At 41.3% G+C, this 288,358-nt stretch overlaps 11 protein-coding genes and 1 long non-coding RNA gene across 26 annotated transcripts in view; 8 read left to right on the top strand and 4 right to left on the bottom strand.

Annotated features, from left to right (window-relative positions):
- Positions 1-66,778, top strand: part of ncanb (neurocan b) — a 150,974-nt gene extending 84,196 nt beyond the window's left edge. Inside the window, exons 10-16 of one of the 2 annotated variants that reach the window (XM_034582881.1) lie at positions 2,842-2,958; positions 26,917-27,030; positions 44,144-44,302; positions 51,699-51,781; positions 52,226-52,370; positions 60,832-61,014; positions 62,402-66,778. In XM_034582881.1, the coding sequence (XP_034438772.1) occupies positions 2,842-2,958; positions 26,917-27,030; positions 44,144-44,302; positions 51,699-51,781; positions 52,226-52,370; positions 60,832-61,014; positions 62,402-62,538 (938 nt within the window). In that variant the 3' untranslated portion in view covers positions 62,539-66,778. Of the gene's footprint in view, positions 1-2,841; positions 2,959-26,916; positions 27,031-44,143; positions 44,303-51,698; positions 51,782-52,225; positions 52,371-60,831; positions 61,015-62,398 lie in introns of both variants that reach the window. The other variant, XM_034582880.1, reaches the window with a different exon arrangement.
- LOC117760114 lies at positions 63,602-74,008 on the bottom strand. Its single transcript, XR_004613616.1, has 2 exons — positions 73,965-74,008; positions 63,602-68,265 (listed from the first exon to the last, which is right to left on the bottom strand). It is a non-coding gene; the product is annotated as an uncharacterized LOC117760114 (long non-coding RNA).
- Positions 74,009-78,588: 4,580 nt separating this feature from the next.
- hapln4 (hyaluronan and proteoglycan link protein 4) lies at positions 78,589-86,986 on the bottom strand. Its single transcript, XM_034582883.1, has 7 exons — positions 86,733-86,986; positions 85,378-85,510; positions 83,187-83,376; positions 82,760-82,932; positions 82,550-82,665; positions 82,126-82,312; positions 78,589-79,780 (listed from the first exon to the last, which is right to left on the bottom strand). The coding sequence occupies exons 1-7, from the start codon at positions 86,733-86,735 to the stop codon at positions 79,389-79,391; spliced, it is 1,194 nt and encodes a 397-aa protein (XP_034438774.1). The 5' UTR covers positions 86,736-86,986; the 3' UTR covers positions 78,589-79,388.
- An 8,836-nt stretch (positions 86,987-95,822) lies between these two features.
- Positions 95,823-110,861, bottom strand: tm6sf2 (transmembrane 6 superfamily member 2). 2 transcript variants are annotated; one of them, XM_034582884.1, is made up of 11 exons: positions 110,722-110,861; positions 110,375-110,493; positions 107,969-108,072; positions 105,771-105,868; positions 105,580-105,683; positions 103,454-103,536; positions 102,922-103,046; positions 100,621-100,722; positions 98,993-99,085; positions 96,829-96,948; positions 95,942-96,178 (listed from the first exon to the last, which is right to left on the bottom strand). In XM_034582884.1, the coding sequence occupies exons 2-11, from the start codon at positions 110,452-110,454 to the stop codon at positions 95,942-95,944; spliced, it is 1,146 nt and encodes a 381-aa protein (XP_034438775.1). In that variant the 5' UTR covers positions 110,455-110,493; positions 110,722-110,861. The 2 variants fall into 2 exon arrangements, with proteins under 2 accessions (XP_034438776.1, XP_034438775.1); XM_034582885.1 differs by lacking the exon at positions 110,722-110,861 and having other exon boundaries at positions 95,823-96,178; positions 110,375-110,454.
- Positions 110,862-114,497: 3,636 nt separating this feature from the next.
- si:ch73-63e15.2 (protein strawberry notch homolog 2) lies at positions 114,498-174,646 on the top strand. Its single transcript, XM_034582687.1, is given in 36 exon segments — positions 114,498-114,671; positions 128,519-128,745; positions 130,044-130,132; positions 137,003-137,129; positions 156,758-156,778; positions 156,780-156,935; positions 158,229-158,315; positions 159,283-159,388; positions 159,494-159,654; positions 159,762-159,895; positions 160,077-160,143; positions 160,145-160,168; positions 160,310-160,453; positions 160,999-161,116; positions 161,209-161,314; positions 161,462-161,615; positions 161,711-161,887; positions 162,368-162,465; positions 163,100-163,182; positions 163,572-163,754; positions 164,108-164,229; positions 164,313-164,412; positions 164,415-164,443; positions 164,557-164,692; positions 166,383-166,495; positions 168,358-168,432; positions 168,620-168,728; positions 168,813-168,884; positions 168,988-169,131; positions 169,493-169,587; positions 171,124-171,216; positions 171,340-171,471; positions 171,936-172,012; positions 172,311-172,501; positions 173,127-173,458; positions 173,460-174,646. Coding segments are annotated over 35 exon segments (5,007 nt in total). The 5' UTR covers positions 114,498-114,671; positions 128,519-128,637; the 3' UTR covers positions 174,504-174,646.
- A 4,304-nt stretch (positions 174,647-178,950) lies between these two features.
- tjp3 (tight junction protein 3) lies at positions 178,951-199,797 on the top strand. Of its 4 annotated transcripts, none has more exons than XM_034582328.1 (30): positions 178,951-179,118; positions 186,575-186,631; positions 187,614-187,735; positions 187,854-187,956; positions 188,074-188,362; positions 188,466-188,569; positions 188,697-188,886; positions 189,014-189,089; positions 189,528-189,625; positions 189,915-190,002; positions 190,112-190,291; positions 190,553-190,656; positions 191,180-191,264; positions 191,961-192,040; positions 192,262-192,358; positions 193,589-193,677; positions 193,805-193,877; positions 194,019-194,092; positions 194,490-194,553; positions 194,673-194,829; positions 195,202-195,310; positions 195,405-195,624; positions 195,715-195,920; positions 196,035-196,130; positions 196,269-196,348; positions 196,440-196,650; positions 196,811-196,911; positions 197,412-197,972; positions 198,635-198,693; positions 198,795-199,420. In XM_034582328.1, the coding sequence occupies exons 2-30, from the start codon at positions 186,584-186,586 to the stop codon at positions 198,913-198,915; spliced, it is 3,885 nt and encodes a 1,294-aa protein (XP_034438219.1). In that variant the 5' UTR covers positions 178,951-179,118; positions 186,575-186,583; the 3' UTR covers positions 198,916-199,420. The 4 variants fall into 4 exon arrangements, with proteins under 4 accessions (XP_034438219.1, XP_034438215.1, XP_034438216.1 ...); XM_034582324.1 differs by lacking the exon at positions 178,951-179,118 and adding an exon at positions 182,311-182,648 and having other exon boundaries at positions 198,795-199,797; XM_034582325.1 differs by lacking the exon at positions 178,951-179,118 and adding an exon at positions 183,288-183,598 and having other exon boundaries at positions 198,795-199,797.
- Positions 199,798-200,643: 846 nt separating this feature from the next.
- arhgap45b (Rho GTPase activating protein 45b) lies at positions 200,644-216,069 on the top strand. 4 transcript variants are annotated; one of them, XM_034582330.1, is made up of 24 exons: positions 200,644-201,265; positions 202,310-202,553; positions 203,394-203,576; positions 205,913-206,053; positions 206,267-206,351; positions 207,534-207,606; positions 207,715-207,790; positions 208,403-208,534; positions 208,728-208,789; positions 208,896-209,006; positions 209,109-209,189; positions 209,272-209,439; positions 209,620-209,757; positions 209,860-210,056; positions 210,169-210,287; positions 210,699-210,785; positions 210,937-211,038; positions 211,144-211,307; positions 211,643-211,831; positions 211,905-212,042; positions 213,358-213,629; positions 213,744-213,981; positions 214,897-214,996; positions 215,149-216,069. In XM_034582330.1, exons 1-24 carry the CDS (start codon positions 200,978-200,980, stop codon positions 215,589-215,591), a joined length of 3,831 nt encoding a protein of 1,276 aa, XP_034438221.1. In that variant the 5' UTR covers positions 200,644-200,977; the 3' UTR covers positions 215,592-216,069. The 4 variants fall into 4 exon arrangements, with proteins under 4 accessions (XP_034438221.1, XP_034438220.1, XP_034438222.1 ...); XM_034582329.1 differs by having other exon boundaries at positions 200,873-201,265; positions 214,891-214,996; XM_034582331.1 differs by lacking the exon at positions 200,644-201,265 and adding an exon at positions 201,385-201,797 and having other exon boundaries at positions 214,891-214,996.
- A 357-nt stretch (positions 216,070-216,426) lies between these two features.
- polr2eb (polymerase (RNA) II (DNA directed) polypeptide E, b) lies at positions 216,427-218,950 on the bottom strand. Its single transcript, XM_034582333.1, has 8 exons — positions 218,776-218,950; positions 218,134-218,308; positions 217,831-217,946; positions 217,599-217,679; positions 217,415-217,473; positions 217,224-217,302; positions 216,777-216,849; positions 216,427-216,569 (listed from the first exon to the last, which is right to left on the bottom strand). Exons 1-7 carry the CDS (start codon positions 218,830-218,832, stop codon positions 216,784-216,786), a joined length of 633 nt encoding a protein of 210 aa, XP_034438224.1. The 5' UTR covers positions 218,833-218,950; the 3' UTR covers positions 216,427-216,569; positions 216,777-216,783.
- Positions 218,951-219,541: 591 nt separating this feature from the next.
- gpx4a (glutathione peroxidase 4a) lies at positions 219,542-224,243 on the top strand. 3 transcript variants are annotated; one of them, XM_034582685.1, is made up of 7 exons: positions 219,542-219,693; positions 221,799-221,893; positions 222,000-222,144; positions 222,476-222,627; positions 222,812-222,836; positions 223,063-223,122; positions 223,896-224,243. In XM_034582685.1, the coding sequence occupies exons 1-7, from the start codon at positions 219,628-219,630 to the stop codon at positions 223,926-223,928; spliced, it is 576 nt and encodes a 191-aa protein (XP_034438576.1). In that variant the 5' UTR covers positions 219,542-219,627; the 3' UTR covers positions 223,929-224,243. The 3 variants fall into 3 exon arrangements, with proteins under 3 accessions (XP_034438576.1, XP_034438575.1, XP_034438577.1); XM_034582684.1 differs by having other exon boundaries at positions 219,553-219,720; XM_034582686.1 differs by lacking the exon at positions 219,542-219,693 and adding an exon at positions 221,421-221,614.
- Positions 224,244-227,760: 3,517 nt separating this feature from the next.
- On the top strand, positions 227,761-272,561 carry pip5k1ca (phosphatidylinositol-4-phosphate 5-kinase, type I, gamma a). 3 transcript variants are annotated; one of them, XM_034582680.1, is made up of 18 exons: positions 227,788-228,153; positions 243,953-243,984; positions 245,163-245,249; positions 245,505-245,635; positions 245,805-245,922; positions 247,891-248,043; positions 251,478-251,777; positions 252,267-252,475; positions 254,236-254,319; positions 254,581-254,629; positions 257,081-257,165; positions 257,577-257,738; positions 258,187-258,328; positions 258,640-258,672; positions 258,957-259,076; positions 262,319-262,571; positions 267,264-267,353; positions 269,075-272,561. In XM_034582680.1, the coding sequence occupies exons 1-18, from the start codon at positions 228,021-228,023 to the stop codon at positions 269,075-269,077; spliced, it is 2,184 nt and encodes a 727-aa protein (XP_034438571.1). In that variant the 5' UTR covers positions 227,788-228,020; the 3' UTR covers positions 269,078-272,561. The 3 variants fall into 3 exon arrangements, with proteins under 3 accessions (XP_034438572.1, XP_034438571.1, XP_034438573.1); XM_034582681.1 differs by lacking the exons at positions 267,264-267,353; positions 269,075-272,561 and adding an exon at positions 262,783-264,533 and having other exon boundaries at positions 227,761-228,153; XM_034582682.1 differs by lacking the exon at positions 267,264-267,353 and having other exon boundaries at positions 227,791-228,153; positions 269,075-270,214.
- A 545-nt stretch (positions 272,562-273,106) lies between these two features.
- On the top strand, positions 273,107-284,822 carry march2 (membrane-associated ring finger (C3HC4) 2). Of its 3 annotated transcripts, XM_034584120.1 has the most exons (6): positions 273,107-273,121; positions 279,559-279,856; positions 282,470-282,767; positions 283,369-283,573; positions 283,841-284,050; positions 284,181-284,822. In XM_034584120.1, exons 3-6 carry the CDS (start codon positions 282,586-282,588, stop codon positions 284,337-284,339), a joined length of 756 nt encoding a protein of 251 aa, XP_034440011.1. In that variant the 5' UTR covers positions 273,107-273,121; positions 279,559-279,856; positions 282,470-282,585; the 3' UTR covers positions 284,340-284,822. The 3 variants fall into 3 exon arrangements, with proteins under 3 accessions (XP_034440011.1, XP_034440010.1, XP_034440012.1); XM_034584119.1 differs by lacking the exon at positions 273,107-273,121 and having other exon boundaries at positions 279,468-279,856; XM_034584121.1 differs by lacking the exon at positions 273,107-273,121 and having other exon boundaries at positions 279,470-279,856; positions 283,369-283,564.
- On the top strand, positions 274,739-277,149 carry LOC117760804 (ras-related protein Rab-11B-like). Its single transcript, XM_034584126.1, has 5 exons — positions 274,739-274,895; positions 275,927-276,122; positions 276,215-276,408; positions 276,596-276,676; positions 276,788-277,149. Exons 1-5 carry the CDS (start codon positions 274,856-274,858, stop codon positions 276,931-276,933), a joined length of 657 nt encoding a protein of 218 aa, XP_034440017.1. The 5' UTR covers positions 274,739-274,855; the 3' UTR covers positions 276,934-277,149.
- Positions 284,823-288,358: the final 3,536 nt, after the last annotated feature.

Below are 288,358 nucleotides of genomic sequence, written 5' to 3'. Positions count from 1 at the left end.
ATTACTAGAATCGTGTTTTCTTTCTCTGTTCTTTTTCTTAGGAGTCTTCTTCTGTGTTGTTTTGCTTAATCATGCGTCTCAAACAGGACAGCTCTGCTTTGGGTATTTGGTTTAATTTCTGCCTCGGGTTACTGTTAGCACCAATTCTTTTTCTTTCAAATCTTCATGCGATTTCCAAACTGCTTTGCATGCAGCATTCTTGAAAACCTTATATGGGGATAATACAAATCCCCTCTCTGTTTTGCCTTAGGTTTTTTAACACAACCAGTTTCAAGGGCAAACACCTGCAATCTGGGATAGAGCCATAATGCATCAATGCTACTAAACCAGGACACACATTACTGTGCATTAACTAGTTTCCAAGCATGATTCTCTTATATTCACAATTTCCAGCTTTTCAAACAGTTGCTGGGTTCCCTTCACCTCAAATGAGATGTGGTCTTTATTTTACTTTTTGGCAAAATTATTTTACCCAATAAAATCAGTACCATTGAACTGAAAGACCTACCTTTTAGTTGAACTTGTTCAGCTGTATTTTTCCACGTCTTCAGTATATCAGATGGCATTCACAAACTGTCATACTGTTTCAAACTCAATACTATTTCATAAAACGTGACCTTGATCTTTTAACAAAGACACTGTATTTGAGAAAGTGACCATTTGGAATTGAAGGTACTTTTAGCATTTTTATACAAAAGTGATACACAAGCCACTTTGAAAAGGTTATTCTACAAAAATGCTGTACTTTGACACTTTGGATTTGTTACCCCGAGTGAGTGTAATCCAAGTTTGCTGATAATCTCTCTCGCCACCTATTTTCCCTCAGGAAAACACTGTGTTTTTAATCAATGTGACAGAAAAGTACAATACATAGCCAAGTTTTCCACAATTTGGCAACAGCAAAACCATCGTTTGTATGCTTTCATACTTTGAGTGAGTTTTAAATTTAAAGCACTCAGGATTCTTTGAACTGAAGCTTCACTACAAGCTACTCAGAAAACAAAGCTCAACACAACATGGCTACCTGTGGACTGAGGTCAACACAGGGGAGCACAAAATGTAAGTCTGTTCTCTTCCCTCAAATAGAGGGAGACGATACTCTCCTCCCATGGCTGGGGTGAAGACTTGGGTCAAGTTATAGTTGTAGTGATGCTCTGATACCTGGCAGGGGTCAGTGTGAGGTTCACATCACAGATGGTTGAGGTTTTTATGCTTAGTTTAAAGTGAGAGGGAACACAAATTGATGGTGATGAAGCATTTGGTTTCATGGATTTGAACTAGTGTCATGTTAAAGATGTGAACTGGTTCATACATTTTCTCTTATCAAACAGAAAGACTAGTACTTGCCTAACTGACAACAGCAGCCCACACAGGTGATGACAACAAGTATGTGTGTATAGTCTTTAGTGCACTCCTAGAATTACAATATGACACTAAAACTGACCATGGTGTAGAGTTGCAGGTGTGAAAACGCCCTTAATGCTTATCAGCCGACATTCACCTCTGATGGATGGATGGATGGATCCTTTGCTTCACCTCTTACTTTCCTCCATCTGTTCTCCTCCATTACCCGACATTAGCAAACCCAACCAGGCGCTCAGTTTGACCATATTCAGTGTGCAGTTTTTATTTGACATGTCATGCGCTGCTCAGCACTCTCGGATTTTATCTCCATCAGTATATCATTAACCTTTAAGCAATATATGTTTTCATATCACGTACAGTATTTCTCTCCCCCTCTCCGCTGTTGAGTTAAGGAATGAGCTTGTCTCTAATGGTTTTTCTCATTCAACGTATCGCTCTTACGTATTTTCCAAGGCAGCCCTTCCATCATCTCCCCTGCCCAGTGTATCAACAGCAGCGATGGGAGTCTATCACCCTGCTTCACAGGAAATTGAACACACACTCACATTATATCTCACCAGCATGCAATGATTCAGACCAGCATCCAGAAATACAAACACACACACACACACACGCTTGCACACAAACATAAACCCTCACACACACATAAAATGACAGTATTCCCAGACTTTCAGAGGAGCAGCACTCTGTGTTCTGCACATCATCTCTGCACTCATATATGATTAAGTGAGTCTGGCTGTTATTATGGGGAAGATGCAGAGTATAAGATGGCCTGACAGATTGTGTCAGGGGCTGCAATCCCATCAGTATTTGATAATAAAAAGACACTTAATCTCGCCAGTCCTTCATGGCCCAGAAAAAATAAAGAATCCGGATGCCCGCTTTGCGCTCTTACCATCCTTGTCATATTCTCCTCCCACTGCTCCATCTAAAAATATAAGAGCAATAATTACGACTTAATCTTCTTAATATCCGCCATTCATCCGCCAAAACATATCCCAGGGACAGGCGTGGAGTTATAGCACAGCAACGGAAAATCTGTTTATTATCCTCTGCGACGCACTTATGTACCATTAAAAAAAATACCAGTATGTACAACTGGGGGATGATCAGGAAATGTATAGGGACCTTGTGCTCGTGTGTGGGACCTGGGATGAGAGGCAGGAGAACAGCAGGAGGGGGTCGACTCTGCACGTTGTCCTTTTCCCGGCGAGCAGCAGACATGATAAACAGTGGGCACGACAGTCGCAACAACAGCCAATCTGTCACCTTGCCGAAAGTCATAGAGGCAGGGATGAGTCTGCCCACTCTTCTCCTTCTCCCATCTCTGTCAGATGGCAGCAAGAGGGTGGGCTGGGTAAGGATAATGAGACGGTTATAATGCCGACTCATGGCCTTGTCATGGTTTGTCAACACTTTCGTAATTGCTCCTCCTCTGTAGTAAATAACTCACCGGTCCCTCTCTCTATTTTTCAGTGGAGAATAACCCGTGCCAGACCAACCCCTGTCTCCATGGAGGGAGCTGCCTGCAGGAAGGTGACGGCTATAGCTGCTACTGCCCTCAGGGCTTCTCTGGGGAGAGCTGCGAGATCGGTGAGTCACTGCCGGGTCAGGTCTGAGCCAGGGAAGCCTGCGAGGTCAGCGGCTGCACATGCATGCTGTGTCACTGTATGCTAAATAACATTTAGCTGTTGTACACTTCTGTGCAGTGGATTCAGGAGGAGAACACCAGTGATTTTTTTTAGTTGGAGTCTGGATCCAATCACAAATGTCAAGAGCAGCTTCCCTGTCAGATCCAGTAGTGTTTGGATCCAGCTGCCTGACTGAAAGTGATCTGGGAATATCCATATGCTGCAAGTCACTCAGTTGTGACAGAGGCTGTTCAATATGAGATGTATGCTCAGCTGTGTGTGTGTGTGTGTGTGTGTGTGTGTGTGTGTGTGTGTGTGTGTGTGTGTGTGTGTGTGTGTGTGTGTGTGTGTGTGTGTGTGTGTGTGTGTGTGTGTGTGTTCACCTTCTGCCCCAAGAGTAGTAGGCATCTCTTCCTTCCACTCAGATGTGTGATGGGAGAATGTGGCTGTCAGAAAATGGTACTGTCTCAGGTGTGTGTGTGTGTGAGAGAGAGAGAGAGAGAGAGAGCAAGAGACACAGACAGACACTTAAGGACACATGGGCCCCAGCGGAGGGATGAGCTCAGTCAGGGGTGGAGCAGCTGATTAAAGTGCCGGCACTTTAATCATGAGGGAGGACAGAAAAATAAAGGAAAGAGAAGGTAGAAATGGTACATGGCGAAAAATCGCAAAGTAATTTTCTTACTCTGAAGGAACATGTGGTTACAACACGTACCCCACAGGATTCGAATGAGTTTGAAAACATCACAGTTGGTGCAAAAGTTGTTGTTGACAGCGTTCAGCCTGGCACATTGATTCTGGGCCCTGGCCAAAGCATCGTGGGTTGAATGATATTGTAAATATTAAAGTACATACATGAGCCACACTGGTGTAACGTGGGTGTTTAAAACTCCTGGCTTACATTTTTGGCTGCCAAGGCTTGTCTGTTCTTTTGGCAGCTACCTTCTAGTAACACATCTTATTTTCAATGTTTAGCTCCAGTTTCTGTTTTCAAGGCCTTTTGTAGCAGATCAGTAAGGTCATCCAGTTCTTCCTATTAAATATGTGGTGTTTATTTGAGTGAAACCTCTTCGATGTGTAGACACTGACAACAAGATGCCACATAAACAATCACAGAGCTTATTGACTCATCCTATTTTATAAGCTCTATGTGTTCCACGTTCATGCCTACAAAGACCAGATGGGGTTTAACGGGTCATTACTTATGGACAAAGGTTCATAGATCAGGGGTCAGGGGTCAAAAGAGGCGTATTGTCCTGGGTCTGTTTATCTGATAGATGTATGTGTGCATTAACATCATCGGAGAGCAATCAACATTGAAGCTTTGGATCAATAAGTTGTGACAAATGTATCTTAACTGCATGAATTACACACGTATTTTGCAATGATCTGTTGCGATCAATTTGTTTGGTGTTTTTTATTGACATAGATAAAACGTATTGGTTTTGAGAGGCTATTGGAATAAACTAAGACATTTCCGCCGACAGTTTAAGAGAAAAATATTTTAGTTCTGCACTTTCCTTCAGCCTTATTCTCTAAGGAGTGTTTAATTGCTTTTTCCGGTGTTACTTTAGTGTTGTGGTGTTGATTATGTCACTGAACTGCTGCAAATCTGATATTTTTTAATATTAATCATAGCTAAAGGCAAAAAGGTTAATTGCCTGAAACAGCATATATACAACCACAATTTAACCGACACAACACAGACAAATTAAGCTGTAGGAAATATACAGTGGGTCATAATCTCTGTGTTGCATTTCACACACAGAGCTGAGCTTATTCTAGGCCTCTTGTTGATAGAGCCAGAGAGGCATATTCACCAGTATCCTCTGCTCTGCTGCCGCTCTCCATGTGAAATCATTATTTAGTCAAAATGAGGCAGTGGCACCACAGCTGCAGTGATCCTGTCTCCAGGACCTGGCTCCTAGCTGCAATTATTTGGGAAGATGCATTTTGGGGAGCTGCATTATTAATGGCTTGTGTTTCTACTGTGAGTCAGTGGTTAATATTTATGAGAGAGGGAAAAGATAGTGTGGACTTCTCAGCGTTCGCACTCCAGCCCCACTAGATCCTTATCTTTGTAAAGTTCTTACTTAGTAGTAGTAATCATTCTAACTCATTCAATGGTGTTAGTACCAGCATACCTCCGTCAAGGCTAATGCCTTATCTTGCCATGTTGAAGAAAGTTTTTTAAAGTTTCAAGTTCCACCTGTTTATCTTAATCCACTCCGACATATGGCCCCTCATTGGGTCAAGCCCCAACCCTCCACAAAGTTTCATGGAAATCCGTTGAGTAGTTTTTTCGGGATCAGAATAGACAAAGAAATGCAAGAAATCCGAACCTCCTTTGCGAAAGTAATAATGTAAAAACACCCACAGAAATGTAAGCTTAACTGTCGCTTCCCTTGTAGAGTAGAGTACGTACTACATGTAAAGGCTGAATCCCATGAAATCCAGCAGGCTGCCTCAAGAACCTACTGCAGATGGCACCGAGTCAGCAGGTGGTTGGCAAAGTAACATTCTTACCTCCACGACCTCCACAATAGATATGGAACTGACTTTGATTATCATTAGCAATGCTAGGCTAACCCTGAGCATTCAAATGCTAACCACTAGCATACCTAAGCTAGCTCCTAAATATACGTGGAAACATGGCTCGTGATTTTCACAGCTAAAGCTCCTTTGCATGCGTTCTCACTGAAAACGAATCATGCCACTGTTGTGTCATTGTGACAATAATGGAATACAGATAATGACGTTCTGTTTTTAATGGCTTGTTGTTGGAGTAGCTGTATCTTGGTTGCCGGTTTAGTGCAGATAAGTTGTTTTTTTCTATGGACCTCCATGATAGTAGCAGGGCTGCATGCAAGATAAAACAGTAAAACATGGAATAAACAAGTCAACACTGAGAAATGTGGGTAAATTTCGGAAAAATATTTTAGTAACATGTTTTTGTGTTTTAAATACCATACCTTCTGAGAAGATCACAAGGAACATGGTTTGAATATATGCTTTAAGCTGACTAATATAACTGTCATCCAAGGTATTACAATATACCATACCTGCCACTTCTGTAATGACACCATTTATATGTAAGACAATATAGTGATTAAGTCAAACTTGTTTCATTTATTAGTTTAATATATCAGAGTGTGGATACCTGAACCAAGCACGCCAGGAAAGAAAAATGCAGCTCAAGTCATCATGTGACCAGTTATAAAAGAGCTTTTACTGTGAAATAGCCATGTTTGTATGTTGTTTTTTGAGCAAGCTGTATGTATGCTAGCACTTGCCCTATGCAAATGGTTAGCCTAGCGTTGCTTGTGAGCAAAAAATTCATATATACTGTATATCAACTAGGTTGATGAGGTAGGAATGTGAGTTTCCAGACCCCAGAATTAGGATCTTCGCTAAGTAGCAGGTTGGCTCGCCTCGGAGAGAGATGACCCCGGCTCCTCATTTACCACTGCTGAGAAGGATGTATACTGGAGCCTCCACCAACTCTTAATTTTGTCTCGTACCCTGCTGCATGTCACCCTCTCTCCCTCTCTCCTGCTTTTTCTGTCTCTCTACACGTCTATAGAAAAATTATAATAAAGGCAGGAATGCCAAAAAGGAAGAAGAAGGAATCTAAGCTCGAGGTTGTTCTTTCCTTTTGATCATTAGAACCAGTTGGTGAAGCCTGAATCCTGCAGCAGAATAAGTGATTAATGAGACACAACACAGCCTGTCACTTTGATGGCTATGTGGTGAGATACAGTAATGAATTATATTTTCCTTCACCACAGCTGGAATGAACATTTTTTCACAGATATGACAGAATAAAATATAGCCCAAAATAAACAACTAAAAAAAAAAAGCCACCCTCAGGGATTATCCGCCGCTGAAGATGTTCAGATATAATCGTCAAATATCTCTGTCTTAGTGTCTCTAATCCTTCCTGTGATGTACACACAAATCTAGATAAGCAGTGACGTACAAGCAAGTAAAAAAGAGGCTCACCGTCCTGTACAGCCCTCACACAACCATGGTACAGAGGTGTTGTACTGACTTTGATTGATTAGACCTCAATCAGTTTTGGTGAACTCATTAGGATGACATTATGTCTGTGAAGATTCTCAGTCATCCAGGTCATGGTATATCCAAGTGCTAAATGACAGGTCAACTGGTCTTGGTTGAGTTACTTGAAGACGTTTCACCTCTCATCCAAGAGGCCTCTTCAGTTCTAACTGACTGCTGGGAGCCCCAGGTATTTAACTTGTAGGGTGGTTAGGAGTCGTTTAATTTAACCTGAGAGTCTGGGCCCACCCTGCTGTTGGTTTCACTGGGAGTCGTTTTTCCGGGTCGTTGAGTATACTCAATCGCATTGTCCAAAAATATTCTTCACAGGTTATATATGTTTTGGAAATAAATCTAAAAATGCAGCTCAAACGAGCCATTTATACAGTTCCCCTGAGAGCTCAACGCACTGCAACTTAAGAAAACACATATAAACAACGTGTCAATAGAGAAAACACCTGAATCGATTTGACAACACGTGTGGCAGATAGAAAAGGGCTGCAAGTACTCACAACACAACCAAATACTACACAACCAATTACTCACAACACGGCCAAATACTCACAACACAACCAAATACCTCACACCATTACAAAATACTTACAACACAGCCCCATACAACACAACCAAATACCTGCAATAAAACCAAATACTCGTAACACGACCAAATACAACACAACCAAATAGTCACAACATAACTAAATATTCACAACACAACCAAATATTTGTAACACAACCAAATACTCACAACGCGACCGAATGCTCACAACACGACCAAATACAATCAAATACCCACAACTAAATATAATACAACCAAATACTCACAACATAAACAAATACTTGTATTGTATTTTGTATTGCTGTGCATGTGTTGCTGAATTGATGACAATCTTCATTTACATGTTTTTTTATCTATTTGTTCATGTTTTCTGAAACTGTCCTGCTCGGAGCTCTCAGATACATTTAGTAGTATGGACAGGAAACCAATACCAGCATGTAACCAGGACAAAGTAGGCTACATGTATATTACTACAGTTTTCAATTTGGAAACTTTACTTTCTAAAACTACACATGTGTAGCATTAAGTAATAAAGCTGTTTCCATGTGGTTAACTTAAAACAAAGGCCTTTTACTTTTTTGGGTCAAGTAGGAAAATCACCGGTGTAACATGAAAACTGAACATTACAATCAATACCTGCACTGTTTCAAATATGACAAGCCAAAATGTCTACTGTAAAAAACACCACTGTTCTTTCTTTTTGAAATTCATTAATGTGCCAGTAATCTGAAAATTCTTTGACTGACAATTTGGCAAGTGTACGTAATTCTTGAATTCAAGACAAACACACAGTGTTGACCAGTTTAAGCTTCAATGAAAGTCCACAAAAATGTTAACAAGTCGCACAAGTTTTCTCCAAATAAACCGTGCTTTATTCACTAATAAAGGTGTAACTAATAAAAACACTGACTTCAGTGGACCAGTATCGGCATCACAGCCTGTTCTGCATGTCTGGCTCACTGCCACACCGCCGACAGAATAACTCATCAAAAACTCATTTTCCTGCTATGACAAGTCATATCTCATTATTCACAGATTTATCTCAAGCACTGCAAACGTACACTGTTAATCTACACTACACAGCTCTGCAGGTGACAGTTCATTCATTGCTTTATGGAAACATTAGAGGATTCAAAATATCTTAACTCAAGGTCAATTTACTAGCTTGTTTTGAAGCTTTTCAACCACATGGCCCTCCTCAGCTCATTGTTCAGCTGCCAACATCAACACAGACAACTTTACTTTCAAGATGTTAGAATCACAGACAGACAACTAGGCAGAGTGTTTGTTCCAGTCAAAGCACCGACACAAGCTGAGGAGCATACATACATATGCATGCTCCTCATAGCACCACTTTTCACTTTTTCTCTCTTTTCTTATGCGTCTGTTCTCCACACATGGAAAATCAGGTCAACACAGCACGTTATTGGCATGTCAGTTAAATTAATGAAGGGACATAAACTCCCACACATTTCCTTTTCTCAAAGCCTGTGCCTGCAGTAAACATGTTGATATTACAGCATTAAAAGGGCTTTAAGTCCCGTAGTTTTATTTAGATTCAAGAACCTACTGATACAGAGACAAAGTATTGAGTGATTGTTTTAAAAGTAAAGATACAGCTTTCTGTTTATATTGTCTCCTTTTTTCCTTTATTATCTCTAAAACTGAAATCGTATTCTTTTTGACAACTGCTGCTATTTCTGTCAAGTTCACGTGCCGTTTGTTGTACAGGAAACACATTTCAAACAAAGAATGTGTCGTGGGATCAAGATGGAAAATATCCCTGTAAAAAGGAGGGAATTACTCTGATCACACTATTCTCTTCTCAAGTTAATCAACACTGTTCTCCCTCCTCTCCTCCATCTTTCCCACCAACCAGTGTGATTCTCCCCCCCTCCATTTTCTCTGTAGCTTAGAGGAGATAACAGAACCTGAGCTGCTTCACAGAGCCTCAACAGTTTTGACAAAAGCGACACGCTTCGTGGGCTGTGTGGATTGTCTTTGTCTTTGTCGTCCTTATCAACATTCCTCCTTTATTGCTCCTCTGCTCTTTAACAACTCCTCAAGCAGATCAATCAGAAACAAGGAGCAGAGTGCAGGAGGGCGTAAAACACAACGTGTGTGAAAAGGTGTACACACTAGAGTTTGGATACTTAATCTGAGCCCCAGAAATGTTGACCAAAGTTTTGGACAAAAACATTGACGTTTATTTTTGACAGAAATTTAAGATAAAAAAATGTAGACCAAGAATTTTGACAACAATTTAGTCACAATTTTGGGATAAAGATATGACAAAAATTTTGGACCAAAAACATTTTTCATTATTCACAGATTTATCTCAATCACTGCAAACGTACACGTACAAAAATTCTAATGCTACCCATGTTGGCCGAGCTATCTACTTGATTTTTTATCCTGCACTTGTCCATTATCAGGAAAAGCCTGACCCAGATTTGGGCTTGATCAGTTTTCTCTCGGGCTCGGTTGAGTTTAATAACTGTAATACGCACCTATACACTCTTATCACCATCTGAAAACCTACAGTAACGTTTAAAGAAGTTCCAAGTCAACCTCCACCAAACAGAATGAACAGCAGCATCTTGTACAGCACCTGGCCACAGGGTTGGTTTTCTGCTCAACAGACATCACACCTGATTTTTTTTATTTCATTTTTCACCTCCCCACACAGCCTCTTTTTCCAATCATGGTGATTAGATCTGAGTCTCCTCTGCCGCTTCCTTCCTCTCCATCCCTCCCCTGTACTTTGAATCGAATTTGATTTTTCTTTTCCTTACATTTATTTCTCTGACCACATCTTCATATTTTTACTCCTGTTGCTGCCTCACCCGCCCTCTTCTTGTCATTTTTTACCACTCTCCTATTTTTTATTAATCCTCCATTTCTCTCTATTTTTCTTTGTCCTCCTTTTATCACCCTTTTTCTCATTTTTCTCTCCCCTCTACAGCCCACTCCATCTCCCTGCCCTCCTCTCTTCCTCCCCTCACCCCTCCACCACCACGCTGCTCCTTCGCGAGACCTACAGTGTAGCGCCGTATTTGAAATTGCTTGGCAGAGCAGAGATTGGGGTGAGAACAAGTCTGTAGCAGGCCCCCTCCCCAACAGCATCTCTCCCAAATAACACATTTCATTTCCTGCCACTGCACTTCCTCACTCACCCAACACCTCTAACCTCTCTCTGGCTCCCAGCTCATGTCTCTACCCCTTCTCCTGCTCTTTATTTTCCTATCAAAAACCAAGACAATTATTTATACAAAAATGCCTCTGTACTGATGCATAAGATGAAACTTATTCAAGTTCACACGGTCGCTCATATCCAGACTCAAATCCCCAAATATGCTCACAAGGTTGTGCACAAAATATCCTCTATTTTTCTCCTTTTCTCCCAGAAATGGACTCTGACACACACACACACACACACACACACACACACACACACACACACACACACACACACACACCCACACCTGTTTGGGCCTGTCCTATATAAAACCAATATGTGCTCAAGACTATGTGAAGAGCTAATGCATAGCTCATGTTTAAAGAGGCCACGAGAAACGGTCCTGCCGGGTTTCTGTATTAGCTAATTCCTCCTCTGGGACCCACTCCACTCACATCAGCTCGTATGATTGAGTCTGAAAGATTCATGAGGCTGAGGCTAATAATATAACCGGCCCCTAACGCACCTTAGCAGTGTGTCCACAGATCTGAGCGATGAGGTCAAAGATGACAGGGGGGAAATGGGGAGGGACAGGCTGTATAACTGAGGATTATAAATGTTTTATTGTAGGTACACACAGGCTGTTGAGGTATTTGTCGGCAGATCCCTAAGAATCTGGGGGCTTTTGGGGCGAACTGAGGCAGTGAGTGAAATTGGCAATATGTTTGACCTAGAGCTGCTGTATAAGATATAGCAAAGAGTTATAACCCAAAGCACAGAACCAGAAAAGAAAGAAACCAACAGACAGATTGATTCTCAGTGAGGTGCAAGGGTTCGTAAAAGAACCCTTGCACCGCTGCTGCCATGCTGCTCCCCGCAGGACATCCCATTCATTACTTCATTAAGGAGGGAATAGATTTATGTGTTTGGCTCCAAATTCTCCAAGTTCTCGCAGTTAGGTCAATATGCTGTGGAGTTTTACTGCTATTTCTTGTCTTCTGCTTCTTCTGCAATGTTGCTTTTATTGACCACAGGGGTGAAAGAAAACACCATTATAAAACAATGGTTCATATAATGATGAACAATTTGATGGCTCACACACAACAACAACACCTAATAGACATAATAGATTCCTGGAATACTGGAAAGTCAGATATTTAATGGAAATCTGTTTCCTTTTCCTGGCAAAAATACTGTAACTCTATAGGAACTTGATATTTGTATTTCTTATCTGTGCTTGTGTCCTGATGAGTGAAACAAAGGTCCTGTTCAACATTAGCTATGGTCTGGGGTGAAAGGGGCTGATTGAATCAATTTTCTGTGAGAAGCTATAAGATTTTACACGTTAAAAATGGTAAAAAACTGAACCAATAGAAAATCAATATGTGCTGGGAAGTGTTGATATTGTGGCAGTAGCCACAAATAAATCAACACCTCCCAAAGACTGACACATAGAAATAGGACACATTCGTGTTCACACTGCTGATAGAATGTGGCAGAATGCGTCCCAGACCCTGATCAGACCTGGAATCAACATTTGTCTCGAGTGATATGATCACAAGTGGAGAGCTGTGAGTATGTCAGTTCTTTCAAGGCATTAGAATGCATCTCCACATACAACTCCCATTACACTTGTGCTCAGACTTCACTTTCCCGCCCTGTTAGCCATAATGCACGTATGTCATTTCTGTTTCGCAAAGACCAAATTATGTTGCATTTACCCAGTCTGACTTTAAAGAGAGAGAGAGAGTGGGGCCAGGAGTGGCCGAGCAAATCAATGCACAGGGCGAAGCTTGACTCTTGAATGATTCATTATTTCAGCCGTTTGAAATAGTAAAGAAGAAAAAAAAAAGAAAATCAATATGTGGAGGTTAGTGTTAATTGTACCAGCAGTCACAAATAAATCGGTACATGGGAAACACTGAGAAGTAGTAAAATGTTTTCAGTTCATTATCAAACAGTAATGGGTCAGAGGACGTCGCTGTGGCCCAGGACACATTTGTATTCATAAGGCTAAAAGAATGTGGCCACTTTCAAGTGTCTATAAAAAACATGCTGGCAGTTCAGCAAGGGGCTTAAAGTATCTCAGCATACAGATGAAAGTGGAAACAATCTCAGTCCCAAGTCTTTTTTTTATACCCAGAATTCAAACTGTTCCTTGAGTCTATGTTTCGGCCTCAATCTCCAAAAACAGAGTACAGACTAGGTTTCAATAGATGGAGCATTAAGTGCAAGACAAACACCACAGTGGATGCATGTGACAGTTTCCCTTCCCCTGCACATAATAATCACCTCAGCTGAGCATTAAGATGGTTACATGATTCTGTATGGTAGCATTGCATTTTTGACACAACAAAGATTAAGCTCTGGTAATTGTTCTGCTAAAAACATGAGGGCACAATGAAATAGTCAGAGAATGTGAAAATACAACATTTTATGAGGAATTGAAATTTCTTGTTTACCTAAGCAGGTGCTGCAGTCTGACAGTAACACAACAAATGACTCGGCACAGATGAGCCATGCATGGGGCCGGACGGGACAGTGAGTGTGCAAATGGCGGAGTGTGTGTGATTGATGACCGGCGGTTTGTCACAGTTTGTCGGCGGCACAGGAGCTCTTAACAGGCTATGATGGGCTGGATCAGCCTGCACTCACATGCCTCATTAATTCATCCACACCGCTGGATTCCTCAGTCAGCATTATGGCTGGCAGCACCCCCACACCCCCCACCACCACGCATACGCTTTTACCTCCGATCCCTCCAACAACACCGGGAAGACCTGATTGGAGCTGCTCGGAATGCAGCTGATTCAGGCAGTGATACATGAATACGCAAAATCTGTCTGACACACTTACACACACAAATGCAGTCTAAAAAATTGTTATTGTTATTAAAAAAATCTAACATTCTGCCTCCAACCTGCACATGGAGACCCACAGATACAAGTTCAGACACCTGTGTGTGTGTGTACCGTCATGCAGTTAAACTTTGTCCACACTAGATTAGAGTTAGGTGAACGATTTAATTTGCTAGTTTTCAATCAGCTTGGACGCTCTTTCCTCTGCAGACTCCTCAGGACAATGAGAGACAAAGGACACACAGGCTGCAGAGATGAATGAGAATGAGCTGCAGGGCTGTGTGTGTGTGTGTGAGTGTGTGAGAGAGAGAGAGAAAGAGAGAGAGAGAGAGGGAGTTCTGCATGCAGTATCTCTTCGGTATAAACACAGTGCAGATTAATGAGCTGCTGGCAAAGTTGCCAGTACACTCACCCCTCTTCCTTTATCTCTTTTTCACTCTCTCTGTCCAACACACACACACACACCCCCCTTATACACACACATTCACACACTTGCCACTTCATTTTGACCGCTCCTTATGTAATTTAATCGTCAGCTAAGGTATAGAATATGCACGCATGTGGCTGATGATTAGCTCTGTCAGTGTGTGTGTGTGTGTGTGCGTTGCTCTGGATGAATGGAGGCAGTGACTACATACACTGGATGACGGCTGTAGGAGGCAGTGAAGCATATAAAAGCCGGCCACGTAGAAAGCGGGGAAAATTGATTTCCCTTGAATACCAGGAACTGGGCTTTAATAAGTGTTCCAGAAACGACGGCACAACAAACACTCGCCCACTGGGACACTGGTTCATCTTTATACTTGATGACTTATGTCATCAAGTATAAAGATGAACAGATCACATGCGCTGCATTCACATGAGAGGTCACACAAGCATAAAAAAAACATACATACACACTGTGGTGACCCAGTAATACAAAGAGGATTTTTTTTTTCTTATCTTCATGTTAGCAGACCAGCGATAAAAAAAAATAGCTGAAGTCAAGAATGAGAGAGAGACCAAGGAGCCGAGAAAAAGAAGGCGACACAGCAAAGATGATTGAGTAGATAAAGTCCTTGACCAGGCTTCAGTACGACTGACTGTTAAATACAAATTACCTTAAAAACAATGAAATCCTCCTTATAGTTTACAAGGTAGCAGTGATTAATTGATTCTGACACCACTAAGGAAAAAACGGATAATTTAACTCTAGGATTTGCTCTTTAAGTATGTCAGAAATAGTGACAGGAGGCAGAGAATAGCCTGTCATTCATCCCTCTGGGGACCTGCTCTACTTTAAGAGTACAAGTATTGCATTTCTTAAGCGTGTAGGAGTAAGGACAGAGAGAGGAGGAAGTGAGTAAGGAAGGAGGGAAGGTAAGAGCAAAGGGAGGATGGCAGGGTAATGAGGTGGAAAGAAGGAAAGTTAAGTCTTCGAGGGGAGTGAGGAGAGAATTCAAAGAATGATGACAGATTGAAAAAATTTAACTAAAGCCTTGTCTACACTGCTTTGAATATAACCACAAACCAGAGAATACAAGAAACACTCAATCAACCATGTCGGGCCAGTAGGTGGCGATAAAGTCTACATTAACAATCTGTCGGATACTAGAGAAGAACATTTTCAGTCCCAGTAATACATGGGCAACACCCGTGAATGTCGGTGATGTGGTGCAGTGATGCTAACTTTAGGTGGAAATGTGTAATGAGACCTAGCAGTGCTAACCAAACGAAGAGAAACCCAAATGTTGCCCCATTGTTGTTTCTGAGACGTTTGTAAAAATCTGTTTTAGTGAATTAAAAGGCTGTTTGCGTGTAGACGAGAAGCTCAAATGCAGAATGGTGTGGACAGAGCATAAGTAAGGAAGGAAAGAAAGATAGGAGAGGGAGGAATAGAAGAGGAGAAAAGGAAGGAGTCAGCAGGCGAGATTTGACAGTGTGAGCAATCCATTTGAAGAGTTGGGTGTGTATCTCCTTTAAGGGGAGTTGAGGTATGTTAATGATCACCCTTGGGTGTCCAAGGTAGATGAAGTTGTCAAAGAACAGGCCAGACCCTGCACGGCCCTGAGGGACGCCGCCACCACCACTCGTAACACCACAAGCCCAGAAGGGACACCTGTAAACCCACAGACTCAAAGGAAATTAGCCCGGTAAGACTCACAGGGCGAAGGAGGATAAACTTGCCATTTAGAAATGTCCAGAGGGAAGGAGAGAAAATAGAAGGTGAAGAGACTCAGAAGTGACTAATGAACAAAAAAGTGTGGAGGGAAATGGAGGAGGAAGGGAGATGGAAGTGGAAATAGGAAGGAAATGAGGAAGAGAGAGGGAGTGAAAGTAAATAAGATCTGATGATTGTCTGGATGTATTCTGCATTTCCTGTCATTTTAAACCCTCCCTCTCTCTGTGAGGAGATAGAAATAGAGTGTGGCTTTATGATACTGGTGACAATGTGGCCCATTGCTCAACATTTCCTGTCCCTGGCTCTTTTTATTCCACTGGCCCCCTCCCACACAAAATATTAACTGAAGACGGAGCCATTGAACACACACAGGCTCACACACACACACACACACACACACACACACACACACACACACACATTTAACATCAGTGAGCAGAGTCGGGCTGTCAGGGCTGAAGGCTAGCAGAGCGATGTGAGATGTTGTGACACTTTACCTCATTACATTTTCCCAGTGCTGTTGTGAATGTTGCAGCGGTGCTGTCAACCAAAGAGAAGACCTGTCTGAAACATACTGTGGGCATACGCATCCGCCCACACACACACACAAACACACATGTCACTGACACATTCACAAATCCACAGTGCAACACATGAATTGAGATGAATCTTTTCCTGTTTTTATATTTCATGTCGCAGTGTGAATTTTTGTGTGAAATGTCTACAAGGCAGGTTTTAGGCTCACTTTGCTCGATTCCCCCTCGACGCTCAAGGAAATCTTGTAAACCCTGACGATTTGGATCGTTGCCTGCGTGCGGCTCTCACTACATCGTCTGGGCTGCTAGCTGTAATTGCGTCTGGGGCTAGTGGTGAGGTAACATATCCCTGTTCATCCTAATGTCTTAGCCAAGTATAAGGGAAGGAGAAAAAAACAGAGTGCCTGTTTTCACTAGAAACCCCAGGATGAAGGAGTGTGGATCCTCAGATTGGTTGATCTGCATTGCTGTGCGCTCTCTGGGGAGCAGGACAAAGCCTTGGGCTGTACCAGAGCTGCAGCGTAGTCTGTCTGTTTCCTCTTCTCCCTGCTGATCCTGATCCCTTTGTAATCCACCCGCACCCAAACACAGCTGAAGGCACAGGACTCCACACTATACTGCTTACACACACACACACACACACACACAGACACACACACAGCTCAACACAGAGTGCTCGCAGATATACAAGTACAATATCTATACTCTATGATCACAGAATGTACCTCATATATTTCTTATTCTTTACAATACATATCGATTAACTACTCTTGAAAACACTGAAAAAGTTCATTCTTAGTCTTGAACAGAACAGATGACTGAACATGTCACATCCATTTCCCAGGTGTCTTGTCCATTTCAATCATATTACATGATTTTAACAGCAGACGTCGTGGAGTTATAAAAGTTCAGATTTCCATTTTTTCTGAGCTCAGATTTCTCATCCATGCGGCTTAAAGGTTGAGAGTGAAATTTATTCTAGAGCTTGGAAACAGGAGTAGACAAATAGTAGAGACCCTGGAGATAAGATTGTTTTGTCAGCTAATGAAGTTTTCTCTGCATGATCCATTGTGTTAGTAAAACTTGTTTACTTCACTTTCAACAGACCTAATTGATTTTTGTTGTACCAATGAAAGTGATTTTCTTTAAAGTTGGTAAACAATGGAAAACAATGACTTGCACTCATAACTCTAACCACTGTTATTAACCATTTTCTTTTACCTGTTAAACAGAAATATTAAATGATCCTGATAAAGGACTGGTGTTGTTTACACTGAAAATCCTGCAGAGAGGAATATTATCATTTTGAAAACCAAATCAATGCTTTCAAAGGCACTAAAATGTTTTACAGAGGAAAACTGCTGGGTTAGATGATCATTCTTTGTGGGTTCATCGTGATTAGAAAACCTCTTCAGATTTCATGTTGTCATTTGATCCAGTAATTAATAAATATTAGTGTTGTTGCCAAATGTGACAAAAATGTGTGCGGACAGAAAGATGCACAATGTAGAGGTATGAGGTTAGAGAATCACATGGTGACTTCACATATGTACTGACTATTTGCCATACACACACACACACACATATACTAAGTTTATGCTTGCAGCTGTGAATATCCAATCTGTAAACACACACAAACACACGCGAATACTAAATACACAATCTTTACACTAACAGATAGGGTCAGGGTGAGGGTCAATTCATTTTATGCTCATGCTCATTAATGCCGCTGCACACACACAAACACACACCAACATTATAGTTATCGACACAACACAACATGGTCCATTGAGTGGGCTCGCTGTTGTGACGAGCGCTGGTTCAATAGAAAGGTATCCATCTTTGCAGAAGGGCATGGAAATGTCAATGCCCCTCAGCCAGCCAAAGAAAGTCAATCATCCAGGGTCCCGCACAATGAAGGATGACAAACACAAAGCCATTTAGTGAAAAACCTTTGTCTCGCAAACATTTCCATTTCAAAGCCTCCATTTTACAGCATGTCATGTCAATTTATTTTTACATAATGTCGGCTGTGGTTTGGAGGCAATTAGGAGAATTCAAAAAGGGCTGACTAGATCTGTCACTGCTGTTGGTTGATAACAGGGCGGACCGGCACCCGCGGTGTTTGTTCGAGTGTGTTTCTGCATTGCCCTGCGTCACAGAAAGACTGATTGGGATAGTGCTCGAATGAATGTGTCACTGACAAAAAAAAATATGATCCTCTCGTGCCGCATTAATATTGTCCCTTCATGCCCTCCATACCGCCGTGTCAGATGTGAAGTCTGCGGGTGGCATTTACTGTTTCAAAGGTTCTCTGTCTAATTGGTCATACAGCTGTTTGGTCTGTACGGCTGGCATTTGTGCTTTTCTGTCTGTCAGGACCAACTCAAGACCTTATTGCTGCTTTTCACATGTTCATTCCTTCCATAAACGGGGGTTTGAAGAGACTGGAGGAAATTCAACATACAATGAGAATTTCTGTGCTCACCTACTATACTCTGCTTGTGTGAGTCTATTACTGTCAACACAATTCTGATGCATGTAACCGTAGACTGTATATATAGATGGACAATATGACACCAAACAGTGAAGTCCAGTTGTCCCGATCGCCCCTGGTGGTTGGTCACATTATAAGTAATAAATCCAGCCTCCTCCATGTTAGTGGATGGGACCAAACTAAAAAGTGGACTTTTGTAAATTTAGCTAATTTTTATCACACTGATTAGTGCTCACATTTCTTACCTCTTACCATCTCTCTTTTAACTTCTCCGACAAGGTTATGTTTTCACCTCTGTCTATTTGTTGCTTTGTTTGTTTGTTTGTAAGTAATATTATGTAAAAACTACTTGATGGATTACCGTGAAACTTGGTGGAAGGATGCAGAATAGGTCATGGAAGAACCCAAACATTTTTAGTGCGGATCATTGGGCAAATCCAAGATATTTTTTCACATTCGTAACATTTGTTGACATCCTTCCTCCAAGTTTCCTTGCAATCCATCAAGTAGTTTTTGCGTAATCTTGATTACAAACAAACAAACGGACACATTTTGGGGGAGTCACAATTGACCAAAGTAATCGTGCCTGGGACATTTTACATTTCACACAGGCCTCACTCCTTAAGAATTTTAACTTAAATCGAGAAAAAGTGAGACGCAGCACTGAATTTCACTGCCCTGCTCTTTCACACAGTCATTGGGGTTAACAAGCAAATGGCTGTAATCGTAACCCTCTCAATAGACATTTGTCGTACTTTTAGCATTCAGAATGGGCAGCCGACATCTTTACTTCCCCTCAACTGCACTCAGCTACACAGCAGGCACAGGAGCAGCAATCACTTAAAATCACAGTCAGAATGAGCCTCTTAAGACAACGACCACAGAGGAAATGTTAGCTATTTTTGTGTCAAAGCAAGATGTCGAGTTAAAAAATATCTTTGATGCTTCTCGCTTTGACGTTTCCTTTTATTTGATGTCGTGGGTGAATATTTATGAGTGTTTTGAAGGAGAGAATAGGGTATTTGCAAAACAGCTCACGGCTGCACAATCAAAAAGATGACCAGATGAAGTCAGATGGCAAAAATCATTTCATCTTAATAAGGAGAACTCTACTGATCCAGTATCCTAATGTTTAACATGTTTACAATGCCGTTTCCTTAACATTACATTTTACAGTTGATACAAAAAATAGATGTAAGATTGCGCAGCTTGTCATATTCTAAATGTCTTCAAGTACCTTATTAAACTCATGTGTTACTGCAAATGGTGTTACCAGGGCAAAAAAGCCCAAAAAATCATACATCTTATTTGAATATCACTGAGATAAGATAAGATCAACTTTGTTGATCCCATACAGAGTAAATGCAAGTATTATGACAGCAGATAGTCAGAATGAGGTAGACCAGAGAAGATGCAAAATAATAATATTAAATATAATAGTCAATCAAATAAAAAAGAATAAAATCAAAATACAGAGAATATAACATAATATACACCTCTCAATAAATAACTCTTGTTTAAGGAAAAGTTAACAAGCACAGTAACCAAAGACAGACCGAGCATACATACAAATTATTGGAAATTTTCAGCAGTACCAACACAGCAGTGATGTGCTAGTGTCCTGACACACCTTAGTGCTCCTCAGCATAACTGCAGCCAGAGGATAAAGCACCAGAGGTGTGGGCAGGTGTGGCTCAGAAGGAATAGTGGGTCGTCCACTAACCAGAAGGCTCCTCCATTCCACAGGCCAACTTGTCCTTGGGCAAGATACTGAGCCCAAGTGGGAGGAGCAGTAAATTACTGACAGAGCCGCTAAAAACTGTAAAAAAACAAAAACCTTCTCACGGTCAAAATGTATGAAAAGACCCCAAATGAACACTGTAAGTGGACTTAGTGGAGCTAAGGCTCCCTGGGTGTCTGCCCCGGACTTGGTGGGGCTGCGTCCGTAGCCAGGTGGAATTTTTTCAATAAAACCATGTTGTTGCAATGGAAATAATGCTTTTCAGTTTTTTTTCAATGTCTGCATAGACCTCTTACTGTGTAAGCAGTGAAACCAAAGCACTAAAAAACAAAAACACTGTATGACTAAGCATTTGTTTATATATCGCAAGTCATATCGTCATCACAATATTCAACAAGGTTATCGCATATCACATGTTTTCCTAATATCGTGCAGCTCTATCACAGATACAGACCATTTACCGTCAGTCTTTCACTAAAGTATTAAATATTCACAATTAAATAAGAAAATGATGTTGAAAAACTCTGAATGAATGTGCTGGTGTCATTTGATTAGATTTGATTGACAGTGTCCAGACTACGTTTTAACCAGCAACATCAAATCCATTTAAAAAAGCCTTTATATTGTCATTTGTGTCAAATGTGGCCTTATAATTAATGTATAGAACTCCCACGATTCTTTAATACTCACTTAGACTCTTCACATTTGATATATTATATCAGGAGTTGAAGAGACCTCCACAAAATTGGCCACTATTAGCCAGGACTCTGCCTCATTATTTGAGCAGAGGATGTTCTTCACTTCCCAATTATTAAAAGTAGAATAGACTGTTTCTAAAGTGGACTTTGTAATGTTAGAATCCTGCAGAGTTGAGTTTGACCTTTACAAAAAATCTGTTCCTATTTCACAATAGCTGCTGGATGGCAGCAGAAAGTTACAGAACTGCATATTCCCTCTCTTGAAACCATTTCATACTTTTTATGGCACAGTTACTAGACCACTAAAATAATATATCTTGTTTAAATGCATTGCCAAGCCCAGCAATCCGTCTCTCTGAGCCTTTATTACCCTCTGAGTGGACTCTCTCTGCTTGACTCCCTGGCAAAATCTACAAGGATTTATAGCCATGAAATTGCTGGTTGCATTTGAGGTGTTGTTTATAAAATGGAGAAAGAGCTGTTTACTTTTTATTTGGCCCCAGCATTTACAAACTCTGCGGCTTTGTTGAGAATTGAAAGAATGAATCTCAGAGTTGCAAAGTAGAGAAAGAAGCTGCAGAGTTGGCAGAGCCGGAAACAGAGGGACGGACGAGTGGGTCCTGGTTGATCCTGGGCTGGACACAGGTTTGGTGGAGCACACAGGTTATAAGAATTGAATCTGATCTATTGGACATGACAAATAAAGCCCAGAGGGAAACGGGGTGGCCCAGGGCCTTCTCCCACCTGTTTTCTGTTTGCTCTCTGTCTCTGCCCCTTCTTTCTGTCTCCCTTTTCAATTATTCATATCCTGGTTTTCGACACATGCCTGCAGTAAGTCTCCAGATATCCTGTCAGCTGACACCACCCACGCTTTGTCTGGCCGCGTTCTCGCCATCCTCCCCCATCTTCCTCTCCCTGTCTCCGTTTCCCCCGTCCTCAAACTCGTCAGAGCCGGGGATAAACAACCCGAGCAGGTTACATATTTACATCTGTAATCAAGCATTCCTATTCAAACTATGTATTTTCCAATCAGCGGTGAATCACATTTAAACCTCTATTTCATATTTGAAACTCCTCTGCCATTATATTAGCTTCATCAACTTTCTCTCAGTGATTTGCTGCCACTCCTGACAGATCCAAATGACCGAAAGAAGCATAGTAGCATCACTAGCGTGTTAGCTGCACCCAGCAATTACCACAGTGGCTGGCACCTGCTTATCCCCCCCATCCGTTTCTCAGCCAGCAGATAAGTGGAGCACTGCTCTCCTCCACTCCCCTGGAGACTCCGCTAGTGCCCAGGCCTGATTTCGTTGTACCGGGGAGTGAGCCAGAGAGTGATTGACACACATACAAATGCACAAATACAGACCCACAAATGCACACACACGCTGCCACCTGCTTAAGTTGGATGGTTGTCTCATTAAGCCAGTTGGGCAGAGTGGAGACTGAGTGGACTTTGAGTGGATGTGGGCCTGCTGTGATTTGGCCCTCATCGCTCTGTTTGAGGAGAGCAAAGGGAGGTAGACGCATAGACACTGTTGGCACAGACATATGGAGCATAGCGATAGGAATAATGATATCTTCATGAAATCAGTTATAGCATGACAATGAAAGGTCCCTCCTCTACTCAAAACATGTTTTGGTTTTTGTTACTTAAAGATGTTTAATTCTTGAGCATTGAAACACTGTGACTTAATAAGTAGATGGACTTTAAGTTTAGGTCATATTGTTCCAGATGCATGTTTTTATTGTTACCAGATCAATATCAGATTTTTAACATTAACGTTTATTAATACATTTATAATAAAAAAGTGATGTATTCAATACTAAGTAACATAATTGAATAGAATCAATTATAACAAAATCAGCATGTTGTGTGTCAAACTTTATCTTTGAATAAATATCAGACAAAATGAACAAATGATGAAGATGAGGATGATGATTATCCTGTAGAGTTTTTACACAAAAGATTGTATTTAAAATCTGTATAGATTTGTTTTTGTATATAAATACACAACAGAAACACAGGTTATGATGATACACTTAAATGTGGTCAGGGTTTCCCATGAAATATCCAGACTCTGGCAACCTGCCACATTCTAATTTGTCACTCGACATAATGAACCAACATTTTTTACACTTTCTCATAATAACGTTAAAGACCTTAACTTGGTGTGTGCCGCGCTGTTGACGGTGTGCTCGCTCGCGCTGTGGTCCTGTCACTCTGAATCTGTTGCTCTCGAGAGTGACCTTCGTTACAACCATAGATTGAATTGATTCTGTGAAATGCTGATGGTGAGAAAAACGCTGTTCTGCAGATGACATTTTATTATTGGAAAAACATATGTTTCCCTGTTTATGCAGTATGTCTGTTTGATCTCTGGTGGACAAACTATGGACACCTGATCAAGTGATGCATCAGCATGGACACTTATTGACGCAGCTCTGTTTTCTATCAGTGTTGTTGTAGACAGGACACATGAGCGTTACCTTCACCACACTCAAACCCGGAGCTACTGTTTCTTTCAGCTGCTAATCAACATCTCCATCTCATCAAGCTCTTAGAGGTTTGCAGAAAATCTCATTAAAAACTGTGAGTTTTTGCCCCAAGGCTACGAAACTGGTTCTGAGAAACTAAGAATGCTAATCTTTAGAAGTTAAATGTCTTTCTGAATACACGTTTTCAAAGGGGACAGCACATTGAAGATTGGTTTGGTCTATATATATATATTCATTTGTACCATTTGTGTTTAAATTTCTTCAGATATCTGTGAACTTGAACTTGAATTGCCCACAGTGGCACCATGTTGTCATCACGGATAATACCACTGTATCTAACTGCCTATTGTGGCCACTGTATAGCGGATGGTCCGAGCTGTACTCTTCTGACCCCAGTGCTCCTGAAATGCGAGGGGTGGTCCGACTCTTTACCCCTGTGCTGCAGGACTTAATGAGGCCAGATGCTGGCCCATATTAGTCCCAGTAGCTTTTTCTTTCTCTTTTTTTCAAACAGCTGTACTGACAACCTGCTCGTCTGTTGGTTCACAGCGAGTGCAAGGGGAGGGATATTTTCACTGTCTATCGTTCATCATGCCGAATATTTCAATTACACCACAGAGGTTCATTCGGGGATCTGTTCTCATGTTGTCACATTTAATATCAGACTATTGTGTCACATCATTCGCTCCAGTCTCTAGCTGCACCTGTGGTCTGCACCAGAAATAATAGGATTTTGAATATCTGGGGAAATCATGTGTTTTGTCTGCCTGATTTAAAATATATCAATAGCAATAATATCAAACTGAATTTTTATAGAGACACTAAATAGAAATATTCACGCACACATGTCATCACACCTTTTAACTTCCTCAGACTAGTTTGACTGACTTGGTTGGACTAAAATACAGCGACACTGTAACACTCTGGTACCCTTTTTCACCAAAGGCAGTTCCAGAACCAGTTTGGATCCAATGCCTGATGTGGAACCAGTTGTTTGTGTCTCTACAGCCAAAGAACTGGTTCCAAAAAGATGGTTTCAGAGTCGCGAGCGGGAGAGGGGCGAGGGAGCAGAGGGGCTGAATAAAAGAATGAATGCGCCTCTATAAAAAAAATATTTTACTCAATGATTAAACATATCGATCATTATGTGAGGATCAGTGTTCATAACCTGGTGGTGGTTAGAAACAAACCATCATTTAAACTGTAGCGGGTCAGAGATGTCAGCTGAGTCAGTGTGTGCATCAATAATATATAATGCCAGTTTGTGGTTTCATTTATACACTTGAGACTTAGAGACGTAGACTCTGACGTATTTGGTGACGTAATGGCATGGCTCTAAGGCGGCTCTAGCCCATGGAAAAGCAAACTGGTTCTTAAAAGGTTTGCAAATTGAACATAATCTGGACCAGCAGCACTAACACTCGGATCACTTTGGTGGAAAGTAGCTCAGTATTCTCTTGTTAGAGAGGAGTAGACCATGGACCAGTCCTTGATGTATTCGTTAATTGGTTTGACCAGTCTTTCCTCCAAATAATGTGGCTAACAAAAAAAATGTTTATTGATTGTCACACCTCTACTCCTGCCCCCTGTGTGATGAAGGCTGAACCAGTGGCAGCAGTGTAGCAAACGTATTCGGTCCTGGATTAGAAGCCTAATTTTGATGCAGATAAGAGAGGCTCCTGCAGCGATTTAGTTTTGCACTTGAGGACAATACAGTGAAAAAATGTAGGCATTCGAGGTTGAGATGTACCGTTCTGTCTCCTATTGCTCTTTTTTCATACCAAACAGTCCACTTTTTAATGCACACAACATTTCATTCTGAGGCCAAAGCTGTGTTGACCCTGATGACACCACGATGACATCATCTGCGGTATTTTTATTAGCAAGCTCCTTTCAAGATCTTATGTTTGTGACATTTGAACTAAACTTCATGTGTAAAATAAGTGGACATTTAAAGCCTAATAGAGATCAAGTTTTTGATTATCCTGTCCCGTAAAATTCGGACATGTTGATATCACATTATTTTAACCAAACTAGTTTCTTGTTGTCGTGTTCTTTGCTGTTTTCTCTCTGGCTCTGCCTGCTTTCTTATTTCTCTTTTTTTATATTCTTCTTATTCCACCCCATCATGAGTCAGACAGTTATACATGGATATATGATATACGACACACTAAACCAACACACCATCTCATTCCACCTCCTCCGGAGCCTTTAATATCAGTCAGCAGAGCCGCAGCAATGAAGCTGCCACACTGTTTTATCCAAACAGGCCTGAAATGACGTCTTCCTGCAAAGCTCCTGTAATCCAACCCTGAAACCTGCCAGCTCCTCAGATTCATAGCATCATATTACCTCTCCTCTCTCTTTTTCTTCCTCCAACCTTGTTTTCATCATCTCTCCTCACATCTTCCCTCACTCTTTCTCTTTCAGACTTTCGCCTGACTCCCTCTTCTCCACCCGCCCTCTCCCTCCCATCTCATGCCGTGACCTCTTGCCTAAGCTCCAGGGACTCGCTCAGTTTTTGCGATGCTGGAGGATTGTGGGATACCAGCTGCAGTTTTAATGATTTTGCCCCCAGGCTCAGATCAGCCAGAGAAACACAGTGACCAATTTTTGACCAAATGAGTAATCTCACCGCTGCAACGCCTCTGCAAAATGCATGTGTGGATTAGCATTTTTAGACTTAATTTTGACACTGCATTGAAAGGGATGTGGGATGTCCACAATCACACACACACTGGCACTTGTTTTTTGTGGCTCCTAGCAAAGAGTGTTGATTTTTAAAGATGGAAGCTCATCCTCCATCTCATCTTTAAGCCTCCTCGCCTACTCTCATGGCTCGGGTTTGATGGCGGGGAGAGCTGCAGCACGTCCCTGTAAACATCCCGCAATTAGCATCATGCGCTTCAGTGCGTCCCAAACCGATCACTGATGAAGCCCAATCAATTCACTTTAATTATAACTCTCTCAAAAACACTTATAATCTCTGCAAAAGTTGGATCTCTCCTGGGTTTGTTCAGTAACGAGCTGTAGCAGATATTTTAAATAGTGGTCCTTTGGAAAGTGCTGTTGGTGCGTGTGTGTGTGTGTGTTTGTATCTAACCCAAGCCGCACCCTCTCTTTTCTCCCTCCAGACATTGACGACTGCCAGTCTAATCCATGCCAGAATGGAGGAACCTGCATCGATGAGATCAACTCCTTTGTGTGTCTTTGTCTGCCCAGCTACGGAGGAGCTACTTGTGAGAAAGGTAACCATGTGGATAAATAAACACTCCTTTGCTGTTTCACTCATCGATTCACTTCCTGAAGGAGTGTGTACTGAGCGGAGGCAGAGTGGAGCAAGAGGAAGAAGTAGCACAAGAAGTATAATGACGGAGGAGGAGAAAAAAAGAGGAGATGGGGAAAAATGGGTAAAGAATTAAGACAAAGAGGGTGGAGAAGCAATGTGAGGTGAGCAGATGGAGGTAGTAGGATGAATATGAGGAGGGGGGGGAAAGGGAGGGATAGAGGTATGGATGCAGTCCAGAGTTCAGAAGTGGAGCGAAAACAAGGCGGCTGAGAAAGACAGAGTTAATGAGGATGTTTAAACAGACAGTAGAGAATGAGGATGTGAATGTAGACAAAGAGGTGGAGGAGGAGACGGTGGATGCGTGGGGGGCTCTGTGGAATAATGTATCGGCTTCATACAGAACACCTGCGTCCAGCTGGTTCTGTCTCTCATTATGGGAATTCCCCTGTGAGAAGAGCGAGGTGAAGGAGGCTCTTTCACTTAATGCACGTTCCATGAAAACACGGCTGACGAGTCAGAGCAGAACAACACTGAGGGACAACTGAAGCTGTTGTGGAAATTAGGTTTGGTTGTTTCTTCAGCGTGATCGTTTGTAAGAACCTGATCAGTTTAATCAGATTCCCGCCTGGAGTTTGTTTCCCCATGTAGCCAAGATTCGTATATTTCCTTCTGATCACTGCAGGTTAAAGTTAACAAGGTGAAAACAGAGAGAATGGTAAGAAAAATAAATAAGGAATGAAACTAGATATAATGTGTCAGCCTCCCTCAAAGTAAATCTTAAGATTCATTAATTATGCCTTTGGATCCAGGAGTGAAACTCCAGTGAGCAGAGGTTTTCCTTGCTGCTTATTTGCACAAAAACAAAAATGTTTCTTTAATCTCGTAATATTATTAGTTTTTTCTAATTAAGTTTATCCTCATAAATTTATGAATTTTTCTCATTAAATTATTTAAATATTATGGTTTATTTTTCATTAAATTACAAGGTTTTTGACTTAATATTCTGACTTTTTTTCCTCATTAAATTACAACTTTATTCTAACAATACTCTATCATAAAAACTGAAATTAATCACTGAGTCAAAACAGTGACTTTATCATGTAAAATGAAACAGAAGCTTTCAAACTGTGTGGATTGTAATGGAGGCATAGAAGGAGTCATAACTTGTCACATCTGAGCACAACGACGTCGTGACACAGATATTTTTAGATTCAACGTGGCCTACACTTTCTAAGTATATCATTATCTCCCTTATGTCCTTCACGAATAAACATCCATGAATCCGCTCAGACTTCACAGTTGAAAGAAGCACCTTGCAGTTCCAGAAACTGCCTGCGAATCGTCACATTTTTAGGTTTGCTTTATTATTAAAGATTCCCGGAGCTAGTTTCTCTAACAGGAACGGCTCATTGGGTGATTCAGCATTATTTGAATTTGACGTATTCGAGGGGAAACAGTTGGCACAAACTTTCCGGGTGGTTGTGTTTCATAAGCACCGCCTCCTCAATCTTAATAGATTGGTCATGGTAGAGGGTTAACTCGAACCCGAACTAACAAGTCGAAATACGCTTCAAATTTGAAAAGAAATTGGAGTAGTTCTCATCACGTGTTTCTGTGTGTTCATTTTGTGGATAAGTCTCTTTTTATTTGATGCCTTGAAAACAGGGTGAAACTTCAGGCATATTCAGATTCAAAATAAGGATTTTTTAGTTCTGATCTGTTTTTTTTAAATAAATGGTCTCTTGCACGTCCCACCACTTCATGGAGGCACAACACGAAGTTGTTGGAGTGTCCCTTTAATCTTACAGCGCTCCAGATTAACTCTTTGATGCCCTTTTTGATTTTTCACCACAGCAAACGTCACTTTGGTTTCTTACTTTTGTGATTTCCCTGTGGTTGCCTCTTCAATATTCATGCCCCTCCTGCGGTACAGTTCATGAATAAATAAACAAACAAAAGTACAGCGCTGAACGTACAGTATCAGAATTTGGAGAGATGTTTAAATGTGGCACTTTCAACTTAAATGTACAGCATCTATAAATCAGGGATGGTCTTTGTGAAATGTGTTTTTTCTCTCTTATTTCCTCTGCCCCAAACACACACAGTCATTGGCATAATGCATTCCATAGCCCCTTACCCTAACCTTAACCATCCAAACTAAATACCTAAACCTAACTCCAAAACCAAGTCTTTATCCTGAAACAGCCGTTAAAAGTGGGTCAGAAAGCGAGGATCGGCCAAAATGTCCTCACTCCGTAGGTTGTGCTCAAAACGGTCCTCACAAAGATAGCTCTGCAAGCACACACACATACACCACTACAGCATGCCTGACATGCACTGGAGCCTCCGCATGTCTCCTCCCCTGCTGCGCTGCTGCCTTCATGGCTGATTGAGAGCAGCAGGTCTGATTGTGTAGATCTAAAGTGTCTGTTTCCCTGTCGCTTTTATCTCTCACTGCTCTGCGTTTGCAGAAATACAGGATTCGGCAGTGGAAAGTACAATTCGCAACAGGCGTCGCTTTGCCATTTCACCGTGATCTCAGTTTGATATCCAGAGGGAGGTCTGAGCTGCGACATGAACGCTGGAAATGAACTCATTCGCTCCACCGAAGCTTTCATCCATTTAAATGTCATCCAATTGGTCTCTGTCTCGCTAAAGTGGTCCGGTTCTCTCTGTCTCATTTGCTGTGGGTACTCAAGCTGTGTGTGTGTGTGTGTCTGTGTGTGTTTGTTTGTGCATGTTCAGGTGTATGTATTGTGAGCTAGCAGCCTCGGATGCTGGGTAGATATGGTCCGCTGCTGGTTCGCTCTGTTACCATGGTGATCCCATCTGAGAGTCAATAATAGTAAGTTGACAAGGGCTGGATGTAGTGAGAGAGAAGGAAATGGTTGGTTACTCTGAACTTTTTACAATTACAGTTGGTATAACAACTTATTGTTTGTGTTGTTGTTAATGAGGTTCGATCTCTGTCTGCACTGCTTTATTTAACCAGTGCAGTGCCCGTTCTTTACATTTCAGACCGACAGATATTTCTGACTGACAGATGAAACACTCTTAATGATCTGTATTATCTTACCATTCCATATTATGAATAATACGTGTGTATTATAATTTTAAGAATCCTTGCTTCTTTGATACACTCCAGAGCTTTTTCAGAATTTCTCCCTGTCATTAGTGAGTCCTCCTCAAACTGTTCTGCAAAATACTGTCACTTTTTATTGTTTGTGTGCTGGACGTTGTGTGCAGAGCTTTTTATGATGCAGGGTTAAGTAAGAACACCCTGTGTTCATCCTACCTGGTGTATCTGCAGTGAAGATTTTACAGTCAAAGTTTTTCATAAAATTAAAGAGAATTTGCTTTTATTAAAGGGTCCGGTTTATGAATATGTTTGAATAATTTACTTAACTGCTGTTATTTCTTTACATTGCATGTTGACTATTTCAGAAGTCAATCGACACAATCTTCAAACCCCAGTGCACAACCTTTCTAGTTAAAAGCTCTGTAATTCAGTGCAATACAAAGCATTGCTTCAACGAAACAAATCTTGTGCTTTTACTTTAAGACAAATTGCTTAAGATGAAGTGATTCTATGAATGTTGATATCATGGTGGTTACAATAAACATGCCAAGTCTGAAGCCACATGAGGTGCATTCCATAAACATACAGACACACATTTGTGGAAGGAGTTGGTGGATTCAGCCCCCATGCAAAACAGCTCAATCTGTGCTTTTGCAGATTTTTTCTTTAAATTGTCTGGTTCATTAATGAATGGATATTTGTTTTAAAGAATAGGCACTAGCAGAGGCATCACTCAGTTGTTTCACTCTCATCTCGTCCCAGCTCTGAAACTCACTGTTGAGTCCTTCCTGCTGGTTTATTTTTTATTTTTTGGTTTGCTGCCTAATCAGCGGAGGCGGAAGCCAAATTTTACTCAGCCTGACTGAAAAGAAAAAAATTGTGAAAAAGACAGAAACTGTATTTTCCCCCATCGTTCATCGCGCCACAACTTTTTTTTCTCTTCAGTCTTTCTAGGGAGAAAAGCCACATCACATTCACAAGTGTGTGTGGAATTGTTACTTTGCTATTCCACTGTTTCATGTTGCCTTCCTCTTTTTTTCTTTTCTCTCACCACCTTTCTGCTGTCACTCGCTGCATCTTTTTGTGCCTCTCATCTCTGCTGCACAGCAGGAGGCTTCGTCACACTCTGTGACTGTGTTCCTGTTTCGCTGTGTGTGTGTGTGTGTGTGTGTGTGTGTGTGTGTGTGTGTGTGTGTGTGTGTGTGTGTGTGTGTGTGTGTGTGTGTGTGTGTGTGTGTGTGTGTGTGTGTGTGTGTGTGATACCTCTGCAAAGTTAAAGATCTTTTAGTCACAGACGTTCACACACAGAGACACACACACGCAGGTGCATATGTTGTAACTTAAAAAAGACCCGTGTTGCATCTTACATGTCTTAGCCGCCTAACCTCAACCAAATCTCAACCATACTCTGATCTCAGAACCAAACCTTAGCCGTCAAACGTCCCTTTGAAGAAAATAAGGACCCGAAAAAATCACTTCAAGGCCCCAAAACTCTTTATTTCTGTTTCTCTTTTTCCTGCCACACAAACAAACAAATCTCCTTCTACCTACCCATGTACCTTTCCCAAATATCAAAAGATTTCTTTCCTGTCTGTTTATTCAGCAGCATCTCGGATGGCAGTCTCACACTACGACTCCGAGCAGACAAATTAAAGTGCTGTGCAACAACTCTTAGTTACAGAACAACCAACCAAGAATAATCGTATCCACAGGAAATGTGTTCTCTCTCTCACTCTCTGTGTTTCCTAGCAGAATAAATATACAAATTGAAAACAAAAAGCCTGTGTTAACGGAGTATGTAACTAATTAATGCCACGGTGTTTGGCTGCTGCCTGGTTTTCTTTGAGGAATGTGTTTGCTGCTGCTCTAAACTCACAGAGGAGGACAGCACGGAGTGACTCACTCTTCATCCATCTTCTCACACCCCTCTTCTGTTCCCCCGCCCTGGTTCCATACGTCAAACCATTTATTATTTGAAGACATGCAAAATCCCCCAGTAGAGCCGGACAGCTGCTACGCCTGCTGGTCAAGCAGAGGCAAACACACAGGTGAGCGTGTCCATCAGGAGGGACTTACATTTGACAGCTGAACACCCATTTGTGAAGTCAGCGAGATGAAAAAAGGTGTGGAAGCCAATGCGTATTATAATAATAATAATAATAATAATAATAATAATAGGCCTAACTCAAATTCAGCAGGGTTTACAAAGTGCATTGATAAAGCAGAGACAGGATACTGAGGGGCAATCGCAAAAATGCACTCGATCTGAATAACTAATAATGAAGAAAAGCAATAAGAAGACAGCATCATGTAAAAACAGTTATTACAAATAAAAAGAATAGGAACAATAAATAGAAGATGACAGCATAACAAAGAAGCAAAAAAACATAAAAAGATTAACATCAGAATTCCCCCATGCAGGGTCTGGACGCTGGTGGTGGTTGATGGTGGGAGTGATGCACTGGAGGAGATTGGGTGGAGGCGGGTCACAGTGGATCACTGAAATGACAGCTGACCATGAGAAAGACCCTGTTAAGACCTGGTAGTAACATCTGTCCTGAGTGAACCGATCAAAGTTCATTGCATCCTAAGATCTGCTCACTCAAACCCCAGTGGGAGGCTGTCTGAGTCGCATGTGGCCTCATTCTTTTCACTGTGTGAACATAAATGCATCCTGGGCCACATATGAAGGACCACCTACTCAGTGGTGATGTCTCTGACCCGCCACAATATCAACAGTGATCAGACACTTTTCCCTCACACACACACACACACACACACACGTGTACAGACAGGAAAAACAAATACAAGACAGCATCACAGAGAACAAAGTAGAGCAGAACTTTTCCCCCTGAAAGAGGACGACGGGTGAATCTGGGGCAGACGGATGCAGAGACTTTTGAGCACACGGATGTAAACAGCAACAGCAGTGTTGCAGATTGGAAGCAGGCAGCAGATGATGAAGTGAAGCCTACACACTGAGACTAATGACGAGGAGAGCAGACTGAGCTGACTAACAGTGGTGGGAAGTGTAACAGAAAGTACCAGATGCACTTCTTCTCCCGTCACGTCTGTCATCGCACTCGTTCTATCACACATAGGCTTTCATAGTCTGCTCAGGTGATGTCACTTGCATCAGAAGTGGCTGGAACTAAAAACTTGAAGTTTAAAAAATGACTAAAAAGTCTGAGGGAAAAATAAACTATCTCAGCAGACTTCTGTAGCCCACTGCACATCTAAGCTTGAAGCCTGCAGCTTGAGGCAGTGGCTGATTCTACACATCTGAACATACATCCTGCAGCAATGCCCTTTAAAATAAAGATGAATGAACCTTATGGTTAAGGTTTGGTTTGGTAAAGGCATGAGAACATCTTCAGAAAAGATCTTAGTTTGGATGAAATTAACTATTTTGATAAAACCTCTGCACATACAGCCGATCATTACAGTCATTAGACCTGGTCAGATTAAAATAGGTTGAAAGTGTAAAGCTGAAACTCACATATATCTGTGAGTTGAGTTAAAAAGTAATCTTTTGTTAAAGTTTGAGGACCTTCCTCATTTATGTTTACAATATCAAACATGTGGTGAGAGTCTGGGAACAAATGATTTAATGCTGGAAATAAAAAACGTGCGACTTGTCGTTGGAAATGGGAAACAAACTGAAACATCATCCACCCTGAGCCTCGCTCTATCTCACTTCCTCCTTTGTTCCCATCATAATAACAGCTCACTGCCGCATGAATGTAAACTTGCTTGCTGAGCACTTGCTAAATTCACTGGTTCTGGCCGTTCTTCTAGGGAGGGCAGGCTGGACTGAAACAATGGTAGTTAAGTTGGATTGTGAATAATGTCGGCACCAGGCTTTCACAAGGATAAAGAAAACATTGATAACAGATGATATCTCTGGTTTTGCGGCATGAGTCCCACAATGTTATAGTGGTGCAATGCTTAATTGGTGCAGTACCCATTTAACCATGTTGTAGTTGTCATAAAGGCAGATTTTGAAATGTGTTTAAAGGAGGAATTTAAAATATGTTTGCATTGAAAGGTTAAAAAAATCTAATATGTCACTCAAATTCCTAATTTTCTATTATTGACGATTTATAGTCTTGGGTTTTTAATGAAATAATGTAAATTAATGTTTTACAATAAATCTAAGACGAAGAAATTAAAAATAAAGATAGAATGAAACAAAATAAAGTTTTGAACATTATGCTGTTATGATAACATTTGGGGTTTTAGATTTATTATTTCTTGAGGTAAATTTGAGGTAAGGGACAAGATCAATGTGAATGTAGGTGTACTATAGTTTAAATGATTTGACCAAAGTTATGCGTATGTGCTTATTTTGACCTCTTACCTGAAAGACAGCTGCAGTTCTCTACTGATCTGGTCCAAACAATCGCAGGTCATCCCAGCCCTCATGTCATTGACTCTGTGTCTAACGTTTCTTGAGGTTTTATTGGGCAATTAGATCTGTCTCTCTAAGCTATTTACTCTGTACTCTCTTTTTAATCGACAGTACTCCGAGCACTTTGGCTGAACTTTGCCGTTTGATGTTACTTCCTAGTTCTTTATTTATTTGTTTGTTTTTTTCATCTTTATCTTTATTGTTGTTGGAGTGATTGTGTGACTCAGCATCTGCCTCTCTCGGAGTCCACAGAAAGGCTCAGGAGGAAGCCATCGGGAGTTCGCCAACTTTGCTTAATTTCTTATGCTTTGTCCCAGACTGCACCGCCGCCGTCCAAACCGGTGACTCAGCAGAAAGCTCGGCTCAAAATTAATTTCTGTGCGTCCTCCGGGTATTTAGAAGCCATTAATGCTAATGAAGATTCATGCATCCTAATAACATATCGAGGGGGACACGAGACTGAGAAGCGAGGGAGATGGATCTTCTGGTTTTACCTCGCCCCTGAAGTTTCACGGGAGTACGTTGAACGCCGAAAAACAGGCAGGTACACGTGTTATATATCCCTGAAGTTTTGCCTAAGTCTGGCAGAGGCTGCAGCAAACCATCACTTTCTCTCCGAGCCGATGAGCTTGGAGAGATGAGGGGGGGTAATTCATTCTCATTCAAGGTGCTTAATTAGACAATGTTCCTGAAAATGCCGTCATTCTCTCCTCCTGATTGGAAGGAAGTTCAGTCGGCAGAGAAAGACGCAGTGAAGAAAACGAAGAGGAAGCATCAGAGCAGGTGTTATAATAGATGAAAAGAAAGCGAGAAAGAGATGGAGGGAGAGAGAGAAAGGGAGGAGGGTGTGTGTTCCTCTGCTGTGCAATAATGAACGTTTCCGATGGAGAGGTGTAAAGGAGCACTTTGAGCTCCGCTAGAGGTTTAGTAGCTTTTGTTCTTCTTCGTGCTCATATTTCCAGGAATGATTGTATAAGTCCTCAAACAACAGAAGCCTGGCTCTTACTGTTGCACTCCCTTTTGTCTTTCATTGGCTGGCATCCCGCAGTTGATTTCCTCCACAGGAACTTTTCCATCGAACTTTCTTGGAGCTCATTGTGCACCTTGTTCCAGTTCCAGTTTCCTGCTTGCTCCTGTGGCATTACTCTCTATTGACCCTGTATCTCTGCATTTGTTCAAGTTTGCAAAAAGACAATGGCTGCTTGTATCAATATGATGTATGAAAGTGCGTCTGACTTCCTAACTAGTCTCAAAAAGATCACAGAGAAAGAGCACAACATAAAAATGCACTTTACTTAAGTTTTAATGAGATTATGTCTCAAAAAAAAGGAAGCAGAAAACTCCCAGTGGAGTTTTTCTTACAATGGTGGATCTATAATTAAAGGAAAAACCAACATAAGGTTTCTTTGTAAGGTGTTGGGCCATCGCAAGCTGCCAGAACCGCTTCAATGCGCTTTGACATACAAGTCTCTGAACTCTACTGCAGAGGTAAACACCATTCTTCCTAAAGACGTAGCCTCATTTGGTATTTGAACTGGTGCAGTGCCTGTTCTTAAGAGCGGCTGCTGGACTCAGGCCACAGAACTGTAAAGCTGTGTCACCCCTGCTGCACAAAGAGCTGCTCATCTGTTTATTCAAAGTTCAGTGAAGCTTGACTCATGAACTGGAGAATCAGTCGCCAATCACCGTGTGTGAAATCTTCAAAGATACAATTTGACGAGGTCACTGACACGTCGCCGAATCTGACTAGATTTCTAACGGGCTAAATATCTAGACAAACTAGGAGACAACAACTACAGCCAATCAGAGCGCAGGACGGTGAGCTGGCTCCTAACTTTTGCTAAAAACTATAAAACTATTGTTTTTATGCAAAGCACTAGCAGAGAGAGTCAGCAGAAGCTCCAGTGGCTCTCACTCTGGCCTTTGTGTTAACATACACCTCCTCCGGAGAAACAGTGGAGGACCTCTGGAGTTCAGTTCATGTCTGAAGGCAGCTCTTGAAAGTTGTGTAGTCTGTACTTGGCATTAGCGGCCTTGCAAATTTGTCAAGAATTATTCATGTGAGCATATTACATTTTTTCCGTAAACTTTTTCTTTGAAGACCAGTGTCCGTGATTTTTGCACCAGTATCCCTCCTATATATGTGCCTGTAGAATGCTTGTTCTTGCCGACACAGTCTGATCCCATTGACATTCTCAAACATCTGAGAAAGAGTTGCTTTTCTGCTTTTCCTTTTATGTCGCACTTACGCTCATCAAATGTGAGCGGTTGACCACATTTTCTGGCTTGATTAACTCATGTCTTTCCCACCGATCTAAATGCAGATTTCACTTCGGTCTCTGTTATTGACACACGCTGCTCAGTGGAGCTTTTGTGAGTGAACCATCTGCCATGCATGCCCCAACAAGGAACCCATTTTCAAAGTCACTTAGATCTTTTCCGTCTGCAATCTTGCTACAAACTCAGAATCCACTGTGGCTGCTCTAAACATGCCACAGCGCACGACTGGAAGCATCTGCATTCGTTATGTTTTTCCGCTCATTTATTTATTTTTCCATTCATTTATCAGCAGTCTGTAGCTGACGAGTGTTTTCCCTCTTTCTGACCACCTCTGCGTGTCACAAACCTTGGACAGTGTTAAAGCAGTTATTCACGAAAGACGAATCCTTTTTTGGTCTGATTTGCCTTTTTTTTTCAAATGTGGTGGAAACACAAATGTGCCAAAAGAAAGATGACTCCCTCGGGCTCCTGACTTCCTGGTAATCTCCCTGAACAGATTTCTTTGGCCACTTGAGGATGGTTAGCAAACAGACGGCCTTTTACACATCCAGCAGACATGGAGCAACATTAGCATTCATTTGAAGTTGTGTTACTTGCCACTAGATTAACATATGTAAAATATTCACTCTACTTTTAGCTTTAAAGAGCTAGTTTGACTCCTGAGGCAAACGTTCACCTCTGCTCACCAGCTACTGCCTGTGTGCAGTTTGGGTATGAGCAAATAGAGTAGATTTAGTTTATTAGTTTTTTTTACTGTAAACACTTCCTTGCTTTTGTTGAAAACAAATCTGATGAGTGTCGAGAATGAAACGATAAAGATGCCGGCCGTAAAAACCAAAGCAATGAGCAGAAAGATGCTGTGGAGCAGTAAAACTTGAGAGTGGGGTGATAATTCTCTGAGGATTTGTTCATGATGATGAAGATGAGGATGGCACATCTGCAATAGAGTGTGGATACCTAACCTGAGCCTCGTCGGGACCAGTTGGTACCTGACAGGTTAGGGTCAGGTTCAAATAAAACATTTCAAATGAAATTCAGGTTTAGGTTTAGGCTGATTTTATTTATTTTTTCTCCACTGCACATGTCTGTAATCAGGGAAAACAATCAGGGAGAGGGTAACGCAAACTCAGTGCAGCATCGGGCTCAGGTCAGGTTCGGACACTAAAAACCGAATCCTTGTCGGGTTCGGGTCAGGCTCATTTAGTTATCGCCCGGGCTCGCGCTCTATCACATTCTATTACCTGTACCTTTAATGTACAGTTACCTGCATTCCCACTGTAGAATAATACCACAGTGGATACAGACAATGGACATACAGTAAGTGAACACACGTCCTTGTCTGATATACAATTTATAGAAAGACATCCACAGGATCAGCTGTGAACATGCTGTACGAGTTTCTGCCTGTTTGCTGTAAAAGCCTGTGCTGCCCTCCCTTTTACCTCAGTGTCCTCCATCAGCATCAATTCTGCAGAGCGAGTCTTCACACTGGCATCGGTCATCAATGCTCAGCTCTGTAGCTGTGGTACTGTAACATCCATTACTCCTAATTGAGAGAAACGCACAATTAGGATGTTCCATTAATCAACACTGCCCTTGTAATAACCATTAATAATTCCACAACCGTTTGAACATTCTCCTCACATCCTCACCTTTTGGCATCCTCCTCATCTCCCTCTCTCTCTCTATGTCTCTCGCTCTTTCTCACACTTATTTCCCCTCTCTCTCTGGACCGCTGTCATCTGCCCGGTTGCAAATGGGACACTGAGCTGCCAGCGTTCAAAGAGTCACACAGGGAGGAGGCAAAATGGCAGCGCAGGCACACACACGTACACACACACACACACACACACACAAATGCAAACACAGGCAGTTTCATCATTCAGGGGATCTAAAAAAGCCAAGCCGCAGAAATATCACTCTGTGACGTGGATAAACGACCCAATCAGTCAGCTGGAAGTGCATGGCCTTTTATTTCCTAACCGTCGTGCTCTAAAGTCTGTGGGAATATTAATCGCTGAAACATACCCCCTACCTCTCGCTCTGCTTGACAGAGGGAACACGGGAAAAAGAAGAGAACGACTTGAATGATGTCTAAATATTTGAAGAGGTTGATGTGATGTTGGGCTTTGAGCCTCACTGTCAGCGAGCGGGAGGAGAAATCAGCAGAGACTATGTTGAAGATCTGAGGGGGAGAAAACATGCCTGTTTATTTTTGATCACTCCCTCTTCTTTCTTTCCCTCCATCTCTCTGCCTCTCCATTTCTCCGACTCTTTCATTTTCTTATTCTCGCCCTCTCATTTCTTTCTTCCTCCTATGTGTGTGAAACCTGTCCACACTAATGCAGATATTTTGCGAAATAAACTTTTTCCTCTGCGTTTGAGCCTCTCGTCCACATGCAAACAGTCTTTTAAGTCACTAAAACTTGGGATTTTTACAAACACTTTCCAAAGTGATGATTTTCAAAAAGTCTGGTTTCTGTGTATCTGCATGCACCAGACACAACAACAACATCACTGGTGGCTACAGACAGGTTCATCTACGTTTAGGTAGCACTGCTCGGTCATATTACAAGTCTGCAGTTAAATTTGTCATCACTGCACAACATTCACAGGCATCTGCCTCGCCCCATTTATTACTTGGATCCATAGACTGTATATCTTGGATCCCAGCATTACTCTCCGGTATTTCATGGACCGTTGATCTGGACTTTATCGACATTCGCCACCTACTGGCCCGGCATGCTTGTTTGAGCTTTTGAAGTTGTTTTTATGTTCTTGTCTGTAAAACCAAGTTCGTGTGGATGGAGATATTTCTCTTAAAAACAGGGGAAAATATCTGATTAAACAAAAATTCCGCAGTAGTGTCGGCAAAGCCCTAATTTGTCTGTCTTAAGGTTTTTGTCTTCCTTGGATACAATGGTTTCTTTAGTAGAAATTGACCAGCACTAGCCTACACACACACTCTTGACTGATGGGCCAGAACACACAGCAACAGAGGTTGTGCGATTTTGTAAAGGTGTGTATGTTTAATTTATGTGTGTGTGTGTGTGTGTGTGTGTGTGTGTGTGTGTGTGTGTGTGTGTGTGTGTGTGTGTGTGTGTGTGTGTGTGTGTGTGTGTGTGTGTGTGTGTGTGTGTGTGTGTGTGTGTGTGTGTGTGTGTTTCTCTCTCGCCCTGTGACTCCCACCCTGACTCTCCTGTCCCTGTGCCTGTAGATAACCCATTCTCCACCTGCATGAGCCAAAGTGGACCCACTCCTGATGTTAATACAATGAACCAGCTGTAATGTGGGCAAACACTGAGCAGGTGGCTTCCAGTCCGGATGATGGAGTGAGAGAGTAGAGTCAGGAGAGGTGATGACAGCACCAGGGAGGGATTTTGGCCCCGTAAGGCCGGAGATAACAGCAGCAACATTGGACTAGCTAATGTTAATCTATAACTCTATTCAGATACATGCTCTTATAGCACATAGGAGATGTAAGGCTGCAAAATGCTGATTCAAATGCAGTTGGTTTCTCTTTGAAACTGACAGAATTTTCTAATGTATTATAGATCCCACTGCAACAAAGGTCCGTTGCTGGATGACGATGTTCTGCAGCAAGAGTTGAGCCTGGTTCAAACGTTTTACAGACAAAGCTGCATTTTCACGATTTGTCCTCATTCAAATTAATAAAGCGATTTTAATTTTTACGCAGTTAGTCTGAAGGCAGATAAGCCTTTCCATAAATACCCAGTTCGTCGTCTTTCGTTTCAAGCTTATTTCAGCTTGTATTAATCCACAAACAGAGAACCAATCTGCAAAAACCCGTAATGGTTACCAGTTTATTAGTGTCTGAGCACTTACACACAAGGTTTGGATCGAGTGAAAGGTTATAACTAATATTAGCTAGTGATTTTTTTTCCATCTTGTTTCCGTACTGTGTGGTCTCATTGAAGCTGTAATCTTCATAATCTACATGATACTTACCCCAATCTCTCTTTGTTTGGACTGGGGGAAGAAGCCGGAGAAAACCCACGCAGACACAGGGCCTGGGATTCAGAACAAGAACCTTATTACTGTGATGCACAGGGGCGGGACCAGGGGGCGCTGGCCCTAGCTGAAATCTGATAGGCCCCTTAAGTGGCGTTGTCCTTAAAAAAGTACCCACTTACCAACAATACCAACAACAAATATTAGGATTTTTATTTTCTATGCACAATTTTTCTAAATATATTCAATGACATGTGGCTTTGCTCAAAGCTTTAGAGATAACTGTAAACAAGGAATGTACATGGGTGTCTGACTTATAATTGGCCCCTCTGTGTAAATTGTGGCCCTTTTATGGCCCCTGACTCATAAAAATCCTTGATCCGCCACTGGTGAGGCGACAGTTCTAATCTGAGCATATATCTGTGGAAATTCTCAGTCATCCAGGTCATGGGAGTTGAACATGTGTGCATCTGGACTTGATTGTGTTTCTGAAGCCGTGTCACCTCTCATCTCATTTAGTTAGAACTGAAGAAGCCTCTCGGATAAAAGGGTGAAACTTCAATAAACAGCTGCGTGTGTACAACTGTACAACTGTATAAATTGGCCTTGGGTGTGAATGTGAGATGGAATGGTTGTTTGACTCTACATGTTGGCTCTATGATTCACCAGTCACCTGTGCAGGGTGCAACCCGCCTCTCAACCAATGTCCACTGGGATTAGCTCCAGCTGACAGTGTTAACTATGACAATGTCCTGAATGGTTCTTACTCATATCCAAGCAAAGCAAAAGAGTTTGGAGAAAACCATTGTTACTAGAATTTCAATCTAGTTCTGTCCGTCCTCACTGTCCAGTGAATGAATTAGCCCACAGAGATTATACTCATGCCCACAGCTACAAGTCGACTGGTGCTCCCACTTGGCATTGTAAAAGGAAATCTATTCTGAAATGAAGAGTACATGCACACTATAGTCCAAATGGGAAGTTTAGCGCAGACTCATTTTTGCTGTTAGGGCAACAGGGTTAACCAGAAAGCCACTGAGCCGCCCACAGGAAGCTGAGTATGTTAAAGTGGCTAATTGGGTTTCATGTCATTAGTGCGTTTCGAGGTCATCAGAATAAATCCCCAGACCAGCAGGAGAAATTTGAGTCGGCAAAGTAATGAAGCAATTCTCCTCTTCTGCATTTACATTTACGATAATTGTCAGAACAACTTACATCATTTCTCTGAAGACATCATTAGACAAAGTAAGGTCAGGAGTAAGATCCAATCATTTTAGCTGAACATCTGACCTGAAGGTCGAGCGCTGCAGGCGCTGCAATGTTTGTGTTGGACGAACAAACTATCTGTGTTGTACAGATAACAATGCTCATATTATTACTGCTGTTTGCTGCTAAAAACTGTAAAACATGTGCGTATGTTACTACATTGTATGTTAAGGACCCAACATGCGTCTGCTGATAGTAATGCCTGCATGTTCCTTCTCCTGTAGTTTGTCAGTGTGTCAGATCTGGTTCTAAAAGGGTTCTCAAGTATTCTGTAAATCTGGTTTAGCCAGATGAGGGACAGGGATGTATCTTTAATGGTACTTTGTCAGTTTTATTTTTATGTGGCTGACATGGATTTATGTTCTCGAAATGTCCGTGGAGTGATAAACCTCATTTAGTATTTAAAGCAATGCTAAGAACTGTTTGTACCATGATCCATGTCAGGCATGAATACCTCCCTCCTCACTCCTCTTTTAATCCACTGTTGTGAGTTAGCTGTTAGTCAGCCCGCCAAGGTAATAAGAGTTAAACCCTGCCTGCTCAGCTATGACTAACACTGGATATCATTTTGAAAGTAGTATTTAAGAGTTTTGGTACATTTTTACTCTCTTTGAGAAATGTTAACATGTTTTATGATTCAAATTTGGTAGTTAAATGTCAAAGGTCAAGGTCACTGTGAACTTATAAAATGTGTGTTCCTCCACAATCTCCTCTAATAACACGCAAAACTAATTTGTATTATTTTATCATTGCCTGTGACATATTCAGATATAGCAGAGACATTTGAAAAAACCTCAGTGAATAGTTTTTGCTCCACACCAAAGCTCTATATGACGCTCACCGCTGCAGCTACACTTGGCTCGCATCTCAGACGTGTGCCTCGTGCTGTGTGGCTGCTCTAACCTGTTAATATGAACGCGGCCGTCACGCACAATGTGAACCAGTGTATTGCATTTTGTGAAATGATGTCACTGCCCTGAACAACAGTGTGAAAAGAGGAGAGCGACACAGTGTGAAAAGCATTTTCTCTCTCAATGCAGGATGGAGGTGTCTGGGCCTTTATTTCATATTGCGTTGTAAAAGGCCTTCCATAATGGACTCCTCTCCTTTCCACAGCCAAAATGCATCTCTCTGCATACTAAGCAGGGCCCCATACTGCCCAATTTACTGGTGTCGCTTCAGATTTGTTGGAAGAAAAGCTCAGACCTTCTCTCCGATCTGTGCACTGTAGGGAGGGAGGTGGGCACATGAGGGGAAGCTGAAGGTGGCTGACACATCGAGCCAGAGCCACATCAACTATACATACACACATTCAAATACACACATATTTGCACACCAATCCAGCATGGAACCGAAAGCCACACACACACATCACATTTGAAATGTACAGCTCAGAGTCCCACTGCTAACCCCCAGAGAAACGAAGGAGGGTTGATGAGAGAGAGATGAAGGGAGAGAAGGACGAAGCGATGGAGGGATGGGTGGAGGGAGAGTCGGTGCAGCTACAGGACTGTGACAGGGCTTAATTACCAAGTGAACGCTGCGCACTGGAAGCAGTTTCTAAGGAGTGTTGTCATTTGAATAGATTAAAACGCCCTTTCACTGTACTAAGCTGGCTCACCACAGACTTGCCTCTGCTGTGGATTTAAAGTCCAAGTCAAATCAAAGAGAAGGAGATACAGAAAAGATGGAGGGATGGCGACGGAGAGGAGCGTCACAGAGGGCACGCAAAGTAAAACCGTACTGAAGAAAGAAAAAGAAGACGGGGAGCGGCAGAGGGGGAAAGTGTTATATTGATTTGTGGGCTGTGAGACACATGAAGGAATTTTCCTTGTGGATCCAAAAAGAAATAATCAAAATGTATGTTGGTTTTCCTTTTCTTAGTCCAAAATCCTCTTTCTCCTTTCCTGCACAACACTATAACTCATTTGCAGTTGCCAGCTATCGACGTGTCACGATTGCAAAAGCCACATTTCTCTTCTGACATGGATTTCCCATTGACTAATCACTGTTTTTTTGTAACAATCATTCTCTTTTCCCGCCCCCCTCCCTGTACTCCTGCAGACACAGAGGGCTGCGAGCACACGTGGAGGAAGTTCCACGGCCACTGCTACAGGTACTTCAGCCGCAGACACACCTGGGAGGATGCCGAGAAGGACTGCAGGGAGCACAGCGGTCACCTGGCCAGCATCCACAGCCTGGCCGAGCAGAACTTCATCAGAGGTAAGTGGAGGTTGAGGAGAATGAGAGGACGACGACGGACTTGGCACAGAGAGCAGAGCCTACGTAATCTTATCTGATTACGCAGCAGGAAATCTTAAATTAGGCAGATAAGTGTGGGCATGCAGGCTTCCTTTAGTAAAAGTCCTGTTCATTTTCTGCAGTGTTAGTTAGATTTTTCAGACATGACCTTCGGGTAAAGTCCAGAGAACTGGGTCCGGACTTTACCTGCAGTTTGCTTTCCACACATGCACAACGCAGTGGGAGGTTCTTTGCACAGATACGTTCACAACAGCAACAAATCCTCCGCATTATTCAGCCGAGAGGTGGCGAGAAGAAATATATTAATGTTAGAAGCGACTCAACTCTCGCTCACGTTGAATCCAGCGGGGGATCCCTTGGTGTGCTCACATCAGATTTAGCAGACTTTCTGCTGACCTTATACCAGGGGGCCAGGTGGAGAAAGTCTGCAGATAATCCGCAGGCTCTCACTCAGACATTTGCAATCACACATGTACCTCCTCCAGAGAAAAGTACAGAGAGTTCAGGAGTTCGGTGCATGTCTGAGAGCAGCTTTAGTGAGGAGCATTTCTAAGGTTTGATGGGGATAAAATGTCCCTGGTTAAATCATGAGCTCGTCTCAGCCATGCTCGTGGCTGTGTGGAGCTCGCATGTACCTTGAGCTGAATGCTAATGCTAGCATAGCAACATACATGAAATGACCATCATAACATGTTAATAATACGCAGATGTAATATTCGCCCACCTAGTTTATCATGTTAACAGGCCAACATTTGCTAAACACAGAGTACAGCTGGGGTGAATGTCATCAGATCCATTTTTATGTATTTGGTCTTAAACCAAAATACTGGTGAAATGTATTTCAATAAAAACAAATTTATGAATGATTAGTAAAGTTATTAGAATTTGTCCCGAGGGGGACGTGGGTGTCATCATCAGATTTCTTGGCAGGTCATCCAGGGCCACTGCTAGCCATTCGGGTGCCATCGGCATAATTGCTTATTTGTAAGAACAACAGAACTGTTCAAAAAGTCACACACACATAACTGAACAAATGTCACATAACTTTGCAAAGACTATTTATTGCACCGTAGCACCTACAAAACAGCAACACACACATAAGCATTTGAAAGTGCAATCTTATTCAATAAAAGAAACCACGGAAATATATGTTAATTATCAATGTTGCTACGGTTGTGAAAAAATAAATAGGCCTAAAAAATAAGAGAAACAGAACTTTTCAATTAGTCACACACATGACTGAAGAAATGTCTCAAAACTTTGCAAACACACACACACACACACACACACACACACACACACACACACACACACACACACACACACACACACACACACACACACACACACAGTCCCAGGGAGCCATGCACAGCTCCACTGTTCCAGCCAGAGTGGGCACAGCCCGGCCACAGCACCACCAAGCCCTGGGGAAAGCACCCAGCCCGCCTGCGCAGCTCTCCAGGGGGCGGTGTCAGTTGCTAAACAACATCCAAGCAACATTCTGACGCTCAGGCCCCACCGGCTGCGTGTCGCAGTTCTTCACAGGGAGCGTGTAGCACAGCTGCTTCTTGAGGTCTCTGGTATAACTCCTGTATTTTCTTGAATATAAGTCGGGTTATGTACTCATCTAAATGCCCGGACTCTACCTGAGGAAGCCGCGCATCTTCTGGTGTTGTGATACCAGTGTCTCTGGCTCCTCAATCACTCACCAATTTATAATTATGAATAATTATTAACATTATGATTATAATTGTGGTGTCCCCTCCGCCACTTGATGCCCTACGCACAGTGTGTGATGCGCTTGATGGGAGCGGCGGCCATGAGTTCATGTTGCTTGCACTAAATAAGCAACTTAGTTAGAAAAGCGTTTTTGATAAAACCGTCATTGTAACATGGCAGCACATTTAAATGTAAGTAGAGAAGCTGTCAATAGAATACGAGCACAATCTTGAATTTCTTACAGGGTAAGTGCATTGCTAATGCTAGAGGAGCTGAAGCGTGTTCTTTGAAACCTGGTGAAACATTTTGCAGTTCATCGCGGTTCACTTTCACATTCTGGGTCACTGTGAGGTGAACTCAGCAGCTATGATGCTGCTTTCGGTCCCTGTTGAAATAATACGAGGTTTTGAATTTGCTGCAGCTCTGATTCACTTCTCTAATTAGATTTCTCTCCATAGCAACAGCAGCCGAGCCACAGCTTGGGTTTAGATGTGTTTGTCTTTCTCAAGTTAAAAATATGTAATAATAATGTTTCCAAAGTTGCCTGTTGTTAGATTATGCAGAGGACCTCCATGTTTTTTTATGTTAACGAGAGCTAGGAATAAAACTTTGGAAATAAATCTTAAAAAAAAAAAAATGTATTGCCATGAGAATAGTTTTAAAACTAGCTGTCCCTTGTACTTTACAGCTTTACAGGAGTCAGGCAGATTGGACTTACACATTCCAAACATGAATTTTAAGTTGTTTGGATAAATGTAGCTTTACAACCATGTCTGTAGGCAGGAGCATTAAGTAACTGTTAAGCAGTAATGCATAAAAATCAGGTTAAAATGATACAATTAGATTTAAATATGTCTGTGTCTATTGGGCCTACATTGTTTGAATGTGATCAGGTAATTTGTGTTCGTTAAATAGCACAGGCACATAATAATAAACCTACATGCTGAGCACAGTGAGCGGTACCTGCTCTTCCTCTCTCATCTCCATCACCTGCTTTCTCTCCTTTTCTCCCAGTCGCATCTCTTCACTTCTCAAAGCTGAGCCTTGATTCATGCAGTCTTTTCCTTTTCGTCTTCAGTGAGGAAAGTAAACACAGGGTCAGATGATATTTATATGTAAATGTTGCCAGCCTCCGCAAGGATAACCTTGTAATGAAAATAAAAAATATAGCGTTGTAATAATATAACGTCCATTTCAAATCTTTACACAAAATGAATTGAAAGAAAAGTATTTCAACTTTCATTCAAAGTTTCAGACATTGGCTGAAAGGAAAATAACATAGGCTAACAAGCTAAGAAAATTATTCAAATGAAACTAACTATCCTGCGTCTTGTTGGATCACCACTGTTTATTATAGTGCAATCTGAACGGATGATGTCTGGGGTTGAACAGCTTTGAACTACGACTTACCTCCATCATGTGCCGGCCGATTTAGCTGCATTCAGGTTTGTTGACATAATCAAACAAACCCTGGGTTGAGTCAAGATTTAATATTAACAACAAGGTTGTTCTCTCACTCACCCACACACCAGCTGTGGTGCTGCTGATAGGACTGTCACAACGGATGCCAGGAACACAGGAAATAGGACCAAATAGCAGATGCAGAGAAAATGCAGTTCACTGATTTATTAAATAAAAGAAAACAAAGGTTTACAAGACGGTGAAGCTGTCCACGGTCAAAACAGCAAGACGGCTGAAAATAGGCAAACAGGTCCGACAATCGGTGACAAAAATCAAAATCCATGAAGAGAGCTAATGAGAGCTTTTATCAACTGTGTTAGAACAATTTAGAGATAATTGATGGAAAATACTGTGGAGGTCTGGAACAGATGTCAGTCACACCGCCGACTTAGAACAAGGAGCAGCTGTCCATCAGACTGCTGACTGGAGATGAGCTGGTGTTTGGATGGGAGACTCAGGGACCAGCTGGGGGCCTGGCTGGACATTGATCACGGTGATCTGCAACAGATTTAGCGCTGCTGGGCAAAGCAGAGTCGGGTTCAATAGACAGCTGTGTCTCTTTGGTGCTGGACAGCTTGGGGCGTTGATGCCACCATGACCCACGCTTCTCTCTAGGAAGAGACAGGAAGCTGGAATGCAGTCTGGAGACTATCAGGGGGAAGTTGCACCTCCTGGTACCCCCCTGCTAAAATCCTTTTTTCCACTCAGCATCTATTCACCTGATGGTGTAACATCAATTCTGAAACTGAGATTAAAACTGTGATACAAACATCCACAGTCTCGTATTGTATCAGAGGATGATGGAGATATATTAACACTACTTCATTATTAACACTATAACACATGCAAACAAGCTTCATTACACCTGTTTCTTCCAACTGCATGTGTCACATGACTGTATTGGTCCAGTCGTAATTGAGTTCACTAAAAGTTGAGTTTCATTTGCTCAAGATGGATAATGACCCCGAGACTGCAGAAACCCAGAGAACTCGTTCAAGTGGCTGCCATTGAAAATGAAAAAACACAAAGACAGCAAGTAAAAACCCAAAACAGACACATAAGGAAATAAACTTCTAAATAAAAACAGGGAATAATACAGTCCAGGAAGTCACACAGGGGCAGAGTGTGGAAGTTGGTGACCTTGGCGTTGTACTGTAAAATTGAAGAGATTGGTGAACTATCTTCAGACTTAATAAAACAACAGAAAAAAGCACAACATGCCTCCATGCTGCTCGTGTGGTCTCACCAAAGTGTCCGCAAGCCCCAACATTCATATCTGACTCGAAACAAGGTCATTTCCACCGTGTTTTAAGGCTAAAAGTCAACCAGAAGTGGCTATGCTAGTGGACGTAAGCATTTCCAACGGTCCCTGAATGCACCTCGTCGGGAGATATCAGCTGACATTTAGGCTTAAAACTTGGTGTAAATGAGCTCGTTTCGAGTCAGATATCAATGTCGGGGCTTGCGGACACTTTGATGATACCACACAAGCAGTATGGAGGCATGTTATGTTTTATTTCTGTAGTTTTTTTATGTCTGAAGAATTTTCATTTCTGGGTGAACTCTCCCTTTAACACAAATATTCTATAACTCTTATTTTACACACCTCAGAAGGAATACTGATGTCTGGACCTCAGTGGTGGGTACGTTCATGAAGAGGGGACAAGTGAACAAAAGGATCCATTTTGGTCTTTCTGTTGTCAAGGTGTGGATGGAACCAGCCTCCCCCTTGAGATTGTCTAACTCAGAAATAATCTATAGACTCTCACAGTCACCAATCACATCTAACAAAACACCAATCAGTTTTAATAGTGTCCATTATTTATCTCTCAGCTCTCCCTGTACTGTCTGCCCCCAACCTGCGACACCCGGCTGCTCCTCGCTGCTGATTTACTTCATATCTGCTCCTCTGCTTTATTACGACCGCTCTCTGCGATGGCACCTCTTGTTTTACGTGTATTCCATAACTCGGTGATAAACGTCTGTCTGCTTCGGCTTTGAACCTTTGAAGGGGTTTATTGCGTTTCCCCGCTGAAAAACGCCCTCAAGTGCCGAGCCTGTGCAGCCAAATAAATGTGTGTCGCCTTTTTTTTTTTTTAGATGAAATGCTGCTACAGGCTCTGATGTAAGTGTTTGTGACACAGCATTTAATAGACTATCACGTTGTTTCTTCCAATGTGATTTGAGGGGGAGGTGTCGGCATTTGCGTCCAATGAAGTAATGCAAGTGTCAATATGTAAACACTATTAGCCCAGTTTTGGGAGGTATAAATGATTTAATTGATACTTGTTGTTTTCCTGCAAAAAAGATGATAAACTTCCTTATGAGTTATTTATGTTTATCTTAGTCTATATATATGTAAAAAAAAATTCAATTTAGTGACAACATTTCTGTTTTTTTAGACATATTTGCAGCCTGTTCAGTGGATGAGATTTTCTTGTCAAGTAATTTTAATATTGCATTTATTTGTAATATTTAACAATGTTATTCATTATATAGTTTTGCTCTGGTTGTCTAAACCATCTGCTGTAGATTGTGTTGCCCCATGTAACAAAACCAGCCCATCTGTTTTTTCATGTTTTCCTGAATTATTCGCAAAAATCGTATCATAATTTTTGGCACAGGAGCAAAAAATCAGGGAAAGAAACATTGCTGCACTTATGTTTTAGTGCAAACTTTTTGGGGGTGTTCTTCTTTGCCTTAAATATTTGACCACAGAGAGCAGTTTGTCTGTGCCAGGCAGCTTTATCACACTTATATCAATTCCGTCTTTTTTGGTGCCTCATAAACCTTCATCTCCTCATTCTTAGCTTCTCGCCCCCCTGGCAGCGCTCCACAGCCACTTGTGCTGTAATAAGGCCGGATCACCAAGCATCTGTAATATCGGATCCAATATTATCCTCTGTACCCTCGGACAGATGCCAAGGCAGTGCTGTCCGTCTCCCACCCATCTTTCTTCTGCACACGCACGGTTACCAAAAAGTGTGTTTAATCGCCTCGAAAATGGGCGTCTCCACCCCTGCAATAAGAGGATCAAAGCCATTAGGAAGATTAATGGGCCTGGTAATGGTGTTAATCAGATACACCATGATTGGAATTCCATTACATATACGCATGCAAATGCACGCGCCTGTGCCACCAATGCACACAGACACTCCAACATACACACAAGTGAGACTTAAAGGCCATTATTGAGTTTTCCTTTCACACACTAACAAAAATCTCATCACCAGGGAATCACAGGCAGAAAAGGTCTTAGTTAATGTGGAGAACAGAACATGTCAGAACAGAAATCCTCCAAGTGAACGTGTGGAATATAAAAGTTTATGGCATTTACTATAGCCACAGGTGGGCTAATGGAAACATTCTATTTGTTGACTCTGTGAAGTTTATTTTGATTCATCTTAGCAACTAAAGATAAGGAAATTCACCCTCTGGTTTTGACTCTGATTTGAACCTTGATTACATATTCTTCTTTGTGAGTGTGGATCTATTTATTGGATGTATCAGCACATTTAACCCCTGCCTACCAGTCATGCTTGCCTTTGTGCTGTATTCATAAAAACTCTGTTACCCTGTAATGAGAACAGATCCAGTGAATTATTCATGATGTACATTAAGCACGTGAATGTGTCACTCAAGCGTCTGTCTCCACTGAGGTGTCAAATCATTACGTCTCTGTGGAGGGACAGAGGGACTGGAACCTTCCACGAGACGACATATTTCATGTCCCACAGGATTTTTATATTGTTGGAATTTTGTCTGCTATTGTTTTGATAATACATACTTAATACCCAATTGATTACGTCTTCCTCTTGTGCACTACTTTAACAGCAGCTAAATTGAAAATTAGCACCAACTGTTGATTTCAATAGGATCAACTCCAAATATTCAGGCAACATAAAGGGAATTGAAATGCAATTTTCTTTTGCAGATTTACTGGAAAGTACTATTTAGATGTAAAACTGCCTAAAGACACCTGATTGTCTAATCTGTGTCTGAGAGCTGTTCATTGAAAGTCAATTAAGACTTTTCCTATCGCTTTCATACTTTTTTTTTATACTAATTATTGGCCTACTTTATGCCTTTTAATGTCCGGGTGTGTGTGTACTTGATATGTACTTTTTCCTTCTCTGTAAGTGTGTATTCATGTCTCTCTGCATTACCTCTCACGCAGGTCTGAGCCACGACAACACCTGGATCGGTTTAAATGATCGAACAGTGGAGGACGACTTTCAGTGGACCGACAAGATGGACCTGGTGAGGGAGCAGCTGTGACTGTTTTTTTCTGTTAATCCAAGTGGAAGTAAATATAATATTTTCTACGAGTAACAGAAAACCAGAGACGCCTATTATTGCAGCTTGAAACATCCCTAACAGCAGTTTGTTGAAAAAATGTATTCATTAGAAGAAATCGGTTGCATTTACCTCTGCACAGAGTCGTATTCTCATTTTCCATGTTTACATACAACAGAAAAAGATCACAACGTTAAAAGAGGAAAAATAAAAGAGGAAATTGGGGAATGAAAATAAATACAGAATTATTACTATTTCTGTACAGATCATTAAAAAATGTAGACTTGCAAAAAATATGGTGTGTGGATATTATAATTACAGTTCAAGAAAGAGGGTAGTACTGGCTTCTCAAATGTATTTCTCTAACCGTGTGTGCTTGTCTGTGTGTGTGTGTGTGTGTGTGCGCAGCAATATGAGAACTGGCGTGAAAACCAGCCAGACAACTTCTTCGCTGGAGGAGAGGACTGCGTGGTTATGATATCTCATGAGAATGGCAAATGGAACGACGTGCCCTGCAACTACAATCTGCCCTACGTCTGCAAGAAGGGAACAGGTGAGATGGAGCCGATAGAGGAGGAGAGACTGACACTGTAGTACGCTGCTACTACTGCAGGTGGTTAACATGACACACGGAGAGGTAGAGGGAGGCGCAGGATGTAGGATGGGGGACACTGGAAAAGAGATGGACAGACGGAGGCAGAGGGAGGTGCTTTTTGGCAGCTGACGAGTGTTGCAGCCTCTTTTACGTTGCAGCACAGAGACTGACAGCACCTTCAGGTAGTTCTGAACATAATGGGCGGTGTCATATTTAACATTACACAGCTCTCTGTGCACTGGAAGAGACGAGCAGAGCCTCTTCCATCAGTGCAGGTACAGGATCACTCTCATTATCGCTCAGCGGCTCTGCTCCTTCCATCTGTCATCATCCTCCAGCTCAACGTCTCCACACACTCCTCAAATGTTGAGCTTGAAGCGTGTCGTGTGAGGCAGAAAGCGAGACACACTTTCTTTAGCGGAACATCTTTGTTTTCATTTGGGTGATAACGTAAACGTGTTAGAGCAGTTACACTACCTGCATGTTCGCGCCTCGTTACTGTGGCAAATCATCGAGAGCTCCAGTCTCTCGCCTGTTTATCCTTTGTGACACACAGAGTTACCAGTGAATATTGTCAGGGAAAGATGTGTCAGGAGTCATATTCAGGAGAGTTGCAACTGTTTGGAGAAAGCAAGCTACTGCCTGGGGCCCCGGCCCCCAACAATGGTTAAATACGCCAGTACACATGCAATGACAATTTTGTGGAGACAATGACACCATGGTCAGAAACCCCCCTGATGAGGCCCCATGCCACTAAATATCTCATGTCATGTTAGTGGTTTGGTTAAAGTCTAGAACGTCTAAATGTGTGTGATGTGTCTGGGATGGTGGTGGAGGTTTGCACTATTATTTATGTGTGTGCACAAAATGCATTTAGTTTATAATATTGGTATTAAAACAATAGTTTGAAGTTTGTAAAAATGTGGTTTTGTGTCATGTATGTCTGGGGAGGGGACTCTTTTGGTCCGGGGCCCCCAGACTACCTTGAAGCACTGCTGGTCATGTTTACATTAGATATAACTGAGCCTTTCACTGTGGTTTCAGTGTCTCAGGTGAAGAACAGTACTTTTCTGGCTGAATGATCATTTTCATTGATGGACATCATCCAGGTGTTGACAGACAGAGCTGGCCCACAGTTGGATGTGTAGAGGTGCATGAGAGCTGCAGCAGTTCAGTAACTATCTCTGCTTCATGTCCTCTTTTGCAGCTGCTCGCTCTCAGTGCAGGAGTGAGGCCGCTACCTGCTCCACTGAGAGCATATTACAGCTTATTTTTGCCATACATTTGCATACAGGTCAGAGTTATGACCAATGGCATGAAGACAGACGTATTTATAGCCAAGTGTAGATGAAGCTGAAATACTGGGACACAAGAAGCCACTAGTGGCTGAATCCCCCCAATTGTTCTGCAGCTTGTAATAGGAGCAGCTTTGGGTTTCAGGTGTAGATCAAAGCCTGTATTTTTCACACTGCTACAAGTTTTGACTTGATAAATTTAAGTGTCTTTTACTTCTATCAACAAACTTATGAGTGAAAGCTTCATATCACACAGCAAATGAACAGGTCAGCATTCATAGTACAGTCATTGTACAAAATATCATTGATCATGATGAATAATGTATTCGCTGAAACAATATAGGTTTAATTCACAACAATTTAGTTTTGGCCTCATGTTTAAATTAGATTTGAATACACTGCACCTCACCTGACAACAACCATTATGTTAACGTGACTTAAAGGAAACGTGAGCGTTTTCACAAATCAGACAAAATATATATATATTTTTTAAATGTTGTTTGACAGAAGTGACACACCTCATATCCAAGGACCCTTCCCCCTTTCCATTGACTCACAAACCTGAGGTCACAGTTGGAAGATTCCCATGAAGTAAAGTTACTTGGCAAATGTGTTTTATTCTGCACTTGTGCAAAGAATTAATTGAATTCCGTAATTGACTCTTTAGTGCAGTGAATATGGGACTATCCAAAACTTCCACCTTGATCTAGACATGGATGTTGTCGGTAGACGAGGATATTAATCTACTTAAAATCAGCTAAATGATCTCTTTCATGGGCGTTTAAGCCTTTATTACAAACAGCGCAGAAATGAAAACTAGAATGACCCTCCACCAAGGCCCGATGGTTGCCTTAAATTAATTCAGGGCTGCACCACATTGCACACACTCATAGATATCAGTTCAGTATGACTGATGTTTTTCCATCAAGATCCATGAATTATTCCCCAGTGTCCGCACCCCCGATCCGGATCTGCCCCAAATGCGTGTTTAAGTGTGTTGAACCTGAATTCTATAAATCTAACTAGAATACCTTCCATTATCCTCCCTGAATTTTTAAAAAGCCTGAATGTTAAAGCCTCGGACTCCTGACTGGTGTCATTATGTTAATTGAAACAAACCAGATGTTTTGTCATCAGGAGCCACAAGTGCAGAGAAGTTACTTGTGAAGCCTCCGGAGATCCTGTTCTCCTCTTACATGAAAGCAAAGGTATTTCCCTCTGAAGCTCAGTGTTGCACCACCTGTGATGCACACTGTCACGTGTCCCCAGCATCCTGCCCACCTCTAACCTTAATCAGTCACTTACAATTACCAGCATCTTTTCATCGCTCCGCCGCCCCAGCTCCCCATCAGCCTCTTTTCCACTCTGAGTAACCCAAATGTAATGTCTCGTCTTATCAGTGGAGTATTCTCCGTCTGATTTCTATTGCTCGCATCTCATCTGATCTGTTTGTCTGCTCATCGCTGGCCCCTGGGACTGATGGCGGGCGCTTTAATCAGTCATCCCGGGGCCCAGTCTGGGCGACGTGTCACGCAGATGGTGATGATATATATATATATTTTTTCATATCACTGAAAAGAGGTGAGAATGTCATCTGACGAGACGATAGTGGGAAAGCCTCATCATGCAGATTATTTGTGCAGACAAATTGCACAGGCCCCAAAATCATCAATCACACACATATTAAACCTGCTGATTTGGCCTCACCCTTGATTTTTCTGGAAGGAAAAAGCTGAAATTGAAAGAAATTGGCGAAAATCTTTTGATTGAGCCATCCGCCCAGTTAAATATCAAGTGGCAGACGTTTCATTTTCTGTTGTACACATTTTTTCCCATCATTGAAAAGGCTCTACAGACCCATCAAAGTGCGGAATTTACCCAACTTTGTGACATTTTAAGTCGGAACATTTTCTAATTAAATAAATATGTTTCAATATTTAGACGCAGTATTAGAATTTTGGTTCAACATTGAATAAGAAAGGAACAAAATTGTTTAATAGAAATAAGCACAGGCTGTTGACATGTAGATTATAGTGAGAAGGGAATCACAGTTTTCTGCCTCTGAGCTCTTCCCGTGTGGATGTGAGAGAATTTAGCCGCAACGGAACATGTAAGTATTGTGAAATTATTCCACGGTTTTGATGGTTTATTATGTACAGAGAGAGGAAATCTAATTTTTGCATGACATTCTCAGCTTGCTCTCGGAGTGCTTTAGGAATTGACACGCACCAACGTGTCTATTTGTGTGTAATGTGATCACTGTGGGATACACACATATAACCCTGGCTTTTCTGAAGTGCTTTTTGACATAAAGGGGAACAGCTATTTTCATTTCTGTACAAGTTACCTAACCAGCTGGAGAGCATGTTTGCAGTGTGTGTGCGTGTGTGTGTGTGTGTGTGTGCGTGCATAAAAATGATCCTAATTTGTTTATTAGTGCTGATGATGAGTTGAGGCTCTTTTCATGCGGCTGTGCTTGGGAGTGTGAAGAGGGCTGTGGCTCAGTAGAGATCAGGATCAGTAGTTGTCCACTGACCAGAGGGTCGGTAGTTTGATCCGGGGGGGGGGTCATAGTCTGCGCCCTTCTCTTTACTTTGGTTTCAAACTTTTGAAAGACTTTTGATGTCCTGTTTTTTTTTTTTTACATAATACTTGATGTGTAGCTACTTTCACGTGATCCCTCATGTATGTTGTCATAGTTCCTGTTTTATTTTGTCATGCACTTCACCTGCTGTCCCGCCTGTGTCTAGTTGTTGTGGTCACTTTAATTCCAATTGTCTCCACCTGTTCTAATGTGTTCCACCTTTGATCCCTGCCTCCCTGGTGTGTTTAGCCTCTGTGTTTCCATTTGTCTTTGTCAGTTTGTCTGTTCACATCTCTGGATTTCTTTGTGCTCCAGTGGAAACTGGAGTTTTTTCAATTTTTATTTCACTCTCCTGCAAGTCTAGAAAAGTGCTGCATAAATGGTTCATTTTACCTGTCAAACCCTGGTCTACAATAACATGATGTCATTGTAGACATTTATCATCAATCATCAATGTTCCAGCTGAATCCTTGATTCATTTTAACTTTACTACCGAACCCTAAATTGCCTCTGACAATGTATGAATGGTGTGTGATAGTGAAAGCGCTGGGTATTGAAGTTTAGTATGAATGTGTATGTGTGGATGGGTGAGTGCAACTTGTACAATAAGGGCCGGTCACACATACATGAATGTAGCAGTGGAGAACCTTCGTCTAAAGTTCACTTCCAATCTGTGTAAGCGGGGGGGGGAATAAATATTTGCCTCCTGTGGCAAAGCAAATCCACAGTGTGGCTTCGCATGGAGTTCAGCTTTGGTGAACTTTGATCCATGATATTCTCTTCCTATTTGCCCTTAAGCGCTCCAGTGGTCAATACGTCTGGGAGAGAGCTGTATTTATCTTCTCTCATATCAAACTGCAGCTGCTTCAGCAATCAAAAGCTGTTTACCTTCCGGGTGGAACGCCTCACTGGATAAAGTTTGGCTCCTATTTATAGAACTGAGCTCTGATTGGCTCCTACAATATTATTATGTATAATAATAATAATAACAAAATATAATTATGTACTTGTCTTTGTTTACTGGTTTTTGGGTGATAGACCGATCAATATACAGCAGAAGCTGTGGACACTGGAGGTTATAGCTGTGGTTTTTGAGCCATGTTGGATTTATTTTGTTCACAATAATCTAAAGCTCCACCGTCGTCTGCCTTCCTATCCCTCGCTATCAGTTGGTCTGAGCTGCTGTCACCGGCACCTCAGAGGACAAACCTACACAAACAACAGTGGTGGTTTGGTTTTGGAATTTTTCTTTTTTTTTTAATAAACAAGACAGCGTTTGTCCTCATCCGCTGTTTCCATGAGAGACCGACTCCCAGTAGTGGGAGACTGCACACACACACTTTCATGTGTCTGATTCGCTCTAAAATGATGCCGGTAGGTGAGCAGATGCTTTGAGGCCAAGGAGAAGCGCAGAGAGGAACCAGCATCTCAGTGCCGGCAGCTGTCCCAGTGTCTCTAACTCACAGTGACTACCTCCTGCAGACACAGGCCTGCACTGACAGCAAGCACCTCTCCCAGTGTGTTGTTCTCAAGTGTACAGCTGCTTTCTTGTGTGTGACCTGCATGGAGGAGTGACTTCAAACTTTAGATAAACCTGAAGTCACTGCTAGAATTTATAGCACCTATGATATTACTCAAAGTAACATATGACTCACTCATTTTTTACTTTTGGACAAGAAACTCATCTTTTCACCTTCCTCCCTTCTTTGGGATCTCTGACTCTTGTCTCCAACTCGCCCAGACGTCTGTCTTCCTACATTTTTTTTTTTATATTGAACTTATTACTTGTCTTGTTCGTCAAAAGTTGGGGTGCAGACACTTTTGATGAGTGTCCTTAGGGTCGCAAATATAATATTTAAGGCCTCTCCAGCAGCTTATTACAGCCCCTAAAACTTTTCTTTATTCCCAAAAATTACATATTTAAACAGTCTGTCATGAAAAATTCCCCTCATTGCCTTAGAATGTTACTCTAAGCTTCCTTCCACATTTCGTGACTGAGATCTGTGAATATATTAATATGGACCCCGCTCTCGTCCCCCCCCCCCCCCCCCCCCCCCCTTACAGCTCACTTGCAGCCAAGGAGCCTTTTCCAGGTACTGATCCCCGCCCACAATTTGACAGGGTTGGTTTCTTAGGTTTGTGACATCACAAACTCTGGCTGTCTGAATCCAGTTTTTAATGACTGGATTTTGTTTAATGCTGTGTTAAGGTGGAAATATTCATGGTGCTGACTGGTTCTTTTTCTCAAAATATGTCTTTGATCATAAAAGGCATCAGGGGGCATGTTAAAAAATTTGATTTTCACCAGAGAGGGATTTTAAATCTGACTCTGTCTGTGTGGATGTTGCAAGTGTGACACTCTTGAAACTTTAAGTCAAAGCTTAAAAGAAGGAAAAGTGGCTTTGGAGAATTTGTTTAGAGTACATTATTATGGGCTTTTTCTAGGAAATCAAGGTCCTCACTCACAGCCGACTACATCCTTCAGGCTTTATTCCTCCAAAGACCTTTCCTGAATTAAAGAGTCATAAAATCATGGGTCCATTTGCCTTTGCTTGAGTTTAGTGACATTTCCTTTAATCCCTTCTTCAATAGATTCCGACTTCCCTCGCTCCCGCGATGGGAAATCGTTCAACAGTGTTCACAGGTGAGGGCTAATGGAAAACTACCTCTTTAGCCTTCCATTCGCTTTGAGTCAGACGTGGTCTCATGTGAGGAGGGAAGTGCTTATTGCCCCTTCCTTCCACAACACATTAAACTGTAAATGTGGCACTAAACCTTTCATCAGAGTTAATGACACTGCTCTCCCTTATTAAGAATTTAGGAGGTATTAGGACAAGGACAAAGGAATTAAGAGGGACTGTAAACATTCTCTGATCAGCTGGTTTCATTTTGGGGAGTATTGAATCAGGATGGTGCACTGGTCCAAATTGGCATTACTTGGGTATAGTAGAGGCCACATTTACTGTAGGTTTCACCAAAATTAAGGCAAAGTTTCAAGAGAAACCTGAATTTTTTTAAGATTTCCTGTTAAAATCTAAATGATACAGGTTTAGTGGACATTTGTGGGTATTAGTCAATACAGTTAGATTTAAAAAGTCTAAATATTGGTGTTTTAATGACGGGGACACCGCTGAAAAACTGCAGTTAGCATGATAGAATAAAATTGTCGCCTTATTGAGACTGTATAAAAAGATGGACGACATCACAGCTCCCTTGAAGTTAAACCAAATCACCTTGATCGCCCCCTGGTGGCTGGTTGCAGTATAGCCATAAGCTCCATCTCCTCCATGTTAACAGATAGGACATGAGCCAAATTAATAAATTTAATAAATTTTCCCAAAGATGAATTCTTTCATGTTGTTTTTATCACAACAATGTTTGTTCAGTTGTTGATTTTTTTTAATGTGAGTTTTGTTTTAATTAGTTATTTGATGCTATAAAAATAGGGTGAAATGTCATAATTGACAGCTGAGGCTGACTCAACATTGGTCTAGCATTTGCAAAGGTGGGACCTAGATACCACGGCTCCTCACTACTATTGCGTAGACTCCAAAATACATTAAAAGTACAAGATGGTAAAGTTAATATCTGGGACATGTAAGCTCATAACTTACTTAAAGAGAAGCTGCTTACTTAAAGTGAAAGATGGACCGACCTTCGACAGGGAAAAGAGAAAAACTGTGAATATTGATCAAACAAACACAGAAGAAATAAATAAAAAGAAACATATAGTTAATCTTCTTTTCAATGTTATTTCAATTGAATATATGTACATAGCCTTTTTGTTTCTAGTGTAAAAATGATAAAACACATTCAATGTTACAATGCGACCTGCTGCTCAGTTGAAAATATCCTCAGCACTGCATTGAAACTGGAGCTTCTTCCACTTCCACTTCTTGTTAACAGTGAGTTCAGCCGCTTCAGTGACTCATGAAAGCTTTTTGGTCCATGTCGCTAATTTTCAAATGCAGGGAAATGGACATTTATGAAGGAGACTTAAAACTCGAGACCATTTCATAATGGTGGCCTTTAGCTGTATGATTACTATCATACTATATACTACCATCTACTATACAATCCCCTGCTGCCTCCACTGAGTAGAGACTGGCCCCCACTGACATGAGAGTTTAAAAATACCTGTGGGGTTCTGACCAGTCTCTGTCCAGAGTGTCAGTCCTCTCTCCGTCTCCTCTCGTGTAGAGATTTCTCGGTTTCTGCCTCTTTCTGTGTCCAAAATGCTTTTTTCTTTGACAGGCGCGCACTCCCACTTGGACAGACACGTTGACCTGCAGACATTTAATCCACATTTTGATGTTTGTGCTGTGACTGGTTTTCTAAGGGGAAGTTTCATGTGTCCTTAAAGTGGCGATACACTGAAATATTTTTTAATTAAGAAAGGTAATCAGAAGAATCCAGGTAAAAGTCATAGTCATGTGGGCTTCGAATCTACCTCCTTCATTAAATGTATCCTAATCACACTGGAGGACATGGACAGAAGTGGACAACCTGAATAATGTTCTCCATTTCTCTGCCCCTACAGTGCTTTGTGGAGCCCCGCCCCCTGTGGATAACGCCTTCCTGATTGGTCGGAAGCGTTCCCACTACGACATCCACTCCGTTGTGCGCTACCAGTGCGGCGACGGCTTCCTGCAACGCCACGTGCCCACTGCTAAGTGCCGCGCCAATGGCAAATGGGACCGACCCAAAATCATCTGCATAAAATGTGAGTTTTACACGACGTGGTTTTTTTTCACAGAGTAAGAGGCAGCGCAACAAGACTTGAAGCAGTATTTCCATTTGTTAGGTCATTTTCACATTTACACTTTCTTCTTATTTTTAGCGAACGCACCACCTCAGGTCCGCGAAGCCGACCTCTTACATTAACTGCCCTCGGGAGCTGCTGTCACCGGTGCATTCAGGCTTCCCATCCGTGCTCTCATTATTAATAATTGTAAGCAAAAAGATAACTGTGGTTGCAGACTAAATTAAATCCCCTGGGCTCACTTAGAAGTGGTAGAGTCTTCTTTGAAGTGATTCATGCTTGAGGTGGAATCCATTTTTCTGCAACGGCTTGACCGTCTGTGGAATACAAAAGCTGTGACTTAAAAACTAAAAATGTTCAACCACAGTGAAATATAATTTTTATACCCCATGTCATTTAAGAGCTTTTGGGGCAGATGGAGTAAAATCCTGCAGAACATATTCCCATATCCGCTCAGAGTTTTTTAAATGGAGCAAAATGATGACATTACTATGTCACTGCAGAAGCAACCACTTATTTTAGGGCAGTGTAGAATCTAAAATCAGCAATAACACAATTTTATTATGCAACTGTTTTGCACGTTATCTCCTTTGAGCCTTGAACTAAACTTAAAATAAATGTTTTTTTTTTCCAGAATGTTTTTAAAGCACTCACTCTGACTATAACAGAATAGAGGTCATAACTTTTCAGCATAATTTCTTGCTTCCTCAGAGATATGAGGGGTTGATGTATATAAATATTCAGCAAACCGGGCCGTGTATTTCATTTCACTCCGCTCACAATGTGACAGTAATGATGAAATACTGGAATAATGTAGCCTCTGTTCAAAGTGATAAAGATTCCTTTGCTTATGACTCTTTATCTTTGGAGTTGTTTTACGGCCTGGAGTTATAGCATCATTATCATTCAACGCAGATGACGTTTCTTTGTTGGCGAAATCCGGAAAGGGACAGAGCAACCTAATTTGGCAGTACACCCCAGGAACAGGCTGCGGCTGTGAGTGGGTGGCTGTAGCTCAGTGTGCTCTTGCCGAAGGCGCCCAGTCGACTGAACGCGAGATAAAACGGATTCTTTCAGTGCGGTGGAAACAGTTAAACCATCTACAGACAACATGTGGTTTCGACCTTTCGGCTTTTAGATCCCTCACGTCTGTACCTAGTTTCACCTCGGTCCGACTGTCTGTCTGAATGCCTCTGATGCTTGTCAATGATTCATCTCTCTCTCTTACATCAGTTTTCCACTTTCATCTCATTCCAGCTCCGACATGTTTCTTCAGATAGATGAATAAATAAAGTGTCCCGTCTTTTTATATTATTTCACTGTCTTTTTCCTCCGCTTGCTCCACCAGCCCGGCGAGCCCACCGCTACCGGCGCCACCACCACAAGGGCAGGAGGGAGCGCAGGAAGCACAAGAGGCACGGCCACAGAGAGGGGGGCCACCACGGAGGGGAGGCGGGCCAGGGCCACAACCACGTCCACTTCTGAACCAAAACATCCCCTTTTTCTCCTGTGCTGCCGACTTCAGTTTGCCTGACTCCCTCTTGTCCACATTTCACAACCTTACAGCCCAAAACTCTCTACCCAAGCCCCCCCCCCCCAAACCCACCCTTCCTCCCTGCACTGCCCTTAGCTCCGAGTCAGCCTGTGTCATTGTCGAGTCTGAGGCCTGACAAAGCGCTGCCAGGTTTTACCAGGACTGAAAAACAACTCCCTTTATACTCTTTTTACTTTCTTTTCCCTCTTTTACTTTCCTGTCTTAAGCTGTCTGTCTCTTGACCCAGTTTCTCTCCCTTTCAAGCTCAACAATGACCTGAAACATGGGGCTACGCTGACCTGTTTTTTGAAAAAAAAAAAAAAAGAAATACCTTTGAGATCCACAGCGAACAATCTTCAGAGAGAAGTGGTTTAGTACAACCTGTAAATAGGGACATCGCTGAAAATGCCATATCAAAATCAGACGAGTCAAGGAAGTTTGAGCCTCATGTTGTTGACTTGAGCATTTTGTCTGTTGAACACATTTTTCTTTTTTACTGACTGTGTTTCATTTCTTGACTCTGCTGCTTTTGGTTTGCTCTTTGTAAGACAATGTATTTGACTTTAAATGACATGGAGTTCTCCTGCAACATATTTGATTGATTTTCTTTGAATCAGAGGAGCAGCTGTAATTGTTTAATTTGATTGTTAGCGTTGTATCTTATTGTCGGTGTGAGACAGTTACTTTAGATCAGATGCTAAACCCCCATAGGAGAATGGAAAATGCATTATAACTCAATTCAGTTTCGCACATTACACATCAGTCACTGTTCAGATGTGTCGAACGATCTCAAACGTCTCTTGTTGTGTCAGACGTCCTCAGCTGTTGTCGTCGAGGGTTAATCTGAGCGATTGATGTCAATTTGTCTGAGCTTAGCTCAGTTTTCCCATATTTACTTTGTCTTTCCTCATCGTTTGTGCTGCTGAAGGAACATGTGCTGTGAATTAATCAAGCTGATGCAGCAGGATCAAGTTCATCTCATTCATCTCTCTTTCTTTTATGTTGGAGTTTAACTTGTTTGGTCTGATGAGAAGAATTTATGCTGTCAGCTGTGTTTAGTACAAAGAGAGCCTTCTCATATGTCACAGGCGGCACAAGATATGACAAGTCCGATAAGAGTCGGTTTAGGCTGCGTCCTAATTTAGGGCCATGTAGACTGCAAAGGCCGAACCAAATGTTCGGTCTACGGAGGATTTCCCTGATTTGTGTCAGCAGCTTGTCCCAGCCTTTGCCCCTTGATTTTTTAACAAGAGTTGAAGCCCAACACATACTTTTAAACATGTGAGCATTGGATGTTTTTGTCTAGTTGCTTGCCGCCACCATTATCTCTTTAAAAAAACAGTTCGTCACCAAAGCGCAATGAATCCGGGGATACGTTGGCTCGAGAAGGAATCACCTACTGGAGCCTTCATTGCTCGGTGACTCTTTTGTTGGCCTCATATGAGGGAGGCTTCTAAACGGAAGAGTCTAGTCAAGGGATAAATGTTTATTTTATGTTTAACCCAACTAAAACTTATCATTACATTCTGTCAGGTTGAGAAATGTCTTGCATTTTTTAACACTTAAACCATCATAAATTGTTTTATTTACATATATTCACATATTTACATATAACGTTCATCTTATAAAGTTGTAAACTATTGACTATTTACACATTCAGCAGATATGGAACACCATTACAATACTAACCTTGTGGAATATTTGCAGTCTTTTAGCTCAGTTTTGGTCTCCTCCAACCTCTGAGGTAAAAGCAGCTAAATAAAATGTCACTGTGTTCATTAGGTTATCACTTACTTTGTCTTTCTCGAAGATAGCGTTTAGTAAAAATGTTTTAAATCAGTTTGCTGCAGCTGCAAATAACACTGAGAGCAGTGAGAGAGAATCAAAATGGGTGATAAATAAAACAATTTATTGAAGCAGCATTAAATATTAGATTAAACTAACTTAAGATAACAGTTTTTACAGTACTCTGTGTTTGTGTGTGTGTGTACTTGTACTTATGAGGACCATTTTAAGCATAGACCTTACAAATTGAGGGCATTTTGGAAAAGACTGCTCTTAAGGTTAAGCCCAATTCATGCTTCTGCGTCGACCGGCGTCGTAGCTCCGGTGAAGCCTAAGCGTAGACGTGTTCCCTACAGGGAACTCTACACAGTACCCTGAAGGGCACCTCCCCAAAAACTACACGTCGAGGCAATGCAGATGCAAGAGCTGTGATTGGTCCGCTTGGTAGCATCGTATTTCCAGCAGAGAGTATTTTCGGAATCTCCTGCTTTGCCTCAATCGGTTTAAATGTCGTACAGACCATCTCCTCCAATGTCTTTCTACACACCTACGCACAGTGTCCTCACTAAGATAGAAGTACAAGAATGTGTGTGTGTGTGTGTTTGTGTTTATGATTGAAGATGTTGACAGTGGCTCCTCAGTGGATGATGATAGAGAGCGGCAGCGGAGATTAAGACTTCCCCATTTCTGGGGCAGACGGAGTCTCGGCGCTCTCACACCTGTGCTTGTTCCTGCTGCGTGTCCTGCTTTAAAGAGCAGATCGAGACGACTACTACAGACGCTCTGCTCTCTTTTCCCCTCCACTTTACTGCCGGGTTAAATTGCTGTTTTCTTAAACCCAGCACTTAACGTGGGAGCTCCTGGGATTATATCCCAAACACTGACTCCGACACTTTTTATCCTTTATGATTCTCCATCTCGCTCTGCTTTTTCCCCCTTCAACACCTCTTTTTATTTATCTCCCTCACTACATTTTCTTTTTACTGTCACTGTCTTTTTACAACTGAAAAATAGTGGAAGATAAGCACAGTTAAATTTAATTTAACCTGCTCTTTTATTACGAAGAGAATACACGCAGTGTTTTCAGCAGTCTGTCAAACAAACTATAAAAATAACACTAAAGCAGAATTGAGTATTATAAAGCCACATGAGGTAAAAGAAAAAAAAAATCAATCATGTGCACATTAATTCTCCTCCTTTGTTTGTCTCCTCTCACCTTGACAATGACACCAGTCTTCTGCATGGAGGGGGACCGTGATCCTTACACCTCTGTATCAGTTTAATTAATCTACCACATCACTAATTAACAAGCTGCATTATCTGCAGAACCACAGAGCAGCGATGACGGGGGAAGGGTTAGGGTGACGGACAGGGGGTCCAGAGAACTGTCGCAGCTGTCAAACCACCGTCGTCTCATAGATGTCAGACTGCCGGGGGCCTCTTCTTTTTGGGGAAGATGGATTGACCACGCGGGAATGACAGACAGGAGGAATTCAAATCTGAGCCAATGCCCTGAGACAGTGCAATTAGAGATTCATTAAAGCTCAGCACAAACTTTCTGAAAAAATGATGTGATGTAGATAGGGAAGTAAAATCAGGCTGGAAAACAGTAGCGGAGACAAATTGGGACAAAATTAAATGGAAGAATAGAAGACAACTTATTGAACTGTTGATGGATCTTCTTCCATGTCTTTGTCTTGCCTCTACAGAGATTATTAGGTCTTGAACAAAAATACCACACATTTATGTAAATCCTCAACTGTCACTCAAATTGATTATACTGATTATTGTGTTTTTTTTGTAAAGTTTGACCTGACATCTTCCACCAAACCGTCAAAATAAAACTGTTTGCTGTGGTGATGCTGCCTCCTGGGCTGTGTGGTATTTTGGTCAGTCAGAGCTTTTTTGCTTTGTGCCTTGTGCTTTGTGACGGCGTGACGCTCTCTCACAATAACACTTTAAGTATCGAATGCACAAAAACACAATTTTTTCATCTTCAGATTTCAAAATGGCTGTCCCTCTTTCCTTTTAACTCCTCCTTTTATCATCTCCTCTGTTCCCGCACCCTCTCGCTTCCCCTCATCTCAAGTTGAAGCCCAGAAAAAGCAGACAGACAGCAACGAAGCCTCGTGATTGTGAGTCTTAATTTCTCTCAATTAATCTCACGCTGTGTCCCGGCCCAGCAGCGAGTCTCACACCTGAGGCGAGAGCTGCAGGCAGAGCATCGGACGCCGTCACCGTGCCGCAGGTCTCTCCTCAGGCTTAGCAACAGATCCTAATCGTGACCCCGTCGTTCCCCTCACAGCTGAGGACGTCTGAGTTCAGCCGAGATGAGATTGAAAAGGGAGTGAGTTTGCGGTGTCACTCTCGTCTAAACAGCTGAGGCAGGAACACAAGATTGTTATACAAAACATCTTTTGTGGAAGAATGTGTGTTTTTGTTGAATCAGTGTGACAGAAGTGTGTGAACAAGTCAGAGGATATTGACTGTGTGTGTGTGTGTTTGTGTCACAGCAGGTGGGAGCAGCAGCATTCTTAGTATTCTTACACAAATAAAAAGCACAACACAACCACAATATACAAAAAATGTTTTATATATGGGAGAGAAACACACTAATGGGAATATGGAACACTCACATTTCTTCAAGCATTACATTAAATAAAGTAAAACATAAGAAGCCAATCAGACCTCCTTAAAGCATTTACCTGCATGATATACAAATTCAATATTTTGTGTCTTTATGATACCTAAAGGCCAGATTCTCTATGGTCTATGGACAATATCAAAAACATGGAAACGAATAAGCCGCATTGTTCTTGTTCCTCTGTAGAGTGAGGTCACTTTGCCCTATAGAATAATTAAAGCTACTTAACATTTTGAAGGTTATGTTTGAGCAGATAAATCCATCCAGTACACTTTTCATCATGAGTATCACTCTCATTAGAGCCCATTGTTATGTTGAGAAATCCAAAGCTTGACCGACCTACTGGGCTTGGTGAACGGTTGTTAAGATCTGATTGGAGGGAGTTAGATTCTGACCCTGTGTTTAAGTCCATTCACAAACTAAGTGTGACAGAAAACTAAGAATCTCTTGTTTCCTACATGAGCTGTAACGACTTTCCTTTTCTGTAAACCTCAGGCACGTGAACGCAGAACTCGTCGGGCAATGACAACCTCGTGGAAGTGGTAGAGGCTGTTGTCCTCAGCCGCACACAGACAGACTATTGATTTCATGATTAGCCCGTCTGTCTTTGATTCCTATTTAGTCTGTCGATGGCATTGACGGCACAATTGCGTCGATTGACCGCTGGATATTTTCTAAACGACAGGAAAACAGAGCGTCCTTGTTTACTCCGCTCCTCTGTGTCATTTGACAGGTTCTACTCAACTATTGTTTATCATCATCATCTCATATTCTTGTTCTTATCTTCAGCTCATCAGACCTTTCAACACTCTCTCTCTCCTTCTTCGCCTCTTGTGCTTTGCTGCATCGCCCCTTAACTTCTTATGTACAGTTGCACCCCTGCTGGTATTTGTGTGACACTGCGTCTCTGTCTGATGCTGAGTCGAGGCGATTCATCCCTGTCAAGAGAATGGCTGTGTTGTGTTGGGATGGATGGACGGATGAATGGACACGTATTACAGTGAGCGACTGAGTAATGAAAGAGACAAACAGCAGAAATCAATAACAAACACTCTCCTCTGTGATGTAAATACTCTGAAGCTTCTCCTTTTGATTTGTTTTAAATCCATTTAAACTCTGAGGTGTGTTTGTTGCTTAGCCTCCCTGGACCACGTTCATACAGCCAGTGAAGATCCGAAACCTGTCATCTCCCTCTTTCTGTTCCTCCCTCACACACACACACACACACACACACACACACACACACACACTGCTGTTTTAAACTGCTGCATCAGAGCAACAGACGCGCTGGACTACACACGGTGCAGGAGAGCCAGAAGCAAGGTGACAGTTCACCGCACAGACCAACATTTCTCCTTTGGCTCTGGTCCCTGCACAACACTTCAGAATGTGGCTGCTGTAGCTGTGTGTTAACTGTGAGCACAGACACAATATATCTGCAACTGAGCCCGTCTGCTGCCGTGTGAATGTGGTCCACAAGTATTTTTCCATATTTATTGATGTATGTTCTTATGAATTCCAGTCCTGTCATTGTATTATATTCTTTACAAGACAAGCGATCATTAAAGGAACCTCTTGTTTGGATCTGTTATCTGGCTCAATTGTGTTTATTCGTGTGGTATATTTAAAGCCACAGTACATGTATGTGTGTTTAAAGCTGCTGTAATGTCTTTAAAGAGGATCTAATATAATCATAAAAAGAACATAACATGTGTTATTAGTGTTTTTCTTAATGGGGAATTCCAGTATTTTTTAACCTTAATCCTAATCTGAAATAAAACTGGTTGTTTAAATGAATGGTGCTCTCAAAATCTTTTGGAATCGGCTACAATTTATTCTTATGGGGCAACAGCGGTGGTCCACAAAATGTTTACTAAAAGTTTTTCTTTCCTAAGATTTTTGGGTCTTTGCCGAGAGTTTGGCAACATTACATGTCTCACTCAACGAGAGGTGGCACTCTCTAGTCTCCTGAACTCCTCAGCTTGTTGTCTCTCTCTCTCTCTCTCTCTCTCTCTCTCTCTCTCTCTCTCTCCCCTTGCGCGTGCTTTAATTTGTGGCGGCTCCTCATCAGCATTTAGCTTTTCAAATCCAAACTCCTCTCTCCCACTCTCACTCTCATTATGTTTCCAGCTCCGTCTTCCTGCAACAGCCCAAGTCTGACGAGACTTGAGAGTAAGACTTCTCGTTGAGCGAGACATGTTGACAAGGAGATGTAAGTCATAATTCAGTTTAAGACCAGTTTAGCTTTAGCATGAATACTGGAAACGCAGAAGCAGCTAGCCTGGGTTAAACCAGTTTAATCTGTCCAAAAGCTCACGTGCGAAAACCAGAAATCGCTTCCATTTGGAACCAGTTGCCAGGCAACCAGCAGAGACTCCAGGAAGTTTCCATTTTGTACAATGTTGTTCAAGGCTACAGATCTCGTGTCTGAAACTGAGTCTCTGTGCATGTACAACGTGTTGATTCGAAACTTAAATGAAGAAAAACAGACCATGAACGTTTCTAAACCCATTAAATCAAAGTTTTAAACCCAATGCAGCAGCAAGACTAAACATTTGAAATGATCATGTTCTGAAAAAACACACACTGAGGGAAACGCTCATTCAGCTCCACACAGAGATTTGTGATTGTATCGACCACTTTGAGTTTATTATTCATTCCTGAAAAGTGCATGTAAAAAATATTTGTGTTCTCTCTTTGCTGTCTTCCTGGTTCTCTGTGCACCAAATCTTCGATTATGCACTAAGCTGCTGGTGTTTTTTTTCCCCGGAGAACAATCTGCGCCTCTCTGACCTTCATGTGTTGAACAGATGCATCTGTAAATCTCTTTGGATTCAGCTGAAATATTTTTCCTCTACTGCCAAGATATCAATAACACCAATACAATTTTGCTCCCAGGTTTTTTTTTATTTTTATGAATATATTCCAACTCTCTGGCTGCATTCAACAGAGGAGGTCGCCAAGGGCAAGTCCCCCTGCAGCATGAGCGATGGAGTAGGAGGAAAAGAGGAGACGGACAAGTGAGGGGGGGGGGGGGATCAGAGGTAACGGAAAGAAGGGAGGAGGGTGAACGTGGAAGAGGAGAGAGTGACAGAGACCTGTTCTGAATACACCTACTGTTGTACAGTCTAACCCGAGAGACCTTCAATTCACCTGAACTTCCTCTGATGAGATGAATGTGAGAGTCTCTCTCTTATCACCGAATGGTTTCATTTCCTCACAGCTCCTGTAAAAACACAACCACCTCTGTCTCTCTGTCGTTCCCTCTGCCTCTCCTTTTGGATATGTGACTCGCTTCGCTTCATTATTATTCAGAAACACCGGAAGAAGCCACAATGCCGAGGTTTCTGCTTTTCTGTCGACAATCAATCAGACTGAATATAGAATCTCCTTTACATCCTCTGCCTCTGTTCTGGCTGCCTCACTGATGTTTTATTTTTTGCCCCGCTCAGTCAATTCCAGGAGCAGGGCTCATTAACGCTGCTCACCGTGGAGTTTCTCTTATTCACAGCTCCAGATGACCTTCAGCTCTCCTCTGTTGCAGAGCAGTGGAGAGAGATTTGTTACAGCCACTTAAAGAGGCACCCCAAACGATAAATAGCGTGAAGTCCTGAGCCCTGAGATAGTTGCCTCCGAGGACCAGTGTGCACTTGTTCGTTAAAGTCTTTGTGAAGCTTAAAGAAACATACCCCAGCATCCTAGAACTTCCTCATAATAACCAATGAAAAGATTTAAAAACATGCTATTGATAGTCCAGATTTGTCCTGGTTCTTGTTGTACAACTTGGCTTTGAGCTGAGCAGATAACTTCCAGGCGTGGAAAGACTGCTCATCATAACCTTGTTCCTGGGTCGATATCAGCCTCATCTGGCAGGCGTGGCGAATCTCCAGCGTTATCTCCTAATGACGCTGCCAAAGTTCAAGAAGATTAAAAAAAAAGCAACAGGGGATTTGCATCATCTTAGAGGCCATGAAGTCTCCGACTCAACCCCGACGCCGCTCTGCCTCCTCCTCCCAGAAATACCGTCTTTATCTCTGACATAAACATAAGAGGCTGGAGGCACAAGTGCACTTTTTAAAATTTTTTTAAATTCTTTTCTCTTCCTCCGCGCACACCAAGCTGCTTATCCAAATCAAAAAAGGATTAATATGCATCGTAACCCTGTTTATCTTCCTCATCTTTATTGCAGCCAGGTTGTTGAATAGCTTCACCCATGAATCTGCATCCACACACCCGCCCTAATTATGGCTGCAGATGGCGGCGCGTCAGCTCACTAACAGCTCCTTTTACAGTGTAAGAGTGTGTGTGTGTGTGTGTGTGTGTGTGTGTGTGTGTGTGTGTGTGTGTGTGCGCGTGCACGTGCACGTGCACGTGCGTATGTGTGTTTGTTAGTGTGTGTGTGTGTGTGTGTGTGTGTGTGTGTGTGTGTGTGTGTAGGCGTGTGAGTGCGTGTAAGGGGAGGAAAGCCAGCAAAAACATCAGTGTGAGCCAGGTCTTTCATCCACTTTGCCTTCACATTCTGCTCTGCCAGCTGTGTACACAGAGAGCAGTGTTTTGTTGGATGACCCTGACTGACAATATTGGAAATCCGGCTTTATCAAGCAGATTTAAGCTCATCTACCAACACAGTACATTTACGTGTACTTCACTTCAGTATTCCAATGTTGTGCTTCTCACTCCAACTTTGCTACATTCCAGTCGAACATTTTGTATTTTTTGGGGAATATTTACAAGATGTTTAAATTGTAGTTAAGAACAGATCTTGGGTAACTTTACATTCCACTGCTTGCATGTATTACGCACGTTAAAGCGTCCAGCACGCATGGACTCATAAGTCACAGGAAATACAGTTGCAGTGGTGAAACCTTTGTCCCATTTCAAGTCTTACATATATTTATAGATGCGAACAAAAAAGCCCCCCCTCCATGAACATCACTCAAGTTGAACCAGGAGAAATGATCAGAGAATGAAGATATTTTACTAAAAACTGCATAATGATATATAAATGATTTTGTCCTCAGTCTCACTTAAATCATACTGAAAAAACAGCCTTTTTTATTCATTGCTTCGTAGCTAATGTAACAAACACACTAAAAATACAAGCACTTTGAATTTGTTAGTTGTTTTACTTTTTATATTAAAAGTACATTTTGCTGATATAATTTAAGTCGTTTCATTTACACCTGCAACAAACAAGTTGAGAAGACAAAATAAGAAGATAATGTTGACGCTGTGAACTTGTTAGCACTGATAAGGAAAACATTTTTGTATTTAGAACATTTATAAGACTTTTGAATTGTCTTCAGAATCTTTGTGTTGAATTGAAAGACTCTGTGGCCTTTTTGTATATTTGGTTGTTTGGACTTGTTTTGTATTAACAGACTTTGGCCGAGTTATTTTCATTGCGTTTGGTTCTTGTATTTGGATTTATATCTCAGTTGTTTGTACTTTAAGTTTATCATTTAATAGTTCCTGTTTCACTTTGGAGTTTCCTTTTGTGTCTCTTACATTACTTCCTCTCTTTGTCTGATTTTCTCGCTCCTGTGATTGTCTTCACCCCAATGTGTCACTTATCCTGCCTCCTTTGTGTGGATATATCGTCTCTGTGCTCCACATTGTCTTCTGGCAGTTTGCTTTTAAACATCTCTGGGTTTCCTTGTGTTTTTTTACTTTTGCTTAGCTTTCTGTTTGTTTTTTTTATTTTGTTCTTTTAAGTTTAGACTTCTAGTTGTCTTGCTTGCTTTATTAAAGTTTAATACCCATCCGTACCGACCTTGCACATTTGGTCTGCCACAGACAAAATGTGACACAATATTCACGTAAATCTCTTTCTAATATCTATTAAAGCCACTTAAAGTAAAACTTTTAATGCAGGACTATCAGCTGTAACAAAGTAAATTTACTCTGCTGTATTGACACTTTACTTTAAAGAAGACATGTTAGACTTTTTCAGTTTTTCCCTTTCACTGAGTGTGATTAATAGGTTTGTGTGTTACAGGTTAAACTGTCCACAGTTAACAGATGTCCTCTCCCACAAAGAGACTCCTATTGAAGATCACCTAGGCTGTGTATGAAATCCCCCACTCACACACTAACCCATACTCACTATACAGGGACTTCTATGTAGAGGTCTATATAGTGAGCTCATCTGCAAAACGCTTTCAGGCACTACTCAGTTCACTTCCTCTGCGCCGGTAACTACGTCATTGTCACAAGATCATGAAGTGCAACAATAATAAAGTCGAATCCCATAATAGATTTTAAATATATACTGAATAAAACATGTGAACACGAAGGAGAGAATAAAGTAAGTTAAGGATCTGAGTCGGTTACTTTGTCCACCACTGTCTCCCCACAATGGTATTTTTGACATCTGGTGAGGACAGCTGCTTTATTTTTAAACTTTGAACTCCCTCTACTTTCTACTCTCTGTACTCGAGGTTATCTGAGGAGAAATGGCAGGGCAGTATGATAGGTCCACTGATCTTATAAAATATTAAACGAGAAAGATGTGTGATACAGCTGCTAAACAGACATAGAAAAAGCTTCACAGTTTTTAGGGTCAGAAGTTTGGGCTCTTAACGCCGGCTTCCTCCGGGAGGTCACTTCAAATTCTTCGGAGGATGGAAGTGCACTCGGCCCGTGAAGTGAATAGTGTGTGTTGTGGCAGCAGTTTTTGTGACTGAGGTGTGATAAGGTTCAGCGGTTCGTGCACTTTCAGGAGCCACTCAGTTCCTTCTCTTCCCTGCAGGACCACAATAGCTCAGTGACCATACCCTTGAGACTTCCTGCTTTTCTCCCTTTCCCCACCTTTACCTCTTATCTCTCCGCTTTCATTTTCATCCCTTCACCCTTTCTCCCACCTATCTCCCCTCCGCACTTCTCCTTCTCTGTGCCTGCCTTTCACTCCGTCCTTCCCTGTGACTTTGTGTTCGTGGTGAGATTGACTCCACACACACTCACACACACACACACACACACACGCACACACATTGACGACTGCATTCCCACACAAATGGCTCGAACTGTTTCATTAACCTCCCACTATTCTCATTTGACCCAATCCAGGACTGTTGAAAGTGCCAAGTGAGTAAACAAGTGTGATTCACTGTTGATGTGGTGAGTGTGGCAGCTTTTCACTGAAGCAAAGAACTAATGGAAAGATGGAGGTTGAACGTGATAAGTCTAAAGTTCACCTTTGCTGCATCCTACGTTGGCCGAGAGAGCTCAACCCACTGCAAATTTAGAAAACACATGCAAAGAGAAAAAACAGGTTCATCGCCGTTCTCGTTTTCGCAATTTACAGCGCGTTTCTGTATTTATATGTGTTGTCGAATTGATGAAGTTGTGTTCTTTTCTTAATAAAGAACAGAGCAAAAGCGTTTTCAAATTCAAACGTAATAGTTTAGATGTAGCTTTTTCTTTCAAGGCATCGATAAGTGACAGGGCAAGCGTGCTTGTTCATTAGCCACACTGTGCTCCGTCAGATGTTTAACACTTTCAATTATCTCAGCACTGCTGTCTGTTTAATGCAACCGGGGGAAACCTCTCACAATTTGGCCAATTACATATCTCCACAAACCATAATATGTATCAGCAGCGGCGTCTTTCAGCTGAATTACACACAGAGTGCATAAGGCATTAAGGGAAATAGTTAAGGGAGAGAGGGTAATTCAAGAAGCTATTTCCCCTGGGTTTCTGTTATACGGACATGGCATCTGTTTGTGTGTTCAATCATATCAATACTGAGGTCAGATGCAAAGTTAGAATTAATTCCTGTGAGCATATCATCTCCAAGCATTGCATTGTTCCCATCATAGCCTGAAGTCTACGCCGTCAACAAATGACTCCGATGTTTGTCGAGAGGGATTCCACCAGTTTCCAGATCTTAATGAAGACATCCTTTGTTTGAATATAATGAATTGGTATAAAAGATTTGCAGTGAGGTTACATCTACTTTATATATATTTAACCACTGGAAAACTCTAGTTTTGTCCGTTTTTGGCTGTTCAGTTTTGTGGAATCTGCACCTGGAGCATATTGTTTTTTTAATTAGTCAGAACTTAATGCTCTTTAGTTATATCTTTTTTATACTAATTTCCTTTGGCACAAAAAATGCAAACAAAATGCAACATTTTTGCCAAAATCCAGGCTGAAAAATGCTGTAGGGGCCTTTTGCACCACATCAAAGATCACACAGGTTGCTATAGGAATGCATAGCACATTCTCAAACCCTTTAAACCTTTACCTGTTTCTGACAGTGTTTGCACTGTCAGAAATTCATCTTAACAGCCAATGATGATGCAAAACAATGTCAGTTTCTTGTATTAAATGGTTGCATGTTATATGTTTTCTCAATAACACACTGGTGTTTGCATGTATTGTCTGATTAGACCTTTGCTCAGATTCACGTTGGGCAGAACGGTGCTGGGTTAAACGTGTGATCCATCCGCACACAGAGCTCTCCTTTCACAGCCGACACTTTGTCATGTAATACAACGAAAAGCACAGGTATAATTAATAACGTTAACCCTGCTGCGCCCAGGACCATGGTATTATAAATGCTGGCTCACTGCATGAACCTGTGGCACACTTAAATGGAATATAGCCGTCATTAATCCAAATAACATGTGAAGAAGTCTGTAAGGTTAAAGGCGTCATTTGTCCAACTGGTGAACAGGTGAAAGAAAACTACCAGGAGAATCAGTGAGATGTCAGCATGTCTGTGCAAACATCTGTGAGGTGCACCAGCAAAGGTGAGCGTGCATGTATGTGTGTGTGTGTGTGTGTGTGTGTACTTGTAATTGTGTGACTAGTGTTAATCCTGTGTCTTTGTATTTTCTCGTCCCCTCCTCTCCGCTTCCATCCCAGATCTGTTCAGGGGCCCTGACCTCTGTCGCAGGCTGATGAATGAGATTCGAGTGAGAGCCAGCGTCCTTCCCATTGCTTCGGATTTATTGTGTGGCACAATACTCTGTTGTTACAGGGTCACCTAATTTCTTGTCATCCTCAGAAGAAAAAGGCAGAGGACGGAGTGGCTTGATGAAAGGAAGACAGCACTGTCATCTTCTGAGCAAACTAGTTGAAAGGGCTCAATCACTTTCCTGCAGTGTGCTGTCTTCGCCCCATCATTCTCTCTGCCTTTACAGCTAATGTTTATCTTGTCATGGAATGAAAGGGAACGTAAATTAGCTTTAATCAAGGCCAGTACCTCCCTAATGTTCTGCCTCATGAGGATATTCTGCTGGCTGACCTGTTGAGCTCACCATCTGTGGAATGTGCTGGTTTCTTTGAGCGCTCAGTCGGTCCAACATGTAGCTGCTATTACCATTATTATTCCTGCTAACAAAAGCATACTGCGCACAGATCTATCGCGGTGCTTGCCAAAGCGCTGGCAGACAAACTGGAAGTATATGCTGCTATTTATGACCCCGCTCTTACATAAGATGGCGTTGCTGCTAAATGCCATGCAAAGTGAATTTCAAATGGGTTAACGTCACAATCCAGAGCACATGAAAAAACATCTAAATCACTTCAGCACTGAAATCCCAAATACATAATTCAGCATGAAAAATAAATGTCATAGTGCATCAAGCAAGACTTTGCTTATTCATTTAATGGCTGTGACTCCACATCTGCAGCGGCACAGAGTAATGGGGTTGGTGAGTGTCCTGAGCAAATCATTAAAATCATCAACTTTGATCATCCAGGTCATAGAGGTATTTCTTTCCTCTTTGAAAATGTAAAATAACAGCACAGAGCCGTCTATAGGGATGTGATTTACTTTTCACGGCTCAAGTTCGTCACTTGCAGCAATCACTTTATTATGTCGGACTTGCCATAAACCTGACTTTAATTACATGCTGTCAGTTGCTATGACGATAACATGGCTTGTTCTGCTGCGTTGGAGTAACACCAGCTCACTCCCACTCAGAGCCGGCTCACTGCTCAGCACTTTCTCTGCTCGGCAAACACTGGATCATGTGAGTCAGAGCAAAGCACAAATACTCCAGATTGAAACATTCATCACTCATCACCTGTGACTTCTACTTACACAATGACTTTGGTCCTCAGAAGTAGCTGCAGAGTGAGCGCCCCCTGCTTTCACACAGAGGTCAATCACTCCACTACTCCACTATCACAACACTGAGTTGTTCCCGCTGCCTTTTAAAAATGTCTGTAACGTAAACAGGCAGCTGCTGACCCAGACCCAGCAACTCTATGTGATATAGGATCTAGCTTTTGTTTGATGTCGACACATTTCTGACTCATTGGTATATTTAGCATACATTTACTCCAAGTCATAACCTGGCTTATTTACTATATTACATGAGCGATTTGCATGAAATTTGGCACAGATTTTCATGGTTCCCAGAGGAACTATCCAACTGACTTTACATCGTGTTACAGTGACTTCATCTAGCACCTTCATGACACTAACATTGTGTTATTTTTCGTGAAATATCTCAACAACTATTTTATAGATTGCCATTTGATCTAATCAAATACCTACTAAACAAATGTCATTATCATTGAACTCAGCTGCTCTTTTTGTTTAGATACACCAGATTGTGAACATGGTAAATATTAAACCTGTTAAATGTCAGAATATTGGCATAAGCTGTGTTCATGTTCAGAAGCCGCATCTGTTGAAGAACTTGGTCTAAGGAGGCTGTACCTTCGTAGACCGCATAGGCCGTGAAGGCAGAACCAAAATGAGACAGTCATGTCTATGGCGGATTTATTGTTGGCGTCACCGGCTTGTTCCTCCCCGACCACTGCAACATTACACTTTGAGTTGCTACACTTACTGCAGCTTGGCTAGTCACAAAGCTACCTCGTCATTGCCGCGCTATGAATCCTGGGATAGGTTATCCCAAGAAGGATCCACTTGTTGGATTCTTCATTGCTCACAAATAGAAAAATGTATCTGTCAACTGCATTTGTAGGAGCCTTCGAAGGTAGCAGCCCCTGAATTGGGATAAAGCTTTTGCTAGTGTATATGTTGGCATTTTAGCTTCCAACACACTACAGGCATACTCACATTATTGCGTTTGCGTTGCATCTCCTGCATTGGTTGACTTTGTCGAATCGTGGCACAGTACTTGTCGCTATCCTAGCTTCAATGTTAATGTAGCTAACAACAGACTTCTATATTTCAGCAACCTTCGAAATCTTTTCACGCCTTCGCTTAGAGACAGTCAGAGGCTTTGTCTCAGTAGATACAACAAATTGTCTATTAAAGTCAGGGTCGATTTCGTCTGCCTGATGTAATGTCCTACTGAGACACTGAACCTCAAATTGCTCCCGGTGGTGAGACATGTGCCTTGCATGCAAGCTGCCATTTGACTGACAGTGCATGTGAATGAGACACATTGTGAAGTGCTTGGATAAGAACCTCAATATAAATTGATTTCATGTCCAAACTCATCAGGCCACTCAGTGACCCCACAAACCTTAAATGGAAGCAATGAGGCGATCATTAGATTTCTCCTCGTTAATCCTCTTTTTTCCTTTAACCCTGATGTGTGTTATATATCATGATGGAGAAGAAACTGCACCTTAACACAGATTGTTCAAATCAATAATTTTAAGATTTTTATTGTTTTATTTTACATTCACCCATTCTGTAGAGGCAAACATACTCTGAAATAACATTTGCAGTGCAGCTGGTGGCCCAGGTAGCTTAGAAGGTGCAGTACGTGAGGTAAATATCAATTATCGTAGCTTTGTATTTCTGCTAAATCCGCCCCAGTAGCTACTCACAGCCAAACAATACATGCTCACTAAATCTTAGCAAAGATGCTATCATAAAATAAAGTTCTATTTATTTAAAGTGCAAATATTTTAAGAGCTAGTGCAATGTTTACCACTTGGTCTGTTCAGCTCTGATGTTGAGATTGCCAAGTTTAAGTTAATGAGAAAAATGACTCACATTGTGCCAGAGGGTTGCTAACCAAGCATGGCTCCCGTTACAGGCAATTACACTTTGTACAATCCAAACTTCACAGGGCGTCTTGGACTTTTTCCATACAGTGAGGCGGATCATCCCATCTCACCCAGTAATGAATGTTTTCACCCTGGCACTGGGATTCTGGCTCAGACTGGGGCTCAGTGCTCAGGAGCCACAGCGGGGGCCAAAAATATGTTCCACACACACTCATGTAAACAAGCATATTCATGGCAGACTCTCTGATGCGATGTGTCTGAGTGATGATCAAGCTGCTGTTTAATCTAACAGTTTTCTGACGACAGATGTGCTAACATACTTACTTCCTAAGATGATTGACTGGCTGTGGATGAAAGGAAAATCACCCAAGTCGGCAGTTGCAGTAAAATCCAAAATTGTATCCCTCCTCCTGCTCTCAAGCTTTAAATCACGCTTGTGGCATTCATGGGGATGCTGTTGCTGCTCTTCCTCCTTGTCAAACTATCTGTGCGGCTTTTTGTCATTTCAGAACCTCCTGCTTTTTCGTTCTTGTTCTTGAGGAAACAGTAGACCCCGTAGAGGCGGAATTTTTTATCAGGGAAGCCCAGGTGCCGGACACCTGGCTGGGATTCTCCACAGCGAGAGCGGGGGTTGACTATGGGGTAACGAATGCTGCCATCCTCCAGCCAACCGGCCTCACAGCGGTCCAGAAGCTGGAACTTCCACGCTGCGTACAGTTGACCCACTTTGGCCGCCACAGAACCATCTCGAATGCAAGCCTTCATCGCCTCGGCATAGTTCACCTTCTTAAAGCGTTTGAGGAAGTACACTTTGCCTGGGGAGGGATATAAAGGGTGAGGAGGGGATGTTTGTTGTAAGAAATTGGGGAAACGTGAAAGGAAACAAAGCAAGTGTATTGTTCAGAAGGGCAAAGGGAAAGAAAGAGAGGGAAGTGAGTGAGCGAGTGAAGCCACAGAGACGAGCGGAGCCTGGAGGGCAAATATTCTCCGTTTTCCTGGCCTCTCCGCCTGATTGTGTTCAGAATTTCAACTCATTTAAACAACTGTCTGGGCAGCAGCACAAAATCGAAAGCCAATACTCAGTCCGCGGACACCACTCTAACTCAACATTACCCTAAAACGCTTCCATTTTTGCTTTCATCTCACCTCTGGGGAGACTTTTCGCCTGGCAGTAAGAAAGAATGTGAGTGTACTGATTGGTTGAATAGTTTGAACCGAGCTGGATAACAAGGTAGTTTCTCCTAAGAAAGAAGGAGGATATAAAATATAAACTAAAAATTCTCCAAACATCTGCCATCATGAAAATCATGTCCGCAACCTCAGCTTTGATCTTGGCTCAGCTATTGATTTTGCGCTTGTTTATGTGACTGGTGGTTATTAGAGAGGCAGAATATTGTCTGATATTTCCCCAGGAGACGAGCCACAGTATCGGTCACAACCACTGCTGAAGCTGCCCACAACAGACTGTCCACAGTAATTAACACTCAAGGGAAGCCATGAGCAGTCATTTAAGGTTTCTGTCAGATACTATTTTCTTCTCGCAGGGAAGGACTCGCAGGCTGTCCAAAAATGGATTTGTGATTCAAATGAAACGCATTGTCTTTTATCTGTTTAGTTTTTCAAATGCATGGGAAGTTTTTAATTCTCTTTCACACTTCAAAGGGGCCTGTTTGAAGTCCCGTTTTTTTTTTCAAACTGAATTTTCTTTATTCCCTGTTGAGCAATGACGCACTCTGTTTCACTAATATGGTAAATGTTCTGAAGTTGTCTGTCAAATTAAGAAATATACTTATTTGTTCACTTGCCAGGATTTAGATGATAAGATTGATACTACAGCAAGAAGGCAGTTAGCTCAGCATAGCACAAACATTGGAAAACAAGGAAAAGAGCTTAGCTCTGGTAACTAGAACACAAAGCTCACTAATTAACATGTAATATTTGATTTGTTGAACCTGTACAAAAACAACCAAGTAAAAACCAGATTAATGGCTGATAGTATTGTGATAGCAAAACTGAAGATTTGACTGTTTTATCAATTATGTTATTGATTATGTTATTGCACTGCAGAGTTAACCTTGCAAAACACAGTGTACAGGCAGTTCTCGGCAGACAGGCGGAACTGGGCAAACCATAAACTGTTCATAAAGTATAGCAGGGAGGGCATGATAGCTACTCAAAAGTCAAGCCAAATAATCTCAATCATCCCCTGGTGGCTCGCTGCAGTATAGGTCATAAATCTAACTTCCTCCAGGTTAGCAGATGGGACATGGAGCAATCTAAAAAGCCAAATTTTGTAGGTAGTTTTTATTCCAATAATGAATGTTTAAGTGCTCATCTTTCCAACAAATTTGGTGTTAAATCGTTATTTGATGCTATAAAGATTCCAACATTTGGATAGGGGTACGAAGTGGAAATGCGTCATTCATCTTTATATAAAGTCTATGGGGCAAAGACTCAACACCAGAGCTGCGGGTGTTGGAGCAGCCGACTGAAACAAGTCACACAAATCATTTTCACTCATCCTAAAATGCATAAAACAAAAATTGTACTTTACTTTTACTCTTCTGAGCTGAACAGTGACGGCAGATAACCTTGTTCCCAAAACAATAAACTATTCCTTTAATAACCAATCTTGACCCGAACTGCCCTAACACCACAGATACGTTTCCTGCCTCTAAAGGCTAATCCAGCCTGGGGCTTTCTCAAGTTTGTTTTGAGTTTATGAACCTGGAGCTGGCATGTGTGACGGAGACACTCGCAGACTCTCTGAGGGAAAGTGATGTAAATCAAAGAAGCGGGAGATGAAAGGCGATGCATGTTACCCAGCGGACACTGTGGCCCGAGCAGCACTGAATCAACACAGCTTGATCTAAATCCAATGGCCTTAGGCCTGCAAGATCACAGGCAGAGATTAAAGACACAGGCCTCATTTCCCCACGGCCTAACGCTCATGATGCATCCCCTTTCTATAGAGTATCACTTACAATACTTCTCTGCCAGTGTCTTGTTCTCTTCCAGCCACAGACGTGGGATATTGGGATGGATGTTTGTTTCGAGGTGTATGATCATGTACAAAGTCTTTCTGATCATCAGATATGCAAACGCATGTGCACACACCTTTAGCCGCCAATCTACGGTGCCTTATCTCTTTGGTTCTCACCATTCAGCTTGGAAGTGAAACAGAAAGCATCGTAGCGCTCATCCTCCTTATGCCTGTAGCCATAGTTACGAACACCAGCGGGGGTGTCCCTGCGGCCGCACTGGTCTCTGGGATGGGAGATAGGGTACTGGACTGAGCCGTCCTCCAGCCATCCAGCATTACACCAGTCTAGTCCCTCGAGCCAGGCCTGTAGAGGGAGATAATGTAGGTGAGTGGGACGTACTGGAGGATTAAAGATATTAGTGAGTAAGAAAGAATGTGGTTTATCTCTTCTGACATAACTCCATTACTCTGTTCATCAGTGTGTAGGGATTTTTAAAATAGGAGGTATTGACCAGTGGTATAATTTCTGATCTGATCATATTCATATTCTTGATATCAGACCCACTGCTACTGTCTGAGTTTCAGGGATGTTTGAATTTACCTTGTGAAGTTGAGAGTGGGAGGCCAGGATGGCGTCTTGCTGTTTGCAGGCATCCTCAGCCTGGAGGTAGTTGAGCTTATAGCGCCCCTCACGGGGGTAGTAGGGAAACACCACTCCTACAGTTGACAGAGGCAAGTTTAGTGTTGAGTATTCAGGCTGTGAAATTGTTAAAGAAATTGAAAGAAATTGTTAAAGCCCCTTATCCCTGACCCTCTAGGTCAAGGTTGACAAATCCTGTGTCATCTTCCATGTCGTTGGTGACTTCACACTCGTAGCGTCCATAGTCCTCCAGAGTGACGTTTTGGATGATGACTGAGGCGTCACCTGGTCCCGCCTGCTCCAGAAACACACGCCCTCGGTACACTCCAAACACACGCTGCTGCCTGGAGACATGTGACACAAGTGCACGGTTCTTTAGAAATTCCTGACAGCACAATGACCAGTAAATTCTAAAAAGTGTCTTACGAGCCTGTAAAAACAGTAATGCATTGGATTGATAAAAATAAAAAAAACTTAAATACACCATAAGGATATGATTTGTGATAAACCCCTAACATAGAAGCAAAAGGAAACCATTCAGTTTAATCAACATACAGTATTGTTGGTTAAACTGATTTGGAACAGATGCAGAATTCACCTCCCGAGTGCCACAAAGACGTCCTCAAACTGCAGAGCGTCTGTCACTTTGGTCCATTTAATCCGGATGCGAGCCGGGTCGCTGTTCTCCGGCTCGTGATGGAATCTGCAGGGCAGAGTGATGGAGCCACCGCGATGTGTCACCACTTTACCCGGAGCTGTCTGCACAATGACCGCTCCAGTGTCGTCCTCTGTGGGAGGGAAGGCAACGGAAACAAAGGCTGAATTATCAACTTTATCCATTTGCTCTATCTTCCCTGCCTGTTTCCTATACTTTTTTTTATTTTATATTTGTTTATTTATTTGGCAAGTGGGTTTTAATCAATGTATCTTTATGTTTTATATTGATACATTCCTTTCATCGCCAAAGATCTATATTTTCAGTCCTTTCAGTGCTGCTTCAATACCCCTCAACTCTGCCAATAATTGAAATTCATATTCTAATCGTCAAATTCCATCTTTGATTCTCTTTGTGAGGGATGTCACAGCACGACGCTTGCAAAATTAAATCTGCATCAGTTAACAAAAGCCTGAGCTGTCACATACGTGCCTCATTCGTTCAGCACATCAATACTGGAGAAGTTTTTTTCATCCAAGGTTCCATTCCGGGTGGTTCAAATCCCAGTCAGGGCAATCCTCCCGGATAAAAGGCCCCCAGGCTTACACCCTTAATGCTCCCCGCCTCTCGTCCAACGTCGGCTGGGATTGGCCAAAGTGCCGCCATGACCCTTAAAGCATAAGTGGTATAGATGGGGGATTGTACTATTCTGCAGTTCAGGCTCTCCTCTGTGTCGATCTGTCAAAAAACTACCAGCTCCAAAATTTGTACCTCAACGTCTGTCGAAAAACAATTCCCCTATATGATCTCAGTGTGATGCCGAGGCCTCAGTGTGCAAATGGGCAACAACAAGACTTTGTCTACACTTTTTGAGATTTGCTGAGATGCTGTTTGTCTGTGTGGGTGTTGTGTGTGCACGCCAAGGCAACCAAAGAGTTAGCACATGTGTCGTGTCAACTTTAAAAAAAAATTAATGAGCGGCTGCACAAGGTTTTCTGATACGTTGTGACCAGATAAAGGCACCTGCAATTATTCATGCCAGCCGGCAATTAGTCCTGTCACTGCTCAGCGCTCTGTGCAAAGTTGTTTATCACCAGCAGCCACGAATGCATCGAGCAGTGTTTGATCAAAAGTGTAAGCACATTATTTCCCAACACTGAGGGCTGAGCTGCAACACGATGTTACTGTTTCATTTACAGACGACCACGGTGGTGAGACGGCTGTTAATACCCGGGGGTGTTTGCAGATAGGGAGGGTTTTCGGTCCCTTTCAGTGCACTAGTGAGTCTTACTGTTAGTCAGGGTGCATGGGGGAAGGGATGGAGCTCATTGTACTGTCCTGGTAAAACTAAAGGCTGAAAAAAGCAGTTGCTTATCAGAGGAGTTCAGTAAAACCCACTGTATGCTGTCGGCTCAGCTAACAAAGTTACCACACAAAGTAACACAGAGAAAAGGAGATAAATATTTGACGGCTGGCTCCAAATCACGACTGCAGCGGGAAGATGTTGCTGCTCTGTACCTGCTCATGTTTAAAGCTGCAGTGTGTATTTGCCCGACTGCCGGATTCAAAGTCCAAACAAATGGGCTGTTGTATATTACAAGGAGAGGACGGCTGCACCACACGTCTAAAACACACACAGTTACTACTTCATCATCCTCTCTCGTTGAGCTGAGGGCAGACCAAACACTACTGTCACTCACTGTTGCCTCTCGAGGTGCAAATTGGTTTTACAAGACGTGACAGGTCCTTGCTGGTTAGCATGCTTACGTCAGTGTATAGGTCTCTGTCCTCTCCAAAATAAAGGGCAAAAAGCCCCAAAAATATTTGTATTTGTAATAAATGGTTTTACGTTGTCGTATTGCTGCTTAAATTTGAGTAAAGGATATACATATGTATGTTTAGTCAAAATAATTCTACTCGTGAGTAGTTTTGTTGGGACATACTTGGCAGATAGGAGGAGGAATTGTATTTTAGAAAAATCTCCTTAAACAGGAGCAACTCTACTCAACAACTCTGCTTGTAGGACAATTGTCAACAATGCATAGAGTATATGTGTCTTACATAAATATGGGCACATCTCAGTGATGCTTGTCCCTTTGCCAATAGCAACCATGAAAGAATAAAATGTCCTTACCGAGAACATGCACCACTTTTCTCCTCCCCTTCTCTATGTCAGCGGGTAGTGAAGTCACTGAGAGGGCAAAGGTCAGGATGAAAACCACGAAGAACATTTTCCCACAGGCCAGAGGCTGAGACCACTTTGGGAACTGCAGGACAGGACAGAGCAGAGAAACCAGAACATCATTATAACATTATAACATTATAGCCCAGTAACATTACAGTGACACAATAAAGACCTATTAGCGTTAGACTATATAATAGTTCAGTCATGTGGAAACCTCCAAACATCATCCCAGAGAACTGCAGTGGTTCAGTTTTTAGCTGGTCGGCAAGTCGCACACAACTGATCACTTCATATTTCTCATGTTTGAGAGTCATGCTTTAAAATAGCTTAGCAGTCTGCTACACTCATCACTCCAGGTCACAATATGAAAGGAAGAGATATTCCTACCAGGATATTCAAGACTTTAAGTTTGTTTGGCTCTTTTTATCCTCTGGGCCAAGTGGAGGAGGAACATGAAGAATATAGAAAGTTTTGGAATATACAGCAGACTTGAATTGACAGTAAATTCAAAATGGTTACTGAAAAACCTAGAGCGCGTTCCGCAAAGGCCCAACAGTCCCCTTAAATTCAATGAAGCTGCACCAAATTTAATGGATGCTTTCCTGACGCATACCACATCCTTTCACTGGAAGTTTCATTGGAATCAATTCTGCACTTTTTGCTAAATCTTGCTCACAAATAAACAAAACAACCAACAAAACATAGCCTCCATGGCAGAGGTTATTAATCTAATGTCTGTTGGGTTTTCTGTATATTAGACCAAACTCTGGTATTTTCATTCAGCATATTAACACTCCTCTCTGGCAGTGAACGATGATGGATCACCTGCCTGAATAACACAGTTCCTCCTGGAAGTTGCTGCTGCTTATTCTGGTCAAGTGCTCATTATCTCAGCCTGGGTCGTGGGTGAACGTGAAGCGGATGCACGCAGCCCTACAGAGTGTGGCTTATGTGTGACATCAGTAATGATGTCAAAAGAGGATAACACCGATTCTAAACAAAAGAGTCAAGTGTGTTTTCTTCTTGTGTATGCACTGCTTGTTTTCTGCTTTGTCAGTGTCACCTATGAATGATTGCCTCCTATAAACCAGCACTGCTGCAGCATAAAACATGTGAATATGACGACAGGCCCCAGTGAAGCAGAGTAACTAAAGCAGCTACTTCACATGCACGTTGCACACAATAAAAAAACATCCCCTGCTGCATCATTTTTTTTCTCAAGGTTAGTCCAGTGATCATTCCTGCAGGTCTCACGCAGCACAGAGAGCTGCAGTCGCACTATTTAAGCACAGAAGGGAACTTACCATGGCTATCACAGCAGTGTTAATGTGGAGATGGAGCAGATGTGCCGCTGTGCGCCGTTTAACTCCTCGGCCGGGCTAAATGTTGTTCTGCAGCAGCTCTCACCTCTCTTCCTCTTCCTCTTCCTCTCCCTCCCTCTCCCTCCCTCTCTCTGTTTCCAGTCCCAACGCTGATCTCTCGGCACTGCAGGGGGAAACCACTGGTGTTTGTGGGTCCCGCAGTACTGCCGATGACGCAGCACACACTTCCACTGTGCAGAGCTGTGTGTAAAAGTCAATCACGGCAATGATCTCTCACTGATTTAATGTTGTTGAATATCTTTCTGCGTGTTATCCGAGCCCATTAGAGTGACTCTCATTGGTTCGAGAGTCGCACTTTGTTTCAGTTAATGCAGTGAAACCTCATTAACATTCAGGCAGATCACTGTTGCTATTAAAAGGCCGCTCCCGATAATGAAGGCTGTTTGTGTTGCAGGTTGAGCCTGATTGTTCTATTCGAGACAGATTGAATTCTCCTAAACGACTTTATGGCTCCAAGATGAAGAGGGAGGTGACAAAGGATTTTCTTCATAAGTATGTTTCAATAATGGTGGTTGATAGTAGTTAATATAATAATACCACTGGTGCAATTTTAGGTAGTCTTTCCACTAGATTAAGGGTAGCACGGTGGTTGGCAATGTGGCCAAGAGGGTTGCTGGTTTGAATACCCTTCCAATCACCCAATGACTGGGAATGGGATTGGCTCCAGTTCCTCCGCGACTCTCAAAGGATAACAGTGTAGATATTGGATAGATGGACTCAATTAGGCCCACGCTTTTAATTTAACAGATCAGAGTAATATAGAAGTGCACTGCAAAATGTGAGTACTTTTACTTATGATACTCTCAGGGTGTGCAGTTAATCCAACTGTGCTCTTTTACTTAAGTTAAACCCCTGTGCCCCAGGACTCCACTGCCTTCCCCTCTGCTGAGCGATGTCCACCCACGCCGCCTCAGCTCATTCTCCGGTAATTCCACCGCTCAGTCAGCACGCCACAAGCCGGTCTGTACACCCCAGTCATTAGCCTGTCTGTCCCATCGTCATCCTCCCCGACCCATTCATCCTACACTGAATCATTCACCACCTTATTTTAAACATCCCTTTGAAACAGTTTCTGACATTAAATACTAGGTATACGACTAAACCTGAATTATTAATGTTATCATATCATTAACATTTCATGAAAAATGTAATGGTTACTAGAAAGATATTAATGTATAAACTTGATATCTAATGAATAAACATTCAATTATCTATAATCAGTCGAGTATCGGTCCGAAACTCTGCTCATGTACTCGTAATCATAATCATAAAACTACTCTGATACAACCCGATACCAATTTACAGCAACTTGATGTTAACCTCTCGTCAGTTGAGCAGGTAGGCGGAGGAGGTGCAATGTCAACTGTCTGGAGTTATTTTAGGATAAGTGATAATGACAAAAGTAGAGCAGACTGCAAACTATGCTCTGCTAAAATATCAAGGGGGGGGGGGATGTGTGGTACTGAAATCCACTGCATGTGTTAAAAGGTCACATAAAGTGCAATGTGTGGCAGTGCCATGTTTTTTTCAGGAAATACAAAGGTGAATGTTAGAATTTCAACAACAGCATCATTTGTTACAGTCAGAAAGTGAGTAACATCTGATGAAAATAAAATATGTTTTCAAAGTCATTTTTAGAATTGTAATGGTATTATTTAGTTTAGGTATCGGTACTCTGTATCAGCCCAAATGTAAATACTTGTACTTGTGCTAGGTCTGAAAAAAAGTGGTATCTGTGCATCCCTAATTACAATAAAGGCAAAACCAGAAAGGTACTGGTTTACTCAGGTAAAAGTACCATATTAACTTTTCTACTTGAGTAAACCAAAGTTAGTACTCACTTTTAAATATACTTAAAGTATTAAAAGTAAAAGTACTTGCAGAGTGTAGCCTATTCCCTCATGCAACAGTGTGCAGTGCTTTTACCTGATGTAGCATATGATGGTTGAGTCTGTTCTGAATCCATTTCAGGTGTCTCTTCCCCAGTGATGCGGCTGCTGCAGGATGCATGGTCTATTGTAACCTGCCTGCTCTGATTGGATCAGTCAACCAGTTCCCCTCTCTTTGTTGATTGGTATTGAAAATATATATATATATATATATATATATATATATATATATATTTTAAAGAATCTAAAGATGCATTGCAAAAATGTAGTGGAGTAGAAAGTACTTCTTAAGTAAAGTACAGATACATGTCAAATGTACTTAAGCACAGTGAAAGTACTTTGTTACATCCCACCACTGGTTCAGGCCTCTCGGTTGTAATATACGTCTGCAGCTACATGTAAACAATATGTCAGGAAATGGTCGTCAAGCTCACATGAAAGTAAATATTTTTGCTTTTGTTGTCCATTAAACGATTTATGAAGCTGTGAATGGTGAAACCAGCTGGAAGGAGAGACGTCTGATCATGAGTTCCTGCAGCCCTCCAAGCTCTCTGCTCTTCACCCACTCACCAGTGTGTTTAAGAACAGCTTCACAGACATGTCAGACACTGACGTCTCTCTTATGGGAAAGTTGCGTAGGCTCGACGAGAGCTTTCCACGAGAATGACTGTTAAATAGGAGAGGCTCTCCAGATCATAGCAGGTAACGATGAAAAGAGACAGGACGCTCGGCGGGAGGCAGCTGCACTTTGTGTTTGAAAAGAATGTAGCTGCACTGATGTAGCTACATCCTTGCATTCTGCACTGTTGATCACAGAGCAAGAAAGTGGACCTGTCAACTGCTGTGAAGGTGACAGAGGGACTGTGGACATGTTCCCAGATGGAGCATCACACCCACCAGCATGAGATGTCAGTTTGGTGTGTTAAACTTTAGTCTTAGTTATGATTACAGTGAAATAACCACAATATTCTCTGGCCTGATTTAGAAAAGGCCTCCGAAGTAGAGCTGCTCCAGTGTAGTGCCCCCACAGCAGAGCAGAGAGATTATCCTTCTACAAATCTATTACAAGTTAAGAAATGAACTGCAGGGAACTTTTCTCCAACATTGTTATTGCACTAAGGGATTTTTAAGATTACCTGTTATCTAGGAGGGAGGTGATTTAATGAAATCCATGAAGAATGACGTGGGAACAACCATGCTGAAGTGTCTCAGCAGAGATTCAGCAAACTGGATTCCACGGTTTGGAAAGACCAGTATGTGACAATGAAATGAACAAAGTATCCTATTGATAAAGAAACAATTATTATTGCTTGTGCATCGGAGCATAAAAAGTGTCCTGCATTATAGTTGCATTAGAGTTTCTCTGAAGATGCATAGATGTGCAGAGTTGCCAAATATGAATAAATGCAGTAATTCAGTGTTAAACAGTTAAGAAAAGGTAAAACGTGTGTGTTTGTGTTGCAGATTGTTATGCAGGAGTCATGCAGCCTGACACCACCTGTCCACCATGTCCAGATAACCTGATCAAGAGGCTGTGTGTTATATGCCTTGTACTTATACTTCAATTAAGTCTGTGTCTTCCTTGACTCATTAAAACATTTATTCAAAAGACGTTTTCTTATAAAATTTAAGCCTTCATCAAACCCTAGTGTGAAATGTCTTTTTCACAGCCACAGCTCCACAGCTCTCGGGGGCCGCCTGCACTGCCGAGCAGAGAGATCTGCACCAGGCATCTCCTGTGACTCCCATCATGGGATTACAGAGCTGTTTGCAGCAGCCGCATTTGATGTAAAGCCTCTGTCATACTCACAGAATGCACATCGAGTGCAAGCTGGGGCAACGTCAAGCTTCAGCCTGAAAAAGCTGCTGAGGGAGGGTGAATTAAATGAGTCTGCCTCTCTGTGTGTGTGTGTGTGTGTGTGTGTTGCTCAGCAAAGCACAAGGGATAATTACTTATGAGTGGGTGACTGTTCTTGATGGAGTGGGGATGGAGAGAAGGGTCACACAGCTGTTTTAAAAACGCTTTATCTAACATCAGAAATACCCCCCTTCATCTCTTTGTCAAGAAAACACTTTGTTCGTTTGAATGGCCGAACCGCATTGAATAACATCTTAACTAAACGTGTTAAGCAGATGGATTCAGTATTTGTCAATTGCGTTACGTGGTTTTATATTTCATACCAACAATGGTCTTCACAGTGTTGACATTTAATTCAAATTAAAACCCTGTTATGAGTCACTGTCACAATAGTCAGAGATGGGACTCAACAGCATGACTCAAATGTTAGGCTGAAGCAAAATAAAGCTAGAATGGCCCAATAATGTTTTTTTTTTCATCAAGATCCATGAATGATTCCCTGGGAAATCTGTGAAAATGTCAAATGACGCCCTGTCTCGCAATATTAAAGAAAGTATTCCTGGATTCGGCCCCCTGATCTGGAACCGTACCAAAATGTTAAGGGTTCTTTCTTGGCCCATGTCCCATTTCCCACCAAGTTCTGTCAATCCGTTCGGTTGTTTTTGTGTAATCTTGCTTACTAACAATCAAACAAACATAACCTCCTTGGTGGAGGTAAAAACACAATCAGATTTAAAATATCAGAGCACTAGAAAAGTAATGCACGTAGCACAAAAAGGATGGGGAACGGGGGGGGAACAGGTGAGTGGGGTGGAGGAGCCGATCAGGTGCAGAAAGGCAGGCGGGAGCTGGAGCGTCTGAAATGACAGAAGAATTCAAATGTGCACTAACACTAACTTGGACTAAATGGAAGAAAAGTTGATTGAGCAGCAACCGAAAACCACGACAGGCGCCTCAAGTGTTTGTTGAGGCGAACAAAAACAGAAGCCGCTGATTTGACGTCTTTGTAAAAGCCAATGATGGGAGCCGCGACACCGGGCCTCCCACACAGAGAGAACACACAGCAGCATCCCTCAGCAGAAGAGAATTACAGAGGATGGATGAGTGTCAGAGGAGGGGAGGAAATGCCTGTGATTTGGAAACACGGGATCACACAGAACAACAGCAGAGCAGAAGCAGGTCTTGTTTTTCCTACTTGGACCAAGAAAGACAAGCCGTCTCTTTAAGATGGAGAAAGGCCGACAGCAGACGGCAGCAGTGTGTGTTGACCAGAGCCACGTTACCTTCTGCAGCACATGTTGGCACATCCTCACCACTCAGCTCTGGGGGTTGATCTGTGGTCGCTCTGGTTTGTGTCGTGTAACAAATAGTGAGAATATTGTGGATTTATCAACACCACACTCACACACATACACACACACACCTAGCCCTAACCTAAAAGGAGACATATTATTCTCATATTCAGGTTCTTAATTTTAATTTGTGTTTTTACTTGAAAAGGCTTACGGGCTCTAATTTCAGAAAACATCCCTTTCCTCATATACTGCAGCTCCTCTTTTCAGTCTCTGTCTGAAACGTTTGGTTTTAGCTCCTGCCTCTTTAAGGACCCCCCCCCCCCCTCCCAATAAAGTCTGCTCTGATTGGCCATCTGGCCCCCTCTGTTGTGATTGGTCAACCGCTTCCAGGGTGTGTAGGAAATATATGCATCCGCTCTCACTTTACGGGGCTTTGTTAGGGTGCGTTTTGGGGGTGGGGGGCATTACTGTGACATGATTGTGACATTGTGACAACATGATACCCCAGGAAGTATCGGCTGAAGCTTCAGCAGCAGTGTTGTCTATGGGAGAGGAGGAGCTTCCTTTACCTTCGACTTTAACATTTCAGAACTTTTACACACACAAAGAAACTCTATAACATTAGAGTAAAGAGAAAACTTGTAAAAGCTTCACATGTCTCCTTCACACCTTCACAATGTTTTTTTCTACATGTGAGTGGGCTGACGTGGACATTACCAAATACTGCACTTATTAAGCTTTAAATATAATCAAAGACAAAATGTTATCACTTGTTATATATATTATATTATATATTATATATATATGTAAAATAATTGGGAGAACGATGCAGCCAACTTTGCAAGTCAGCCAGGAGTCAATGAATCAGCTCGGCAAATTATATCACATTACTCTTTATTTATATTGTTGGCATATGGTAGAGTTCTTTTTTTTAATGAATCGACATGCTGGCGTGTTTCCTGTAGAATTCATTATTTTATAGAAAACACATTGTACCACTGTACTGCAGCAGTAGCTTTGGCCGGACTTGGTGTTTGCTGAACTGTTTACAGCTTTCGTCTCTTCTCTGAAAAGCACCTGAAAACAGAGGCCTCGTTACGCCGTTCACTGGGCCGTTTGAAGCAGTTCACAGCATAAAGATTCACGTCTGCTCTCTCAAATTTAGTCATGCTCTATCTGCGTTCAAGAACCTCGGCAGAGAAAACTGCCGTGCAATTTCTTTCCGGGGTTGAGTGCGCAGAAGATGCTTTGCAACATTTTCATCAACCTCCTTTCATCAGCCGCTGCTGCCTGGCAAAGTGCAAACTCAATCATGTGCATCTGTTTTCATACGGCATCTCGAGGAAGAGAATAGAGCCACAGAGATGTGTGAGCAAGTGTGAATGGGAAAACTTGGCATCTGTTTACAGCATCTCAGAGTATAAATCATGAATTAAAATGCTTCCTATGTCAGGTTTTTAAATATTTATCATGAAACAACTGTATTACTTGCCAAGAGAAAAAAATCGAGGCATCTGATTTGCATATAGAGCAGAGTGGTTGTTGTGTAATACTCAGACAGAACATTGAGCACTAATCTTCAGTTTACTGACTGGAAACATAATTGCTTTTATATTAGTATGTCCTTCTTATTTGTCTCCTGCTCTGTGTGCACTCTCATTGATTTGTGCACATTATAGGCTACTGTAGATATTTTTAGTGATCTCCTGCTGTCCTAATGGTTTTTCTCTCATGATGCAATCTGCCCACTTCTGTGTGTCCCATCCCACCCAATATAGAACCTCGGCAACATGTTGTTTCAGCAATCAACAGGCTGTTTCCTCGAGTCCTTGATGCACACATTGATGGAAAGGTTTTAAAACGTAATATGTATTTAGATGAATTCAACTCCATTTTTCTGATGGATTGGCTGAATGGAGCAGTAAACAAGTTTTGTATAAAAAACAGAATCTGCCGCTCGATGACAGTATTCTTAAGCAAAGTGATTCTTTGAGCTTACTGCTAACAGCAGCGTGCTAACATGTTCACCATCTCACTTTCATTCATTTATCACTGAATAGGAAGTGCACCTGAGGCCAATGTGAGCGTTATAAGCTTGGAGGGCATTTGTCCATAAACCAAAGTTTATGTTATAAACGTCACCGTTGCTGATTCACCAAAGTCATCATCTGGGAACCATGAATGTTACCAAATTTTGTGCCGATTTATAGACCAGACCTCCACATATTTCACAGAACAAGTAGAAACTGGTGGAGACATGAGAGGGAAAATAAGGGGATCATGAAAGTCATTAGTGCTGGTTGTGCTAGAGGAAATGTTAGAGCAAAATATTGGTCTCTCCAAGTACCACTGTTATGATCAACATTAAAATACAGTAGCGTAGGCCTAACCTATTCAGCTACAGACAGTTCAGCCAAGAGGAAGGTTTATTCCTAACAAGAAAAGTATTTATTGTTGACTATTGTCAGCCACAGCCACACTGTACAAAGGTGTAGAACTAGAACTGGCGCTTAAACACTTCCACACACATTGGTGTATAGATATAGACGCGGCTCCGTCAAATCCCGCTCCGCCTCCTCCAACTCAACTCTGCTGTGGAAACTTCTAGTGATCACGTTTGTCCCAAGTTAAATTCATCATTATGAACTTTTGAAGCTTATTAATGATCCCAGAACCTGAGGGAAAAGTAACAACGCGCACATAGAGACACACACAGACTCCACTGCACTGTGTGTTTCTCTCTCAGCTGAAGTCTCATGACTCGCTACAGTTTAAAAGTGTATTTGTTTGTCGCTGCAATATCAACACTGATCATCACATAATGATCGATACTTTTATTATTGAATTAAACCTTTATTCAGAGCGGCGCATTTATCAGCTGTAAGGCTCAATCTTTTCCTCTCTCTCTCCCTCTCTCCCTCTCTCTCCCACACACACACACAAACAGTGTGATCAGACACATGTATAAACTCAGTCTGAGTAAAAACAGCAGACTTTGTAAACTTAGTAAATGAATGTAGCGCTGGAGTAGACGGCGGCCCGCTCCGTTTTGTTTGACGCGGTTGGCTCAGCGCACAGCACGAATGACAGAGACACAAGAGAGGATGTAAATTACTGACAGAGCCGCTAAAAACAATTTTATAATAATAATATTATACTTTTTCTGAGATTCTTCCGCGTACCACTAGAGGGAGGTGGCGTACCACTGTTGGTACGCGTACCATAGTTTGAGAATCAGTGCGCTAGAGTATCGGGTGGGAAAAACAGTATTCATCCTTTGAGGATCATGAATGTCCATAAAGGATTCATGGTAATCCAGCAAATATTTGACTGACTGATTTTCCACCATCTCCGTCCCTGAGTTACCATCATCTCCGTCCTAGAACCCTGCCTGGGGCATGATAATATTGTTATGCAAACAATAATCCGAAGAATCAGAACTGGAAAGTGAAGCTAATGCGAAAGTGCCTGAAATCGGCATTCTCTCAAATAACCAGCAGAGGGCAACACCACTGGTTGCAAAAATAAGTTATTTATGAGTAAATGACTGTCCTTCTCACTTGATTTAAACATCAGCACACATATTTATAAAGCGTTTACGGTCTGAATCGCTAGTGTTCGCTTTTTAAATGATGGTCCCATTTATAGTAAAATGGATGATAATGCTGGGTATACATTAGCACATGGATACTGTATAATTGACAGCTAGCACTGTCCAATGGGTCCAGGTCGCAGGTGTAGGTGAGTCCCACAGGCTCCTCCCCCCTGCTAATCCAAACATGGTGACTTCTGGTTTCAAACAACCAAGATGGTGCTGACCAAAATGCCAAACTTGAGGCTTCAAAACAGCAGCTCACAAACCCATGGGTGACTTCACTGTGACAACAGTCTGTTGCTTCATTGTTTATACAAGGTATACGGAACACAAGGGATGAAAGCAAACAATTAAATAACCTCGAAATGCAAAAATGTTGAGCAAAATAATCTTGTATTTTGGCATTTCAAAACATGGCATTTAAAATACAACAGCTCTTCACGAATCATCAGATGATTGATTATACTCCAAAGGTCAATGAAGATTAAGAATGATTATTTGTCTTTATACTTGGTGTCTTTCTCCTCACTGTTTGGCAAACCTGTTTGCCCGGGAAAGGGGGAGATCTTGAGGAAGAAATAGGGATTACTCTGAACACGCAGGGCCACCAGGATAGGAGTGACCATGTAGAGCAGGTTAGCTGCCAGCACACACCAGAAAACATCGTGAGGGATATGAAATGGAGCTGTGGTACGAGGATGGAGGGACCCTCCAATGTGGGCCCACTGGCACTACAAGGAAACACACAGCAAAAGAATAGAGTGTAGTGTCATTCATGTAAACTGCATAATGTGCCTATCACCACTGATACATCTGCTGCTGTCAGTTTTATTCTATATTAAAATTGATTTCCGGTCATTTCATGCCTTAATGGTTTGTACAAACTTCCCAGAAGACTAACTTGGAAGGTAATAATTTCCATGAGTATCTTGTTTAAAATATACAGAACAGGATCTTTAAAGGAGGTGATAAACAAATGATGTACAGACTTAAAAACCTGGCAATTTATCAAATAGAGAGCACAGAGTCTGCAACCATTTATAAACAGCAAAACAAGACTTAAGTCAAACACAATGTTTCTGTGAGATATGGAGAGATCTCCACCAGCTTGTTTATTAACAGAAAATATGCTTTAGGGGATAAATGTGATCCAGGTAATTAATAAAAAGCTGAGAGCTCATGGCCGGGAGTTTAACTGCAGCCACACGTGTTACACCTCCTTGTCTTGAAGATGATGATGAGAGTCAGTTATTATCCTGATGATTTTATGCAACGCAACACACTGTCATTGCAAAACACTTTCAGAATACAGCCCCCTGTAATCCAGCTACGTATCCACAGCCAGATTCACTTATCATCTGTTTGCCTTCATTGTTTTTACCTGAATCATGGCTCCAGCGCAGAACACCGTCCAATCTGACATCCACGTGCAGCCGGGCTTCAGGAGACCATAAACAAACGAACCAAACAGAGGGAGTCCATAGAAGAAAAAGTGCAGCATCTGTTAAAAAAAAAAGAAATATGGGACTGTTATTTTTTTGCAAAACTGAAAATTGTATCATGTTTTTTTTCCGCCCACATTTTGACTTGAATCAGTATTTTACAGGCATTATTCTTGTTGACACAGGTGAGTTGTTGATGTAGATATTATGATTCATATTCCAGTGAAAAGTGCAGCAAGGCTTTCCTCTCCATTGCTGTCATGTTGTTGTTGGACCCTGACAATTATGACAGTGCATCCTCGCTCTCCTTTGGCCAACACAGCACTATACCTACTAACACAGAAGCATAATGTACCACCACATGTGTCATGATTCTTTTGCCGACTTCTGAGATTGTTGTGAAGTGGCCCTTCTAAACATGCCTGTTTGGAATGGGGTGTTTGCTTGGCCTGTGGTGATGCTGGTTGCAGCTTTCTCTTCTGAATCTGCACAATGTCACACTTAAAAAGCCGATACCTCCGCCAAGGCAAAATAGTCCCCTTAAAGCTGTACCATTTTTTATCCATCAACATCCATGAATTATTCCCTGGGAAATCAGCGAAGTGTCAAAACGTGCCCTATCTTGCAATGTTAAAGAAAGTAATAGGAAATAATCCCCCTAATGTGGATCCACACCAAAATGTTATGGTTTCTTTCCTGACCCATACTGACCTACTCCAACAAGTTTCGTGGTAATCCATGCAGTAGTCGTTGCATAATCTTACTAACAAACAAACAAACAAACAAACCAACAAATACAATGAGTGAAAACGCAACCTCCTTGGAAGAGGTACATATCAAATGTAAATATTCAGTTTAGTTTCAACTGGAACATTAAAGCGTTTTACAAGTATGATCGAGGAAGATGTTCTGAGGTTGTTTTACAGCCAACTAACAGAGCATCATTTATCATAAAATTCTAATCCTTTTGAATTTTATTCCACAATGTAACCAGTAACTACAGCCATTAGATAAATATAGCAGAATAACAAAGTACAACACTCTCCTATGAAATGGAAATTAAATAAAATGAGTCATTACGAAATGGAAATACTCAAAAATTCACAGTCTCCAAATTGTTCTAAAGTGCAGTACAGGAGTATTTCTCTCCTCTCCAGCTCCAACACAAATGTGCAGCCTCAGCACAAATTATAACTTCCAAACCAGGGTCCTTACAGAGAGTGTCGTGACCTTCAACTTAAAATATTTGGTGCATGAAAAGCCAGTTTCCCACTTTGTAAAACCCTAAAATTATACCACTGAGCGGTTTCTTTTCATTCGCAGTCTGAGGTCCAGATTAATTCTGATGAGTTCAGCTCGGGGCCTGAAAGCCAATCGTAAATGCCCTTCAGTCTTCTGTTTAAAATGCCTTTTTAGTGCTGCCACGGAAATCTGTCACGTATCGTCCATCATCATCAATGAAGAAAGAGGTCATTAATTGCAGAAACAGTGTAGCGGTGTGCAAAATACCAACACACACACACACACACACACACACACACTGATTTGCAAAGGCAACCAAGACATACTTCCACATGCAGCCCACACAGCCTCCTCCTGCCTCCCACCCAGTGAGATGCTGATGGGGGGCTTTGGGCGAAGGATTAGCTTATCAAGTTCTCAGCATGCGGTTCGTCTCTCTGATCAATGGCTCGCAATTGTGCCTCGACTGCCGCCTGACAAGGTCTTTGGATAACCTATTGACGAAGCTGTGTACACCGACAAAAACGCAACAAACCCCACAGCCGTGCGGGGTCAGGGGCAGAAAATAAAGCAGGCACAGCACCAACCACAATAATTATCTGTTATCTATCTTAAGCAAATGTAGAGAGACACAAAGATGTGCTGGCCTCTCAACCCACGCTGTAATGATGAAAAATGACTGTAATCAGCTGCGAGCTCAGCGATAAGGGCAAAGCCTCCTGCCTGCTCTCAGTGATCTCCATGCAGAGGTCCATTATGTAGCTGCTTATTTGAAGCAGGTTGGAGAGCAGCTGTCAGCTGCTGCCGGTGGAGACAGAGAATGAGTGCAGAGACAGAGAGAGAAAGAGATAAAGCTCCCACCATGACTCTGGGGAAGCCCACGGGATCTTTCAGGTAGGGTTCGTAGTGCTTCAGGTACACAGAACAGGCCTCGAGGGGAGAGTCCAGGGCCACCTACAGGGGGTGGACAAAATAACAGAAACACTTCATGATATAGTGCAGTTCAATATCATAGAATTCAACATTTACCTGAAAGTATAAGGTGGAGGAAAGAAAGAAGTATAATCACCAATTAGGATCAAATAAACTTCATGTGGCTTAAGAGATTACTTTCTCAAAATTGGACAGGAAGATTGATACCACTCTTTAATTTGTCCAGTAAATATGAAGCTAAAACCAGCATGCAGCCACTTTTTTGCTAAACTAACCAGCAGCTGGAGGGAGCTTCATTTACCACACAGACATTCAACTCAATTAATAGTGATTTGTATTGTGCCAAATCCTAACATAACATAACGGAGAGCAATGGAGAAGACAGGAGAGGTGGTGGAAAAGAGGGGAGAGAGGAGAAGACCAGGAACAGTTATGTAACCGTCATGTGAAAATAATAATATTGATATTTATAGATGTAATGATGTTGTTGATGAGAGCTGCACCTGACATGTGGGAGGTTTCCATTTGTTCCATCCAGTTCCTGAGTAAAGACGTGTTTTTCTGTTTTGTGCATTTTTAGGGCGTTTTCACACCTGAAAGTCCAGATCATGGTCCGAACCAAGTTTATGGTCTTTGTTACATTGTTTTAAGTTGATCTGATTAGCTTTGGTTTCCCATTGTAATTTACTACATTTATCTTCACATAAAATGTATTGGTTTGTGGAGTTCAGCTCCTATATTCACTAACTTTTTTTAATAAAGTGCATAGAACAAAATAATTCTGTTTCTTCTTTGATCCTGTGAGACACTTCTTTCTTTTCTTCTTCTATTGTTTAATGCCGTCTCAACTTCCTCCAATTAATCTGAAAGTCCAAACTATCCCAAAAAATGCTCACACTGCATCAGTTTGATCCGGAGGGAGACCATCTCTTTTGGTCAAATTAAATTTTGGTCTGTTGGTTCGGCCTAAACTTAAAAGTCCAAAGGTCCGGACGAAACAAGGAAGGTGTGAAAGTTCCTCTTGAAACACGATGATTTTCTGAGTAGAATTGGTAATTAGAGATCCTGAATGTGCTGAGAGTTTGACGAGCAGATCGATGACACTTTTTAACTTGTCCAGTTAATATGAAGCTACAGTCAGCAGCCAGTTCACCAAGTTCACCAGCTACTGGAGGGAGCTTTGTTTACAGATGTGAGAGGTATCAATCTTCTCATCCAACTCTTTTCAAGAAACCAAATGATTGAACGATTTCCAAAATGTCAAACTATTCTCTTAAATGTCCTGTAAGAATATGAAACAGCAGCATGTTAAAATACACTATTCATAATGTTGCCCACGGCTTTAGATCCAGATCTTTCTTATGAACATTCCCATGAGGTCAATTAGTGGAACGCATTGCTTGTAAATCTAAAAGTAAAACATTGTGTAGGAATCCTCGACCCTCCATGGACAGACCGCTCTGCATGAGCAGCATCGCAGGCTACATGACTTTTACAACAACCATTACAGCCCCACCCTAAACTTTGTGCATGTCATGAGTGTGATGCTCACTCACCAAACCTCTGAGCACAGTGAAGGCCATGGCAGCCAACAGAAGCAGAACCAGGATCAGGTCCAAGGGACGCCAAATCAGTTTCATGCTCTGAGCGTGCTGCGCCTGTGGGGAGATGTCAAGACAATGTACAGAATAGTGCTGCTTCGTCACAGTCATGGCTTCATACTCTAACTTTAATGAGACCTGTTTCTATGACAGAGTGTGCAACTGAGTCTTTGTCTCTGTTGACATTATAATTTAACCTGCATTAATTGTTGTTTAGCCACAAAGATGAAGCAGAAACAATATATAAAACATATAAATTGAAATGGTGAGGTTGGATGGAGCAACATTGACATCCATTTGTAGCTGTGTTTGTGTCCCCTTGCAGTTCCCCTTTGAGAAACATCTGTGTTTAGCTGCTAAATGCTCCGCCATACTCACCAGCTAGTTGCTAACTTGTTGTGTTTCACATTTGGTGCTGTAAAGACCACACAACATCTGGGGACCCTAAGCCAGGATAAGTTTGGGGCCCCTGCCTCACAATGGATAGACCAGCTTTTATATATCCAGACTATTATTTTAAAGCAATGTTTTAATCATTATTATTACACTATACATAATTAATTTTATTTAACCTAGTAATTGCACATACATGCATTTTAGATTATGTTGAATTTTCATCTACAAAAACTCTTTATATGAGTCTTATAAGAAAACAAAGATTTTGGTCACTAGATAAATATAAATTAACTATATATTTTTACTGTCTGACCTGCACTAAGAGAGGGGGACCTGCCTCCCAGCCACACACTGCTTTACATACATATATCATTGTTGGCAATAGATAGAAAGATAGATTGGGTTGGTGGTTTGATCCCTGGCTCTTCCAGTCCACATGCTGAAGTGTCCTTGGGCAAGATGCTGAACCCCCAAATTGTCCAGGAGGGCTATACATGAATGATTTGTGATAGAAAAAGCCCTGTGTATAGAAGCTCTGTGTGAATGTGAGTGAATGGGTGAATATGACTTATAGTGTAAAGCCCTTTGAGAGGTCAATAAGACAAAGGATTTACTAGTTGCTTTGCTTAATGTCTTTGTCTGGTTTCCTGCTTTTGTGATTGTCTGCTCCGCCCAGATGTGTTTGACCTGTATCCACTATCTCAGTTTCGTTTTGTCCAGTTTGCCTCGGTTCTGTTCTGTCTTGGCTCCTGTTTTGTTCCTTCTTGTTCCCGGGTGTTTCCTGTGTGATGTTTCCTGAGGTTTTGCTTCTGTTTTACTGCCTACACTTTTAGTTTTAGTTTTAGTTTTAGTTTTTAGTTTTAGTTACTTTTCTTCGTTCCTGCCAACCTACACACAGACTGTGGGTGTTCCTTTTTCATTGAACATTCTGTCTGCACTACCTGCCTTATCTACATTTTGGGTCCTGTATGCAACTACTCCTAACATACAGTCATTTCAGCTCTTTTTGCTGGAAAAAAAGACACCTGCTGCAAATGAAAGCAACAGTGAGGACAACTGTGAGAATGAGTCAACACAGTAAAGTTATGGACCAGAAAACCAAAACAATGAGCTAACTGTTGCTTTAAAAAATGCTCCTTTGAGAGCTGCAGAGAACTGCAGAGCTGGGTGTTAGTTCTCTGTACGATTGTCACTACTTGTGACCCCTTTCATATAAAAGTTGATATCTGATTATATGGTTATAAATTCCAAAAATATAGTGTTTGTACCAGCTCTAAGTCTAAGACTGAAGAACAAGCTCACTCTTATTTCAGCCAGAACCATGATGGGTTGAGGCTAAATTAAAAAACTGATTGACACTCGGTCAGAAACAGAAGTGGTGGATTCTTCAAAATTACATTACGAGCTGTAGGTGGAGAAAGATTTTTCTTATAAAATATCTGCCACATGTTCTAGTGTAAGATCATAGTGAAAGTTTTAGCAAATAGGAAAACGTTATTTTTGTATTTGTTCCCTTCTGCACCTTTAAGATTGATTCAATCATTGGAGAATGTGATAGAAAAAGGAAATAAAACACTGAAAAAAATATACTGAAATTTGGCAGGTCTCCACTTGCAGACAAACTGTAATGATCTTCTTTCAGATTAAAATGAGCTCACCTCAAATTTTACTATCTCATCAACTGGAAACTACAGCAAGTCCTAAATGTAAATGCCTTACTTCCGTACATTGTCACCTTTCATGGTCTGAATCTCTGGAATGTACGTGTATGTTGAACAGATTAAACACATTCGGCAAACACCACTTTTAAAGCCATCCCACATTCACATCAAGGCCTAACCATCCATGCGTTGGACGTACATTGTATCCGCCGATTAGCGGCCTGTCCTTGGGCCTTGTGAACAGCGTGACAGCTCCCCACACAGGCATCAATAGGAAGAGGAAGTTGAGCCAGAAAGCCGGCCGGATCTCTGAGCCGTATTTACCTGCCAGAGAGAAGAGCTGTCCATTAGTTTGTACCATCAAGGATACATGTTCTCAATGTAATTCAGTAATTAAGCTCCCTATTCAAAGCTCTACTGCACTTCAGGCTAAGACACGCTGTACGGTACAGCATGTCTATGATACCAAAACAGAGAAAACATGTTTCCTGCAGACAAGTTTGATCCTGTGACACTTTTGTATGCAGTTTGAAAAGCCAACAGCAGATGCTGTGAGTCTGTTTTCTGCTTTGTTCGCTGGGTTGTGACGGCAGGCGAGGCGCGGACCGTGTGGGTGTTTTGTTGGCAGACTGAACCGTGTGACACTGATGGTACATGGCAGTGCAGATGTTCTCCTGATTAAAGCTCATCATCACAGGACTGGTAGACAGGGAATAGAAGATGAGGCTCACCTGCAACTATCCCGGCAATGAACACGCTCATGTTGGCGCACAAAGAGCCGGCCCAGAGCAAGCCGAGGTTACGGTACGCTTTCCTGTGACAAAAACAAAAAACAAGAGGGGTTATACTTTTGTAGAGATTGCTGGGTAAATAGAAAGTAATACCATGAACCCCAGGGTTGTATCCATGAGCTTCTTAAACATATATCATACATGATTTTTGTAATAGAATGCTGAACACAGTTTTTCCCACTATAATGAAAAGGCTGACATTGTTTAACAGAAGATTTCATTTCCATGATATGCCCCTGCATCCTCTCTTTAATCATCATTGTGACTCAGAGATGGTTAGATGCTTTATCTTATTTCTTCTAGTGAACTTAACTCTCTCAAGCTAGAGTTGGAATGGAAAAGCTAGCAAGAGCAGGCTTAACTTAAAAAATATGCAACCGACACATCCCACCCCCTCCCATCGGCCCTATCTTCAAAGCTATATGCACACTGCCTCTCAACTGCTGGAAGCCAACTTTCTGTGACTTGCTCACTAACTTCTGGCTATTTTCTCTGCTTCAGTGGTGTATGTCTCTCCAGGTGAAGATATGTGCAGTGGTAATGTGCAGCGAATGCAGGGGCAGGAGGCCAATCACTCATTTCATTCTGAGTGAAATAATTGTTTGTGTTTATTTTTTGATGAGTCATAAAGAGGATTTCAACTAATACCATAAGAAGTGTTTCAGAAATAATTTACGAACCCTACCTTTAAGCTTAAACATTAAAAACATAAAAGAGACATATTACTCTCATAACTTTAATTTGGGTCATTACTTGAAAGGTTCACATGCTGTAATGTTCAGAAAACACATCACCTTCCTCATACTGTCCACTGCTTCAGCTCCTCTTTTCAGCCTCTGTCTGAAACACTTGGTTTTAGCTCCTGTCTCTTTAAGGACCCTCCCACTGAAGCCCAGTCTGCTCTAATTGGCCAGCTGGTCTACTGTGTTGTGATTAGTCAAGGTGTAGGAAATTTTGACCTCCGCTCTCGCTTTACCAGGCTTTGTTAGGGGGCGTGTCAGACTAGCCACTCAGCGGGGATTATGTAAATGTGGGGCATTGTAATGTCACATGATCACGAAGGTGGGGCTGCTCCCTTTACAGCGAATGTTGGGCTTTTTATCTTTGCAGAACGTTTACATGTACACAAAAACCTGTAACACGCTAGAAGAAAGAAAAACTGAAAAAGTATCAAATGTCTCCTTTAACGAAAAAGTGTAAATACTACCCACAACCATAGCAAAAATTAAAAAAATCACAGCAGTGCATAGATTCCACACAGTTTCAAATCATTTAAATTTCTGTGTTTCCAAAAACTCTTAACATACAGGAGCTCCACATGTGGAGCTCCCGTTTTACAAGGATGTAAGTTACTCTCCAAAGTGAGGCAGGCTGCCAGCTTCTTCATCTACATTCCAATAGAAGGCACGTCCAGATTCTTCCACAATAGTGTAATTATCCCTCTGGCTTGTAAAAGTCCAAATTCAATTAGCAACAAATGCTGCAGAGTTGCAGCAGAGTCTTCGGGGTATATTTCCAGTAAACATAATTTGGCTTGTAAAGGAATTTCCTTTCCAATTATAAGGCTTATACATTCAAACACACTCTTTGTAGCTTTGTGCACCCCCATAAACAATGAATTAATGGAGCTTTGTCCTCTTTTCTCTTCCCATAAATATCCAAAACATAGGGCACATTTGACTTCAGCTCTTAGATGTAAAAGAGGTTCACATTATTCACTTTTATTCTAATAATTTAATATTTTTGGAGTCTGGACCAATCAGCTTCACAAATATCTTGCTTTATGACAATCCTCATGGCCTATAGGTTTTTAAAAGATGACTCTTTTAAATATGTTGTTACCCTTAGAACTGACCTCTATGTTACTCAGTTTTAAACAGACTAAGCTCAAATATATGAAAATCTTACTGTTACTACTTTGAGACTTACAAACATACAACTTCCACAGCCTCCTACATAGTTTTTGTTTAGGTAGATACAGGTAGATAATATATTGTTTATTCTCTCCAACATAATTTGAGGCAAGCATTTTGTAGAGTGAGATAAATGAGCGTACCTTCACCCACCTGTCTGTTATCCTGCTGATCATCACCAGGTACATGATAAAGTGGGCTATTCCATCCCAGTAGCACATCATGATGGCATAGGCTGTTCCCAGATAGGGTTCCCCCTGAAGCACATAACATGAATACATATTGCACAGCGCTAACAACAGGTGTTTAGTCAACAGGGATGTGTGTGTTTGTAAGAAACCCACTGTCTTTTGGTAGAAATTCATAAATCCAGATATAATGCCGTCATATTCCAAGGCACTCGTCAGGTCAATGACACAAGTAAATGAAAATTCAGCAAAAACTGCAAAGGAAGAATCAGAAAGAGAACATCTGACAGTGGACACACAAACATGCTTCAGTACTATTTTAATATCAGCTTCAGATCTTACAAACTAAAAGGAGTTAGGAAACCTTGAAGCTTTCATGTAATTACTCAATCTGCTTTGTCTATTCAGAAAAATACAGTGAATAAGTAAAGAATGCCAAGGCTGTAAGAGCAGAGAATGATGTGTTTTCAAAATGTTCCTGCTTGGAGGTCACAGAAACACTAATCTTTCATATCACTTGTGAATTTGATCTAGTTTTTTAAAAGGGGCTGATTTGAGCTTCATCAGGGTCAGTGCTCTTTTCTTCTGTAGAGGCCATATGAACAATAAACAGTCCACAATATACATGAACTCATCATCAAACACTAATGTATTAGAGACTCGACTTTCAGTAGATCATTTGGTAGAGCTATCAGATGGTTTGGACCCACAGCTGGGTGCTCATCAGTCTGAAGCACAGCAGAATAATATAAAATATATATTCTATACCAGCATGGGCTCACACAGGCTCCTTCTGATGTCCACGGTTAACTGCTTAATGATCTATTAGAGGATAACATGTCCAATATAACTGTTAATGACTAGAAGGATTTTACTCAGATTGACTAATCCTGTTATGAGCTGCACAATCATGATGGCAGACGTAGGGTAAACAACATAGACCCCCACATGCGTGATAACAATATGACACACTGGTTCACCAACTCCATAAATGCCTGTCCACAGATGCCACGATACAATCTAATGCAGTGCTTCTCGACCCGGGGCCCAGGCCTCTTTGGGGGACATGGAGCTACTGCAGCAGGGGCTTAGTTGCTTCCCTTGGCAGAAAAGAGCCGTTTGAGGGTTAAGTCTGGCTTTGAGACAAAAGGGCTGATAGGTTCAGCCATGTATTTGTGATGGTTAATGTTTGGGTATAGGGGCATAGGAATACATTATGCCAATGAGCGTCCTCACTATAGAAGTAGAGAGTTGGACAGCCACTGGTCTAATTTAACAGGATTTGAATGAACAGAAAGTGAGAATCTACAAATATGAATGTATATATAAGAAAGTTGGACCGAGCACCATGTGTGCGTCAGTGATTTACCACGGGAAACGCTTCATAGGACCCAGGTATAAAAAACATTTCAGTGATTTGCTACCTGAAATCTGCAGAATGTCGTTATAAACAGAAACTCTCTGTGTTTGTGACATGGTCGTCTCTCTACAGACGCCACAGCTTAAACCATGGGGGTTTATCACATTGCTCCTATCTGTCCTTCACACATACACACACACGCAAACACACTTTCTGTCTCTCCTTCGTACCGGCGTCTCTGTAATCCCTTAGAACAAGCAGGTTTATCTCTGACATCTCACAGGTGAGATAGCAGGGGGGATTACGGCTCTCTGTCATGGAGAAGAGGCTGACACTGCTTCGCCCCCATTGTTATGGTCCTCCTATACATAACAGGAGCTTCGCCTTGGGCACAAGTACCAATATATCACCTCACTTCGGTTCCAATAGCACAGCCCCTGGCTTCAGCTGCAAGGGAAGTGTTTGTGCATGGGGTCACAATGGAGAATGCAGTCTGACCAATAGCTGCACACGTAACAGCGCAGAATATGAGACAGATCCCACAGAAATGTTCAATTAAAGTCGTGTGAAAGGTGGTCACACGAACAAACTGAATGCAGGCCTTCTTATGCTCTGTGGAGTCTGGGTAGTATTATACAGGAGCAGTTATTTTGGTCCTGTATTAGTATTTTCAAATAGTTGCCTTTGTGCCCTTTGTCCCAGAAACAAACAAGGACTCTGTTGCAAAAGAATAGCTAAAAGGTTAAGTAAGTATAAGCACCGTGAAGGTCCTCAGCCTGCAGAGGGTCGGCCGTACCTCACAAAGGTCTAAGCTTCAAGAGGCCTAAGCAGCTTTCCACATATCAGGTGAAATCTGGCTGAACAGAATACAATACAATTCATGCTTTCACTCTAAACCACTGAGTGAACCTTCTGGAAAGCCCTTCTGTTAAACTCCAACATTTGGAAATACATTGCAAGTAAGTTGGCCAATGCACATATTTGAGTCGATTACCAAAGAATAAAGCGTCTTTAGGCGGGTTGCGACGAGTGATGAGGAAGTAGAACAGGAACACAACGACCAACACAGCAACACCAGTCCCCAGGATCACGTACGGCCTGTGGACGCAGAGAAAAGCAAATAGCAGCACGTTGTCCATGTTTTCCAGCCCCATCTCACTGCAGACACTCTGCCCTTTCAGACAGTAATCTCCCTCTTTCTGCCTCATTCTCTTTACTAATTAGGGTTTTTTTTTTCACATGGAAGTCGTGCCAGTCTTCTCTGCAGTGCTGAATTAGTAAATGATGATGAATGGGAAGTCGGACAGAATGATAATCACACGCAAACACCCAGAGTTGGCACCAGGAGAAATAATGCAGGAGTGTGAGGGGAAGTGTGTGTGAAAGATCTGCTGAGTCCAGGGAGAGGCAGTTTGTGTGTGAAGGTTCCTGGTGGTGTCACATTGAATTTAAACCTCCTGATTACCCACAATCTCAGGTCGCTTTTTAATAATAATGATGATTTAAAAAAAGAACAGAGTGCAAGTAGTAGGTTTATGTTTAATCTTAGAGATTTTAGAATTGTATCATTGAGTTTGAAGCATCACTTGCTGAAGTGTTCCTGTTATTGATCAGACAGAAGTCTTGGAATGCGAAAACCCCCTTTCAATATAATAATAATAGTAATATATACATTGAACGATTGGTTTGCAATGAAAATCTTATATTTACCGTCTGATCAGTTTATCCAGTTTTGTCAAAGAAAAAGTCACAGAGTGATGGTGTTAATAATATTGTATACTTAGTTGGAGAAAATAAATTTGATATCAAACAAAATATTGATTAGTATCAAGATGAATGTCACATTATTATTATTTTGTATAATTAATTTATTATATTATATTTATTATTATTATGTCCTTTAAGTTTAGAGACCGATTTTTTCTCTTGAGTGAAGGTTGTGGTTTTAAACTCTTCTTTGTGGACAGAGAATGACACTTGGTTCCCGGCAAGACATTTTGCGAATCTAAGGTAGATCAATAATGTGTTACACCTTCTAACTGTGCTTACACAATGCATAAGCATTAAATTGATATACAGTACATTGGACTTTTGTTATATTGCCATTGATGAAAATTATATTGTGATAACTATTGATGTTGTTTTATCGCCCAGATGCTATTTCTAGTTCACATCTCAACAACGTTTCATTGTTTTTGCAACATTTGACTCATGCTGCTGTGGTGCTGAGCTTATACCAGTGGTGCAAAAGCACAGCTTTACAAAGGCTTAATCCATCACAGGCAAGGGTGGGAGAGGCAAGCAAGGTAAGGCCATGTTAGTTCAGCGCTGCCCTCCATGTTTACTGGCCAAAGGTACCACTGCCTCACACTGGAAAAGATTAATGTGCCCAATGTATCTCCCAGTGAACAATATTACCTCCTCGGAAAGCTCACAGTGTGTCCTCGCAGAAAGAAAACAAATGCTGCCAGAGCAAAGGGAAGCTCCCTCGCTGCCTCTCCAATTCAACACTACAGGAAGATTTATGCGCACGACGCAGTTTGTTTGCAGAGTGGAAGAGCGTGAGCCATATTGTATGTCAAGAGCAATTTATCACACTCCTCTGTGCGGTCTGTATTGATTGTCAGGGTCCACACATTCAAAAAAGGAACCAGCACCAGGTATTTACACAGTGGGAGCATAAAAGTCTGTAAAAATGAGGAATATCTTGTGGTAAAAAAAACTAAAAAGAAGTGAGGGCAGAGTGGAGCATGCTTTTCACCACTGGCTCTGTTTATCCAGCCTGTAGTATGTAATCATCAATAGACAATACTCTAAAGGCAAATTTCCAATAAACAGGGAAAACAAATAGGATTTAAATTAGAAAATGTTCCCTTGGAGCAAACTTTATTAGCGACTTATCCGATTATTTCCTCTCATTTAGTTATTTTTGCTCCCTACACTTTTTTCTTTGAGTCTCCAATGAACAACACGACACGGCCAATCATTTGAAGATGTTACACAAGTGGCAAATAGACCTTGAAAATTGAAGCCATTGAATTAGCAGCAAGGATTTATGAGGTAGTTCCAGTTAAACACAGACAGAAATATCACTTGAGTTTTAAGCTTACAGTGTCCTCTAGTGGTGGTAATACTGTCTGTCACCCCACGATACAGTGAAGATCACCTGCACTATTACACATCCATATTCTTGCAATTATAGGCTAATAGTACGATTATTGTTTGTATATTAGTATGTGTTATTTTATGTGTTGTGAGTGTATAGTATTTATGTCTAAAACTATTACTATAACTTTATGAGAATAGTTTACAGCTTTCTCCCTAGGAAAACAGGAGTGGACTTATACAGATGTATACATAGAAACTGAGCAATAAGAAATCAATGAATGTGATGACTTACTCTTGAAGCTCTGGAATGGTGTTCATGGCATAAAGAATGCCGAGGGCCGATAATGAAAATAAAAACACTGAAGTCTCCATCTCTTCAAAAGCAGTTCAACCGCCCTCCCAAGAGAAAAGCTGAAAATAAACAAAGATAACAAGCTGTTATAGCAATAAGATCTGTAAATGATTAAAACAAGTTGATATTCAAACTTTGCCAGACATCAATATATTCATCAAAACTGAAATAGACTAAATGAATCTCAACCCTAACCCCTAATTAAAATTACATGAATATTATTCAAAAACTCCAAATGAAATCGACAAAATATAACAGAGTGGAAAAGGAGCAGAGTGGGCTCTTACCGTCAGGCTACACTCTCAGTGGATTAATGGAATTACAGCCGGCCTGAGGCAGACATGGCCTTCACCGAGGAAATAATGAAGCGGAGACAAAGAAGCTTTTGGGTGCAAAGTTGCGCAATATGGTTTCGTCAGAGATTTACATAAGTCGCATTAGAAAATAGGTCGACATTCCACTGTATCCAGCAATGCACTTTCAAGTTCTACTGATCTGGGTCTTTGGTGCAGTCGGTGTTGTGTTTTATGAAATGTGCAGTGTATATAATGCTCAGAAAAACCTATAACTAAGAGAGGAACATACTGACCAGTGTGAACTTCAATACTCAATCAGAATTCAAATCAACTCTTCTCCAACATACCACGGTTCTCCAGGCATCTTCAACTGGCTTGACTTCTTGTGATACCGGATGTTGAATGTTGTGGTACAATGTATTTATGTGACATTTCACTGACATCTTTAGGGGGATTGAGATATAAAGATGCACTGGTGAATGTTTGTTTTCGTATTAGTCTGTTTATTTCTTTTTAGCTCTAATTATTCCATCGACCAAACGTTGTAGACACCTTTTGACATTTTTGCATTTTAATGGATCCAAAAAGTCTAACAAATGTAGTTAGATGCATTTCCTGCACCTGAAATTGACCTAAAGTTGAGCTTGAGTTTTGTCTCTTCTACAAAGATGATATTCAAACTGAGGAGGTGTCTTTAACGCGTCTTTTAAACTCTAGATCAAGAAGGTGTACGATTTAAAGTAACTAACTTTCTCAAAAAGTATGTTCACAGCGTCTGAATAGGCAAAAAACGTGTAAGACTGACTGTAACATCCTTGCATTTCTGTCAGATACATAGTTTTAGCAGTCCATTTTACCTGCGTCACAGCTCGCAGTAAACTGGCCGAATAATAATAATAAAACTGTTATGCTATGACAAGCAAAAAGATGACTGGAGAGGAGAGGAGAGAGGAGAAGAGAGAGGAGAGGAGGAGAGAGGAGAAGAGAGAGGATAGGAGGAGAGGAGGAGAGGAGGAGAGGAGGAGAAAAGATGAATGAAGAAAAGCTTAGTGTAGGATCAATCAAAACCAGTTTGCTAAACGTTTTGCTAAAATAACTGTACTAGATAGATCTATAGCAATGCATATATTTCTGTTCATTGTTTAAAAAAATAAAACATTAAACATTGTGGGCCCTTATGTGTTTGCTGTCTTATGTCTTAAGTCTAATGTATACATGCTATTTAAAGATATTTATGTATGTTTTATATAATTTGATTTACTATAAAAATGTAATATAAAGTTATATAAAATACACATAAACATGTTTATATTACCAAGCACACATTAGACTTACAATACAGTATTAAACATTGTTTTAAATAACAAAATACAGACAAAATGTATCTTGTATGCTAATAATGAGTTGTGAGATTTTGGTCCCCCCCAGTGTTCAGTTCACGACTACAGCCTTGCTTCAGTTGCTTTGTTTAAATAGCCATTTCTCAAATTCCAGTTCAGTATCTTTACAGCAGGGGGCGCCACATTAAAACTAAAAGAGCATGCACCATACCACAACGAAAAACTGAAATTTGTTAGTTTTGAGTTGAAACATAAGTTTCTATTAGAAAGTTTAAAATATGATCGGAACTGTCTCCTTGTTTTAATCACAAGAGCCTGTTGGTGTTGTGTTCAGCAAATCCTGGTACAGTGAAGTCACTGAGGATGCAGAGCATTGTTAATCTCACAAAATGTCCTCAATGATGAGCTTTGAAATTGTGCAACTAGGATGTGTCGTGATGCATTTAACCAACATCCTATATCATCAACTACCACATTACTGACGTCAGACAATGTAACAGAATCAGACTGGGAAAACAAAGCACAACCCTGCCGATAGCCCATCTCTCATGAGTGCCACCTTGAAATAAAAACAAACACACACGCACACACACACACACACATGCTATACACACACACACACACACACACACACACACACACACACACACACACACACACACACACACACACACACACACACACACACACACACACACCGCCCTTTGCTTCCCACAACCCTGCTTTGTTGGGAAAAGGGGACTGTTATACCAGGAAATACGTAGCAGTGTGTGTTTGCTGGAAACAACTGGAGCTCTTCCAGCTCGGGCGTTCAATAACATAGAATAGACGGATGCCAAAATGAGACAGAGACCTGCAGGAGGAAGATTCACATGTACTTTATTTGACCTCAAAAATCAAATATGCTTTTATACAATAATTGTCTTCAAATTATCATACAGCCAAAAAGTACAGAGGCTATGCATACAATATGAAAATCCAAACATATGTTTTTTTATTATTATTTTCCTTTCTCTTTGTTTAATAACTTATTTTATACTTTTATACCATTTATACTCAGTACTATCAGATGTATTTTCCTATGCTATTTCATGCAGCTGTGCAATGCTTTTTCTGCCGGCTAAATTTAGGCCAATGGCCTCCTAAAAGGAAAACAAATGCAAAACCTGATGAAATATCTGTATGATAATTGAGGTTTTTATTAGTTTTAAATTATTTAATCCTTTCCCTTGAGAATTGTTTTACCATGAATAGTTGATTTCAACTATGGGAATGTGAGGGTATTTTAAAGATTTATAATTATCATTGCCAGCACATTTTCTGACCAAAATAATAAAATAATCCTAAATAGATGTAATTCATTGCTAAAATAAACCAGAGGTCCATATAACATGACTTTCAAATTAAAATATAAAAATCAAAATACAAGTGAGGGTTACAGCTGTGTATGCTCTATACACATTTAAAAATATGTATACATTAACAATATTTAATGTCTCATCGGGCGACATCTATCTGCATCGCAAAATGTCAATTCTTAGATGATCCATAACTACTGAGTTAGATCAATCATCTGTGTCCTCTTCACTTACACAAGGTTGAATAATATTTTCTGACTTTAACACCCCCGTCCTGGCACCTAAGTACATGTCACATCTTCTGACACCATATGTGCACAGTCGTAACCTGAGGTCCTCAGCAAAGGCCCTGCTCACTAATCCACAGTCCCAGCTGAGAACCCGAGGTGAGCAGGCCTTTCCTGTCAGGAACCCCACTCTTTGGAACAAAATTATCATCTTTTAAATCTCTCTTAAAGACATTGAAGGTGTGCCTTCTCTTAGTTGTGACCTATTTAAATCATTTTATAATGTTTTATTCTCCCTTGTTTTTACTCTTTTCTCATCTGCTCTTACTTTTAACCCTTTTTTTATTTGTTTCCTATTATTTGCTCTTTTTTTTTTACAGTTTCCTATCGTTTGCCTTCAATTTTTCATTTTGAACTTGCCAGCACATTGTAACTAAAGGTGCTATATTGTGTAAAGTATAAACTCAGTTTGTTTATCAATCTCAGAGTGTAAGTAACATAATAGTTATCCTAAATGGTTTACAAAATACAAGCTAATAAATACATTAACTATATTTTACCAAACTCTTTATGGATTTTATATCTAATAGGGCATATTCCTTACTTGTAGTTATTATCCGTCTATTATCATGAATGTGTCGTAAAGGGTCAATAGGTGATCAATAAGGGTTGAATTCGTCTCTGATCTCCCATCATGTGTGTGTATTATAAATGTGTGTGTATTATAACACGGTGCTGAGGTGAAGTGGAGGCTCAGGTGTTGTTAACGCGATGAACTATTTATGGCCCGAGCTGCTTTCTGCTCGCGATCAACAAGCGGCACTGCGCGTGACGACAGCGGCGGAAGCGTTTTTTCGCTTTTCAAAATGGCACCGTCTCAATCAGGAAGTGGAGAAAACAACTAAGAAGAATAAGTTGGATAAAATCCCCAGTTTCCGTTTCTTTGAGGCGACTCCTCGTCGAGAATCGGGTCGCGCGGCCGGGGACTGGAATTCGAATAAGATACCGACTGAACGGTGAGTGCAACGTCGAGGATATTGTTGGAAAAAGGCGAGCGACACATCGGCAGTCGCCGATTAACAAGATGCGTCCTGGGCAGCCTCTCCTAGGCGCGCACGTTTTTTACGACGGGCTACGCCGCTTCTCCGGCGGCTGCTCGGAGTCCAGCGTTATCGGGAGGACACGTTATCTGTAAACTCAGAATGCCTTGAAACCCAGCGAATCGAGGGGCAGTGGGAACACATTAAAAAAGACCCTTGGTGTTGATGTCTCCGAACCACCGGGCTAGCCTTAAGACAAGCCAACAGCTAACTACGCTAGCTAGTTACTTGGTAATAAGCAACTGCTTTGATGTTAGCTAACCAGCAAGTAATCTGGCTTTTAAACAATACACGCTACTGTAACTTTTACAATAAAAACACACTCCATGGTATCTTAACCACCACGATGAGCGTTCCCACGACGGGGTCAAACGGTTTAAGATGTAATATTTTCCTGAGATAACTACATAGTAATGTCATCATATTAACCTTCGCAGACAATGTACAAAACGAACATACCCAGTCAGGAATCGCTAGGAGCTATGCTAACCTAGCTAGCACAGTTAGCTACCAGAAGTACGCCTGGTTTTATCGAACTAATTCGGGATATGCTCAGTTTCGCCACCGTCGATTACTACTTGAAACACTGGACTGGGTGAAGTGGGAATGCTTTGTAGCTAGCGAGAGCTCGCTTGCCACGGCTTGTTCAGTGTTTTGTTTGTCGCTCGGGAAGCTAGCTGTGGTGGCAGCTGCTCCGTAGCGTCGAGCTGTGGCTGCTTTCCTTTGTGCTGTGGAGACCAGGGAAGCTCCGGACCTCAGGAAGAGCCACATTCACACTGAGGTGCTGTTCGTGTGAAAAGCCAACATTAAGTCCACGAAGACCCACTTGTGTTTTAATGCACGGACAGGCATACACGAGAAGATGTTAGCCAATGCTAGCTGGGTAGAAGTAAATAGACTGTAACGTGATCTCAAGGTACAGTTAGTTGGAACATGCTCCGGTTTCTGCCTCTTTTGTCGTAACTACGTGACTAAACGAGACAGTGAAAACAAACACAAATCTAAATCAAGGTTGTAGATTTTTCTCCATAATAAAGTTTGGGGATCTGTGCGGTCAGTGGTGGAACTGGGTGCATTGTTTAATGCATGAATGCACCTCCATATCATTTTGAACTATAGAGAGTTGGATATGCCCCAGTGGTGGATAAGAATGAAATGCTCCCCAAGGAATAATTGGCTGTTGTGTTTATATTGAAATCTGCACTACCCTCATGCACCACCATGATGTTATACGAATAAACATTTCACTGGTGTTCTCTTGAATTTCCTAGCTTCTGTATTTTAATATAAAAGTAAACCTATGGATGGACTGAAACTGTTTGACTTGATGTGTGACAGAAACCAAACGCACTGGAATATTTGGCAGTGATTCATAAAACTATGAGCGACTAGGTGGAACTGAAAACAGCTCTCACAGGGCTGTCCCCTCTAGTTCTTTTTTTTTTCTAATTTTTTTTTATCTTTCCTGCAATTTTCACTCTTTAGTTTTCAGTGTGTCTGTTGCCTGCAGCCAAAGGTAGTCGAGCTCCACGCAAGCCTTGACATAGTAGGTTGCCATGGTGGCTGGCTATTTTTCTAATTATGTCATTTCCCCTCTTGTTGATGGAAACTATTTGGTGACTGTGACGTGAATGACAAGCTAGGTCCCCGTCACGGTTTTAGCAGTGTGCCCTTAACCCCGGTGATGTGGTCCGTGGCCTTGGTGTTATTTGCTGTCAAATTCCTCTTACAGCACCAGTGTAGACTTTAATGGCAACAGAACGGTTGTTTAAATTGGATTGTGAAGCAGAGAAACAGGTCAAAAACCACAACTCCTTTTTAGTTTTAATTATCCACAACCTAGAGTACTGAAGCTTGATAATTAAACTGTTGTTCTCAGAGACAGTCATACAGATACATTTTATCATCATATGCCTTTTCTTTTGTCCTGTGAATCGCTGTAGCTAAGATAATAGCAATACAAAAAATGGACATGTAATACTTTTGGGGAAATTGAATAGTATGACCTGTAATATTTTGGGAATATTTGTAAATGCCTGCCTCTGTCAATGAATGTCATACCAGTGAAGGTAATCTCTGAACAGTGCTCGTGTGTTAGAGCTAAATTGTATGTTTGAGCTGCACCCCCCTCTCATTTCTCTTACCGTGTCAGACAGTTGATGGCTGCCTGCCCTGCAGGGACTCACAGGGTCGCAAAACACACTGGATCTGTTGATAGTGTGTTTAGAGCCTACAGGAACTGTAAGAGTGATACATAGGAAGCATGGAGGTATTTCACAATGCAGGACAAGCAAGTTTGTTAGATAAATGTTGTAATGTATCATGACATAACCTCGTAAATTTCCATTGATGTAATGTTCAGGTTGTGTTTCTTGCGTTCAGATGATTATTATAATTACCAGGAAATATTTTTAATGGGTTTTTTTGTTGGTCGAGTGATCCCAAACAGCAGTGATACATGGCTCACCCAATCGCTCATGCCCCCTGCTCTATGCTCCCTGGCCTCCATTCTCCCCTCTCCCCTCGTCTTTACTAGCCCTTTTTTCTCCCCTCTCCAATTGGTGCCAGTTGTAAATCTCATTTATGGCCTGTGGGCTGATTAGAGTGAGAGTGAAAAATGTGGAGTGGAGGAGGGGACCCGGGCCTAGGTAATACATTTGATTCAGTTCCTGCTTTCCTGGAATCTGGCATTCATTTGATAATAGTTTATGTATTAAACACAACATGGATGTTTGTTCAGAAGAGGGAGATAGAACAAGTGACGATTGTTTGGAATATGTGGCTGTAGTGTTCACCTCCACACTGTGACAAGAAACAAACCAGTCCTTTATGAGTATCCTATGTCCCAGCCAGTGTCCAGACCTGGAGGCAATGTGGATCTGTCCCAAGCCACATAAGAGCTTTGTAAGAGATGAGTGAAATGGAGGGGAGCATGCCACTCTCTGGCATTCCTCACTTCTTTGCCTTATGGATTTCTGTGGAAAAACTGTCAACATCCCTCTGAGAAAAGCAAGCAATGATTTCAAAATGGGACTTATCCAGGAAGGAAATATGATAAGTATATCTGTGTCCACATTGATGGGTGACTGAGTACTGTGTGTCATTGTTTCAGTTAGGAGCTTGCATTTCAAAACACTCCCATGTGATGAACAGAGAAGGATAATATAAAGTGTTATTTGAAGGCTGGCATACAGCATGTGCTGTAAAACTTTTGGAATTTAGTATGTAGTTGTAGAGTGGTCAGATATGACTTATTTTACACCTACAGACTTATTATCAATGACACAAAGTCAGTGGTCCTGTCTGCGTCAGACTCTTATAGCTGACCCTAGGATCCTTGGTGTTCTTGTGTTAGGTATTTTACACAAGATGAGAATTCATCAATTGTGTGTTGACCCTATATAACAGGGGTTGAACGTAAAGGGTTGACCCTTGTTTCAATGTGCAATGTTAGTGTAGTTTACGGGAAATGGGAATGTTTTCTCATGATGTTCAGCCTGTGTCGAATTTAGATGTATTAAAGGTATTTGCATGTATGACAGTGCCTATATTGTTTATTTTCTAATTTAATTTTCTGTCTCATCACTCCTGAATCCAAACTTGACTGAAAAGGAGATGTCAGTATACTCATATTTTAGCCCTTAAGCAATTATAATAGTAAGTGCATTAGTTTAATTTTTATGTTGGGGTAAAATCTGTTATGCAATTCATAACGTGACTGTAGAACTTTTTTGCCAGATCGCAGTGGAACAAAACCAAAGTGAGTTCTTTGTAATGTGGGTGTTTTCAGAACTAGAGAAAGCTGAATGTGGTAAGCCTTTTTAAAACTGTGCCTTCTCTGCAGCCCACTGCTTAACCACACATGTTGAGCAAATCCCTTTACTGTAACAACAGTTAAATCAAGGGGGGGACGTAGAGTGAAACCTTAACATCACTGTCCACTGTCATAGTCCCTGCCTAGAGGCTCCAGTGTCAGCAGATATGATCCATGCACTTCACATCATGGACAAGGCCGGCTTCTATTCTGGGAAAATTAGCATTTGCCAATTGATTTTCTAAGCTTGAATCCTTAACATGGCAGAAAGGCTGGTAGATTGTTGGATTTTTTTGCAGCCATTGTGTCCATTAAGCAGGCGTATTTGCATTGCTATATGTAGTTCTGAATTGTCATTTTACAAACTTGGTACAGGATACTCTCAGGTCTGTGGTTTGGTGAAGTTTTTTTCGGTCGTAAATTTGAGTAAAAACTCTATTTGCCATTCCTGTTTGCTAGTGGATTGATCCCCAGGGTTGTTTTATATGTGTCCTTCAGGGATAGAGGACATCTTGTTTATCACAAAAAGGAACAGTCTGTCTGTATTGGTCAGCCTATTCTAATGCCGCTGCTATGAGCTGCTCTAAGTCAGTCAGATCTTGTTTCGTCCAGCCGTATTTGTATTTGTAATACTGGCAGTACAATATCTTAACTTACTTTTGTCTTTGGAGAATGGTTTAATTAATCTAACAGGACCTGCTGCTTGGATTTATGTGTGTTTATGCAAGTGAGGCAACAGTTAGTTTTCCAGTTAGTTATTTTCCTTTGTCCTCACCCATCTTTCATAGTTATGGAGACAGTGTTGGAGGTGGGATTTGTGAAAAGAAGCATTGCACACTTCTACTACAGTGGTGCAATGCAATAATACACTGTAATTTAGATTAACTTGCATATGCAGTACGGAAACGGATATATGAGAGCTGAAAAATAACATTATGTCTGCTGATATTAGTGTATTTAAAGGTTCAGTGTGTAAGATTTAGGTGAAAGGAATCTATTGGCAGAAATTGAACATAAATAATCCTAGTGAAGTTTTCCCAGGTGTGTTTCATCTAAAGTGTATGAATTGTTGTTTTCTTTACCCTAGAATGGGCCCTTTATGTTTAGATCCTTTATATTTACATTGGCAGCGTGTCGACCACCTGATCACTTTTCTATAATGTTCAAGTGCAGCTTGTGTCAGTCTGACAAATTTTCTGTGTAGTTTCTTCTAACTAGCAGTGGAGCCATTGTTCCAGAGGTAGCAGCGTCAGTTGATCCTGTCAGTCAGCCAGCCCAGCTAGCTGAAGCCTACTGATGAACTGAACTGAACTTAGCATAGCCAAGTGGCCCAGACAGACATTGACAGGCTCCCTGACGCTGTGCATGTGGTGCAATATTCTCACGCCTGCCAGAGAAGTGAGGTCAGTCTGAGAGGAATAGAGTACTGTCTAGATTTGAACAGCAGAAGGGCAGAGTTCACAAAACTGAACCTCTACAGGCAACTGTCCTAAGTTAATATCACTGTCCTGTGTATTTTTTCCAGCACAGGACAAAATTGGTATTATTGCTAATGTAATGTTTTAATTTGTGTAAGAATTAACGGTTATTTTGAATTGTTCGCTCCAATCTACATTTCAGAATAAGCTTGAGCAGGTGCTCAAGCCTGCCCTCTGTTTGGATATGTACTATACACCATTATATTTGGTCAACTGGACTCACAGTTTCCATTCATAAGGTCACAACAGTCATTACACCACTGTGATACATATTTAAAACCTGTCTTGTGTCACACACTCCAGTTCAGTTGTCCAGGTTTTGCTTCCCAGTGCTCCATTGGTAGCTTGTGAAATGTGCATGTGATAGCTTTTGCCTGGTGTTATGACTGACTCTGAATAACCACAACTGACAGGGGCGTATACAGGGGGTGGCGATCAGATGCAGGGAACCAGCTGCCCCCAATCAGCAGCAGAATACGTCCGAGGGTCAGACCGGGTGAGGGCTAACAGCCGATCCTACCATCCTGCTCTGGAGGGAGGGAGGAAGGAAAATACATGCAAGGAACACAGGGACATGGAGAGATATAGTGAAGAGAGAGGGATTGTGATGGAAATAGGGAAACAGCTGGGCATTACAACACAAGGAAACAAAGAGAGATAGTAATGGAAATGGGGAAGTAAGTTATATCACTGAGAGAATATAGGGCTGGTGATGGAGACAGTGAGAGTATAGAGTGGGAGGGTGACAGAAATGCAGAGGATGGATCATATATCTAGAGAACATTCACAAAACAATGTTAGAAGAAATCAAACGTAAACTTAGTCTGAGGGGATATACAGTAGGTTGTGTGTTTGTTAATTATAGCTCCTTTTTATTTTTGTGGGTTCTCTGCAACAGATGACCCTTCTATAGATATATGATATATCCAGTAGCTTGCACAGTAATTTTGTGCAAAGACAATACACTTCTTTAAATACCACAGGTCTTCTTCTTCTTTTTCATCCTGAGATATTTGTATTCTTAAATTTTTTTAGGTTTGCACCTGTCGTGTGTTAGAAATGTCAGCAACACACTCATGAATTCTCTCACAGGCTCACTTGGACTTGTTTCTTGATTTTTTTACTAGTGGACAGGCAGGAAAAGTTCCAGAAAAGGACATTTCTATTCTCACATACAGCCCCTCCTCCGTCAAATGTGTAGAACGTGTCCGGACCTCAGTGCATGTCTGAAAGCAGCTTTGTTGAAACAGACTAACAGGGCTGCTCCCTGTTAGCATGTGTCATCATCCTTCTTTTCTGAGGAAATTAGATGACTGACGAAAAACGGGGCAAAGAGGCAGCTAAGTGGATCGTTGTCTCTTTCATCTAGTCAGTCTTTGATCTATTTCTGGTGGGTGCCGGTGGTGGCAGGAGAAGTAGAGGGATTTGCTCCCTAAATAAGTGTCAAGGCACCGTAAACCATGGTTTGTGATCTGCTCTTTACGTCACTCTGCTGCGCTCATCTCTGCTGTCACCTTTACCCCCCTTTGCCCCCCCCCCGCCTTTTCCTTTATTTACAACAACAAAGTCGTCCTCTGAGCCAACGAGAGCTCAATTAGCTTCACCCTTTATGAACAAATTACTTTAATGTCTCGTTCAGCTGGTGTTTATGGGCAAGAAGATGCTCATCATCATGACAAAATGGTGCTGAATAGCCACTTGGAGAGAGATTATGTTAATCTAATTGAGATTAAACGTTATTCCTTTATTGGTACCTAAATCGTTGAAAACTGCCTTTCAGTTAGACTAAATTGGTCAAATGATTCAATGTCTTCCTCTGTGCTTCAGTTTAGAGAGTCTCTTTGATAAATATTTGAGTGGGCAAAATGCAATAGTAATAGGCTCTTTGAGCTGAATTTGTTTCCATTTCTTGTTTCTTGATAATACAACAGATTTGGTTATACAGTCATTCAATCATTATTCTCTATTCAGTGTCCTATCGGGTTTACTGGGCTGTTATTTCTGTAATGTTGAATGGAATTTCTTTTGTGTGGAGGAGAACAAGAATAGATAGGTAGCTAATGTCTATGTCTTTCCATATATGTGCTTAAGGGGTTTGCATCATGCATGTGTGTGTCTGTTTGCGCATGTGTACACAGAGGCAAGTATAGGCTTTTTGTTTAGAAAAAGGTGCTGATTAATAATGTAGACTGTTTTGAATGACAGAGTGTTGTGTTTCCCTGGGAAGTAACTTGTTCCTTTTATGAATATTTCATCACGGTAACTAATGAATCCAGCCAGTCTAGGCAATCATAACCAACTAATGGCCCCCTTGCTGCTGTGGTGTAAAGCAGCTGAACCCTAATCATTTCTAACCTGATTACTGGTGATGCTGATGGACTAAGAGTGGTGGTGAGTGAGTTTTGTGCTTTGGATGCAGTGATTGACGTGAGCCAGATTGTTACGAGTGAAGACAGATGCACACTACAACAGGAGAGTGGCACATGCCAACAGACATGTGGATGCTTGCAACATTACAGTTAGTGATGGATTCAAGTGTGCAAGTGTATTGATAGTGCTGCTGTTATTTTCGTGGATGGGGGCCCGGGGCCCTGACCCCAAAGAGATGCAAAATGACCACAATGAAACTTGAGACAACCCCAAAGAGACCACGAATGGGAACAGAGGCATGCAAAACAACCAAAAAGAGGAAGAAGTCATGTTAGAGCACGTTTGACTGGTATCTAATTTATTCAAACAAATTCAAACATATATGGTCCCTTATCTATTAATCCCTGGTTACTTTGTACTTCATACTGTATCTCACACCCATCCTCTTTGTCTTTCACTTCATTTTTCCCTGACATTTCTCTCATAGACTTGTCCACACTGACACAGAAGTAAAGCAAAACAAGTTGTGTCTGCACTGGACCTGTTCAGCCAGTATTGCTGTGCATGTGACCACCAGAGCATTTAACAACACAAAGATATAACCACACCCAAAAGATACTGTACATTGACACGGTTTCAATCAGTGTCACGCACAGTAACTTTAAACCCTCATATGGCCATGGTAAATCACTACATTGGATTGATTAAAATGGAATTTAAAGTTCCTCTGTTGTGGACACGCCACATGTAGAAGATTTTCCCTTTACCTCAAGAAGGATTTAGTATAATGCTAAAGAAAAGAAATAAGATAAATATGACAGGTGATGAGGTCACAGTTGTCAACAGGACAGGGGATGACTTTGTTTTTTTCTGCTGTAGGACAGAATATGTTTGGGTTAGGGTTATACATTTATAAACGTGTAATGTGGGTGAATTAGGATCATCTGTAGAAGATCCCTGTCTGTGAGGTCTTCAACTCCAACCTCCAGAAGAATTTCATCTGCATCCCAAGGGATGTTGGGGCACATGGGATCCAAGAGGTCCATTCAGAGCCTCCTCTGCCAGGAGACAAAGCTTTCCTTTTATCAGACAACCTAAGTTCCCACCCTTACCCAGGCCATGTTAGTTTGGTAGTGAATGAAAGATTGTAATCGCGGATACAGGTAGCTGAAATGAGCATACTCCATAGGTTGGCTGAGCTCAGTCTAATAGTTAGGGTGAGAAGTTCTGAAATCTGGAGAAGAGCTATTGTTCCAATGCATTAAAAAGAACCAGTTAAGGTGGTTCAATACTCTGATTAGGATGCCTCCTATGTGCATTCGATTTTAAGTTTTTGTGGCACGCCCAACTGGGACCCCAGGGTAGGTCAGGACCTGATGGCGGGATTGCATATCCCATCTGACTTGGGAACGCCTCAGAATCCCCTAGGAGGAGCTTGGATAAAGATGCCTGAAATACACTGCTTAGCCTACTGCCACCACCACCTGACCTCAGATGAGTGGAAGAAAATTGATGGATGGAACAGAAGATGCTTGTCTCCCACACAGTTATACGAATGGTGGGGACGCAAAAGGAATCAGAATCAGAAATGCTTTATTGATCCCAGGGGGAAATTGTGTTTGTTACAAAGTAACAAGTGGGAAGTGGGATAAAATGATGTTTCTGTCTAAACCGTAGCAAAATTCAGCATTTTCTCCCTGACCTACATTCATTTTAGCACTATATATGCATGCATTCCTCTTTTCTATTGTCAATACATGCATTTGTTTTACTACCAAGTGACAGCCTCATTCCATTCTATTACACAAATATCTGCGTGTGGAGCAATAATTATATATTAACACTCCACATGAGTATTTGTGAGTGAGATGGCACACACGCGAGGCAGGCTGGTGGTTCTCCTCGTGAGCGTTAATCGTGATTTAGCAGCTTAAGGAAGTCACACTTCCCTGGATGATCCCCATGTGCTCTGGCAGCCACTGATAGTCAGCAAAGGCCACCAGCACACAACCAGGGAGCCCTTGCTACCACAGACTGCATTTTCGCTCCCATCTAATGTACTTGCGAGCACATGTTGGGTGCTGTTGCTATCAACACACACAGTGAACGCACATCTTGAGTTTTTTGAAGTGACAGAGCTGTGCTGCTTGTTAACCTCTGTCTGGCTGACAGGCACATGGTGACTCACACAGCCAAGGGGAACCAACGGCCTAGAATGAAGCCACATCGCTGGAAAAATCTGTTTTTAACTGAACTAAATCTCCATGGTTGCGTGTCCAGTCCTTTTTGTGGGATTAACACACAGTGAGTGCATTTTGGCTAATTCAGTGTATAGTGAATGGGCTTCTTTCTTTATAAGCATTGTACAATTGCTGCACATGAAATGGCCTAATCTTCCTGCATGTAGCTGTGTTGGCCACCCAGAGAGAGAGGGAGAGAGAGGTGGAGGGAGGGAGAGACACATGGTAGGAGACTGCACAAAAACCAGCAACCTTGTGAGGTAATTAATAGATTTAACAGATTACACTACAAAAGACTATCTCTCACCCCCCCTCTCTCTGTCTGTCTTCTCCCTCTCTCTTATACACACTTTGCTTAGCCGTCTTGATTCAGACTATAAATTCAAATATTGACAAAGTAGACAAATTTTTATATAGCCATGATGGTTATTAAAATGCCTGATGTGTGTGCTGAATTTATTTGAATGAACTCCTTGTCTCTCAAGTACAGCAGTGGATGAGTTTCTTTCTTTATCTTTTGTTTTCTTTCTGCCAGAACTCAAAGCCTCTGATAGCTTTCTTCATCACCTCCCTCTTCCTCTCTGCGGAGGTTAAGAGTAGCAGGGGGGTTTTGCTGATTTCCGGCAATGAGAGGCCTTACAGGAAGGCCATATCTGGGACCACTCTTGCAATGATCAGTATCGATTATCCTCAGAGTCTTGCTGGAGGAATGGGGGGGTTAGGAACAGGGGACAGCAAAAGACAGATATTTTTTTCTTTCTGTTGCTAAGAGACAGTAACTGGCATAGCACTGGAGGCTGTGGGTGGTAGGGGGAATGACAGAGAGGGCATTATGGGAAAATGCTGGAATTAAAAGCTTCTTGTCAAATATTCTGTTAAACATAAAGCAATTCTTTCATTTGAAGAAATGCGCGGAGGTAATGTAAGTGGTAAGCAGGGGTGTGGGGGTGAAGAGGGTGAAGGAATGACGGCGCATTTTGACTAAGGCTAATCAGGAAAACAATGTTTTTTTCAGCTGTCACACTTATTGATCAAATCATTTCTTCTACTGAAGAGTGCATACTACTACTACTATTACTACTGGTAAAGGATGTGTTTTGACTTTCACACTTGCATGGTATATGAATAAATTCACCATTCTCAAAATCTGTCATACCAAGAACTAATGTGTGACGTCCTACTACGTATGTATTCAGACAGCTGTCACATAACAATCGCTGGATGTCTTTGTTCAGGCACTCGAGAGTACAACTTTAGTTTCATAAGCATCACTGAAACCACAGAATTCAGTAGAATTTTACAATTCTATAAATAGAAATAGAGTAACAAAGTTAAGTTTCTGTTTAGTTTCTTTCACCTATTTACATGCTTGTTTTCTATTTGCTCTTTATTTTATTGTATTTATATTGTAAACCAAAATGTCACACCTACACCAAGGCCAAACAGTCCCCTTATAAAACCACAATTAAATTCACCAGATCTGGATTTTTATTCATAAATATCAGTCCCCAAACATTTTCATCAAGATCCATGAATTTGTTCATTCACCAAGTTTTGTGGTAATCCATCCATTAGTTTGGGCTTATTCTTGCTTAAAAACAAACAGACCAACCAACCAACAAACAGATGTGTGAAAACACACATGTGTAGTTTGAGAAGTGTTAGAACCAGGTAAACTTGGGCTAATCTAGAATTATCAACCCAGGTTGAATACTGTTCATCACATTAGCTACAATAATGCATTTATCCTGGGTTACCTTTAGCCTGCGTCTTGGACTGAAATGGGTAAAAGAATACTTCAAAACCACATTAGATTTGATGTGCCTATTTCACCTCTGTCCTAAATTGAACTGGAATTAAAGAACTGCTGATTCATCCAAGCCTGTAGTGTCCTTAGGGTGTTGTATTCAAGTACAATTCTCCAGCAGCAAGGGGGGCCTCACAAGACTCGCAATACACTGTTTACCACTGCTTTCATCTGGCCCTCAGAGGCTGGATGCTGGTCTTACATATTTAGAAAAATATCTAATATCCTTTTGCTTAAGACCTCCTGCCGAGGACATTTGCCACTTGGTTCTTTGCATTGGGTTTCCCCACATTTGCGTCACCCTTATCTGGACAGTATCACACTGGCAGCCTGAGGGTAAAATGGCCTCCCTTTTGTGTGTATTGGCTGTGTCAGTAGTGAATTTGTTGTGGGTCAGGTCTCTCATGCTCTCTCTCTCTCTCTCACTCTCTCTCACATACACACTCACACACATGCACATTCTCAGACACACAACGGCCCTCTTATTTAGACCTTCATGTACTCTATTAGGATTTTTTACCTCGGCTTTATCCCCAGTGAACATGTCTGGCCCATGTTCAATACTGGTGGCAAACTGGAGGGGGGCCTGAAGGAAGGAAGGTAACAGTTTGAGTAGTTTGGGGCAAGGGAGCGTTACCAACATTACACAGGTGAACATTGTGGAGTGTTGAAAGACTGGACTGATTCAGTTGTCGAACCAGGGTGATTTGTATGATACTTATTAACCTTTTAAATCCTGAAGTAACAGAATTACATTTAGTTTTTATTTTATATTTTGCAAATCTATTGTCCGAGTGCACGTACTGATAGCGAGCAAAAGCTGACTTACACATTCCAATTTATATTTTCATCAGACCCTAGCAGTAGGCAGCGGGAGTACAAGCTGCAGCCTTTTCACTCAGGGTTATTTGGTCTCTGTGTGAAACCATATCAGGACAAAGTAGGTCATTGTGGTCAGTTTCCCAATTATAGGCGAGCATGTGTAATTTACTGAGGCAGATTAAATGGGGAAATCTGATGTAAATGTAAACAAAAGGATAACCCCATGACAGAAACCCCCTGGTTTCATAGGTTTATGAGCATATATTTTTAATTTCTTCTGTGTGTGTGTGTCTGTGTAAGAGAGGACTGGGGTTGGGACCTTGTTAGCATTGCAGGCAGCCTTCAGCCTCAGACAGTCTGGTCTAGCCAGTCAAACTTGTCATTATATCGGACACCCACTGCTTGAGCCGTAAAACCCATACACACACAGAAAGGGCCTTGTGAGTGCGTCGCATGCTAACGACCTGATTACGCTTTACGGTTGTGAAAATGTCCTATACTGTGCTTAAGTGCATCGCCATTTAGTCTAGGTTTCCAAAATATCTGCGTCCCATATGGTTCAAGCTGTTGTGGACCTCCTGTGGTGATTTTAATTGGTTCTCCCAGCAAATGTGGAACCTTGTTGTCAGATGACAGCTAACGAGGGCTGTCAATCAATAAAAACATAAACCCATACTCTGCATCATGAACAAGATCTGGATTCAGGTTTTGTGGTGACAGAGATGGCAAGAATTAGTCTTGACTTGGAAGATCAATTATAAGTCTAATTTGCTGTAACAGATGAAAGTAATTTATAACTGTAAAACCTGTATTGTTTTTTTTAATTATATTTCATTCTTTAATATCAAAGTTATCTGTTTTCTTTTAAAATAACTAACTGCTTTTATATATTCTGTTTACTGTTAAAGCGTTAATATAAATATTTTAAAATTCAACCTCTTATCAGTTGAAATTAAATGTTCTTATACTCCTTTTTTAGGCAAGTGTTACAACTCTATCATCGTTTATTGTATAATAATATATGCAAGTGGACAGTTCTTCAAAGTTTTTACTAGGATGTGTCTGAAAAGAAGCAACATTAGCCACACCTTTTCTTTAATGGCACCATTCTAACATTTGCTTAATTGTTTTATCTACTTTTCCCACATGCCTCTGTATGCTTCCACTATATTGATCTGATGGTGATTATCTTTACTCATCTGTACACCCCCCATCTCCACTGTCTTCCTCAGGTCATGGAGAGCGTTTACCCCTGCTAGAAGTACTACCTAGGACAAAGCCAGCACGTGGGTGGTGGTCAGAGGGTGCTTTGCTTAAGTCAGCTGGTGGTCATGTGTGAAGCTGTGGTCTGATGCCAACCCTCCCCTCAGCGCTGGCCATGGACGGGGAGAACTACCTGCATCCAGAGGGCCCTCAGCTGGACAGCAACCTGTTCTCTGGTGTCTCCTCTAACATGGAGGTATATTATTGCATTTAGTTGCAACTTTATGCTTACTCACTTAAATTTAAAATGTTTTGATGACTCCATTTAATACGAATCTGGTGAAATAAATTCCTTGAATTAGATTATGGTAATTCATTGTAATTGATTATACTTCAGTTTTTAGAGTTTATTGTACCTTTGCATGCTTTTGCTATAGTATATTTAAAACATTTTGTTGATAGTAATGGCATGTTTTGTAATAAACATAAATATATATTAATTTTAATTATGCTCGGTATCAATTAGCAATCCTATGTGATTGTGCTTAAATTGAAGTCAGTATGTAATACTTATTACATGCTTAAAGTATGTCATGACTGTGTTGGGTTCAGAACAGTGTTAAATGACAGAGTTAAACAAGGTTGAACACACTGACCTTTTCTTTTCACTGCTTACTATCTCATATCCTGCATCTTGTGTAAACATACTACAGATGTACCCAAACCTAAAGTCACTACACATCAAATAGACATCACAGACATCTCTGTGGTCAAACAGTCATGTAAAGACGTGAGAAACAAAGTGACACTAGTCATGATATTACTTGTTGGGCCCATCTGGTTATTGCTTATTGTGAAAGAGACAAAATATGAATGGGTCGTGTCACTTAAATTTTCTGTGCCAAAGGTTAAAGTTATCTGACATTACAGCAACTTCCTTATTTTAAATAGATTGTTATGGTCTTAACATTACTGAAAAAGTACATTTGGATTTGGGTTTAATTCTAAAATCTCTGACATAGTGACATATGACATAGTCCTCAAAGTCATAGTCCTCATAGTGACCCAGATTCTGGAGAATCTCTCCAACCGAGGCTGATGTAGCTGAAATTGTCTGCCTCATGAGGAGCCTCTAAGGTGGCTGAAGTGACCATTTAAGGGATGATATGACACCACTTAAACAAACAAAGTCAGCATTCTTTCTGACATCAGTTACACTGGTGCAGTAACATCAAGCTGGAGCGTGACCTTTGATGATGTCATTGGTGACGGGGTTCAACAGATGCCCCTCCCCATCCAATTGACTTCAAACTTGGTGGGTGGTTTGCAGTGTTGACTGTTAAGTGTAACGGATAAGCCTTTGAACAAATGACTGAGAGAAAGAAATGTTCACAGATTTCCATTTTTGGTGTTTGTCAAAAGATATGCATAGTGATGCATAGAGTCTGTGTTTTTCGTGTTTTAAAAATATATGCAAGTCATGTTACACATACTCATTATTATATTTGTATGCTTTTTACAAAGTTAAAAATATTTTAATTTTCTGTGTTTTAGAGTTCAATATACGCGTCCTCTGGATCCTGGGGATCTTTTTCTCAGCAGGCTGAATACAGCATACACTGCCCTATGCAATCTGGAAACCAGTAAGTATTTACAATCTCACACGTATTACAATACCTTTTAATACCATAACAAAAGAGTGATGGTGTGTCAGCTGAAAACATGACAAGCAAATTTTCTTTGTGCACTGTGCATTCGATACATACATGGGAGCTGAGAGACTTGAAGAGATTTTTTGTAACAAATACCATGCTCAGTACTCACAACTGGTGACATACTTTACATTGAGGGCTGTTAATTGTTGGACTTAGGCAATAACTGCCCAATGGACGCTCATGGAGAGCTACCAATTTGTACCAAGCAAGCCATGTGTTGTGGGTGTCTTGTGTTGTTAATCTATACTTCAGCTATTGGTGTATATTGGACTATTGTATTATTGTTTTTGACTGATACACCGGCATGACAAACAAACATCCTTCCTCTTTATTTGTAGAACTTCTATAGAACACAGTTATAAAAATAAAATGTACTCAAATCATTAAAAGAAATACATAGTTATAGTAACTATGGTAATATGTAACAGGCCAAAAACCATAAATTCACAAGTGTATATCTTGCAACAGTTAGTATGTTACCATAGGATATTAAATGTATAAGAACATTTCTGAAGATTAAAACTGTGTTACTGTAGGTTAGTGATTGAACTGGAAAGTGATTTATGCTGCTTCACTTTTGTAAAGCACAAGGATATGTTTGTGGTCAATTAATCAATTAATGTGATGCTTTTGAATAAGAATGTAATCTGTTTACTATGTGTGGTACCAGCCCACATTATCATAAAAGTTCACTTCTGTGAATGAGAAACATGAAATTCACCACTGTCTCAGCCGGGCCCAAAAGTTTCACACTTCTTTTTCAAATCTTGCTTTGACTAAATTTTGAGTTGATCTGTTCCCAGCATTGCATTGTTGACACCTCGAGTGACGAAATATCATCAGACCTATACATCAGTTCTTAAGCTAAAACCAAATCACCAGCTCTGTTCATTGGGGGTGGTCTCTTTTATCTGCCCTCGTTCATTTCCTGTACTGGGTGGTCCGGCGTCAGCTTTACTAGGGAGGTTGATCTTAACATCTTGCAACTCAGCTCTGTTTTTATGACTAACAGTAGTAAGCAGCTTGTCAACCAGGCAGAAGCAGCTACAGTCGTCGTCTGTACTGCATCCATTTATGCAGAAATCACACCCCAATACACAGTTTGTGTAGTTGTACAATGCAGCAGCTGTTCAGCACATTTTCCTTGTAGCACGTCTGACCTTTGCTCAGCCTTCGTGAACAGGGATTTCTACCATGAATGAGAAGAATTGTGATGCAGCTTCATTTTCGTACAATAACAGGCCCTACTTAGATAATATGTGGATTCAATTTGAGGTTTGGTTTGATATCTACAATTTCTCCTCAGTAGTGAAGGGATCTATTTTGTCTGAAACTAAATTGTTCATGTTTTTAAGAAGCAAAACCTCTAAAAGGAACCGTGTCTTGAAGCAATGGTGATTTGTATTGTTACTGCTGTGTGTTCACCTGAAGTTCAAGATGACGTGAGATAACAGTCTGTGGTTTTCAGGTTCACTCAAAGTGTAGATGTCTTATCTCACTTTTCATGGTGCCTTGTTCAAATATGATGAACATCAGCATGTACCATTGTTCAAATATGATCAAGATCAGGATGTGCCTGTGGTTTCCAGATGTTTGGTGTGACTGAATATCATCTACGTACTTTATGGTTATTGTGTTAGAAAGAACCTCATTTAGAAAGAACAATGTCTTGTTGTTGGAAAAAGTGGTAGTTCTCTTTTAATTTCTGTTAGTAGATGTTTGGTCCAAGAGTGACCTTGCAGAAATGTTCTGAGTTAATAAGAACCATTACTCTGTCACAAGGTCACTCTTTGTAATTTATTGCTGTAGCATTGCTCTGGATTAGATTAAATTGAAAGTAAACAGGGCTGAGGTCCTAAGCATCCATTTCTGCATCTTTTCTTGTCCTCTATCTACATCTCTACCTGTTTTCTTCAATCAGGCTGTTGTTGAAATGTAAAAAAAAGTCCTACCCAATCACTTTTCCTTGACCTTGTTGGAAATCGTCATGACGTCTGGTGCCATATCTTTATGTAGATAGATTGTGCCTGCCTCAGTCTCCCTTTTCCATCGTATGCTGCTTTTATCATATTTTTTCCTCTGTCCTAACGCGTCAGTCAGTGATTTATGTTTTTGTTTTAGGACCTTGTGAGATATAAGTGAGTAAGGTTGTACTGACCTGAGTGAATAACTCTTTGCCTGTTCTTTCTGTGTATTGCTTCAAGACATATCTGACCGTATATCCAAACCACTGCCACACCATTGATGTCAAGACCTTTTTTGGCACCAGCCCCTCATCCACCATGCAGCTAGGTCCTGTTCAATTGGTCCTAAATGAAAGTGACCCAATAATAGAGACACATGATATAGTTTGACCAATCACCAAAGCTTCATTCTTTTGGTTTGTAAACGTAGCATGGATTCACTTTATGAGGGGAAATCTTTGTGATAAGCTTGAAAATATGATTTGGACGTCTTCAAGATGGAGCTTGTTACAAAAGATCGCCCACGATTATCTCCCCTGCACTTGTCCGGTGTCTTGGTGGCTAGGTGTGTGCTCTACTGGTAGAAGAGACACAGCAGAGTGTGTGACGTTGCCAACCAAGCACTGAGACAAACTTTTCACTTTCAACTTCACCCTGCTGACCATACACATACAGACAACTTTACCTAAGCCAAGGTTTTATGTTTGCTTGTTAGTTGGCAGGATTATTAAAAAAAAACTACGGAACCTATTTCCATGACACTTTGTGTAGATTGATTAAAGCCGTTTCAGACATAACCTGCGGGTAAAGCCCGGAGAATTGGGTCCGGGGTTTACCCAGAGTTTGCCTGTCACACATGCACAATGCAGCGGGAGATTCTCAACACAGACTTGTTCACAACAGCATCAAATCCATATTAATTCCACTGCTGAGTTTAAGTGATTTTCTTTATAACACACAGACACCAGTTTCGGCTCTTATCACCACAAACTCTCTAGACATCATTGTCCGTGTCTTCAAGAGGTGTGTCACGGCTTTTTCACCGGGAGATATTTTCCCCTGCTGTGTTCTCACATCTCCTGTCTTTCTACACACTTAATTCTAGGAGGCCAGGTGCATGTCTAAAAGCAGCTAAATAGATATTGATGAAAAATAGCAGGCATGTATATATACTGATATTTATGAGTGTGGCATTTTGGTGCAGATCCAAATAAAAATCTGAATCTAGTGAATTTAAATATGGTTTTATAAGGGGACATTTGGGCCTTGACATTTATATACAAAGTGTCATTCTAGTTTCAATTATGGCATTAAAGCCAGATAACTTCCTTGCTTGATAACAGAGCCAGAACAATGCAACATATAAAAATGTCACTATCTACTAGTTACAGATTGCACTGGACATGTTGACTGATGCAAACAAATACAGTTTAATGCTGTAAAAACCCTGATAGTGCTCAATATGTTATTGAACTTTCTAAAATACACTGGGTTTTCCTGTTGTGCTCCTGTTTTTTTGTCACAAACAATGACAAGAGGGAAAATAAGCAAACAACGGTGGCAGATTGTAGAGTGTGTGTTTACGTCTGTCCCTCACAGCTGAGTCTGGTCGGAGTTTACAGCAGAAAAATCCAAAACATTCCTCTGGTTTCATTTCTATTATAGCTCTGATTGTCTGTGACACATTGTAAAGTTATCAGTCTTGAAAGCTCAGATTGTTTGCAGTTGTTAACATGGCTCTGTGAAATGGGACCACGCCACAGACCACATTTCAAAGACTTTCTGTAGACAAGTCAGAGCTGAGCTTCTAAATATCCCTTCTACAAAGTTTAGTTGGACCTGCTGCCTGCCATTGCTGAGTTATTCTGTGTTGATACTGCCCGCAGCCCCACACTGAGATATTTCCCAGTGCTGTGACTTCAAGTTCATTTACTGCTGGAAGTGTCAGAGTCACATTTCATGGGTGTACTGACTGTAAGCAAGAGTTCATCCAAGGAATCTCAGCAGTTGATTATTATCTGGTGTCACAGTACTCACAATACAGTCTTGGGTTGTTCAGGAGACTGTTTGATAAACACCTTCCTCTTTCTGTGGAAGTAGCATTATGCTGTTGATGATCCATGAGGTGGAAGATGGACGATGATCCACTTCCTCGTTTCACACCATTTTTATAGCATCAAATAACTAACTAAAACCAAACCCACCTTATCAGTGGGATAAGAACTACCTAAAATGACAGAAGCCATCTTTGACAAAAATGCATTTGAAATGTATTTAGACATTTTAGTTTTGTCCATGTCCTATCTGCTAACTTGGAGGAGGCAGGGTTTATAACGTATTCTGCAGCCAGCCTCTAGGGGGCGATGGAAATGCTTTGGCTTCACTTTTGGGCTGCTGTCATTTTCCCATCTTATATGCAGCCTGTGGTTTTAACTTGTTTGTTGCTCCCTTAACAGTTAAAAAATGGTAAGAAATCCAAAGCATTGAAAAAACATTACAACTTTTTGATAAAGCAAAAATCCACCTGATCGAACTTAGATGCAGTGAAACATGTTGTGTGTTGCATAATTCAGGTGATACTCACACCTTCTTAACTGGCAAAAGCACTAACATGATGCTCTTTTAATGTCTGTATCCATAAATACATGAAAGTAGTGACTTTGTTCTGGAGTTTGCATCAGTAGGTGATGATTTGTTTTTACAGTATCTTAAAGGGAATCTTACATTTTTTTAATTTGAGCTTTGAGCTTTCCATGATATTTCACTTTGTGTAGGTGTTATATTGTATAGGTATTAGCTGAAATGACTTGAGAAGAAGTACTCACAATGATCTGCAACGTTGAATTTGATGATGATTGAACAACATTTTAGTGTTTAAAATATCCAGCAGTTCTGACACTTTCAGCCCCTAATTATGGTCATTACTAGGAAATGAGTCATTCAGAGACATTTGTTGATAAACATCATTCTAGCCATTTGACCGATGATAATCAGGTATCTTTGTAAATGTCCACTGATGGAAGCCAAATGTCCAAACACAGCATTGGTATGTGCCTGGCCAGCATGTTTGTAGCCTCAAATCAAAAGATTGTGCAACCAAAAGATGGTTCATTTGATGATCAGTCCATAACTACAGACTGACAGTAATGGAAGGCTACATATACACAAACAGTAAGTCAATCAGTATCTTTGGACAAAAGCCCCTAACCAGCTTTGTGTTGTTGGAAAGGAGCTGATGCGGGTCTGCCAAGACTACTGCTATAATAATATCACTGTTGACCAAAATTCCAGGAAGGGGATTTCCACTGTGGATGATTGTTATTATTCACTATGAACTCATCAGCATATTTGTAGTTTATATTCATCACTCATCATTAGAAAAGTTTCCCAATGTGTTTCTACGGACATGATGGCAGAAGTCACAGCTTACTATTTAAAAAAAAAAAAATAATAATAACAAATAAACTGTGTCGCAGCCCAGAGATATTTGTGATAATCCAAAAGATGACTTTGTTTAAGCAGACACTCACTAATAATACTTGAACATGTATATATTGAATTTTGCTTCATGTTGTTGTTCTTGCTGTTCAAAAAAAATCACAGGGTCCATGTTTTCACAGACTGGCTTCTATACATTAGCCTGGGGCTGCCCTTTCATCCTCTTGGTGTGTTTTGAACTTAAATCAATCAGTCTCACTGATCCCTGGCCTGTGGTTGAGGATACAGAGCCAAATTCAAATGAATCGCTTTGGCCAAGCTCATTCCCTCTGAGCCTGAGCCCTTGCACATGATTGGATGAGAGGAACATGGGATGTTACGGTTAAAGTCCCACGTTGACAAAGGTTTAGTTTTGCTTTCATTTTGAGAGTGGATCCACCACTACGTGTAGTGGCTTGTGGCGTTATGATGACTAGTAGTCAGTTAGAAACTGAAAACGTCTCAGTGGTGATATGAGGTCTGTAGACATACATCTGCTATTGTAGTACTGGGTTAGAAGAATGATTGGTTTTAACAAAAGGAGGACGTTGGACCTTCAGATCAGGTTGGAGCAGATTTGTATTCTCTATCTGTATCTCTTCGCTTATATCCTTTTCTACCTTTATGGCTGTTCTTTGCCTTTTCTTTATTTTATTTTTTTACAAATCTCTACCTCTTTCATGTTGAACCTAAGTGAATATGAATTTCTGTTATTCTTTTATCTTTGACTGTTGAAGATTTGTATTCATTTGCAGTTTAGTGTGACATTAACCACACTAAATGTGTATCTTTAAGCTGGTAGGTTGGGCTAGCATTAAAAACTAGGGGTTGAAGTGGAAAATGACAGCGTCCATTTCATTTCTAACTTGTTTGATTTAAAGGAGTTTTACAAAATCTTGAGCAGAATATGTAAGGACACAAGATGTGACCCATGGCCCAGGCCCAGAAGCTGGTGGATGTTGTGAATGTGTGTATTTTTAAGCTGACAGGTTGTGCTAGCATTAAAAACCAGAGCTTCTGAAAGTATAAACTGATAAACTGAAAGTGTGTTCAACTGTTAAGCCTGTGTGCTGTGTTGGATTTCCTAAAAACAGGATGTAATGCTATAGTATAGTGTTGATCACCATATTTGTGGTATAAAATCACTGGATCACCTCCTTGTACTGTTTTGACTGTGGCATTTGATCACATGTTTTTAAGTGTCCCTTTCATTTCTCTACTGGAGCTGTTTTTTGCACAGTAGTATAAAGCTGTGTTTTTACAGTTGTAAGGTGTACATATATACAACTGTGAAGAAAACCGCATGTGTCAGTTTTACTTTTTAGTAAACACACTAAACCTCTTCTTTCCCATACAGGCAATACCACTTTAATAACAGCAGCACTACCACCACCACTCCGGATGTGCACATGGACGTGTACTCGGGATTCCCTGAAGTGGACTTTTCCAGCCTCAACCTCCCCAGAAATGGAGATTTCCCACAGGTAAGTTTCACATATCTGCTGTTCATATTTATATTTGTACCAAAGACACACACACACACACACACACACACACACACACACACACACACACACACACACACACACACACACACACACACACACACACACACACACACACACACACACACACACACACACACACACACACACACACACACACACACACACACACACTGTATTGACAACAAGCGGCCACACAAACACACTCAACTCACCTACTCAAACACCGGTTACCACTCCTCCCACCCTCCTCTTTCATCTTGTCCCCCATAAGTATTCAGCTCAGCTTAATTTACCATCGAGCAGTCTGATTAAAGCCTAGTGTTGTCTAGACGACTGCAGCGGTACCTGCCCCGTTCCTGTCAAGGCATGTCATTAATAAGACCCTGCAGTTTTACTTTCTTCTACACCTCCACAGCGCATCTTCAGAAGTCAGTGTTATTTTCAGTCACGCTTGGATTGAGTCCACAAAGTGAGATATGTTTCAGGAGCCAGTTGAAGATGTAAGACTGTGTCTTGAAGCTCTTTTGAATAATTTGATGTCTTTAGGATTAACTCTGTTTATGGAATACAACTGTAAGAAAAGAACATTTATTCCAGGATGTGAAATGTTTGATATCGGCAGTGAAATAAAAGTGCAGCCTTCTCCTCTTTCAAATATTTACCCCCCTCCCCCCAGCTGGTTTATATCCATCATTTGCATTTTGTATATCTGTGCACTTTTGTGTCCATACAGCCAATTTCTTATAGTTAGCATTGTATGAATAGCAGCCAATTGTAATGACACAGACCAGTGACTTTCTAATCTGAGGCATATTTGGGCTGAGTTGATGAGCGCCATTATGGAAGCATATAAAAACACAATATGCTATGATAATGAGTTTTAAAGAGGGGCAGTCATGGGTTACAAGGCAGAGTGGCAGTATCCCCCTCATGATTATCCTGTCTGACAGGAGAAAAGGCAAAGCAATTAGGGGTTGGTTCAACACAAGGCCAAAGCAGTAAATAATAAGAGAACGGGAGCAAGAGAAAGGGCATTTCTTACCTTAATTATGCATTTTTATGGCTTTTCACTGAATAATAAAACATTTTCCTATTCTATCACTTTAAACTGCTGTTGACCTGGATTTTATGTCCCCACAAATTCAAAATGTTGTGTAAAGTTTATTTCTTGTTCACAGAGCAGATGTGAGGTCACATTTAACACTAATTGTAGCTTGAATAAAAAGTGTTAAGGTTCAAAGTAAACCCGACATGGTTTCTTAGAATACAGGTTCCTGCGAAGTTATTTGTTTGTGCTTTTAGGACAACAGACTCAATTCCATTCATGTCAGATCAGCACCCCTCGGACAAACATCTGAAAACCCCAGCAAATAAAAGTGAAACCACTGATATCTCTATGACTAGATACCACTTGGTAAAAGTGCAAAGATCCTCAGCTCAGTTTAGCCCATCAAAATAGAAACTGAAAGGTCATTCTACAGGATTACATCACACACTTATAGAGAACTGTTATATAGTTCATTATCAGTCATAAAACTGATAAAACAACTTATTAACATTGTTGTATCTATACAACTCAGAGGTTGCTTAAACACTTATCAAATGAGGCAAATTCAAATAAAGTGATTTTCCTTCAGCTTGTGACAGAGCTTTTTATGCCTCTTTGATAACTATGGCCAGATGCCTTATGCTGTCTGGTTGTCACAAACATTTACTTGGACTAAAACATTAACTGATGTCAAGTTCACGGTGAACTCACAAAACACATTTGTGGTCATAACTTGTGAACTATGACAAAATACATTGATAAGGTGGGGAGATTTTATATCCAAGAGATCAACTTCACTGTGACATATTGATTCACATAAAGACATTTCAAACACATAATTCAGAAACAGATGGAAGAGTCTGTGCACGACATCCATATTGAGAACATTCCAGAGTCTTAACTGTGTGTAGATGAGTGTGACACACATAGATGTAAACTGAAACTTGACTGGCTGGCAGAGGCATACAACTGGGAGGCAGTGATTCTACTTTGTCTCTTGCAGCCTAAGTGTTTGGTAAAAGCTCAAATCAAAATTGTGGAATTTATTCAACTTGATGTTAAGCAAGATTTTGCCAAGTTAAGTCCTTACAGGTATGCATTAGTATGTCTGACACAGGAATGCTTGCAAGAAGAAGTGTTGATTCTGGACCGAATTGTAAACTCATTCTCACACCAATTTAAGTTAAAAATCATTGGACATTATCAGGTGCTGCTAGTCCTTTGTTAACTTTTGACGTCCATTTTGAAGCTGTATCAAACATATTTGTTCATCCAGAGTTTGTTGCTTAGGCAAATGTCCAACCATTTCTATTAACATGTGATGTAGTTAATAATCAGCAACAGTTCAAAAAAAGTGATTGAAGTGATAGGAAAATGGTTTATTATAAGCTGCGAGAGGTTTCATGAACAAAGGCGACACATGATGGCTTTGTACACAAGGGAGTGATGTCATCACGTGTGTGGTGCACGGGCATGAACTCTCTGATTCACGTGGGATTCCCCTAGTTTTCCATCTGCCTGTCTTAGCACATCTGGTTATCGTCCCTACAGGTAATTACAGGAGTTCATGATTATGTGATACATGCTGGACGTTATCATCTCCGTACATATTCAGAAAGGTTTTATGTGACAGTTGAAATTTATGCTTGGTTTGGTTTTAAGTAGCTCCTTCATTATTGGAGCATTCATGAGCAGCAAGTTTGGTTGCATGGTACTGGAGACGTGTAATTTTATTTTGTCTGTGTGAGTGAGTGTGAGGGAGAAAGACGTTGTTGTGCTTGTGTTGTGCTTTCTCAGCTGTTCTTTCTGGTTTTGGTTTTGGTCACTCCCTGCCATGTGAGGCATGCAGAGAAAATGTAAGTCACGGGGTCATCGTGACTAATCCACTGCCTCACACTCAGCCCCCTATTTCCTTCTACATTTTCCCCATCACATCACATCACATGGCGACCCTGCCTTACTACATTTTAATATATCCATGATCAGAAAGCAGGATTTCTTGTCTTGTTTGTGGCGTTGAACCATGACAGAAGACATTTGACCAAGTGCAACTGGGTAGAATTTTTGATGTGATTATTTTTGCGATTATTTGTCCCATGACTGCCATGTTTACTTCAGCTGTTGAGTCACTTTGGTTCGCACGGCCTAACGACTTTGTTTATGCATTTCAACTGAGCTCTGTTGGAATATCCTCATATTGTAAGGAAACCCACCGCTGTCGCATGTGGACAGGATGTCCTTTTCTAGATTGCCGGTAACTTGAAAATAAGAGCCAAATGTTTGTTTGTGTTAGATTTAATAAACTTCCCTTTGAGACTCCATATCCCAACGAATATCAGTCAATTACAATACATTAGCTAACAATTGGAATGGAATACATGGCTACTATACAAGGATATGGATGAGATTAATGCCCCACATTTTTTTGATAATTTATTTGGGCTGAATGTCCCAATTACATCCTAATAGAAATGTCCACAGAAAGGTTTTTGTCCTTATGAGGTGTCAAGTTGCAAGTAATTTATGCATGTTATAAGATATTCATTCATATTCACTTCAAGTGACTTAACTTCTATAGATGTTTATATTTTATTTCTTTTCAATTGTATAGATAGTTAGAAAATGGCTCTATGAAGTTACTGACAAAGTAATTGATCAGTGATATGTCAGACTCAGAACTAAACTTCCCCAGAAATAACAGTCACACATTAAACTACTAGGTAACCTAGGAGCCCATAAAATAAAGCGTTATCTAAACACTCGGCCAAGATCAATGGAAACTTTGACAAAACAAAACTGTGGCGTCATCATGTTTGCAGATCTTGGTGCGTTCACACCACACCATCACACTAGTGATGCTTTTTTTGCCCTTACTAGAGGGACTAGTAAAGGCCAAAATGTCCACTACAAGTTATACATTTGGGGTCCAAAATTATCACTAGTCATACCAATGGTGCTAAATGCAAATCAGAAGACAGGAAGGGGTCATAAATTGAGGCTTCCTATTGGTTGTCCAGAAAAAAATCCATCCGGCTCAAATTTACTGTGTTTACTGCTGGCTCGGCATTCCCTGTCATAAATGAATCATAAATTAAGAGTTAAACAAGAGAAATAAAATTACATAAAAAAACAAGTTAAAAACAAACCATAAAGAGTCTTTCCAGCACCCAGTTTGGAAACTTGACAATCACAACCCTTGCCCCGCCTACATCATTTGCATGGAGTCCACTAGTTACACCAGTGATGCGTTTTTGACGTTACTAGTGTAACTAGTGAGGCTAACAACGTCCAATAGTTACACTAGTGCCATGTTTGACCTTACCAGTTGTACTTTGTATGTTATCTCGACGCACACAAAATTCAGGTCATGTTGGGTGTGAACTCACCAAGTCTATTGACATAGACATACTCACCTTTGCATCAATTATGCTAGTCTTCTTCTTTGGAATTAGAACCGCTCTATTTGCTAAATACTGTACATAATCATATCAATATCATCATGAATTTGTCTTCAGCCTTTTACCAAGCTGCAGATTAAAGTTTAACCAAGCTGGAGATTAAAGTTCAATGTCTTTATCAAAGGTGATTGCATTACTATATCCACAAAAGATTGTACATGTTGTTAAAGGGGGTGAGATTCCCTGAGCACCCATGTCGTCAAGAAAACATACATCTCTCCATGGAAAAACTCATTTAATCACAGTCTATGGTAAATGCTAAAGTTCACTGATTCCAGTAATGTATGCATTTAAGAATACCTTTGCAGTTACACAGACTATAGCTCATCCATCATCATAACCATATTGTGCAGACAAGCAAAGTTGAACTCAAACGATCCAAAACAAATTCAGAATCCAATGGCCAATGATACACTATATGTATCATACTGGATTTACAAGGAAATCTTTAAAAAATATGCACATTATATCGAGAAATGTCCAGTTGATTCATAGACAAAAACATTTTTTTAAACGTTGAAGGTAACTGAAAGAACCTTGTTTCTCTGGCTTTACCAGCACTGAATATTATGTTGTTTTTCTTGATTTATTTCTTCCCGTAAGCAAATCATAAAACCAATGAGTTACTTCCTTGTAAGACACCAGCAGTAATTTGAATGGCCCAGTTTACAAGGGGAAGTTAAAGGTTAATTTGAAGAGATGTCAATGGCTGCACTGTTTTCTGTAAGGGTGTGTGCTCCACCTGATCTAATCTAAGTTCAGTTTAGCTTTGGATAGTTAAGCTTCTATATTTCCTTTATCTAATAAGAACTGCTCTTTTATTTACATTGCCAGTTGCACATTTGCAATTTTGAGACATGGGTAAAATCTGGAGAATTGGCTTCAGAGTTTACCCACAGTTTGCCTTTCACACATGCACAGCACAGCGGGAGGTTCTCTGCATTATTCAGGCGAGAGGTGGAGCAGCCGGGTGCAGCAGACAGAGGCAGAAAGTGACGTATTCACGCCACTGCAGAGACCACGTGGTTTTCTTTACAACACAGACACCGGTTCTTATCACCATAAACTCTCTAGACATCTTCGTCTGTGTCTTCTGTGTGTGCCACCGCCTTTTCACCTGGAGATTTATACTAAGAGGCCAGGGGGATAAAGTTCGCAGAAGGTGTGGAGCGTCTCACTCAGAGTAAAGAGGTTTTTGCAAAGCAACAGGAGAACATACCGAATGTGCCCCATACAACAAGGCTGCTGTAATGCATTATTTCTGTTTGTGTGAAGTCATGATGTGAAGGGTGGGTTCTTCTTACTTTGGGCTGTGATGCAACAAGGTCTGTGTCTGTGTGTTTGTATGTTTGTATTCTAAAGCAGCTCATCAATGATTCATCCCTCCTCAGTGACACGCTATGTCCCACTAACACACACTCGCACGAATGCACACATACACACATTATTCAGAGGATTCCCACTCACATGATGACACCATGGTCAGGCGCCACTCCGTCTCTGGCAGTTTCCAGCAGAGATGGACCTTACAGTACCTCAACATGCCGGCTTGATATCATTATTCCTGGAAGCTGAGTGTGCAAATGGACCCCTCCATCTAATCCACCCACGGGAGAAATAAATCACATTATTTCTGTTTTTAAATTCAACAACATGTCCTCATTTATGTCAGTCTCCTAAACAGTTAACATTCTTTTAATATCAGAAAAACTGACGTTACATCATTGTATTAGATCAACATCTTGGATTTGTTGAAAGAACCCATTTGCCATCAGATTCCCAGAATATTATATTTTTTCAACAACCGCGTCCAGAGTTCCAGTAAGCGGGAATGTCAATCTGCGATGAGGTATTTCAGTATACTTATGCACAGACACAAGTACTGGCTGACGCCCGGGATCCCCTTTGAATTGGCACATTTGCTGCTAGCACTTGACCTGGTAATCCATTTCTGAACACTACAGCTGTCTTCTTGTTATTTTCAGCTGTCTATAAAGTTTGAGGGGAACCGCTACTGGCCAACTTTGTGAAAACACAATCAATTTGCCTGTTAAATTTATTTCGGTGCCAATCAACACAACAGAGCAGAATTAATTTGAGAATGTTTTGACAGGTGAATAGACACCTCACAATAACACATTAAAATTCTCTTAAGTGACAAATGACAAGTGACAAAATTTCCTGGATTATCCAGATTACTTTCTTTGTTTTGTTCTGATCAGCTATTACACCTCTGATCTATAGATCATAATATTTATCAGTAATTGTTGTTAGAGCAGAAGTCCTGCAATTGACACTGCACAGAAAGACATGAGGCAGAGTATGAAGTAAGACAGACAGCCACATAGGGAGTCAATCTCTAAATATAATAATCATTAAATAGTGGCCCAAGCCCATTAAACATAGCAGTAAGCAGGGGGGTGTGAGGAGCGGCCAGGTCCAGAGCGCAAAACTGTTTACACTACAAATGCGGTTGAGTTACACCATGTACAGTAAAAAGGGCCCGACTGCCAGTAACTCTAGTCACTTACCAACAAAAGCATCATTTCCTGAAAGCTCCTCCCCTCCTCCCTCCCTCTTCTCCCCACCTCTCCCCTCCTCTCCCCTCCTCTCCCCTCCCCTGCGCTCTCACTCACTCCCCAACCACCTTTTCTGTGCTCTGAGGAACTAGTCCTCAAACACTATGACTAAGCCCGCTATGCAAACGCCCGACTGTCCTACAGAAGCAGGAAGCATGTTTTAGACTTGCCCGTGTCTCTGCTTTGTGACAGCAACAGAGTTGGGTCTGATGTGTGTGAGCTCATTGCCCAGAGAGCGTTCACCTGCGGCAGAGAGGCAGATGTGGGTTTTGAACCAGAGAGGAACTGTGAAAGGGCTAGAGAGGCTCCACTGTTGGGCTGGAGTGTATCAGCTGTAGGGTGAATGCCAACACTTTGACCAACACATGGAAGAGGCTCTTGCATTCAGGGATTTAAGGTGAAGCGGGAGAGTATTTGTGTGTGTGTGTGTGTGTGTGTGTTTTACCCCCCCACACACACTGCAGCGTTTGGACCCATGTCTCTCATGCAGTTCTGGACTAAATTGTATTCACAGCTGGGACGACCACTTCCCAAGGTACTGGTATCAATTGCTTCTTTTAGTCAAGTATTACGCTGCTGTTTTTTTATGGCTTGTTGTTATTTTGTTGAAAAATAAGAGAGAGCTGTGTTTTTGTCCTTATTGAGGGAGCTCTAGACAAGGCTAGTCAGAAATTATTACCACTTTTTTAATAATTATTTTCCACTTATTACTTGACTGGGATTTTAGTTTTAACATTTAATGAATATTTTATTTACTCTTTATTTTTTGTCTGAAGCTTGGCCTGCATTGGAATTGATGTTATTTAAATCCGGTTTATGGAAATGTTAATGGCAGTTATTTTAATTTTTTTCCAAATTAGATGTGTAAGATCAAGTGTCCTTGCTTGATACATGGTGATGACATTCATCCATCTTGTGCTAACTTAAAGAGAATAATTTACAATAGACCAAGGTGACATAGAATTTGGAGTCACTATCAAACATAGGCCTGTTAGCCACTCAGCTTGTGACTTTCTAAATTTTCTTGCCACTGTTGAGGCTCTTCGCAGCCAGGAACTATGACAAATGATTGTTTGCCTCATTCCTCGCTGTCTTCCAGTAAGTGCTAGAACCTGATATCTTGTTTTGCTAAATAGGGCTCTTGTCTGTTTTCTGGTGTGCCATTGTTGTATTGCACTGTGACTAAACCTGCAGAATTTTTTCTAAAGTGTATCATTCAACAGACTACATAGTGTTGGTAGAATTGTAACTCATCATCATCATGATGACTTTATTAGTGTGAGACTTGCTGAGCCTATTTCCACTGAAAGAGCTGATCAAGCTGATAAGCTAATCTCAACATTTGTCAGTATTTTTTTCACCTCATAAATATGAGAGTTCCCACAATCACTGGTTCCAATTTAAACAATATATTTATAATAGAACATAAATGTGAACAGCAGATTGAAGATGAACCTTTAATGTGTATTTCTGGATGTTATTTGAGTGCTAAATGGAAAGTAATGTTTTCTTTAATCATTAGGCAGTAAAAGTTTCTCACTGTCAGTGAAACATACTGCTCGACATTAGCCCAGACTACAAATGATCATGTAGTCCTAGCCCATTCGCTTCTGTGTATTTCTCTCCGGCTGACTGGGGTGTCTCTGTACACAACTTCTGTATTCAGTATGCAAACATTAATATCATTATCATTGTGTGCCCAACATCTTATAACACAAAATGTGATCTACAGACAGTCCTGGAGGATAGGTTCACAATTTTTCAAATGTGATTTAAAGAAAAAAACAGGTGATCATGTGAAATATCCAAGAGATTTTCTTGCTGTGACTAGAGAAACCATTTGTAATGTTTTCGCAGATGGACAAAATTCACAGTTGTCACTCCATGCAAAAAAAAAATGAAGATTATCTGAAGCGGTTAGGACAGATAATGTGGCTTTGTTGCGAAGTCTTGTTAATGTGAAATGCTTATACAAATACTTATTTGAAGCATTGCGAACCTCTTTAAGGTCGACTGTGCTGCAGGGCTGTCTCAGTGGGCACATGTTGTCAGTTTCCTGGTATTACATTAAACCTCAACCATGACCTAGGCGTGCTACTTACGGGAAGTGAATAAACAATGATGGCGAGGATGAGTGAGTGCAAAGGGGGATGATGATGAGTGGTGGAGTGGAAGGAGAAGAGAGGTTTACTTATGCTACAAAGGATTGAAGGAGGAAAAACGTCCTTGCATATCTTCACAAAGTAAACCTATCTCAAGAGTGTTGCTTTAAATGTATCGTGTCAGTGCCAAATTAATTGTAGCTGTGGAATAACTCCAGGGTGGTGTGAGGTAAAAACACAACCAAACATAGTGATGTTCTAAGTAATTATTGTTGGCCTTGAAAAACAGTTTATGCTGCCAAGATGCAGGATACGTGCAGTAAATCTGTCCCCTCTGACAGTTGACAGTAGGCAGGGCAGGCTTTGCAGCAGAATGAAGATGACACAGTGTCAGTGTGTGCTACATTAGACTGTATATAAAGGTGTTATAGATCATCTGGTTTTCATGTTAGCTCATATATGTCAGTGGTCACTTGTAGAGATGACAAATGGAACGATTCTACTTTTCTTGTAAATTGTTTGCATTGTTGTTGTTGTCTTTTCTTTGAAATTCAAAACAGCTATATGAGTAAATAAGATACATTGTGTGATCTACCATATTAATTAGTGTTTCGATAGATTGTAGTGCAATGTACTTTTCATTCATGGCTGTATACACTTTATCACAAGGAACACCTTGAAAACCAGTCTTCAAAGTTATCATAAATAAAAATTAACACATTAGTGGTACATTCTCAAATAAAACAAAGACAAAGAGACAAATACAATTACTTATGAGAAGCTTTGTGTATCTCAGGGTTGTATTAGATTATTGGTGGCAGAGCAGCTCTGTGTTTAGTAGCGTCGTCTGGCCGCACCAGTGTTCTGTGTTCGACTCAGCCGACCAGCTGGAGCCTTTCTGTTGCGCGTTTGCACATTCTCATCGTGTCTGCATGCGGGTGTCTGGAGCTCTCTGGTTTCTTCCCCAAGTCCAAACACATGCAGGTTACATTGCTCTAAAATGTGCCTGTAGGTTTGAATGTATAAGTCTAATTAAGTGTTTGCCCTGTAATATAACGAGCAACCTAGAATATACACCATGTCTTGCTCAATGTTTCCATGTAAACCATTTAAATATGCATATTTTATTCACAGTTGAGATGTGTCTGATTTTTCACTGATTTTTCAAAAAGCTGAAATGATGTGCCATCATTTGAGGGTTTAACGCTTATCACGGTCATCTATAAAGACAAAGGCAGACATAGTTCTCAATATTGTTTTGTTAAGAACAAAGCAAGACATCTGAAGAGCACATCAATTACTGTTTTGTTGTTCTTCTCCAGCATAACTGCTTGCTTAAAATGGTGCAAAAAAGGTTGTATCATGATAATGGTGACCAAAATTATCATGATTATCAATATTGTCGCAGGATTGTTAAAATGTGCTGTCAAATTTGTAAATTAGTGATACACAAAATATAGCAATTTCTAGAAGTTTTATATTGACAAAATACATATGATCAATAAAAATGATAATAGTATTTTCATTATTTATTTATTCATTATCTATTTATCTTGTTTGATGCTGGACAGAATCAACCATTTCATCACGGTAATTATGGTTATTAAAGATAATACAGTACAAATAACCGTGGAGAATTTGACCACGGTATACCGTGAATTTTGGTTGATAATATTATTTTAAGGTTCTGTTAACTTTAGTTGGTTCACCGAATAATTAGAATAAAAGCCAGCATGCAGCCTTCATTAGGTGAAAGTGTTGACAACTTATCGTTATAGTCAAAGTGTCGGCTTGGCCAATGGTTGTAAAAGAGTTAATTCCTGCATCAGTTACCAGGCTTGGCTAAGAACCAAGTCAACAACTTACGGGCAACAAGCCCACCATCCTGACCCACAGCATGATAGAGGTGTGTGAAAGTGCGGTTGTGTGTCATGACAAGAGAAGCCAAAATTGTTTCAGATAATGAGAAGATGTGAATATAGACTTAAGATATTTCTACAAACACATAATGCAATTGAAAATGGGATATGATCATATATTCCCTAATGACAGACACAGAACTTTTACTTTGAATTTCCTTTTAGATTATACTTTGTGATTTTGGGGGGTTTTGTTCTCTAAATATATAATATTAACTGGGGGGCTATTGCCATATTCTTAAACTTATGGCCCAGTTGCATCGTTTCATTCATGAATTCAGTAACATTTTCAGTTATCCTCTAGACCTCCATTGCACGAAAAGACGAATTTTCGCCACTGCAAACGCCTGCAAACTCGCCTGATTCCTGGCAGTTAGTGGCCGTTTATAGAATGCGAATTCCGCGTTCGCCCGTGAAACAAACGGGCAGAAACATACCACTGGTAGCGCAGTGGGGGGGCTGGAGAGGGGGGAGTGCCGCTGGGGAGTCGCGGAGTGAAGGTGTGATCTAATTAGCATATGCATCACAGCAAAAACGCTTGTGAGAACTTATCTCACTTCCCCATTGGATAAAACCACAGACCTTGGATGGTAGATCTGTTGCTATTGGTCACCCTGGGTCATTATAATACACACGTGGGTAAACCCCTCCCACACAATATTAATAATTAATACTTATTATTACTAATAATTTCAGGCTGTGACAATACAATGCAGATTCCTGTGAACAGTCGTTAACCTGAAATTCCACCGAAATTTGCGGGGGCACTAACTGACACAAATTTTTCTTTTCATGCAGTGCTCGTTGCTGACTGTTTTAAACGACAGCGTTCACCCCTGTAGCAAGTATTGTGCAGTAGGCTGTGTTGAAATTTCTGCATAATAAGACGTCATCTTGCGTCAGCACTCTCCATCACATCCGCTTTTCTAAACAATATAGATGCAGGCTCACACATGCAATTTGTTTCCCACACATAAACACAAGTAAACAAACACACAGTTATTGTTAGTGTGAGTCTATTTTCATGTGCTTTATGTTTCTTATGTTCATGTCTAATTATCACAAATACATTTCAGAATAATTGTGTATTTGAAAGCATATATTTTCTTTTTACTTCACGAAATACAGGTTTAAACTATTACGACATACCTCTGTTAATGCCAACTCATCCTTAACGGCACCCATTTGTGAGTGACTTCCTCTTGGCACCAAATACACAGTGGACAGAATTTCCCTCATTTCTTTGGTATCCTTTTTTTGGCCTGTTTTTTCTTTTCTTTTTTTTTCAACTTGTGTTGCCTGACACATTTAACTCTGCTCGTCCTTTTCTGCTGGAGAAAGAATCTGAATTTGTCAGGTAGATTATTTGCTGGCAGCACCATGTGCATGGAAAAGTCTTGTTCCTCTTATTAGCCAAAAGCAGTCAGTTCAATGTAAGCTTCAGGCTGTTCCACAAGCATAACCTGCAAGCGTGTTCTTTGAAGCAGCTCCATGTATTCGGCTGCTTGTCGGGACACTTGACATCGGATCTTTTTATTTCCCAGAACATCTGAAAACACTGGAAAATTCCAGTAGCCTTGTAAGCAGCAAGTTCTCCGTGTCTTGTTTTACTCAGACTTGGCACCACAAGGCCTGCCTGTCAGGAGGTGGTTGGAATGGGTATACCTCTTTGATTGGCCTCGAAAAGTTGGGCTGGGATCGGCTATAATCAACTGACTTTAGGGTAAACAAGGATGAAATAATACTTTTAATTTGACCCAACAGCTATAAAAGGGCAATTGGAATGAAAATAAAATATTTTTTTGTTTCTCAGAGGTAACAATTGGAAAATTAATTTCAGCTCAGCTTTCAAGCAAGGTCAATCTGCTTCTTAGAAATATTTGCTCCTTGGGAAAAAAAGACATAAAATGTCAATGTTATTACCATTCAGGGCTTGGCAGCGGTCAAAAATGAAGCTCTTTGTGGTCAGTGTAACTGTTCTCTACACCCGAGATATTCAGCTGTCTGTGACAGACCTTTAAAAGTGTTTGAATGTATGTTTTGTCTGGTGTTTGTGTTACTCAGTCTTCTTATAGATCAAAACAAGATACAAATCTTTCCATGTATTCTTATACACAAAGACAATGTCTTTTTGACAAGTTGTCTCCTTGATCAAAGCTCTGTGACAGGATAAGCAGATTTATTTCTGCATGTAAAAGATGGCTTGTGCTGTCCGCAAAACACTTCACTTTTACGCATCACAACAAATCAATTTACCACTTAAAACAAAAAAGTCTACTCAATAGCAAGTTAATTAAATAGTCCTGCAAGAAGGTGAGGGAAGAAGAAAAGCTCAGAGTTGTGCTATTAAAGTCACAGCCCAGCAGATAAGTCTGGGATGTCGACACGCAGACACCTTGACATAACATAAATACACACAGAGAGCAAGACACCATTGGTGGCTTTTCGGTGCCTGGCCCCAGACCCACCTCATGAAAACACACACACACAGGCCATCAATCAGGTTCTGTTGACTGCAACAAGGGTCAACAGCTGACCCCTTGCCTGGGGTGGGGGCTGTTTCAGTCAGCTGATCACGGAGTAGGGCGGGTGATTTAATAATTCTCAGTCCCACCCGTCCCATCCACAAACACAGACACTGACAGCTTTCAGTGCACCGTCTCGACTCAGTGACACTGTAATGTTTGGTTACACTGATATTTTACTATTACAATTAAAATCCGTGGCATCTTATTAGTATATAGCTCTTATATTATTCATTGCGATTTCAGTAAAAACGCCACCAAACTAATTTCTATTGTTCTAGCAACATATTCAGCGTCAGAATAATGAGAGAGAATTGAATTGTAAAATGGTATTGTGAGATTATTTCTTTGTAATTTAAATGTATTGTTTGGTACATAATAGTGTTTGTAATGCAATGCTATCTATGACCTCATTTAACTGTGTGGCAGATGATTTTATCTCCCAATAAGATATTGAGCAACAGGGAAATAAATATCAGTAAGTGTCGGGTTAAGATGATCCTCTTAATAATGCAGAATTCATTGAGAAAACAAAACTAGGATTAACACACAATGTGTGGCTGAAAGGCCAGAGTGGGGAGGGGGAAACTAGGGGGATGTAGTTTAAAAGAATGGTGCGAGAATAAACAAGAGTGACAAAAATGTACAGGGTAAGGTCATTTGAGGTGTGTGTTTGTGTGTACATGTGGGTGTGTGGGGTAAGTGGGCGGCCGGCATGACTTCTTTCGTGGCCTTGGAAAAGCAGCCAAGCTGGCAGTGTGTAGGAGGGGGAAGCCCTGGGCCTGGCCTGCCTGTCTGGGGGCCTCAGCAGGTTATTGAGTTTAACAGGATGTGGTCTTTAACTATACACATAAGAAACACACCTGAAGTTTGCTTTTTGGTAAAGACACCACATTTTAGCCTCTAATTTGTAGCAGTAACATGAATTATAGGCAGATAAAAAACTTTTTCTAATGTTTGTTCAAGGATTTGTCAGTCTTTGTCTTGTTCATGAAGTTGATCAGGAAGACACACATCATAACCACAGTTTTCTTTCCCTATTATGCGTTACATTAAAAGCTAGGGTTGGTAATCCTGAAAAAGCTAGAGGAGCAGGCTACACTTAAGGAAAAAAAAAAAACACATCCAACCCCCTCCCATCAACCCTCTTGTTAAAGCTATGCCCCCAAAACACATGAACACAAACTGTCTGACAACTGTAAGCTGACTTTTCTGTGACCCGATGGAGTTAACAGTGACAAGGACTACATCACAGAGGATTTGACCCACAATAAAGTGAGGGGGTTCCAAACAAAATTCAGTAATGTTAGAGGCCACGAGTGTAACACTATAGAGCCTTTTAGGGAATAGAGGCCAACAACATAAAAAGGTTCCTATCTGATAAACCTACTTATATTACAGTCCCATCAAAGTGGACTATGACAGACAATGAGGAGTCCACAGGCTCTTAGAAATGATTGTTTATAGATGAAAAGATAGGGCTGCTGGACTTCCATGTATGGCAGTGCCTGATCTTATCAGCATAACCGTGTCATTTTAATCATTAAATCAGAAATTGCTGTTCCTCATTTCTCTTCAGGCAACTGCTGCATGAGTAGCACAGATAAATGTTTTTTTAATTGTCTTGAAAGAGTGTGACATGTTTCAGATCATTCATCACACTGCAAATACATCAAGCTGATTGTGGACGGTTTGTGTTTAGAGAGTCTATTATTCTAGTTTCAGATTGTAAAAGCCGATAAGCACCATCTTCAACCACAACCATCAAGCAGCAGCTCTGCGTGCGCCATGTTGTACGGGCATGTTACAGCCATGTTTTTCACTGCAGTCTTCCTCCATTAATCATCTGTAGGCAGACAACTGTCATCAACCAGGCCCTGAAATACAATTTACTGTTTCTGTGGAAACAAGATGTGGCCTACTGTACGTGTATATATGTGCTTTTAGCTATACAGCAAGTCAATTTGAGCAAAAGGTTGGGTCGTGTAATAGACGAGTGATCAGATGGTTGCCGCCGTGTATCAGTGGTTTCATCTTCATTATGAGGTTTAATGCTGGATTCAGCGTTTGTAGCAGCGGAGAAAGGAAAGTAGAAGCAGAACATGTGAAAATAAAAGAAATGGGGACGGACAAATGACAGGAAATAAAAACATGCACACAGGCTTTCATATGTTATTCTGTGTACATATACACACATAAATACACACATACAGCCAGTGATTTTTCCCCCACTAGCTATTCCCAGAAATTACAATAAAGATCTCAAGCAGATTGAATTCCCTGAAAGCAAATTTCTGAAGAAACACTTGTAAACACAGAAACAAACACATGCACACACATGCACACACATTACACACAGATATTCTTATTGTCCAGCAGAGAGAGAGAGAGGGCAGGAGAGAGAGGGAAGGAGGCAAGATTAGTAGTTTTATGGTTTTGGCTGTGGAAGCAGCCAGATTACCATCAGAGTAGTTGGAATTCAGGCCTTATCTCTGCTTGGCAGGGCCCTGTCTAGGGAACGGCAGACGAACTAGCCATTGGTACACTACAGGCCGGACAGGGTACAAAAAACGCCTCAGTTACGCTCTAATTAACAACTCGATTAGCAGGGTACTGGGGTTGGCCATGTTTTGGTTAGAGTCAACCAAGACATGGCCAAGTTTTCTCCGATTTTTCTGGATCAGGACAGTTGGTTCTCATGGCACTAGCACAGTAGGCTCTCTGAACACAGATTTACATGATGTGGAAAGCGTAGAAGTCATATTGTTACGTAACATGGAGCAATAACTCAACTTGTATAATAACTCAACTTTCAGCGCAGATAAGGAAAGTTATTATAACGGCTCATAACTTTAATTCTAACCCAGAAAATTCTGTATTTTCATATCAAATTTGTTTAGGTATAATTTAATCATTAGAATTATTTTGTATCAATGATCTCTCTGCCTGGAACAAAAGCTTTTGACTGACCCCGCTCACTAAGTGTTGGTTTTTTCACTCTGCTGTTTTCCATGCTGAAATATGTGTGTGTGAGCTTATCTGTGTTTTTCCACAATTTGGTATCTGTGGAATGATGCCTCTAGTGACCTTGTTGTTTGTTCATCTTTCCACTGTCAGAACAGCCAAGAAAGGAGGGAGTACAGAAGACACACAGCTGACAGTTTAAATAAACAAAAAAGGGACGGTGGTGACAGGTTGTGTGTTTGGGAGTGGTAGTAGTATTTTACAGAGACCCTACACATCTACGTCCTCCCCCCTTTCACCCAGGAAAAGGCAGTTGTTCCACTCAGCTGTCTGCAGGGCTAGAACAACTTTGGAGAGGCTGCTTTCAGAGCTCATGCCTGATCTTGCCCCCAGGAAGCACAGAGACACACAAACACGCACAGGGAGAAAAGGAGAGAGAGATAGGTAGGGCGAGTGAGTTGAAGAGAGAAATACGGATAGGCTGCGTGCTGTACCCTTGGAAAAGCTCAACACACGAACATCGACATGTTATGATCAGTGAGTTGTTTCTCTTAACGTCAGAGGGCAAAAACTTACACATGTATCTCTGAACACACACAGGACTGAGTCTGTGTTTGTCTGCCTGCTGTTTACCACCCTCACCATTCCCACATGATGTAGTCATGTTAACACTAAGAGTTGTGCGTCTTGTCTTCCAACGCCTGCAAGATATTTTCAGGTGAACTGTGAGTAATGGTTAACAGGCAGCTATGACAGGAGTCTCAGTGTTAATCAGCAGCAGTCAATTGTTGAGATTGAGTCAGCATCACAACTGATCATTTATCTTTTCTTTTTGGACAGTTTTTTACTTTGGGCTTTCAGAGCTCCATTGTACTTCCTCTAACTGTCGTCTTTAGTCATAATACCATATTGTGCTGCAAGCCCACTCATCACCACTTGTGGCTGAATAGTATATTTCATCTGAAAAAGTGTAGCTTTGCATGCACTGTAAGAAAAAGATGTCAGCATGTTTAAATACATGACAGATGCAGAGATGTTTAACTGTATAAAAACTGTATAAATCCAGTTTTTTTTACATGTTAGGGCCCGAGCACCGACAGTTCAAAAGCACTATTGCTTTTTTCGTTTGATTATTCAGGCAAATTAATTAATTAATCGCATTTTTGACGGCTTGAACATACTCAAAAGCTCACCAAACTTCGCGGGCGCGTCAGGCCTGATGAAAATGTACGTATTCCTGAGTAATTCGAATGGGTGTGGCAAAATGGCTCAACAGCGCCCCCTAAAAAGCAGCAATTCCGCTGGTTTAACCAATCTTCGTGAAATTCGGTACAAACGTGTATCATGACCGGACGTCAAATTTTGATGAATCACCATCAAAACATGAGTTTGTTGTATCTCGGACATACATTGTCAAATTGACTCCAAACTGGACATGTATAACAAGAGTCCCGGCCTGATGTCATCTACACAGAAATGCTGGATTCCAAGACACACCCACAACTTCAGCTTGATCCTGAAGAACATAGTCTAGGTCCTCAGCATCAGAGATTTCAGACTCAGAATCAAGACCAAGAATTGCATTCTCATTTTCCTCATCCTGTTTTTCAAGCAGCATCTTTATGACCATGTCAACTGTAAGTCTGAAATAGAAACTGAGCCGGGTCCCTTTTGACCCATGTTGTGTATCAAAGGGTTAAGCTGAAAGAATAACACTTGTTTGTGACTATTTAACTCCACCCAGGCTTTATATAAAAGAACACCTCAAATATTCATTAAGCAAAGAATTCCTTGTTAACAGTTTGCATTAATGTTCACAGTGTCATCGATTTTCTTGATATTTTGTTTGGACAGAGCAAAGCTAGCCCTTCCCCCCTGTCTCCCTGTCTCTGGTATTAAGTTAAAGTAACCAGTGACCTGTTGTGGTGTCATATTGACCCAACAGACGTGAGAGTGGTATCACTCTTTTTATCTAGCTCTCAGAGAAAATGAAATTAAGACTATTTGCAACAATGTTAAACTCCTTTTCCGGAGTTCATGTCTAAAAACAGCTTTAGTTTTGCACAAAGACAGAGGAAAGTATTTACTTGCCCTTCTCATGTCATTCCATCAAATGTGGAAGTATCCCTTTAAAGGGAAGTAAACACTGACATGAATTGCTGAATGAACGAAGTGAATGAAGTCGGACCCGCAAGGTTGTGCTTAAGGCAGCTTCTTGTACGCAGGGGGAATAGTTTAATTTACATAGAGGCATTAACCGGAACATGGGAGTGTGGGAATCTCCACACATGGCCCACAGATTTAAAATATACATGCATACAGTCACGCAGCCAACCAATCAATGAAGAGCTACATACTTTCAGATACAGAAACAGTTTCTAGCCTGCACGGCTTGTCACGTTCTGCCCATCACTCAAGTCCTATCTCCCCACATCCATGTTTATAAGTCCCATGGGGCCCAGGGGTGCCAGTGAGAGGCTTGTTAAAGAATATGACATGCTAATGGTTCAGAAAGGATATGTATAGAGAGGCGGCTGGAAGGCAGCCATGTCTGATATCTCACACACACACACACACACACACACACACACACACACACACACACACACACACACACACACACACACACACAAGCACACAAGCACACACACACACAAGCACACAAGCACTCTCATTATGCTCGCTTTCCATTTAACATGCTCACCCTTACACATCTGTGTATGATTAGATTTGTTTAGGCTACTGGTGTTACTGCCAAAGAGTGCAGTACTGGCTGGAATCCAGAATGAATGTGCCACCATTATGGTCTGGTTCACTATATATATAATGTGTGTGTGTGTGCGTGGAGCGTGTGTTTTGGTTTTGATTGAGAAATCTATGTGTTCCTTTCACAATATTAAACTCTATTTAAGTGGAGGAAAATCAATACGACTCTCCGCTCTGCTCTGTATTTTGTCATCTTTCTGAGGCCGAAGTATTTAACACCTCCTCTCTTTCCTCTGCCTTCAGGACCTGTCCTGCATTGATGACCCTCTCCACAAACTCTTTGTTCTCCTCACCGGCCGACTCGCTGTCGGAGTATGCCGATGCCCAGTCCTTCATCAGCACAGATAACCTGGACACGGTGCCCACCCTCTGGGACGTCAACACTAGTACCACCACCACACCAGCACAAAGCCAGCTAGAGGTCAGCAGCAAACACGCGTCATTACCACAAACACTCATGAACATGCCAAAACCTCAATGTATGACTATTCTGTAGTTTAAAATTTTAAAAATAAGCTAGCTAGCAGGAAACAGTCAGATTGTTCTTCTTACTGAAAATTAATGCTGATCTTGCACGTTGCTATAGGTTTCACACTCACTTGGGATATTCACTTTGAAGCTGTGTTTATGTAGACAAACATAGTCAACACTACAACTGTTGTTTTGACCAAGGCTTTGAGTGCAATCTACTCTCAACACGATTGTTTTCTTTTATAATATTTCATTTGATAGCATGCAGAGCAGGACAGACATGTGGCACCAGGGTTGAACCAGGGATTTTCCCTGAGTTAGACACCCATTTTATTGTGTAAATAACTTATGTTGACCTGCCATCTCCTAGGGAATTAAAGTTTTATCAAATAGCTCAAATGGTTGAAAACGAATAAAATAGGTTACTGTGTGTTCAATGTTTCAAATTTAACACAAATGAAGATAGATGCACAGTGAACATTAAAAGAGTTTGTAGCCAATGTCTTCACACACACTTTACCAAAAAATGTTTACCTTGCAAATGCAAATACATTTCAATTATTCATTATTCTCATAACATACTCAAAATGAAATGAACTCTTTTGACATTAATGCCAGAGAACATCAGGCCTCTATCGTACCAGTTGTTTTGTACACCGTTGTCACAGTGGAGCACAAAGAGTCAAAATTACTGAGACATGCACAAGACGCTCTAAATAATGAATATGATTGTTCTTTTATGTAGCATCCCTTCAAAGAGTCTTGCGGAACTGTACTAAATCACAGTTTCAACGCTGGTTATCTGAAGAGAGCTACTTCATTCTCAGCTGTTGTTCTTCCATCGCTGCTCACGTTGCCGTACAGGCCTCTTTGAATCAGAAGGGTCCGAGGATATCTTTTTGATATAAATCAGAGTACATTTATTCTCCTAACCCTCTGAAAGCCTTTTATGTTTTCCTTTTCATTGTGCCCTCATTTCATCCATTATGTTTCCCAGACGCACACAGCTTTATCTGCCTTTTGTTGTTGTTGTTGCCTGCTTTTCATCGCCAGAGAACAAATTGCATTTTGTTGAGTGCTGCTCCATCAGACATCCCTGAAGTTCCCACATGCTCTCATGCTCATACAGAGAAACACATGCACATACACAATGATTACTCATGCTTTTTTGTTTTTATTTTTTGTGCATTTGGCATGGTGTTTATTTGAGTTTGTATTTCTTCGTTTTATGTTCTTTTGACAGCAGAATGGCAGCAGCAGGTTTCATGGCTTGGCCAGTTTGGATGATATAACTGCTATTATCAGCACCCCACCTTTAGGAGGATTCCAGGTAGCCACGTCAACCTCTCTGATCTTATGTTCAAATGAAACCAAGCTCTTTGACTAGATGAGCCTGCAGTTCTCAGTAATGCAGAGATATGTATCTTGCGTCATATGTTGAAACTGCAGTTGTCTGTGCTTGCAATACAAGATAGGCTTCAGACTGTTTTTATATAGAAACATAACATGCCACTAATCTAAGAGTGAGGATCACTTATTGACAGATCAATGCATGAAGGAAGTGATGAGTGAAACTAGGGCTGGGCAATAAACCAATATCAATAATCTTTTCATCAATAGCAATATAACAAAATTCCAATATATATTGATATATTCCTTATGCATTGTGTAAGTATAGTGAGTACAGTTAAATGTTTTACTGTCTATCAAGTGTTTTTCATTCTCTGCTCATAAACATAGATTTTCAAAACCACAACTTATACTCAGGAGATTTCAAATCTAAAAGAAATAATGATATGTACCTTTTTATCTTGATATAATATTTGGTTGTATCATTCAGCCCTAAGTGAAACTGTAATGTTGTGCCTTCTTTGACAAGTCTTCATTAACACAAATGATGAAAGCATTGCTACAAGTTGCATATTTTGGACCACTCTGCAAAAGCACATTGCACAAGTATTAAATAAGAAAATATACTGCGACAGAATAGAAACGTTGTAGTATTGCCTTCTCTGTCAAAACGGGACCCTCTCATTACCAGTTCTCATGTAAAGTACTTTTCTCTGTCAGCACATTTTCATTCTGCTGCATTACTTGGTTAATGCGCCTTCTCAATTAATTTGTCGTTTCAATCCTTCATCTGCTAATATTCCTTGATAAGGAATTCTTCTTACTAACTGCTCACCCACTTCTTACTTTCAGCTACACTTTCAGTCTCTTTCTAAAACCATCTTCACCTAAGCTGAAAACAAAACTCCCATAAGCAGCTATTGTTGAATTACAAACGTTTTTTCCAGGCTAAGAGAACTCAGACTCCACCAGAGGAGGAAGAGGATGCTGAGGAAGAGGAGACGGAGGAACTGGGACATGTAGACACATATGCTGAGTACAGACCTTCGAAATGTAGGTCGCTAGACTGAATGTCAACATCCACATCGACTTTTCTACATTTTTTCTTTTGTAATATGACATTAATTTACATGTCTGTATTTTATCTCCTCTTTTCAGCCACCATAGGAATTTCTCATCCTGACATAGTGGTGGAGACCAACACACTATCCAGTGTCCCTCCTCCTGACATCACATACACTCTCTCTATCCCAGAGTCGACTATTAACTGCGGCTTTCTGTCCGCTCTGCAACTAGAGGCCATCATCTATGCCTGCCAGGTAAACACACAATGTGCACTTATATTTCATGCTGATTCTGTGAATGAGTCATGCTTTGGTAATATAGGTGCCTTTTGTTCATGTGTTTGCTCTTCTTGTGCCCCCAGCAACACGAGGTGATCCTTCAGAACAACCAGAGAGCAGGCTTCCTGATCGGAGATGGGGCAGGGGTCGGAAAGGGTCGCACTGTGGCAGGAATCATCCTGGAGAATTACCTTAAGGGAAGAAAGAAAGCACTGTGGTAAGAGAGATCTACTTCTCTGGTTGACCTCATCCAGGAGACGTAAGATAAGCCTGAAAGCTAAATAACAGCTGTAGTCTCATTTGTTTAGGATTGTGCTTTGCGTGCAGTTGTATGCCAGGTTATACCGAGCATGTTTGCACAGTAACCGAATTAATGACTTTCCTGTTCCTGCCCTCAGGTTCAGCATATCCAATGATCTGAAATTTGATGCAGAGAGAGATTTCAAAGACATAGATGCACCCAATTATTCCTGTGCATGCCTTAAACAAGGTGAGTCCAGGTGGATTTAGTTTGACAACCTGTGAACATAATTTTTTTACTCGGCGACAGCTTAAGTCATATAAGTGCATGAGAAGATGAAACAAAGCAAGCCGTTTTCTCCAGTGTAAAATGTTTGATTTATTTTTCCAGATAAAGTATGGAGACACAGCTACCTCAGAAGGAGTCCTGTTTGCAACTTACTCTGCGCTGATAGGAGAGAGCCAAGCAGGAGGGCAGCGGCGGACGAGAATTAAACAGATCCTGGACTGGTGCAAGCCAGACTTTGATGGAGTTGTATCCTTTCATTTTAGTTGCCCACCACATGCTTCATCTGTCCAGCACAGACTGACACTATATAGCCGTTTGTAGACATGAATTCTGGAGACTGTCCGCACATCTGGGTCCGGACTATCTTCAGATATGAAGACGACAGCAGTAGATTCTCTGCTCCGATACGTTCACAACAACACAGAAATCTCAGTGTTCAGGTTTCGGGGTGTAGCGCAGCAGCAGGAGGCTGGACATAATGTTTTTAATTCTGCTGCGGAGATGTCTTCTACATAATAGCTCCTCTTCTCCATCCAGAGATATTTTTTCTTTTTGCATCTTCCGCGTGTGTGAATCATCTGGGTAATCTCTTGCTGTTTTCTCACATTGGCTCATTCAGACATTATGAATAGTTTTTATTAGGGGGCTGGCAGGAGAGTCTCCTGAGAATGTCTGGAGCAACTAACTCGGACATTTGAGTACTCTGCTTTCATTTGAACACACTTACTTCCAACAGTGGTTTCAGGCATTGCACCACACTGTTGTTTGTCCTTAACCTTTCACCATTACAGATTATTTTTGATGAATGCCACAAAGCCAAGAATGCCACATCCACAAAGATGGGCAAGGCAGTGCTTGACCTGCAAAACAAGCTGCCACGGGCCAGAGTGGTGTATGCCAGTGCCACAGGTAGGCTGACAAACACATAAAACACACTTTTTACACCTAATTCAACACAGCTGAACATTTTAAAATATTAATTTTGGTCATCTCCGCCACAGGTGCCTCTGAGCCAAAGAACATGATCTATATGAGCCGCCTGGGAATCTGGGGTGAGGGCACGCCCTTCAGAGCATTCGATGACTTCCTGCACACCATCGAGAAGAGGTCAGTAGCATTAGGTGCTAAGTTTTCATTTCAATCATGAGAATACATGTGTTCATACCACTGCGCTTACTGGGAATCAGTCTGCAGGTATGGCTGCTTAACCTGTGATGAATTATGTTAAATGATGTATATGCTGTTTGTATACAGAGGTGTCGGGGCCATGGAGATTGTTGCCATGGACATGAAAGTGAGCGGCATGTACATTGCCAGGCAGCTGAGCTTCTCAGGGGTATCTTTCCGCGTTGAAGAGATCAGACTGGACAGTGACTTCAAACTGGTTTATAACAAAGCTGCCAAACTGGTGAGCATCAAGTCTCTCACAAACAGTTTTTAATATGTGTGAGGTAAAACACATTGTTATGTTAAACTAAACATGAACATGGAATCTGTGTCCAGTGGGCAGAGGCATTGCAAGTTTTCTTGCGTGCAGCGGATGAGCTGGGCCTGGTTAGCAGGAAGTCTCTGTGGGGGCAGTTCTGGTCGTCTCACCAACGCTTCTTCAAATACCTCTGCATCGCTGCCAAGGTCCGCTGCCTGGTGGAGCTGGCCCAAAAGGATCTGCTGGCCGGAAAGGTCAGTGCAACACACTCTGTAACACTGAGTCATACAGTGTTTGTGTATAATCTTGAGAAAGATTTTTTACAGATTTACAGATGTTGCATAAGTGGAGAATGACTAGAAGCGTAGGAAATATTTAGTGTTATACAGGGTTGTCAATACTTTACTTTGTCCACAGTAACAACAGGGTCTTGATTGTTATTTATTTCATCTTTTCTACACCCTGGCATGGGTTCCAAAGGATTTGGGAACTTTCGTATGTCGATGTTGTGAAATGCGACGAAAACTCCAATAAGACGTTATAATGTGATTTAAGATGAAATACATGTCTACATAATGTGACAAAGGCCCTAATACTCCACATGTCTTAGTTTGATTATTTCTGATTCCGAGTTTGACTTTATTTGGGGTAAGATAATCAGAAAATGCTGTTTACACAGCAGTGTCTTTATCAGACTATTGGCTTTATCAGTATTACATTTTCTTCCACCACAGTGCATCGTTGTTGGCCTTCAGTCGACCGGAGAGTCTCGCACCAGAGAAGTCCTGGATGAGAATGATGGACAGCTGGACAGATTTGTCTCTGCAGCAGAGTGAGTACAATATGAAAGGAGTTGTCTGTTTGCTTCTATGTTGATACATGAATTCAAAAGGTCACTCCCTAAAAATGACAGCAGTAACGTTTTTCAGAAAACAGGAAGGTGCAGCAGTTTCCCATCGATACGTTCTGACACTTTTGACCCTGTTTTGAGGAGTTATTATTGTCTGTTTGCTAAAAGCCATGTCAGTCATGTTTGATTCTGTTGCTTCATCACTCTGCCAAAGGATTTCCCAAGCCTAAGATCCTCACCACTTACATTCTATAAATGATAAGTATTCAAGTCATGCGGTTTCAGTCTGCACCATTTATCCTCAATGAGGCCAGGCATTATTAGCAGCTATTTAATTATCAAACGTCTTATCCAAGAACAGGGGAGAGGTGCTAAGTGCTCTGAACTTGTTTGACACCAAGCCTCTCACAGCAGACATACCTCAGTGTCTGAGTAGAATAGATCTCATACGCACATACACACACAATGTATTCATCTGCCTGTCAGCACCTGACACTAATAATGATAACGTATCAGGAATGTACGGAGTCTAACTGCCACAACTGCCCTGGGTCGTCCCGATCACTTTCCAGACAAACTAAGTTTCTTACTGCTCTTCTCTTTCATTTTGCTTTAGGGGAGTATTCCAGTCTCTGGTATCGAAACATTTCCCTTCAGAGAAACAGAGGAGAGAGAAAGCACCAGGCAATAAGAGAAAACGTAAGTGAATAGAAGGTCTTTGTCACCATAGCTGCTTTTAGTCCATGCACTGGAGTCCGCAGATCCTCTGTACCCGGCTGCTCCAACTCTCGCCTGAAAACTGAGGATTTGATGCTGTTGTGAACGCGTTAGTGCAGAGAACCTCCTGCTGTGTTGTGCATTCATGAAAGACAAACTCTGGGTAAACTCCAGACATTTGCCATAAAGTAAACATTTAACAGTTAACAAAGCGTTGATTGCACATATATATTTGTGTTTATCTGGTTGTTTGTGGCATATTTGCCACTTTTCTTGACACTCCTCTTCTACATATATTTCTTTACCTGTAACAAAAGAGATTGCAAATGTTTTGTTGTTTCATTTCTAACTTTAATGTCATGTACAATCAGGGAAGCCTAGGGGGCGCCACCACAAGGTACCCAAGCACACGGTGGACAGCGGCGGCGTGATCAACATCACTGATGACAGTAGTAGTGACTCCGACGGCATGGACACAGACTCCAACTCCTCACCCGACTCCCTGCTGGACAACGATGATGTGATCTTTGTGAACCACACTAGCTGCCAGACAGGTAGGGAGCTGCTCGTTTTGATCTTTGGTTTGTGTTGTCGGGAGGATTAATGTGTGAGAGGATCAAGTCAAAGGCCCTTTGCTGCTGTTAAATATGTATGTATAGACTGTAGAACAACCTTCCACTCATTAGCTGACACATTAAAACGACTCCACCTGTGTTGTATATTGTGTTGATTGTGTATTACATTATCCAAAATCTTTCCAACAATGATCAAACTTTATTCAAGGTAACAGGACATTTCATTTTGGTTGCCTTTAAATTACATGTTATATGTTTAAGCTTCTGTTATTTGAATGACTCTCAACTGTTTGAGTTAGATAGTTAATATCCACTTTGCATTGTGTTCACAGCGAGGATAGAGGAGATGAAGCAGGGCCTCCTCAACAAAATATCCCAGCTGGGAAAAGAACTACCTCTCAACACCTTGGATGAGCTCATAGATAAGTTTGGCGGACCAGATAAAGTCTCAGAGGTACCAGCCTTACGCTCAACGAGAAACTCTCAAGCTGTTTTTTTTTCTGAAGGCATGCAAACAAAGTATTGTTTTGTGTGCAGATGACCGGTCGTAAGGGTCGCGTGGTTCGGCGTCCTGATGGCAGCGTCCGTTATGAGTCACGGGCTGAGCAGGGTCTCACCATCGACCACATCAACTTAAAGGAAAAGACCGCTTCATGAGTGGAGAAAAGGTCGGCGCATCAATAAATCGTTCATTTAAAAAACCTCTTCAAGTAATGTGCTGCTTCTAAACATTGCTTGTGAAAGATTCCCACAATAATCCAAACCTGTCTCTTATTTCCAGTGTGTTGCTATCATCTCAGAGGCAGCCAGCTCTGGGATTTCCCTGCAGGCGGACAAGCGAATTAAAAAACCAGAGGCGCAGGGTCCACATGACCCTGAGCTGCCGTGGAGCGCAGACAGAGCTATTCAGCAGTTTGGTGAGTCAAGTAATTGAAGCTTTCAAATTTAAACGGTCCGTAAAAGCTTCGGAATAAAACGAAAAAGGACATTTTTCTTCTCGCAAATTAATAGTAACTGCATCCGAAGAGGACTCAAGAAACTCATTACATATCATGCCACATGAAACAATACGTGACTTGAGCGCAATTCTTTTTTATCAGTGATGCGAGTTTTGTCTGTTGCACTTATACAGGAAGAAACCTGGACTTCCGGTTCTTTCATCTTCTACTTTCTATGTATATGTCTGTAATAAGCAGCAACCTTAGGGTCAAAGGGTATCAGGAATGTTAAGAGAGAAATTTGTTGAAGAATAGTTTCTCCTTTAATGTCAGAAACGATTTGTCTCAGTGAAACTCCTCTCAAACTGGTTATGAGAGGTTGTAGTTGCTTTCAGCTATTTCATATGGAAACATCAAACTGTTCCAGCTAATTTAATACTTACTGAAGAGCAGTCCTGCTCTGATGCAAGTGACAGAGATGTAGAAAAACACATCCTGTCTCTGCATCTTTTACACACAAACACCCACCCACACACACACACACACACACACACACACACACACACACACACACACACACACACTATCACAGAGTTGTTTACGGCAAGTTGCAAACATTGAAGTAAGGCTTCTGTAGCTTAATTCTTGTTTGGCAGGTTGGTGCTCACACATACAGACAGACATTGCAGAAACACACACACAGTAATTGTGATTTCCTCATAAGAGGGAAATAAAACCCAATGTTCTTTTTCTGTGGAAATAAAGAGACTTGCTTTTTTTTTCTTTTTGTACTTGGTGAACAACACCCTCTTCAAATGAAGGATGTTCTCCCTGAAGTGTACAGATCAGCAGCTGTGCAACTTTCTGAGAATAACTCCTTACCTTGTCTAAAAGGAAGGATTAGGAAACTTCTCAGAACAACTCTGAGCAAGGAAGAAACTGAAATTTTAAACTTAGGGAGGAAGTGTGGTTGACTATGTTGCGAGGTTTGAAACATATGATTGAACAAATGGTGAAATGAATAGTTCAAGAGACAGACTTTTGTCTTTGTATCCAGATATGGCAGAATATGAACAGCCTGTTTAAAAGCCATACTTTTAATCTATTTGATATTATTCAGGACTCCAGAGTTTGACCATTTAGGTCGCACATGCAAACTAAAACTAAAGGTTTTCTTGAATAACTTGATAACCCCAATTTTATCCTCTGCTTAAGAAACTCTTCCTCTTAAAAGGTCTTCAGCTGAAGAGTCCCTTACAGGCCAAGATGCTTTATGACTAACTTTTATCTTTAACAGGATCAAGTCTTTTTGACACTTGGAACAACTCGTTGTATGATGAAGCTTTATGAACATTGCCCCCAGGTTTACTAATCCAGTCATCTTTTGTTCCTGTCATTCGGACAGTTTTTCTCCTCAGGAGTTCTCTTGATGCTGTTGAATAACTCATTTCTATCAGGACCTAGTTTTAACTGTGAAGGGAAATTCTTAGAAAACATCGTGATTCTAAAAAAATTCTCAGCATTTCATGGGAGCAGCTCTTTGGGAAGCTTCTTGGATACAGCTACAGATTTCTTGTTATTCGATGTCACAGATCTGCTTCAGATTATTTATCTGTTTTAGTTTGATAGATTTTTTTATCTCATCATCATCTTCTCCTTTTCTTCTCAGGTCGCACCCATCGGTCCAATCAGGTGACGGCCCCAGAGTACATCTTCCTCATCTCAGAGTTGGCGGGGGAGAGACGTTTTGCCTCCATTGTGGCAAAGAGACTAGAGAGCCTGGTAAATAAAATTGCCTTATGAATATAGTTGTGTGCATGTTGCATATATCATTTTTTTTCCCCCAACACGTTTCCTTTATTTTATCCTTTAAACTGGTTGAAATCTGAGACATTTGAAAATTACCCTTTTCATCTTGTTGTTGATTGGGGTGTGAGAAGAATAGTTCCATTGTAAACACATCTGTATTTTATGTTTATTGATTGTTGCCATCGAGTCTTTCACTTGCATCCTTGCCCTTTCCTCAGCCTCTGTCCTTCCTGTTTTGTGGGGTATTCCCTACTCTAGACGCTCTCTATTGAATCTTTTTTTATTGTTGCCGTGCTTGAGGATACATCCATTTCTCTCCACAAATCTCAAGAGATTTTTGGGTCTTTCCCCTGATTCTGCTCCATAATGGAAAACTGAATAAGCAGAAAAAAAAGGGCCAAGGAGCTCGTCTGGATAATTTATAAGTCTTGGGTTATTTTCCACAATTATCAATGCATCTCAGCACAGCAGTCATTTATTTCCATGGTGACACAGCATGACAGTTCTTTTTGGGAAGAGGGCGAGGAGGGTTCGAGGGGATGGCAGTTCCAGGAAGTCGTTTCTGTGTCTGCCAGCCCCGTTCGGTAAATCTGCATCACGAAAAGGTCACATCTCGTCCACTTGCCGGCCTGAACCCGATATACCACAAATACCACACACACACACACACGCACACGCAGAGTCCCTCCAGCTAGACGGCTGAATACCTTTGAAACAGGCTAACTCCAGATCAGCAGTGAAGTCATATTTGGCTTAGACATCTCTTTGTTATGGAATCTCAAAGCATTTTTCTGTGTGGGTAGAGACAACAGCTGGCTACAAGACTGGTCTGCTGCTGACTTTGCTTTGTGTAACAATTCTTGTTAACCTCCCTCGTAGCTCAGTTAAAATCTGTTAATCACTGAAAACCCTCATAAAGCAGCCTCAGATCTTACATATACTTAGCAGTTAATTTAAAGTAAAGATGAGATTTATGTCACTACGATGTAAAATCCACCTTTGTATGTCAATTTACAAAATGTTGCTTTGGATCCTATTTAGGCACAAAGTCATGTCAGGAGTCAGTTAAAGAAAAAGTTTCCACCTGACACCTCAACCTCATTGGCTTCCTCTGATACACTGCCACAGACCAGGCGGGGTAGTCACACTAGTGCGTGTGCGTGTGCGTGTGTGTGTGTGTGTGTGTGTGTGTGTGTGATAACTTTCCCATGCTGCTGTTTGATGCAGGGCAAATGTATCTGCATTTAACAGAGTTTCAAATAAGACGACTGTCGAAAGTTTAGTCCCAGATTTTTTTGTAGTTCCACACAAATCACTAATAAACCACAGAGTTATATCAGAACTATTATAAATATATGTCAAAAACATATCTGCAGTCTGACTGATTATAAATAAAGCTTTTTATTGCAGTTTTAAGTGAAAGTGGTTGTTTAAGTGCTGACAGTGGAGAGTGAACTCCACTACAATCTTCAAACCATGTGGTGCAGTTTTAAAAGATTTCCCCTAATTTAAAAAGTTAATGCAACATCATAACGTCCACATTACAATCATGCAATCAGTACAAGTAACTCTGATGGAGATGAACAGAGCTAGTCATTTCCATGACAATTTTATTGTAGTCTTATAGGAATTGTATAGTAACCATATACCAATCTGTTTGTGAGTTGTTAGCTGTTAAAGTTATTCCCTCTCATGCCTAATCTGAGCATTGAGGTCAGGTTGTATTATGGAGCTTAACAGCGAACACAGGTTCTCATCGCTTTATTGTCTGTGTTTATATTATCATGCTCTGTAATGACTTTTACTACTGCTAATAATAATAATCCACTTTGCAGGGGGCTTTAACACACGGAGACAGAAGAGCCACTGAATCCAGAGACCTGAGCAAGTACAATTTTGAAACAAGGTGAGCAAATTTAAGAACTTCAGAACTTTACCTTCAAAGTGCTTATTTTTCATCTAAAACTCTTTAGATCTATCTCTCCTTCAGCAGTGCAAAGGATCTCTCATTAAACTGTTAACTTGTGTTGCTAAATTGCTTAATGCTCCGTCTGAAAGACTTGGACCGAACCTATTGTGTTTCCTTTTCCCCTGCAGTACGGTACCAAGGCTTTGGATAAGATCACCAAAGCAATCCTAGGCCACATAGAGAACAAAGTGCCCCCTCCCAAAGGTTACCCAGGGGGTGAGGCCATCTTCTTCAGAGGTATGTCAGCATCTGTTAACAAAGAAACGACTAAATCAGAGTCAAACTTTATCAGTGAAACAACTATGTTTTTCTTTATTTCAGACATGAAACTTGGAATGATGGATGTAGGAATTTTTTGTAAGGAGCAGCGCTTTGGGATCAATACAGAGAAAGGTAGAGTACTCAAAGACAAAAATACACCTCAGCCACGTTGTGGGATCATCTGTCAACCGACAATTAGTTGTAATAACTGTTTTGTGTTGCGTTTTTATTTCAGACTGCAGCATCACCAAGTTCCTCAATCGTATCCTGGGCCTGGAGGTCCACAAGCAGAACTATCTCTTCCAGTACTTCACTGATAACTTCGATTATCTAATCGAGAAGGACAAGAAGGAGGGCAAATACGACATGGGAATCTTAGGTAGGAAAGAGTTTCTCAGAAATACAACATATTAGGTTTAATTTAAGTAATGAATCAGTAATCCTAATGAGATTCAAAAAAACAAAAAGACAACAAATTAATGGAATCTGCTATCACTCTAAATTGCATTGACATGCCTTTTTACTCGTACTAGACAACAGCTAAGGTATGAATTAATTATATTGGTATTGTTTGTAGAGCACAGACAGCAGTTACTGTTCCTCTCGTCAGTTATGTCTGTCAACATGCAGGACGTTCAGACTGGACTGTAATTGGTGCTTGAGGATTGATTTTTAAAACCTCTAATTGTTTTATGTGTGTAATTATTTTTGGTTCACATTGCTTGTTGTGTCTCTGACAGACCTGGCCCCAGGTAATGACGAGATCTATGAGGAGAAGCAGGAATCTTTCCTGACAGTTGGAAACCCTCAGGATGGACAGGTTGTTCTCTATAAGGTAGGCATCGCATAACCACGTCTCAGGTGTACAACTGGTCTCCATTATGTTGTGATGGGTATCCTGGGTTATCTTGTCCACTGCTGTCTACAGTGAAAATATAGTGTCCCCTGCATGGAGCTGCATCTCAATCGGAGGTTCCCAAACCAAACCTTTAGCCCATGACCCCCAAAGTAACCGCTGCAAAGACTTGCGACCTCTGTTAAACAAAAGGCTATTGATTTGAGCCAATTCATAAAAAATCGCCTTCAAGCGCATGTTGCAATGTTTGTTTCTGTGGTGCTGTAAATAGACCTGCGGTAGCTGATGCTGTCACATGAAGACAAAAACAATTTTTTTTCCTAGCTTTTGACACATTTATGGTTAAAATACACTATTTTGACTTGTTTTAAAACTGTATTCGATTTCTGTAAATCATCTTGGATACTCCATCTGTGACTCACAATCCCCCAGGGGGTCCTGACCCCTAGTTTGGCAACCACTGATCCAGATATCAACCTGGGCAGGGGCAGCAGGTAGTCTGATCAGCACAGACATAATGCAGGCCAGGACCAGTCTTTATTTAAATGCTGGTAAGGTTTGCCCTTTGCATCATGTTCAATGTTACAAACGCACGAACTGCTGAGGCGCTCTCTCACCTCGCTGTCTTCCTAAACCCACGCGTTCACCCAGGTGTCACGTTACTATTACTGCCGATCAGAGCTGGAACTGTTGAAAACCTGTTTAATGCAGACTCATTTGACCCGGGAGAGAATTCTGATTGTATCCATTCCCATTGCAGACAAAAGCCAGATGTTAGCAGGTGTTAGTGGTTTTTTTGACCAGTGGAGAAAGGGCTTAAGACGTGACCGTTTTTATCTTGAAAAAAATGACCACCAGTTTGTTGCACCTGCAAAGAAAGCCTGAGCATTGTGGATCCCAAAAATCTTAAATACACATGATGTCTAGAAAATTCTAATCTATGGTCTTCAAATCTTCAGATCTGTCCAGTAGGGCTTGAAGCCTCCAGATAGATCAATAAATAGTCATGTCAAATGGCAGCAAAGCTATGTTCAAAGATACCACGTACATACCAGGGACTATTTATTAAGATTTTTAATGACATGTTTTTGCATGGCTGGATATAACAATGCAATTTGATCACTCTCACATGTAACTAGAGTAGAAACATCTGCAGTTGAATAAGGTTTGATAACACTTTGCTTGCAGTTCGACTGTGATTCATACAGATTAGCCCAGGGCTGAGGAACCTATGTAGACAATAGTTGTAGGTGGGAACAGGATGATTACTAGTATATCCTGCTTTTAGCTGTCGGCTGCAGGCTAACCTGCATTTGACATTTCAAAGTTGGCAGCAGAGCAGAATGCTGCACAGCCAGGACCAGTTTAGCAAGTTGGGAACATGCCTGGGTTTGTATAACTATATGTTTAGAATAATGCATTCAATTTTATGCAAGAGTGTGTCTCACTTCAGGAAAGGGTTTATGGTTGTTGGCAGCTTAGCTCATGCTTTAGTCTTTTTTTTTGCCCCTGCAGATCAGTGTGGACAGAGGTTTGCCCTGGGAAGAGGCCTACAACAGGTCACTGAAGCTCAACAGCCCCGATGAGGGATTCTACCTGTCCCAGAAGGTGAGTCCCTCTTATTGATTGAATCCATACGTCACAGAATAACAATGTGATGTCACAGTGGATGCTCGCTGAATCTGGATTTTCTTCCAACAAAAATTCACTGTCAATGCCGCCTCTCCACAGCTGCGAGGAAACCACCCATGTGTGCTGCTGGCTGAGCAAGGAAGAGGCAAGAACTTCATTGTCTTCAAGCCTAACATCGGCAAGCAGAGCCACCCAGAGAGCCTGGACAACCTACACCAACGTTACCGGAAGGTAATGACCCAATTTTCTGTTGATAAACCAGCCAACGTCAGTGACTGTGTGAAGTCTCAATTTGTTTGCGAAAACGATCTCCTTGCGGGAAAGGTTTGATATTAGACGGAGGCTGCACATTTTCAGGGGCGATTCCTCATGTCTCCTGAAGTTATTTGATTTGCAGTCCATTTGGATTATTTAGAATATGGAGTCTGCTGCCCCCCTGTGGCAATGCAGGAGCACTGGAACAGGCAATGCTCAAGGCATATAAATTTGACAGCGGGGAAGTAGAAGTTCCTTTTCATTCATGTTTCTCATCAAAGCTGTTCCTGTTTCCCCTCCTCCCTTTATCAACAACAGATTATATGAAGGGACACCATAACATTACTTTCGGTTAGATGATAAAGACACCTCATTATTACCAAAGTTCATGTGTTGTGAAAGAAATCTTTGTTAAATTCTGCATACGCCTCTTTCTGCAGGTGACTCCGGAGGAAGCCAGAGACATTTGGGAAAACCAGTTCACCTTCTCCTTCAAGAAGTGTAGCCATGCCAACTGGTAAGCAGGAATCCACACTGTCCCTTGGGATTAATGGCTCACCACATGCAATCAGCCTGGTACTTATTAGGATTCAGTCAGGGTGCTTTTAAGGTCAGATGCCCTTCCAAGGGATTTGCAGATCACCTGAGAACTCATGAAATAATAACTTGCAAGTAACACGTGTGCCTTCTTTGCCAGCTGATGCTAGTACAGAGTCAGTTCCTCAACCTGGCATACATAAACATTTGGATAAGAAATATATAGGCTCTTTTAGTGTATGTATGACTTTTTTTTTTATTCTCTTACTTTTCCATAGGAATGGGAAGTGTAAGAAAATTGAGGAAGGCCAAGAGTGTCTGCAGGGCATGCGCCTGCGTCAGTACCACATGTTGTGTGGTGCTCTACTGCGCGTGTGGAAGCGTGTGTCCGACGTGGTGTCTGACATCACCAGCTCCAGCATCTTGCAGATTGTCCGTCTTAGAACTAAGCAGCACAACAAGCAAGTCGGTAAGTACATCACCCTGCTGAAGTGACAAGTATCTCACCAACATGGTGACTAGTTGTACTCGCTTTCTAAATAGCGCTCAGATTTCACACCTGTAGGTATAAACTTTAAATCCGTAGACTGAAGAAGAGAAGTCCAACCCAGATTTCCAGATGAGTTGTTTTGATGGTAGCATGGGATGTTATCAAAGTGCTGACACATTCTTAGGACAAATTGAGGAAATTAAAATGACCTTATTTGACTCGATGAGCACTACATTTATACTAACCAGCTTGAGAAGCTATCGGCCCAAAAATAAAGAAGGTGTTGAAATTCAGTGTTCAGCAACATCCATAATAATACGACAGTGTAAGGACACCTACTGGAGATGTAGTGTATGTTCTATTTTCTCTGTGCAGCAAAGACATATTTCACAAAGATATTAAAGAAAAGTACTAGATATGTATCATATAGGGGGAAAAAACAATCATAGAAACATATTTACTTATTCAACAACACACCTCTGTTTTCTACTGTTAATACATGTGCTAATGATTTTTACATTAATAATACTATATAATATGTTAAGTTAATAATAGAGTATTTTCCTCACAACTAACTGACCTGACCTGTTCTCTTCTATCCAAGGTATCAAGATCCCAGAGAACTGCGTGGCCCGTGTGCGGGAGGAGCTATTGCTAATGGACGAGGAGGTGAAGAGGAGGCGAAAGGAGAAGGAGCAGCAGGCCGCGGAGCAGCGGCTGGCCGAGGAGCGCATGCGTAAAATGGAGCAGGATAACAAGCACCTCCTGGCGAATCTGTTCAACCAGAAGCCCATGCTTAACCAGTCCCTCCCTCAGCCTCTCAGCCAGAGCCAGCTCCTCAAACTGAAACTGAACCAAAGCCCTCTATTGAGGACACAAACTGGGAGCTTCCCTCAGCTGCAGAGAATGCCAGGCCAGAGCCAGTCCACCTTACAGCCCCCCCTCCCAGAACTTACCCCTGTTGTCCTTACAGCGAAATCCCAGCCAAACGCAGCAGCAGCAACAACGGACCCATAACAGCTGGCCCAACAATCCCACCACAACCAACAACAACCAGGGACCTCTGCCCAACGCCGTTAGCCTCAGCTCAAATTTCTCTCAGTTTTACCCCCAGTCTTTCCTTTCCTCTTTTCCACAGCTGAAGAACCCGTCTCTTCCACTCAATCAGGCCACGCTGTCTCAAAGCTTGTCTTCCAAGAATCCCCTGAATGAGATCTTGGACCTGACTGTCAGCTCCCCGTCGCCCTCCCCAGACAGCACGGAGGGCGGGCTGGCTCTTGAAACTCTGGCCGGACACGCAGCAGCATTCGAATTTAACCTGGAGTCTCTGATTTCCCAGAGTGCATTGAATGCTCAGCACGCTGCACAAATACAGCAGCCTCTTTTGCTACAACAACAACAACAGCAGCAGCACCAGCAGCAGCAACATCTGCAGGTGACACAGCAGCAGCAGCAGCAGCAGCAGCAGCAACAACAACAACATCTACAGGCGACACAGCAGCAGCAGCAGCAGCAACCACAGCATCTGCAGACGACGTAGCAGCAGAATCACAGCCTGCTCGCCAATAACCACCATCAGAACCTGTTAGATTTATTTGACGTGCCCCTTTCTCCCCAGATGCCCCAGCAGAAAGTCAGCCCTTCATCCTCTGCTTCCTCCTGCTCTTCCTCCACGTCCTCCGCCTCGTCTGTGTCAAACAACCTGGTCTCTCACGTGCCCGGTGGTCTCCCGCCTGCATCCACCCTCATCCCAACATCATCCCCCTCTTCTCTCTTCTCCAACCCGTCCTCCTCTTCTTCTCTGTTTCCCAGCCCTTCCCCCTGCTTCTCTCCCTCCTTTCTCCTCACCCAGTCGGACTCTCTGTCCTTACCCAACGGCCAGTGCAGTTCTGCCACTCTCGACGTCCGCGAGGCGCTGAACAGCATGCTACAGGCCAGTCTAGACCGCAAGTCTGTCATCCAGTACCTGCCACAAGACTGAGAGCTTAGTTATGTCAACAGCTCGGACTGTGTTTTTCTTAAAGTATTTTTATGTTTGAAAGCAGATTGCGTCTTGTTTGCTGCTGTCTATGATCGCACCCTCGGACCTATTCCCTCTCCCCTCAGGGCCTATAGTCACGTCACTGCCTGTCCTGCGCTCTGCTCACCCCTCTCTCTACCCACCTGTAGCATTCACCTGCTTGAGGCTGTCGAGGTGATGGCGGGCTCGATCAATACCAGATTTCTACACCAAAGTGTGTCCTCCACAGGGAAAGGCAGCTGTTAAAAGAAAAGTGAAACAAAAACAAAAACCATGTGATAACTGTATTTTATTGAACATACGAGCTGTCCAAACAAAAGCTCATTCATCGAGGTGTGGAAATTTTAAAAATAAAACCTCCCGCTGCTGATTCTTTTGTACGAGGTATGATCAGCGAAGTTGCTGGAAGCTCGAAATGCCTTTCCCCAGTTAACACCACATCTTTTTCGACTTTGCTTTACTGTTACTTCGCTTCTCGGCCATTTGTCTTGGCTAAATCAAGGCTGTATGCAAGGCTTGGTTTAAGTGAAAACAAAAGACAGTGTTGAACTGGAAGACGAGGAGACAAAAAAACAGAAACACATCAAATCTGTTAGCTGATTAGCCATGAAATGCCTCAGTTTTCATTCTCTCCTCTACGAGCGCCCTCTTGTTTCTCTCCCTGCTTGTATGAACACTAGAGTGAGGAAAAAGGGAGAGGAAGAGCAGTCTGCTGTTGCAAACAGTGCCTTTGGAGAAATCTATAAATGCAGTCTAAAAATCCATGTAGCCTAATGTATAGATTTGTATTTTTGAGCATTGGTTTTGATTTTTATTTAATATGGTGTCTTTCTATTTAACTATTAGCCCCCCCTTTAGTCAGTCGTTCATCGTTTGTGTTACACTATGCTGGTGGCGGCTTTCAGGAAGAAGCCTCCATCAAGCCTGTATGTGCTTGTTTGATGGTCTGTGGAGCTGTGACAATGTGCTGGGAGCTCAGTATGGCACAAACAAGTCGAGCAGCGTTGATAAAGAAAATGTCTCTTTTGTTGTTTCTTTTTTAAAGCTGACAGTAACATTTAGCGATATGACTCCTGATTTGATTTGGCTTTGAATTTCTCAGGAAAGTCTCAAGTGTTTTTGTTGGGTTGTTTCATGTGTCATTTTTCATATATGATGAAAAATTTACATAGTTTCAGTCTTGAATTACAGAGGATGACAAAGAGTTTAAATTCTCTCTAGGTTAAAAAAAAGAAAACCCTGTTTTTTTTTTTTAACTCTTTGACAGTAGCAACAAGTTACACTGGGTTCAGGAAGAGTTCAACAAAAAACAAATATCTATGGAAACTTGTTTCAATTTCAGGCATTACTGCTCTAAAAAACTACATTTGACACGTGTAGACTTGTAATGTTCACTGTCTTTCAAATTAGGTATTCAAAAACCTGTGAGATCTGGCCATCTACGAGTGAAATCGATGCACTGTTAATGACAAGATGTTGGGATACGTTCAAGTGATGATCAAAAAGCAATAAAACCATATTCTACATTTGAGATGGAACAGAAAAGCCTCATTACTGTTAAAGCTCAACAGGCAAAGCTTTATAGCTACGTTCGCATGGTATGAATCTTCTTTTTCTGTTGTGCTTCAAAGTCTTTCAGTTAATCAGAGTCAACCTTTGTACAGTGAGTTTTCACGGGATGAGCGCAATGCGTTCTTGATGTTTTAGTCATCGTTATTATAAAAGTTATTGTTATTTATATTTAAGGGAAATTTAGATTTTAGATATGTTATTCTGCTTATTAGAATAGTTTAAAAAAATGTTTGGTCAGGGACGTTTGTTGTTGTCAAGATTGCTATAAAACAAATTCTATTATAACCTGCCACCAAATAAGATTGCACTGTTCTGTACTGCTGTACAGTGTCTGGATTTATTTCTACTCATTTCATTATGCTTTTTTTTGTTGTTTCCTCAAGTATAATTGTTTCTCCAACTTCTTCTGTCCTTCTGTCAGGCCTTCAGTTCACAGAGAGATACCAAAGTATTCCACGAGACACCCCTAAAGTTACTGGCTCTAAGATATCAGACCTTTTATCAATCTCAGGAAGAAAAACCTATAAGAGGTTTAACAGCGGGGCGTTAGTAGAAATATATCATTTCCCCCTAATAACAAGTGGTGAAACTAACCAATACACGTGCTGTTTTTTCTTAACTTTGTGCTGTGACTCTTGCTGTATTTATGTTTTAGACTTAATGTGATGGGTTTGTAGTTTGTCCTTGTGAAGATGTCAGTGATTTTACATGTTTATGCCTTCTTAGGGCAAAGATCAAATGCTGTTTCTTTTTTAAGGAACATGATTTTTCTGTGGATGTTTTCATTTCTTTTTTTTTTTTCCTCGTTACCTTTTGCAGTCATCGGACGTTTAATTCCTGTTGAAGCTCACAGAGTTTTGAGTCGATGTGCACCCAGGTTATACTGAAACGTGCAATTGATCAGTCGCAGCCTTTTCTCTCTCCCTCAGTGTAACAGCGGTTTAGGTTCAGAGTGACTCACTCACTCACAGTATCACATATACACGCCAATGTTTTTTTTTTTTATTGCAGATTCTTGAAGTAGCACGTTTTCCTCGTACCCTTGTTAATTTTGCTTTCAATATTCCTCATCAGGCACATTCCAAGACATCAGTCTGCAAAAGATTTGCCTTCGACTCTGTGTGTTACAGTCACACAAATAAAGCTTTATGCATTTGAGGGATACGGAGCATCTTTAGGAAGAAAAATCTTTTTTTTTAAACAAACCATGTATTAGTGTAGTTAGGCCTTTTATCATTTAGGTATAATTTTTGCACTAAGAATGGCATAATCAAGTTACTGTTCTCTTGTTGGTTATGATTGAGCGTTGCAAGCTTGTTGTGTTTCTTATCTTCGATGGATTGCTCTGTGTATAGTGTAACCATCTCTCCCGTTTCTCCACCATTTGCATATTATATAAATGTTATTACTCTCAAATAATTTATTGCTAACAAAAAAATGAAACAAAAAACATGCTACTGATTGTATGTATTTTTAAACAAAGCCTATTTTTTCTGTACAAAAAAGAAACTGTGTTCAGCACTTTTATTCTGGGTTGTGCTTTTGTTTTCTATATATTTATAATTTAGATCCAAATGTATATATTGTAAAATTTGTGCCTTTCGACTAATTCTTTAAAAAGGTTTTCTACTCATTAAAGGAAGGACTATATGAAATTGCAATCTTAACTTTGTAAACAAATAAAAACTTGAAGATTGCTGAAGCCGAGCCTCGTTTGTTCAAAAGTTATCCCACCAACCAGCTCCCATGAGACTGCTACAACGATATAGAAATTTGATGCTTATGTATGGCTGCACAATAGAGAAATAAAATTAACACTGTAAATAGTTATTAATTCTGCTGAATTAACACTTCAACATTTTGCTGAAAATAGTTCTGGACTTTTACAAGCTTGAGATTTTGAAGCAGGGACTTTACTTGGAGTATTTTATTGTTGCTGCGTTGCAACTCTCAGTTGAATTAGAATAGCCCTGGGTAGAACGCCGCGATCCCCTAAATGTGTCAGATTTTTAAATTAAGACCCCTGAATTGATGTACAAATAAATAAATAAATCCTATCTCACAATGTTGACAAAAGTGGGGGAAAAAAGATGAATAACCTCCCTGGAGGAAATAAAGAAATACAAGACTTGAGTATAATATTCCATTACTGATTAAAAAAATAAAAGTACAGGCTACTCTGGGCTCAATAACCAACTATGAAATCTTAATATTTACACTAAATGAATACAAAAAAGTTGTTTCTGCAAGTAACTGTACTAAATTATATACTGATGATAATCTCACAATTATGGATGAATTGCTGAGCAGTCCTACAGGTTCCAATGCGACTTTAAAAATCTAAACAGCTGTTAAAAGGTTGGGGCCGTGTTAGGGACAGTGAGGGCCCGTTCACGCATGATGGCACGGGGGCCCATCATACTGAAATCAATATGTATACACTTACAACAAGATATGTAAAATTATGAATCAAACAAGAGAGATTACTCAGCTGACTCTCTACACATTTCTATTTCATATGCCATGTTCCCTTTTATGGCTGTAAACCTATAAACAGACTATAATTCAAGGAAGTAAACTGTCTATTGTTTATCTGTCAGGTTCTGGCTGCCTACAATAAATGAATTTATTTCCTGTTCTGAAAATGTAAGAGTAGCAGCTCAGGGCTCATTGGTTTCTTTTCACTTTACATTTACTGGGTTGGCCTCTTCTTGGCACCGACACCACTGGGTGGAGGACTTTGTTTACGCCTACACACTTCCTGTTGCTCGGTGACGCGGCGCTGCGTGATGACGTCGCGAAACTCACCTTTACGTCCTGCAGCGGTCGCCACGCCCCTTCACCTGTCCTCTGGAGGATTCAGGAGAAACCCCGGAAAAGAGACGCAGCGGAGGAGCGAGTCTCCGAAGAAGAGTTTCACCCGCGGAGAGTCGCGAAGCTGCTGGAAGAGCGGAGGGAGAGCGGCGGACAGAGAACACCGAGCCCACACGCAGCGCGTCCACAGGTGGGTCAGCGTCTCCTCTGCTTCCTGGTGCACACAGGTGGAGCATGGCTGTCAGTCCACATCAGCACAACGACGAGGGGGACACGGAGCTGGAGGGAAACGTCCACTGAAGTTATTTACGATAAAACGTGACATTTCTATAGGAAACGTGTGGCTGTAACCTCATTTAAAATAAGATGAAGGCGATCTAGCTAGCTCAGAGTTAGCTGTGAGCATTTCCACCCCTACAGCTCAGGACTAGGTAGGAACAGAAGTTAAAGTCTAATGGTGGGATCTCTTAGTTAAGTTTTTACCGGCCTGTGTGTCAGTTGTTGTTGTTGTCATGGTGTGTGGTTTGTTATTCACTATATTTCACAGCAGCATATTTCATGCTTACTTAAGCATAAGTACCTGTGTGTCGAGTGTTCTCGTTTCTATTGCCTCTGTAGGACCGTTTCCAGTGTAAACACACACCATGACAGGACCAGTGGACCTCATGGGGACCATGGCTCAGTCCTAATGAGGCAAAACAACATTTCTGAGATCCTGGTGTAAGTTAGGGGTGAGATGTGGTTAGGGTTAGTGATGGGTATGAACTGGTCATGGTTAAGGTTAGTGATAGGTATGAACTGGTCATGGTTAAGGTTAGTGTTAGGTATGAATTGGTCATGGTCAGGGTTAGGGATAAGGTTTTGGTTCGGCTGTCCACAACGATTTAAAGTCAGTTTAAGGTCCTAGGGATGGCTGCTTCCACAATTTTATAAGAATGCAGTGAGACCTTTGTGTGTGGGGGGGGGCATCGTTGGGTTGGTGGGTGTCTGGGTTGGTGGCTGACAGCTTCAAGCCCCACTTTCCCTCAACCTCACCTTACTGGTTCTGCCACACATGCAAGTTTCTACCTGTTTGCCAGCAGAGAGTTGCACAACAGTTTCGACTCCACATTCCCAAACATCTGCGTCTTTCTCTCCCTCCGCTCCAATCAGTGGATTTATCTGATGCACTGTCTGATTGAGGAACGACCCGGTGCTTCGAGTATGGGGGTCATGTACCTGTTTGCTGATCTGCAGTTTCCTGTGACGGGTCATTTCTGGCTCGAGCTGGGTCCGTGTGTATTTTATATAATTCCATCCTGAATCAAATGAAGTGTTTTGATCAGCGTGAAAGACTTCTGTCAGGAAGATCACCTGTATTATTTGATGATGTATATTGTGACAATGTTGGATGGAATACCCACATATGATTGTCTGATACGGCTTTTCCTGCTAATCTTCATCACACTGGTAACATCTGTGAACATCTGTTATTTCTATACAGCATTTCTTCCCATTTATTAGCACCATTGGCCGCTGTGGTCAAGTGCAATGTTTCCATCAACTAGAAGGGCACCCAGGAGAGCAGATATCTCTGCTAATCCCCAACAGCGTCTTTACCAAATCACAATTCAATCTGTTGGATCCTGATTTTCAGATATCAGTCCTCTAAATATGTCAGACTGTTTTCCTTAAGATCCATGAATTTGTTGCTAACTTCATGCTCTCGCGTCTCGCAATGTTAAAGAACAACATTCAGAATCCGCGAACCCTTTGTTTGGATCCACCCCAAAATGAAATGGGTTCCTTTATCTGTGTAATCCTGCTGAAACAAACAATATGCACCGAGATGAAAACATAACCTTGGTGGAGGTAACAAAACAGACATTTGCTCACTGAACGGTGAAGGTTACTTGGTCTTAACAACTCTTCAGGTAGTTTATTGTTACACATAATACCCTCGTTATTGTCTAGTTTTCCATTTCTCAGTTCAGTTTAGTTCAGTTTTAACAACACCAAACACACATTTGCATATATATATGATCTTTTTATCTTTAATTTTATATTTATTCATAAAGATCTTTCTAAATAGACATCTTGTGGACTGAAGCAGAATTGTTGACATGAGTGAATCAGTTTTCCCTAGTTTGTGTGAGTATTTTCTCATAACCCATGTGAAGACGTGGGTTTCCAGGTAGATTTAAAGTGGGTGCTCACAGTACTTACACACTGTTGACAGCACATACCATGAGTATATCCATTGTTTGAGTGGAAGGTACAAAGCCCAGGCCTGTGTAATTACAGCCGCTCTTTAAACCTCTTGAGTATTTGTCTTCCAAAGCTTGATGTTTACACAGAGAAGCTTTACTATTTTCCTCATTAACCACTGACACTGTGTAAGGAAGTCTCTATACCTCTCTGAGTCATTCATATTTATCACTGGGGCTTTTTGGAATGATGCAGTAGTGTGAATTTGCTGTAGGACCTGTAGTGGAACAAGGTGGTTGGTGGTTGGTGATTTGTAGTTTGCATGTTGTTATAGCAGCAGCAGCAGGAGGAAGAGGAGTGGCCTTAATCTAACTGAAACACAGTTGTGGCTCTGCTGCTGAACAGACTAAAGTCCTGAGAGAGGAATGAATCGTTATTTACCTACTAGAGGGGGCACACCTTTGCTAAGTGTTTGTTTTAGTAACAGTAGTAGTTGCTTTCCATGCTCTCTTTCTCTTCAGACATATTAATAATACAGGAGTAGTGCCCCGACCGAACGGTGGCTCCCTTCTCCACCCGGCTGAACCTAACCCAAAGACTTACATTTGTTATTTTATGCCCCAACCAGTTATTGTTATTTGTAATAATACAAACATCAAACTGTGAATGAAAGATCTGTGGTTTAGGAAGTGATACGAAGATAATACTGATTTCAATCTCTGTTCAACCTTGAGGTGCGTAACCGCTCCTCCTCCCTCCTTCCAAACAATTTGGCTACAAGTCACTGTGACTGTCGTCCTGGCGAGGCAGGGCAGTGATTATCAGAGTCAAACCAAGAGAGAGAGAGAGGGAGAGATAGCAGCACGCCCACGCTGTGGGGCGTGTATAAACGTTAACCATGAAACACAGATACCGTCAAAGCTCTGTGTTGCCATGTTAACGTTTCCTGATCTTGAAAACACAGCAGGGTCTGTGTAGGAAGCCTTGAAAACTTTACTCAGAGCAAGCAGACCTATAGTGTAGCAAACACCCCATCAATTATTAACAGCCCAGTGCTCTCATTCCTCAGACGTAACCATAGCACCCAGCAGACTGAAACTCAGCCAGCAGCCCAGGACCTGCTGTAGCCTGGTGGGAAACACAACAACTTAAACCAAGTGGCTCACATACCAATGACAGTGGGAGCAAGTTGTCCTGTCTGACTTTATCAAACTGTCAGTAAGGGAATAATTCGGACACAATGATGGACACATGAGCTGTCTGGAGGCAGAAGAACATCTATTTATGCCTTTTTTTTATTTTCTATATTTTAAATAGAATATTTTAAGGTGTCTTCTTCCTGTGGCGTCTCTGTGGATTGTTTGTCTTTTTGACCCATCTACATTATTCTGAGACGGTGCCTAAGTTTGTAAGCTGGTGTTGTTAACAGGAGAAAACAACACTGTTACGATGAACCTGACGCAGCGGATAAAACTTTTGAAGCACTTTGGTTCTTTGCCCCCTGAGCCTCCACCTCCACTTCTGGTGGTGCCTGTAAGTGGATGCATGTTGATGAAGCTTTAACCACAAAGTTTATTTAAGTCAAGTGTTCTTTTGGAAGGGGTTGTGTTACCAGAACAATGATGATCAATGATCGGTCAGTGTCAGTTTGGCTTTATCATAAGTACTACATGCAGGTAGTTACGGCTGCTTATTACAGAGAAATCCTAAAATACACTTCAGATAAACTGGGGGTAACATTTTCTCATTATTTGACTTTTTATGTACTAGATCATTATATTTATGTTATTTGGTTTATTGGCTTATTTAAAAGAAAGTAGAAACATTAGACAATTTGAAGTTGGATTTTATTTATTGTCACACAAATGTAGCATGTTTCAGTTTAGAGGTTGGGAAAACCAGGAGCAGATTGTGTTGTTGTAAATGTCTTCATACTTGAAAGCAATACAAGTGATCAATAATTGATTACTTGTTCTTTCCGTGTGTAGCTGTATATTTCTACTTCAGGAGTTATGTCACAATAGTTTATCCTCACTTTAGGCTGATGCAGGTCGACGCACATCTAAGTGATACCTGTTACATTTAAGATACTCCTCTGCTGTCTAATGTGCACAGCAGTGAAGCTCCACCCTAATCCATGTTGATTAAAGGGCACTGGAGAGTGACTGTGAGAGTGGGCAAAGGCTGGGTGGGGGAGGAGCGCTCCAGATGAGGTCTGGCCCCGCAGACACACAAACACCACAGCTAGTCATATACGAGAAAAAAATAACTGCAGCAAGAGGTTTGAGACAGAGGCCGTCACCCATGTGGATCTGATCTGAGGAACAAGTAACTGGAGTTGGATACCTGGGAGCTGCTGTTGTTTGCCGTTGCCATATGGAATATAAAGAGCAGGCTGTTCACTGACCTGCTGGAGGCCGCAGGTGTTTTGTTCAGCTTAGAAATCCCAGTGGGAAATGGAAGTGAGGTTCATAGACCAAGTGGTAAGTGAGATGGAGGAATACAAAGGATTCATGGTCTTGCAGTATATCATGAGAAATGTCTGAATGTACCTGTAGCTGAACAAAGGACATGAATCATAAATTACCTGTATGAGACGTCAGCTAAAGGTGAAACCCTGAAGGTACACGTCTGCAGGTTTTGCAGCTTTAACCAGAAAACAGATGTCAACTTATCTGTGTTGATATTTCTTACATTCTTTTTGCTAATTTCAGTTGGATCCATCAGTTGTTTACAGGAGCAAGGACTTGGCTAGTTAGAGAACTTGTTAATGATTGAAGCATCGCGTTTGTTCAAACACCTGATTTGTTTGAGCTCATAGCATCCATGTGGTTTGAAGTCTTACTTCAGATTCAGTTGTGGGATAACATCAAATTCACGACAGCAGCGACTATTTTTTACATCATATAACTACATGACCACATCCTCAGTTAAAGTTTAACTGATGGCTACGGTAATCTCTCTGAATGTAGAACCACTCAGTAGCTGAGTGTTGCAACATTATTATAGTTGTTTTACCTGGTTGTTTATCTTGTTGGCTCTTTGGTCGCACAGTTGAGAGAATGAGATCCAGTTGTTCAGTGACTCTCTGCAAACCAGCTTTTCACTCTCTTAAACATTGCAATTGTGAGTTTTCACTGATTAGCCTATATAAAAATTCATGGATATTCAATCTGACATATTTACGGGACTGATATACATAAGTGTCTGCAATTTGGTGCAGCTTGATTGAACACAAGTGGACTGTTGGGAGGTTTATGTGTTTTTAAATTGACAGACTTTCATCTGTTCAAACATGAAGAAATCTGACTCTCTGTTTCTGGCTTTGCTCACGATGTCCTCCACACCCTTGAAACTGTGATAAACTGTTATGAAACTACAGTATCAAACAATGACATCAGCTGTCGTTTAGATTCAAATGCAGCAGGAAAACCAAGGGCCAGCTTTTATTTGAGCAATTTGTTCAGTTAATGAGTAACAGGGTCAAACAAACAGCCTACCATTCACAGGTCACACACTGTGCTCCTGCACTCCGCTTTACACCTTACACCCACCAGAGAGTTCGAAGTTGAGATTTTGACCCCTCAAAGATTAGTGGTCCCAGTCACTGGTGGATGATGTATCTTTGTAAATCAGGGGCCATAAAGGGGCCACAGTTTACACAACACAATTCCTAATTCAGTAAGGTGCACATATCAAGTCATTCCTCGTTCATTGTAGCGCTATAGCTTTGAGCAAAGCCACACGTCATTGAATATATATTTTTTAAAACTCAAATCTCCTCAAATTGTCATATTTGTCAGCAGTCTTGCCAGACTACTTAAAGACTACTGGCAGGACTGGGCAACTGCAGGGGCCAATCAGATATCAGATGGGGCCAGTGTCCCCCGGCCCTGCCCCTGACCCTGGATCTGCCCCCTTGTGTGTTATTTGACTTTAATTTTCAACTGAAATACATTTCTAAAAGGGTGCGTTGGAAGTAAATTCACATCAAGTTTTTATATGATGTGTTTGAATGAGATCACATACTAGGCAGGTGTTTGTACACATTAACTTCCTCACCTGTCTTTCCCGCCATATCAGTTTGTTGTGCTCGTGTCACCTACATTTTCTGCTCTCGAGTTTGAACAAACTCCACAAAGGTTTTTTTTTTCTTTTTGTCATCTGACTATGACAGTACATCAGTGTGTCTGACGTGAGTAGCTGGCTTTTCCTGTTTTTATTTGTGCTTCCTCGCTGAAAGAAAAATAGTCAACGACCAGCCCACGCTTTGTCTTGTTTGGTTTTGACAAGAGATAGTATGTGGAGAATGAGAAACACGCGAGGCATGCTGTCGCGTTAGTGCAGCCCAACGGGATTGTGGTTTGATGTATAACACTGCCACAGAGAACAGATAAGTAGAGATCCAGTCACTGCAGACTTTTGTCAGGTGATTTCATTCCAATGTGCATTGTAATTGGAGTGACAATGATAACTTTAACTCTCGTGTGAAATTCAGCAGTGAATCACCCACAAAAGTTCAAATATTTGATTTCTAAGATTCTTTATTGATCCTTGATTCTGCGTCTATTAGAAATATCATGGTGTTTCAGTTTCAGCATTTGCAATCTTAAAAACAAACAAGCACAGAACTGAGAACTTGTCGGTCTACAAATGCTCTACAATTACACCTCCAGGGACAAGAGATTTGCCATAGAGTCAAACATAGAAATATGCTGTGTAGAATAGGCGTGATGTGACACTCGAACAGGAAATATATTTATTTTTATATATATTTACTTTATATACTTCTTTTTTATTAGTTAAATAAAATTATCTGATATCTAATGAATATACTCATATGATCCATTTCTTTCTATTTAGTAAAATTGCCAAACATTTGCTGGTTGCAGCTTTTCTAAAACCATGATGTTTTGCCTTTCTTTGTCATACATCACAGTAAACTGAAGATTTTTTGGGTTTTAGACCTCTGGAGGAAATTTACGATGTTGTGTTGTAATGAACTATAACTGATGTTTTTCATTACTTTTTGACCTTTTTATTACCAAATGATTATTCAATTAAAAAAATGGTTTATTAATTAGATAAACTGTGAGAGTATCCATTAATTACACCCCTGCTTGTCTCTATACAAGGGTTTTCTATGTGTACACAGAACAATTCCCCAGTGATGTGCTGTTAGCATGAACACACACACACACGCACGCACGCACGCACACACACACACACATTCCATTTAGCCCCTCCTCCATACCAGTCAGGCAGGATTGGGACAGGTGAGAGCTGAGATCAGGCTGTGTCGTGCACACACTCTTTCTTTTCGGCTCAGGCTCAACTGTCCTCCATGCAAAGACCTGGATTGTGTAGTAGGATAAATAAATTATAATTTATTATTGTCGAATTTAAATTTGTATTGTACAAATATAATAGAATAATTGATTGTTGTGTTTTTTTTCCAGAAACCAGGCATGGAGGACTTAACAATATGGGAGCAACATACAATAACACTAAACAAGGTAAGTGGCTCTATGTTATTTTATGCTAATGCTACATAGCTAATGGTAACACTACCAATCTAGCAGAAACATTGTGAGTTCAGCATTAAACTGTTTCTTACTAAGAGCTGTTAACTCTTGTTTTGCATCTATCTCTAATCACATCTTGGCCTCTTCCTAAGTTAGCATGCTAACAGCTAGCCCCAGCCACGCCAACCCATCTCGTCACTTTGCAACAGGGAGTCACTGTAGCATACAGTCTGCTCTGAAGAAGCTGGGCGGTTTAGAGGACGTATTCTAAACACTTGTCTTGTAACAATAGCTGAAGCGCTTGGCGAGCGACCAACCCCCCGATTCCCGCTAAAAAAGTACAGGGGCTGAGAAAACGAACATATAGCACCTTTTAAAATCTGGGTTTATTGCCAAGTAGGTTTACATATACAAGGAATTTGCTGTGGTGTGTTTAGAGCAAGCTGTAATATACAAATATTTTAAAAAATAGCAAACAATATAAAACATCTACATTAGAGAAGGGGAAGAAAGAATATTTATATTACATTAAATGTTTGACACAAATACAAGAAGTGTAAGTAAATGTGAAGGTTTAACCACTTATCTTTGGTGTGTTAGTGTTGTTTGGTCTGTGCTCAAAAGCAGAGGTGAAAGTCGAGCCTGGATGTTCGGCACAGAGGCAGTTTCACTATTGTTTCCGAGGGTATTGTTTAGGATTTGGGGGGTTTCAGCAGGACCTTGTTTCAGACCTCTCGGTTTCACAGCAGGTATTAAGAGCGGCACGCCCTGCTGCACCCCACAGCACCAGCTGTTCATACTGAACACCGCTGGAATGTTCCCCTTCTCCCTCTATCGCTCTACTGTATCTCCCACACACGCTCTCACTCTCTGCCCACCTACTTTCCTGAATTCTCTCTCTTCACTCACTCATGTTACACTGTCATGTCTCGCCTTTCTTTTTGTTTCAATTTTCATTCTCTCATGATGGCAGGATCCCAAGGTGGGGTTTGGATTTGCCCTGTCAGGAGGGAAGGACAAGCCTCACCCAGATGGGGACACAGCCGTGGTGGTGTCAGACGTTCTGCCAAACGGACCGGCCATGGGACGACTCTTGTAAGTCAACAACCATCATTCCTGACATGACTGGATAAACTCGACTGTTTAACACTCTGATGTGTGAACCCATCAACTGAACAAGACTCACATGTGTTTGTTTCCTTGTGTCTTGCAGCACCAAAGACCACATTGTCATGGTAAATGGCACATCCATGGACAACGTCCACTCTAACTACACCATTCAGATCCTGAAATCATGTGGCAAGACTGCGAATGTAGTGAGTACAGAGCCAAAGCACCAACACCAAAGAAAACACCCAAATTACTTCTGTTATATCTGCTGTTACTGCTCAATGTCTCAACATCTTTGCCTCTTTCAATTTTCTCCTCTCCAGACAGTGAAACGCCCTCGCAAGATCCAGATTCCAGCCACTACCAGGCCGTCTCGGGCCGCCTCCCACTCCAACCTGCTGGACCCAGAACCTCCTAGACGAACACGTCGCTACTCTGACGGCAGCGACACCCGGACCAACAATCGTTACCGAGCCCGCAGCACCTCGCCGGACCGTAACGGGTATGGAAACACGCTGCCGTTAATGTCGTCGGGCTACAAGAGGCTCCCACAACAGGATGTTCCAGAAAAGCCCCTCAGGACCACTCTGGTTAAAAAGAAAGTCACAGATGGTAAGATTCTCCACTAAACAAAAGTTCACGATAATCCACTCCTCTTAACATTTCTGAAGTGCTGATGTCGGTCTGGATTCTTGTCATCGCCCTCTTTCTGCAGAGTATGGATTGAAGCTGGGTAGTCAGATCTTTATCAAGCACATGACAGAAACGGGCCTGGCTTCAAAGGAAGGCACATTGCAGGAGGGAGACCTCATTCTCAAGGTAATAAATGACTGATCAATCTGAAACCATAGTGAATATATAGTTCATCTCCTGTATCAAGCCATGTGTAGTGTTTGAAATAATGTGATCGTCACTTTGTGTTAATCGATTTGTTTTCTTTGACCAGATCAATGGCATGACGACGGAGAATCTGTCCCTGCTGGAGACCAAGCACCTGGTGGAGAAGAGCAGGGGCAAACTGACCATGACGGTGCTCAGGGACGAACGCAAGTTCCTGGTCAGCATCCCAGAGGTGGAGGACAGCGCCCCCAATAGTGAAGACGGCCGCCGCCACAACAGCAGCTCTGAACTTGAGGGTAAGGGAGGGAGCAGGGGAACGTAAAGTGGGGTTGCAAACATAAATCAAACTCTGAATTATTCTTTATTGTGTAAGAGATAAATAAGGATTTGGACGAGTCATTGTTTTTTTCTGTTTCCCATCAGAAATTTCCGACATCGACCAAGATGTCCCTGTTCACAGAACATCCCGTCAACCCAACAGAGAGAAACGTACACGCAGGTACACACAACACCTTCCACTCCACCTCATAACATTTAATCACCCTTCAGTAGAAGTAGTAGTTGTATAACAGGGTGAGGATTCCTTTCAGTCTTTGTGAAATAAAAACTAAAACCGGTCTTATCCCAGTCATTCAGTTTCACTTTCCAACCACCAAGCCATCTGCGCTCAGTGATTTAATAGGTTGTTCTTTGTGTTTCATATTTACCCATTTACTTAGTATACACAGCCTGCATCATCTGTCCTATTAAACAATGATGTATTATTTGTGTAAAGCAAGCAAACAGATGGTGAGCAGTAACATGATATAGATGTAATATTTAAGGCTCTAGTTAAGTGATTTAAAATCATCTTTTTATAATGTATAGCAGTCAAACCTGAATAGGATTTCCTTTCGAAAGCAGTGAAAGATTCCTGTACCTCTGTCTTTTCATCCAGGACGAGAGCTGAGCCTCCTCCACCCAAGTCTCGGGATTCATCACCGATGCGCTCCACCTTGACTCGGCCGTCTGTCTCATCCTACACCTCTCGCAGAGGTCAGTCCTGCACATTCACTGACTTACACCAGAACACACATGTTGTTGATCACAAAACTGACAATAAAGGAATTCTCATTTCTTTTCTTTCTTCTTAAATAGAGGTTTTTACAGCCTCAGAAATAGCAACATTAACATTTTCTTAGTTTAATACTGAGTCGAGCTGAGACTGGTTTCACGTTTCTGTAGCTGCTGGAAGTCACATTAAGCTTTAAATCCATGACACAAAGATCTAAGTACACAGTTGGGCAGAGATGGTGTTTGTTAATCTTTGTTGTTGTTTCTTCAGCTCCATCTGAGTCGGAGTCGGATCACAGTCCTTCTCCTCCTCGTGGCAGGAGAGACAGAGAGAGTCTGGACGTGAGGGATAAGTACAAGTCAGTTAAAGTTCATTTGTCTTTCACGGTGACAAAATGTTCATCAAACTCTCTCTGGTTTGGGATATTTTTAGATTTTCAACATCTTTTTATTTTGCTCTCTTTGCAGAACTCTCTCTGGTATGTCCACCCTACCCAACCCCCGGTCTTCACCTATCGTGCCGAACTGGAACACCTCTCGGCCCTCCTCCTCTGCCTCACGGCCCCGCAAGCCTGTGTCGGAGTCGGACTCTGACCGCAGCGCTTCCCCTCCTCCAATCAGAGGGAGCTCACACCCAGACAAATACAAGTAAGGACCAGGCTTTATTCAACTCCAGGCTTAAATTCAAGAATTTTAAAGATTTACCTTCACAAACTGTGGAGGGAAATGTTTGTTTATTTTTTATTGTTGCCATGGCCATTTATCATTATATTTGTAATTAATAACAACATAAACCTTTAGATGACAGTCTCAGTCACAGCAACATTAAAAAATAGAATCTTTTCAATATTAGTTTTTGTCCCTGCAGATTGTTTTCTAACAGTTTTTTCTTCTTCTTTTTTTGCGTAGAGTTCTCCCTGATCTGCCCCTCCACAGCCTAAGAGCCTCCCCCATCCCTGTTCGCCTGGAGCCACCGAGGAGGGTTAACTCGCCCATCAGAGACCCCCCCCCAGGTCAGCACACACTCCTACTTCCTCGTGATGGAACTCGTCCCGGACTTTGTCTGTCTCCTCTTCAACAATATTTGCCTTACCTTCAGTGTTTGCTGAGGAACAGGTGTCAACTGTCAAAAATAGTCAAAGTCAGAGAAGAACACGAAGGTTGATCTGTGCCGCGGTTTCCAACCATATGTAGAAATGATCAATCAACTCTGTTTGATACAAGTGGTGATTTATGGCAGCGTTGCTCCACATTATTTCTCTATATTAAAAAAGCTATTGCCAAGAAGATGAGTTTTTATGTGACATCTGAGGTGGTAACTCATATTTAACAGGCAGCATAGAGGCTGATAGATGCTGTTGGTCTAACATTTGAATATTTCAAAATAAATGTAAAGCTTTTCAAAATGCTATATCTTTCAACCTTTACTTTTTGCAGATGTCAAAAACACTTGACACTTCATGCTGCAGCACAGTATAGACCACACTTTACTGCAGTTATACTGTATTTAATCCCTCCCGTTCTCTTTCTCCACAGACTCCGACTCCTCCTCAGAGGGCAGCTTGGCGCCTCCTCAGAGGCAGAGCACCACTTACAGTCAAGACTCCCTCAGCAGATACAGGTACAGATGAAGGTCCCTCCAACCCCCACCCCCCAACCCCCCCTTCTGAACCCCAACAAGATCTCACGGACTGGGAACTGAGCAGAATGTGAACGCCTGTGTCATTAATAATAGCAGCTAATCATAAGTTTTTATCTTTTGCCTTTTTAGACCTTAAATTACCTCTTTTTTTCTGTCTGGTGATTTCTATTGATTTGCTCTTTTTTTGTTGTTTTTGCCTCAAAGCCTCATTTTGTAGCCTTTGATTTGATTGGATTTGTGGTTTGGACTGTACCAAGTGTTTGTGTTTGACATTTTGTTTTAATCAATGAAATAAAAGTGACTTTCACTGAACATCTCCCTCTCCTGTATGTGGCTAAGTGTTGATTAAACCAAGGAAGCTTATTAGTAACAACTCCAATCATATATGTGTAAATCTGCATGTTTTTAGTCAGCGTGTTAAAACATTGATAGTGACCCCAAAAAACAAGTTAAGCAAGACAACTAATACTTCTGAAAGGTCAGTTTCGATCAGTGACGGTTAACCATCACAGAGAGAGCTTCCCTCAGAGATATAAAGGTGAATATTCAACATTTAAAGTTTCTTGCTCTCAGCAATAATCATCATATTAGCCACGAGCCCCCCCCTCTCAAGACGTGACTGAGATTTGTTGTCTTCCTCCTCCCTCACTCCCACCTCCCTCTCTTCTCTTCCAGAGTCCTGCCAACCGTTTCCCTGCAGCCTCAGGTGGAGCCGCCGCGATGGAGCACTGCCAACACCAGCCTGCCACAGAAAGGTGTGTGTGTGTGTACATGATGTTTCAGGTGTCTTTTGTGTGTTTGAGGAAAGCACTAAAAACTTGTGGAGGGAGTTTTTGTATGTGCTTTGGTTAGATTTTTTGAGAGTCGTGGTAAAATAAAAAATTCCCAACCAAGTCATCTGCATATTGAGCTACTAATCAATTTACTGAAGTATAAAATATGTCAAATAATATCCTTCCTGTATTGATCCTCACAGCTCCTTCAGAGACTGAGTCCGAGGCCAGTTACGCGTCTGTCCCTCGCCGGGTGTCGACAGACAGCGAACCCTCCACTGCAGTCAACAACAGATACAGGTGAGAGACACTTGATACTTTAATGTCATGAATCAAATGTTGACTGTCTACAGCACCAGAGCTCTCTCTCACAAGTCACCAGCATTTCACCACAGCTGAGTAACTCAAACATACTTTCTCATAACCATGAACTATAAACATGACCTGTGGGACGAACCAGAAAGGGAAGTCTAAACTTAGATTTAACCTAAACCTAAATTTATCCCCACCCAGCAGTGTTGACAGTAAACCTGATGCCTACTGAAAGTAACCTGAGCAGCTGTACCAAAAAAAATAAGGGCACATCACTTAATATGCAGATAGTCATAGTCAACCAAACATCTTTACTCGAAGCACAATGTCAGTAGTAACCATCAATACATCTATTATCTATGCTGCCAGTACTTGAGTGATGGGGGTATAAGAGTATGAGACACATAGTAAAATCCCATCCCTAAAATAGAATAAGATAATCCTAAAACCAATGTTAAAATGATTTGAAACAAATATAAACCTCTATGGATACAATATATAGCTATGGCACAAGCACCTGTGGGATGATAGTCAGCTGTGATTATCAGTAGAAGTGAGCCACTAGATAAATACAGGGTAAAAAATGCATCTGCTTTACTGCCCTTTATTCAGAACCTACTGAGCGGCCGGTAGTGCAGATCACACTCTTCTTCACTGTGGTGGTGTGTGTGATGATAGTGACATGGATGTCGGTTAAACTGCTTAACACACACACACACACACACACACACACACACACACACACACACACACACACACACACACAAACACAAACATAAATGCTTGCATTCTGGTTTTACATTAGTTGTGAGGATACTTGTTGAGATAATGTATTCCCTAGCATCTTAACCCTAACCTTAAAATTACAAAAATTCCTAACTCCATCCTGACCTCGAACCTAAAACTAACTAGAACCTGAACCCTGAATTAAAGTTATCCCTAAACCTGCTCTCTGAAGCTGGGTGGAAGAGAACTGGCACAAATGTCCTCACAATGATAGGAAAGTGTTTCATTGTAAAACACTCTGCACTGATATGACCTTTGTGACAGAAAAGTTACATCCTCAGATGACAGGATTTCCTGAAAGCTGCAGATACACAAAAACAATATGAGACATAGACACGACTCTCTTTAATTTCACAATGAATTATGTACAAAAATGTGACTAAGGTTAAAAGACGCACTTTAGTTTCTTTCTATTTTCTGTTCCTCTCTCAGAGTCCTTCCTGAGCTAAAATCCACGTCAGTCGCTGTGAAGCAGGAGCCTCCTCATCGTGCCCCATCCCCCATCAGACCACCTCCTGACGGTCAGTTTGCCCTCCTCTGTGTAACAATCTTATCCTCATCCTCTCTTCCTCTTTGTTGTCATCTGGAGTTTCAGAGACAAGTCCTGACCACACTCTGTCGTCTCTGTTTCTCTACTTCACTCCTCAGATTCCTCAGAGTCAGACCAGCTGTCACATCTGAGGAGGTCGGGGAGCTCAGAGCGGGACGTGAGCCACCACAGGTACACAATGAAACTACACTCTGTCAAATAAACAAACACATCAGATGATAATCAGAAATAAGTGTGTCCCCCCCCCATTGGGGCATTTCCCTTCGAGTTGTTGTAAACATAAACATCACAGTGTTGTCTTCTCCTCCTCAGTGTTCCTGGTGCTGCTAATGGAACTGCTACCGTCAGGTCTGGGATTTCAGTCAAGAGCAACCCACCACCTTACTGTAAGGCTCAGCACTGTCTGTGATGGGAAATGAAGCTTCAAGTTTGATAACTGTTGAATAGTTTCAGTAATGGATTACAGTTGAGATTATTGATTAGCATCAAGTAAAATTGAAGTAAAGTAAAAAACGTTTTGCTGGCTCCTAGCACTGAGGTCACAGTATCCCAAGTTTTGGGGGTGAAAATAAAAATTACTTCTGTTTCTTCACTCTAAAATAAACAAAATATTATTGAGTGATGAGTTACCTTTTATTTGAACTCTGCAGGATGTACTTTTCTGGTTATTTTAGAAATTGTATAAACTTGTTTCAGAAAATAAGTATGTAGATTAAATAGTTAGTAAAGTGATCATGTAATTTATAATTTACAATTAATACAGTCATTTCCTATCTCTTCCAGCCAAGACTGAAGAAGAGCCCATCTACTCTTTACCCCCAGATTCTTACCCATCATCTAATCCAGGGTGAGTATTGTTACTTCATCATGGATCAACGTTTTTCTTTATGTTCATTCACCAGCAAAGTAGTTAAACCACAATCTTAATCCCTTTGCTTGTTTCCTCTGTCTGTCTACCTCCCTCAGGTACAGCTCAGACGTGCACACAGTGGCGTTTATGAAGGACGGCAGCGTGGGCCTGAGGCTGGTGGGGGGCAACGACGTCGGCATCTTCGTAGGTGGAGTTCAGCCAAACAGCTCCGCGTACAACCAGGGAATGAAAGAGGGAGATCAGATTATGCAGGTGAGATCGGGGTTCTGTACTCCTCTAGGGCTTGTTCTAAACCAATCATTTTGAATCAGTTGTGTATTTCCACAAACACTTAACACTATTTAACGCCCAATCGGTTCATTCTCTCCAGCACACATTCCTATTGTTATGTTCTGTTCTTGGTTTGTTTCATTTTTATTTAGTTTTGGGTACTTTGAAAGGTGCCATATTATTTCCATTAACCATAACCCTGTACATAATATTATTAAGATCTTTTACTTCACAATGATAAATGCTGGAAGTCTGGGGTCAATGTAACTAATCTTTAATTTGACAGTTTTTAGTACTGTAGCATTTCAGAGATAACACATCCTTTAACGAAATTGTCTCCCTTTTTTTCGTCAGGTCAATAACGTTGATTTTGGTCATTTCACACGTGAAGAGGCAGCCAACTTCCTGCTGAACATCAAGAAAGGAGAACAAGTGGCGATTTGCACCCAGAACAAGATGGACAGTAAGTGTAGCAGCATAAAACTGATCCGAGCTCAACTTCCTTTCAGTCTCCACTAGTGAGAGAGTTTTTAATCCTAAATGTATTGTCTCTGCAGTTTATAAGAAGATCATCAAGTCCAACCTGGCAGACAACTTCTACATCCGCACCCACTTCGACCACGAAGCCGAGGGCCCCATCGGTCTGAGCTTCACCAGAGGGGAGGTGTTCAGGGTGGTGGACACGATGCACCGCGGCAAACTGGGCAACTGGTTGGCCAGCCGCATGGGGAACAACCTGCACGAGATGGATAAAGGCACCATCCCCAACCAGACCAGGTCAGGAAGAGATGAAAAGACAGAGATAGATTTCTAGTTTAACCAAGACCCATAAGTTCAGTTTTTATTTTCCTCATTCATCTCGTGCAGGGCTGAGACGCTGGCCAGCATCGAGCAGTCACAGCGGGCGACTGGAGAGAAGCAGCTGACAGGACCCAGAGCAGAGTTCTGGAAACTACGGGGTCTCCGAGGGAACAAAAAGAATGAGAAGAACGTGCGTCGGAGTCGAGACGACCTGCTGCACCTCACCATTCAGGGCAAATTCCCGGCTTATGAGAGAGTCCTGCTCAGAGAAGGTTGTTTTTCCTCCACACACACACACACACACAGACGATGTCGTGTAGAATCGTGTCCTAACTCGCTGACTAGTTGAACAAGTTTTAATAATCCTGGATTGTTTATGTCTGCAGCCAATTTCAAACGGCCGATTGTCATTCTGGGTCCTCTTAATGACATTGCCCTGGAGAAGCTGTCCAGAGAGATGCCTGATGATTATGAAGTGGCAGGTTGGTTTCTTTTTCTTGTCACTTTCTGGCCTGATTCTCACATTCAGAACAACAAAATTATGATAATTTATTCTGTGTCCTCATCACTCATTCTTCAGATTTTCTATTTAAATATTAATCATTTCTTTTTTATGGCAGAAATGGTTCCTCGCAGTGGAGGAGGAGACAGCAGCTCCACTGTTATTAAACTGGACGCTGTTAGGAGAATAGCAGAGAAGGTGAGTCAACGTCAAATCAACAAATAGAAACAAAATCCAGTTTTCTTTTTCCCCCTCACACCCTCTTTCTCATGTGTTCTTCTATCTCCAGGACAAACACCCTCTGCTGGACATTACTCCCACTGCAGTGGAGAGACTCAACTACATCCAGTACCACCCCATGGTGCTGTTCCTGGACCCCCACAGCCGTAAGGACGTCAAGGCCATGAGGCAGAGGTACAGCCCCGACTCCAACAAGAGCTCCAGACGCCTTTACACACAGGCGCTCAAGATGAGGAAACACTGCAGCCACCTGTTCTCATGTAAGAAACCAAGTATCTCTCTGTGTCACCAGTTTACACCTGAGAACTCGTTAGACTTAAAACAGTCCTGTTGTTATGTAGGTTCTTTATTTATTCACTTGTTCCTGACAGTTACACGTGTAGTTGTACCATTTTTATAATTTGAACATTTTCCCTCCAGCATGTGTTGACCTGCAGCCCAACTCACACAGCTGGTATGAGAGCCTGAAGGATAAGATCCGCCACCAACAGTCCAAACCAGTCTGGGTGTCTGAAGTCACGGTATGACACACACACACACACACACACACACACATCAGATCTTGGAACGCCTATATTTTTCACAATTTATGAATGCTCTGTTCAGAAATAGTTTTTTTTTTACTCTTTCACATTTAAACATCACGGTTATGGTGAAGACTGTTGCTACAGTCTCATGAAAAAGATTTGGGGATGTCGACTTTTCAAGATTGAGATTCTTTAGATACAGATTTAGACTGTTGTTATGATCAGTTAGATAATTTGCTTCATACAGTCCCAGCCCCCACTGTTACAGAGGGCTGCTCGCCTGGTTATTCAAAATCTATTCGAAACCCTTGATAATCTTCATCATTTCCCTCAACCAGGTTTAAGAGATTTCCACAGTTTCAAAACACATGTTTTGGCACAGCAAAACCAAAGCTTATTTTAAGAGAGCACGTGGTTTTCGTATCCATCTTACAGTTTGTGAAACATCTGTTCTTGTCCAGTGACAAACTAACATGACTTGTCTGTCTGTCCAGTTGGAGAGTGGTGGAGAGCAGGACCTGGATGCTCTGGACCAAACTCAGTCAGACTACCTCAGTGCTGCCAGTGACCTGGAAGACACTGACGGAGAGCCCTACACAGACGGAGAGGCCTACACCGACAACGAGGACCTGGAGGAGGCCTATCCCGGTCAAGAGGCCGCCAGGTCAGGAGGAACCCGGTTAGCTGGATCCGCTTTAGCCCGATCGTCTGAGCCGGCTTTCGGGCACCGCAGCCCCGTGTTGGACCCCGAGCCTGACACGTACTCACTCAGAGAGATCCCACCTCTGATGCACGTTCCTGAGCCGAGATCAATCCACCAGGACGATTACAGCCCGTCTCAGAGTGCCGCTGAGGAGGACGAACCCACTCATCGCAGCTTTACAGACTCAGACTTCAGCGCGCTTGAACCCACAACACCATCAGAGGGCCCTCCAGATTTTATAGCCCCAGACCCCACCATTCAGCACTCTGTGAAAGAGCCCTCGCATGCTGAGGTGGAGCCCGAGAGCCCAAATCATCCCAGCCTGTCTGTCATCGAAGACAAACTACAGCAGGTAAATGTAACGTGGCTTTGATTAAAAGGACCATACCTGTGCTGTTTAATGTGTAACCCCATCAAATCTGGAGGTCTTCAGAGCTGAGAAGAGAGAAGAATATTGACTGTCTTCTGGATATTTTGTAGAACAACACAGGCGATTTAAATATGGAAACTCTCCCTTTAGGAAATTGCGATGAACAGTTAACCGATTATAAAATTGATTGTTAGCTGCAGCCGCTGTGTACTCTACATTAATGTCAGCAATGTCTGATTTTCCCACCAACATCTGATGACACCAGCAGTGGGAGATGGGAAAAACCTTCTAACCCAAATGTATAGATCATTTAAAAATGATCACTGTTAAGGCAGGTTTAAAGTCTTTGTTAGAGCACTTCTCCTACTGAAATCAGGTACTGATGGAAAATGTTACAACAATAACTGCTTTGGAAAATGGTCATGAGTGTTGTACAGTTTTCTTGATTTGTAGTAAATGAGCTTTAAATCCAGAATTACTATTATAGTTTTACGCCACTTAAGAATCTCTTAATAAAACTATGATTATGCAGGCTGTTAGTGTTTGCAGTGAGCTGTGTTCTTAACAGTTTTCTATCATTAAAAATCAATTGGAACGATGATATGAGAAATCCTTGTTTAACATCCTTCTTGTTTTCTCCTCAGGCTCGTTTTGCAGAGCCACAGGCACAAGCGGAGGTGAAGAAAGCCCCTCAGTTCATCGTGTAAGTCTTCTTTTGCTCTCCGTGGGTTTTTGGCAGTAATGGAGGACACCACACTGAGGCTCTGTGACAGTTGTAAACGTCTCTCCTCTGCTCTTCAACAGGCTGGCACATCATCACCAAGCAGTGCAGTTCAGACGCACACAGATCCGAGGCAGCGACAGCTCGGAGGACGAAGACGAAGAAAAGGACGACATTGAATGGGGCCCTGCAACAGAACTCTAGACACATTGAGGAGGAAAACTGGAGTCCAACGATATTTGAAAAGGACATGGAAACAAAGTCACTCCTTCAAGAAACATTGATTTCTTGGATTTCTTTCAGACACAATTCAAGGTGCTTCACAAAGGCACAGAATGAATTCAAACGCAAGACTTATCTGAAGATGTTGGTGGACTTGTTCAAAGGGTCTCGTTCAGGGGGGGAACCCGAAGAAACTGCTGTGTTCAAGATCCCCACAGCGTTTCACTTTGAGTTTTAAAGTGTAAAAAATGTTGTGAGATTAATGTTCAGATCAAAGTGCCTGGTTTATTTTCAGATTTTTATGTAAATAACCCTATGTGAAACAAATCAGCATTCTTTTGGTTACTGCTACTGAATGTAACATGTATGCAAACTCTAGTTGTACTGGAAAGTGAGTCTCTTTTTTTTATGGAAATATAGCAGGGCGTTTATGACATATTTGAATGACTCTTTAACTTTTTCTACATTAAAGTGTTTTCCTCATTTCAAAAGCGGCTTTGTTCAATCATCACAGAAAGACTTAAACCTATAGACGTCTCTCAAATGTTTATAAGTAACCACTTTTAACCCTGATCACTGATAATCAATCAAATGAGATATGGATGCGACTGGTGTGAAAATATTTCGTCTTGATGTGGACATTGGAATTTTAAAACGGAGCGTGACAAAGATGGAAATGTAAATGTAATTCAATAAAGTAAAATGGGCAATAATATAACTTTTTGTAAGGTAATATATAAACCTTTTAAAGCACAATATAATGTATATGGTATTTTCATATTGTCCTTTTAGAAAGTGACCTTATCTTGTAGCCTGCAGCAGCCGTGCAGATTTCATCACTTCAATAAATCAGTTATTGTTGTACTTGGACGATACCTATTCTTGAATAAATCCATCTGAATCAATCAATGATCACAAACCCACATGGTACAGGGAGCAGGTACTTTCATGTCAGTGGATCAGATTTCATTGTTCAGACCGTCTCTGAAGTTAATGTCAGTATAATGAGAATGTTACTCAGAAGAGCACAGGCCTCCACCAAGGCCCAAAGAAATAATGGAAGTGGTCTGATAACCAAAATGATTTTTTAATAATAATGTTTATATGGTGCTTTTAACAATGTTCAGAGACCCTTTACATAGTTTAGAAAATAGAAAGCAAATAACACCATTTAAAACGCGTCATAATCACAATCACTATATTTGTCATGAAATATAGTTCAGCAAAGTGACAATAAAATCCTGGAATAGAGCCTTAAACTGCACCAAACAAACAAACAAACAAACAGACAGATGAAAACAACCCCCTCTGTGAGATCATTAAAGAGGTTTATTGTTGTACCTTCAAATCAGATTAAGTCTTTTAATATTTACATATAAATATAAAGTTTAAAACACATTCCGTCTTTTATGTGGTTTGAATTTATCATAATTATTATCATTATATCATTTTATATCCATCCATCTACAGAGCTAGATAAAATATGATCGGCGTTTTGAACACATCTACATAACCACATAATATATGTGCTGTGCTGCAGTTTCAGTGGTACATTTAAAGTTAAACACGTATTCAGATTTAAGTTGCAAACAAGTATTTAAGACGAGATTCTTCTTTCCTTCCATCACAGACCTATGAACACACACACACACACACACACACACACACACCCTGACTCTGTATAAATGTGCAGGTGCACATGGATGAGGAAGGTCTCCATCAGAGCTGCAGGTCACATGGTGGAAACACACGTGCGTCAGGATGAATTGATTCCTCTTCATATGAACGAGGCAGTGGTTCGTGCGCGTGAGTGCGTGCGTTAACCCTCGTATGGAGTCGGTGTGTAATTGTGTGACACTTTCAGTTGCCGGGAAATCAAACTTTGCGTAAAGGTCCGATCACCTCCTCTCCCCCCCCCTCTGAGCAGGCGCGCACACAGCGGATGCTCGTAGCAGCGCACACAGACAGTTTGCGGTGAGAGCAGCTGTCTGTCGCTCTGCCTGCCTGTCTGTCTGTCTGTGCGTCAGTGAGCCTGCGCGGCTCGATGTGCGACAGCGGCAGGAGGAGGAAGACGGACAGACACTTCCCCCCTTGGCTGAAAGTCGGCCTGGATGGCACCGAGGTCCCGCTGAACGCAGCCGGCAGCAGAGCACCCAAGTGGCGAGTTGGGGGGTGGGTGGGGGGCCTGTACGTGAAGCTCCGGGAGGTGGGCATGGACGGGAAGGGGACCCTGAAGCTGTTCACCCGGAAGAAGCGGGAGCTCATCAAGACGCCGTCCATCTCGAAGAAGAGCCGAGCGGGAAGCCCCGGGCGCCAGAGCAGCGCACAGTCAGTGAGTAGCATCACCTGTGTGTGTGTGTGTGTGTGCGAGAGTGAGAGCGTCTCTGTGTGTGTGAGTGTGAGTGTGTGTGTGTGTGTGTGTGTGTGAGTTGGAGAGGACAGGGCTCCAGACCAGGGGTGATGGTGTGTTTGTGCAAACTCTACTTCCACCAGATATAAATACTCTTTGGTGAAGTTTGGTTTGCTGGGTCTGCTGTGTTCAGGGTGAGATACGCAACTCGTCTGTGTGAAACCACTTAAACCTTCATGATGCTGCAGAGCCCGAGTTAAATATTCAGATAATTGAGTGAGCGTGTCTGTGACTGCATATAGGAAGTCCACCTTGTGCGTGTGGGTTTTGTCGTGAATGCTCTTGCGAGATCACTCTCAAGCCGCCTTGGAGACAGAGCAGTAGTGGGGAAGGGAGCATGCTGAAGCGTGGTGGCAAAAGTAGCTACAACCCTTACTCCACGGGTCAGAGGGTTAAGAAAGGCGAGGACGGGCTGGACATACTGCCCAACAAGCACAGCGTATGGCTCAAACAGGTACGTGTGAGGACGTGTCCAACGCAAACGGCAAATACGCGAGGATGCTTTTCTGATCTGAAGTGTTTGTGGGAGTGAATCGTGCTCCTTGACATCGTCAGGCCCCAAAGCAGTGGGGCCTTCAATCTGCCACAACTGGAAACAAGATGCACACACACCAGGCTTTAAAAAGTGACTAGTTTGTAGACGTTAAGGTTGTTTCCACCTCTGGAAATGTCACTGTTCCTATTCCAAACAGTAAACGGGCCGTTCTGTTAGTCCACGCTCTGCTCAGTTTGCCACACCCAACCACAGTTTGGAGCCAGGAAGTGTTGCGCAACGTAGCGCAGGATCTTGTGAAAGTTTTCGTGTGTGTGTGTTCACCAACAATAGTGCTGTTTGTGTGTTTTGTTTTGTTTTTAAGGCCACAACAGCAAAGAGTGGTCACATTGATGTGTTTGTGCCGTTCAGCACGCGTGTACTGGATCATGTTATCATCTTGACCTCTCTCGCTCTTCCTGTCCTCCTCCCAGCTGTCAATCCTCACGGAGCAGAGCCGGAAAGATGCCGGCGACGTCAGCCTCTCCTCTTTCTCCTCGACCACTTCCTACTCTTCGACCCCCACTGCAGTCTCTGCCGGCCTCCTGGACCCCTTCGTGTCGTGCCCGGGGACTCCGAGCGCTCAGCACAGTAAGCTGATGCAAGGGATGGGCTGCCCGTCTCCGGTGACCACCCTGAAGAGGCCCACCGCTCTGAGCAGACACGCCAGCGCCGCAGGTCTGGTTCAAACGCATCAGTAGAGCACAAACCTCCACCAAGGCCCAACAGTCTTGCATGTAATCAAGCTGCACTCACAGATATCACTTCCCTAAATGTCCCTTTTCATCACGACCCATGAATTGTTCCCTGGGAAAACAGTGAAAATGTTGAGAAGCACTGATGCTATCTTGCAATGTTAAAGAACCGACATTTAATGTGATCGTCCCTGACCCGTACCTGCATCCACCAAGTTCTGTGGAAATCTGTCCAAACAACCAAACCAACAAACAGGAGGACAGGGGTGAAAATAGAACCTGTTTGGGACAGGCCTCACACATACTCTACACAAAATATTACACACAATTTCAAATTATCAAACATTTAGCAAGAAAATGCTTTGTTACCTTTTTTTTTATTTCACGGTTCACATAAACACTAACCAGAGATTTTGTTATTGATTTTTCTTTTTTTTTCGGTTAATGCTTTTGTCCCCAAAATGTCCAAACTGTGAAAAATCTTCAGACAGGTTGATTTATTTTAGCTACACATTGAAATTCAAAGACATTTGATTTATGTGGATTTAAAACAATACAAAACACCAATTCAAATTTCATTAAAAGAAATAGTTCAAACTGATTTTTGAAGAGTTGGATGAGAGCATGGATTCCACTGTGATGCCTGTCTGTTAAATATGAACCAGCTGTGTGCTAGCTTAGCTTAGCATAAAGACTGGAAACAAAGGAAAACCTTTAGCCTGGCTCTAATTCAACACGGTTTGTTTGTTTAATCCTCACAAATACCAAAGCATAAAACTGTGTTTTAAGATGTGCTGACCTGATGTGCTGCGTGTCTCCTCAGGGTTCCCATTGCAGTCATGGGTGTTCACCAAGGGCCATGGGAAAGGGGCCTTGACCCCAACTGCTTCGTCCGAGAGTCCAGAGAGCACGGCCATTGAAGTTGAGGACATCCCGGCCCTGCTGAGAGACGTGGCGCGCTTCGCTGAGGCTGTGGAGAAACTGAAGGATGTGGTGCTGGCTGAAGGTAACCGGCCAAACTTCAACCAGCCACAGATCCACACACAAATATTGACTGTCTAATCCATAGACTGTAAGATACAGATGAATGACGTGACAGCTCCCTAAAAATAGTGCTCCAGTGTAGGTCATAAAACCTGCCTCCTCCCTGTTACTGGATGGGACATGGATCAAACTAAAAAGTCAACGTACGAGACAGCGGGAGGAAGTTGAGACGCGTCCTCTTTATTTACGGTCTATGGTCTCACCTTTTGAGTTTGGCTCCTGTTAGAAACTTGTTCTGACGGCTCGTTTTCTGTTGATTTGGGATTGAACTGAGCATTCTGGTTAAAAACCCTGATCCTCGTCCATCCTGACCACTGTGGAGACAAAGCCCCTGTGCCCCCTCCCCCTGTGCGTGTGGAGGCATTTATAATTGGACAGTGCGTCTCTTTTTGTTTGTGTTGCATTCATATGAATTTCAGTTTGACGACAGAACAATACTGTCTACTTTCTCTTCCCTTTTTGACCTTACACGCTCTAGTTCATTGCGACAAGGACAAAGGAGGGTTTCTGTCAGTCGACATCAGTCCTGTTCACTCACAGGTATGAGGGGTAAGGAGGTGGAGGAAGTCGGGGCGGGGGGGGTTGTCAGGGCAACCCTGCACAACCAATCGAACCAGTGACTGAGCTTCCTCTCTCCAAACGAAGGGTTACGTTTCCGCTGCGCACACAGGGTAACCGCACTCTTGTCTCCAGCAGGAAGCTAGCTTCTTGTTTACTGCAGCCTTGCAGTCCCACACTGCTCTTCCCCACAGCAGAGTAGCATGGCAGAACACCTATTCTTTCCTCCTGGAGTAACGAGTAGTGCTTCAGACTTGATTCCACCTGTTGCCCAGACTGAAACTTTGACCGAGCCAGTTTGAGTCATAAGGTATTTTCTCTGGTTTGTCAGAGCAGATCCCCGTGGCTCCGATCAGAAAGGCCGAGCTGTGTTTCGTGTCCTTCACTGTTCTGTCGTGTTCTCCGCCCAGTGTGAGCTCTCTAAACAGGAAGCCATGATGGATAGTCTCTGACAGAACGGCCTCGTCCACACTTCCTCCTCTGATAGACTCGCTGCATCACTGTGACCCAATGCCTCCTCCTCCTCCTCCTCCTCTTAATCAGCAGCACAATCAGAGTTTGGGCCTTGTCTCCTCCCGTACTGCAATCCAGAGATCTCCTTAATCTGGATCTCCGCTGTCCTTTTTAGGTCCCACTTTAATTCTTTAACCACAAACTAGTTTCATACAGAAGAGAATACGTGTGTGTGTATAAGGTGTTGGCCGAGCAGGTGCGAAAGCAGATGTAGCAAAAAAAACAGAATTGATCCCTTCTATTGCAAAACAATAGAAGCAACCACATGCTCTGTGGCACTATGTTCAGGTCACCGTGTTCTTTTTGTCTGCTGCTGCTTCTGCTCAGACATCCTGACACGCATTTTCAGACAGACTGTGGGAGGACTGAGTGACCGGCTGCCCTCTGACCTCCTCTGTGAGCGAGCCGCCTCCATCAGAAGAAGGATGTACAGAGGACTAAATGAAACGTGTGTGAGGGAATGAGGATGCGGGCTGGAGCTGTGTCACCAGTGACATCAAAGCTGGAGAGCTGACACAGCCTCGACCCGACCTGTCTGACCCTCTGTCTCTATTAACAGCAGAAACGCTGACTTGGCGAGAGTTAAAGGAATAGATGCACATTAACGGAAATCTGTGTATTGGCTTCCTCGCAGAGAGATAAGAATAACTCTACTCTCATCTGTACAATGAGTGTGACGCAAGAGCTAGGAGCCTCTTCAAGGAAATGGAACAAAATCCTCCAAACTTCAACAATAAATATATTCTTTCTTGTTTGTTTAATTGGTACGTGTGTAAGTCTGTAGAGGACTATTTCCTGCAGGCAAAGCTGTCTGGACTTTCCACTAGTTCGTTGTTCAGAAAGTGAGAACATTAGGTGAACTTTATTTGTACTTAAAGTTGTGGTAGAATGGACCTAACTCTTTATTATTGATGCCTTTTAACGACACTGCAACATCTGAGAATCAGGAACTGTCACCAAACTACAATTTTTTTTTTTTTGTGACAGCTGAACTGAATTTAAACGCTAGAGCCCTGAAGGCACCACAAAGGAGCAATCCCTTAATGGTCCCAGTTCACAAATGCATTACCGTGCAGTTATGATTGCTATGAATTATGATGTGACTTTGACACAAACATCTAGAAAACCACTCATGTGGCCTCGTAGTGTTATCAGGTTTGAATATCCTCCACTTGATGCTTGTTTCAACCACTACGTCTCCTCCCTCCCTCCCTCCCTTTCATCCAGGTAAAGAGAGTCAGCGGCCCGTGGCCCACGAGTGTTTGGGTGAGGTCCTGCGGGTGCTGCGTCAGGTTATAAACACCTACCCTCTGTTGAACACAGTGGAGATCCTCACTGCTGCCGGAAAGCTCATATCCAAGGTCAAAGGTCAGTTGGTGCAGGAAAACCCTCAAACATGAACCCTAAATGAATGAAAACTGATAAACATACATCTTTCCAGCTGTTTTTTGTAATTACACTGATCTTAGAACCCAACATTGTGAGTGAATATACTGTAGTTATAACGGCGAGGTGTAACTGATGCACAGGTCGGCGGTGTTTTCACAACTGAAACATGAACACGTGGTTGTGACTTTTCAGGTTTCCACTATGAGGCTTGTAACGAGGCCGACAAGAAGGACTTTGAAAAGGCCATTGAAACCATCGCAGTTGCTTTTAGCAGCAAGTAAGTACCTGGTACACCTTTTTATAATATTTAATACTGTAACCTGGTCATAAACTTATGGTGATTACTAGACCACACACTTGTTACTGGTATTGATGCGATCTTTGCTCCAAAGTCTGTACAAGAGGGCCAGTAATTTACCTCTTTTACAGACAGAACGTGTGTGTGTGTGTGTGTGTGTGTGTGTGTGTGTGTGTGTGTGTGTGTGTGTGTGTGTGTGTGTGTGTGTGTGTGTGTGTGTGTGTGTGTGTGTGTGTGTGTGTGTGTGTGTGTGTGTGTGTGTGTGTGTGTGTGTGTGTGTGTGTGGGGGGGGGGGGGGGGGTAGTCTGTTAGTCTGTTGTTGGGAATGAGAGAGAAGTGCAGTGATGGTGACACATTTGCATGAGGCAGAGCAGAAAACAGGAAGTGGTTTTTCTTCTGCTGTGTGACACAAAACCAGAAGTTGTTGTTCACCACCTGGCTGCTAAATGAACAGATTGCTACAAACTGAGGAGATGATATCGACTGTTCGCAGGATTTAAGATGCTCAAGAGGAATCAAGACTGAAATGATTGATTGATTGAATCTGCAACTAAGAACCCATCAAAACTGTCTCCAATACAAATGTTTCTATGTGAAAAATTACACTTTTTTCTTTTTAAATAACTTGAAAGTTAAAAAGTAAACTTTGACTTGTAAAATGTATTCCTCTTGTGTAATTGAAGTATATATTGGGCCAACAGTAAATCACATGCTTATCAGTGACAGGGCTTAGATATCTGTCATAGGAGGAAGTGAGTTGGCAGACAGTTGAAATCTGCCTGATGTGTCTGTTTCCTCATTCTCGCCTCTGTTTTTCTGCCCATGACCTGAAAACAACAGTTTGCTTGTTTAGCCTCTTTTGTAACTGTCAACAACCAAACATGTCACAGTTTTACTTGAGTGGATGAGGCATTTGAAGAAGAATACAAGTTACTGTATGGCAGAGTAAATTGATGTATAATATGAGGAGAGGAAAAGATCAAACCCGGTAGATCAAAATCAAACTTGATGTTTTTATCACTTGGTCTCCTCAGCACTTGAGTTTTTTTTTTTTTTTTGTTTCATTTTTAAAACATCTTTACACTTGTGGTCATCTTTTTACAAACTGCCCCAATGCATGCACAGTGTCTCTGTGCTGATGTAAAAGTGTTTTCTCCTCAGTGTGTCTGAGCTGCTGATGGGAGAGGTGGACAGCAGCACGCTGCTCTCCCTGCTGCCCACCGAGAAAAGCAGGGTGGGTGAACATTTTTCACAAAGCAACTCATCTACCAGTCTCCGAAAGAGATTTACACTCCCAACTTTTCATGTTTGTGACAAATGAATGGTCTTTTGTGTTGTGCAGTCGTTGGAGAACTTGTACAGTGCGACAGGCCAGGGAGCGGACGGCGGCCAGTTCAGGAGCGACCTGCAGGACATGGGTAGGACATCAGTCCGTCCTCTCCTCACACTCCAGCTGATCTCTGTGATACTTCTGCACATTTGTGATTCCAATCATTCTTGTTTTCTCTTTTATTTATTTATATATTTTTTTTTTTTTTTCTTTTGTTATATCTAGATGTGTGTGTGCTTTGTCATTTACATTAAGAAGTATTGATGCAACCTTGATTCAGACTGAGTGTAAAAAGGGGTAAAACACAACAGTAACAAACCGTTATCACCAAAGTAAAATCTTAAACTAGAATAGAACACACACACACACTCATAGATCTCAGTCACCTAAATATGTCTGATTTCTTTACATTTAAGTTCATCAATTATTCCCTGGGAAACTAGTCAGACTGTCTCCCAATATTAAAGAAAGTAAAAACAAAAGTCCTTGATCAGTGCCAACATTTATTGGGTTGTTCTGTGGCGCATACCACATCCTTCCAAGTTTCATAGAGATCAGTAGTTTATCGTAATCCTGCTGACAAACCAACCAACACACAGACAGGGGTGAAAATGTTCTCGCACACATCATCCTCATCTGACTGTCGTCACAGTAACAGTTTGTGTAGTGACCTGTGTTTGTGTTGTGTATTGATTTCTAGGCCGAGTGGAGGAAGTGGATGTGATCCTCCAGCGCAGTGAGGGAGGAGTGGACTCAGCTCTGCTCTATGCTAAAACCATTTCCAAGTACATGAAGGACCTGATCAACTACGTGGAGAAGAGGATTTCACTGGGTAAGTGGGAAACTCCGAATTAATTCAATCATGTCAAGGTTATTTGTCAGAGAAGAATTTTAAACACATGTTCGACCTTTGCGGACTTGTTTTGTATTACCATAATTGTATTGTCCAATATTTTAAAATAAATCGCTCAGTAACAGTTTGTGTGGTGACCTATCATTGTTAACTGTGTTCTTCTATTTACCAGAGACTGAGTTCTCCAAAGGCCTGCAGAGATTATACCAGTCCTGCAAACACAGCATAACGCATGTAAGCCACTCTCTCTCATTGATAATCTGTGATACTGAATGTTCAAAAGCTAGAGTTTTACATTTAGTCTTACTCTTTCTTTCTGCGTTGTGTTCGCTTCCTCCAGCCCCACATGCCGCTCTTCTCCATCTACTCTCTGGCTCTGGAGCAGGACCAGGAGCAGGGTGTGGGTCTGCAGCAGGCCAACAGCACCCTGTACAACCAGACCTTCATCCAGGTAACCTCTGTCTGCTCCCGTTAATCACCCTGCAACAGTCGCTCATAACCTACTGCTGCCGCTGCGCACATGATGTTGATCTGTCGCCGTTTGTCCTTGCAGCCTCTGCTGCAGCGGAAACAGGAGCACGAAAAGAGACGGAAGGATATCAAGGAACACTGGATTCGGGCAAAGAGAAAACTGGTACAATCTCAAATTCTGTATATGTTAGAATTTTATCTCTCTAAGAAACGGAAAAGAGCAAAGTTTGTGTGTCTGCGTTAAGATGGAGTGTGAGGCGAACCTGCGGAAGGCCAAGCAGGCCTACATGGCTCGCTGTGAGGAGTACGACAAGGCCAAAACTGCAGCCTGCCGAGCCGAGGAGGAGGGAGGAGGATCGACGGCAAAGTCTGTGGAGAAGAAGAAACGATTGGAGGAGGAGGCTCGCAACAAGGTTTTTATCAGCTACTGTAGTTTTTGTCTGCATGTGTACTGTCACACATGATCTACATAAAATGTATTTGTTTATCTACCTGCCACATTATCATGATCAACGCTTTGTGCTTTAAAAAGAAGAAAACAAGAGATTGGAAGCAAACAGAAAATAAGAAATGGTGTGTGTTTGCATGTGCAGTCCGACGAAGCGGAGGCCACCTACCGGACATGTATCGCAGACGCCACCGCTCAGCAGCTGGATCTGGAGCACTCCAAGGTCACGGTGCTGAGGCAGCTGCAGGACGTCGTCAAACAGAGCGACCAGACACTCCGCTCGGTGAGAGTCATCACGAACAAACACGCGTGCACAACTGAACCGCCGGTCGTCCGTGTACATCGGAATAATATCAACTGTTCTCTGCGTCCGCTCCTCCTCCAGGCGACCATCTCCTACTACCAGCTCATGCACATGCAGACTGTGGCTCTGCCCGTCCACTACCAGACCCTGTGTGAGAGCAGTAAGCTGTACGACCCAGGACAGCAGTACGCCGCCCACGTGCGAGACCTGCAGCTACCAGAGCAGCCGAACGTCAACTACACATTTGAGGCCTACTCCCCGTCCAGCTCCTCGTCACAGTAAGAGAGAGTTTAATAAGAACCACAGTTATCCGAGTTTTCAATCGCAACTTTAAAGGAAAAAGTACTACTTTGAATCAATTGACTGTCTTGTAATTCCACATTGGTGCAGCCACGGCCACAGACTAAGGAACGACAGTTTCAACACAGAGCAGTCGAGCCACACAGACAGTCCTGCTGCCTGCGCGGATACAGCAGCTGCTGATAAAGAGGCAGAGGCTCAACGCAAGAGTGAGTGATCCCTAATAGAATAATATTGGCTTTTACAGATATATTGGTATCTGTGTACGTTTGCCATTAGACAATCATATGTGGACTTCTTTTCTGTAAAATGTCTGTTACTTTACAATTGTTTATTTTCTTAGTTCAAGTTCTAAATATTTGATTGTATTTGTGTTTTTCTTTTTATTTAAAGTTATTTGTATTGAAGTTTATGGTGAAACTGTAAAATATCAAGCCTCAATTACATTCATTTGGGTTTTATTTTAACATCTTTGGAATCAATGTTTTTTCAGTATCGGCTCCCAAACATCCATATCAGTCGGGCTCTAGTAAACGGCAGTGAAACGATGAGCGTTGCAGAAGAAATATTAAGTCAAGTTTTGATACTTTGTTGACACTTTATACTTCTGCTGTCACCAGGACAAGGCCACAAGTCGTGGGGCTCGACGGTGAGCGATGACAGCGTTGGAGGAGATGGAGGCCTCGAGTCTCCCACTGTCAGCACAAGTAAGCAAGAACTGATTCACAGTAGCACACACATACACAAATATCATCTCTATGTAATGATGAGGAAGAATTTGTCTTTTTCTCAGGAGAAAATCTTGTTGGAGGCAGCAGTATGTCTGAGAAATGTATTTAAAGTGTATGTTGATTGTAGGTGACATCAGTAAAATTGTTCGCACATCATCCACTGGAACAATGTCGTCCAATGAAGATGTAGATGAGAAAGACGGGAATGTAGCTTCATTCGAAACTCCAAGTAAGACTCTCAGATTACATTGAGATTTTTTTTTATGTAACTATTCTCCTAAACTGAGAGAAAATGCGGGCTATCTTTTTACGTGATGGGGATCTTTTCCTCCAGATATTAACGGCATGGATCCTGATGTGGTGGTGTCCACCAGACCTTTCCGTAACATCGGCCTGTCCAAAGCAGCCCGGACCCACCGACTGAGGAAGCTGCGGACCCCCTCCAAGTGCCGCGAGTGTGACAGCTATGTTTACTTTCAGGGGGCTGAGTGCGAGGAGGTGAGTTCCTAATCATGTCTCCAGACAGTCAGATTTGTGTCCTGACGAGAACTTCAGCATGTGATTGGAGAGCTCGTATTTTATTACCTCTGCTAAGGAGCTTATGTTTTCATCAGCATTTGTGTGATAGTTTGCAGGATAATGCAAAAATATTCTCCACCTATTTCCAGTCTGACCCAAGAAAGAACTCCAAACCTTTTGGAGCGGAGCTGGATAAATGTTCCTGGAATTACTTTTTTCAATTTCTTTAACATGGCAGATGAGGTGTGAGCCGACTGCCCTTCTCGTAAAAGTTTTGGACTTCATCTAGTCGGCGCCTTCTTCTCTGTCCTCAGTGTTTCCTGGCTTGTCACAAGCGCTGTCTGGAGACTCTGGCCATCCAGTGTGGCCACAAGAAGCTCCAGGGCCGTCTGCAGCTGTTCGGCAGGGAGTTCTCTCAGGTGGCCAGCTGTGCCAGTGACGGGATCCCCTTCATCATCACCAAGTGCATCTCTGAGATCGAGAGACGGGCACTCAAGATGAAGGTGAGAAACCTTTCCTCAGCCCCAGAGCGGAAGTCTCATGTGTCTGGTACCAACCACTGCTTCCTCCCTGCAGGGCATCTACAGGGTGAACGGGGTGAAGACTCGAGTGGAGAAACTGTGTCAGGCCTTTGAGAATGGCAAGGAGCTGGTGGAGCTGTCCCAGTGTTCCCCACACGACATCAGCAACGTTCTCAAGCTTTACCTCCGACAGGTACACACACATGAAAGTACACGCAGCCACATTTACATCTGAAGTGTGGCAGAAGATGCACCTGTATCCTCTACTTGTTTAAGGTGTCCTTGTTTTATAACTTTCATGTTTTGTATCAGGAGATTCTGGCTTGGTTTTCTTTTTTTTTAAAGTTAAAAATTCTATTATACACTAGATGGACAAAAGTATTGGGACCCACCTCTTAGTCATCGAATTCAGGTGTTTCATTCAGTCCCATTGTCATTGGTTGGACTAGGCCCCTTTGTTCCAGTGAAGGGAAATCTTAAAGCTTCAGCTTAACAAGACAATTCTATGCTTCCAACTTTGTGGGAACAGTTTGGGGACGGCCCTTTTCTGTTGCAGCCCCAGTGCACAAAGCAAGGTCCATAAAGGCCTGGTTGGGTGAGTTGGGTGTGGAAGAACTTGACTGGCCCGTACAAAGATTCCCACAGACACAAGGAGACAGTTTTAGCTACAAATGCCATATTAATGCCTGTGGATTTAGAATGGGATGTCATAAAAGCTCCTATAGGTGTCCCAATACCTTTCTCCATATAGTCCATCTGTCGTAACTGTAGTTCGGTGTTTTATTAATGGCGTTCATTGGACAAGTGTGATTCTTTCAAAACAACCTTTACAAATGGATAAATAAGTTAACCATAAAGTAGGCTACATTTAAAAGAAATCCAATTTGTGATCAAGATGTCACAGAAGCGTTTCTTTTTTACTTCTGAAATGAGATGCCCAATCTCTCAAACCCAAATATAACTGGATCAAACTAAACAGACGGGGACATATTTGCTTTCCAAGTAAAGGCTAAATGAGAGGCTCTTTGTGGATTTTGGTTGGACTATCATTAATTCAGCGGCACAGAGCAGAATTTGTATCTTAAGTGATTGCAAGATGCCTCTGTAGATTGTCATGGGAAATTCACAAATATTTTAATTAACATTTAATCTATTTTGAGTGTTTATTTAGATCTTTTTTGCTCAAAGCTTATTTCGCCAAAGTCGCAATAAAAATCATTTGAAAATACTACATACTACCCATACCCATCTATATCTACATATACATACACATGATTATAAATACCTGTGAACACACACAGTTTAATATATATTCATGCCTAGTCACATACACAGTATATATAAACAATATAGCTTTCCATTAATCCTTTTACTCCTGTGAAATGTAAAGTACTTATGTGTTTTAAAGTTATTTCTAACTTTCTCTTGTTTCACTGTTGATAAAATGTGTGTTCACACCAAGTTCTACCCCTAACACCCTGTCTGTTTCCTTTGTCTTTCGCCTCCAGCTACCAGAGCCCATCATGCTGTTCCGCCTCTACAACAGCCTGATGGGTTTGGCCAAAGAGAGTCTGCAGAGTGAAAGTGAGACACCTGAAAGAGAGGAGGCCGAGCCGAGCAGTGTTAACTCAGCAGGGGGTCGGGGGCCCGAGCTGGTGGATCTGGGGCCTGACACTAATCCAGACATCCTGGTGCTGGTGGACAAGCTGAAAGAGCTTCTAAAGGAGCTGCCCAAGGCTAACATCGCTACACTGCGATACATCATCCGCCACCTCAGAAGGTCCGTTATTACACCACTTCTAGTGAAGAAATACTTTTTTTTTTTTTTTTTTTTTAATGAGTGATTAGGTATATAAATGTAGTTTTGATCATTCCCCTAACTTCCTACTCCCAGGATCGCAGAGCTGGAGGAGGATAACAAGATGAGTCCCAGTAACCTGGGGATCGTGTTTGGCCCCTCCTTGATGCGGCCCCGTCCGACCGGCGCCACAATATCCCTGTCGTCTCTGGTTGATTACCCCCATCAGGCCCGCATCATAGAAGCCCTCATAGTCTTCTATTCATCCATCTTCCACTCCAAATCCTCTCAGTTGCAAAAAAACTGTCGCTCTGACTCCGACGCCACTCAGCAGGTAGACCTCTCAGCAGACAGTGTGTTAACGTATTTTAATCAGAAAGTTCATGAAATATATTTTTGGACACTACAAGTGTTGAGCCTGTATCCGATGCTGAAAGCATAATTGTATAGTTTAAAGGTAATATCTGAATAGGTAATGAATGTGACTGCGATATACAGTATATCAGGAACGCCTGGAGGAAACCTCATTACATCATTCATTACATGGCTGCATTCGGAAAGTCCAAATATTTGTGCCTCCTAATTCCTGTCCCTTGACCCCGATGCAAAACGTCATGAGGTCAAGGAAAGATGTGCAGGAGAATCTGTAAGCAGTTAGGAAAGGAGAACCACAGTGTGAAGAAAAAATGCAACTCCACTTCCCCTCAGCATTTTTTTTAAAACCAACTTTATTTATAACAGGAGACACTTAGACTGCACGGTACAGTGATATCAGGAGCTCAGACGTGCATCAGTTCTGGATTGTGTCAGGAGAATATAATGGATGCTCTGTTTTTTTCCATATTTACATGGGTGTGTTCAGGTGCAACTACGAGGTTGTGTCACTTTAAATTTGCTACCTTTCAGAAAGGAGATGAGTTTGGAAGCAATGAAGCTCCTTTCCTCATCATTTAGAGAATTCAAACAGCTCTTAGTATGGCAGCCGCTGAAATACTAAATAATCTAAATTACTAAATAAAATGGACTATTCCAACGCACCTTAACTTTCACTTAGAGTCTTAGACTGATGGTCAACGGTCACCTCACACATTTTTTTTGACCACAACTTAAATGTTCAAAAGCATTTATTTCCTTTTACAGTGATGGCCTATACATATAATTCATTAGGGTCCTGTACTTCCCTCTTGATTTGCAGTTTAACTGAAAACAAACACTAATGCAATCTGTTAACTTCCTCTTTTTGGATCAGGGTGCGGTTGCCAATGAGGAGCTGGTGAGTCCTGGTGATGGAGAGGAGGATGGAGGCACAGAGAGTAAACCAGACTCTGACAAGACGGAGGAGGGATGTGGTAAGTTGTCATAAAGGTTAGCTACGCATAATACTGTTGTAAATTAAAGCACTTCCTCTTGTAGTTCCTGCTGAGTAAAAAAAACATTTATCATGTCTTGTATTTGACCTGAGTGTGAAAAATCAATGACCTCTTTATCCCCATCCATTCAGAGAGTTCTTTGGGCTCCAGTGAGCAGCTCCCCGACTCTGACTTCGAGCCGGATGAAAGCGAGCAGAGGGCCGCACACCCACACTGCCTGATAAAGCAGGAGAGCGAGGTGAGCGTGGACGACGACCAGCTGAGCTACAGGGACAGCCTGGACCTGTCCAGCCAGTCTGCAACCAACACCGACCCAGAGCAGGAAGTGGATAAAGACCAAGAAAACCCAGCAGGTATAGAGCCCCCTGCTCTGCCAGAGAGCGGGCCCCCTGATGAAGACACTGGGGCGGAGCAGACCCTGAGCACCTCCCTGGCCGAGCTCAATGTGAATCAGTCCAACAACAACTACCCATATTCCCCTATTTTAAGCATGTCAGGGCTTGGGCTGGCGCGTCTGTGTGGAAAGAAATTACCCTTAACTAGGAACAGGGACAGTAGCCCGGAGTTTGTCTGATACCATAGTGTAAAATCTGATAAGGTCCAGTGACCGCAATCAGTTTTTTATGCTTTAAAATCCAGGGAAACTTTAAACTGAGCGTTCTTTTATAGTGAACATCAAATTTCATTTTAACCTGTGCAGATGTTTTTTGTAGCTGTACCGATTTATCCTCTGCACGCTTACTGCTGTTATAAGCAATTGTTCCTGTCATTTCAAGAGTTTTGACTCCAATGATTTAAAAATGTTTTCTTTTGTCTGTTTTCCATTTTTAAGTGTTATCCTCATTGCTCTTACAATCCTGAGGAAAAGTGAGATGAGTCATGTCAGAATGTGTACAATGCAGATTTTTTTAAAAGTAAATTCCCTTTCAAGTGCTGCAGGTTCCTTTTCAGCACTAAATTAAAAAAAATTTATGTAATAGTTTCTTATAAATGTTGCCTGTATTACCTTCATGGCTGTTTGGTCTATTTTAATAAAAATCTTATTTTACATTTGTCCTTGTTCCATGTATGATCTTGTTTTACAAGCCAGACTACAGAAAAATGTTTGCCAAACATGACCATGAAGAAAATGGACGAGTTAATAAAGAGTAACTACCACTGACGTGAATTCTCAGTGACCGAACATTCACTTCCTGGTGCTGGAACAGTTTACTACAGTGGGTGGTAACTCTGATCCCGGACACTGGGGAGAATAAGCAGCCAGTTCTCAAAGCGTCGCCGACACGAGCTAAAGTATGGCTTTTAAATGGAGAAAGAAGGTAGGCATTTAAAATCATTAGTCTGATGTAGACAGGTTTTTGTGATGTGAAAGTAATTGATGAGATTATGTGGAGTAAGTTATAACAATATTTCAAGTTTTAATTCTTTATTTTACAAAATCGTATCACAGGAAATATTTCAATTAAACAAAACCGGTCAAAAAGCAGAAGGATAACTTGTATAACTTTTTCAATTTCCTTCACTGGTCCTAAATGTCGATCCAGAAGAACACCTGAAAAATAATACAGACTATTTCAAGCAACTACATACTCGGACACAAACACTTGCTGATTAGACCTGTTGACTTGACTACAGTGGAAATGACGATTTGATTCATTGATATCTTTTACTTTCTGGTGCAGATGTATCTATGAGGATAATATTACAAGTTGAATTCGAGCAATGACCGTCTCACCCTTAGCATTACTTTATTCCATACCTGTGTGTCACTGGACCAGTCTGTATGTGATGTACCTCCCAGCTGTTTCACTCGGTCGGATGATCTTTACTACCTGAAAGAGTTAAAGGAAAATAAAGCAGGATTTTAGGTTGGACTAACACAATCCACATCATTGAGTTGCTGTGACAAGAATACACTTTGACCACAGTTTGTGAAAGCTTGTTTGCATACTGACAGACGTATTCATACAATGGTAGCTTGTCCAGTTAAACAGATGTCTTACTTTCATCGCTTTAGCTGTTGTCTATATCAGTAACAATAACACTTCGAACTAGATGCAGGTCTGAAACGTTTCAGGGATCACAAGCCCTTATTCAAAAGCCGTTTATTGAATGAAGAAAAGATTAAATGCACAACATTATGCAGCCATGTGTGGGTGCTTTTTTCATACATTATGTAAATTTAAAAAGTATCTAGATTTTTTACCTGTCCTCGTTTTAAGCCAAAGTAGCGAGCGACAGGGTCTCCAGCCTGGATCCTCGGCAACTGACTCTCTTTTAATTTGCTGAAGTCAAAATGTTAAGGAAGGACAACAAATACATAATCTCTCGAGGAGCTGAGTACTACGGGGACACTACTTACCTTGGTCTTTACATAACTGCAGTCTTAAAGGATACTATCTCGCCAGAATATCACTCACTTCCTCTTTTGTCATAACTATGTGCTCTGGAACAAGCTGAAGGACAAAGAAGTAATACATCAAACACAAACATGTACATATGAGCCACAGTCAAATGAGATCATTTTTGCATATATACTGTTGATCGGACGATACAGTGGACTCAGCAGCGTGTTGTTTACCTCATGCTCTGTGATGTTGATAAGCAGCTCCTGTTGTAGAAACTGCTCCAATATGTATTTGGGCGCCATGTCGACTAGAGACTGAAAGAAAACATTCCCATGTATATTTGTGCCAAAAGAGCAACACAGAAAGTGAACTCACGACAACACAGTCACAGCATAATCACGAGAGACTTGTTTCTGTTCATCACCAAAATGTTTCATGTGAGCAATACTTCAAATTGTTGTTTACCTGTTTGGCTGAGGGTGTCATGCCCATCTGCACAACAATGATGGCTCGTGTGATGTTCTCTTCCTGCATCCTCTGACAGTACATCTTTATCGTCTTGATTCCCACCTTGGGCTCCTCTGAAGAAAAATTCATTCCATATTATCAAAAAGATGCACAGGACATTCAAAACAACCACAATGTCAAGTTTCAACAGTTTTACCCAGAAATTTAGATAATATACTCGTCTCATCTTTGGTTAAGTGACTATTTGTGTGTTTCTATGCGGCAACATTGAGTAGTAACTAACATAGGGTGTGAACCTACCAGGAAAGAAAACAAACATCTGGTCGGTGGGGTCGTCGTTGTGAGCCACCAGCACGGTGAGGTCTGTGCGTCTGGGGCGACCCTCGCTGGGTTTGTCTCCAAACTGACTCTTGAACTCATCCAGCGTCTGGTCCAACTCGTCCTGTGTCACCAGGTAGCCTCTGTCATGGCACAGCTGAGGACACGGGGTGAAGCCACGAAGAGAGTGAGTGTGGAAACAGGCACAGATCAAAGCTCTCTACGGACTAGCTTCTTTCTCCAGGGTGTAACCCACATTTAACCGTGATCGGAATGCGATATAAATTGGGCTTTTAATTCTAAATTAGGTTGATGTACGATCTATAGATACGGTTTCAATTCTTCATCCTGGCGAATAACATTTGTGTTGGTTCGCAGGCAGAGGGTGGAACTTCCTGAAACTAGTTGTTGTTGTTGTTTTACCCTCACTCTGGGTCAGTTGCTCCCGAAGTCACACACGAAAAAACTACATACACAAACAGCTGGTCAGTAAACTAGATGCAAACTACATAATGATTACGATCAAATCAACAAAACCCCTAATGCCCATCGCTACACAGCGGAACAGCTTTACAGGCTATGCTAAGCTAACAAGCTAAAAGAAACCATTCAAACGCAACGCACCTGCATGATGGTTTTACGAATCTTCCACAGCCTGTATGTTTCCTCTTCGTCATCCATATCGTTACACTTCTTTTATATTTAATCTAAATGTATATTTTGTTTAGTTTATCACTGAACTCCAGCGGAGGAAGCGACGCACGTTTTTGTTAACGACGCAGCTTGATGACGTGGGTGGTAACTCGGAGCGGTGTCGATGCAGTGATAAAAGAATATTAATATTAACAGTAACAACAATAATTATGATAACAACCATAAATATCACAATAATAACAACACCAAAATAAATAATAAAATAAATAACAACAATAATATGAATACATTTACGTTGTCTCCGCCCACCCAGTGCTTGTGCCGCGTTCCATTACACCTCGGAGCTCGGCTCTCGGAATGACGTCACGAGAAACACGAGTTAATTGCGTTCCAGTTGCACAGGAACAATGTTTACGTCGTAGCCATAGTTAGCTAAACCAGTTCACATAGACGCATAACGCATTATTTAAAGGATAGCAACGCCGGAGTAACACGTCCATAAACAGTAATTGGACAGTACTATGTGTACGACACATTTACTGACAGAAGTGCTACTAAACAGTACAAACTACAGCTTTCACTACTTGTTGATACACGGCGAAGCCATCTTAGATTTCACAGTCTGGGGTGGTGACGTTCCTCCGACTTTCCGACTCTAAATTAGGACTCTAACTGCAACTTCCGACTCGGAGAGTGGTAATTCCGAGCTCCGAGGTGCAATTGAACGCGCCATCATTTCAAACAACAGACTGGTGGGCGGAGTCTGCAGCGACAACATGGCCGTGTGTGTTTCTTAATATGCAGTCGATGATCTGAAGTAAAATGAGGCCGATACATGTGTTGATGATACTCGGGGCTGTGACGAGCACCGGAGCCATCCTCGCGACGGTACTGTTCTTTGTCTTGTCCACAACGGTAACGTGCTGCTACGACTGATATTACTCATAACTGTGTGTGCGTAACATGCTCTTATCGACGGGTGTAACCGCAGCTGATTTTCATTTATTAAATCCTTGACATTAATAATAGGTCATAGGATTTACTTTTGCTCCTCGTGTGTAACACATCTGACCAGCGACTGTTTCTTAAAGACACATTTCATCAACATGTCCGATCTTCTAGTCTGTGGACGCACTTTAATAAACACTGTATTTACAGGTAGTTCACTGTAGTTTGTACCTGCACATCACCCAAGGTTTTCCGAATATATTGCTATTTTGTGATGTTTAATGTGTGTGCGACAGCTGCATTATCCGCTTCCTGTCAGCTGTGGTCAGCTGATCAGCTTTATCTCTGAGAAACAGCCCCCCCCCGCACTGGGACTCAGTGCTTCTCTCTGAAATGTAGCGGAGCAGGAGAAGACAGCCTGAACAGAAGCCGCTGAAGTGACGTGCATGTCATTACCGGACTTATCTATCTTCTATATACCGTTTTAACGAAAAGTCAATTATTGCCTGAACATTAATAAGACCTGTGCATGTCTGTCTCTAATTATTGTTTACGGCTCTACTCAATATCTTCAAGTTCCAATAGCACATTTGAAATATTCATTACTTTCTCTCTGACAACGTATTTAATTAGATTTATTTTGACCCATTTTTAATTTATTACAGATTTTTTGAGTTTTTATTGTATTTTTTTAGCTATTGTTTTGCTTTTGACTCGCACTATAAGCTGTGTAAATAATAAATGATTTTTCAAATAAATATTTTTTTTTGCATTGGGACTTGTATGTAACGAGGGCTGGACGATTTGGGCAAAATTATGTCAAGGAAAAATGTAGATATTTAGTCGATTAACAAAAATGGTTGATGATTTCCCATTATTATTATTTCTTTAAGTTTGATTGACTTTTGCTCCGGAGTGAAGGTTTTGGTTTTACTTTCTTTATGAGCAGAGATCAAAACACTTGATGAACCTCGAAACATTTAACAAGTCAGAGGTAGATCGATTATGTTAAACCTCCTCACAGTTCTTGTACAATGCATAAACATTATATAGCTATACATTGGACTTTTGTCATATTGCTGTTGATGACAAATATATTACATACATTTTTGATATTGTTTTTTTGCCCTATTTGTAACCATGTATTAATATAAAGCTTCTATGATTTGTCAAAATATGTTGAAATAATCTATTATAAACCAGATCAACGTGATGACGTCAGTAACACTTTGTGGGTTTGCCAGTTTAACTGTTATCTTTAATTTAACAATGGGTCCTGGAACAAACAGTTTTTTAACCCTAAGCCTTTCCGAACGGTTTCAAACACTAACTCTGTTGTTTTCCCAGATTATGTTATTTGTTAGAATGAACAGAAGGTTTTGGCTCATATATCAGGGTGAGACTTAGGAGGTTACGTGTCCTGCAATTTAATGCCAATTCCCTGATGTAACCTTTTGTTTTTCCTGCTGATATTAAGCCCCTTATATAATAGGTCCGTGCATATCCTCAGAATATTGCTCTTTGCCCCGGCCACATGGAGCTCGACCTCTTGTGGCCCAATTCCCTGCTTTTATAAGGAGTCGACAGTCTGATGAGAATGTTGTGACCTGTGGACCTGACGTGATTTATAAAGAGCGACTTGTTGGAGCCAATCAAGTCTGTTAATAATCAACCGCTCCCTTTACATGAGCACGGCGGAGCGAGTGCTTTCTGTCAGTACTTGGATTGCGGTTGAACAGTGAGGGTGTAGCTGATTGGTTTAGAGATTGGATCTGCGTCGGCCCTCAGAGGATCTCACTGAGGGGCAGTCATGCGTCTGATAGGGTCCACTGTCTTTCTCTCTGTCCTGCTGCAGGTTATGGTAAGAAACATTTGGATGGAAATACTTTTTTAAAGATAATGGCTGGGATACAGAATGTCTTGTTATCTAACACTCATGTGTGAATGGTGCCACATTCATTCTTTTAAACGACACCTGATTGTGCACTTTAGAAGTAAGCTCCCATCACTCATCTGTTTTTGTTGTCCCTCTTTCTTCCTGACAGTCTGCCCCGACAGAGGACTGGCAGACGGCCACGTCTATTTACGACTTCTCAGCGACAGATATTGACGGCAATGTGGTCTCCCTGGAGACATACAGGTAAGTCTTTCTATGATCTTTTCTCTCCCTAAATTAGCTGCAGCATCGTATCACAAGTCCAACTTTACTAAAACACTATGTATAATGTGTGATTTTGTATTTTCAGGGGGAATGTTGTCATCATCACCAACGTTGCCTCTAAATGAGGCAAAACCCTAGTAAACTACTCTCAGTTTACTCAGATGTACACCACGTATTCTGAGAGAGGTTTACGCATCCTTGCCTTCCCCTCTAACCAGTTTGGGAACCAGGTACACGAACACGAGTGTTTTATTAAAGCTGCATGATAGCACAGACTTAAAATTGATGAAAATTTTGCACAGTGTAAATGCCATAATCATATTAGAAAATCATCTACTTTACAGCGTATGTTTTACTGGTGAAGATGGAAAAGCATTTCATAATATCAAATTTTTATGGTTCTTTATACAGTAGTAAATCAAAACAAATGGTGTTTTATCCACATTGGTTTAGTAGTGTCTTATTTTGAAAAGGTATAATTGAATATACTGTAAGTCCACAAGAATTCACTTGCTCTCATCTCCTTTAGTAATTTGTTTTCTTCTTTGTTGTACTTTGAAGGAGCCTGGCAGTGAGTCTCAGATCAAACAGTTTGCTGAATCTTACAACGCTCACTTTGACATGTTCAGTAAGATCGATGTGAACGGAGCCAGCGCTCACCCTCTGTGGAAGTGGTTGAAGAGTCAGCCCAATGGGAGAGGCTTCATGGGAAAGTAAGTGGTGAACATATGAATAATCGAACACAGGGACAAAAAGACCCGCTTATCTTATTGTGAGAAAGGTGTGACAACAAGTTATATCTGGTATAATGATATGAAACTTGCAAATATGTCTCTGAGTGGATTCAAGCGTTCACTCTGTGATTATTAACATACTTTTTTTTTTCCATTCTTGCAGTAGCATCAAGTGGAATTTCACCAAGGTAAATATTAATATAAGATATTTATTAATATTTAGATATCACCAAGGTTGATAAATAATGAATCATCCATGCTGGTACACCAGATCCCTCTCTCTACTATTGCCTACCATATTTAAAATGTATAAGATAATGTTTGAAATAAACCAAGAAATGCTTATAATGAATAATCTAATTCTAAAAATATTAATAATACATTTTTGGTTTTCCTTGTTTTCTTCCTCTCTAGTTTTTGATCAATAGAGAGGGGCAGGTGGTGAAGAGATACGGACCCCAGGATGATCCAAGTGTATGTACAAATATGTTTTACATTAATAAAATGTATTTATAATTTATATTTTGATTGTTGTATATCCTTTTATATTTATTTCCTATTTGGCCTTTTTATAATTTGCCTTCAGAGGTACACTTACATCAGAAGGAGCTAAGAGCTTTACTGTGTTAATATAAACTGCCCAAATACAGTGTAATAGTGTGTACAGATGAATGAGTTCAAATAAAAGGGATGTACAAGTTCAATTAATAAACAAAAGCCAAGATGGAGACAGGATTTCCTTTAATTTAAAGATCTAGGATTCAGGATTAACTATCATTAGAAATTGAATATAATCATGATTATGTTTTAATTAGTATGTTTTCACCCGAAACTAAGAATTAGTTTTCTTGGTTTAGAATGATCCATTCATATCTACATCTGGAGCAGGTCCTCTTTCACAGAGTCTGCCATGTTGCACCGCCATGTTTCTACAGAAGCTCAGAACGGACAAACCAAACACTGGCTCAAGAGAGAACGCCTTTCGCGTTTTTATGTTACCTGAATGCTACTGCAGGTTCTCCCACAAACCTTAAGGAGGGTATTCAGTTGGTTGCAGACTGCAACTTCACCACTAGATGTCACTAAATGCCTCTTAACATGGATTTGATGTTTAGTATAAATTGTCATTATCTCGACGCCATACACAGAAGTAAAACATGTGTCTGCTAACGGATCATACATGTGTGTTGTCATGTCTCTCGTGGACATGTAATTGATGCCAACTCTTTAATGTGCTTTCTTTCTAGGTGGTGGAGAAGGATCTTCCCCAATACCTTTAAACCCCTAATGAAGGACTGATACCTCACTCACTGATACTCCATCCAGTTTGTCTTTCCATCCTCCTTCTCTGCCTCTCCAGCATCAGTGAATATAGTTTGGATCTACCCCAGACCAGTGACGGTCTGTTCACAAACCCGCATGGCGGACAGAGCAGACCTGATGAAAAATGGTGTACAAACATGCTGGGAGAATTTCAAAGCTTATATTCATAAGTTTGTCTGGAGAGAAGGAGAAATTATCCCGTAATCCATAATAATAGAGTCATATCTGACCTTGTTTTCATAATAAACTGCTCAAAAATGTTGACCAAATTATATTTTGTCTGTCAGTAAGTTATTTGGATTTTTTAAGTATAAATATTTATGTTTTTGTGGACAAAGCTTTCATTGTATATAATAGGCATAAATGTGACTCAAAATCCATCATAGTGAAAGATGTTTGTGTGTGAGTGAGAAAATCCACAATAATCAAACAGTAGAGCTTAAAATGAAATATGTGCAGTGAAACAATCTTATCTATTGGACATTGGATTCATAGTAGGCTACAATAAATTAAATACTTGGATGACAAGCACATACACTACCGTTCAAAAGTTTGGGGTCACTTAGAAATTTCCTTATTTTTCAAAGAAAAGCACTGTTTTTTTCAATGAAGATAACATTAAATTAATCAGAAATACACTCTATACATTGTTAATGTGGTAAATGACTATTCTAGGTGGAAACGTCTGGTTTTTAATGAAATATCTACATAGGTGTATAGAGGCCCATTTCCAGCAACTATCACTCCAGTGTTCTAATGGTACATTGTGTTTGCTAATCGCCTTAGAAGACTAATGGATGATTAGAAAACCCTTGAAAACCCTTGTGCAATTATGTTAGCACAGCTGAAAACTGTTTTGCTGGTGAGAGAAGCTATAAAACTGGCCTTCCTTTGAGCTAGTTGAGTATCTGGAGCATCACATTTGTGGGTTCGATTATACTCTCAAAATGGCCAGAAAAAGAGAACTTTCATGTGAAACTCGCCAGTCTATTCTTGTTCTTAGAAATGAAAGCTATTCCATGCGAGAAATTGCGAAGAAACTGAAAATTTCCTACAACGGTGTGTACTACTCCCTTCAGAGAACAGCACAAACGGGCTCTAACCAGAGTAGAAAGAGAAGTGGGAGGCCCCGGTGCACAACTCAGCAAGAAGACAAGTATATTAGAGTCTCTAGTTTGAGAAATAGACGCCTCACAGGTCCTCAACTGGCAGCTTCTTTAAATGGTACCCGCAAAACGCCAGTGTCAACGTCTACAGTGAAGAGGCGACTCCGGGATGCTGGCCTTCTAGGCAGAGTGGCAAAGAAAAAGCCATATCTGAGACTGGCCAATAAAAAGAAAAGATTGATATGGGCAAAAGAACACAGACATTGGACAGAGGAAGATTGGAAAAAAGTGTTATGGACAGACGAATCAAAGTTTGAGGTGTTTGGATCACACAGAAGAACATTTGTGAGACGCAGAACAGGTGAAAAGATGCTGGAAGAGTGCCTGACACCATCTGTCAAGCATGGTGGAGGTAATGTGATGGTCTGGGGCTGCTTTGGTGCTGGTAAAGTGGGAGATTTGTACAAGGTAAAAGGGATTTTAAATAAGGAAGGCTATCACTCCATTTTGCAACGCCATGCCATACCCTGTGGACAGCGCTTGATTGGAGCCAATTTCCTCCTACAACAGGACAATGACCCAAAGCACACCTCCAAATTATGCAAGAACTATTTAGGGAAGAAGCAGGCAGCTGGTATGCTGTCTGTAATGGAGTGGCCAGCGCAGTCACCAGATCTCAACCCCATTGAGCTGTTGTGGGAGCAGCTTGACCGTATGGTACCCAAGAAGTGCCCATCAAGCCAATCCAACTTGTGGGAGGGGCTTCAGGAAGCGTGGGGTGAAATCTCTACAGATTACCTCAACAAATTAACAGCTAGAATGCCAAAGGTCTGCAATGCTGTAATTGCTGCAAATGGAGCATTCTTTGACGAAAGCAAAGTTTGAAGAACAAAATTAATATTTCAAATAAAAATCATTATTTCTAACCTTGTCAATGTCTTGACTATATTTTCTATTCATTTTGCAACTCATTTGATAAATAAAAATGTGAGTTTTCATGGAAAACACGAAATTGTCTGGGTGACCCCAAACTTTTGAACGGTAGTGTATATGACATAACATCAACAATATTTTCTGAAAATATTGAAATTAAATTGAATTGCTCACAATTGATGCAATCTGCATTTAGGGGTCACATGAAGACTCCTTCGTATCAAGGAATCACCAGCGGATATAAAAACCAGGTCACCCCTGTCTAAGATCAGACTAAACTCTTCCTTGTCAGAAGCTTTATCAAGCCCGAACAGTTTACAATTTCCTTTAACAGATTCAAGCAGAGTATTAATATGCTTCCATATTCTATTATGAATGTGCACCATGGTTACCTAGAACAAAGTAAAAAGAAGTGCCTTAAGATTGCGTACAAAAGGATGTAGAAATAAAACAAAGTGAGGATTTAGTTAAAGTGCTGTTTTTTTAAGAATAAATTAGTTCTTATTATACTATATGGTTTCTGGACATGCACAGACAAACTAATATCAACAGTTTTATCAGCACTTTAATCAACAGAAATATAATTTTGCTTTGGAGTTGAGGAGTCATTCCGTCAAAGGAAAGTGTCCAATATAGTCCAAATCGATATGATATGTTATATTGTATGTTGATGAGGTTTGGTGCCTATAGTGGTGAGAAGAGGTGGGACGCGTCTGTATGATTTGTATGGGCACCAGTGGGGTGGAAAAAAGATGTGATTTATAAATGGATAGTTCACCCAAAAATGAAAATGCACTCATTATCTACTCACCACTATGCTGATGGAGTGGTGGGGGAAGTGTTTATGCCCACAAAACACTTTTGGAGTTTCAGGGGTAAACAGTGTTGCAGCCAAATCCAATACAATTGAAGTAACCGATTCTTCAAATGTAGAAAAACAACTGAAAAAAATACCAACAAAACAAAAACATGATCTTGTGGTGTCATCCAAAATGTCCGTAAGCCTCTGCATTCCAATTTGACTCAAAAATAGATCATTCACACTATGTTTTTAGCCTTAATGTCCGCTGTGATCGACGTGTGAATGCGGCTCCAGATGAGGATATCAGAGGACATTAGGCTAAAAACACAGTGTAAATGACACCGTTTCAGTCGGATTTGAATGTCGTGGCTTACAGACACTTGGATGAGACCACAGGAGCAGAATGGAGGCATTTCATGTTTTTTTCTTTTTTTTTTTTTTTACATTTAAAGTAGTGGTCACCATTTACTTCAATTGTATTGTATTCGGCTGCAACACTGTTTACCACTGAAACTCCAAAAGTGTTTTGTGGACTCAAACACTTCACCCACCCCTCCACCGGCTTAGTGGTGAGCAGATGATGAGTGAATTTTCATTTTTGGGTGAAGTATCCCTTTAACATGAACTCGTTGATTCATGTCAAACGATGGTTGCTTTGATCGGGATTTCAGATCCGAAAGCAGCAGCATGCACCTGACTGGTTGGTGCTCTCAGTCACCTCTGACCTCTGACCTTTCTTTTTCCTGTTGTCTGGAGCGGAAACACAGCGGACCATGTGAAACAGAGCCGGTGATTCACCACAGACACGCTCACAGACACACTCACAGACCTCTCAGACTCCATCAGCTCAGGCTCCTCTGCATGTGATACACTGAGCATCCAGGCTGCGGTTCCCTCAGGCTCCTGCAGAGGTCGCCATGCTGCCCCCCCACCCGCCCCCCCCAGCAGCACAAAACCGGTCAGCAGCAGCTCAGCAGCAGCAGCAAGTGCGGTGCGGTCGACCTGAGCGGAGCCGAGAGGAGCGGGCTGTGTGCGGGCTAAACATCGCACAGATGAAGGCACCGTCTCGGAGAACCGTCACATATTCCTCCGCTTGATTATTGCTCCGTAGCAGACGACACTTCCCCTCCGTCCTCCCGCCGGCAGAGCGCCGTCGCTGCGGGTCTTTCATTCGGAGGGGCCGGGCTGTTTTTCCTCCGGGAGGCTGAATGGAAGCAGCAGCCGAGGGAGCGGTCGGGCTGTCGGAGGCCGGGGACGGGAGCCCGCTATCCGGGGCCGCAGCATCCGATGATGGGGACACGGTGGTCGGAGTGAGCTACGGGATGGACGCCGCAGACATGGGTAGGTCGACTCCTGCCCGACAAACCACCGAGTGTGTGTTTCATTATCCTCGCATCCATTGACGTGTGAGAGTCCGATGATGCCCCCGTGACCGAAAGTCCCGACTCATCTTAGCTAGCTAAGACCTTGTGAGCTAGGCTAGCAGCTAACCCGGCTGAATGGAGGGAAGCAGGTGAAGTAAGGTGTTAGAGATAATGTGTGTGTTACTGTATCATGTGTTATTGTGTACATCAGTGCTGGTGCAGCCATGACACACAACACACCGAGGCCAGGAGATGTGTAAAGGACCCATACGAAGCCTGCTGTCTCTGGAGATATTTACAACCACCTGCCTTGACGTATAGAAATGACCAGGGGCGTAGCTAGGATTCCCCTTCACCTCCTCCTCTGTCTTTTAATTACAATAATTGAATTGAATGGCACCACGAATTATCACCACTTGCCTCCCACAGGCTGCAGAAAGACATTATATTTCTTTGCAAAAACCATTAAAGCCTCAGTGTTGGCGGCTGCTGGAGCCAGAGGATCCAACATTTGGCAAAGAGAAGGGCTCAAACCTCAGCCACTGTCTGACCGCGACAGGCTGGGACACCTGTCACTGAGACAGCGTCTCTGTTTTCAAGGGTGTTTCTTTGTATTGGACACTGAGACAAACATTAGAAGACGAGAAACAGGCCTCCTTTTTAGGTTCTTGAGTCATTTTGTGTTCGATAGTGTCGACATGTCAGACGTAAAGGTAGATTAAACCATTAGAGTGGTTTGATGAATAAACAAAATAATGCTTTTATTTTACACAGATAGAGGGTCACATTTTGTAAAGTGGTATATAGTTAATCCATAAATGATGTTTTATCTACAGAATTTCATAAAACAGGTGTTGTTTTAATACCAGAAACACAAGTTCGTCTTTACTCTTGAAGCAATTGAAGCTTGTTTTAAATGTAAATTTGTCGGTTGATAATTTTGAGGGGTGGGGAGTTTTTTTTTCCTATTTAGGGCAATAGCCAACTAAAGTGATTGAACACATATATCACTGTAACCACTTTAATGTGATGGCTGGAATTGCTTCTCATTGGTGAGGTGTCTGGTGTCAGATGGTAGTGATGATAATGATGCTACTTGTAACACGTTTTAGCCAAAACACCTTGCTCAGTCAAATCCTCATGTTTGGTTGTGAATTGCATGGCTCATAGAGATGGTAATTCCTCCCTTGTATCAAACTCGGCAGTGATATGGCTCAAAAGGACAAGTTGGGTGTTTTTATTGTCTCTTGTTTGAGAGAAGAAAATGTAAATTCCTTGCAGTGTGTAGCTAAGCAGCAGCAACATTGCCCCTTCACAAATTCTCTGTCTGAATCACATCTCAGCTTCTTAGCTATCAGCTTGCTCATCTCAAAACTTACCTGCATGATATTGTGTCTGCCAGAATATGATCTTGTAACTGCTGCCTGTTTGGCGCCTAACTCCACTGAAGATCGTTAACTGAAAGCCATACAGCCGGAAGAGTCCACCCTAAAGGACATCGTTATTCTAAGTTAGTTTCTTTCACACACAAAAATGCTCTCATGAATATTTTTTAGTATTTATGAATGGTCTTGCCCGGAGGCCAGATGTTCCCCACACCTGATCTAGAGACTGTTTAAAGCAAGTTAGGACTGAGACATTTTTCTAAAGATATGTGCTGCTATGTAAATGTTACAACATTAGGTAATGTAGCTTAGTAAGTAGTGACCTCAATCTATAATGTATGTGGAAATGTCTGTAAATGCATGTATGTGTTTTTTTAGCTATACGTTGGGTTAACAGGTATCAGTCATTCTGCATTCACTGGTCATGCTCTCTGTACTTCAGGGTTTGGGGGTTTTCATTGTCCCTGGTGAGTAAAGAGGCTACTTTGACAGGAGCTTGCTACTGCTACACAGAACAGGCTCATGAATCTAAGGGCTGTCTGGTGAGGGTTAGTTGTCCAGCTTCATTGTATCACAGGATGAAAATGGAAGTGGGGAGCCTTTGGCTGCAGATGCCATGTTTTTTCTTGCATGCTAGATGGCGCGTGTCTCACACACCTAGGGTAATTTCACAAGTGTGTGCCTGCTCAGTCATGCACCTTCACATGCAATGGAAAACACAGGCCTTTCTGGAGAAGAGGGTCACATGTGCAGCTTTATAGTGTTTTTTACTTGTTAGTTTTTGGTGTTCCTTGTCTTAATTTGGAGAGGCAGATAGCAAATATGAGGGAGGGGTGACATGCATCAAAGGTCCCTGGTTGAAATTGCACTACGGATGTTGTGGTTTTGTTGTAGCCAGATCCATTATTGAGTACACCTGTCCCCTGTGAAATCTATTTAGATTAATGGTTAACAGATATTCGGCATTGCTCTATCTTGGGTTATGTGACTGAAAGCAGCAGAGGACAGCTCTTGGTAGTATTATGGGATTTGTGATCACAGTGGATGAAAAGACACTGTTGAGTTTTCAAGCTTCTTGTTTTTAACACACCACCACCTGTAACCGTGTTACCCCATTTAACCTCAGCTTTATTCATCGACAAATGAGCTAATGCTGCAGGTTGAGTTGCATTAAATATTATTGAGGCAAGCAATATTCCAATAATGCCCGTGATCCATGCATCACTTACCTGATATGCTATTAGAGCAGCATTTTATGATTGCTAAAGAAATCCCATTACAGAAAAAGCCTGTCTAGTTGAGACCTTGCAACAAGTCGTTCAGTCAAACAAGACCTACTCCACTTCTAAAGACACTGGCTGTTTCAATGAGTAAAATAGACAATATAATCCATTACTCTCTGAAGTCGTAAATCCAATCATCTGCTATAAAGTAAACAGTATTCCTATGCTGGAGCTGGGTGAATAAACAGGCTGCACTTACTGCTGTAAATCTGTGTGATTTCACATGTCACATGTGCTTAGAATATACTTCCTGAACAAAGCAGCCAAAGATGTCTCTGAAATACATGACTCCTAAGGGATAAATTCAAAATGCCAAAATCTGTTTATTACATGTTGTTTAAAATGTATGACTAAAGGCATTCAGCCAATATTTTGTTAACTATTGGTAAATAATGCTATCAGCCCCCCAAGAATCCATATTGGTTGGTGTATAGATTCAACCTGTTTAAACTGTTTTCTTTGTCCCTATTTGAATCGGGGTTATCAAATTGTAAAAGCAGACCTACAGCATCTTGTCATACTGTTATCAAACATATTAGCATCACATGAGCTTTAATCTAGTGATATTATCAGACTGCACTGCTCTATCATAGTTTCTATCAGCCTGTTGTTTAATTAATCTTACATTGTGTGCTGTTTAAAGAAAGATTTTTATCACAATATGATGTGTCACTAAGTTGTCAATCTAATGCTTTTTATTACTAATGTTGTGTGCAACCTCTGATACAAAGCATTATAGGCTAAGCTATTTTGTGTGATAAGCCCTGCAGCAGGGAGGGGTGTGGATCACAGCATGACTCCTATGCATCATCTGTCAGTGACGGGTCTTAAAGAGAAAGTCTGCTCAAGATTAAAGGCTATTCAGCTGAAAAGTGTTTAACCCAGAGATTGTGTTAATTTCTATGACAATGCAATCACTATGTATACAAGGACGCCAATATGACAATATTAACCCCAATAAGACAATAGTCTGAATAAGACACATGTAAACAGCATTTTCCGATTAACTTAACCTGAATAATGTCATACTTGGAATTGGCAATATTCAAATTTTGGTAATTTTTCGATGGCCGCAGACACTTGCAATGGCGATATTTTGTAAAAGGTCATGGGAATGACGTTCATCTTATATAGAGGACGTTTTTTAAATGTGAGGACTATGAATGTAGTATTCTATTAATAACTCATGTAAACATCATAATCAAAATAATGTCTTATTTAAAATAAAGTCAAAAGTCAGATTTGGGTTTTCACATCACAGTCAATGTGACATATCACTGGTCAATAGAAATAACATCAAATGCTAATGCTGCAAAGGTTGAGCTTAGTTCTTATTGGCTCCTGGACACGCTGGATGTTGACGTAACGTGTGAAGGTGCTCGAACGAGAGTTTGGTGAACGTCAGACCCTGCGTAATACCAGCCTGCAGTGTTCAACTCAGCTGCTGTGAATGTGTGAACACAATGTTATGTGGGTGTCACAGCTGGCTGTTAAAAAGCTGTGAGTATTTAGTCCTATTCAAAGCTCATCATCCTCAGGCAGTCGTTAGTTGTCCCTATTGTCTCCTGCTCTAAGTGTGACAGCATTAATCTTACATGTTCTCTCACCTTCAACCTCTGCTGTAGTCTTTGGGTTTTTTCCTCTGCTCGTCTTTCCTCTCCTCTTACTCCCTGATTGAGATCTACCTCCTCCTCTGAGTGACTCCTTCGGCTCAGCCACTCATTTGTCACTATACATCATTCTTCCCCCTCTGGTTTTCTCTGCTCTGGGTTTAAGGCATGGCCCGTCAGAATTGATTGACGGAAGCAGTTGGGCAGTTGCCTCCTATGGAATTCACCATCCATCTGTTTCCTCTGTATTATTTCTCTCTCTCTCTCTTTTATCTGAGTCTTATCTGTGCCAGGATCAGTTTGTATCCTGGCTTGTTTTGGAGTTTGACCCTCTGCCAGGTTTTTTGAAGTCAAATTATATGACATAGATGATGACGCAATTCAGTTACGTCTTTTCGTGCTGCTCATTTCATCTGCAAGCGGGGGGAAGTGGGCCACACTTGCTATTTTAACCAACACTCGGCAGGAGCATAGCGCTGGCTGCCGTCTGCCCTTGTGCTTGACAGGGTTTTGTTTCATTTTCTCAGTAATACCCACTGGGAAGATCAGCGAGGGAGAGAGAAAAAAGAAGAGATGGAGACAGTGACAGGGAGGAGAGACACATAAAGAGATTAAGGTTGTAGTTTCTTCTGTTGTGGGGAATTTGTTAAAATCGTAAAGGACTATATATATATATATATATATATATATATATATATATCTCCCACTGAATGATACAGGCTCAGTGTCACACTTGCATGGCGCGAGTGTCATAATGCCCAGACTTCAGAGGCAGAATAAGGCAAAGACCTGCTGTTTTTAATTAAGAGACTGTTACTGTGCCCACTGTGGAGGCTATAATTATTTTATATCAGCACCTGCAGCATGTGTGCAGTCAGACACGAGCACAAAGCTCTGAGCCACCCACTCAGAATTAGTGGAGATTATTTTCAATGAAGAAAGTGTTAGAGTGGTGCCTACCTGGGGCTTTATTAATTCCACCTATTCTGGTACAGAGGAAATTAGAAACAAGGTTAGGTGGTGGCCTGGTCTCAGTGAAGCTGAATGACGGCAGAGCTGGTGCTGGTACCTCAGGGGGACTGTGATTGTGCTTATTCTCTGCTCAGCTGGGTATTTGCATGTTTTCTGTGTGCACATGTTTGTTTCCTCTAGTCCTGCTTCCATCTAAAGAACCAAAAACATGCTTTTATGTGAAGTGGAAACTCTACACTGCCCGTAGATGAGACTGTGTTTCTCTCTATGTATTAGTCCTGTACTAGACTAATGACCTGAACAGTGTAGATCAGCTTTTAGAGGAGTTATTAAAATGATTAACCAACAGCAAATTTTTGATTCTTTCAATTGTTTGATTGTGGTTACTGTCTTTTTTGGCTGGACCACAAAAGTGAGGCCCCCCCTGAGTGAATGAGACTACATCCATACTAATATGATTAACAAAACTATCTTCGTCCAGAAGTGATAAAATATTCTCTGTTCATACTACACCTGATAATACATATCACATCACCATTCAGGTACACTGGGCATGTGCAAGTCGATGTGAACAGGAAGTAGATTGCCTACTCTGCAGTTGGTTGTTTTGATACAGAAAATATTACAAACGAGAAACAGTGGTTAAAATTGCAGGGATTTCATTTCTTGGGCAGACAATGAGGTGGAAGTGTCACTGACCGTAACTAATTGCTGGATTTCTCCTCTGCTGGCATGTCCCTACATGGAAAGAGTGTAGTTAGAGTTGTGCGAGCAATAAGAGTAGGTCCAGTCAGTGTGTGTAACTATTTGCTGGATTTACTGATTCAAACATCTTACACAGAAAAATCTCTTCTTCAGGTAAGCAGGTGCAGGTTTTCACAGCCATGTTAAAAGACGTTTTTTGAAGAGAATGTTTTGTTTCCTTTTGATCAATTCTGTCCCTGGAGGTCTTCAAGGTTGTTATATCACAGTTACAAGGTTGTGTTGCTCTCAGATTGTCACATGTTATTCTCCAAAATCCCACCAGTGTGTGATTATTACTTTCTCTGCACTGTAGAAAAAAAGACTCTGTTCACTCCTGTCCAGGCTCCCTCCGCAGACACCTTTCTTTTTCCTCCATGGTTCTATGTTCTGTGGCAGCCCAGTAAAGTGGAGTCATTTTCTATTCGGTGTGGAGGTGGATCAGCAGCTGTGGGCTGTGTTATTTGCTGCATTGTAGTTTACAAAAGGCCAAGGCTGCTGTCTGACAGTTTTTTCAGTGGGTATTCATCTGGTCCTACAGTAGATTTCTCTTTGAAACCACAGGCAGTGCAGCCTGCACTCACAGAGCATGCTCTAGAATGGTAAATGATAGCATACACCTTGTTGATTGTATACCTGAGGCTACTAAACAACAGTGGTACCAGATCATCTGCACTGTGTATTTGCTTAGATGACAGCGTGCAGAGCTGGTCTGTGTGATGCAGCATTGTCAGTGTTTTTAAGGAACATACTGGGATGAATTGAGGTAGTGATTTTCAGGGGCAGTATTGTTACAGCCATTTCTCCTGGGTGGCACATGTTTGATTTTATGGTTGTTTCAGCTCTAAAGTACCAATACTCTGAACATGCATGGATGCTTGATGGTGGGCATGCCAGACGATTGGTGCTGGAGCTATCATAATTACAATTTGATGCTTGGGACACACAACATAGCCAGGTTCCGTACTAACATCCCATGCAAAGAGAAGTACATAGAAAATAAAATGCACAACCAGATGAAAGCACACCAGGTTAGTAGTTGTAGTTAGAGCAGATTACCTTCTGAGTCACAGAAGATGCAGAAGATGCTGCTCTCAGCAATAACACAACATTACAGAGGAGTCAAGCTAATCACCATCCTCTCCTCTCCTCTCCCTCAGTCCATAAAAGGACCTTTTTGTCTTGGATGACAGCTTTCTCTGCATTTTGAGGATCAGCAAGGATCACTAAGCTCAGTCGTGATCTGGGAGCTCAGTAATGAAAAACTTACTGAAATTGCATAAGAGTCTCAGCACTTGTGTATATTTGTGTGCATGTTTTTAGCTTTGCCCAGAGAACAGGGAGCTTCTACTCAACACTTTTATCCGGGAGAAGAAAAACCTCCCAGAGGGAGTATAGACCGCACGTATGCTTGACATATCAATCGAATTGTATTAATGTAACATTCCCACAAGCTGATATCCAGGAGAAAATGTAAACTGAAGGCGTGAATGCAGAAATATTAATTACTCCTCTGTTAATGGGTTTTTGTACTGGCTGAGTGTACATGTCGAGTCACAGTGTTGAGGGGCAACACATTCCCACAAACACACAGGTAGATGTCTACATCCCTGACAGGGAGACTGAAAGGGAGACCTTACTTTGAATTTCCATTTCAGGCCTTTCTTAGGAAACATGACACTTTCCTCCCCACCTGTTCCGTCAGTCCGTTCCACAGTAGATGTGGTGAGATTGAGACAGGCTTTATTAGCTGCTGTCAGTAACTCCGTCTGTAACTGCAGAGCCAGTCAGTTCAGCCACTTCTCATTGTCAATTTCTGTGTTTAATAAACTGAGTAGGATGGTGAAGGCAGGCGGTAGAGGCGGAATACTTGCAGTGGTTCCATTTTATTAACATTTGCAGTTTCTTTTGTCAAGCTTTTCACCAGCAGAGAAATTTCGAGGCAACTGAATTAATTCCTGCAATCATCAGTGAGTGTCTCTGAAACACAATAAAACAGATTTTTTGATTAAAACAGTTGCGTTATTGGTGATGATGAACAAGCAAAGCAGAGACTGTATGTTACAGGCAGACAAACAGTCTCTTGACTTCCACCTGTCCTTGCATTGCCGCCATGTTATCCTGATAATCCAGACAGTTAGTCTGGAAGCCTGGTGGGATTGGGATTAGGGGTAGTAAAGTAATAGTGACCGTGACTTGGCTGGCTTTGCATTTGGGCTGCTGCCTCTCTGTGAGACATTTACAAAACCTCAGCACATTGCAGATTTTCTATTGATTCTTTATTACATGAGTAATGATTCAGTGGCAGCGCAAAGTCAAATGTTCTTTAAAATAAATAAATTAGGTCTTAAAGTTGGTTTATATGGGCTCTGTAAAATGACAGATGTTTGAAGTTGAGAAAAACAAGTCACAAATAAAAATATGACTTCCCACCTGCGCATATCAAACCAGATAACTGATAACAAGGAGATCTGCTCAGTTTTTGATAAAGATTTAGTCTCTGGTAATCTCTTTGAAAATGAGCATACAGATTCCACTAAGGCTGACTGTATAAATTCATGCCTGGAATTCCACTAACTTCAAATCAACTTGTGTTTTTGATTGTCAGTGAGAGAAAACAAAGACATTTTACATTGCTGGATTGTCATGAGCAGATTTCTGTTTTCTTTTATACGACAAACAATTAATCGATTTATTATTTGCCAGCAGCAGTTTGTATGCAGAATCTGTTCAGTACTCATCGTCTAGTTCTAAGCTAAATGTCTCAAAGGGAGCTTTTTCTGAGCCAGCTGAGGGCAGGAAGCTTTTTATTATGCCTGCTTGGTTGCCTTGATGCTTTTGATCATAAAGGATGACTTGGCACAGAGAAAAGCTGTCCTCTGTCCTCTCCAGCCCTCTGCACACAAAGTTTGTCTCTCTCGTTCTCTTAATGCTCTGCTCACGTACTGACATTTTATATTGTTTGATTTAAAGTGAAATGGTACTTTTTAGTACAGTAGTAACTCAGTCAGTGCCCTAAAAAGTGTTGGGTTTGGTACCCAACCTCACTGACAGCAGAGGTCGGAGTGGCTTTCCCAAGTGCACCGCTTTGTTCAGTAAATCAGAGGAAAGCTGAAGAAAGGAGCAGCTTGTGAATGTCTGCTGATACCACCATGCGGGTTAGTTAATTCATGTCAACGTATTTAGAGGTGGGTTTAACCGTACCTCCCTTTGTAGTAAGTAGCTGGCATTACTGATTACTCTGCCTGTGGCTCCCTGTCTGTGCGTTTACATGCAGTAAGGATAAGCCGTAAGGATATTATTCTGCCAGAGTGCCGTAATTGCGAGCAACGTTTAAGCCTCTTTGAATAGTTCAGCATTAGGAAGTTGATGACTCCTTAATCATAACTGTCGCCATTCAAGTAACTGCATTAATGGTCAGGTGGGAGGAGTTATTGATATACTGAGATGCACACACAGATACACCTGAGTTCACACGCACAGTAGCAGCAGGAGTATCTTTTTTTTTTTGTGTTTGTGCATAGTAACATCATGTCCTAGTTACAGAAACACACAGAGGCTGGTTTGCTGGTTGGGTTGGGCTGGATTTCTCTGACAGAAACCAGGATACTGTGACATGTAAACACTTATCCATGTTTGTGATCACTGTCCGACCATCTGCACAGGTGTATCTGTCACACAAGTCACATTAGAGGTGGTCATAAAAACAACAGAAATGACTTCGAGAAAATAAATATCATTCTGGTATTGGTCTGTACAAAAAAAAAGTGAAAAAAGACAGGTGGTGTTTAAAGGTCTTAATACACTGGGAGCGTTATTTTATGTAAACCTGCAGGTTTCTTTACGCACAAGGTGAATGTCATGTGACGTCAAAGCAAAGTTCATTTTTTTCATCTGAATGTCAATTTTATTGAACTGCAAGTAAAGTTATTAACCAAGCACTGTACACTACAGTAGTTAGGGTTATAAAGCAAGTTAACACAGACAGACTGCCAGGCTCTAATCTGGGTCGATAGGATCCCAGTATGGTCCTGTGCCTCCCCAGATGGGGCACAGTAGTGTTTAACCCTGTAGCCTCACTGCAATTCAACGATTCTGCCATGGTCTCTCGATCCCTTGGTCCTCCCACAGTCCAGAGACATGCAAAATTGGGTTTAGGTTAATTGGAGAGTCTAAATTGACCGTAGTGAACGTGTATTGGCGCTGCGATACAGCTGGGATTGGCTCCAGCTCCCCAGCGACCCTCAAGAAAACAAGTGGTGTATATAATTGATGGATGGATTTATTTGTTACGCCCCTGGTGTGTAAAGACCTTTAGAGGTACTGGGAGGAGATTACTTACTGGTTACTTCACAGAGCCCGGCTGTCTCTCTCTGCTTTCAGTCTTTCTAAGGTAATAGGTATTTATCTTCTTACCATCTCTTCCTATGAAAGTGAGTAAGAGAAAACAAGTTGAAATTTTATAATGAACCTGACGGATAAAAATATTTGAAATACAAAATAGTATTTTGTTGTGTATTTAATAGGTTTGATGAAAATGGATTCATATTTTGTATAAAAATACTTAAAGGGATACTTCACCCAAAAATGAAAATTCACTCATTATTTACTACCATTATGCCGATGGAGGGGTGGGTGAAGAAGTGTTTGAGTCCACAAAGCAATTTTGGAGTTTCAGGGGTAAACAGTGTTGCAGCGAAATCCCAAAAATTTAAGTAAATGGCGACCACTTCTTCAAACGTAAAAAAACAACAGATTCACCTGCCTCCATACTGCTCCTGTGGTGTCGTTTCAGCCTAAATGTCTGCTGTTATACTCGTAGCCCAGAGCCGCGTTAGTTTCAGCAATCAACAAGTTCTTGCTGATCACGTCTCGCGCCCATTGGCCGAGAGCTTGTGTTATGTGTGCGCTAAAGTGAACGTGGCTCCATTTGTTCCAGTAGTTCACATTTTATCTATTTGTGTAACTTAGTGGGGGCTGTTTTGTGTTTCATGAGAATTGTTCTCAAATAACTCTATTAAACTCTATAGAACAAGACTGTGTGGGCACGATAATTGAAAAGGCACGCCTCAAGGTCGTTCTCTTTTGCTAGTCTGAACGAGATTGGAGGCGTCGATAGGCAGTAGCCTATGAGGAGGGACATGAGTGAGAGAGAGGCAGACAAAGACTAGAAGAGGTAAGACAGTTGAGCTGGTGTGCTGCACTTCTTAAGCATTTACAATTATATAGCATCATTATTGAAAAATAACTGATCCCTTGCAGCTACCCACTGGTCTTGCATACAATTAAATTACATTTATGGTATAAATTTCTCAAAAGTATAACTCAAAATAAGACATACTGCTCTAACTGAGTTCTGCTCTAACTGAGTTTATATATATATATATAGTTTATTTTGATACATGGCTTGGCTGCTGTATTTTGTCTTTTATTTTATTTTGATAAAATATATCAAATAATAAATCAAATAAATAATATAAATTTGTTTATTTTGATGCTTGGCTGCTGTATTATGTTGATACACTTACAATATTTTATTTTAAAATAAATTTGGATGTATCCTTGCCTATCCCTGCTGGTGTGGTCATGGGGAATACAGTTCAGGGGTGGAATGCCCTGATGACACTGATTTAGGATCAGTTTGCCCTCCCTGAGTTCAAACAGCAACCATCACTGTTGCATAACCCTCCTGAGTAGAATGAACTAGGCTGAGGCTAACCATAAATCAACATATTCTAAAAAAAGGAGCTCCCCAAGGCTGAACTTCTGCAGCAATCCTTAACAAATGACTATAATTTCCTCCTCACACTGTTGACATTGATTGTATTAAAATCTCACAGGCAAATGACAGTGAGCAAATCACAAATCAATGTTACACTCCACCTTGTATTTAGTACGCTTGGTGTTTTAAGGTCAGTCACACTTTGACACAATAATCAAATGCTGCTTTATTGTCTTATAAAAAATTAACACCTAATCGATAGCTGAAGCACCATCACTTAGCCTCTGCCAGGATAACAAACAATCATCTCAGAGATGGCCTCTTACTTAGTTCATCCTCCGGGAGTCCCAGTATTGATCCCATCTAAGTCAGACATTGTTGTCAGTAACACACATGAATGCAGCCCACAGTATACATTATTTATTTAAAATTCATTTTGTTGCTGTATCATTGGGTTGTTAATGTATCATTGAGATACATTACATCATTATATCGTTTTTTGGGTTAATGTAGTTTTAAATCAAAGGCAAAATCATTTTGGAGAGTTTTAACTTCAGTGTCCAAAAGTTGATTCTATCACCTAATAAATTATAATAATTGATCTCAACTCATTACCATAGGGACATCAGTGAAATTAAATGCAGCACTGTAAGAGCAGTCTTAACAGCTGCAGACCTTTGGAAAGGAAGAGGCTGCAGTAAGGAAGGATGTCACACACCCTTCGAATACACGACACATATGAAATAGGAATTTGGAAATGACAGAGGAGAGATTAAAGAACCCACCAATCCCATGCGTCCTCACAGACACAAATAAATAGCACAGCATGTTAAAAAGCAGCAGAGCATCCTCTGTAATTATCTACATTGAAACATTCCTTCACCCCTCAGTCTTCCCCCCCTCAAATTGTATTCCCTGTATGCTGCAGCTTGTAGGGAACATTGGCACGTTTTTGTTCGCTCATCCCAATGTGAGTGTGTCGTGCGTGCGTGCGTGTGTGTGTGTAACAGAGGGAGAGAGATAGAGAAACACAGGAGGAGGAGGGGTGGCAAACAGGCTATTCTGTGGTCACATGGGCATGCACGAGATGCAGGCACAGAGAGAGAGTAGAGAGGCTGGCTATCATTTCAGCTGCAAACACAGAGTGAGTCAAGCTGTGAAGATGCTATGCCTCTCCTCTGTGACACTGGGTTTTACTGTGCTGTACAGGTTAGCTGCTCTCAGCTGGTGAGGGGAAGCACTGAATCATGTTGTACTGGTTATAGATTGGTGCTCCCAAAGATTACAACCAGAAAGTGATACTTTATCTTCTGTCATCATTATTTAGCCTGAGTTTTTCTCTAGGGCAGAATACCAGCTTTAACCTCCTGATTCGGTTTGATTTAGAGAGAAATAGAATAAAGTAGAATACACACATTGTTCACTTGACATCTATGGTTCCATATCTTGAGAGAGATTATCTCCGATCAGTACTCAGATCAGTTTGCACATTTTTAATTTAGTCATTTTTCTTTCTCATCCTCTGTTAGTCATCTGTAGTTTTAAAATGAGACGACCTGAGTCCGCTAATGATCTTGATTCACCACAGTCGTGATGACTCAAGATGGCTCATGTATCCAGCAATGAAAATAACCTTTTGAGCAGGATGTAATAACTTGATTCCCACAACTTTTACTCAGCATATTGCCGTTACTGAGCCACTTACAAGAAGTAATCATTGCACATACAATTAGTGCACATTTTGACATGTCACAGCAGAAAAATCTCACGTCATATTTCCTGCCATTGTGCATGCTGTCTCACTGGGTGTGTGTGAATCTCTGGGCACATTGTGATTCAATTTAGAAAATGATTATTAATGCATTTGAATGCATGCTCTAAATTATGGTTTCTGATAAATTTAGAAAAGAGGGTTTGAAAAGTATTTCAGAGCAGTATGTACTGCAGTGAGCTACAAAGTAAATTTGTTTTACAAAAAACTACTAAATGCTAAATGATAATAAACCTGTTAAATCAGGTGAAAGAAAAAATGAAACGTGATCATATAAATACAAATAAATTTGTAATTTCACATCTCATCACTGAGACTCTTTTATTTACTCACAACAGTCGGACTGTGTTGTTGCTGTTGTCAACATATCAGCAGTTTCGTTATAAATTCCACCATCTGTGCGGCTGTGTGTGATATTGGTTACAGTGATGGCAGAGAGTGTATTAATCAGCCTGAATCTTGTGCTGTCTGAAGTCTACTCATTCTGTCTCCTTCCTCATTCTGTGTTCTCTCTGCCCTGCCCTCCTTATTCTTCTCTGCATTATTATGCTGAGTGTAATACATCTATAATTATGCATCTATTTCAGGTCTTCCTGGTGAAAACAGTCCTCTGATTGCCTTTCTCTACTCCCCACATCCTGTTATTAGACAACATAGCAGTTGTACGGCTTTTGCAGTTGTACGATTTTTTTTTAGACCATCATAATTTAATGTAATCTCATGGTGTAGCACATGTCAGCCGAGATACTATTATTACTATAACCATTAAAGCCACAGTGCTAGCATGTACTGTACGCTGACTTCAACTTCTACAAAATCATTGCAGACGGAAAGAACAGAGCTCAGTTTAAATGCAAATGTTACTAACCAAGCTTCGACCTCTTCCAGTCAAGATTTATGCATGTTTATTTATTTTATCTAATAAAGTCCAACCCTTTTCATTTCACCTAAAAAGTGACCTTGTTTGGATTGTACCTTTGACCATAAGCTGATATTATTTATGTTTTAATCAGGTCTACAAGTATTTTTTACTCAACTAGAATTTCTCTCAGAGTGCATACCTCAACAACAGCCTTAAATTAAAGCAAGTCCTATAGCTAAGGCATTTTGTTTATCAGCTGGAGGTAGTTACATGCAGGTGTCTAGAGCTATTTTCGTTACCATACAGTAGCTGAAAATCCTCCACCCCCATAACATCCCTCCACTAGATCCAGATTTGTATTTAGGTCCACAAGAAATTGCACATGATCTTCGATACCAACCCCCAAAATATGTCTGAATTCACTTTAGTGGGCTCTTCCCTGGCCTACACCTCACTCTTGCACCAAGTTTTGTTATCTGTCCAGTAGTTCTTGTGTAATCTTCCTTACAAACACACAAATGAACCCACAAACAAACGGTCAGGGGTGAAAACATAACCTCCCTCATAGAAGTAATTAATAAATCATGTCAAAACAAGACCGGAGAGTTTGCAGCCCTGCTTGCAGCTCTGTACGAGACTGTACGGAGGCACAGCAGTGCTTCGAGCTGAAGACCAGCGTCAACATGCTAACAATCACAGTGCTAACACATTGATATTTAGCAGGGTGTAATTTTAATCATGCTCACCAACTTTTAATATGTGCTCTTTAACAATAAACACATTCTCGAGCAGATGTTGATCTGAACTATCATTCATTTTGGTCCTAAACTAAAAGTTTAAAAGTGAAAGAGACCTGATGGTGGCACCAGATGAAATATGAGGATTTACTAGTGTTATTAAAAATCTTCCTGAGGGGGACATGAATGAGTCTGCTGAATTCCTTGGTAATCCATCCAGTAGATGATGTTGAGATATTTCATTAAAAGCCACACTCATCAACCTGTCAGTGTTGCTAGAGGAAAAGTCAGGGAGTCTCAAAAGTCATTAAATTTTTCCTCAGGGGACCATAAATGTCTGCACAGTGTTTCATGGCAATCCAACAAATAAACAATGATATCTTTTATTCCTTGCCTGAACGATGGCACGACAGACTGACATTCCTTCAGCCACACAGCACTCCATACACGTGAGCATGTTCAAATAGGACCTTGTGCTCTTGTCGCTGATGCGATTGTTTCCTGCAGTTCCTCTTGCTGACAGGCCGCTACTTGTGTTTCACACTGTTATTACATAATGTTGGACTGCTGCGTCCACGGTTTGGGATTCATTTCTGTCACAGGGAAAACTAATGAAGCTGAGTAATGGAGCCTCTCTGTCTCAGAGCGACTAACACTGTCATCTCTATCTCTCTGTGTCTTTCTCTGTCTCAGATGCTGCTGCTAAGAAAGCCTTCATCACAGAGGTAAGCTGCCATCTGTCCCTGTAATATTCTCTTTTTAGTTCTTGTCTCTACATCAATATCAACTAGTTCTTTGGTTTGGATGCTAATGAGAATCACTAGTATACATTTTCATCTGAGGATATGTGCAGTACCTAATTTTCCTCACTTAGTGCATGATGACTTCCATAAGGGTCGGAACAGACAACAGTACCACCCGTGTAATTTCAATATCCCTCTAGTATACTTGTCTTGCCCGATAACTTATGACAAATGGTCTTAATCCTCCTAAATTAGTGAATCCCATCCATGAGCAATCTGAGCACTTGCTCTGAAAGTGCATGCCTCCGCCATGGCTAATGCCCTCTCTTGCCATGTCAAACCAGTGTTATCAATTAATTATCTAGATTCTGGTAGAACGCAAGTGTTTGGCTATGTTGTTGCATCGTATAGCTGTGTGCAACGATATTTGCTGCATGCTCGCTCACACTTTCGTCCATAAAGTTGTTACCGTCCATGCAGACAGTCAGACCCCATAGTTTCAGCTGCAGTTGAGTGTGTACCCACACGGCATGCAATGCAGTTCTCTCCCTCACATTACTGTGGGTACCTGTCACTCTGAATCTGTTGCGTGTGAGAGAGGCCTTTTGTGTGTGCATCTCTGCTACTGCCATAGATTGAATGAAATCTGTGGGAAATGCTGCAGACAAGTGAAACAAATTTCAGAAGAAACATTTCTGATCAGAATAAAATAAACTTTTCACAACCCATACCGCATCCTTCCACCAAGTTTCATGGTAATCTGTTTGGTAGTTTTGCATAATCCTGCTAACTTCCAGAGAGACAAACAAACAAGAGGAAATCATAACTTCCTTGGTAGAGGTTATAAAACAAACAAGTGCTGGACATTTGTTTTATTTTAAGTCTGCCATGGACATTTAATTCTACTTAAAACACCAACTTTCAGATCATAAACATCCAGAGCAGTTTCCACCATTGAAACTAAATCATCTCAGTTAATCAGAAGTTATCATGGATTGATTCAGGAGGTAAAGTTTCACATATTTTGCTTAAAAATTAAAATATGGTCTCAGTTAAAAAACGCCAAAGTTTGAAATCACTCTCCTGCATTAATACTGTGTCAGTGCTCAGTCTTCTGATATTTCCCAAATGTTTTTAATGAACTCTCTCTGTGTCATCAGATGCCCTCGTCCTCAGGCCTGCCTGGTCAGGGAAAGAAGATTGGTCACAGAGGGGTGGATGCATCAGGAGAAACTACTTACAAGAAGGTAAAGTAGCTGTTTTTCAGCTTTTAAACAAGCTAAGTTCTGTGTTAAATTTTCCATATGAAGAAGCTGAGAGAGAAACATCTGAGAATTGTGTGTTTTTTATGGCTGAATTCAGAGAGTCATCTTATTCAATGCTAACTGACAATAACATTGTATATTAGCTTTATATGGAATTTTATTTCTTCTCCAAAATGTGCTCCATCACATATCCCTCTCACCACATCTGCATCTGTCTCCCTTTCCCCACCCGTGCAGACCACATCCTCGGCCTTGAAAGGTGCCATCCAGCTGGGCATCGGTTACACCGTTGGCAACCTGAGCTCCAAGCCCGAGAGAGATGTGTTGATGCAGGACTTCTACGTGGTGGAGAGCATCTTTTTCCCCAGGTCTCAACTGCTAACATGCACACATATACAGTATAAATACATACTTCAGCAGTATATTTCCAATGCATATACTGTAGAGTGTACTCTATATGATCTTAACCAACCTGTTTGATGTTTGCTGGAGAGGAGTATGACATTCATCACTGTGCTCTGATGCTCTGCCCTCTAGTGAAGGCAGCAACCTCACTCCAGCCCACCATTTCCCAGACTTCCGCTTCAAAACATACGCTCCCGTGGCCTTCCGCTACTTCAGAGAACTGTTTGGCATCAGGCCAGATGACTACCTGGTAAGTCTTTTGTTTTGTCATAGCTGTACCAGCTCTTACCACACACTACATAGACTCACCAGAAAATCTATAGTCGAACTAGAATCGTCACATATATGATTGTATCAGCTCATATCAGAGGTTGAAGAAAGTCGTACACACATGCGAGTCCAATGAGTCTTATGTATTCATCTTAAGGTCACAAGGGAGTCTCATGTCACTGTGGTGAGAATCAAGCCAAGTCCAGTTGAGTCCCTGCTGTTTGTCAGCCACAAGTCAAGTCAGAAGAAATCCTGATGATCTAGTTTCCACATTTAAATCAGTTAAAAAGTCAGGGATAATTCAAATTTGATTTCATTCTCAGCATCATTTTCAGTCAATCAAAATCAATCCAATGTGTTAATAATAATCTACCATGTCAGATAACAGCACATGACACAAATGGTCACAATTCAATGGTCATGTGACTTGAGTCTGTCAGTAACAAATTATAACAATAACAATCTTTCTCGTATCAGAGAGCAACAAATTGGGATTTAAGGAGAAATGGGAGGAAGGGAAACCCAACAAATGACAACAGATAAAGTAAACAAGTGTTGAGTGTGGAAGAGAATGAATAAGAAAAACCATGAGACAGCACAGGCGGAGTGGAGGAGAGAGCACGACTGAAGAGAAGGATGAAGGTTTGCAGCTTGTCTCTGCACGTCAGCGTCGAGGACCTGGAGGCTGCATGATTCACTGCTCTGAGCAGTCTAACAGAATAAACACACACTGCTTAGTCAGTGTTTATGCATGTTCAACGTGTACTTACCACGTGGAAGCAAAAAAAGAAAACACCAGAGTGAATTGTCGAAACAGGCCCCAGGTGAACTTGTTCTCTGTGATGTCAGTGAATAACAGTGCCGATAAGGTCAGGTGCATCTTTATCTGTCTGTTTGTGTCAGTAACTGAGCAGGTTAGTGTCTCTCTTAGCCTGTCTGCCTTCCACTTCAGCCACCTCAGGACTGTTAGGTGACTTTGTGCCTGACAAAAGTGTGACTGTAATACAACTTTATCACGTTTGATATGAACACAAACGAGCAACAGTATTTATAAACTGGAAAATATAACTTGTGTCATGTGTTTGCATGCGGGTACGTGAAATGAAACTCCAGTCCAGACAATTAATGGGTTTACTTCAAAAGAAGAGATCTTTTTTTTAAAAGACCATGATAATAAAAATGTAAATTTTTAATATAGCAAGATAGAAAACAATTGATTAACATGAATTTCTTCATTGATATAATGGATTTACTATTGTATATAAAATGTTGGTTCTTTGAGCATACTGGGAAATAGGAATGCACATCTCTCAGTATATGATAGCCAAGAAGTATTCAGCCACACCAGACTGTGAATAGTGTTTATGTTATATTTCAATCCCCCACTGCGTTAGGCATCTTTGTCTAACGCAGTTCAATATGCATGTGTTGAATGCAGGTTTAACTGATGTAAAATGTCGTCACCAGGTTTACATTGATGTTCCCAACTGATGTGACAAATTGTGATGAATTCATTTGCTTTCTTTAAATTTGATCCAAAAGTCAAAAACCCAAAGATAATCAATTCAAGCCCAATACGTGTGTGTACGTGGGCCAACATACTTATGTGTGCCTCTTGATTTGTTTTTAAATGATCCCGTGTTTAAACAGGATTGTAGGATTGTTTTATCTGGAGATGAGTCACGGTGCAAGTTTGAAGATATCCTCCCCCCAGTTTTTAAGATGTTATATTATTATTTGGATTATTTGGAAAAAATGTTTGATTCATATTTTGAACAGGAGAGCCATATTCATCATGAATATGCCCCCAAGTTATTTTTCCTGTCTATCACAATGAATTTCCACAAACACTATACTATGTTTTCTTACTAAAATATGCTTAAAACAACTATACTTTTGTCATTTTATTTCACTAAATCCCAGTTTCTGTGTCCGTGTGTCCCTTCAGTACTCCCTGTGTAACGAGCCCCTAATTGAGCTGTCCAATCCTGGAGCCAGTGGTTCAGTCTTCTATCTCACAAAGGACGACGAGTTCATCATCAAGACTGTTATGCACAAGGAGGCTGAGTTCTTACAGAAACTGCTGCCTGGATACTACATGGTGAGCAAAGACTGTGTGTGTGTGTGTGTGTGTGTGTGCGTGTGCGTGTGTGCGTGCGCACAGTTACTGGGTATGAGTGGAAGTGTTAAAAACGTGCTCTCATCTAAAGTGAATCATGTCCATATCTTACTTTTTTTTAAATGCAAAAAAAATCCATGTCCGACTTATGTCAAAGGTAGATGAAAACAAAATTGCAGCCATTGATTTTTAGCTGTATTGTTTGTTTTTTTTACTCTTACTTTCAGGTTCAGTAGTTTTCCAATCTTTTCTCTTCATGGTAGGATTCACACATGCAGGATAATACATGGTGAATAACTGTTGCTCATGCGTACAAATATAATCTCATGCAAAACAATAAGACTTGATACCATGTAGTTGTCAAGGCACGTGAACATAAAGTGAACACAGATTCATGCAAAGAAAATGGGGAGAAGCTTGTCTGTTACTACGTTTACATGGATACTAATATTCAGATAAAAAACAGAGGAAGACGATAGCCTGAATAAGACGCTGGCAGGTAGACAGTTTTATGATTAATTTAACCTAATAAGGTCATACTCAATAAGCAGTAATTGAACAACGACATGTGGAGTATTACGACCTTAGTCGTATTGTGTTGACATGTTTACGTCTTAATTGCATTATAACGTCCTATTGAAGTTTTCACAGCATTTTGTGACATTGACATTCATCAGTTACAAACTGCTTAATGATGCATGGCCTGGATTCTGGTGTAAACAAGATGGCTTAAGCTGTGAAACGTGTTGTATGGTGATATTCTCAAACAAGTTTCAGGAATGTTAGCCTATGACAGGGTGGATGTAATGATGCTCTGTAACATTTAAACAGGAATATGAATGCAATATTCAATTGGCAGCTCATGTAAATATGATATTAGAAATAATGTCTTATCAATAACGGGTCAATCAGCGTAATGTTGCTGTCAATGTAAAAATAGACAGTGTTGCTGTATCTTGGTCTGAAAAGGCCACTAAACACATGCAACACTCAGACTTTCATTCAAATGGAAACTTGCCCTCATGTCGTTATTTTGAGGAATATTTTTTTTTTCGTCGGCATTTTATGTAAGAGCCTGAAAATCTCTCCTCTGAGCATGAAATTCTTTTCATATGAAGCAGCAGACATAACAACTCTGTTTTCTGACTGAAACCTCAGGCCGCGCGGATTCATAAGAGACTGGCTGGTGTATTTCGGTAACCGGATGTACTGTACTTCAGCCTAACAGAGCATGACTTGCCCCAACAGTAACATCCCCTCCTCTCCTCCTCTCTAAAGTCTGCAGGCTTATTGTGAATGAAGTCAACCAGCAACAGCTCCATGTATGTCCATGCTACTTATCCAGCCTCTCAGGTTCACAGCCCTGGGCCTCGTGTTTATTCATGTTCCGTCAGGCATGGCCAAAGACCACTGTGGGAAATCATTTAATCATTTAGGGACATTAAAGGCTCGGCACATTTGCTGTGACCTTTTCCGTCGTTTTGGTTGGTTTTCGCTGGTGTAATTGGTCTGAGAACGAGGCATAATGAAAGTGGAGATATTCATGCTCATGCAGGGTGGCTGTAGCCTCAGGTCAGAGAAGGTGGACTAAGGAAATAAGACACAACACATAACATATATAGACTCACAAGCTAGTGATGTGATGAACGAAATAAAGTATGTGGAAAAACCGACAGCATGCAGGCATACATTGGTGGAGCTCCACATTTCTTCCACAGCTGACCAGCGGATGGTAGAGGGCTGGCTGAGGAGTCTCGCTCTGGGCAGCATACAGATCACTGTGATGTAACCGACTCTTTTCCTTCTGTGTATTTGCCCTTCTATTCTACCTCATCTTCCCATCCTCTCTCACGTTTTAACGTCTTATCACTCTCCCTCCCGCTGTGCTGCTCTTGGGGTAATTTATTTGTCTTTATCTCTCACTCTACCCCGTATTTTAATCCACTCTTCCCCCCCCCCCCCCGCTTTCCTTTCACGCTCCTCTCCATCCCTGCTCTCTGCTCTCTCCTCTCCCTCACGTGTCTGTGTTGTTGGCTCGTCAACGCTCTGCCCTCTTAACATCGACAGAAGGGTCGTGTATGGCTGACGGCAGAGGATGCTCTTTCTCTCTCTCTCTCGCTCGCTCTTTTCCTCTGTATCGTTTCTGCTGCTCTCTCTCTACCAGTTTCTCTCAGCTGAAGGTCATTCAGTGCTGAGCCTTTTAGCCACCCTTCCACATTCACCCTTCATCTCTCCTCTATCTGTTCCTCTTTCCTTTTCCTCTTGTAGTTACTTCCAGTCCTGGATGCTGTGTGCTATCAATGTATGGACTACAGCTCTCTCTGTCTCTCTCTCATTTCTCTAATGGGACTGAACTGGCTCAGGTCCCAAGGTCAAAGCAGGTTTTTAACTGAGCACACAGCCCGATTAACCTCATTTGTGTGGATTGACTGCTGAAAATCCACACAGAACCCTGTCAAATAGGAGAAGGTAGTTTTCAATGTTATATTAATGGTACTCTCTGTTGAAGATAAATTAGATTTTACAGTTTGATAAACTGAAAACTACCTTTTGTGTAGTAATTTCTGTAGCTTTTCTGTTGTAACATGTCAGTTTACTGTTTGATCTAGAGAGAGAAACATTGATCATCATTTTGTTCTTCACTGTTTGTTGTCTTGGAAACTTAAAGATTATTTATTAAGTGATGCAGGCTACTGATGAGACACTGGATATGCAGTTAATGACTCGCATCGTCTGAAATTGTTGTTTGGAAATCTTCAGTGGGACAACTTGCTTAGTTCATCCATTGGAGGAAAACCTTGTATCACTGCGTCGGTGGATGATTACTATTGTTGTTGATGATGATGATGATGATGATGATGATGATAATAATTATAATAATATCTTTGATTTATTTTGTAATCACAGTTTGAGTCTTTCCACATGTATCACTGCACCGTGAGTTAAAAATCTTGATCTCTGTTCACTCTCAGTTATGTAAATCACTCTGATGTAATCAGGTGACAGATGTGACCAAAGTATGTGTAGACAGAGAATCATGTATTCTTAACAAATTAACTGTTCCCACTCTGTGTATCACCTATCGTACTGCTCATGTATTTTTTATTCCCGAGGTCCCTTGGAATAAAAAATGCTTCATGTGTTGTTGTCTTGACTTTCTGGATATTCTGTGATAACAAACCCTCTCAGATCCTTCAGAGTGTCAAGAATAATTTCTTTAGCACTTCTTGTTCACAGGTACATATTTAAAAAAAAAATCATGTAAAATGTGATAATAGCTTGTGCCAAACTTTTCCCCACGCAAACTGCTTCCGCTGTAAAGTTCTTACTCAACATCCCGTCAAAGCTCAGAAACTTACACCAATTTATGAGCCTTTTTAAGATCGTCTGCTGTCTCTCTCATTCTTTCTCTACAGAACTTGAATCAAAACCCTCGCACTTTGCTGCCCAAGTTTTTCGGTCTCTACTGCGTCCAGTCGGGCGGGAAAAACATCCGCGTGGTTGTGATGAACAACGTCCTGCCCCGTGTGGTTCGCATGCACCTCAAATTTGACCTGAAGGGCTCCACCTACAAGAGGCGAGCGTCAAAGAAGGAGAGGGAGAAGGCCAGGCCCACTTTCAAAGACCTGGACTTCATGCAAGACATGCAGGACGGATTGATGCTGGACCTGGACACTTACAACGCGCTCGTCAAGACCCTACAGAGAGACTGCCTGGTAAGACGAACAGAGTTTTATAGCTGCTGTCCAAAGATTTGTTGCTTGCTGAATTTACACTTGAGATAGACATGAGAGAGCCATGGCAGGGTAGAATGAAAGTTAGCTAACGTGGTTAGTAAAAGGGGGTTTAGTAATTCTGAGGTCCATATGACATCCTGATCAAGAGTCTTTAGATATCGGGAGTAGATGCTATGCAAGGAGGTAAGAAATAGAGGGAGGGTAGAAGGAAAGAGTAAGTGATGCCAAAATGCAGTGTCCCAAAGCAAATGAGAGTTTCTGCTCACACACTTGCTCTCTTATACATTGTTTATTAGTGCTTACATGCTTCAGTGTGTGTTGTGTGTGGCACCAACATCTCCACTGTTACAGGTCTCATTCCCTCTGGTGCTGAAGCTGTTATCCACCACAGTTAAAAGCTTTCAGACGGTTTTATACACCATGTGTCTGTCAATCACAGGACACTCACATGTGTCTGTATTTGCTCAGGTGTTGGAGAGCTTCAAGATCATGGACTACAGCCTGCTGCTCGGCGTTCACAACATGGACCAGGCGGAGAGGGAGAGGCAGATGGAGGGCTCCCAGGGCGGCAGTGACGAGAAGAGGCCCGTGGCCCAGCAGAAGGCCCTGTACTCCACAGCCATGGAGTCCATCCAGGGAGGAGCAGCCTGCGGAGGGTCCATCGACACTGACGACACGTGAGTTTAACCAGAGAGACATGGGGCTGTTTGCAGCGGAGGCCAGTGATAGATATTAATAATAAACATGATAAACCTTTATTAGTCTGAACATTTTCGTCTGAAGTGCTTAATCTTTAACTGCGACTCCCAAGAGTACTTCACCTGTAAATTATTAATGTTTCTAGACATTTTATCCTTTTCAGTATTTAAATCTGTAAACTTCAGTGTGAGTATGCACAGAAAATTTCAGATTTTTTTCCTTTTAATCTAAAAAGTGAAATCTGCCATATAAAATGAAAATTGACAAAAGATTTTAAAGGTCATACTGAAGCTGGTTCCCCCAGTTTCAAGGGACCTTGATAACAAGCTTGATATTTGCCCATCAATCAGTTGGTAGTGTTAAGGCAGACAATCTTTGGCTGTTGGTTCAGTGTGGATTAAATGGTCGATAGATAATTAGAATGCTACTATCGCTTGAATAGAGGAAGTTGATTTTAAACAAAGTATTGACTTTGATTGATTACACATTAAGAGTTCAGACACTTTTACTTCCTCTAATATAAACTACCTTGCTTTCCAGATGAATTGGTATGAGATTTTCTGTCAGCTGTTTAGAAGATACAGTAGAGCACAGTATCAGCACCTTCACAGTGCAGTGGGATGCTGCTTGGTTATGGGATTTGGGATTATTTGGTCAAAGTTGAACACTTACACTGACAAGGATTAGATCAAGTATTGAACTGCAGGACCCTGTGTGTGATGTACTGCTGCCTCTTAATCACGTCATCTAATCAGGGCTTCCACAGATCGGGTGTGGAATGAATATAATTAATTAGATGGTACAAACTGGAGAAAAAAACACCATGTGATGTGAGTTTGGGATTTAAAATAATGTTTAAAATGTCAAACACTTCCTTTAGCTCCTTCACAATAAAAGCCTTAATCATCATCACCTATATTTCTTTTACTGGGATATATCTGTTGTAAGTTATTGTTAATAGCATCCAAATATAGGTACTGTGGGAATCCAATTTAATACTACAAATTAAATACATTTCAGTCAGGAACACTTCATCATGTTTTAATCATTGATTGCACAAAGGGAAATACAGTTATGCTTGGTGGGGATGGCTCCATGCTTTGGATGTTCCCTGGATTAGCCAAGCAGCATGCTAAGATAAAACAGGGAACACGTGCAAAACCCCCCAGTGGGCGTAGCAGGCAAGATACATTTTGTTCCAGATGAATACCATTTACCACAACCAAGTTTGGACTCAGTGCTAAAAGGTGGAGGCTGGGGCGGTGGAGGCAAGTTGGCGGCAGCAGAGCATAAGTGGCACTTTAGCTGAGCAGGGATCAGTGTAGCTGACAGTAGCTGACAGTTTATGACAGCTGAGCACATGCCTCCGTGTCCTGCATGAACTAACGCAATGCTTCATTAAAATGGTTTTAATGCCTCTAAGATTCCGGATTCATATGATTTAGGTTAAGCCTTATCAGGCAGATAGAATATATTTCATAATATGCAAACTTATTATGAAAAACATGAATTATTAATAAATAGGGTTTTAATACCATACAGAGTAAAAATTGCTGCGGGATGATTACAAAATCTGGTAAAAACCTGTGTCTGAACTCTGGTATTGATGATTACATTTTGACGGATCAATTATTGATTCACAGGATCTCGTATCAAATCACATCAGCTGAAAACAGTCCTGCAGTCTGATTGACAAACTCGACTGTGCCTTTTTTTTTTTTTTGGCTTCTCATTTTAGGATGGGCGGTATCCCAGCTGTCAATGGAAAGGGAGAGAGACTTCTTCTTTACATCGGGATCATCGACATCCTGCAGTCCTACAGGTGATCATCACAGAGACCATGGGATTATATGCAGTCAATGCTTCAGTTTTATATTCTCCAGTAGGTCGCAGGCTTCAGATGTAGGATGAATGTCTGTGTGTAGATACTTCCTACTGCAGCAGACATTTTTTGTGCATAAACTGAAACAACATAACAGACAGCACATTTTATAGGCACGTTGCTTATATTCATTTGTGTATGACCCTTATATATAAGACATGGTTATCATCACTTTAAGTGTGCGTCTCTCTGCCTCTGCAGGCTAATCAAGAAACTGGAGCACTCGTGGAAAGCTTTGGTTCACGACGGGGTGAGTTTTTAATAGCTCTGTAAATAGAGACACAGCCAATCAGATGCAGGAACAGGAACTGCTGTATATTGTGCACACAAACGATCAACAAAACATCAACTCTATTGTGATGTAATGATCAGTGTGTCGTCGTCCATCCATAGGTCCCTCCCCCTGACATATACAGTCCATTGAGGGCAGCACTTCCCCCTCTACACATGGATTATTCCATGGCAACAGCACCTGTGTTTTTTATACAGCCAATCATAATTGACTTTTTTTTATAACCAGCTTTTCTTTATCATTGAGAAAACTATTCTGACTTCAGGTGACTTTGCACCTAAGGATCTGCTCTTTTATGTTTTGTAGGTGCTTAGGGGACATATCATCAAAATAATTTGTACCTGAACTTTGTGAATATAAATTTATCTTTTATTATGATATTATTTTGACATTATTCACGACAGACCAGGTCCTCCTCTGGGACAGCACACAAAGGAATCACTGTTACCTTTAGCTTGTATCAAACATGATTAACTGGAGCCTCAAGCTTTATTTGTTTTCAGATCTTTGCGTGTTTGAGGATTTTTATTAGCTTCAACTCTGGCAAACTTTATTGGTTTGACGAAGCGCTGATCTGTCGGTGTGGATTTTCATCTCTGTCAGCTCATCCCCTTCCCCATCTGTCCATCTTACTCTCTCTCATCCTGTAAATCAGAGAATATGCCCCTGGTACAGTTGCTACACCCTCCCTGTCTCCTCACACATTGATTTAACAGTCTCAGCGTACAGGTCTGTTTATTTATTCATGTTTATGGGTTTGTTTGTGTATGCAAGCTTATTAGAAGCAGCTTAAGGCAGAACTGTGGATTACTCACATGTTGAGTATAAGCCTATGAGCAGCCACAGTTGTCTTTAATGAAGCAAATATTTTATTATTAGTGTACACTCCATCTGCATTGTTTTCTGTCATTGTCATTAAGATAAGACATTACTGAGCTTTGTCCACAGTAAATCACATTTATGAGCAGTCAGCTTGTCACTGTGGTAATAGAGAGAGAGAGAGAGAGAGAGAATCAATGGCTCAATCTCCTTCTGTCATGGATAAATAATGCATGTTTACTATTGTGCTCGTTGATTACTGAAACAATCCTCTTGTACATTTTGAGAAGTGTGTGGGACATTTTAACAACAACAAACCCTGAGCATATTAATTAAGAAATATAAGTTTACTTCCATAAACAAAGGAAAGACTAGTAGGGATACCACTGTGTGGAACTTTTCCCAACGGGTAATAAAGTCGCGCCAGCACCAGTGGTACCGATTACACTTGTAAAGTGTAAGAAAAGAATGTTGGCTCAGTATCTTTAGGGCGCTTACAGCTGCACTCTTGTGGTGCGCTTCAGGTGTGTGCAGTGTTTCCCCTTCTCATGATAGCATGAAAGTTCTCTAACTTAGTGTTTTGTGCTGGTGCTTCATTGTAGAGCTGTGTGCACTGCTGTCGCTCGCTCACGCCTTCTCTCACTCACAAACGTGTGGACCGGGCTGTCAAGATTGGGAGCCACTGGACCTTAAAAACATCCATGTTTTTACCGACCTTTTACACAAAATCCTAATTTTGATTCGCTATCAGCTTAAAACTGTAGCATCAGACTAAATTATAAAAACTTATATTTTACAAATTAGAGATTTTTTATTTGATGAACATGGGCCCTAAATCCGATACACAAAAATGTACCAAATAGGTTTTAGTTTTCTGTCATTACCCACAGATCCCTTGACTGCATCGCACCTCCCATCTCCTCGTACACTTGAGAATTTACTCTGTAGATTGTCACCAGTCACCTGCTCTCAAGAAGCAATCAGCCATTTCATTACCCCCAACCACCCACCCACTCTCACTTACTCATACCACTCTCCCTCTCTGAGCACACTCATACACAAGATACAAGTGGGAGAGCGACTAACCCTGTAACAGCCTCCTGTGCGTCACTGCTGATGATAATGGATACTACACTCTTCAACGTGTTACATGCAGTTGGCCCAGTTGCGTGAATGCCTTTAAAGATGTTACTCATCGTGAACTCCAGCGGTATTGATACAAAAGGCTTATAATAACTGTGTAGGGAGGCAGGGGCTTCACTTCTGTCTCCTTCATCCCTTGCTCCTTTCCTCTTTTCTGTCTAAACCAAACACCAAGTGTCATCTGTCAGACTGCTGGCAGTGGGATCTCCGTCTGCTGCAACATAAATAATGAAGAGATGTGTCTGTTAGCCTCGTCTGACCGTGTTTCTCTCTGTCATTTGTCTCTTTTTTTTGTGTATGTGTGTTGTTCGGTCCGGTGGGTTGAAAGAATACTTAAATGGGACACTCAGAGACTAATAGATAATTAATCTACTTAAAGCTCTGGTTTGATCATTTTATCCGCGCACCACTTGTCTCATTAATCTCTGGGTTTCTGTCTCTCCTCAGGACACCGTGTCAGTCCACCGGCCTGGCTTCTATGCAGATAGGTTCTTCAAGTTCATGAGCAACACGGTTTTCAGGAAGAGTTCCTGTGAGTTTAACTTTACGTCGAGACACTGCCTTACATAGTCAAACAGAGTCGTGTGGGAAGAACCACTGAGTCAATGTCGGATGCCAGGCTTTTTGTCTCTTTTACTGCCGAGCTTTGACAGGACTATCGGACACAGTAGCTAACTGCCTTATTAGGTGCTGCTTCATGTCATGTGAGAGAACTACATCAGTTTGATGCCTGTGCAGCTTTCTTTTTCATCACAAGCAAAGAATTCACTGCAATAGGGCTTCAAGAAAATATGTTATCTCCTGGTTATTCTTGAATGAGCTCCAAAAAACATTAGCTAGAAAGGAGGTAGTTGGATTTAAAGGCTTAATTAGATCTTTAGTAGATCTTTCAATCTGACAGTTTTCTCAAGTTTTATGTGTTTAACTTTGTTTTGTCTCTCAGCTCTGAAGTCGTCTCCATCTAAGAAGGGTCGAGTGTCTTTAATGGTGCCTAAGTGCATGGGTCCTGGTGCAGCCTGGTCAGCCAGCCAGCTGCCCTCTGAGAGGGATGAGAACATCTACGACCTGAGAGGAGCTCGCAGCTTCCCAACGCTGGAGGACGAGGGTAAATAACACAGTGTTGTGAAAACAGTGACATAACCAAGATAATTAAAATTGGCTTTTGGTCTCTTTGAGTGAAATATTCAGAAAAAGTGCAGCTTCTATCCACATGACATGAACATGTTTTGTCTTCTTTTCTAAACTATAGTACTGATGACGTTTGAAGGGTATAGTCAACAACGGACTTGTAGCTTTTAAAATAGTACACAAGCATTACAGCACCTCAGAAATAAGTGCAAAACAATACAATTCACAGGATCCCGCTATCTCATCATCTATCAATGCAGCCATCCATTATCTATACTGCTTTACTTTGAGAGTCAGAGCGGAGTCTGGAGCCAGTCCCAGCTTATATTGGGTGAGAGGCAGGGTACACCCTGGACAGGTCGCCAACCTATCGCTGGGTGCTTTCTCAATAGATAAATTGTAAAATCTTTCTCTGTTTCCTCCAGGTCGACCAGATCTTCTTCCATGCACTCCTCCATCATTTGAAGAAGCCACCACAGCATCAATCGCCACCACTCTGTCCTCGACCACCTCTCTGTCCATCCCTGAGAGATCCCCATCTGACACAGCAGAGAACCCCCGCTACAGGTACTCACACACACACACACACACACACACACACACATAAATTAAAACATTGGCATCATCAATTTAAATCTGAGCCTTTACTCCCAAAGTCAGTTGATATTGTATTTATAATAAATTTATTTTTAGTATTTAATACACTATATGTATAATGTATTAATATAAAATATATAAAATCCTAAAAATCTGAACTTAATCAGAAAAAACTCTTCAGTAGTTACTCGTGAAGGTTTTAAGATTACTCCTTATATGCCGCATGTTGGCTGAATGCTGCAGTTCTCAGCTTGTACCGACACTGTGCTCTCTGTTTCCAGGCGACACACCCAGTCTCTCAGCCATGATGGAAGGTGAGTCAGAACTATGAAAGCTACTTTCACTTCATAAACCATTTCAAACAGGATTAACTCAGCTGTTATAATGTTATAATGTGTTGAGGTTAGGCTAGCTTTATGTTTTCACAGCATTACACATTGCTGGGTGTGGTGGGAGGTCAGAGGAGAAATGCGAGGGCAGCCTGCGGGAAAGTGTGTTTATGAGTAGAGCCATTCTTCCTGTTTCTAGGATGTGGCTGGGTGTGTCTGTTTTCCAAACGTGTTTCATTTCCTCTGTGTGTGTTGTTGTTTGTGTTCAGGACCCAGGAGGAGCTGCGTGTGCGTGAGGAGGATCAGCAAACCATCACAGTGGAGGTGGAGTTGAAGAGACACGACAGTGAGCCCACCATCTCTGTTCCACAACTTTCACCTCAACCCAGGTACATAAAACAACTAGAATGGCGCTCAGTAGAGCATATACATAGGCCAAGGCCCAAAAGTCCCCTTAAAGTCCATCAAGCTGCATCAAATTGCACAGACTTATAGAAATCACATCCTCAAATTTCAAAAACTGCCCTATCTCACAATGTTAAAGAATGTCATTAAAAAAACAAGTCCTTGATCCACCATGAAAACATAACCTCCTTATAGAAGTGACGCAACCACCCAGTAATGTAATAACTCCAGCATTGAATGGTCCAATACGTCATGTAGTCAATAATACTACAAATATGACATGAGAGAGATAAATGCAGTTAATGTAGATCTGTTTTCATAAGCCAAATATCAGGAGCACAAATGTACTGTACATTCAGTTCAATGAAATATTCCAAACATAAAAAATGAGCTCATTGGGTCCGTCACTAATTTACTGTCAATGCACCAGCAGTGGGCAGTAGGTCCTGACGACATCATCAGTGAAGTTTGAGTGTCTTACACATCACAATGTAAACTGTTTTATGGTTTTTCCATTCAGAACCCGGTAATTCCTCATCACATGTTAGGGCCTTCGAATGGACATGACTTATCAGCACTTTAAATAAGAGATCCTTCTCCATAACAGATTGTTGATTTTTTGGGGCTCTTCAAAAAATGTGAAGAGGTGAAGGTTTTGTTTCTACATCTGTATTTGTTTCACAAGAAAACATCATAAATGTTACCAGGAATTCATCATATGTAGCTCAAAATGCTAGATCTCATTTTGAAGATTGGAAGTCAAAATAGATAATGTCAAACACAGAAGAGAGAGGAGGAAGGGAAACGAAAAGGAAGGTGGACAGAGTTATTGCTGGAGCAGCGCATCATTGGAAACTCAGCAGTGCAGGTGAACCCTCGGTGGAGCCTCTGTGGCTACTGGACCTGAGCCTTACACTACCCATCAGGACCGGACATGCTGGGCCAGGTTGAGGTTTCGAGTCATATTCGGGTTCAGCTTGTGCTCGTTACACACAGGGAGCACTGTACCACAGACCTGGGTTCAGTGTTAACTTAAAGCTGTAGCAGTAAAATTATGGAACATATGACACATTTAATTTATAAACACTAGTATGTGAAACCTAAAGAGGGGAGACTATTTTTGTGACAAAATATTTTCCTTTCCAACATGTTTGTGTTTAAAAAGTGTTATCTTTTGCAGTATTGACCAAATATTCTGTGTGTGTTCTCCTCTTCTCGATTTCCATGCGTTTAAAAAATTATAATATGCCCTGAAACTGGTCTATACTTTTTTAAGTTACAAATGAAAAAATATTATGTTAATTTAAATCTTATAATACAGCTGTATAATTAAAAGTAAAAAACACAATAACTGATTATTTTACACAAGTCAGTTGTCAAGTATGCTTCAGAATGCTCTTCAATGTGTGTAGATTTTGTTCTTACACAAGAACAAATCCCAGATAAGAAAACCTTGGTGAATTCAGAATCTTTGTAAACCTGGGTAAATGGGTTTTAAGAAGAGATTTCTTCTTCAGAACGGTTGGTGACTGAGGCCCAATGACAAACACAGCTCTGTATCCTTCTCACCATTGAAGAAGAAACAATGAGAAGAAGAGCTCTGTCATACGCTCCCTGCAGACATGTGACCCTGATAGAGAATAGATAAGCTGCAGAGCTGCAGTGAGCCCTGCATGACCCAAATCATCAATATGAATCAGTTTGATGTGACTACATAAATAACCTCCTGGCAGGTTAATAAACCTCACCTGCATCACACACACACACACACACACACACACACACACACACACACACACACACACACACACACACACACACACACACACACACACACACACACACACAAAGTTTTTAGGACAGAGTTGAACAGTGAAAGCAGCTTGACCCATTTATCTGTTCTAGACAGATAAATGCTGCAGGCATCTAATTTACAGAAATTAGGGTGAGAGAGCACACATGCATTTTGATTTGTGTGTGTGCATGTTTGTCTTTTTAATGGGGTGACACTGCGAGGCAGACAAGGGGCTTAAGGAGCCCTGACATGGGGGAACCAGCCATTAGAAGTAGGGCAGTGGGGCAGGAAGGCTGGAGGCCTGAGGCTGCTCAGGATGACCTGACACATTTTAACCTGGTGTTTAATTAATTGCTGGAGACTTAACTCAAAGATACACAGCATCATGAGTAAGCAACATGAGATGAAAAATAAACAGAACTAATCAGAGATGTAAGCACATTGCATAGACTGGCTGTGGGGCTTCCATTTATGATGGGGTTATGAGGATGAAGGATGTGGTTGTGGTAGGGAAACCAACTGAATAATTGTGTCTGATGCTGGCTAGACACGTGGCCGGGGGGGTCTGGGAGGAGCCAGGAGGAGCCGGGAGGTGGGCAGTGAGAGCAGCTAAAACAAATCAAATTAAGCACCTGAAAAATGTCCGAGCAGCCTCAACTCACCTGCAGCTGTGGATCTGTTTGGATGGGAGAGAAAAGAGGCAGATAAAGCTGTGGAGTGCGATTCACTGCGAGACAAATGTATATGTAGCGTTTTATGACAATATATTGAATGGAAATGAGAGATGGTGTGAAAGAGACTTTCTGCATGGCAACTATCATCCCGCCCCCCTCATTTATTCAGCCAATCAGCTCCTTCTTTAAAATGCCAACTCAGCTTTTTGGCCTCAGAGGTTTGATAAACACAGAAGCTGAGAAATGAATGTGTCTGTCCCTAAATCCCCCCCAACGGTTGATTTTCTGACCAGGAACAATGAAGAAGTGTGGCAGCACACAGCCAGCTGACAAATCTTTGAGATTAAGCTGCTTAACCGCACGCACGCACACACACACACACACACACGCCCACACCCTCACCCTCACTCACACACACAGCTGTTGAATTTTAGTCAGAGCCACTTTACTCTAATAGCTTGGACCTGTTTCTGTGGCCTGCTGCAGGAAAATGGCTTTTGGCAAGTGACCCAATTAATGTCTCTCTCTCTCTCTCTCTCTCTCTCTCTCTCTCTCTCTCTCTCTCTCTCTCTCTCTCTCTCTCTCTCTCTCTGTGTGGATTTGTGACTTCGTGTCAATCATGAATAAACATTCATAAATCTGTAGTAAATATAAATGAAATTTACAGAACTTGCTCGAGAATCATCAGTTGTGTCAGTTTTGTCTAAGTGTCAGCCCACAGTGACTTTAAACAATCACACATCTGTTCAATTCACAGTGATGTTCAGGAAGTAGCCGGCGCCGAGGCTCCTGATGCAGCAGAGCCTTCCACCTGGTCATCGGTACCTGAAGCAGTCCCATCGTCTGCCCCAGCTGCTCCCTCCTCTCCTGGGGCAGCTGAGGAAGCTGCATCCAGTCCCAAGTTGGTGGTGGTGGAGGCGGACCGGGCGAGCCAGGTGTCTGGCTCGGGCTGCACCAGCCAGGCTTCAGTTGATGATGACGATGATGTGCCAATCACAGATATCTACTTTGTAAGTAAAACCCCTTCCACGAACACTGACCTATGTACACAGATTGACCTTCTCTTACATGCTTTAAGAAACTGTTCCTGTGAGGATAAATTAAACTCGACTCAGACAAGAACTAGCTTTTTATTTAGCCATCAAATCATCTCAGAGTCAAGGTCAGTGTGTCAATGGTTTGTACAGTCCCTGGACTGAGCCTTATGATGCTCTCCTACAGAGGCGTTGATACAAGGACCACAAAAGCAAGTGGAGAATCAGGCTGGTATGGGAAGAAGAGCATGTGAAGTTGTTGCTGTGTGTGTGTGGTGTATTCAGTTAAACAACATGTTTGACAATTTGAGAAATATGCTGAAAATAGGCTTCTTGTTGGGAGATAATGAAAACATCTTTACCTACTTCCTGTCTTTATGCTAAGCTAAGCAACACCGAGCTCCCTCCGGATGTCTGAACTACTCACCCTCATCTCTAAGGCTGATAGGGTTGTGTTCAAGATCTTGTTCTTTCAGTCACTACCCAGAGTTCGTGGCCATAGGTGAGGGTCAGAATGTAGATCGACTTTGCCTTGCATCTCAGCTGGAGGAGCCCCAGGGCACCCGGAGGGAGCTCGGAGTCGAGCATCTGATCCATCACATCGAAAGGGGCCAGTTGGGATGATTCAGGCATCTAATCAGGCTCCTAAGTGCCTTCTATTAGAGGTATAATGGGTCCACTCAACTGGAAGAAGAACCAGTGATAGACCTACAACTCACTGCTCTTATCTGGCCTAGGAAAACCTCAAATAAGATAAAAATCTCAGATAAGAAAATGGATGCATGGATGGTTAAGCTAGCCAGCTGCTGGCTGCGGCTTCATATTTACTCTCAGCAATAAAGCAAATAAGCATATTTACTCAAATGTCAAACTATTCCTTTAAGCACAGTGTTTTGCAGTGTGCACTCTAGTTTGGAGTGTTTTAAGTGATAATAGCATGTGCACCATCACTTTGTCTGTTCCTGTCTTATATAATCTTCTACAGAGCTGCAGACTCACTCTAACTAAATAACAACTAAAGCGTTTGCAGTTTCTGTGTGTTCAGTCTACAGTGGCTAACTGGCTCCCACCAGACAGTGTTGGGTTGGCAGGTGTCAATGTGCCCAAAAGCACGACTATAAATGAATGTATGAGTGTCAGTTGCTGCACGGAGAGCGGAGCTGCTGATCACAGTAACCGATAGAAATGTTCTCTGTACCTCCTGTGCCACCTGGCTACACTCCCACTTGGTGTCCCCTATCAGGAATCAATCACCCACTAATGTCGCATGAGAAAAGGCTAGTCAAGGTTAGTCAATGAGCTCCCTCAGTTATTTAACAGCACTCTCAGCTGACTGCCGCTGGCCGATGCCCAAATCATGCTTCTCTGAACACAGGAGCAGGGGTGGGGTCTGTAATGCTGCATGAGGCCAAGTAACACAAAACGTCATGAAATGTAACTACACACACGCCACAGGTTGTGTGGTCACAAGTGGCCTCGAGGCAGTGACCAAGTATGCCGATAAGTGTGAAAGCCGTACATGCCACGGATATGGGAGGTACTTTTTCTACTTCACTCTTTAGTTTGATCATTTAGCAGCCTCATCAGCCAACTCGTCATTTGATCATCCTGTCATCACCACTTCTCCTCTGTGACATCCCACATAAATCAAGTTTCTGCATCATCGCTCAGCTTAACCTGCTTTTTCAATTGATAAATGCTTAAAAGTGTCGATTCACAACACTCAGAGATGAGAGCAAGAAACAAAAACTAAAACGCATTACTGCTTTTGTATTAGTGAAATAGTTTTACTCGTTTCAAGAGCTTCAGCTACCAGAAGGTCTTTCTGAACAAGATCTAATCTTTATTATTACCTCAACCAAGGAGGGTATGTTTTCATCACTGTTTGTTTGTGTGTTTGTTAGTAAGCAGGAATACACAAAAACTAGTTAACTAATTTCCACGAAATTTGCCAGAGGGTGAAACTTTGACAAAGAAAGGTAACTGGATGTATCTAAAAAAAACTAATTTCATTCCATTTTCTTTGACATGGCGAGATAAGGAGTTAGCCTTGGCTTCGGTATGCACTCTCTAATCACCCCTCTGGTTGTGTAGTCTGTAGGAGGGCAATGATTTCTCAGACAGAAGTCCTTTGCTCACTTCATTGCTGCTTATACATTAGAGTCTATTAAAGTTGTATTGAAAAAGCGTGCGTGCGTGCGTGTCCACCTCACAGGTTCCTCAGAGTGGCTCGTGTCTGAATTATTCAGCCACTATCAACACTTTCCACATTCACTTTTCATGATTCCTGCTCTTCTCTCCTTCACCTCTGTTCTATTCCACATTTTATTGTCTTTTTTTCCCTTTGTCTGCTCTCCATCATTTTCACCTCCATCCTTCTCTCCTCTGTTCTCTCATTTCACCCCAAACTCCTAAATAATTCTCACCTCCCTCTGTTCTATCGAGCTGTGAATATTTCCTCTCCACACTTCCCTCTCTTTCTCTAGCCTCACCTCTCCTCCTTCTCCTCTGCCTCTCTGTGGTTGTCGCCATGCGTCATAATGAAAGCGGTGCGATGGCAGCATGTTGTGTGGTAGGGGGGATGAAAACAGAGTGGCTGCCATACTTGTGAATCTATCTGTCACCACTGATTCATCCAGTGTATCTAGGTTGCACTGCTGGGTTACTCTCCTCCAGAACTGTCTTTTCCATTTTCACCTCAGCATGTTTCTTTTTTTTCACCGTGTTATTTTCACCTTTCCTCACTCGTCTGTCCTTCATCTCTGTTTGTCATGTCTCTCTTTATTTCTGTCATGTACCACGTCCCCCTATTGTTGTCAGTTTCCTGATGGGAAGACCTGGGTGGTCTCTCCTGTGCGACAGAGGAGGAAATTCCAGTCCAGAAGGCCAGTAAGTGAGATGGTAGGAGAGATGGTTTTTGTTGTGGTGTGAGGGTAGAATAGTCCTGTGTACTTGTTTGTTATATGAAACATAAGATGACAGTGTTGAGAGACAACAAGGTTTTCCTGAGTGTGCCACAGGAGGCTCATACCTGATGTGATATGTCCACTGCTGGTGTTTTTGTGATTGTGTTGAAACTAAAAACTAACGTCTACACTCCCCATAGTGAAGACAAAGAAGTGTGGGAGGTTTGTAAACAAAAGTCTGGAGGCATCTTACTCAGTGTCTGTGTTTTACTCTTGTATTGATCTTCCTTTAAATTGGTTTCCTCACTCACTGACAGCTTGCTTCATCCCTCTTAGGACCATATGTACGTGTATGTGTGTGTATAGCGATTTATCTAGACAAATTGTAATTGAGGCTTGATATTTTACAGTTCAGTTCATTATAAATAGCTATAAATGAAAATTAATCACAAAACCAACCAAATATATATACAGCTTAAATTGAGAAACTGAAGATGAATGCACATTTGTTCTGTATTTTTTATTTTGTTAAATAAAAATGTTCATATTGGTAAACATATACTCCTCATGATATTAAACATTAAAGCCCCATAACGGACGATTTTATGCTGGACTCACATGTATGTGTTGCATTAACACTTGTCAACGGGCATGCTGCCTGCTTGGTGCTGACACGATCGTCATAACAACATTCACAGTTTCATGCTCAGGACACACATCATAGCAGTTTTTCATGCTAACGTGCGATGCTAGCTATCAATAAAATGATAGAGAAGTACTCAGGAAATAAAATCCACAACCAGATGAAAACAGACCAGGTTCTCCAGCTTCCTCTGCTGACAAATTTACGTGATTTGATTGGCTAGCGCCTGCACTTCTGTTGCCGCATGAAAAGTTGAGCTCTGTCTAACTTCTGCCGTGCGCAGTGTGGGCAACGCAATGCAGCGGAACCACAATGAAGTTCGGGAATGCATGATGTCAGAGCATTATTTCGGTTGATGCGACCAACGCATACATGTGAGTCCAACGTTATCGGCCAAGTGATAAATCGGTCGTGCTCTTTCTGTGTGTGTGTGTGTGTGTATGTTTGTTTCCATCACCAACATACCTTCCTAGTGGCAGCTGCTTCCCGCTCTTTAAGGTCTTAAATGCCTGGTACCTATAGTGATAATAGACCGACCACAGCTTTCAGGGACTCTATAGAAAGAGAGCTTTTGCTTGTTGGAAAAGAAAAAAGAAACATGTTCTTGTGTTTTGCTCAGACTGAGGATGCTCTCTGTGTCTTACTGTCCTGGCATCCTGGCTTTCTTCCCCTTCCAACCTCCTAATTCCTGCTCGTCATCCTCCCCGTTTGGCTGATGCAGCGTCTCATCCCTCGCTCTCTACACCTCACTTCGCTTCCCAGGAGCTAAATGGGGCAAAACAACCACTAAGACACATGCTTCCAACACAGACCCATCATATTTACCAGTACCGCCAGTTATTTTTGATCTGTACATCTATGTTCAAGTCTGCTAACCACTGAAAGGATTAACACATCCTTTGAACATTTGCTCATATATGTTAGTTTCACACTTTCCGATGTGTCTCAGCAACATTTCCTCCTTTATGCATCCCTAATTTTCATTTCCTGTCTTGTCCTCTCTTCTCCTGTGATCTCCCGTGTCTTTCTCTCCTGCCTGCCCCTGCTGCTTGTCTCTGTACCTCTGGCCTTTCCTCTGTTCCTCTGGCTCCCTCTACTGTGGTGGGTGTGTAAAAACAGCCTCCAGAGGACAGGACCTGGGTGTACTCTCCGCTACACTATGGCTCAGAGTCTAAGGCCCTGCCAGATGGGGATTGGGAAAGAGAGACAGTAAGTGAGAAGCATCGGACTAATGTATCCAGTACAGGGAAAATCCCTTAGAAGAGGAGTATAATCAGTGGTAGACCATGTTGTGTTTGGCGGTGATTGTTCATCCAAAGATGGAGAGGATGAGTTGTAACTGAGTAAGAAGCTTCTGCAGTAACTGTAGAAAAAGCATCTCAGGTCACAAATTCTATTACTATTCTAAGAGTAGGTTTGTTGTGTGTTCAGAAACCCTCCACCACATGACGGCATTCATCTCTCATTGATATGTGGGTGGATTTGGTCACTGGTCGCCTGCCACTGCCAGTCATCCTGTTTCCCTCAGCGTTTACTACACCATGATTCCGCATCAGCCTGTGTGACGCCATTAAACTCATGCATCAAATCGCACCCACAGCTCACACTGCACAATGTTCGCAGTTAAACTGTGGACATTAAACCTACAGAGGAGTCACATTTTATTGAACATGTTCATCACACATTTCTCAGTCATCTCCCAATGTAGATGAATTTTTTGGATTCATTTTACCACAAATAATATTTTTTTCTTATCTAAAGAAACACAAAATACTGAAAAAATATACAAATAATAAAACAATTTAATAAAAACAAGAAAGAAAAATCACAAAAACTGTGGACCCCACCCTACCCCACCCCTCCCAGATCCCGGCCACCGGTCCCTGCAGAGCATTTGCTCCATAATATATTGATTTTATGTAACTTTTGACTTTACTTTGAGAGTCAGTAGTTTGTTTTAAGTGTTAAAATACAAATCAAACGTTCAAGCTCTTCTTCTTCTGATACTAGACACGTGACACAAGGTTTTTACTTTCACACGTGACAAAAGATGTTGGCTGTATTGAAAGTTCTCAGATGTTTTATTAGCGTAGATTATGTCCATCCCAGTAAGATAAATGCATGATGTGATTAGATGTGGATTGGAATAACGTTGCAAATATTATTCTAAATTAAAAATATATATATATATATTTAAATTACGCTGACTCAGGACATCATTATTGTACGGCATAATTTAATCTAAACTTTTCCACTAAATCTATATAGGATTTTAAGGTCAATGTTAACAGACTTAATTACCTGTCAGACTTCTTCACTTTTCCTGTTTTCAGGTACACATGGGTGTTTGTATGTTTAAGAGGTTTCTTATTTTCTTACCTATTCTGTTTTCCTGTTTCTTCTTTTATAAATGCACTTTGATGAGCCAGCTTAGTATTTTTACCAAGTAATGCATGAGAACGGTTAAACTTAGTCCACATAAACTGTGAATAAAGATGGACGAGGCATCTGTACCTACCCACAATGAAGCCCTCCCAGATGCGCGTGCCACTATGTCGTGCTTTTGACGTCAGTCATGATATGTCACCCTGTCTTATAGCATCAAATAACAAATTAAAACCAAACTTATTGGAAAAATGACTTGAACAAACAGCAGTGTGATAGGAACTGACTAAAATGACAGAAACCATCTTTGAGAAATTTTCTTTGATGTGTACTTAAATCCTTACTTTTATCCATGTCCCATGCACTAATATGGATAAGGCGGGGTTAATGACCTATAATGTAGACAGCCACCAGGTGGCAATAAAGACGCTTCGGCTTCCCTTTTTGGGAGCTGTCATGTCGTCCATCTTTATACATAGTCTATGATTATACTTATCAATGTGTGTGATCTGTACGCTCATACGTTCACTCTGTGTCTCCAACAGTAAACCCTGTTCTCCGGCAGAGAGGAGCGGACTTCTCAGTGAAGAGGACTCTTTGGTTCTTTGGTCTGAAGTCCAGAACTCAGCGGTAGCAGCAGGATCTTTTTCCCAACCAGGATTTTAAACAGGCATAGAGAAAACGAACACACCAAGAGAAAACAGTGACTGAATACCAGAGGGGGGAGAAAATTCTGACGGTGATGAAACCCCTGCCTTTCACCCTTAACAAATGAAAATTATATAACTTTAATGAATATGTGTTTGTGGGACATAGTGCATATATGTTTGACATACATGGAAGACAGTTGTACTGTTTGTTATGTTCAACACTAGCACAGCCCTCCAACAGCTTCTAAACAGGCTTTTTCTACTCACTCCGCAGAGCCGCTGGTTTCCCAATTAACAATTTATTTTTCTCATATCTTCACTGTTACTCAATACAGAAACATGGGCGTGTCTGTGATAACATAACAATGCTGTATGATCGAGTTGTTGCCTTTGATTTTCGGTATTTAAACTTTGTTACTTAGAGATCATGTTTTTTTACATAAATGAAACCAGATAAATACGACATTACAACATGAATAATCCACATGAAAAGTTGCAAATAAGAGCTGCAAAAACTTCAAATTATTTTGTTGTTGCAATTCTTGACAAAACCCGTAGACCCTGTTCAGACCTGGTATCAAGAGACACAAAAACAATAGAAATCATAATGTTGTGGTCAGTGTTGATATTGTGGCCGCAAAACAAATCAGCGTATGGTCACTGAGAAGCGTAAAAATACGTTTGATTCATTGTGAAACTGAGTCAGATGTCCTTCATATGTGGCCCAGGACGGATTTGAGATCTCACAGAGAAAACAGTGTGGTCTGAGTTATTGGATCTGAAGAAGCATTGAGGACACATTTGGGTGCGTTCACACAGGGTTTTAGCACTTGAACATTTGTGATGGAATCACTCAGGACAGAAGTTAATACCAGGTCTAACCAGGGTCATAGTTTCTGAATTAATCCAGAACAGATCCAGAACCTGAAAATGAATTATATAATAATGGGGCTCTGATGTCTGTTTCATTGCACCCATGATCATTAGCTCTTCGCTGCCGTTAGCAGTGAATGAAAGAAATATTTTATTTGACCATTTTCTGGTTTTATCAAATAATCTAACATTTTCTAAGACAGTTGTTCGTAATTTGCTCTGATGATTAATCCAGGACGTCTAAGTGCTCGTCATCATTGTCAGTGAAGACAATGTGAAGCTAAGTCTTCCTGTGGCGGCTCCTCACAACTCCACTAACACTTGTATTTACGAGACGCTTGACCAATGGGGAGGAGCCTCCATGGTGCTGCCCACGCCACCTGCAGATTGCACTCGAAGAGCGAGTGGTGAAGCCTGAGGTGTTGGAGGTCTGTGCTTGTGATCGTGGAACCGGAGTTAGAATGATAACCATTGTTAGACCAATCAAAAGAGACCATCTAGACGTAGTTCATCATCCTCACATTTCCAGTAGTGACAATAAGCAGCTTAGTTTATAGAAGAGAGATTTGAAACACTTGATTTCCTATAGTGAATATACAGTGATAAAAAGTTTTTGAATACTTAATAATTTATAAATTATATCATGTTTTTTGCAACATTTATTATTTCTTATCATTTCTTTAGCTGTTATTACTACTGTGAACTTTTATTTAGTTCTTATCTGTCTTTTTTTGTTTTATCTGTCTGTATTTTATTCTGTTCTTTCAATATAAACTGTTACTGGTACTTTTTACTTTATAACGCTTTTTTTTTTTCAATTTGCATCCAAAGAAGTTAACTTTTTGTTTTTATAATCTGTTCACTGCGGCTTTTCAGTAGTTTCCCAGTTTGTTTTTACGTCACGTTTTGTCGTGTAAGTTCAGTGTTAATACTTTCTTCACTGCATCTCTTGTGGAAACAGCTGAGACTTATGACTATTGCCTTCGATATAGACGGAGTTAACTACAACACTGAGGCAGCGGACTTGTCAGTCAGTACAGTGATGATCACATCATTACAGTGTCTTCCAGTGTTGCCCTATTTTTGGACAAGACGCACACACAAAAAAAACGTCTTCATTTAAACTAAAAAAATGACTGAGGGTGAAGCCAACATTTGTAAGAGTAGACTTTCACTTCTGTTTCTTTGGGAGGTGGAAGAATTATCAGTAGATGAGTGACATTTGCTGTGTCCGATAGCGGCGCCTCCTCACAATGACAAATCCACTGACCTGGACATTTCTGATGTTTGTAGACGTAGAGCAGCAGTTGTCGTATTTGCCGTCAATATCGTACCTGTTATGTGTATATTACAACAAACATGGTGCGTTGCAGTGATGACTTGTTGAGACGCAGCGGTTTGTAAAAAAAAAAAAAAAAAAAAAAGGGTTGAACGTTGTTTGCACTTCTGTAGAGGACCTGAAAATGAACTAGTGATAGAGGCCAAATAAACATTACATCACGATATCACACTTTCAGTTGTTCGATAGAGTCTCTGCTCACAAAGCCTGGTGTTCAGACAGCGTTTATTTTATTAACTGTGTGTGTGTGATGGTGAATCACAGTCATTGTAGGGTTCGTGTTTACTGTAGTCTCTCTGTGGCTGATGTCTCTCAACTACGTTAAACTCATTTATTTATTCTAACTTCAGAAGGTGTGTTTTTCAGTTGCTCTGTGTGTTTTAGTGTAAGGGAGGACACATCCATGTCAGACATTGTAAAAATAGAAGTCAGCTCATTCTCATGATGTGCAGTGGCCAGTTGTAATCACTTTGCTGTTGTTCATCAGATGGAATCCATAGCAGCAATATTTTGTACAGTCTTGCTTTTCAGTTCATTTTGATTGCCTTATTGAGAGATCTTACTTGTAGTCCTATCGTTTGTACTTTTTTTTTTTTCTTTTCTTCCACGTCCTGTTGTATTTATTTTCTTTCTCATAGTTGTGCTCCTGAGAATGTGTACATAAAATTATAAATACATATATAAAGATATACAAATATATTTTCCATTTGAATCGGAGAATATTATTTTTATTTGGTTTTATTTTTGCTGCTGGGCAAGAGACGATTGCAATCTACATGATTTACTGTATCATATTCCTCAGTGTGTTTATTGAGACGCAGCTGCTGTATATTTATGGTATATAAACCACAGCTGTTTCTTTGTAAGATATCCAAACGTGGAAACGATTTGTGGGGTTTTCTGTACATGCAAATCAGTAGGGATTCTTCCAACTGTTCAGCTGTGTTGTGTACGTGTTTTCAAATCGCGGTGTGCCCTCATCCAATAGGGATATACCTTTGCAGAGACATAGCATGATTTCAAAATGAATATGCATATCAGAAATGTGTATTTATGTATATCTGTGTATATTCATCTATTTATACCTGAGGATAAATAGATGGCTGTATGTGTGTGTGTGTTTGGACTCAATCAGAATGAATACAAAATAAAGAAGTTCTATGAATTTTTGTCCATGGAGATAATGACATGTTATATTTATATTTTTCCCTTGTTGAAACTGGAAGCGAGTCACTTCTACCGGTGACATCAGTCAAATAGTGTTTCATCATTTTAACTTAATTTGAGAGGTTGATCAGGATCGGTTGCATTAACTTCTAGCACTGGGTTCTCAAAAACGCGATAATTGGTTGCCTATGTCCTCATGATTGTAAAAAAAATAGACAGTAAAACAAAGTATTTTAAAGGCATTAGTTTATCTTTTTATTTTATGCCAATTTGCATGAGATTACCTTCAGTTTTGCTCCAAATATATATATCCTCATATCTTAAATAAATGTTCGAACCAAGCATCAGAATGGGGAAGAAAGGGGATTTAAGTGACTTTGAACGTGGCATGGTTGTTGGTGCCAGACGGGCTGGTCTGAGTATTTCAAAAACTGCTGATCTTACTTGGATTTTCACACACAACCATCTCCAGGGTTTACAGAGAATGGTCGGAAAAAAGAGAAAATATCCAGTGATATCCAGTTGTGTGGACGAAAATGCCTTGTTGATGTCAGAGGTCAGAGGTCAGAGGAGAATGGGCAGAGTGGTTCGAGATGATAGAAAGGCAGCAGTAACTCAAATAACCACTCGTTACAACCAAGGTATGCAGAATACCATCTCTGAACGCACAACACATCGAACCTTGAAGCAGATGGGCTACAGCAGCAGAAGACCACACCGGGTGCCACTCCTGTCAGCTAAGAACAGGAAACTGAGGCTACAATTCACACAGGTTCACCAAAATTGGACATTAGAAGATTGGAAAAACGTTGCCTGGTCTAATGAGTCTCGATTTCAGCTGCGACATTCAGATGGTAGGGTCTGAATTTGGCGTAAACAACATGAAAGCATGGATCCATCCTGCCTTGTATCCATCCTGCCTTGTATCCATCCTGCCTTGTATCCATCCTGCCTTGTATTCATCCTGCCTTGTATCCATCCTGTATCAACAGTTCAGGCTGGTGGTGGTGGTGTAATGGTGTGGGGGATATTTTCTTGGCACACTTTGGGCCCCTTAGTACCAATTGAGCATCGTTTAAACGCCACGCCTTGTTGAATCTATGCTACGAAGAATTAAGGCAGTTCTGAAGGCAAAAGGGGGTCCAACCCGGTACTAGCAAGGTGTACCTAATAAAGTGGCCGGTGAGTATATATATATTATAACAATTATAGTATGATTAAAAATTGAAATCAAATGGAAAATTTAAGATCAATAACACATAATACAATGTTTGATCATCATTAGTGATATTTGTAATATTAATTCAGTTACAACCAACATCAGGTTTGCCTTTATCAATGAGCTAAATCATTTCTTCCTTCCAAGTATTGTGGAATAAGATGAACAGATTAAAAACATTTGAACCTGATTGTTTTGTTCATGAAATGTAATGTGAATCACCAAACTGATCATTGAAATCTGCCTTTTGCTTTAGGGAAATCTTGACTGCCTGGCCGATGTGTTGCCCGGAATCAACCATCCGGATCTGCCAGTAGAGCAAATATGCAAAGTGTGGCTGTGAAAGAGAAAGTGAATCTGCTGATGCAAAACACAGAGGGGTCTGACCACATGAGGCCATTCTTTAACCTGAAGTTATTTCTATTGAGCACAGATAGAAGACCATCAAATCTTCATTCCTACAAGATGAGCGTAAACTCAAGAACAAAACAGAAAACCAGAGTAATTATCTTCAGTAGTCTGGATGGTCATGTAAAAAATGGGTTAGGGGTTAGGGTTAGGGTTATCAACAATAACAGAAAGGACAATAAGACATGGTTATAGCCTCTTACATTGTTTGTTTTCACATGGGCCTTGGAGGTCTTTGTTTGGATGTAGCTGATCTGATTTCCAAAATAATATAGAGATTGTATATATTGTACAACTGAGTGAAATGTATAAAAGGTGTGGCTGTTCACAGTGAACATGGTGAAGCAGCCTATAAACATATAAATCAGCTGCATGTTGCTCATTCAGCATGTAGACATGGGGCGTTACAGTCAGGAGAACAAAGGGTGCACTGCCTCACCGTATTATCTCCCCCGCATGATGATTGGTCGGCTTTTTTCAGAGAGAGCACATGATTGGTTCATCTAGCTGTCAGTCAATAGGATAACTTCTCCAATTGGCCCGCGTGGACGTTGCTAACCTCACGTGCCCGTGCCCTGTATCTGAGGGCGGTGCCTGATAGCAGCCGGTGCTGAGGCTTGTTGTGGATGTTTAGAAAGTACTTGAAAAGTACATTAAACCGTGTTTTGAGATGGGAACTAGAGATGATGAGTACGACTACTTGTTCAAAGGTGAGTTCTTCTTTAATCGGGGACGAACGACCCTCCGCTTGGTGACTGTCCGATGAGGAAGTCCAGCAAACCAGCGCTAATGCTAAAGTTAGCTCTGCTAGTGGCAAAGTGGTGATCGATAACATGGTATCTGCTGACTGTCGAGCTAACTCCAAGCTAACACTTGTATGTGACATGACTACAACTCATATTCAGTAGTCTACACTTTAACACCGTCAACCGGTCAGACCGGTGCTGCTATTCAACGCTAGTGAATTAGCAGGCTAACGTTGAGTTAAATAAGCGGCTATTTAAGTAGCTAGCATGCTAACATGGAAGCTACCTGCCTGGCCTCGTTACAAACAATCACCTGACACCACCCAACGTTAACTTGAAGTGAAATCTAATCGCTGCTCCGTACATGTTGTACATGTCGTACCTCAAGAGTTGTTAGCGTATCGCCCCTGAATGTATGTGTTGCTGTTGATCACTAACTTCTCACCTCTGATCAGGATGTTGTTCATAGATGTATAGATATAGTTCCTGTGAGAAGTGGATGTGATATAAATCATAAACAGGAAACTTAAATTAACCAAAGCTCTGGCCACAGTGTAAAACTTACACATTATGGAATATTGATAAATATTGATAAAACAATTACTTTATCCAATTTATGAGTTCACCCCTAAGGATTATTGGAAATGAGGGCCATCTCTTCTGTATAATGTCAAATATCAAATAGGACCGGACCCAAAAACTAGGACCCTCCTGTGTGTATATTTTGTTTATAGTCTGCGAAGGTTATCTTTAATGACTTAAGTTCTTCACAGGCTGGACTGAAGAATTTTTTTCATATTGTTTAACTAAGAGCTGGAAAAGAGCTTTAAAACGACATGAGAACTATTTCTCTGTGAATTGTATTAAAGGAGATATGGACATTTAAAGTCACAGATCCTATTTATATACATTAAAACTTCGTCATCCAATGTTTCCAATAATTAGTATCCAAGCTGATTCGTAATATTTTTGGGGGATTTGTCTTTTGGTTGTAGTCGTACTAATTGGAGACTCTGGAGTGGGGAAGAGTAACCTGCTGTCCCGGTTCACAAGAAATGAGTTCAACCTGGAGAGCAAGAGCACCATCGGGGTGGAGTTTGCCACCCGCAGCATCCAGGTGGACGGCAAGACGATAAAGGCTCAGATCTGGGACACAGCTGGACAGGAACGCTACAGAGCCATCACCTCAGCGTGAGTTTGTTTATTGTTGTGTGTAAACAAGTGTTTACTGTGGAGTAAACCTATAGAGTTGATGTACTCATCTGGTTTTATGCTGTAACCAGGTATTACCGGGGAGCAGTGGGGGCTCTTCTGGTTTACGACATCGCCAAACACCTGACGTATGAGAACGTGGAACGCTGGCTGAAGGAGCTGAGGGACCACGCTGACAACAACATCGTCATCATGCTGGTTGGAAACAAGAGCGACCTCCGCCACCTCAGGGCCGTGCCCACTGATGAGGCCCGAGCCTTCTCAGGTAAGTGTTGCCTCTGGGTGAACAACACTGCATTTTAAATAAAGTCATGTGATTAAAGGATAATTCAGTCATCAAGAAACACTCTTCAGTTACACAAACCACTAAGTAATTTGCTGTTAACCTTGAAGATTGTTATCCAAGGTGTTAACATTTAGACTTGAAATATTTTTCTCTTTCTCATCCTCAGAAAAGAACACTCTCTCGTTTATTGAAACCTCAGCCTTGGACTCCACTAATGTAGAAGAAGCCTTCAAAAACATCCTGACAGGTAAGAAAAGTGTTTAAGTGTTGAATATGATGTGCAGCTCGGCGTAAGTCTCCAAGCTTGTGTAACTCCTCTAATCTTACTCAAGCATCCCTATTTTTTTTTCTGTTACAGAAATCTACCGTATCGTATCTCAGAAGCAAATATCGGACAGATCTGGAAATGATGATTCTCCGGGCAACAATGTAGTGGACATCAGCGTCCCCCCGACCATGGACGGGCAGAGGGGCAACAAACTCCCTTGCTGTCAAAGCCTGTGATGCTTGTATTTTCCTCTTTCTGTCAGTCACTCCTTTCCTCGCCTCTGCTTTACTCCCTCTGTCATGCTGCTGTCAACATGATACTCTCATTGGTTCTGATGCCTCTGATCCAAGACTCTTGTAGCCGACATTCCTTTTTGCTGGTTTCTTCTTTGTTTGTTTTTTCTTTGTTTGTTTGTCTTCCTCTGATTTCAGGAGAGCCTGTGTCTATATAATTTGATGGCCTCATTATAGCCTTGAGAGGGAGGAAGTGTTTCCTATTGTGGGGCTGATCTCAACACTGTAGTAAACTACATTTCTTTTTAATTAACTCACCTCTATGGTCCTGTTGACCCGCTCCTGTTGCAGGAACGGTGAGGGATTAGTGGGCGTGTTTATCAGTGCTCCGAGTCGGTTGTACTTGCCTCCTTTTCTTAGCCTGAGGATACAGTCCCATGACATGATCTGCTAAAGTGGAGTCCCAGTTTTATGTCTGGTAGACCTGGCTCTGCCAATCACGCAGTACGGATGTAGAAAAGGAGATGAGAAGACTGTGATGCATCAGTACTTTGGAGTATTCATTTAAACTCTGTCTGGAGTTCCTGGTCGCCTCCTTTAGTTTTAATTTCCCCTTCCCTGCCCTGTGCCCACCGTGGCATTAAGTTAGCGTGAGCCAGGGACCAGACTGGCTGTGACTGTCAGACTTAATATGGGCACGTGTGAAACAAACTTGAGTGTTTTTATTTGTGTGTGCATGTATGTGTGAGTGTTAATCTTAGTGCACAAAGATACCAAAGGACACAGATGCAATTGATATCAGTTTGGGGTTTTCTCATGCAAGTGTGTTTGCAGCTGCTGAGATGACAGATAATCTGTATTTGGCAAAAAAAAAATGTAATGCAATATAGCAAAAGTATTGTTATTAATTGTGATTAAGTGTTTATTGTAATATGATCAGAACCCAGAAGCTACGCTAAGTAGTTCCTGTAATGAGTTGGCTCAGGTCCAAATTCTTTCATCAGAATGTCAAAATGAAAATCATTCTTGCACTTATGTCTAAAAATTTCAGTGAAACAAATCACCATATAGTTTTAAATACACTTAACTTCCTTATTAAGGAAGGTGACATTTCCTATTGCTTTTGAGGGAGGAGTTGGCTGAAAAGAACACAATGTACTGTATATACTATATTATATAAGGTTAATGGATAAAGATGATAAAAACATACTTTTGAAACACTTCACTAAAGCCAGGCACAGTCTTGAGCTGGGAAATGGAACTGAAAATGAGAAATGCAAATTGTTTACATGGTTGGCTGAAATGCCGCTTCTCAACCATCTGGTAGAAATCCTGTCATGTGTGATAGATCTGATGCATCATGTCTGTTGTGATATTTTACATTTCTTTAAATCAATATGTGTAAAATAAGCAAACCTAAGCTTGTTTGCACAGAAAATACTGAATCATAAATAAATCTAATTTACATAGCCATACTTGTTTTTGTTTTACAAGCCTCTTTACAACCATTCCCGTAGAATGAACACCACGTAATGCATGTGACTGTATAGTAGACAGGCTTATTTTTGAATGTATTACTCACCCTGGGCACAACGCTGTGTCTGCTACTGTTGTTTAGCGACTCAAGTTTCAACTGGACGTGTGATTTTAGTCTCTGTACACAGTGTGCTGCCTCACATGACAGTCTGACTTCACTCATCTGCACTTAGAATGACCTGCCACCATCACAGAAAACAACCATGTAACACTTCTATGCCTCTGGGACAGGCCTCTTTAAAATGAGATAAGATAAGGTGAGATAATTCTTTATTGGTCCCACAAGCAGCAAAGACCACAGTCAAAAAAGCGGTTGATTCAAGTATTGATATTTGGTTTCAAAACTCCACTCACTTTCGATCAAATACTGTCAGTGTGATTGCCGTTCAGCACTACTTAATTTGAATGAAATAGGTTTATTATTTAAATTTACAATCTGATGAGTTAAGGTTCTTGCTGCCTGGCTTTACATGTTTTTTGTTCATCAAAAAAATAAAATATTTTTACTTTGCAGATGTAAGACCAGCTCTCTAAAATAAAATACCATGTGAAAATAGTTTGTGTTGACTTAATATAAAAATTATCTTTTATCTTTTTTTATTTTTAAACATGTGATTTGCCTCTGGTATTATTATTATTATTACTATTATCTTCATTATTTTAAACCAATAGACATGTTGCCTCTGCTATTATAATCATTATCATTACTATTATTTTGAACACACACTATTGCCTCTTGTATTATTAACATTATTATTACTATTCTTTTCAGCACAGACATATGGCCTCTATTATTATCAATATTATTGTTATTACTATTCTTTTGAACACAGACATCATATTGCCTCTGCTATTATTATTATCAATATTATTATTATTATTATTACTATTCTTTTGAACACAGACATCATATTGCCTCTGCTATTATTGTTATTATTATTATTATTATTGACCTGCCACTCTAAGACAGCCCCTGGTGTGTTTTGGCCCCTCCCTCTGTAGAGCTGTTGTTATTCCCAGTCACGTTTGCAGTGGTGGGCTCTGATCCTGGCTCTGTGTCAGTGTCGGTGTCTGTGTCGGTGTCGGTGTCAGTGTCAGTGTCTGTGTGCATGTGCATGTGCATGTGTTCCCCGCAGCAGTCAGACAGCTGATGATGAGCCTGCTGTGTATTTAAAGCTCGGGGGGAAAGCGGAAGTGTGGCCCGCTCTGTGTTATCAGCTGAGAGCCGCTAGCTGTGTTAGCACGGAGCTGCACAGGGTTTCCAACGTTACCCAGCGGACTGTACTACCGCTGCCTAACCACACACAGTGACATGAGACGTGGACACAGCGCGGGGACAGCGGGGCCGTGAGGTCTGTCGCCGTGAAGCAGCAGTGAGAGGACAACACGGGTGAGTGGAGCTTTGTGTCGGTTCTTATTTCCGCAGCTAGCTAGTGGCAGCTAGCACACAGCACAGATGTGACAAGTGAACCCGTTGATGTCCCGGGTGATGAAGACAGACAACATGTTGACAGACTCGAGCTTGTATAGCCTGTGTCATTAATGTGTAAAACTACCTCACTGTTACGCACAGATCATTTGAGCCTTGCAGCATTTAGAGATATTGACGTGATACAACCCTCTGCGCCAGACGATAGTCTGATCCAAAGCTGCAACATCTGGCTGCTGCGCTAACAATAGCTGCTGTTAGTCGCAATGAAAGTCAGAATATGACTTTAATCTGTTGGCTGGGTCTGTTTTTCATGACACATGACTCAGTGTATTCAAATGTTAGTCGCATTCATGTGTTTCTGTGGAATTCAGGTCAAAGTATATGAAAATATACGAGTCTTGTTTAATTTGTGTATTTGCATGCATGACTAGGTCTGAAAACAATGACTTGGATGTTGTTTTGTCTCAGTTTTGGCCTCCTCCCTTTGTTGTTCTGGGTCAGGGATTGTACCTGTTAATCATGTCTCAATTCAGTGATGTACAGTCTTAACACTTTAACATCTGAACATGGACCCGTGTGAAGTCAAGTTCAGGCCCTCAGTCTTCATGAAATAATCAGTCACTCAAAGTTCCTATATATCGCTTGACTGTTCAATTCAACAACCACCTTGCGGCCAAATAGTTCAAATGATAATTTGGAATTTGTCATCAACAGCGAAAGGTATTTTTAAATTGTCCGTTCAATATAGAGCCAATACACATTTTTGAGTCCATAACAATGTGTTTAAACAAGTCTCATTTCTCAAAAAACTTTTCAAACTGCTTAAATTCATTATTTCACTGTATTTTTAACATCATCACCCAAAAAATGCCATGTGGCACTACCAAATATTTGTAGTATCCCTTAGAGTGTCTACGCTGCCTAACCCATTATTATTCTGTTGTGTTTTGTATTTTCAATAATCTGAGATGTTTACATCCAAATATACATTTAAAGATGGAAAATAAATGACAAAAATACTAAAAATACTGCATTTAGTACAATAAATATTTACATTATGTTGATTAACCACATTGACCTATTGTTTGTCGGTTTAGATGAATATTTTACCTGGCCATCATCAAATCATTGTTGATTTGTTTTCATCAATTTGTTAATAGCTGTTATTTTAACAGACACCTGTGACTAAACCATTGCTCTTAATCACAGCAAGGTTTTAAAAACTATGGAATGAAAATTCTTCTGTTCGTTGTTCATGAGGAGGTTTAACAGACTAAAGACGCAAATCCCATAAATTAGCACCAGAATTTCTGCACCATCTGCCATGTTAAACCTCCTGTTTAAAAACACACACACACACACACACAGCAGTGTTGAGTACAAAGGATCATATAAAGACTGGAGTAATGCAGCAACGTGTAGTCGGAGAGTCGGGCCTAATGTGAACAACAACAACAACCCAGTGTTTACTCCTGACCAATACACTGGTTTGTTAATTACCATAAAAGTTATGTAACAACTTCAGTGCTCAACATTTGAAAGAAATACTGACACAGGCTGTTTATGGAATTATTATTATTCCTGCTGTGTGTAATTATTGTCATTACAATACACATTCCACTTAGAGGAAATATCCATTTGAAATTCACCTGTCACTGTACAGACTAACACAATTTTTGAGGAAGTAAGATGAATAAACTACAGGCTGTAGAAAATGCAGTCGTCTCTTTAGTTCTCTTATCGTTAGTGAGGGAGTATCAGAGAAGAGACAGCTGTTTATCAGTCTGCTGCACATCACACTCACTGATGCACACCAACACACTGGCTTTTATAATGGATTAGCAGACGCATTGGGCCGACTCCACACAGACCGCTTTCTGTTAAATGACTAAGTTATTTCCACATGTCAGGACACTATTGGTGCATTAACTCTAAGAGGAATTATGTCATAATAAAGGAATGGAAACCAGGAACGAGACTGATTTGACAAAATCATAATATTTTCACAATACTGTTAATATAATAATAATATGACTGCTGGTTTTCACTATCATTGCTTTCGTATGGTATTTAACTCCATTCATGTTGAAGTCATTATATTGTCCAGTGGTGAGAATCTTTTTATTTAAGTAGCAATACCATAGTGTAAAAATATGCCAATATAATTAATAGTATGATGTACTTACATTTCCAAAATGCAAGTACTAACTATGCATTTCATCTCAATATATGCTGTAATTGAATGGTAATTATTGATTTATCAGCGTGTAAGGATAACTTTAGTGTTGCACCTGGTGAAGGCTCATTTTAAATACTCTAAATGCTGATAGCTCCACTCATGCATCATCATTTATTTGTTGATTATTGTATTTATATTGACAACCAGAATCTATTAAGTAGCTAATAATTAAAGGTATGAAATAGGCATATCATAGTACATGACACTGAGGAAATATCCAGTCAGGCCCATTTATCCCCAAATTATTTTTGATACTTATACTATATATTTAAACCAATATTGTTTATATGAAAAAGCTGTTGACTCTCAGGCTGTTTTTTCTCTGTTTGTAGAAACTAACTTATCCCACACTGCGGGAGAACAGAGTTCGTACGTTCTGCTTCCTCCTTCATCCCTCTCCTCTGACCTTCACCTCCATCTGGAGGGCCAGTATCGGGACACCATAACCATGACGACAGGCGGGTGTTGCCACCTGCCTGGCTCTTTGTGTGACTGTGCCAGCAGCACAGGTCTGTGGAAGAGTGTGGAGGAGTCAGGCAGTGACGGGTGCCAGGCGCTGTACGTCACCCAGGTCACAGCCTTAGACGGACGGTTGCTGTCATCTGTGCTAAAACCCATGGCCTCACAGAGGTAAGACTGCCTGAGGTTGTTTTTAGAAAATGAATGAAGTCCTTGGAAGAAAGTCGTTGAAAACGAATAAACCGTTTAATTCATTTAATTCATTTCATTTCCACTGTAATATCATGATGACATTTAAACCAGCAAAATGAACTTCCTCCTTTTTAAACATTATATAGTCAGAGGAGAAGAAGACATTTCTGCGAAATACTTTCACTTCCTTTTCTTTTGTTGTTAAATCCTGTCTCAACTTCTTGGAATTGTCTGAACTAAACAAATAAAGTTTTCACACTGCAAACCAACCGAGCCATGGTGCAGTATGATCCAGACCAAGGCCTCCTCTTTTTGGTCAGACATTTTAATGCCATTTGTAATACTGTAAAGAGTAATGATATTTGAACACTACACAATGATATATTTGTTGCTGTATCACACCTCCTGATAGACAAATGAGCTTGATGAGTCTAGACACAAATGGGGTTTTCGCTCTTTCTCGTTCAGAATACGCTCGAGTAAATTTCCATTAACTAATTACCTGGTGTGGAGTCAAGTTAGTGCTGTGACTCCATTTGCTTGAAAAGTTGTTTCAGATTTAGTTTTTTTTTGGTCACAGTGACGGTCCCATATGTCGTATCTGCCATGAAGGAGGCAACAGCGAGAGTCTCCTGTCCCCCTGTAACTGCACAGGCACCCTGGGGGCGGTGCACAGGAGCTGCCTGGAGAAGTGGCTGTCGTCTTCCAACACCAGCTACTGCGAGCTCTGCCACACAGAGTTCAGCATCGAGCGCCGACCACGGCCTCTCACAGAGGTAACAAAGGTCAATGTCCTTTGCCTTGTCTGCATCAATCTTCCTTCCTTTTGTATTCTCATTGGCTGAGCTGCTGTGTGTAAAGAATTGTGCTTATGTTAAATGTGAAGCAGCTTCTTTTTCTTTTTTTTTACATCTCATCTTTCTGCTTGCTTGCTTGCTTGCTGATTTATAATAGTGAGACTTCTCTGTTCTTGAATGACTTAAGATCTTTTTCTTCTTGTCTTCCTCCCTCTCTTTTCACCCGAATATATTCTGTCTAATTCTAAATCACAGTGGCTGCGGGACCCTGGCCCTCGTAATGAGAAGAGGACACTGTTCTGTGACATGATATGCTTCCTGTTTATCACGCCACTAGCAGCCATTTCAGGCTGGCTGTGTCTACGGGGTGCTCAGGACCACCTTCAGCTGGGGAGCTGGCTGCAGGCGGTCGGCCTCATCGCCCTCACCATCGCCCTCTTCACCATATACGTTCTCTGGACCCTGGTAAATGTTTTCCCATAAATCAGGCTGTATTATTACTGTCATGCAGCCATTTTTACCTTAAAGGCTTTAATACACATGTCAATAACTAATGTCCCATCTTCCTCATTTTCCTTCCTGGTTGTCTGTGCAGGTGTCGTTCCGCTACCACTGTCAGCTGTACTCTGAGTGGAGAAGAACAAATCAGAAAGTACGGTTGCTCATACCTGAAGCCAAGGAGTCTAACTCTTCCCAGCATTCTTTGCTCTCCAGTAAACTGATGAAGAAGCCTGCCAATGAGAGTATAGTATGAGACTGAATGGGATTGGTTGATGGTAGTCTTTTGTGAGTGTGGGGGCTAATTCTCAGTGTGTCATGCCTGCCAGCACGACTTTAAACGAGCACTTGTGGGCCTTTTTATTTTAACTTCTCCCTTTTATTTCTTTGCCCCATCAGTCCCTATTTTTTCCCATTTCCTGTTTTGATCAAATCTGTCCTTGTGTGGGTGCTGAACTGAGCACATTTAAATAGTCTGTCTTTGACAGAGCTGATGCAAAGGCACTGAAGAATGGAACAGTAGAGACTTGTTCAGTGTTATCATCTACGATGTGATTGCAATAGCTGATAATGAAAGTAAAGTAAGGGATGGACCAAACTCACTTGTATAATGGACTTTCAGATGTTCTAATGGGTTGTTTTGCCTAGTTTCATCAATGGTCCACAGGTGACTCCAGAGAGTCCATTCGTTGTTGTGCTGCAACGATGAACGTGTTTAGATTCCTGTCACATCTGGGCATACAAGACAAAGGAGCTATTTCAAGAAGTTATTGAAAAGCTCAGCTCTTTGATTTACTCCCATTTTACCATACAGATGCCAGTACGCTGTCGGAAATGAAACCTTTCAGGTTTCGCTCAAGCTTATGGGACGTTTCAGTGTTTTCTCTGCGTCTGTTTATCTCACCTGAGAACGGATGCTACCGCAACATTTGCAAAGCCAGAGATGGTTGTGCAATAAAAACACTGTGGACTCCGAGGTCGTCACAGTACATGAAGAGACCTCCGCCAACATGCACAGTCATGCATGCAACTACTGTTAATTATTTGGGATATATTTTTTTTTTTTTACTGTGTATTATAAAGTCTTTTTTAAACCACGAAGAATGAACAAATTTGCTATTCCTACTGAAGTGTCCTCATAGAGGTTCTTGTATTATCAGCACTTAAGAACTAGGTCTTTATATTTATATAGATTGAGAGAAAACTCCCATTAAAATGGCTTTTAGAGGAGCATTTCCACGAGCATTGTTTGGTGGCTGGTACTGTGTACTCAAACATTAGTATTGATGGCCTGTTTTGTTTAGATTTTGCTTTGTTTTTTACAACAATACATATTTCTATAAGTGTGTAGTTTCCATGATCACAACAATCAGGGATATAGATGATAAAATATTGCAATTTCGTCACATCAAGTCATGGTTAACCATAGTTTCTTAAGTGGTGACTTTTAGTGCTGGTGTTTAGTGCTATTGCCAATCTGACATAAACTTAACCCACCAACCATGACTGTAATTGGTGGACACATTATGCAAGCACCACAAAGGCCAAATCTGACCAAACTTTGTTTTTTCTTTTCTTTGAAGCAGGCCACTAGATGCTCACATGCTCTTCTAAGTCCATTTCATCAGGGTTTTTCCTGCATAGAGGATTGCGAGGCGGCCGCCTCCGTCAAATTTCATGCCGCCTACACCTCCCGCACACATATGTAAACTCAGACTGGGTAGAAAGGGCTGGATTCAGTTGGCAGTGCGCAGCGCGAATGATAGACACATACGGGAGCAGTAAATTACTGACAAAACCTGTTACAAACGGCCCAAACATGTATGAAAAGACCCAAAACGAACATTGTAAGCAGACTTAGTGGAGCTGTGCATGGCTCCCTGGGTGTCTGCCCCGGGCTTGGAACCCCCTGAAAAACCCTGTTGATGGAAGGTCGTTCTTTGGGGGGGTGTTACATTGTGATGTTACTGACCAGAACAGTTCGTACTGGCTGTGATTGGGATTCACTTCTCTCTCTTGTATATAGTTTGGTGCAGTTGTAAATCAGGTCGCTCACAGTGGCTGATAATAGACCAGTCAGAGATGATATTCTCTGATTTGAGAGGCAAAAAAAACACAAACCAGCCAGTCAGCCTGGTTTCCAGATCTCCACGTCATAATGTGGTCGACTTTGAAAGCATTTATTTCTTCATTTCATGTCATTTGGTTTATGAGGAGACGGTTGATTAAACACACTGTGAGTCATCCACAGGGTGAGAGGGTTAAAGGTGAAAACTCCATTAACATTTGTAGAACAATGTTAAAATGAACATGATTCAGTCCATGGACCTGATGAAGGCCATCGACTCTAACACATCAGCTTTAAGGATACAACACATCATCCTTTGGAGGACATGCAGGTGCTAAGCTCTGAGTTCAGTATCACTGTGTATGTCTTACAAGGTTTAGTTTCATTTATAGCTGCGCAATTCTGTTGGATGCAATTTAAAAAAGAAATGCCTTAACACAGAAGGCATTGAGAGCAATGGGGCAAGCTTTAAATCTGTAATGGCTCTAATTGTTACAAGCTAAAGTTTGAATTTAATTAAAAATAATCATTTGCTTTTGGTTTTCATTTTGTCTTCAGTGCAGTGGCATTTATAAATTTGTCACTTTGTCTAATTTTTATTTTAATGTTTTGATTAACATACTCTTATCATGCTTTTCCTTAATGTTCTACTATTGTAGACACAAAAGTCCAGTAGTCTGGATTTTATGCACATTTGCGTTGATAATGTCTTTAATTTAATATATACGTGAACAATGTATTGACTTAAACTGGTATGTGGTGGCATGGCAAAGTCAGATGTTTTCAAAATGTCAAAGAGTCTTTTCAGGAGGAAACTCTGAGCATCTCAGTCACATTTTCAGAGTGAATTTTGGTTCTTGGCCGTCAATAAGCATCAATACATTTTTCCCCCTGCACTGTGTTGAACTTCAGACAACTTGTGTTCTGAACATCAGTCACTGGAGGCGCGGTGCATCACAGTGGTGGTGGTGCTTTGGTTGGAAATTGACACCAGATCTGTTTGATTATGTGACATTACCAGTCACCAGTAGCTGTTATTCCTAGAGCCTGACAGAAATTGATTTGATTGGGGGGGGGGCTGATATCGATACCGATATTGGGGAGGAAAAAAATTCCTATACTAATATATCAATAGATAAATATTAACAAAAAATTTGCAATGATTCCATGTTGTTATCAAGCTGAGGCTTGATATTTTAGAGTTAAGCTATAATCTTTAATATGAATAACAAGGTAAAAGAAACACAAATACAACCAAATATACAGATCTTGAAGAAAATAAACCAAATTTGTCACATAAAAGTTCAACGTGAATACTTATCTCTCTAAAATAAAAGTTTAATACAACTAACAAACAGAAGCTAATACCGATATGTTCATGAAAGGCACATAACAACCGGTCACCCAATAAATCAGTCTGGCTCTAGTTATTTCCCTGCCCTGGCTTCACTCGGCTAACATCACCCTTTGGAACATTGCGCTGATGGTGTGGTGTCCCACATTCTGCCCCAGTTAATCTTTTGTTTGTGTTTTTAATTGATCAAAGGATTATATCTTGCAATACTGCGATGCACCCGGGGCCTAGTTTGCCTTACAAGCTTATGAGTCATTTGATCATCTGTGTGTTTACTGTTTGTCATAAACAAGCTTTACTCCAGGCATTAGGGTCAACTGGGGCCCTGGTTCGAAGCAAAGGGGTGATGATTCAAAATAGCTTAAAAACAAGAAACTGGATTTTATAGTTAAAGCAGATCGATGGTGTTTTCTGTTTTTTTAAGTTTCCCATAATTTATGCAGAGCTGCTCCTCGTTCTACATGTCTGTTCACGTCAGAGCTATCCGAGCTCCTCATCTCTCCAAAGAGTTTCATAACACATTTACCATGATGCAATTGATCCTTTATATAGATTCCACCACTCAAACCCACAAAGGGATTTTAAATCATTGTTTTCTTTGTTTAATACACAAACAACCATTTAGAAGTTACTTATGTTGTGTTATGATGACATTTTTGTATTATATTTTAATTCTACATGTCTTTATTTTTGGAGGTTGGATATGTTAATGTATGTATCATTTGTTGCAGTTCAGTATTCACTCTTGCCAATAATATGATGTTTATGGTGTGCTGTGAAAAAAAGAAAGATGTCTTCACCAAACCCTGGTACCTGCAATCAGCCAAGAATTATTTGCAAAGCAAATAAAATG

This window comes from Hippoglossus hippoglossus, chromosome 4 (genome assembly GCF_009819705.1).
Source record: "Hippoglossus hippoglossus isolate fHipHip1 chromosome 4, fHipHip1.pri, whole genome shotgun sequence".
Taxonomy (NCBI): domain Eukaryota; kingdom Metazoa; phylum Chordata; class Actinopteri; order Pleuronectiformes; family Pleuronectidae; genus Hippoglossus; species Hippoglossus hippoglossus.
This window is presented reverse-complemented; position numbering and strand designations above follow the sequence as displayed.

Excerpts from the sequence above, each read along its gene's own strand:
- march2 (XM_034584120.1), top strand. The coding sequence starts at position 282,586 with ATGACGACAGGCGGGTGTTGCCACCTGCCTGGCTCTTTGTGTGACTGT. Across the intron at positions 282,768-283,368 it reads AAACCCATGGCCTCACAGAG|TGACGGTCCCATATGTCGTA; the intron begins GTAAGACTGCCT and ends TTTTGGTCACAG. Across the intron at positions 284,051-284,180 it reads TATACGTTCTCTGGACCCTG|GTGTCGTTCCGCTACCACTG; the intron begins GTAAATGTTTTC and ends TTGTCTGTGCAG.
- pip5k1ca (XM_034582680.1), top strand. The coding sequence starts at position 228,021 with ATGGAAGCAGCAGCCGAGGGAGCGGTCGGGCTGTCGGAGGCCGGGGAC. Across the intron at positions 251,778-252,266 it reads CCCTACAGAGAGACTGCCTG|GTGTTGGAGAGCTTCAAGAT; the intron begins GTAAGACGAACA and ends GTATTTGCTCAG. Across the intron at positions 262,572-267,263 it reads CAATCACAGATATCTACTTT|CCTCCAGAGGACAGGACCTG; the intron begins GTAAGTAAAACC and ends GTGTAAAAACAG.
- LOC117760804 (XM_034584126.1), top strand. The coding sequence starts at position 274,856 with ATGGGAACTAGAGATGATGAGTACGACTACTTGTTCAAAG. Across the intron at positions 274,896-275,926 it reads GTACGACTACTTGTTCAAAG|TCGTACTAATTGGAGACTCT; the intron begins GTGAGTTCTTCT and ends TTTTGGTTGTAG. Across the intron at positions 276,409-276,595 it reads TGAGGCCCGAGCCTTCTCAG|AAAAGAACACTCTCTCGTTT; the intron begins GTAAGTGTTGCC and ends TCTCATCCTCAG.
- hapln4 (XM_034582883.1), bottom strand. Across the intron at positions 82,666-82,759 it reads TGTCAACCTTGACCTAGAGG|GAGTGGTGTTTCCCTACTAC; the intron begins GTCAGGGATAAG and ends TGTCAACTGTAG. Across the intron at positions 79,781-82,125 it reads TTTCACTTCCAAGCTGAATG|GCAAAGTGTACTTCCTCAAA; the intron begins GTGAGAACCAAA and ends ATCCCTCCCCAG.
- polr2eb (XM_034582333.1), bottom strand. The coding sequence starts at position 218,832 with ATGGATGACGAAGAGGAAACATACAGGCTGTGGAAGATTCGTAAAACC. Across the intron at positions 217,680-217,830 it reads TGACACCCTCAGCCAAACAG|TCTCTAGTCGACATGGCGCC; the intron begins GTAAACAACAAT and ends GTTTTCTTTCAG. Across the intron at positions 217,303-217,414 it reads AGTGATATTCTGGCGAGATA|CAAATTAAAAGAGAGTCAGT; the intron begins GTATCCTTTAAG and ends TTTTGACTTCAG.
- arhgap45b (XM_034582329.1), top strand. The coding sequence starts at position 200,978 with ATGTGCGACAGCGGCAGGAGGAGGAAGACGGACAGACACTTCCCCCCT. Across the intron at positions 213,630-213,743 it reads ATCATCCGCCACCTCAGAAG|GATCGCAGAGCTGGAGGAGG; the intron begins GTCCGTTATTAC and ends TCCTACTCCCAG. Across the intron at positions 213,982-214,890 it reads ACTCCGACGCCACTCAGCAG|GATCAGGGTGCGGTTGCCAA; the intron begins GTAGACCTCTCA and ends TTCCTCTTTTTG.
- tm6sf2 (XM_034582884.1), bottom strand. The coding sequence starts at position 110,454 with ATGGAGACTTCAGTGTTTTTATTTTCATTATCGGCCCTCGGCATTCTT. Across the intron at positions 108,073-110,374 it reads ACCATTCCAGAGCTTCAAGA|GCCGTACGTGATCCTGGGGA; the intron begins GTAAGTCATCAC and ends CTGCGTCCACAG. Across the intron at positions 105,684-105,770 it reads TGAATTTCTACCAAAAGACA|GGGGAACCCTATCTGGGAAC; the intron begins GTGGGTTTCTTA and ends TATGTGCTTCAG.
- tjp3 (XM_034582324.1), top strand. The coding sequence starts at position 182,565 with ATGAACCTGACGCAGCGGATAAAACTTTTGAAGCACTTTGGTTCTTTG. Across the intron at positions 188,570-188,696 it reads AGGGAGACCTCATTCTCAAG|ATCAATGGCATGACGACGGA; the intron begins GTAATAAATGAC and ends TTCTTTGACCAG. Across the intron at positions 197,973-198,634 it reads TCGAAGACAAACTACAGCAG|GCTCGTTTTGCAGAGCCACA; the intron begins GTAAATGTAACG and ends TTTTCTCCTCAG.